This window comes from Adiantum capillus-veneris, chromosome 25 (genome assembly GCF_014529385.1).
Source record: "Adiantum capillus-veneris isolate H3 chromosome 25, ASM1452938v2, whole genome shotgun sequence".
Taxonomy (NCBI): Eukaryota; Viridiplantae; Streptophyta; class Polypodiopsida; order Polypodiales; family Pteridaceae; genus Adiantum; species Adiantum capillus-veneris.
In genome coordinates this window covers 52,173,499-52,461,856 of record NC_140955.1, presented here as the reverse complement: position 1 = coordinate 52,461,856, position 288,358 = coordinate 52,173,499, and positions in this window count along the sequence as shown.

Below are 288,358 nucleotides of genomic sequence, written 5' to 3'. Positions count from 1 at the left end.
CGTACATCAATGCCTTGCACAATGTTCCAGACACCTTTTGACACAAGAACATGTCCTCAGCAGCAAACATCTTGAACACATCTGTGTTGTTGTTGTCAGCCATGGTAAATGCTGCACCTGATGTGAAAATTGCCCGAAAATAGGAGAAATAGAGCGGGAACAACCTGTGCTATATAGCACAAATCGTAGAAGACTATAAGGCACCTGTTATGCAGAAAACGACACTGACAGAAATTTTGCACAAAATGACAAAATAGCGTGTGCAGTACTACCTGTAGTGAAAACGGAGGCCGAAATGAGCCCAAATCAAAATTTTGAGCAGACCGAGCTCTTTGAGCCCACCCAAAAATTTTGTCGACCTGCGAACGCCCGCCAAAGCTCACTGAAATCGGAGAAAGTGAGCAGGCGTGTGCTAGAGCAGTTGGCGACTAAGCTCGGGAGGACGTGACCTGCTCTGATACCAATTGTTGGAATTAGGGTTGCAGAGAAACACACATAGCTTGGAGAAGACGAAGGAAGCTCAAGGCACACAATAGAGAGTGTGTTACTTAGTGTGCAATGGAAAGATTGATAGCCCTAGAGTGATGGGCGTATATACAATGCACGGGGGAAAAAACCTCCTAAAGAGGGAAAAAATGCCCCGGCGGTCCTAGTGTGTTCACACACATCACTACCACATGTATATGGTAACAAATCCCCATATGGCATCATGGCCACGAGTTGTATTAGGTAGTCCTACTACAAAATCCATAGAGATACTCTCCCACTTATCGAGTGGAATCTCTAAAGGATGTAAAAGGCCACCTACCTTGAGGCACTTTGTCTTATTAACTTGGCATTGTTGGTAGTTTAGTACATATTCTTGAACATCATGATGTAAGCCTGGCCAATAAAATTACCATCGAACTAAGGCTTACGTCTTATAAATACCTGGATGACCAGCACTTGGACTATTGTGACACTCAAATAATATTTGGTGCCTAGTGTCTGAGCCCTCTAGCCACATACTCTACCCTTGTGGAGTAAGTAGCCATTGTCAATGGAAAAAGTATTCCATTACTTAAGCTCTTGTGAGTAGGGGTGGATCTCTGTGTGTTGGAGTTTTTATTTGCACGTGTAAAAACATGTTGATCTGGCTGTGTAGAGACATGTGAGTGTGTGGGATACCTTCTTAAAATTGCACTCCACACTTTAGCATATGATTGATCTTGTGCAATCTTGCAACATATCACGGATATATTGGCTATAAAATCCAGCCATGCCTAAGAAGATTTGAAGCTCCGAAACAGTGTTGGGATGTGGCCATCGAAGAATGGCAGTGACCTTGACAATTTCCATCTTGATGCCATTATAAGAGATCACATGACTGAGGTAATGTATCTTTGTTTTAAAGAAATCGCACTTTCTTGGCTTACATAGGTTGTGAGTTTATAGCTATCCGAACACTAATTGTAAGTGTTCTATGTGTTCATCTTCAATCTTATTGTAAATGAAAATGTCATCAAGAAAAACCACATCAAAATTTTCCAAGATAGGAACGTAAGACACTATCCATGAGTGTCATAAATGTAGCTGGAGCATTGGTTAAACCAAAAGACATAAACAAAAATTCAAAATGCCCGAATCGTTTTCTATAGGCAGTTTTAGAGATATCTTTCAAAAGGATACACACTTGGTGCTATCCTAAACGAAGATAGATCTTTGTATAGTATCTTGCCCCATGGAGTGGATCAAACAACTACTCCAGTCGAGGCAGAGGATACTTGTTCTTGATGGTTATGTCGTTTAATTCACGATAATCTATGCACATGCGTATAGTACCATCTTTCTTGTTTACCAGTAGAATTGGCAATGCCCAAGGTGGAGTGCTAGGTCTAATGAAACCATGGATGAGGTAGTCAGACAACTGACTCTCAATATTTTTGGCCTCACTAGCACTCATAGCATAAGGTGGTTTACTCACCGGTTTAGTGCTCGGCAGGACATCTATGCCATGCTGCACATCACATGTAGGGGGTAAACCCGACGGTAAATCACTTGAGAATACATCACTATACTCCGTGAGTAAGTGAGTTAGCTTTTTCCGTGCAAAAGGAGAAAGTAAACTAGAGTTATGATGGGATGAAGAATCTGTTAATTCCTTTAATGTTTGTTTTACAACAACTGCACATTGCTCAATATAATTAGAACTGGCACTTTGCTCTTTAGAATTGTTAACACTTTTATTTTCATTAAAATTTATTGCACTTTGGATATCATAACTAGAATCCACATCACTTTTCTCTTGAGAATTCACAAGACTTGGAGACAAGCAATAACACAAAAAGACTTCATCTATTAAATCTACTTTTTGTAAAATAGAAAGCTCGGCTATACATATAAGAGGTGTAGATGGGGTATTTTTCTCACCAAGAAAAAGCACATGTTTACCATTGTCCATAAAGCATAAGGAGTTGTGTTCATAACTAGTGTGCAATGTGTTTTCTAAACCATGGACCCACTCCTGTCCTAAAACTACATTAACACGGTCCATGTTCATAACTTGAAAATCAAGGTTCATCGTATGATCTTGAACAATGATCTCAACCCCTTGAACTACTGTGTCTCATACTTCTTTATCATTTTCAAATATCTATTCTACCATATACTTGTGGGAGCTGGGAGTCTGTGTAAGCTTCAATTTGTTGCCTAGCCTATAGTTTAGGAAGTTATGAATTGCACCATCATCCACTAAAATATGAACACATTGTCCGTTAATAGTACCATGCATGTGAATTAACTCATGGTGAAAGAAGGAGGACTGCCAAATTGACGCACACACAACATTTGTGCTTTTCTTCCATGTGAAGAACCTCTACAACACATTATTTAGGAGATGAATCTAATGTGAGGCATTGCATTGTGTGCATGGCCTTTTCTTTTCCTTGGAAAAGAGGACAATACTTCTTGTTATGTTAGTCCAAAAGACATCTGAAACACAAATTGTGTTTCTTTGCACACTCAAAATTGACAGTGCAAAGAGATCCATGTGGAGTATCTCATGATTGCTTATGCTTCTTAGCCTCTTGTGGGCGTGGAGAGGTAGATTTTCTCTTGTTCTTCTTGGAACGTGTGGGAGATCTACCTCGCCATTGGCTCTAAGCCGAGAATTTCTCTTAGAAAAATTATTCTTAGAGTAGGGAACATTTCCCTTCCTCTCTTGGTCATCATCATACCATTGGGCATGATCGATGGCTTCTTTCAAAGTTTTTGGATGTTGGGTATTGACATGAAGACAATAGTCTTCGTTGAAATCCCTATTGAAACCTCGTACCTTTTGGAATTCATCTAGACCTTCTAGTTTTAATATGATTTCTCGATACTTAAAAAGATATCGACTGAGAGAGAGGCCAGACATGCGGCATGCATCTCATGCTAACCAATTCTTATCTTCTTCATTGGAGTCCAAAAAATCTTTGGAGAAAAAAGCTTGAAATGCAGCCCAAGACTGAGGACGAGCATCAATTGGAAATATCATCCACCACTTATAGGCCTTGCGTTTAAGAGATAGACTTGTTTTCACAGTTGTGTTAATATCTGGGGTGGGTGTGTCTCAGCCTATAAATATCACTCCATTTGTGTAAGAACATATTGACTACATCCTTGTGAAGCACTTGCCTCATGGACTCCTTAAGTTGTCCGAGCTTGGGTTCCTTGAACCGTGCCAGTTGGGGCTCCTTGAGTCGTCCGTGAATTCATAAATTTCACAAGTAGCTCAATAAGGTTTATAAAATTTGCATTTAGCGCAGAGAGGTTGTGTTCAAGTACACTTTGGCAATTTTCCAAAGTCTTGAAAGCAGCCATATCTACAAGGCCACAATCTCCTAGATCATCATTGTCATGCATATTAATGTCGACATCACTCATGGTGACCGGATTTTGATGTGCGTGCTCAAAATCAAAAGTGTACGTGGGTGGGATATCCTTGCCGACCATGGTAAACACATGCTAATGTAGAGAGAGAAAAGACATCAACTAATTTTACCTTGTAAAGCTTGAAGTCATTGTGTTTTTTTATGCTCGGCAACTTTTGTGTCGCATGCAATCCTCGCCTTGCAAAAATTGTAGTGCTTCATGTTTTGTTCTTTGTAAGGACTCCTTTGTTGATTCCTCACAAAATCTCGTCGTTTTTATGAAGGATTTGTTCACTTGTGAAGCTTCTTCCTTGAAGAGAAAGGAATTTTGGAACAAAACTTGCCTTTTTCTAAGGATTGAAAAGGAAGGATGAAACTACTTCCTTGAGGTTTGTAGCTTTTCTTTCCTTTTAGCTTTCTCCATCAGCTCAAGTATGCTATCTTTCCTTGTTGTATACAACAAGGCTCAATAGCTTGGATGGTAGGGTGTTGGCCTCTTTACCCTCATGGGATGAGTTCAACCCTCCTTCATGCGAGGTTTTAGAGGGCCGTCCTATGCACACATCCAATGGAGCCTAAGTGCCGTAGAGTTGTCGGTTGAGTTTGTCTTGGTCGCCCTCGGTGCCGTGTCGGGGGGTGAACTATGTAATCATGTTAATGTATAATGTGAGTTTAAAAGGAGGGGTTTCAAAATACAAAAAAACTAGGCAATTTAATAGAGATACATTAAAAGAAGGGATTTTAATATTCAATTTTGAGATTTTTTAAATAAAAAAATTAGGGGTCATTTTATTCATTCAGACATGTTAAAAGAGGAGTTTTTTTAAATACTTCGTGAGCGCACGTGATATACGGAGGTATTGAACGATGAACCCCCCTGAGGGTGTTGTAGAGTTGCCGATCGAGTTTGCCTTGGTCGCCCGCCTTAGTCATGCAAGGGTTTAGAGGGACTTCCTGCGCGTGAAACCAACGACACCATTGGAGTCTCGATGTTGTAGAGTTGCCGATTGAGTTTTCCTTGGTCGTCGGCCTTAGTATGTTGGGTGGTTGCCCTGCTGCTTTCTCTCTATCCTCTTGTGCTGCACACATAACTCTCTATCTATATTATCTTTTGCCACGCTATGATGGGTCGTCTTCCCTGCCTACAAATCTTGGGAGAGGAGAAGTGCGTCGCATGTACATGCAACGTGCTTTTTCCCTGTTCGAAAATAGCTCTAATACTAGTGAAAGGACAAGAGTAATTCCGTGTGCTAGTCTCCACCCAACCATGCTATCTTATAGCCTCCCCTAGCGTACACACTATCCGGACATGCCGGTCGCGTTGCCCATAGGACCCATGTCCTTACATTCCTATACTAATTTTATCATAAAATAGGGAGTTATGTCATAGCCATTCTCGTCACAAAACTTTGTAGGTGTTATTTCATTTATGCACACATTTAGAGCCACCAATATCTACTCCCATCCAAAGGGTTCAAAAAAATATTCTGAAAATGGTTCTTGAATGTAAGCTTTATCCTCCACTGATCTCTGTAGGACGCAATCTTCCTTTTTCAAGAATACGCATTTTGATGCTCTACACATCCAAATATGTGATCCCTTCACCAAAACCAAGAAGGAAATTGTGTTCTAGATTTCATAGCTACATTGAACTCTTTCATTAGGGTTTGATTTGCATTTCTATAACTATGGTCCTTCGTGCTGACCCTTGTTGTGATACCCTTATGCTGTAAGTACAAATGGTCATAGCCATAAACTTGAACCATTTTGAGTTGAGGCATAAATGGCCATCCCAAAATAACCTCAAAGATGTTGCCTTTTCTAAAAACCACAAAAAAAGTATGCTCGTACTCAATTTTCCAAGAGAATACAATGATTTATTTCAACATCCTAAAGGGTCTCTTCACATATCCGTCTGTAAGTTGCCACTTCATGCGTATTTTCCTGAGAGCTCGTCTTTCCTATTTCTCTCAAATTTCCTTTGTAGCAATGGCTACCCTAGCCCCACTATCAAGTATTGCTATCGCTTTGACTCCCTTGTACTTTAGTGGTAAGGTGGGGTTTCCTTCTTATCCTTTGCAATAGTCACCCACCTTATTCACTGGTACATGCTTTGTTTTTGGTCTCTCGGATTGAGTTCTACCCATGTCGTCATCTAATGGGATTTCTTTATGATGAATTTTCACTCCCATTCTTTCCAAGTTTCTGCCCATTTGTCTCCATAGATACGGTCTAATTTTCAACTCTAAGAGAATAATCTTGCATTGTATAGGAGAACAAATCAATTTGTGCAAGCTTTTGGTATCCATCATTTTTGTTGTGGCTCTCCATTGAGAATGTACCACTCTAACCTCAGATTTTGTTTTGTGTTCTCCTATGAAAGATGGCAAAGTCTGTAGAGAGTGTGGTTTGCTCCTTCAAATGCTATAGACTCAACATATATGTATAGAGATTGTATGTCTCCTTGGAAAAATTCATGTTCCGTGTTGATTTTCGAGATAGGTGCTGACTGTAAAGTAGCAATGTTATCAGTGCTGTTTTTGATCGTCTCCCATAAGGATTGTGTCCATGGATCTTCCACTTTAGGAATAGGCTATATCTCTTGAGACTTTTCTTTATCTGTCATGTTAGCTATTACCCTTGTATCACTTTTCATTTCCTTATTATATTGGTTTGCCTATTTTGTATTCTTTTAGTGCACTTTCTCATTAACGTTTTCTACCAAGATTGAACCTCCTGATGAAATTTTGGATGATTTCTCTATTTTTGTTCGTTCTTTGTTTTTATTAATTTCTTGTTTTAGCTACTCTTTAGTTTGTTGTAGCTCGGTTCTAGGGCTATTTTTTGTTTCAAACTTTTGCTTTCATTTTGTCTCCTTTTTCTTTCCACAATTTTCTTCCAGTTCTTACTGATATGTTCTCAATTTTTGTTTGAATAGGCAGTTTGATTTCTTCCTTGATAGGTGTGTTTTTTGGTAGCTTCTTGACCTTGAGCTTGATTCATCGCATTTATAGGAACATTGGGTTTTAGCTTGAAGAAGGCAATACTCCTACAACGTTCATTGTTACTTTCACCTTATTGTTTGGGTATTTTGGAAAATCAGGAATGAGATGTGTAGCACCACATTATAAACAATATCCAAATATCTCTATGTTTTTTGCTTGATGAGGACAATCTCTTGGCCATTGATTACCTCCACACTTGTAGCATGGTCCTACTTGTTGTGTAGCTATTGGTGCAGCTACTGGTTGTTCTTGCCTGTTCAAAATGGTCTTTGAACCATACTCTTGATTGGCTATGAATATTAAGGTGCTCTCATCCATGGAATACTATTTTTTTGTTTTGTTTGCGAGTGGTTGAATACCACTCTACCATTTTTCAAAAGAGGTTGTTGTTGCCCTCGCATATCTTTTGGTCTGACTAAGTGCTACACCAAGGGGTCAAATGATCCTCTCCACAAGTCTCAAACCTTCTCATGGGTTGTTGTCATTCATTCACATTATGTATGTATCCTTGGTTTATTCTCCTCACCACTTCTTTGACCACTTGGTCAATGCTCGACATGGTAGGAGTTTGAACATCCCACTTTGTTGTGGATTCTCTTGTTGTAGAAGAGGCACTACTTGTTGTGTGGTTTGCATCATCCGTCACCTGTCCATAGAGGCCTTGCAATTGTCAACTAGACAGGGAGCTTCTCTAGTGACTTGCTCAAACATTGTGCATGCTTTCAAATGTAGGTCCTTTTTTAGAGTCTCATTCCTCAAGCCCTCAAGGAAAAGAACTGATAGCCTCTCATCTTGTAGTAGCTCTTGTGTGGAACATCTCTCAATGTACATATTGAAGCGAAGCAATGCTTCCTTCCTTCACCTTTTTATTTTTTTCTGCTTGAAAGCGTAGAATTTTGAGATTGTGTTGTGTTTGATCCCCCTTTTTGAGAATTCATCTATAAATTCATGTACTAAATATTCTATGTGTGGAAAATCATTTATGTTTAGGGATTGGAACCATGTCAAGGATGTTCCTTCCAATATCAACTCAAATCCATCATACTGAATGTGAAAATTTGCATTCTATTCAGCTCTCAAAACTTATTTAAGAGTGAGGTATGAGCATATAGATTCCTTGACACATTATATTTTGTTTTAACACATTGGGCCACTTGATTGCCGTAAGTAGAGATGGTCATAGCCCCACCTTGAACCATTTTGAGTTAATGCATATATGGCCGTCCCAAAATAACCTCGAAGTTGTTGCCTTTTCTAAAGTCAACTATAGAAAAAGTGTGCTCGTACTCTATTCCGCATGAGGACACAATAACTTGTTCCAACATTCCTAAGGGTCTCTCTACATATCCGTTTGCTAGTTGCAACTTCATGTGCATTTTGCTGAGAGTTGGCCTTCCCCACTTCTCCCAGATTTCTTTTGTAGTAATGGATACTCCAACCCCACTGTCAAGTATTGCTATCATCTTTGCTCCCTTGTACTCTAGTGGCAAGGTTGTGTTTCCTTCTTTGCATTCACAATAGTCACCTACCTTATTCACTGGTATAGGATCCACTTTTGATCTCTCTGGATGATTTCTTTCCAGAATTTCATCTACAAGTTTATCTTGTTGATGGATTTTCAGGCCATTTTTTTCAATTTTTTGTTTATTTGTTCCCACAGATGTGGTCTTATAAGGGGTGACATAAGATCATGCAAGCTTTTTGTGTCCGTTGGTTCACTCTCCACAGATACTTCTGTCCTTGCATCTCCATACAATGATTGTATATCTCCACGATAGATCTTAGGATTTATGTTGATCTCAAGGATTGTTGCTGATTGGAGCGTGGCACTACCATCTTTTCTGTTTCTGGTTGTCTCCCTTAATGATTGTGGCCATGGCTTGTCTACTTCAGGAATTGGTGGCATCTCATGAGATTTGGCTTCATCCATTGTATTTGCTCCAGTGGTCCTTCTTTTTACACTATGGTTTTTTTGCTCATGTTGTTTTGCTTGAGTGTGCTTGCATTTTCCTTTTCTGACACATGCAATACTTGGTCATAGATTTTCAATGTTTTTGGATGCATTAGAGCTTGAGTTGTCTCTATGAGCCTTTTGTACATTACCATTTTCTTGGTTTCTATTTCACGTTGCGGATAGGTCATCAATCTTTGTTCCAATGCTTGATTGTTATTCAACCTTGCCTTGTAGGCTTGCAACATAGCATCTAAATGCTCCTTCACATTTTAAGCCAGGATTGATCCGCCTGATACAATCTTCAAGTTGACTCTTCTGCTCTCTTATCATTTTTCTTATTCTCTTGTTCACGTCTAAGATGTTCCCTTGATTGGTTTAGTTCAATCTCTAAGGCTGTCTTTTAGGCTTAGCCTCTTTGCTTTCATTGTGTTGCGTTTTTCCATGATTTTCATGGGTTCTCACTGACTCACTTTCCAACTCGATTTGTTTTGGAAGTTTCAACTTGTCCACCATTGGCTTATTTTTGGCTGCTTCTTGAGCTTGAGCTCTAGTCACTACTTTGACAAGAACCATCGACTCTAACTCAGATCCGCTCTAACAAGGTAAAATTCCAATGACGTTCATAGTCAATTTTCCATTGTTGTCTGAATTTTTAGCACAATGTTGTAGTAGGTGATTCCATTCACAACCCTCACAAAATCCAAGTATTTTTGTTTATTGAGCCTTGTTTGGAAAACCTTGTGCCCAATGTTCACCTCCACATTCATAGCATGGACCTTATGATTGGGTAGCTGGTGGTGCTCCCATTGGTTGTCCTGTCCTAGGAGGATATCCTCTAGACTTTGTAATTTTGATTTTCTATGAACATGAGCATATTTTCATCCATCGTGAATTGATTTCTAGATGTTTGAGCCACATAGAAAGGTTTTGTAGCTTCATCTGTGCTTGCCCAAAATGGACTATCCTCGGTAGCATATGCTACACCCTTGGGTTCTCTCACATGGGTTTTGTCATAATATATAATATCTAACTTTACTAAATGATTTTCTCATATTAAACTGATCATTCAATATGGGAATCTAAAAGGGGAAGGAGAGTTAGGATATAGATATGTGCTTCTAAACCTATCTCAACAGGGGACCAAAAGGAGAAATGGTTGCATCTCAATACGAGTCCAAAAGGAGACGCGGTCTACCAAAAACAAATGTGCAATAAGTACTTATAGATTTACCCCAGCAAGGGACCAAGAGGAGAGATGGCTACATCTCAATATGGGTCCAAAAGGAGGCAGTCTATCAAAGAGCAACGTGCATCTAATGGAGCTTAAAAGACCTTAGGGTTAGCTTCATTAAAGACCTCCAAAGGTTAGTGTTAAAAGTCCTTAGACCTTAGGCAAGCTAGGGTAGTGCTTGAGGTGGGAACCCAGCCCAAGCTTGAGGTGCTTGTCATGCTTGGTGACTAAGGTGCTTGAGGTTCTTGTCATGCATGATGAGTAAGGTGCTTGTCGTGCTTGCTGACTAAGGTGCTTAAGGTGCTTGTCATGCTTGCTGACTAAGGCACTTGAGGTGCTTGTCATGCTTGATGAGGAAGGTGCTTGAGAAGCTTCCCATGCATGAGGGGTAAGGTGCTTGAGTAAAAAACAGACCCTACAAAGGAGGGGGAAAGCCCCAAAGCTAGGGGAATCTTTGACTTAACCTCCTACTCACCCAAAGGGCACCCCCTTTCTCAAGGGGCACATGGACACATGTCAAGCTCTCCCTATGCTTAGCCACATGGTGTGCTTGAATCCTATTGGTGGCTAGGCTAAAGAGGGATCCAATGAGCTTCTAGTTCAATTCAACAAATACCTAGATATTTTCAAGTTCTCTTTCTAAAAGAGGTAAGGAGGACACTTGTCCAAACGCTATCCATCCATCTTCTCCAACTTCATTACTATGCTATTATGTATGCTAGCAAGAAGAGTGATTATAAGTGAGGAACTATTTCTTTCTCATATGAATGTTTCTTCTTCCTCTTCCCTACCCTCAATCCCTGCTAGCTCTCTCCACCTTTGAAGGTGTTTGTAGCCTTGAGACTGAGGCCAGAGATGGTTAATGCTTTTACAAAGTTTGTGTTATGCTCGTGATGCATGAAGCTTTCCATCTTCATAGCATCACCAAGGTCATAAGGAACACAAAGATGATATTAAACAGAAATGATCTTTATGGGAGAGTATATAATACAAAAGTCTATTGGAGGGAACACTGACTCCACATAAATCTTGTCCTCAACTTGTCAAGTTCTCTAATTCTCTCTCTCTCTCTCTCTCTCTCTCTCTCTCTCTTACAAAAGTATTGTTCATGCCAAATTAACTAAGTATAATGGTTATGTTGCTACCGCTAATGAAGTTCACCCTCTATGTTATCAAAGTAGTCTCATAACAATGCTCACTCTAATTCTCTTAATTTCTCTATTCTCAAAGTTCATGGGCCATTTCCTTTACATTGGTATCAGAGCTATTGGTTTCTCTTTTCTTGCTTAAGACGATAGGTCCTTAAGTTGTCCATGAAAGGTTGGGCCTGTTCAATGCAATAGGGTAAGTGGGACATGGATCTTTAATCTTGGTTAAGAAGGACTTAGGTTGAGGTACACTCTTGGGAACTATATTCTTAATAATGGATCTCTCGGGGCTTGCCTTTGGCTTAACCATTATTGAGCTACTAGAAAGCTCAACAGGAACTATAATCAACTGAGCAATGTTAGAACTACTCTTTGCAATCAACTGTGTATAAACCACAGGTGTGGCTGCTTGAGAACTAATGTTCAAAGGCAAAGAAGAGTAGACTAAGGTTTTTGAGGGTACCAACGCACAAAGTAATTTATACTTAAGTTTAATTAGCATGGCTGAAAAAAACCAAGAGAGTAGAATGAATATTAACAACTTTGATTTTGCACATGAAGGTGCTAATGATGATGCCCCCATGTCTGTTAATTATCTTGTTACTAGGTTGCAACAAGCTACGGGCAACCCTGCTTTGCAAGCCAAAGTTACTCAATAACTTTGTGCTTATGGTATTTTCCTTCCTCTCCAAGAGAAGAGAGATCTTAGGAGGCCTCTTGATTAGACTCCCAAAAGAAGACTCTCTCCCATACAAGAGAAGGAATCCAAAAAACAAGAAAGTAATAAATTCCTTAGTTCCTCTGAAGATGTGGCTCCATGAAGACGGTGGTCTAGATGATCAACAACTCCTCCTAAAAGGAAACGGTCAACCCAGAGTCCTTCTCCTCCCATCACTCCAAAAGGAAAGAGAGGAAACAAATGAAGAAAAGGGTAAGAAAGAGGTCACCCTCTTCTCATTCTTCTTCACCTTCCTCCTCTTGCGAAGAAAGCAATAGATATTATCCTAGAGAATACAAGAGGGGAGGACATCACAAATCTTACCCTGCATGGCTTAAGTTCCAAAAGATCAAGAAGTTCAAAGAGGGAGACAAGAGTATTTCTTTGCTCACCTATGATCGCACCTTTGGTGCTACTGACAAAGTATTGGTCTTCATCCAGTAATTTGATGCAACCTAGTGGAGACGAGGGCTTCACAGATTCCTCCAAGCTACGCCATGTAGCTATGCACTTCCAAAAATCTGCTTGTCAATGGTGGGCTAGCCTTCGTGGCAACAGTGAAGACCCAAAGACATGGAAAACTCTATGAGTTCCCATCATGAAGCAATTCCTTGCAAGTGATGCAAAGGACAAAGTGCTTGCCGAATGGCGAAGTTTGAAGCTGCTCTCCAACGAGTCTATCCACAAATATGTGGACAAGTTTTGCAATTTACATCTCAAGACTACTGTCTTTCAAAAGATAGACTTTATCAAGAAAAATCAACTATTATGTGCGGGATTACCTAAAGAAATGGCTGAATATGCCAACTCCCAATAGCCAGGTTCTATCTCGGAAGTAATCCACCACACTATGATTGCTTTGCGCATCAATTTCCAACAAGGGGCTAAAAGGAATGCCAAGCCCATGGAAAAGAAAGATTGAAATGAAGCAAAGGGGAAGAATATTGCTTAAAATTTTTCCCAAGGCAACTCTATCAACAAGAATAAGCTAAGGAGAAAGGAGTATACAATGGCAAGAATCGACTTTCTCTTGAGGAGCTAGAGAGTTATCGCAAAGATAATCAGTGCTTCAAGTATGGGGAGCAAGGACAGGCCTATCGTGCTTGCCCCCAAAGAAATGTGTGCAATGAGCTGCCTAGAGCCTCTATGGTTGAAGCTCCAAAAGAAGATTCTCATTGCCAAGGATTTCTCCTTTCCTATGCTTGGGGAAAGATGAAAGAGCATGATTCCTTTATTTTGTTTGACCCTGGTTCAACTCACAACTTCATATCCACGGTGTTGACCACCAAGCTAGGCATACAAGCCCACAAGATGGGAGATACATTGAAAGCCGATGGAGCTATCAAGGGACAAGACATCCAAGTTACTCCCATAATTGGAAAATTGAGGCTTCATGTCCAAAGCTATGTGTGGACAAAGAGGATTTCTCATCTCCCCTCTCAAACATGAGGATATTATCGTTGGGGCACCATGGTTTAACCGCATGGATTTCAACATGAAGTTCCCTGAAATTAGAATCTACTTCACCTACAAGGAAAAGAGCATGTACATAGATGCTAATGAGTTGGGGAACACCATATCCCCCCTGGTAAATATGCTTGCTTTTGATAAGTCCATGAAAAGCTCTACTTTTGCATATATGATTTTTGTTAGAGAATCTGTAAATGATTTAATGTTCTCACAAGTAGAAATAAAGGGAATCAAGAGAAATTAGAGTTGTCTAATTTCCTAAATGGATTCCAAGATGGTTTTATTGATGACATCCCTAGTGAGATACCTCCAAAAGGAGGGATGATGACCATGCAATTGAGCTCCTACGAAGAAGCTCACCGCCTAACAAGCCTCCTTATTGAGTTTCCCAAGATCAAAAAGAGAAGATCATGAGATAAGTGCAAGAATTGGTGGAAAAAGGGATTGTGAGGCCTAGATCCTGTCCATTCTATTCACCAGTACTTTTAGTGAAAAAGAAAGATGGCACATATCACATGTGCGTTGAATATAGCGCACTAAATAGGATCACTTTAAACAAAAAGATTTTCCGTGCCACGAGTAGAAGATCTATTTGATAAGTTACAAGTTTTGGCCTGACAAATGCTCCAACCACATTCAAACTCATGATGGAAAAAAATATTTAGGCCACTCAAATTTGCTTGAGGAGTACAAGCGACACCTCCAGGTAATCTTTCAAGTTGTGAGAGAAAAACAGCTTTTCATTAGTAAAAAGAAAAGTAAATTTTTCCTACAAGAGATTCAATATTTAGGTCACACTATCTCTAAAGATGGCACCCATATGGATCCAACAAAGTTAGAGGTAATAAAAGGATGGCCTAACCCAAGGAATCTACATCAGCTATGAAGCTTTATAGGTATGTGTGCATCCTATAGATGCTTCATAAAAAAATTCTCGCTATTAGCAGGCCCATTACATGACTTAACAAAAAAGAACGTTAAGTATTCATGGACTGCAAAAGTGCAAGAAGCTTTTGAGAAGCTTAAGAAGAAGCTTATCTCTCAACTTGTGTTCACACTACTAGATCTCTCAAAGCCATTTGAGGTCCAATGTGATGCTTGTGGTGATTGCCTTGGAGCTAATTTGGTTCAAGAAGGGCATGCCATAGCATATGAGAGTCAAAGACTCAACTTCGATAAGCCAGTATTGGGCACATACAAAACAGAGCTACTAGTTGTTCCATATGCCCTAGACACTTGGAAACACTATCTCTTGGGGACTCCATTCATCCTACAAATGGATCAAAAAGTCTCATCAAGAACTTCATGATGCAAACCAAGCTTTCTGACAAACAAATGAGGTGGACAAAATTTCTTTTGCAATTTAAATTTCATATTGCTCAGATTGCTGGCAAGCAAAATCAAGCAGTCGATGCACTTTCAAAACGGCCAAGGGTAAATGTGGTGTCTATAGCAACTCACAATGATCTATCTTTTATGATAGATGAGTATGCAACAAACCAAGATTTTAAGTATGTAAACACAACCTTTGCATTAGGGAAAAAAAAGAACCATTCACCTTGAAGGATGGTTATCTTCGAAATAGCAATAGGCTATGTGTTACTCACCCATACAATAAGAAAGCCATGTATGAATTCCATGCTTTCCATTATGCGGGGCAAATAAGGATTCCATAATCTACCCTTCAAGGAGTAGAAATGTATTTATGTTGGCCTACCATGAAAATTAAACATACCATGAAGAGTATGTTTCAAAATGTGTGGTATGCCAAAAGTCAGAATTTGAAATAAGGAAGTAACTAGGATTGTTTCAGTCGACATGCTTAACAAAAAAACACACTTTATGTCTGTCAAAAAGACTATTAAGGCACATCAAATGGCAACCCTTTTCATCTCAAATTTTCAAGTATCATGGCTTGCCGACCAACATGTGTCGGACAAAGATCCTAGAATGACCAATAATTTCTAGAAGGGTCTCTTTGAGATTCTAGGAAGTAGATTAAATTTCTCTTTTAGCATATCATCCACAAACGGATGACCAAAGTGAAATAACTAATCTAACGATTCTTGAATCTACTAAAAGCCTATGTTATGGAGGTAGACCAATGTTCTCAATGAGAGAAGTACCTACCTCTTATAGAGTATGTGTACAATGACATTGTACATACTTCTATGGGGAAAGCACCTTTCGAGGTTAAAGAGGGAAGATCAAAAATTCCCTCACTACTTAAAGTACATGGGAAGATCTTCACTGCTGATGAATATAGCCGAGACTCACAAGAATCTTTTCCAAAGATTAAAGAGGTTATATCTCAACGCAAAGGAAAAAAGGGTTGCTGCTAATAACCACAGAAGAGCCTTAGCCTTTAAGGAAAATGATTGGGTCTTGCTAAAGTTTCTCAAGGCTCGTCTAAGGCATACTACGGGCAAGAATCCTACGGGCCACCAACAGTATTATGCTAAAATACCAAAAAGATACTATGGTCCTTTTGAAATTCTTAAGCCAATCAATGGGATGGCTTATCAATTAAATTTTCCCAACCATTCGCTCATGCACAATGTTTTCCATGAGATCTTACTTAAGCCTTACAAAGGAGCTCCACCAAAAGAAGCAATAGTTGCAAACCCTCCAAAAATCGAAGATCAAGAAGAAGTACTTCAATTTGAGTCCATCCTACGACATGAAGACAAGGTATTAGGAAATGGAAAGATCATCCAACGATATCTTATTAAGTTTAAGGATTATCCTTTTAAAGATGCTAGATGAATGCAAGGAACCTAGCTTAAGGATAATATGAATCTTCTAGATGCTTACAACGATGCCTTAGAATAAGCATTTTCAATGAACAATGTTTTTGTCTTTTAAGACTCATTCTCTTCCTTTTATTGTGCATAAAATATAAGAGGTATGCATGCTTAGGATCATGTTTGTGGTGACGACGTCCCCCAAACACCAAGTAGAACTTGTTACTCTACTTTGGAGGTATGATATGGACTAAAGAGCAGACATGCTTGTGATAGCTAAGTCTCTCGAGCACCAAATGGATTAGTCATCCATTCTAAACTGATGTCATAGTATAAAAAGGTATCCTCTACCCACTAAGAAACATGGACTAATGACTAGGCTTTATCTTCTCTACCTCATAGTCGAGGACGACTATGATTTCAAGAGAGAGGTAATGTCATAAAATATGATATCTAACTTTACCAAATGATTTTATCACATTAAACTGATCATTTATGGGAAGATAAAAGGGGAAAAAGATTTAGGATATAGATATAGGCTTCTAGACCTATCTCCAATGGGGACCAAAAGAAAAATGGTTGCATCTCAATAGGGGTCCAAAAGGAGACGGTCTGCCAAAAAGCAATGTGAAATAAGTCCTTCTTGATTTACCTCATCAAGGGACAAAGAGGAGAGATGGTTACATCTCAATAGGGGTCCAAAAGGAGGTAGTCTCTCAAAGAGCGATGTGCATCTAATGGAGCTTGAAAGACCTTAGGGTTAGCTTCATTAAAGACCTCCAAAGCTTAGTGTTAAAAATCCTTAGATCTTAGGCAAGCTAGGGTTGTGCTTGACGTGGGAGCCCTGCCCAAACTTGAGGTTCTTGACATGCTTGGTGACTAAGGTTCTTGAGGTGCTTGTCATGCTTAAAGAGTAAGGTGCTTGAGGTGCTTGTCGTGCTTGCTGACTAAGGTGCTTAAGGTGCTTGTTGTGCTTGCTAACTAAGGTGCTTGAGGTGCTTGTCATGCTTGATGAGGAAGGTGATTCAGAAGCTTCCATGCATGGGGACTAAGGTGATTGAGTAAAAAAGACCCTACAAAGGAGGGGGAAAGCCCCAAAGTTAGGGGAATCTTTGACTTAAACCTCCCACTCACCCAAAGGGCGCCCCTTTTCTGAAGGGCACATAGACACATGTCATGCTCTCCCTATGCATAGCTACATGGTGTGCTTGAATGCTATTGGCTGGGCTACATTTATGTTGTCAATTCATTGTCAATATGGAGGTCTGTCAGGACTAAGGTAACACCAAAAAAGGTCCTAGATTAAGGCTAAGGATGTGCTAAGATTAGGGGTATCCTGAAGATAGAGATCGGAAGGTGCTATAAGAGAAGGTGGTTTGTAGAGAAGAGTACGACATTTCTCTCTTGTCTCATTGTGGTATTAGAGCAGTCACGATCTATTTTGGGTGTGTGAAGCCATCAATGATAATTATAGCACTGGTGCCATACTGTAAAGGGAGAAATTGTGCGCCCAAACCCACTTGTGGGGGGGGGGGGAAGGGTGACATGGACGGGCTTGGTTTGTGTCATGAGTGGCATCAAAACGGAATGCCTAATCTTGCTTGGCACATTTTGCTGTTGCAAAAAGCCGCTAAGGGCTTGTAGTGTGCGGCATGACTCCCTCTTTCTTCTCATGCACTATTAACAAGAGAGACATAGCCAATTTTTCTTGATCATAAGGTGAGCATCCTAAATTAGGGATGTTGCCATATATTTTGGCAAGGGAAGTCTCAAAGAAGCAAGCTTTTAGAAGCCTTTGAAAAGCCGGTAGCAACGCGAGTTTGGTTGATAGAGGTTTGAGCATCTTGTGGAAGTTCTCGTCTTTTACTAGTTTTTTAAGCTTTTGGGTAAAGAGTAAGTAAAGATTAACAAAAGTGTAATTATTTTGGGTTACTCCATCTTTTGAATCTCCTCCTACTCAAGATGCTACAAAACTCGACTAAATCCTCTAGTCTATAGGGGTGAAGATTGGGAACCCAATAAAGATACAGTTAACATGTTTTTCCATAAGTGGAAAGATGTGTACCATTTATGAGTTACAACAAATGCTATTTGGCCTATAGAGACCAATCCACCCCTAGAAGGCAAGGCCTATGAATGGTAGAAGTCTCTTCCACCGACACTGAAACCCAAGATATGGGGACAATTCAAGGTGTGTTCTAGAAGAAATTTTTACCCAGTAATGAGACATAGAAGAATCCAAAGGCTTGAGACAATTGTTACATACACAATTATTCTCTAATCAAATTTATCTCCAAATACAAAGAGACGATCCTTAACCTGAACAAATTGGATGATTTCTACAAGGTTCAAGAATTTTTACATGCACAATTCTTCTTTGGTCAGATTTATCTTCAAGTACAAAGAGATGGTCCTTAAGCTGAACAAATTGGATGAGTTCCAAAAGATCTGAGATTTTCTTCATGGATTGCATCCTAACATCAAGGCTACAATTACTTATCTGCATCTAGACATTAGAAGATGAAATTGCAAAAACTTTGGTCTATGATGCATATGAGTAAGATTTGCACCACACTTCCGGTCTCACATATAGAGATTGTCAAGCCAATGATCAAACTTTGAGCGCCTCTTGCAAGAATTCCCACCATCAGGTGTCATTCAACATAAGTAGAATCACCCACCATATCATTTGTCCCACCCTCATAAATTCTTTGCATTTTGAAATAATATGATGAAATGGTGCTCTTCAATGTGTGCAGAAAATGATGTTTGGCCTTTGGTGCATATTACATACAAAAGTATAAACTATTAGCAAATCATGTACTCAAGGAAAAGAAACTAATTTTAAAGACATACAACAAATAAGTGGGAAGACCTTCTAGAAGTCTTCTTACATTATTTTAAATTTATTTTGTAGTTACATGTTAAGAAGAACTCCTTTCAATGAGTACGTTCAAAACTGAACTTTGGCTAGACACAATTGAAGTGTTGCCCATGATGCAAATGCTAGGAAATGGGGGGCATCTCAAGAACTTTGCACGAATTGATGTTGAGAAAGTTTGGGCCAAGGTTCAAAAACTTGAATATGCCTATGTTTTTGCTCATGAATTTAATTATCTCTAGCATTTGTGGATAAGAAGGGCATACTAACTAGTTCTCATTGTGTCATTGCAAACGCAAAGAGGTCTAAATGGCTAGCATCAAGCAAACCAAGAGGGTTCAGTTGGCACAAAAAAACATTGTGCATGGTACTCACCAGCCTCTAGGGATTCATCAATAGCAATCCCAAATTGATGCTACTCCACATCCAACAAAGCAAGCACACAAAGCATTAGCCCTAGCTACCTAGTCTATAGTGCAAATGGGAAAATCTGCAACCTGCGCATGCTAGGGTTGAGTGAAGAGCATGCCAATGCACCCTTAGCACAAGCCCAAAGGACATCACAAGACTTCATTGCCACCCTAAAGACTGAATCAACCATCGTTTTTGCAACACACAAGACATCTAGTGTGAAGAGGTTGTCCCTAGCATATACACCCTATGGAAGGCATGCACAAAGTTTCCATTAATAAAGTACACTTTTGCAAAGATAAGGCACTATCAAAACATTGCAAAGCTGCTTGTTTGCAGTGTTTCCTTTGCTTGCATGGTGAAAGAGGCCACCCATTGCTACCACTTCCACGTTGCATCACCGACTTCCAATCACCCTTCTCTCTTCCTCCAATCTCCCTCTCCCTCTCTCTCTCTCTCTCTCTCTCTCTCTCTCTCTCTCTCTCTCTCTCTCTCTTCTTTTTTGTGTCTCTCAATATATAACTATCCTCGCTCTCTCTCATACTATCTCTCTTGATTTGTCTTTCCTCCCTTTCGTTTCTCTTTTTCTCCTTTGTTTATGCCCCCCCTCTCTCCCCCCTTAACTCTGTGTGTGTGTGTGTGTGTGTGTGTGTGTGTGTGTGTGTGTGTGTGAGAGAGAGAGAGAGAGAGAGAGAGAGAGAGAGAGAGAGAGAGAGAGAGAGAGAGAGAGAGAGAGAGAGAGAGAGAGAGAGAGAGAGAGAGAGAGAGAGAGAGAGAGAGAGAGAGATGTTGCTTAAGAAAAGTAGGGAGAGAGATGGAGATGGTTAAATAGAGATGATGATCTCTAAGTATTTATGTATTTATCTTAGAGATCATCATCTCTATTTAACCATCTCCATCTCTCTCCCTACTTTTCTTAAGCAACATCTCTCTCTCTCTCTCTCTCTCTCACACACACACACACACACACACACACACACACACACACACACACACATTTGTGCATTAAAGGGGGTGGATATGGAACAGGCATGAGCACATGACACACTGTATCCCTTTCCATATCCTTTCATATTCTATCATGTAATGCGTTTTAAAGTAACTAACAGCAATAATCTTTGGAATTTTGTTCAAAGAATCATACATGAAATTATGCTTGATAGATCTTTCGATGATCTCAATGTAGTAATTAGTTAAGAATTATTGCTAGCAATCCTGTTTATTCCATAGCTTTGCATATGGAACTATTTCAAGAATATATGAGAGAGAGAGAGAGAGAGAGAGAGAGAGAGAGAGAGAGAGAGAGAGAGAGAGAGAGAGAGAGAGAGAGAGAGAGAGAGAGAGAGAGAGCACGTGTGTGTATGAGCAAGAAAACAAAAGATAGATAGATTCTACTATGATCCTCAAAGGTCAAATAGGACCTCTGGAACCAAAGATTCATAGGATGTACTTTGTATGGGGTTGATTAGTGATTCTCAAGGCTCCACAAGTTCAAATGTGAGAAAAAATTGAGCACTCTAGTAGTATGTGGTACTTATATTCTCAAAATTGCTGTGAACATAATGTGCATAGGTGATGTGACTCTTTTACATTGCCCCAGTGCCCCATCTCACATGGAGGGGAGTGGAAACTAATCTGATTGATTGAGATAATGTGTATCATCGACAATGGGATAGTCTCAAACATATAAGGGTGAGTACGGTTTCCATTTTTAGCAAAGAACATGGTTTTGTAGCTGGGGGAAATATGGGCGGTGTATGTATGAAGTGCGACCCATTAGATTCCACCAAAGCAAAAATACATTGGTGTGTGTGTGTGTGTGTGTGTGTGTGTGTGTGAGAGAGAGAGAGAGAGAGAGAGAGAGAGAGAGAGAGAGAGAGAAGAAGAAGAAGAAGAATAAGGGGAGGAGGACAAAGAAATATGGGGTGAGAGGGGGCCAAAGAGAGAGAAGCTAGTGGGCAAGGGACAAAGGAATATGATGTGGATGGGGTCCAAAGATATTGAGAGAGAGAGAGAGAGAGAGAGAGAGAGAGAGAGAGAGAGAGAGAGAGAGAGAGAGAGAGAGATATTTTATCATCCTTAGAGGTCAAATATGACCTATGGAACCAAAAAAACATGTGGTATCTTTGTATGGGGTTGATAAGTGATTTTTGATGCTCCAAGATAGTGGTGATGAGAATCACATTGGGTGGGGATGTATTGGCATCACCAGCTATCAGTTGTTCTACCATGTAGTCTATCACTGTTGGGAACTTCATTTTCATGGTCCAACTTAGCTTATGTGTTGTTTGAATCCGTGTTTTGTGAGAGTGTCTCTTCTTTGCATGATCGGAGTGAGCAACTCAATGTTTATGTAGGATAATGGGTTTTGCAAGTGATGCTAACGCTCAATAATAAGTAGCAGTTGTGTATTAAGCAGTATGATGCTGGAGTGAAACTATAGGCTATAGCTTACTGCATCAAAACATGCTTGTGTGTGTGTGTGTGTGTGTGTAAGTAATAAGTACGTAGGTCACCAAGAGTAGAGTATGCAAGAGACACAGCTCTCGACAGCTCTTTAAATAGGTAGGATGGAGCACCCATAGATGTATGCACGTGTGTGTGTGTGTGTGCGTAGCTATTTTACTTAAATAATAAAAGATAAATGAACATTTAAGTTCAAAGAACAACTGGCTTTAGACATGTGACAATGACAAGCACAAAAACAACTCAGTCTAGAGTTATTTATGTACATAGTTATACGAATGAGGTCTCATTCTAGTGTAAAGATACAGTGTTCAAGCTAAGTTGACAGTTCCATCAAGTTTCTCAAGGCCGGTCATTTGCTTTAAGCCAAAAAATTCCAAGAAAGGATAAAGTCCTCACCTACAATCATTCAAACAAGACAACATATATGTTAGCCTTGAATTTCTTTTACAGGTGTTATCGGACTATATTAGTTGTTATCCATGTTCAACTTACAACTTTTTAACCTAAAACAAACTTCCAGAGTGAAAATGTATAAGGTGTGTATATTTTCTAATTTATTTCCAAAAGTGTGTGGTAAAATACATACTTCTTTAACACTAGAATGGTAACCTAATAGGACATAAAAGTGTCCTTTCAGGGTTTTGGAAAAAAATTCCAAAACCATAGTAGATCCACTCATTTTGAAAAATCCTTTCATGAGCTTATAGTTCAATAACTAATACATATGGAAAAAATGAGAAACTTGTAATTTTTGTCATCCCTTGGTCACTACAAGCCTCCAAAGTTGATGGACCAGTGCATTTTGCCCAAAACAGCAATTTCTTACGGTTGATTGCATATAAATAAGAGTGGATATTTTTGTAGGACATGAGATAAAATGCCTCGTTAACTTCAATGGGTTGGTGACCAAAACATACGGTTGCTTTTACCTCACTAATTTTTTTTTGGGCGAAAAAAATAGGTACGAAAAAGTTGCATTTTGCCATTCCGCGGACCTATCATCAAAGTTTCTATAGTCACGCTCAATACAGATACTATATACATGTTTTCTTAGTTCCCTTTGGGCCTCTGGATTCAAAAGGAGCCATGGATCATGTCAAAAGGATAATGGATCTCTTACAATTGGAACCTTGGGGGCAATGATAAAGTGCTAAATACAGCAAACATGAAAAAACTGGGTTTATCATTATGACCTCTAGAAACCCATAGAAACTACTCAATATCTAGCCAAGTTTGTAGTCTATGATTAGATATGGTTACTACCTACAAAATACACACAATTGGCCTAAGAAACTAGCAATATTGAGAAAGTTATACTTGCTACTCTAAAATGTATCGTATTCTTCAGCAATCAAAAAACTCAACCATCATCATATACTATGCTATATAGCATATTAGGTCCCCCAAAACTCAAGGAATATTAGCTTTATGCTATACATTACACTTACACAATCAAAATTGAATTTGGATATCAAGAAAGCCACCAAAAAATCATAAAAGTGCCAATTTTGGCCAAAAAACAGGATTATGCAATTCTTGTAAATTGGTCATAACTTTCAATTTTAACACTTAGCTCTCCCTTACAAGCATCAAAACATGTTGAGAACTATGAAGGCCTAACCTCTAGCCATCTAAACCTCACAAACATGAAGTTTAGAGTGGTATAGTTGCCAAAAATTGAAAAAAAGCCAAAAACAGGACCCATTTTTTCACACAGTTTAGGTTCAAAAATGTTGTGCAAGAGTAAGGTTAATGGTGAGATCGATACTCAAAAAAAGATGCTAAGTTTTTTTCAGCTCATAAGGCAACTTTGTGGATATATAGCACCTAGAAATTCATTTTCATACTCTTCAGATAATTCAACCAAAATGGTCACTTAACAGGACACAAAAGTGTCCAAGGACATAAAAGTGTCCTGTTACCATTCTAGTGTTAAGCCTATGATAGTTATATAATAATATAACTAGCCCTTAAATTAACTAATAAAGCATTTAGATAAAAAAGGTTACTCCCCCTTTTGAAGCGTGTCACAACCATAATCATCCCCAAGTTCTTCCTATAGTACTTTGCAAGGCATATATCTAGAGTCGCCAACCAAGAGGTAAACCACTTACTATCTTCCCCTTTAAAAAATCATAGTAGTTTGTCAATCCACCCAAAAAAACTACCTTTTTATTTGGTATAGGCATTACATCTATCTTAGTAAGTCAAAACAAAATACCATAAACAAATCGAGTAAGCAGTCCTGCAAACCATCATCGATTGTGTCATGTTAAAGAAACAAACCACTTCAGAGCCAGTATCTACATTATGTAATTGCTCCCCCTTAATTTTTTCTTTTTGAAAAACATCCCTGCAGTCAAACAAAAATGATAGCTTCTGCCTCAATAACTCATTGATGTGGTGGAGGCCTTATCACCTTATAAATTATCATTGATAGCTTATCAAGGGGACATGGATAGCTTATGAAGGTGTTGACAGATTCGGACTTGACGGGTGTCCTCCTAGTCAACCCCTTCATCATGGGCCACAAATTTTTGATGGCTTGACATTATTTCTCCAAAAAATCATTGTAATTATATGAGAGTCTTTGATTTTAGCCAAATGATCTCTAAATAACTCTATGTAAAATCTAAGTATAAAGTGTGAATTTGAGTGTAAGCCTTGTAAAACGGGCCACCGGCCAAGAGAAGCCTACGTATAAAGCCTAATTTTGGCAACAAGTGGGAAAGGACACATCATCATTATCAAGGTTTTTTGAGTTTTGGAGCATACAACTAAGAGCAGCTACTCTCTTGTGCTTTGTAATCCATTTTTTAAAAGTTCTAGTAATCCAAATTCAATTTCAATTGCTGCATTGTGTTTCTTGTCTATTGATCTTTAATTTAACTATAACCATTGTCAATTTTTCTATGGTTTGTGAATACACATTAGCAAGCTAAATCAACTATTTTAAGTGTTGATGGATGGTTTTTGACGTTTTGACCATAGGAGGATATTCCTACACCATAGGGAAACCTTTTTGGTATGTTCTATTGTCGTTTTTTGGACCTTGATCATGATGGATCAGGATTTTGGGATCTTGTTGGATGGCAATCAAACTCGGTAGGATAGTGCCCCTAGGTGTCTTAAAACTTCTCCTAAAGTTTTGTTGTTTTTGGACTTTGTTTGAGTGCTGAAATGGGGTGACGATTGAGAGCGGTTACATAGGACATAAGCAATTTGCTAGATTTGAGAGTGATAGATTTGATAGATTTGCTAGTGCTAGAGATGGCATCGTTCCGTACGTTCACTTCTTGAGGTTGACACCCTCAAAGAATCTCTACGTCCCATCCGTGTGGCTTCCCTAAATGATTGACATTATGTTAGTGCCAGATAGCTATGCTACAGATAGCTACACGATAGACCTTTGTAGCATAGCTATGCCAGATAGCTATGCTAGAGACGGCTATCTTGGCGACCCACTAACATTGATGTCATTGCCAAGGATAGTGATCCTTAGGTGGTAAGTGACCTAGTCGTAGCTTTTACTTTAGAGATCTTTCATTTTGTTTTCTATTCCATTTACACTTTAGCAGTCAGGAAGCTAGACTCACGGTTTAGTGCTTGGTAGAGGCTACAAGTCAGGGACTTGCTAGATCTACTCTTGAGAGGCATAGGGAATTGTGAGTGAGACATGAAACCGTTTATTCCTTTTTTTTCAATACTTTGAAGTATTGTCCCATCATTTTTTTTCTTTTAGTTTTATACCGTTTGTTGGTTTTTGCTCATAGGATTCAATTTAGTAATTAAGAGTAGGTTAAGTATCATCTAAAACCATCAAACTGGGCTTTAAAAATTAGGGGAAAATTTGTCAAAATCATATTTTGTTAGGAAAGACCATCAACTCTAGTATTTTGGAAATTTGATGATCATCACTCACAAGCTGAAACAAATCCAAAAATAAGTGCAGAAAGGGTATAAACAAACCCAAAATAGTCAATCTGGAAAGTTTCAAGAAAATTGGTGTAGGAACATGGATCGTGATCTATGACCCCTTGTGACATTTTGAGCAGAAACTGATACCAGTGGGTCCAATGTGGTTCTTGGTCTTTAAATATATACTTTTGGTGAGAAATCAACCCAGGAAATTCATTGAAATCAAGAAATTGGGAAAAGACCTTCAAAGTCCTTGAAAATTGACCAAAATTTGGGCCTTTTTTACTTTTTGAAATCCAAAGCCAAAAATACATGAAAATATAACATCTAAAGAGTACAAGCATATAGATGACCAAATTTCATGATTTGAGCAGCTGACATCAATTGGGACAACTTTTGTAAAGGGCATTGATAGTAGAAAACAATTATAAGTTTCGTGTTTGATGTTGATTGTGATGGTCCCAATTGATACAAGCTATCAATTCCTAGCCGAAATCAAGTCAAAAAACCGTAAGGTAGATACAAAAATATTCTTTTGATCAAAAAAAAAAAATTCAAATTCAAAAATAAGTTGTGGAGTGTGCTGCATAAACTGTCAGTAATCACCAAGCCAAATTTGGGGTCCATATTTGATGGAACATGGAATGCGATCCATGTCTCCCTTCTAAAACTTGTAGTAGAGACTAATACAAACAAAATATTCAAAAGAAGAATATCCAAAAAACTCCAAGAAGTGGGTCTAAACAGGGCAAAAGTCATTCAAGGATAAAAATTGCCAACAGACTTAGGGTTGGACTTTTGGGTGACCTAAAGTGATCCAAATCCCATAAAAACCACATAACAGGGATTAGTGGATTGAGGGAAAGTTGTGTGCCAAGTTTGAGTGCATTCTAACACAAGGGTACATGGATTGCAATCCATGTCTTCCTGTTCACAGATTAAGCCTAAATTGAAACCAGAGCTAGCACTAGTCCCTAGAAGCCTTAGTGGTCTTTTCAAAACTCAATTTGTATTTGAATTGTGCAAATTGCAAGAAAATTAACATTTTCTCTTGAGAGTGTAATAAAATTATGATTCGAATAGATTTTGACTAACAAAGTAACTGTAGACTTATAGCTAACAAGCGATTTTTGTACAGGTGGTGGAAATCAGAGTTTGCTGCTCAAATTGCTATGTATTGGAAGGTTGGATGCACCATAAAAGGTAACATGTCAAGATTTTGAAATCCTAAGTTTCTTGATGTATTTGCAATCATGCAAGTTATATTAGAATAGAAATTTGGTTTTTTAGAGACTAGTCAAGTCATATTTCGACAGAAGGAAGTGTCAATCAAGAAAATGTGATGACCTTAGAGTTGATCACAGAGGAAAGTCTTTCTGATACATCTTTAGAGAGATCTTACACCTAAATATGATTGAGGGATCCAAGAGTGTGAGTTTCAAGGAGGAAACCAAGATGGGAGCGGGACCATCACAATCAACATCAAACACGAAACTTTTGTACCTACAATGCTAGTTTGAAGATGAACATGGTGCCAAAATCTACAAAGGCGGTATGGATTATTACTACATAAAAATAGAAGAGAGACCAAGTGCACTCAAGCTCATAGTACCTATGGATTATAGTGGCGATTGATAATTTGACAAGGAAACATGTATCTAGTTGTGCACAATCCCTTTATTGGGTACAAGTGGGGATTGGTAGGCACGAAGGAAAAGGTTGATGTTGAGCCTGAAGAGAATCCATCAAAGCTAGGCTTTCCTAATGCAAAGCTGAGGCGAGTGAATGTGGCTACTCATGTCAACACGGACAACACGCATGTGGGTTTGTACAAGTATAATAATGGAGAGCAAATGCTCTATTACAGATGTGATGAACCCAATGTGAGAGAGTTACTGGAACAAAAAAATATTATACATGTTCACGTATGAAGTGGAGAGAGATATTGAGGTGATAATGCTAGATAAGTATTTTTGGAGATACTTTGTGGTAGATCACAAAGAGCTCAAGATATATATGTACTTTGGAGGGCCAGTCCACCAGTACTATGTCACCCCAAGCAGTCATAGACCGACACTATCTGAAACAAGGCCGAAAACCATGAGAGCGAGTTCTGCAAGAATAAGAGTGGAAGACTCTTTCAGTTGCCCACATTTCTGGAACCCAAGCCGATGGCAACCTTGGATTCAAGAGTTCCAATGACCATGCACCGACCCATTGATACTCTAGATACAATTTTCAGCGCAAGGGTGCCTGACACTAGCATTGAGGGTAGAGATAAAAACATGAGGAGAGAGTGACTCATCTTATTCCCTCAAGAGCACCTATCAGTGGCTATGTGGCAAGAGATATTGTACTAGGAGAGCCTAGAATGATGAGAATGGTAGCATAAACGCAAAAAAATGTGACCTTCTCAAGTGGAAAAATTTGTGCCCAAAAAGTATAGCCGATTTGGAGATCCATATGCACATGTTTCATATTTAAGTAAGTTTAAGAGCGGAACAAGTTGCAAATTTCCATACACAATATGAGGGGTTTAGTTTGAACTTGGAAGGAATAGTTAAGATTTCCTAAATATTGATCAACTCTTGTGAGATTTTGTCATAAAATATAATATCTAATATCTAACCAACCCAAATGATTTTCTCATATTAAATTGATCACTTAATGTGGGAGAATAAACGGGAACAAGTGTTAAGATATAGACATGTGCTTATAGATCTATCTTAACACGGGGCCAATGGTAAAGGGGCCCAAATGAGAGATGGTCTATCAAATAGCAAGGCTAACAAATGGAGCATAAGACCTTAGGGTTAGCTTCATTGAAGACCTCCAATAATGTGTGTAAAAGGCCTTTGACCTTAGGTAAGCTAGGATTGAGCTTGAGGCGTGGGAACCCGACCCAGCTCAAGGTGCTTGTCCTGCTTGTCATGCTTGATGACTAAGGTGCTTGAGGTGCTTGATGATTGAGGTGCTTGAGATGCTTGAGGTGCTTAATTTTTGAGATGCTTGAGGTGCTTGACATGCTTGATATGCTAGGGTTGCTGTCATAATAATCAATATCTAATTCTCCTAAATGATTTTCTCATATTAAACTGATCATTTAATGTGGGGAAGTGCCAAGGGAGAAAAAGCTAGAATATTGGTTAAGTTAGCAGACCGGCCACAGTAGGGATCCAAAGGAGGGAAAATAGGGATCCAAAGGGGGGGCCATCTGCAAAAGAGCCATGTGAAACAATGGGCCAAAAAGACCCTAAGGTTCAGCCCATTAAGACTTCCAAAATGCTAAGGTTCCAAAATTCAAAGGTTGTGTCCAAAGGTCAACCCTAGGGAAAATTGGATGCTTAGTGTGTGCCCAAAAAGTCTTTCTACATCCCTACATGGGAGGGGGCGAGCCCCAAAGCTAGGGGATGAGAGAGAAAGCCACACACACACACACAGGCTCCCTTTACACAAAGGGAATGAGGGACACATGTCAGCTCCCTAGGCCAGATGCCCACAAGGTGTGCCCAATTCCTATTGGAAGACCCTTGAAGTGGACCAATGAGAATTAAGCTAGAGTAAATCTAGTTTAATTAATTTAAAAACATTTAATAAAAGAAACCAATGAGAATTAAGTCTCCTAGAAGACTATTGGGCAGTCTCCCAAGGGGTCCAATGAGCATTCAGGAGCCCCATGGCTTGCCTGATTCCTATTGGCCAGGAGGCAAAGGGGTCCAATGAGAGTTTAGTTTAAATTATTTAATTACCTAAAGCTCTCACAAAAGGGGAAAGGGGGACACATGTCTAAAGGCTATCACTTATGCTGCTTAATTCCTATTGGCTTGACCTGGGGAGGTCCAATGAGGCAAAGGCCAGACTTATTTAGCAGCTAGGGCTCGCCCAAGAGAGGGGGGGGGCTGATTTTTGCTTGGCATTGACACACACACTCTCACACTTGACCATGTGTGAAGGGAAAAATACTCTATCTCCTCCCAAGCTTTAATGGAGAGCTCATCACCTACTCCAAGCTTGTGAGATAGAAGCCTACATCAACACTCTCTTGGCATGTGGATGCAAATCCAACCAAGAGCCAAGCTTCAATGCATGCTCATCTTCTCTACCAAGCTAATTACCAAGCTAAGCTATGCTAATATGAGTGATTATGTGAGGAGATGTACTTCTTTCTCGTAAGATACTTCTTTTTCCTCTCAATCTACTCTCATACCCTGCTAGCTCTCACCATCTTCGAAGGTGTGTGAGGTCTTGGGTCTGAGAACGGGGATAATTCAAGTTGTGTTTGATTAAGTGTTTTGCTTGGTGTATGAAGCTTCCATCTTCATTGCACTAGCTAGTCTTGAAGGAACACAAAGAATTGTATTGTACAATGTCTCTCTTGATGGGAGAAACCATAATACAAAGCCTTTTGGAGGGGGGACCGGCTCCATGCAAATCCGGTCCTCAACTGTTGTCAATAGCTTAATTGCTCTCTCTTTTGAAAGTATTGTCGATGCTATCTAACTAGGTGTTATGCTTTTTGTTGCTCTCTCCACCCAAGCACTCTTGTAATTCTCATTAGGAATCTATTCTAATGAAATGCCCACTATGTTCATGCTAATTTCCGCTACACATAAGATTTTAGGCCATTAAATGTTACATTGGTATCAGAGCTCAAGGTTTCTCTTTTCTTGCTCAAGAAGGGAGGTCCTCAAGCTAGCTACAAATGGTTGGTATTATTAATTGCCTGTGAGTAAGTAGAATAGGGATTTTTCAGCCTTGCAGTGCGCCTGCCTTTGTGCAGTTAACGGGGCATCACCGTCGAGAGCTATGGTCTTAATAGTGGAGTCCTACGGGGCTTGCCTACGGCTTAACCACTATTGAGCTATTAGAAGCTTGACAGGAGCCGGTGCTGTTTTGGTGTCGAAAGACCCTCTCTTCTATTCCTTGCAATTAATGGTATTCGAGCCGCGGGTACAGTAGCTTGAGTGCTTTTTCTAAAGGGGTAAAGAGGAGTAGCAACTAGGGCTTGAAGTGCCAAAGTACACCTAAAAAGTTTACACCTAAAAGTTGTTAGAATGGCTGACAATAGTAAAGAGAGTGAAATTAATGTTGATAACTTTGATTTTGCTCATGAGCAAGCTACTAATGATGCTTCAATGCTTGTTAACTATCTTGTTTCTAGGCTTCAACAAGCCATGGGCAATCCATCTCTCCAAAGTGAAGTGCAACGGCAGCTCCGTGCTCACGGGATTCTCCAAGCTCATCACCATGACGAGAGAACACCTAGGAAGCCTCCTTGTGAGACTACCAAAAGAGGTCTCTCTCCGATTCGGGAAGAAGAAGAGAATCCATATGAAGGGCTCAAGAACTTACTTCTTGATGATGCATCTCCTTCCCAAAGGAGAACTCAAGAGCCTCCACCGAAGGAACGAGAAAGAAGCGAGTCTCCCGCCACCTCGGCGGAGATGGCTCCACGAAGACGGCGGGCTAAACGCTCTCCATCACCACCAAAGCGGAGAAGACCATCACACTCTTCTCCACGCCATAATTCAAAGAGGGATGATAAAAAGCAAGAGAAGAAAAAGGCGAGAAAGAGGACACCCTCTTCTCCATCTTCTTCATCCTCTTCCTCTTATGAAAGCTATGGTGAAGACGACAAAGATCAAGACAAGAAAAAGGCGAGAAAGAGGTCACCCTCTTCTCCACCTTCTTCAAATTCTTCATCTTCTGAAGAAAGTGATGGTGCAACTTTTGAACCATCAAAAAGAAGAGGCCATAGGAAATCCTATGCCGCATGGAAGAGGTCGTCCAAGCTGAAGAAATTCAAAGAGGGAGGGAAGAGCATCTCTTTCCTTACCTATGATGGCACCTTCGGTGCTACAGACAAAGTTTTGGCCTTTATCCAGCAATTCGATGCGGCGTTTGGAGATGAGGGCTTCACGGAGTCCTCTAAGCTACGCCATGTAGCTATGCACTTTCAAAAGTCCGCCAGACAATGGTGGTCTAGCCTACGAGCCAACGGTGAAGCTCCACGAACATGGAAGGCTTTAAGAGCTTCCATTATGAAGCAGTTTTTGGCCACCGATGCCAAAGACAAAGTACTCACCGAATGGCGAAGCTTAAAGCTCTCTCCCAATGAATCCATCCACAAATATGTAGACAAGTTTTGGGACCTACAACTCAAAGCCACTGTCTTCAAAAAGTTGGATTTTGGAGAGCAAAAGCAACAATTTTGTGCGGGCTTAACCGAAGAAATGGCGGAGTATGTCAACTCCCAAAGGCCACGTACCATATCGGCGGTAATACACCATACTATGGTGGCCTCGCGAATCAATTTCCAAACGGGGGGTAAAAGAAATAATAAGCCCCCGGAAAACAAGGGTTCCAATGAGCCTAAGGGGAAGGACAATGTCCAAAAGTCTCCTAAGGGCAATTCCAACAAAGCTAAAGAGAAGGGAGTTTACAAAGGAAAGAATAAACTCTCTCCTGAAGAGCTTGAGCGTTATCGTAAAGATAACCGGTGTTTCAAGTGCGGCGAACAAGGGCATGCGTACCGCGCTTGTCCCCAAAAGAACAATCGCCAAGATCCTCCTAGAGCTTCTTTGGTTGAAATCCAAGAGGAGGAGATTCATCAAACTCACCACAAAGGATCTCCTCTATGCCATGCTTGGGGAAAGGTAAGAGAACATGATGCTTTTATTCTCTTTGACCCTGGTTCTACTCACAATTTCATATCTATGGAGTTAGCCACCAAGCTAGGCATACAATCCTACGAGATGGGAGATATCCTACCCGCAGACAGTGCCTTCAAGGGGCAAGAAGCTTCAGTCACTCCCTTAATCGGAAAATTGAGGCTTCATGTCCAAGGCTATGTGGACAAAGAGGACTTCTTTATCTCTCCTCTCAAGCATGAGGATGTAATCCTAGGGGCACCATGGTTTGACCGCCTGGCTGCCCATGTTAAATTTCCTGAAAGGAGAATCTCCTTTAAGTTCAGGGAAGAGGACATGTATATAGATGCTAGGGAGATGGGTAACACCATCCCCATTGTACATACACCAGCTTTCAACAAGTCAATAAAGAGCTCTATTTCCGTGTACATGATTTTTGTTAAAGATTCTCAAAATGAACCTAATGCTTTAGCAAAAGAAAATAAAAGCAACCAAAAGGAATTAGAGTTATCCAATTTTCTCAAGGGGTTTCAAGATGTCTTTATTGACGACATCCCTTGTGAGCTACCTCCTAAACGAGGTAATGACGACCATGCAATTGAACTTCTTCCAGGAAGTTCACCGCCTAACAAACCTCCTTATAGAGTTTCTCAAGCTCAACAAGAGGAGATTATGCGGCAAGTGCATGAGTTAATTGAGAAGGGCATGGTTAGGCCTAGCTCATCTCCATTTTGCTCACCTGTGCTATTAGTGCAAAAGAAAGACGGCACATATCGTATGTGTGTCGACTATAGAGCACTAAATAGGATCACTATCAAGAATAGGTTTCCCGTTCCACGGGTAGAAGACCTATTTGATAAGCTACAAGGATCGACCTACTTCAGTAGGATTGACCTAAAAAGTGGCTATCATCAAATAAGGATAGTTGATCAAGACATTGTAAAGACCGCATTTCGTACTACATTTGGTCTTTGCGAATACATTGTCATGCCTTTTGGCTTGAATAATGCACCAGCCACATTTAACCGCTTGATGGAGAAGCTGTTCAGGCCTCATCGAACCTTCACTGGAGTGTTCTTTGATGATATTATCATCTACTCTAATTCATTGGAGGAACACAAGCAACACCTCCAGGTAATATTTCAAGTTTTAAGAGAGAATAAACTTTATGTTAATAAAAAAAAAAGTGAATTTTTCTTGCAAGAGATTCAATATTTAGGTCACATTATCTCTCAAGATGGAATCCAAATGGATCCATCCAAGTTAGAGGTAATAAAAGGATGGCCTAAACCAAGGAATCTTCATGAACTAAGAAGCTTTATAGGTATGTGTGCATACTATAGACGCTTCATAGAAAAGTTCTCACAAATTGCGGGACCATTACATGACCTAACAAAGAAAAATGTTAGGTATACGTGGTCTGCTAAGGAGAACAATGCTTTCGAAAAGCTTAAAAAAAGCTTATCTCTCAACCTGTGCTTACACTACCGGATCTCTCAAAACCATTTGAGGTCCAATGTGATGCTTGTGGTGATTGCCTTGGGGCTGTTCTTGCTCCAAGAAGGGCACGCCATAGGCTATGAAGTCGAAGGCTCGACCCTGTTGAGCAAGCTCTAGGCATATACGAAAAAGAACTCCTTGCAGTTCTACATGCCTTAGACTCATGGAAGCACTATTTATTGGGGACTCCTTTCATTCTGCGAACGGATCACCAAAGTCTTAAGTACTTCATGACGCAGACCAAGCTCTCCGACAAACAAATGAGGTGGGCAAATTTCCTTTCGCAATTTCATTTTCATATTGCTCACATTGCTGGCAAGCATAATCAAGTAGCCGATGCACTCTCAAGACGCCCGAGAGTGAATGCGGTTTCCATAGCAACTCACAATGATCTATCTTCAATGATAGATGAGTATGCTATTGATCCCGATTTTAGAGATGTGATTTCAGCCCTTGCATTAGGGAAGAAAGAAGAACCATTTACTTTACAAGATGGTTATCTTCTCTATGGCAATAGACTATGCGTTACTAACTCACTACGTGAGAAAGTAATGTATGAATCTCATGCTCCCCCATATGCGGGGCATAGAGGGATTCAGTCTACCCTAAAGGGAATTGAAACATATTTCTATTGGCCTACCATGAAAGTGAACATACACGAGTATGTTTCCAAATGTGTGGTATGTCAAAAGACAAAATTTGATAGAGGGAAGCAACTTGGATTGCTTCAACCCTTGCCAATCCCTAATTCACCGTGGGAGAGCATATCCATGGATTTTATCTTTGGATTGCCTAAGTCTATCCATGGGAATACGGGAATATGGACGATAGTAGACAGGTTCAGTAAACAAGCTCATTTTATACCTGTCAAAAAGACTATCAAAGCCCATCAAATGGCAACCCTCTTCATTTCACAAATTTTCAAGTACCATGGCTTGCCAATGTCCATAGTGTCGGATAGAGATCCTAGAATGACCAGTAATTTCTGGAAGGGTCTCTTTGAGAATTTAGGAACAAGGCTAAACTTCTCTTCGGCCTATCATCCACAAACTGATGGCCAAAGTGAAATAGCTAACCTAACCATTCTCGATCTACTAAAAGCCTATGTAACGGAAGTAGATCAAAGATCCCAATGGGAGAAGTACTTACCCTTAGTAGAGTATGCTTACAATAACACTGTACATACTTCTACAGGAAAAGCACCTTTCGAGGTAATTGAGGGAAGATCAAAAAGTCCCTTGCTACTTAAGGTACATGGGAAGATCTTCGCTGCAGATGAGTATAGCCGAGACCTACAAGAATCTTTCCAAAAGATTAAGGATGCTATCTCTATCTCACAGCAAAGGCAAAAGGCTGCTGCTGACAAGCACAGAAGAGCCCAAGCCTTTAAAGAAAACGATTGGGTCTTGTTAAAGTTTCCCAAGGCTCGATTAAGGCACACGACGGGCAAGAATCCTACGGGCCACCAAAAGTACTATGCTAAACTAGCAAAAAGGTACTATGGTCCCTTCCAGATTCTTAGGCCAATCAATGAGATGGCCTATCAACTTAAGTTGCCCAATCATTGGCTCATACACAATGCTTTTCATGTGAGCCTCTTAAAGCCTTACAAAGGAGAGCCACCTCAAGAACCAACTATTGAAGACCCACCGGAGATCGAGGACCACGAGGAGGTGCTGCAGCCCGAGTCCATTCTCCGACATGAAGACAAGGTATTAAGAGGCGGTAAGACTATCCGACGATATCTTATTAAGTTTAAGAATTATCCTTTTGAAGATGCTAGATGGATGCAAGGCATACAATTAAAGGATAACCTAAACCTTGTCAATGCTTACAATGCTTCCCAAGAGTAAGCAAATGTACAAAATGTTAAAAATGAACAAAAATTTTTGTCTTATAAGACTCTCTTTTTCTTTATTTGTGCACAAAAATGAAGTAGTATGCATGCTTAGATCAAGTTTGCGGGACGACGTCTCCCAAACACCAAGTAGAGCTTGTCACTCTACTATGGAAGACTGATAGGACTAATGTGCAGACATGCTTGCGGCAGCCTCAGGCTCTCAAGCGCCAAATGGACTAGTCATCCATTATGGAATGATGTCGTAGGGTAACATAGGGATCCTCTACCCGCTAAGAAAAGGACTCATGCATATGCTTTATCTTCTCTACACCATAGTCGAGGACGACTATGATTTCAAGAGAGAGGGTAATGTCATAATAATCAATATCTAATTCTCCTAAATGATTTTCTCATATTAAACTGATCATTTAATGTGGGGAAGTGCCAAGGGAGAAAAAGCTAGAATATTGGTTAAGTTAGCAGACCGGCCACAGTAGGGATCCAAAGGAGGGAAAATAGGGATCCAAAGGGGGGGCCATCTGCAAAAGAGCCATGTGAAACAATGGGCCAAAAAGACCCTAAGGTTCAGCCCATTAAGACTTCCAAAATGCTAAGGTTCCAAAATTCAAAGGTTGTGTCCAAAGGTCAACCCTAGGGAAAATTGGATGCTTAGTGTGTGCCCAAAAATTCTTTCTACATCCCTACATGGGAGGGGGCGAGCCCCAAAGCTAGGGGATGAGAGAGAAAGCCACACACACACACACAGGCTCCCTTTACACAAAGGGAATGAGGGACACATGTCAGCTCCCTAGGCCAGATGCCCACAAGGTGTGCCCAATTCCTATTGGAAGACCCTTGAAGTGGACCAATGAGAATTAAGCTAGAGTAAATCTAGTTTAATTAATTTAAAAACATTTAATAAAAGAAACCAATGAGAATTAAGTCTCCTAGAAGACTATTGGGCAGTCTCCCAAGGGGTCCAATGAGCATTCAGGAGCCCCATGGCTTGCCTGATTCCTATTGGCCAGGAGGCAAAGGGGTCCAATGAGAGTTTAGTTTAAATTATTTAATTACCTAAAGCTCTCACAAAAGGGGAAAGGGGGACACATGTCTAAAGGCTATCACTTATGCTGCTTAATTCCTATTGGCTTGACCTGGGGAGGTCCAATGAGGCAAAGGCCAGACTTATTTAGCGGCTAGGGCTCGCCCAAGAGAGGGGGGGGCTGATTTTTGCTTGGCATTGACACACACACTCTCACACTTGACCATGTGTGAAGGGAAAAATACTCTATCTCCTCCCAAGCTTTAATGGAGAGCTCATCACCTACTCCAAGCTTGTGAGATAGAAGCCTACATCAACACTCTCTTGGCATGTGGATGCAAATCCAACCAAGAGCCAAGCTTCAATGCATGCTCATCTTCTCTACCAAGCTAATTACCAAGCTAAGCTATGCTAATATGAGTGATTATGTGAGGAGATGTACTTCTTTCTCGTAAGATACTTCTTTTTCCTCTCAATCTACTCTCATACCCTGCTAGCTCTCACCATCTTCGAAGGTGTGTGAGGTCTTGGGTCTGAGAACGGGGATAATTCAAGTTGTGTTTGATTAAGTGTTTTGCTTGGTGTATGAAGCTTCCATCTTCATTGCACTAGCTAGTCTTGAAGGAACACAAAGAATTGTATTGTACAATGTCTCTCTTGATGGGAGAAACCATAATACAAAGCCTTTTGGAGGGGGGACCGGCTCCATGCAAATCCGGTCCTCAACTGTTGTCAATAGCTTAATTGCTCTCTCTTTTGAAAGTATTGTCGATGCTATCTAACTAGGTGTTATGCTTTTTGTTGCTCTCTCCACCCAAGCACTCTTGTAATTCTCATTAGGAATCTATTCTAATGAAATGCCCACTATGTTCATGCTAATTTCCGCTACACATAAGATTTTAGGCCATTAAATGTTACAGTTGCACTTGAGGTGAGAACCCAGCCCAAGCTTAAAGTGCTTATGAGCCAAGCTTGTGGTGGGAACTGGGCCTATACATGAGGGGCTTGAGGTGTCAAAAAGTCAAAGATTTAATCCCTACAAGGAGGGGGTGAGACCTACATGAGGGGGGATGAGAGAGAACACCCACACACTCACTCAAGGCATGCATGGTACAAATAAAGCAAAAGGGACACTTGTCAAGTTCCTCCTCATGTTGCCCTCATGGTGTGCCTGAAGCCTATTGGTTGGCCACCCAAGGGGTCCAATAATAATTTAGGAGATTTAATTAAATGATTTAGCATTTATCTAGCCCTCTCTCTCAAACGGGAAATGGGGACACTTACCCTTTCTTGTAATGCCTCGTGCTTGTGATTGGCTAGGCCTGGAGGGGTCCAATGAGCTTCAAGCATGAGCTTCAAGGGGGGGTCGACCCAAGAAAGCTAGGGGGTTGCTTAGGGGGTATAGTCACCCACACACAGTCACAAACACTCTCATTGTGTGCTATGCAAAGTGCAAGAGCTCCCTCTCCTTCTCCAAGCAAGTAGAGGTTGAGAGCCTACACCAACACTCTTGGATATGGAGTGCAAATCCAACCAAGAGCCATGCTTCAATGCTTAAGCTTGCCATCTCCTTCTTCTTCATTACTATGCTATTATGTATGCTAGCAACAAGAGTTATGATAAGTGAGGAACTGATTCTTTCTCCTATGAAATGTTTCTTCTTCCTCTTCCCTACCCTCATTCCCTACTAGCTCTCTCCACCTTCGAAGGTGTTTGAGGTCTTGGGGCTGAGGCTTGGGATAGTTAAAGATTTCTTCAAGTTTATGTTATGTTTGTGATGCATGAATCTTTCCATCTTCATTGAATCACCTAGGTCACAAGGAACACAAAGATTGTATTGTAATCAAGTCTCTCTTAATGGGAGAAATCATAATAAAAATGCCTTGTGGAGGGGGGACTGGCTTCACATAAATCCGGTCCTCAACTGTTTTCATGTTCTCTAAATTCTCTCTCTTGCAAAAGTATTGTTCATGCCAAGTTAGCTAATTGCTATGATTATGTTGCTATCTTCAATTATGTTCACCCGCTATGCTCACAAAGTCATTTCTCAAAAGTACTCTCATTAATTTCGGCTACTCTCAAATTAAATAGGCCAATTCCATTACATTGGTATCAAAGAATTTGGTTTCTCTTTTCTTGCTTAAGAAGAGAGGTCCTTAAGTAGCCTATAAATGGTTGATGGTTTTAATTATATTAGGGTAAGTGGAACTGAGATCTATTATCGGTTTTGTTGAGCCCACTATGTGGGGGATGGTGCACACCTTGGGAGATTTGGACTTAATAATGGAGTCTTTTTAGACTTGCCTACGACTTTACCATTATTGAGCCATAAGAAGTCCGAAAGGAGCTAGCCCTTGGCAACTCTGCTATGTTAGACCTACTCCTCTACTCTCTATAATTAACCACTTCGAGCCGTGGGTGTAGATACTTAAGAGCCAATTTTCAAAGGCTAAGAGAAGTGGCAACTAAGGTTTTGAATTGCCAGAGCATACACTAAGTACATACATAAATTTTGTTAACATGGCTGACAATAATCAAGAGAGTAGAATGAACATTGATAGCTTTGATTTTGCACATGAAGGTGCTAATGATGATGCTCCCATGTTTGTGAATTATCTCATCACTAGGTTGCAGCAAGCTATGTGCAACCCTACTTTGCAAGCCAAAGTTACTCAACAACTTCGTGCTTATGGAATTTTCCTTCCTCTCCAAGAGGAGAGAGAGCTTAGGAGGCCTCTTGAAGAGACCCCCAAAAGAAGACTCTCTCCCATTTGAGGGGAGGAATCCAAAGAGCAAGAAAGCAATGAAAGTTTAAGTTCCTTTGAATATGTTGTTAGGAAATAAGACGTAGCTAAATAGATTTTTGAGTAGATTACTTAATGGAGAGAGATAGATTTCACACACAAGAGATTATAGAGTAGAGAGAGAGAGAGAGTACACATGATATACATGGTTCACCCAATGTGGGCTACGTCCACGGGAAAGAAGCCACTCAATGGCTTTAGCACTTCAAAAGAATAAGTAGTTTACAAAGGGATTAAACCCTTGATAGAGCTCCCGCCTTGCTTCACTCTCACCACCTCACACTCACCTTGTTGCATCAACTTCACACTATAAAATGTGTGTAGAAATGGCCTCCTTTTATAGGACAAAAGGGTTGCCCTCTCTTATGAGAGGCAGCCATGTGTAGCCGCCCTTGTGTGCGAATAAGTCCAAATCGGACCCTCCAATCCGCCCATGTGTGGCCGCCCTTGAGAAGACAAGTCCGCTTTTGAATTCGGCCACCGGCCACCGGCCAACCGGCCGGTTGTTTTCCGACCACTTTCCGGCCGCCGTCCGGCCATAATATTCCGGCGAAAAGGAATATTCCGGTGTTAAAAAAAAGTCTCTGGGGCCTCCGCCCCCGAGGCCTCTAAAGTTGCCCCTGATTCTTGTCCGTGAAAATTTTGGTTTCTGGTGAGTGATTTTCCTTCACGCACGATGGCTTCTCCTCATAATGGGGGCCTTACAAATGTGCGCTTTCACAGAAAATTACAAGGGTAAATTAGGCTCCATACTTAACAATCTCCCACTTGGAGACTGATCTCCAAACAAAACCTGTGACTGCTTTCCATTCTGGCTTCTTATCCTTGAATGCCGATTGAAGATGAGCAAAAGCTCAACTTCTCCTTGTTGACCACCTTTGTAAACATGTCTGCAGGATTTTCACTTGTATGCACCTTTCTTAGCTTTAGCTGTCCCTCTTCCAAAACAGTGCGTATGAAGTGATATCTCACCTCAATGTGCTTTGTCCTTGAATGAAAGGCTGAGTTCTTCGCAAGATGGATAGCGCTTTGGCTATCACTGTACAAGACACAATTGTCTTGTTTGAATCCAAGCTCTTCTAAGAATCTGTGAAGCCACATAATTTCTTTGCTTGCCTCCGTCATTGCCACATACTCTGCTTCCATGGTAGAAAGTGAAACCACTTCTGCAGCTTTGAAGCCCAGCTTACTGCTGTGCCTCCAATTGTGAACACATAGCCAGTAGTGCTCCTTTGAGTATCTTTGTCACCTGCCATATCTGCATCAGCATACCCTTCTAGAAAAATATCAGTTCCTCCAAAATACAAAGCATTTGTTGTTGTCCCTTTTAGATACCTAAGTATCCACTTCACAGCTTGCCAATGCTCTTTACCTAGGTTGTCCATGAACCTACTCACAACTCCCACTGCATGTGCAATGTCTGGCCTTGTCCAGACCATAGCATACATTAGAGAACCTACCGTTTCAGCATATGGAACTTTAGACATATAGTCTATCTCCTCTTGTGTCTTTGGACACATATCCTTCGTTAGTTTAAAATGACCAGCCAAAGGTGTAGAAATTGATTTTGCATTTTGCATTGCAAACCTTTCTAGTACCTTCTTGATGTAATCTTCTTGAGATAGCTTTATTGTCTTCTTCGTCCTGTCTCTTGATATTTTCATACCAAGTATCCTCTTTGCAGCACCTAAATCTTTCATTGCAAAAGATTTAGACAGCTCCTCTTTTAGGTCTTTGATGTCCTGCATGTTAGCACTTGCAATCAGCATGTCATCAACATACAACATTAGGATGATGAACTTCCCATCTCCCAAATTCTTCGTGTAGACGCAGTGATCCGAGTTGCATCTTGTGAATCCATGATCCAACATCCATCGATCAAACTTCAAGTACCATTGTCTTGATGCTTGCTTTAAACCATACAAGCTCTTCTTTAATCTGCAAACCATTTTCTCCTTACCTTTTACTTCATACCCCTTTGGTTGAAGCATGTAGATTTCCTCCTCTAAGTCACCGTGAGGGAATGCCGTATTTACATCCATTTGCTCGAGATTTAGATCATGAGCAGCCACAAGGCTTAAGACAAGCCTAATTGAGTTCATTTTTACAACAGGAGAAAATATTTCATTGAAGTCAATACCTTTCTTTTGGGAAAAACCTTTTACCACAAGCCTAGACTTGTACCTTTTCTTCCCACCTTCTTCTTCCTTCAGCTTGTACACCCATTTGTTTTGAAGTGCCCGCTTATCTTTAGGCAACTCAACCAACTCCCATGTTTGGTTGCGATGTAGTGAGTCCATCTCCACTTGCATGCTCTTCGTCCATTCTTCTTTGGATTCATGTTGCATAGCTTCTTCGTATGATTCTGGCTCTCCAGAATCTGAGATCAAGAGATGGTTGAAGGAAGGAACAAACCTTTCTGGAGGTCTACTTGCTCTTGTAGATATTCGGGGAATAGGTTGAGGCTCCTCATTTGGTTGACGTTGTTGCACATTGTCACCGTTTGCAGTCCTTGAGTCTTCACCGTCCTCAAGCTTCATGTACTCATCACCTGTTTCTTTTGTTTGTTTTCTTTCCAAGTAATCTTTGTACATATTTTGTTCGTTAAAAATTACATCCCTATTCCTTAAGATTTTACCATCTTCAGGATTCCATAGGCGATACCCAAAGTCTCCTTCTCCATAGCCAATGAAGAAACACTTTTTAGAATTTGCATCTAGCTTTGATCTTAGGCTTCTATCTATGTGCATGAAAGCCTCACATCCAAACACTTTGAGAAATGCATAATTCACCGGTTTACCTATCCATGCCTCTTCTGGAACTCTCCCATCCAATGCTGTTGAGGGTGACCGATTGATTAAGTACACAGACGTACTTACAGCTTCCACCCAAAGCTCAAGCGGTAGGCCTGCATGTAGCCGCATGCTTCGTGCTCGTTCCATGATTGTCCTGTTCATCCTTTCCGAAATCCCATTTTGTTGAGGTGTCCTTGGGGTTGTCCTTTGCCTCCGAATTCCATTGCTAGCACAAAAGCTTTCAAAAGCTTGGCTGCAATATTCGCCTCCATTGTCGGATCTGAGGCATTTAACCTTGGTACCTGTTTCATTCTCCACAAAGGCTTTCCACCTTTGAAATATGGAAAATACATAGGATTTATTCTTCATGACATAAACCCATGTTTTTCTAGTCGCATCGTCTATGAATGTTACATAGTACAATGAGCCACCAAGTGATGGTGTACTTGCAGGACCCCAAACATCAGAATGAAGCAACTCAAGTTTATTATTTTTTCTTTCATTTCCTGATTTTTAAAATTTTACCCTCTTTTGTTTACCATAAAGACAATCTTCACAGAACTCTAAGTCCACTTCTTTCAAACCTGGTAGAAGCTTCTTTGTTTGAAGGATTTGCATTCCTTTGGCACTCATATGCCCAAGTCGGTAGTGCCACACCGCACTGTCAACTTCTGTAGTTGCTGCACAAGCTGAAGGTTGCGTGCTAACAGTACACAAGTAAAGTGTACCGACTTTTTCTGCCTTGGCAACCACCAAAGATCCCTTTGAGATCTTCCACCGTTTGTTTCCAAATGCAATGTTGTGACCTTCATCGTCCAATTGTCCTGTAGAGATCAAATTTTTGCAAAGAGAAGGAACATGCCTAACATCTTTAAGCTTCCATTCATTTCCGTTAGCAGTTTTGACAGAAACTGTACCTTTGCCGACAATCTCACAAGCTTCATCATCTCCCAAGTATACATACCCAAAATTACCTTTGGTGTAGTCTTGGAAATGTTGCTTGTGTGGTGTCGCATGGAATGAAGCCCCAGAATCTACTATCCAGGAATTAGACACATTGTCTAATGAGATAATTAGAGCATCTTGCTCTACTTTACCTGCCACATTGGCCTCCGATGTTGGCTTGTTGTCTTGAGACTCTGTCTCCTTCTTCTTCTTGGACCAGCAATCCTTCTTGACGTGGCCCTTCTTGCCGCAGTTCCAACATTCAAGAACTGACTTTGTGCGTGACTTGCTCTGCCTTGAGCGATCACGACCCTTTTGGTTTTTGAACCTCTCCTTAGGCCTTCCTCTTGTTTCCACTGACAATGCAGCACTTGATGATTCTCCTGTGCTTCTCCTTCGTATTTCTTCGCTTAGGAGAAGACCCACAACATCATCAAACTTAAGAGTATTTGTGCCAGAGATAGAATTACTTACAGCCATCACAAGGTTGTCCCAACTATCCGGTAGAGATGATAGTATAAGGAGAGCTCGCACTTCGTCATCGAAATTGATTTTCACTGATCGAAGTTGACTTATGTTTGTGTTAAAGTCATTTAGGTGTTCTGCAACTGAACCATTCTCTGCCATCTTTAGATTGAACAAGCGCTTCATAAGAAATACCTTATTGGATGCCGATGGTTTCTCGTAGAAGTCGTCAAGTGACTTCATCAAGTCCTCCGTGGTCTTCATCTCTGAAACATTGAAGGCCACCGTTGACGCCAAGCTTAACCGGATTGTTCCCAGTGCCTTTCGATCAAGGACAATCCATGCTTCATCTGCCATTGTTGCAGGCTTCTTCGTAAGACCGCCTAGTGGCAAATAGAGGTCCTTCTGGTAGAGATAGTCTTCAATCTGCATCTTCCAATGTTGGTAGTTTTTGCCGTTGAACTTCTCAATCTTGAGCTTCCCTTCCTCCGCCATAACTCCCACTCAATTCAAGGAATCCTTTCCTTGAGATAATTTAGCTACGAGCAAACCTTGCTCTGATACCAATTGTTAGGAAATAAGACGTAGCTAAATAGATTTTTGAGTAGATTACTTAATGGAGAGAGATATATTTCACACACAAGAGATTATAGAGTAGAGAGAGAGAGAGAGAGTACACATGATATACGTGGTTCACCCAATGTGGGCTACGTCCACGGGAAAGCAGCCACTCAATGGCTTTAGCACTTCAAAAGAATAAGTAGTTTACAAAGGGATTAAACCCTTGATAGAGCTCCCGCCTTGCTTCACTCTCACCACCTCACACTCACCTTGTTGCATCAACTTCACACTATAAAATGTGTGTAGAAATGGCCTCCTTTTATAGGCCAAAAGGGCTGCCCTCTCTTATGAGAGGCAGCCATGTGTAGCCGCCCTTGTGTGCGAATAAGTCCAAATCGGACCCTCCAATCCGCCCATGTGTGGCCGCCCTTGAGTAGACAAGTCCGCTTTTGAATTCGGCCACCGGCCATCGGCCATTGACTACAGGCCACCGGCCAACCGGGCGGTTGTTTTCCGACCACTTTCCGGCCGCCGTCCGGCCATAATATTTCGGTGAAAAGGAATATTCCGGCGTTAAAAAAAAAGTCTCTGGGGCCTCCGCCCCTGAGGCCTCTAAAGTTGCCCCTAATTCTTGTTCGTGAAAATTTTGGTTTCTGGTGAGTGATTTTCCTTCACGCACGATGGCTTCTCCTCATAATGGGGGCCTTACAAATGTGCGCTTTTACCATAGAAAATTACAAGGGTAAATCAGGCTCCATACTTAACATATGTGGCTCCACAAAGACGGCGGTCTAGACGATCGCCCCCTCCTCCCAAGAGGAAAAGATCAACACATAGTCCTTCTCCTCATCACTCTGAAAGGCAAGAGAGGAAACAAAGGAAGAAAAGGGCTAGGAAGAGGTCACCCTCTTCTCCTTCTTCTTCACCTTCCTCCTCTTCCGACAAAAGTTATGGCTATTCTCCTAGAGAATACAAGAGGGGAGGACATTGCAAATCATTTCCTGCATGGCGAAGGTCACAAAAGCTAAAGAAGTTCAAGGAGGGAGGAAAGAGTATCTCTTTTCTCACCTATGATGGCACCTTTGGTGCTACCGACAAAGTGTTGGCCTTCATCCAGCAATTTGATGCGGCCTTTGGAGACGAGGGCTTCACAGAGTCCTCCAAGCTACGCCATGTAGCTATACACTTCCAAAAATCAGCTCGTCAATGGTGGGCTAGCCTTTGTGGCAATGGTGAAGCCCCAAAGACGTGGAAAACTCTACGAGTTTCCATCATGAAGCAATTCCTTGCAAGCGATGCAAAAGACAAAGTGCTTACTGAATGGCGCAGCTTGAAGCTTCTCTCTCATGAGTCTATCCACAAGTACGTAGACAAGTTTTGGGATTTACATCTCAAGGCTGCTGTCTTTCAAAAGATAGACTTTGCCGAGTAAAGACATCAATTTTGTGCGGGATTACCTGAAGAGATGGCCGAATACATCAACTCTCAACGGCCTGGTACTATTAGCGAAGTAATCCATCACACCATTGTTGCTTCATGTATCAATTTCCATCAAGGGGCTAGACGTAATGTCAAGCCCATGGAAAACAAAGACAAAAATGACGCAAAGGGGAAAACCAATGTTCAAAATAATTCCCAAGTCACTTCCAGTAACAACAACAATCGGTCCAAGGAGAAGGGAGTTTCCAAAGGTAGAAACAAACTCTCTCCTAAAGAGCTTGAAGCTTTTCGCAAGGACCATAAGTGTTTCAAGTGTGGGGAGCAAGGACATGGCTATCGTTCTTGCCTAAAGAAGAATACTTGCAATGAGACTCCTAGGGCTTCCACCATCGAAGCTCCAAAAGAGGATGCTCATTGCAAAGGATCATCACTTTCCTATGCTTGGGGAAAGGTAAGAGAGCATGATGCCTTCATCTTGTTTGACCTTGGCTCTACTCTCAACTTCATATCAATGGAGTTGGCCACCAAGTTGGGCATTCAAGCTTTTGAGATGGGAGATATAGTAGTGGTTGATGCAACTTTCAAGGGACAACAAGCCTCCGTTACTCCCTTGATTGGGAAGTTGAGGCTTCATGTCCAAAGCTATGTCGACAAAGAATACTTCTTCATCTCTCCTCTCCAACATGAGGATGTTATCCTAGGGGCACCATGGTTTGATTGCATGGCTGCCAACATGAGGTTCCCCGAAAGGAGAATCTACTTCACCTACAGGGGAAAGAACATGTATATAGATGCTAGTGAGCGTGGTCACACTATTCCACTTGTAAATCCTCTTGCTTTTGATAAGTCAATGAAGAGCTCAGTTTCTGCGTACATGATTTTTGTCAAAGAGTCTCTAAAAGATACTAATGTTTCATCAAATGTAAATGGTAGGAATCAAGAAGAGTTAGACTTGTCTAATTTTCTAAAGGGATTCCAAGATGTGTTCATCGATGATATCGCTACGGACTTACCTCCAAAACGAGGGGATGATGACCATCGCATTGAGCTCCTTCCTGGAAGCTCACCACCTAACAAGCCTCCTTATCGAGTCTCACAAGCTCAACAAGAGGAGATCATGAGGCAAGTACAAAAGCTGGTAGACAAAGGGATGGTGAGGCCTAGTTCCTCTCCCTTTTGTTCTCCAGTCCTTTTAGTGCAAAAGAAAGATGGTACATACCGTATGTGTATGGACTATCGAGCACTAAACCATATCACTATCAAAAACAGATTTCCCGTACCTCGGGTAGAAGATCTATTTGATAAGTTAAAAGGCTCTACCTACTTTAGTAGGATTGACCTTAAGAGTGGCTATCATCAATTAAGGATAGTGGATGAAGATATCGTAAAGACCGCGTTTCTCACAACGTTTGGTCTTTATGAATATCTAGTCATGCCTTTTGGCTTGACTAATGCACCAGCTGCATTCAATTGTTTGATGGAGAAAATTTTTAGACCATACGGCAAATTCACTGGAGTGTTCTTTGATGATATCATCGTCTACTCCAAGTCTTTGGAGGAACATAAGCAACATCTCCAAGTGATTTTTTAAGCATTGAGGGAGAACAAGCTTTTTCTCAACCAAAAGAAAAGCGAATTCTTCCTTCAAGAGATTCAATACCTAGGTCATATTATCTCTAAAGATGGTATCCATATGGATCCATCAAAGTTAGAGGTAATAAAAGCATGGCCTAACCCAAGAAATCTACATGAGCTAAGAAGCTTTGTTGGTATGTGCGCATACTATAGACGCTTCATAGCAAAATTCTCTCAAGTAGCAAGACCACTACACGACTTAACTAAGAAGAACATTAAGTTTGTATGAACTGCTAAGGAGCAAAATTCTTTTGAAAAGCTCAAAGAGAAGCTTACTTCCCAACCAGTCCTCGTGCTTCCGGATCTCTCAAAGCCATTTGAGGTCCAATGTGATGCTTGTGGTGATTGCTTTGGAGCAGTTTTGCTTCAAGAAGGGCATGCCATAGCATATGAGAGCCCAAGGCTCAATATTGATAAACGAGTCTTGGGCATTTATGAGAAAGAGCTTTTAGCTGTTCTACATGCCCTAGACACATGGAAGCACTACCTATTGGGGACTCCATTTATCCTACGAACCGACCACCAAAGTCTCAAGTATTTCATGACACAAACCAAGCTTTCCGACAAACAAATGAGGTGGGCAAATTTTCTTTCGCAATTTAATTTCCATATTTCTCACATAGCTGGTAAGCACAATCAAGTGGCCGATGCACTTTCACGACGACCCAAAGTTAATGCGGTGTCTATAGCTACTCACAATAATCTATCCTCTTTGATAGATGAGTATGCTACTGACCCTGACTTTAGAGACATAATGTCAGCCCTTGCTTTGTGGAAGAAAGAGAAACCATTCACCTTGTAGGATGGATATCTTCTCCACGGAAATAGGCTATGTGTTACCCATTCCCTTCGTGAGAAAGTTATGTATGAATACCATGCTCCTCCATATGCGGGGCATAGAGGTATTCAACCTACTCTCCGAGGAGTAGAGACGTACTACTATTGGCCTACCATGAAAGTGGACATACAGGAGTATGTTTCAAAATGTGTAGTATGCCAAAAGACCAAGTATGATAGAGGGAAGCAACCTGGATTACTCCAGCCATTGCCTATCCCAAATTCACCATGGGAGAGTATATCCATGGATTTCATCTTTGGATTACCCAAGTCTATCCATGGCAATACAGGAATATGGACAATAGTTGACAGGTTTAGCAAGCAAGCACATTTTATTCCTGTCAAAAATACTATTAAGGCACATCAAATGACAACTCTCTTCATATCTCAGATTTTCAAGCACCATGGATTATCCACATCCATCGTGTCAGATAGAGATCCTAGAATGACCAGTAATTTTTGGAAAGGTCTCTTTGAAAATCTAGGAACAAGATTGAATTTCTCTTCGGCCTATCACCCACAAACGGATGGCCAAAGTGAGATAGCCAATCTTACGATACTCGATCTACTCAAGACTTATGTTACCAAAGTAGATCAACGCTCACAATGGGAAAAGTACTTAACTCTTGTAGAGTATGCCTACAATAATATTGTACATACTTCTACGGGAAAATCACCTTTTGAGATCATTGAAGGAAGACCTAAAAGTCCCTTGCTACTCAAAGTACATGGGAAGATCTTCGCTGCCGATGAGTATAGCCATGACCTACAAGAATCTTTTCAAAAGATTAGGGAGGCTATATCCATCTCTCAACAAAGGCAAAAAGCTACTGCTGATAAGCATATAAGAGCCTTAATGTTCAAAGAAAATGATTGGGTCTTACTCAAGTTTCCTAAGGATCGATTAAGGCAAACGACAAGCAAAAATCCTACGGGCCATCAAAGGTATTATGCTAAACTAGCAAACAGATACTATGGTCCTTTCCAAATCTTGAAGCCCATCAATGAGAAGGCTTATCAAATCAAGTTGCCCAACCATTGGCTCATACACAATGCCTTTCATGTAAGCCTACTTAAGCCCTACAAAGGAGAGCCACCAACTAAACCAATTATTGAAGACCCTCCCGAAGTTGAAGACCAAGAAGAGGTGCTATAACCCGAAGCTTCCTTCGACATGAAGACAAGGTACTACGACATGGTAAGATTATCCGAAGGTATCTTATTAAGTTAAAAAATTATCCTTTTGAAGATGCTAGATGGATGCAAGGAATACAGCTTAAGGATAGTATGAACCTTGTCAATGCTTACAATGCTACATTAGAGTAAGCAAATGTACAAATTTATTATAAATGACTCATGTTTTTGTCTTATGAGACTAGTAATTATGCACAAATTTAACTAGTATATATGCATGCTTAGAATCATGTTTGTGATGACGACGTCTCTCAAACACCACGTAGAATTTGTCACTCTACTTTGGGAGAATGAAATGGACTAAAGAGCAGACATTCTTGCGGCACCTATGTCTCCCAAGCACCAAATGGATTAGTCATTCATCTTGGAAAGATGTCTTAGGGTAAAAAGGGATCCTCTACTCGCTAAGCAAAATTGACTAATGACTAAGGCTTTATCTCTTCTACCTCATAGTCGAGGACGACTATGATTTCAAGAGAGAGGTAATGTCATAAAATCTAATATCTAATATCTAACCAACCCAAATGATTTTCTCATATTAAATTGATCACTTAATGTGGGAGAATAACCGGGAACAAGTGTTAAGATATAGACACGTGCTTATAGATCTATCTCAACACGGGGCCAATGGTAAAGGGGCCCAAATGAGAGATGGTCTATCAAAGAGAAAGACTAACAAATGGATCATAAGACCTTAGGGTTGGCTTCATTGAAGACCTCCAATAATGTGTGTAAAAGGCCTTTGACCTTAGGTAAGCTAGGGCTGAGCTTGAGGCGCGGGAACCCGACCCAACTCGAGGTGCTTGTCCTGCTTGTCATGCTTGATGACTAAGGTGCTTGAGGTGCTTGAGATGCTTAAGGTGCTTAATTATTGATATGCTTAATTATTGAGATGCTTAATTATTGAGATGCTTAAGGTGCTTGACATGCTTGAGATGCTAGGGTTGCACTTGAGGTGAGAACCCAGCCCAAGCTTAATGTGCTTATGAGCCAAGCTTGTGGTGGGAACTAGGCCTATGCATGAGGGGCTTGAGGTGTCAAAAAGTCAAAGATTCAATCCCTACAAGGAGGGGGTGAGCCCTACATGAGGGGTGATGAGAGAGAACACCCACACACTCACTCAAGGCATGCATGGTACAAATAAAGCAAAAGGGACACTTGTCAAGTTCCTCCTCATGTTGCCCTCATGGTGTGCCTGAAGCCTATTGGTTAGCCACCCAAGGGGTCCAATAATAATTTAGGAGATTTAATTAAGTGATTTAGCATTTATCTAGCCCTCTCTCTCAAAGGGGAAAGGGGGACACTTGTCTCAAGGCTACCCTTGTTGCTTGTAATGCCTCCTGCTTGTGATTGGCTAGGCCTGGAGGGGTCCAATGAGCTTCAAGCATGAGCTACAAGGGGGGGGTAGACCTAAGCAAGCTAGGGGGTTTCTTAGGTGGTATACTCACCCACACACACTCACAAACACTCTCATTGTGTGCTATGCAAAGTGCAAGAGCTCCCTCTTCTTCTCCAAGCAAGTAGAGGTTGAGAGCCTACACCAACACTCTTGGATATGGAGTGCAAATCCAACCAAGAGCCATGCTTCAATGCTTAAGCTTGCCATCTCCTTCTTCTTCATTACTATGCTATTATGTATGCTAGCAACAAGAGTTATGATAAGTGAGGAACTGATTCTTTCTCCTACGAAATGTTTCTTCTTCCTCTTCCCTACCCTCATTCCCTACTAGCTCTCTCCACCTTCGAAGGTGTTTGAGGTCTTGGGACTGAGGCTTGGGATAGTTAAAGATTTCTTCAAGTTTATGTTATGTTTGTGATGCATGAATCTTTCCATCTTCATTGCATCACCTAGGTCACAAGGAACACAAAGATTGTATTGTAACAAGTCTCTCTTAATGGGAGAAATCATAATACAAATGCCTATTGGAGGGGGGACCGGCTCCACATAAATCCAGTCCTCAACTGTTGTCATTTTCTCTAAATTCTCTCTCTTGCAAAAGTATTGTTCATGCCAAGTTAGCTAATTGCTATGAGTATTCAATTATGTTCACCCGCTATGCTCACAAAGTCATTTCTCAAAAGTACTCTCATTAATTTCCGCTACTCTCAAATTTAATAGGCCAATTCCATTATAGATTTTGCCAAGGAATTCTCTAAGAGAGTAATCAAGCACAACACGATTTCCCAAATCTATGCCTTTAAGAAAAAGGAGAACAAAAAGGTACAGGAAGCTTTTTTTTCAATAGCGTTATAAGAAATGGGACTTGATTAATTCCCAAAATTTCTAAGTATGTCTTAGAAGCTCTCCTAGTTAGGCTTGAACTTAAGTTTGAGCCTCATTATTGTTCGTTAATGCTATTATTGTCTCATCAAAACCAAAATTGCTTACCGTTAATACACATCATTTTTATGTTAGCTACTATGATCTGTGAATGGCATTTTGAATAGAAAACATGTGCTTTGTGATGGTTCAAACTAGCATGCAAAATCGGTTGATTTTAGCCTCTAGATCTTCCGTCATCTTCTTCTCAACACCGAGATTGCACATGACAATCCCAGATATGCGCTCATCATCTATGGTTCTCCATAGCGTGTCCCGGGATTTATCAAATCCGTCTAGCCACTCTCCAATGTACACTAGGGACTCTGATACCAACCAACCTTCTGCCATGCTACCCTCCGGACGTGCCTTTTGACGCACATATCCCTTAAGAGTTTTCATGAAACGTTCTAAGAAGAACATCCATCTGGAATGAACTGTGCCAGCTATTTCCACCTCATCAACTATGTGAACAAGAAGATGCACCTGAATGGTTAGCATTGTAGTAGGAAAATGTTTCTCAAACATGCACACAAGCTCCGCAGCATTTAGTTTGGTGAATGGTATGGAGTCTACGTTCATCATAGATAAGCCTTTTTGAATCCATGATCGTCTCGATCATTTCATCAATCTCGGGCTCAAACATTGCCTCGTTGGGAATGTGCTCTGCATGATCATCCCCCGAGCTGTCAGAGGCTACATCTTGTGGCCTCACATATGCTGCTTGACCAAAGCGCCTGCGAACACGTCTATTGGGTTGCAAGATTGCTGCTTGTTGGCCAGCGTCAGAGTCCGACGAGTTATAATTGGCAACAACTCGATCTATAATAGATGGATCGAACTCGCCAAATTCGCGAACGTGCTGCAAAGAAACACGTCTTGTCCGTCGCACAGCATGCTTGCATTGATTACAAGGACATAAGACCCTCGTTGAGAGATAGGTGTTTCGGTTGGACGGTCCCACATCCTCGTCACTACTCATAATGAGGATAAAAAACTTATAACCTGGACAACAAATTTAATATTCTATTGGCATTCTTCGTCTTATCTCTCTCTCTCTCTCTCTCTCTCTCTCTCTCTCTCTCTCTCTCTCTTTACCTCACATTCTCTAGTCATGTCCAATCCCCGCACACCTCGGTCTAGAGGTGCACGGAGATCAGAACCATCGGGTTATAATCTCGTCTTTATTGGTCAATACCTATATTTGTGGGTACAAGAAATCTACACACCCACGTCTACATGATACTGCATGTAGTGGACAAAACCCCTTTGCCTCTTCTCTAGCTGTAGCACTTCACAGCATCTTAACATCTTTTCACAGTAGATCTTTTCACTGTTCGTCTAACTCTAAACCCTAAACCGTAAGTAATTCTTGCGTGGACTCGATCTAACGTAAATAAGCATAAATCTAAATAAACGTAAATCTAACTAAAAATAAACCTAAATCTAATTTAACGTAAGTCTACATCTAACCTAATCTTTAACGTCTTTTGGGATAGTTTCCTACGACGTTAAAACTCTCTTCTTCTTGTGTGTGTGTGTGTGTGTGGGTAAACCTAAATAAACCTAAGTCTAATCTAATATAACATAAATCTAAATCTAACGTAAATTATGTTATATTAAAAACAAAGAACTAAACTAACAGGGATTATAACAACGTTAAAATTGATTTAACACATAATTTTTCACATAACTCGGCAAGAGTTGGCATTCTCATCACTAAAGATGTGAGAGTTAACTTCCGGCGGTGACGCTGCCTCATCTCCATCCACATCTGATGACAGCAATTGGCCCTTTAGACCGTTCTTGCTCTTGTTACTAACTTTGAAGTTGCTGTTGAATGACTAGAGGTTGTCTAGATGGTCATTGTGTCGGGGATGTAGTGACTCTTGCCGCCCTGAAGATCCACCTTCTTCCCTATCTTCTGAAGACATTTCACCAGTACTTTTGGATCGACGGAGCCCACCATGAGTGAAGGCAGCAATACCCTATATTCCATTGAGGGCTTTCTTCACCCGCTTCATGCAGGCATCGCAGTCTATGGAGACCTAAATCTAATCTAATATAACGTAAATCTAAATCTAGCGTAAATAAACGTAAATCTAGTTAAAAATAAACCTAAATCTAATTTAATGTAAGTCTACATATAACCTAATCTTTAACGTCAAGTATGATAGATTGATTATGCCATTTTCCTCTTGAATAATAGGTCTTGAGTTCAACTCCTCGTCGGCTAGATCTTTAGGTCTTTTAATTTTAATTAGTTTCCTACGACGTTAAATTAGTTTCTCTCTCGTCTCTCTCAATGTGTGTGCGTTTTTTTGGATCGTATGCATATTTTCTCTCTCTTTTCCTCTCTCAATGTGTGAGTTTTTTGTTTATGCATGTTCTCTCTCTCTTTTTTTCTCTCAATGCGTGCGTTTTTTGTTTATGCATGCTCTCTCTCTCTTTTCCTCTCTCAATGTGTGTGTGCATTCTTTGTTTATGTATGTGTGTGTGCGTTTTTGTTTTTGTTTGTACTCTCTCTCTCTCTCTCTCTCTCTCAAAAACACTATGTGTGTGTGTGTGTATGTGTGTGTGTGAGAGAGAGAGAGAGAGGGGGAGAGAAAGAGGGGAAGGGAACATGAGAATGAGGAGAGGGAAGGAGCATACCTGGCTCTCCTTCCTCTCCTCGTGTGTGTGTGTGTGTGTGTGTGTGTGTGGAGAAGAAAAAGAGAGAGAGAGAGAGAGAGAGAGAGAGAGAGAGAGAGAGCGTTACCTGCTCCTTGCTTGAGGGCGCCGAAAAACTCAGATCTGAGATCTGAGTTTTTGGGCGCGCTCGGTTATTTTTTTAGCCCAGCCGGCGTCGCTATGAGCGTCGCAAATTTACAAAGAAATTTGCGACGCTCATAGCGACGCCGGGATTTTTTTTTTTGAGCGTCGCTGTGTGAGCGTCGCTAATATGAATAGCCTCTTGTAGTGCTTGCAGGACCCCAAACATCAGAATGAACCAACTCAAGTTTTTTATTTTTTCTTTCATTTCCTGATTTTTGAAATTTCACCCTCTTTTGTTTACCATAAACACAATCTTCACAAAACTCTACGTCCACTTCTTTCAAACCTGATAGAAGCTTCTTTGTTTGAAGGATTTGCATTCCTTTGGTACTCATATGCCCAAGTCGGTAGTGCCACACGGCACTGTCAACTTCTGTAGTTGTTGCACAAGCTGAAGGTTGCGTGCTAACAGTACACAAGTAAAGTGTACCGACCTTTTCACCCTTGGAAACCACCAAAGATCCCTTTGAGATCTTCCACCGTTTTTTTCCGAATGCAATGTTGTGACCTTCATCGTCCAATTGTCCTGTAGAGATCAAATTTTTGCGAAGAGAAGGAACATGCATAACATCTTTAAGCTTCCATTCATTTCCGTTAGCAGTTTTGACAGAAACTATACCTTTGCCGACAATCTCACAAGCTTCATCATCTCCCAAGTATACATACCCAAAATTACCTTTGGTGTAGTCTTGGAAATGTTGCTTGTGTGGTGTCGCATGGAATGAAGCCCCGGAATCTACTATCCAGGAATTAGACACATTGTCTAATGAGAGAATTAGAGCATCTTGCTCTACTTTACTTGCCACATTGGCCTCCGATGTTGGCTTGTTATCTTGAGACTCTGTCTCCTTCTTCTTCTTGGACCAACAATCCTTCTTGATGTGGCTTTTCTTGCCGCAGTTCCAACATTCAAGAACTGACTTTGTGCGTGACTTGCTCCGCCTTGAGCGATCATGACTCTTTTGGTTTTTGAACCTCTCCTTAAGCCTTCCTCTTGTTTCCACTGATAGTGCAGCACTTGATGATTCTCCTGTGCTTCTCCTTCGCATTTCCTCGCTTAGGAGAACACCCACAACATCATCAAACTTAAGAGTATTTGTGCCAGAGACAGAATTACTTACAGCCATCACAAGGCTGTCCCAACTATCCGATAGAGATGATAGTATAAGGAGAGCTCACACTTCGTCATCGAAATTGATTTTCACTGATCGAAGTTGACTTATGTTTGTGTTAAATTCATTTAGGTGTTGTGCAACTGAACCATTCTCTGCCATCTTTAGATTGAACAAGCGCTTCATAAGAAATACCTTATTGGATGCCGATGGTTTCTCGTAGAAGTCGTCAAGTGACTTCATCAAGTCCTCCGTGGTCTTCATCTCCAAAACATTGAAGGCCACCGTTGACGCCAAGCTTAACCGGATTGTTCCCAGTTCCTTTCGATCAATGACAATCCATGCTTCGTCTTCCATTGTTGCGGGCTTCTTCGCAAGACCGCCTAATGGCAAATAGAGGTCCTTCTGGTAGAGATAGTCTTCAATCTGCATCTTCCAATGTTGGTAGTTTTTGCCGTTGAACTTCTCAATCTTGAGCTTCCCTCCCTCCGCCATAACTCCCACTCAATTCAAGGAATCCTTTCCTTGAGATAATTTAGCTACGAGCAAACCTTGCTCTGATACCAGTTGTTAGGAAATAAGACGTAGCTAAATAGATAATTGAGTAGATTACTTAATGGAGTGAGACAGATTTATATACACGAGATTATAGAGTAGAGAGAGAGAGAGAGAGAGAGAGAGAGAGAGAGAGAGAGTACACACGATATACGTGGTTCACCCAATGTGGGCTATGTCCACGGGAAAGCAGCCACTCAATGGCTTTAGTACTTCAAAACAAGAAGTAGTTCACAAAGGGATTATACCCTTAATGGAGCTCCCTCCTTGCTTCACTCTCACCACCTCACACTCACCTTGTTGTATCAACTTCACACTATGAAATGTGTGTAGAAATGGCCTCCTTTTATAGGCCAAAAGGGCTGCCCTCTCTTATGAGAGATAGCCATGTGTAGCCGCCCTTGTGCGAATAAGTCCAAATCGGACCCTCCAATCCACCCATGTGTGTCCGCCCTTGAGAAGACAAGTCCGCTTTTGAATTTGGCCACCGTCCATTGAATTCGGCCACCGGCCACCGGCCATTGACTTCCGACCACCGGCCACCGACCATTGACTTCCGACCACCGGACATCGGCCATTGACTACCGGCCACTGGCCAACCGACCAGTTGTTTTCCGACCACTTTTCGGCCGCCGTCCGACCATAATATTCCGGCGAAAAAAAAGTCTCGGGGGCCTCCGCCCCCGAGGCCTTTAAAGTTGCCCCTGATTCTTGGCCGTGAAAATTTTGGTTTCCGGTGAGTGATTTTCCTTCACGCACGATGGCTTCTCCTCATAATGGGGGCCTTACAAATGTGCGCTTTTACCACATAAAATTACAAGGGTAAATCAGGCTCCATACTTAACAGTTTATCCCAGTCCCCTGTGTGGTTGTTCACCTGTTTTGTGATGATTTTGCAAATCATTCCATTTACCTTCTCTACTAGACCATTGCATTGTGGATAGTATGGTGTGGAATGCATACGTGTGATGCCTAACTTCTTCATCAGTTCTCCCACCAAATCACCTCTGAATCCTGGTCCTCTATCTGATATTATCTCAAGAGGAGTGCCAAAACGGCAAACGATATGCTCAAAAATGAACTTTGCCACCTCTTGGGCTGTAATGCGGGTGGTGGCCGTTGCTTATGCCCATCGAGTCATGTAGTCTACACCCACTATGATGTAAATTTTACTTGATTGGGCCCTTGGTAAAGGACCGATTGCATCTATTCCCCATTTCTCAAAAGGATCATATGAAATGATAGGGGTTTGTGGCTCGTAGGTTAACGTGTGATCACTGGCCACTTGAAAGCCTTACATGTCTTACACCAATGGTGTACATGTCTTTTCAAACTAGGCCAAAAGTATCCTGCCTATAGAATCTTCCTACTGGTGATATCTAGAGCAAAATGACCGTCGCAGATGCCGTTATGGAAACTTGAAATTACCTCAGTGATTTCACTAGAGGTTGGCACTCGCCTGAGAATTTGATCTTTGCCCTTACAATACAAGTGGTTGTCTATAAGGCGATACCTAGTAGCCTTCCTTACCAGCCATTGTTTTTGGCCTTTGGTGTGTCCTGCTGGACATTCTCCTATATCTAGAAAACTGATGATATCAGGCATAGCATCACTACCTTGGAAGAGGGGTAGTTTTAACTTGATTTCTCCTACGGGAACGTCTTGTATTCTTTCTTTAGCTAGTGCGTCTGCCTCTTGATTTTCTGCTCTGGGGACATGGAAGAGTTTCACTGCTTCAAACTTCTTTAGAAGGTCCTTAACTTGGCAAAGTTGACCAAGTAAAACCTGATTTTTGCACTCCCAGGTGCCATTTATTTGCCTTATCAAAAGCAGAGCGTCGCCGAACACATTCAGGTGCTGAATTCTTTGTGAAATACATTGTTCCAACCCAAGGATTAGGGCTGCATATTATGCTTCATTGTTGGAGTGGGAGTGTAATAACTGCTCCATGGAGAATACTCTTTCTTGCTCTTCAATTGAAAATGACCATGCCTGCTGCAGACTGATCCATTGTTCTCTTGTAAGCTCCGTCAAAGAAAAGAGAGTGAGCTCTCTCTAGCTTAGGAATTTCTATCGCCGGTGTTCCTTCCTTTGCCTCCGTGTTGACCTTCAGCTTCTTCTCATAATGGCGATGAGTGAGAATTCCTGCTAAACTAGCCCTGGTGGAGTTTTCTACCTGCATGGTGTAGTCAAACTCTTGTAGTCTAATTAACCACTTTGATATCGTAGATGAGACATCCATGTGTCGCATTACATATGGGAAAACCTAATCCATTGTCAGGATTACAAAGGGTCTAGGCAGGAGATAGGAGCGGAACTTTGTGGTAGCAAACATTAGTGTTAGATCCATATGTTCTACTTCGGTAATTCCTTTTTGTGATGGGGTCATGACCTGACTAGATAAGTAAATAGGGCGCATGAAAGAAGTTTTGGGATCCTTTTTCATTAGCACTGATCCTAGTGTATCATTTCCCACACTAGGGTTCACATAAAATGGGCTCGTCCCACTTAGGAGGTGAAATAGTGGGAAGCTTAGCTAGGATTTGCTTCACCCCAATAAACTGCTGCTCATTCTCTTCACTCCATGAGAAAACATCCCTCTCGGTCAGTTGTTGTAGGGGAAGGACCACTTGAGATAGTAGGTGAATGAACCTGCTTAATTATCTTACCTTTTGAAGGAAAGAAACCAGCTGCTTGGCGGTAGTGGGCGATGATAAAGATACCAGAGCCTGAATCTTGTTAGGGTCAGCTTCGATTCCTTTGGCTGAAATTACATGACCAAGGAGAGTGACTTTTCTCTCACCAATGTGACACTTGTCCACGTTGAGTTGGCCACCCAAGGTTTGCAGCCTGGTTAAGCCATCATAGACTTTGCTTAAATGACGGGCTCGTGAGCTATAAATGCAAAAATCATCTATGAAAACTCGTATTGATGTTCCAAAGTAGGGTTGGAAAACAAAAGTTACATAGCATTGAAAAGTGGCCGGGGCGTTAGTGAGGCCAAACGGCATCACTTTGTAGGCAAAACATCCCCAAGGTGTGATGAAGGTTGTCTTCTTCTGATCCTCCTCCGCAATGCTAATCTGGAAGTATCCTGAGTAGCCATCGCATACTGTGTAGCATCGTGACCTGCCACTTCATTGAGTATTTCATCCTGGAATGGGAGGGGAAAGTGGTCTCTCTTCGTGGCTGCATTGAGAGGTTTATAATCCACACAGACTCTCCACTTACCATTTTTTTTTGGTGTGACTACTACTAGGGAGACCCATTCTGAGACTTCGAGAGGATAGATGAAACCTGCTTGTAGCAAACTTCTCACTTCTTTAAGCAATGCCTCTTGTTGGATTACTCCAAGTCTTCTGAGATTTTGTACTACGGGTTTACTGCCTTCCTTGAGCTTTATGTGGTGTTGTACTACTGTAATTCCCGTGATCTTATCATAGCCATCAATGAACAAAGTAGTGAAGCTACCTAACATGGAGACGTACTCCTTCCTTTCTTCATTGGTTAACTCATTTGAGAGCATTTTTTGTAGCTTACATGCATCCTCCAAGGACTGCATACCTGATGATCCCTCTTAGTTTGCCGAGGTTGCTTCAGATTGTGTTAATCTGTTTGGGTCTTTAAGAATGACTCCCATTACTTCGATGCTACTGTCACTTCCGTCGGTGGTGGTCGTCTCTTCTCCGGAGGTAGACGAGTAGTCGCTGGTGGACTCGGCTTCTGAAGCCTCCAAGATCATGTTGCGCTGATTTCTAGTCCTCATGTCGTAGAATATGGACTTCCCTTTGGCATCCTTCATGTAAGCTCTCTGACCCCGATCAAAAGAGCACCATTGTACCATGAAATGAACATAATGGAAAAAGTTACTATTTTTAGCAGTTTTCCAAATTCTGTCAGTACCATAATGTTTAGAATGTTTTAAAGCTTCGAAATGTGAATTAAAATAATTTCTGTAAAAAAATTCCAAAAATAGCAAGTTTTTGGTCACCCGACCCGTCCAGTTTTGATCGTCTCGAAAAACTGCACCCGTACCCCGAATTTAAAAAAAAATGCATTTTCGGACCCCGGGGGCTACTAAATATGGCAGGTACTCGGTCCCGTACGTCTTAGTTAGAGCTCCGTATAGCAATTTATGGCATCAAAATCCGACTCATATGACCTGTTTTAGCCAAAAATCAATTTTTCCAAAAATTGAGCAGGGAGGCACCGGAGCCCAGGACTGTGTGGGAACTGGTCCCAGGCCACTCCAGATCAGCTTTAGCAGCTAGGGCGTGCCCTCTTGCCTTGTGGGAGTCCTGGGAAAGCTGCCAAGCCAGTAACTAAGTCTTAGAGTCAGTTGAACTAGCCAACCTGACACTTGGTGAGTAGGGAACTAGACTTGCCATGCTTAACTGGAGAAGCTCCCAGATGCATTTAGCAACCCAGGTCGATTTTCAGCCTGTAGGAGCCTATTTAAAGACCTGCACACACACACACACACACACACACACACACACACACACACACACACACTTATGCTCATACACACACACACACACCTACACACACTGGGAAGGTGCTGCCGGTTCACACACCTTTTGAAGGAGAAGCAAGGAGGAAGGTGCTGCCGAGTTCTCATCTCAAGAAGCTCGTAAGATCAGAAAATCAAGAAGATTATCAGCCCTTAATCACGGTAACCACGGTTTAATTAATGCTATTTGTAAATTCCTTTCTCTACCATCTACATTCCTCGTCTATTATGCTTATTCCTAGTCTTAATTCTCTATAATTACTCTCTAAATTCTCTTTAACCATATTCTATTATGTAATCATCATTCCATAGCTGAATTATCAGCCATTCATCATTCTCGATTAATGATTAGTGTATAATTATTAAAATTTTCTCTCTCTAGGCGGCATAGAAATTAGTCGATAAGCTAGTAATTGTGTAGATTCAAGAGAATCACTTTTCTATCACTCATTAATACTGTAACTAAATTAAATTCATTTCATTTATGCATTAAGGTGTAATTAAAGAAAAATTAATATGTTATTAAGTCTCTACGAGGTGACTTTCCTCACACATATGCATAAGATAAATCTGCATCATCTAGTTGCTAGGAAAGAGATTAATCATACTTAATTCATCTCTCTGATAATTCCATCAGTGAAATCCTACTATTCTTAATTACGTAAGTCGAGTAATTGTCTTTAGAGCAGGTTCCCATAGGAATATGCATCATCCATAATGATTGCTATATGGAAAAATCTAAACCTCTCATGTAGCAGGCATTGTTTGATGTTGCTAATCTATCATTTGGCTTGTTATGACGCTTGTGGACATTAGCTCTTTTCTCCAAGTTAATTATTTAAAGTAGTGAGTTTAAAATGGCCCCGGTTAAGAGGACTCGCTTTGGTGGAGCCCACGACCACGAGGCAGGAACGAGCAAGGTGAACGGAAAGGGAAAAGCTCCCATGGAGGAACAAATACCGGCCATCTCACGGGCCATCGATGAAGAAATGGAAGAGGTAGGTCATAATTTCATTCAAGTTGTTTAATTTGTTCGGAATGAACATATCCCCAAACATGTTGGAGAAATCCGATGGAAACCTCGGCATTGAATTCATTGTATATTAAGCTCTAAAGTAGGGAGGAAATGATTGATGGGTATGCTGGTTGCAATAGGAAAGAATGTCAGCTAGGGAAAATTTTTCTCGACATGTTCATTTTATTTCCAATGTTGAATCAGTCCTGACCCCCCTACTGATCACAGGGGGGGGAGTTCCTCGTTAAGGAATCTTGAATCCACGACTTGCTTTTTATGCAGTGGATACCCACGACTTGATTTCTATGCGGTGGGAATCCACGTCTTGCTTTCTATGCGGTGGGAGTGTCCATGACGTGCTTTCTATGCGGTGGACATACCTAGTTGTATGGGCAGCTAGGCGACAACGGGAGGAGTGAACTCTCGCTGGAGGGGGGATGTTGTACCTCCAGAACATTGGAATTTTAATCAATAAGTTTGAGTAGAATTTTTACTAGAATACTGTCTTGGTGTTTTTTGCAATACTGGTTGAAGGGCTGTCTTAATGAACAATGTGCTTAAGAATTAAAACAAGGAATGTTTATGTTGAACAACCTTTGTGGTAGTAATTAGGTCACACAAGGAAGTGTGAGTATGGGGGTGGAAAGTGGGGGCTTGGCTCAGGTTGCCAATGCCTACGAGATGGGTGGTCCCCATTGGTCGGGAACTCTCTGTCCCCATAGTGCTTACTTCGATATTAGTAATAATCATTGCACCTAGAGCGGCGAGATCTCGAGAGTACGTGCCTCTGAAACATGGGGAAAAAGACACTCGGGATTTATCTCCTCTTGGAAGGTGGGTCTTAGGATTGCTAGATAGTTTTAGTACGCTTCCCCCTGCGAGGTGGAGCTAGATCTCCCTGCTAGTAGGCTCGAACTCGACTCACCTTGTGATGAGAGATCGCCTGCTAGTCGAACCCTGAACTATTTTGTTTGCTTCCGCAATAGATCTAGTGGCCACCAGGTTCACCATCAAATCCGCCGTCCTGATATGGCGGGGTGGGGACCTCACACCTGGTTTCAGAGCCTAGGTTAGGCTGGGAAATAAAGTCGTATTGTTTGAACATTTAAAAGGAACTGAAAGTATATAGGTAGTTGATGCGAATTCCTTGCATTGGTGTTGCAGGAAGACCCCGTGCTCCAATATCGGAAGTTCCAAGTGTTTTAGCTTATTTATGAGCAAGCTCGAAGATCCCCAGTTTACCAGTTCAGGCGAGATGTCATGGAGATATTGTTGAAAGCTTATACGCCACAGTCCACTCGCATTGATAGAGTATGGGAACTTGATTGGACATTTCTAGGAGGGGTTTACTACATCAACGCTCGCAAGCTAGGATGCCTGGCTACCGACTTGAAGAAAATAGGTTGGGGAGAAGAGTTGAGGGTAATAGAGATATTCTACTTGGTGCCTACACGATTGGACCAGACTGTTTCAGACAACTCCAATCAAACCATCAACGTTTGGCTCTTGGAGAAGGTCACCAACGTGATCCCAGCGAACCGAGTCAAAACCTTTGGATTACTGAAAGCGGAACTCCGGCTTGATATCTTAGTTTATTATCCACTCAAGAATGAGTATAGAAACTATTACACGAATGAAGTAGTGCATCATGTCAATACCATCTCCTTGATTATACGAATAGTGTTAGCATGTCACATAGTTGTATACTATTATATACTATAGATGTAATAAGATGATGTTATTAATTGAGGGGTTTCGATTGTAATAAATTTTCATCAATAAAGTGCTTTTTGTCTGTGAATCTTTGTCTCTTGATAAAGTAGAATCTTGAATTTTATTTAAAGTCTCGTGTCTATTTTGAAATCCAAGTAATGTATCAAGGATTCGTATAATCCATGTAGGTACCGCATGTTGCTCTGTACTCGGTAGCGCAAGAGAAAAAGCTCCTCCTTAAGCAAGCCCAACCTCCGATCTTTAAGGGCGAGGGGGCAAATGTGGAGAGAGATGCGGAAGTATGGATGGAAGCTATGGACGATTACTTTGAAGCTACGGGAACCCAACCCGTAAATCAAACCATGCTTGCGATGTTCCGCTTGACTGGCGATGCCAAGATATGGTGGAAGCAACATTGCAGGGATATGGATATTAAGGGATCCTCCCAGTCCTGGGAAGACATCAAAGCTGCGATAATGGGGCGTTATTTACCGCCTACCTATAGAACCTTGAGGATGAATGAATTCTTTTCACTTCGGCAGCTGAATTCATCTATCGAAGAATACTATGCAAAGTTTGTCACTCTTCAAAGATATGCTCCTAAGATGACCGTGGAACAGCAGGTGGCAAGGTTGTGCCAAGGACTAATCGATCCCCTGAATACTCGGTTGGAAGCTCTCAGACCGACGACGCTACAGGATGCCTTGTTAAGGGCCAAACCTCTAGCTCTCGAAGTACAAAGGGCTAATCAGAACAGGAGGAATCATTGGGCAAAGAGGGCAAGGACCACTGCTTGGGATAACAGACCAACCAACCAAGCGTATAACCAGCGCCCTATTGTGGCTACCACCACAACCATGGAGTTCTCTAATGTCCGATGCTATGGATGCAGCGAGCATGGGCATTATAGATCCAAATGCCCCAGGAGCATTCAGGCAACCAATGCCAATGCCATACCCTTGAATACCCGTGGGCGTGGCCAAGCTAATGGAAGAGGAGGACGAGGAAGGATGAACAGAGGGCGAGGGCGTGGAGCTACCGCCAGAGTGAATGCCGCAATGGTACAACCAACTGTGGGTGACGAAGTAGTGGAGAGAGAAAACCTACATGCTGCAATTGAAAATCCCAATGGTTGCGAGCAATACGTAGTCATTCATACGCGAGGATCTCTCAGAGGTGAACAAGTTAACTTCCTTATAGATTGTGGTAGTACTCTTTCATTTCTTTCACCCAGATGCATGAGGAAGCTAAAGCTAGATAAGTATCCAACAAGCAAGCTAGTTGTAGAGTTAGCAAACGGCAAGGAAGTAGTATCTCAACATTCTGCAGGAAAAATCGATTTTGATTTAGGGGGACACCCAACTTCTGCCCAATTTCGAACCCTACCCTTAGGATTCTTTGATGGGATACTAGGGATGGACTGGCTAAAGAAAAATAGGGCCCACATACATTGTGCACAAGGGAATTTTACCTTTACAGATAACTTGGGTAATGAAGCCTTAATCCAGGAGGAAAATGGGAGACCTAAGGCTACTCTAGTTAAGGCCAGCAGACTTTTGAACGGACTAAGGAAGGGTCAGTAAATTTATGCAGTAAAACTCAACAAGGTGGACCAATCAGATACCTCATTTCGACCAAACTGGTTGAGAGAGTATGATGATGTATTCCCTGAAGAACGAATCTTCCGCCGCACAGAGAGGTAGATCATGAGATCAAGACTATCCCTGGATGTGAACCTATCTCTAAAAGACCTTACAAAATGTCACTTCCAGAGGCTATCGAACTCAAGGAACAACTTAGGAAACTCTTTGAGCAAGGATTCATTCGACCCAGTACTTCTCCTTGGGGTGCTCCTGTTCTTTTTCAGAAAAAGAAGGAGGGACCTTAATGCTATGCATACACTACCGGGGACTGAACCAGGTAACTGTCAAGAACAAGTACCCAATTCCAAGGATTGACGAACTTTTGGACAGACTCCACGGCGCCAAAATATTTACAAAGATAGATTTAAGGTCAGGATATTACCAAATCAGAATCAAAGAATCAGATATTCCAAAGACAGCTTTCAATACTAGGTACGGGCACTGCGAGCTCACAGTAATGTCTTTTGGTCTAACAAATGCTCCTGCAAGCTTCAATCGACTTATGCAGGATATTTTCAGACCTTACCTGGATGATTTTGTCTTGGTTTTCTTTGATGAAATTCTGATCTACTCTAAGAACGAGGCAGATCACGAAGAACATGTTCGCAAAGAGGGCATCTTCTTCGAAAACACCAACTTTACGCTAAAGAGAGCAAGTGCACTTTTTGCTCACCAAAAGTCAACTATCTTGGATTTGTCATATCGACTGAGGGGATTTCAGTGGACCCAGACAAGGTCAAGGACATCGTTGATTGGCCTCAACCATCCACCGTCAGCGAAGTAAGAGGATTTCTTGGAATAACGGAATGGTACAGGATTTTTGTCAAGGACTATGCACGTATTGTTGCACCTTTGACGGAACTCCTAAAGAAAGGGATGAGGATCGAATGGAAGACCGAGCACGAGTCTAGCTTTGCTAAACTAAAAGAGTTCTTGGTCTCAGCTCCTATTTTAAAGCTTCCAGATTTCAGTAAGGAATTTGAAGTAGCAACCGATGCTAGCAAATTTTCTCTAGGCGGAGTTCTTACTCAAGAAGGAAGACCAGTGGCGTATACTTCGTGAAAGCTGAGAGATCATGAGAAGAATTATCCTACTCATGATTTGGAACTTTTAGCAGTTATTCATGCGCTGAAGTTACGGAGACATTATCTTCTCGGACGCAAGTTTCAGCTCGTGACAGACCACAAGAGCTTAAAATGGATTTTTACTCGACCTATTCTCAATATGCGACAACGATGATGGATAGAGCTATTACAGGAATATGACTTTGACATAATGTATAGACCAGGGAAGGAAAATGCAGTTGCAGATGGTCTTAGCCGAAAATCCTTTCTCGGAGCTATCTCTATTCCAAATAACCCTATCTGGGATAGAATCAATGAAGCATCTTTAGTAGATCCAGAATACCAGTGTATAGTATCTCTAGTCCAGCAGAATAAGATGCCTGAAGCTAAAGATTACTCTCTTATGGGAGGATGTCTTTACTACAGACATAGACTCTGTGTACCTATGAAGCACACGATAGCCCTACATCCGGACATCCAGGCTATGCTAAGACTCTTCATGCTGTCAGGAGGAGTTATTTTTGGACTGGAATGAAAGGAGACATACTTCGCTATGTGAGGCAGTGTCTTTCTCGTCAGCGGATAAAGGCCGAAAGGATCAAGTTACCAGGGCAACTTCAACCTCTTGACATACCCCAGATGAAATGGGAATGCATCAGTATGGATTTTGTTACAGGATTACCTTACACAGGAGGTTATGATTCTGTTTTCGTGGTTGTTGATATGCTCACAAAAGTGGCTCATCTAATACCCGTAAAGACAACCTTTACTGCTTCAGATGTTAGTCGGGTATTCATCAAGGAGATTTTTAGGTTACATGGTCTGCCCAAGCGTATCCTCAGTGATAGAGATGCCAAGTTTACATCAAAATTTTGGACTTCTCTTTTCCAATCTATTGGGTCACAATTAGCCTTCAGTACAGCGTATCATCCGCAGATAGATGGGCAAACTGAGAGAGTTAATCAAGTCATCAAGGACATTCTCAGAGCCTATTGTTCACAAGAGCCAAAGAAGTGGTTACAATATCTACCTTTGGTGGAGTATGCTTATAATTCTTCCTAACACAGAAGCATTCGAATGTCACCTTTCAAAGCTCTTTATGGACAGGACTGCTTAGCACCACTGAACTTCTCAGATTCAACCATCAGGGTAGAAGCCTCTAGAAAGATGTTAGAAGATATGGAAGCACAGACTAGAGCTATTTGCCAGGACATTCACGCTCAGGATAGACAAAAGCACTATGCAGATAAGAACCGTTCAGAAAGAACTTTCAAAGAAGGGGATAAGGTTTTTCTGCGAGTCCGACCAAAGAAAAGCAACTTATCGCTAGGCAGATATAAGAAGCTAAGCCCAAGGTATTGTGGACCATTCGAGATCATTAAGGTTGTAAGTGACCAAGCCTACAAGCTAAAGTTACCTGCAAACTTGAAGGTTCATGATGTATTCCACGTCAGCTTACTCAAACCCTATATTCCTAACCCTGATCAATTCTTGGACTCAGATCAGATAGTCATGCCAGCACAAGGAGTTCTCGAGCTCCAACCTGACTACGTACTGGAAACAAGGGAAAGGAAGTTACACAACAGAACTATCATGGAGCATCTGGTAAAGTGGAAGGATTACCTTGAAGAAGGAGAAGCAACTTGGAGGACGAACCAACGCTTCATAAAAGATTACCCAAACACATTCTTGAAGATGAGGACTCTCAAATTTTTTTCACGTTGGGGAGTTTAAGTCTCTGACCCCGATCAAAAAGCATTTTACCATGAAATGAACTTCTGCTAAATATGGCAGGTACTCGGTCCAGTACGTCTTAGTTAGAGCTCCGTATAGCAATTTATGGCATCAAAATTCGACTCGTATGACCTGTTTTAGCCAAAAATCAATTTTCCAAAAATTGAGCGGGGAGGCACCGGAGCCCGGGACTGTGTGGGAATAGGTCCCAGGCCTCTCCATATCAGCTTTAGCAGCTAGGGGGCGCCCTCTTGCCTTGTGGGAGTCCTGGGAAAGCTGCCAAGCCAGTAACTAAGTCTCAGAGTCAATTAAACTAGCCAACCTGACACTTGGTGAGTAGGGAACTAGACTTGCTATGCTTAACTGGAGAAGCTCCCAGATGCATTTAGCAACCCAGGTCGATTTTCAGCCTGTAGGAGCCTATTTAAAGACCTGCACACACACATTTATGCTCATACACACACACACACACACACACACACCTACACACACTAGGAAGGTGCTGCCGGTTCACACACCTTTTGAAGGAGAAGCAAGGAGGAAGGTGCTGCCGAATTCTCATCTCAAGAAGCTTGATCAGATCAGAAAATCAAGAAGATTATCAGCCCTTAATCACGATAACCACGGTTTAATTAATGCTATCTGTAAATTCCTTTCTCTACCATCTAAATTCCTCGTCTATTATGCTTATTCCTAGTCTTAATTCTCTATAATTACTCTCTAAATTCTCTTTAACCATATTCTATTATGTAATCATCATTCCATAGCTGAATTATCAGCCATTCATCATTCTCGATTAATGATTAGTGTATAATTATTAGAATTTTCTCTCTCTAGGCGGCATAGAAATTAGTCGATATGCTAGTAATTGTGTAGATTTAAGAGAATCACTTTTCTATCACTCATTAATACTGTAACTAAATTAAATTCATTTCATTTATGCATTAAGGTGTAATTAAGAAAAAATTAATCTGTTACTAAGTCTCTACGAGTTGACTTTCCTCACACATATGCATAAGATAAATCTGCATCATCTAGTTGCTAGGAAAGAGATTAATCATACTTAATTCATCTCTCTGATAATTCCATCAGTGAAATCCTACTATTCTTAATCACCTTAGTCGAGTAATTATCTTTAGAGCAGGTTCCCATAGGAATATGCATCATCCATAATGATTGCTATATGGAAAAATCTAAACCTCTCATGTAGCAAGCATTGTTTGATGTTGCTAATCTATCATTTGGCTTGTTATGACGTTTGCAGACATTAGCTCTTTTCTCCAAGTTAATTATTTAAAGTAGTGAGTTTAAAATGGCCCCGGCTAAGAGGACTCGCTTTGGTGGAGCCCACGACCACAAGGCAGGAACGAGCAAGGTCAACGGAAAGGGAAAAGCTCCCATGGAGGAACAAATACCGGCCATCTCACGGGCCATCGATGAAGAAATGGAAGAGGTAGGTCCTAATTTCATTCAAGCTGTTTAATTTAACATTGCACACGTTTCGTTAGGAATGAACATATCCCCAAACATGTTGGAGAAATCCGACGAAAACCTCGGCATTGAATTCGTTGTATATTAAGCTCTAAAGTAGGGAGAAAATGATTGATGGGTATGCTGGTTGCAATAGGAAACAATGCCTGCTAGGGAAAATTTAGCTCGACATGTTCATTTTATTCCAATGTTGAATCAGTCCTGACCCTCCTACTGATCACAGGGGGCAGAGTTCCTCGTTAAGGACTCTTGAATCCACGCCTTGCGTTTTATGCGGTGGATACCCACGACTTGCTTTCTATGCAGTGGGAACCCACGTCTTGCTTTTTATGCAGTGGGAGTGTCCATGACGTGCTTTCTATGCGGTGGACATACGTACTTGTATGGGCAGCTAGGCGACAACCGGAGGAGTGAACTCTTGCTGGAGGGGGGATGTTGTACCTCCAGAACATTGGAATTTTAATGAATAAGTTTAAGTAGAATTTTTACTAGAATACTGTCTTGGTGTTGTTTGCAATACTAGTTGAAGGGCTGTCTTAATGAACAATGTGCTTCGGAATTAAAACAAGGAATGTTTATGTTGAACAACCTTTGTGGTAGTAATTATGTCACACAAGGAAGTGTGAGTATGGGGGTGGAAAGTGGGGGCTTGGCTCAGGTTGCCAATGCCTACGAGATGGGTGGTCCCGATTGGTCGGGAACTCTCAGTCCCCATAGTGCTTACTTCGATATTAGTAATACTCATTGCACCTAGAGCAGTGAAATCTCGAGAGTACGTGCCTCTGAAACATGGGGAAAAAGGCACTCGAGGTTTCTCTCCTCTTGGAAGGTAGGTCTTAGGATCGCTAGATAGTTTAAGTACGCTTCCCCTTTCGAGGTGGAGCTAGATCTCCCTGCTAGTAGGCTCGAACTCGACTCACCTTGTGATGAGAGATCGTCCGCTAGTCGAACCCTGAACCATTTTGTTTGCTTCCTCAATAGATCTAGTGGCCACCAGGTTCACCATCAAATCCGTCGTCTTGATATGGCGGGGTGGGGACCTCACACTTCATCTGGATCATCCTAGTACTCCAGTCTTGTTTAGCTTCCATATCCATAACCCAAGGTCTTCCAAGAATGATGGGGTAGCCCTCCCATTTGTGTGGCATGACGAAGATGTCTACCTCCACTTTTTTATTGAATGCTTTTACTTTGACCGCATTTACAATGCCTACGCATTTCACTCTTACATTGTTTGCCATCTTGGCTTGGCAGGGTGCTGGCCTACTTACCTCTAGACCTAGATGGTGCATCATCTTTTCACTCATGACGCATATTTGTGCGCCACCATCTATGTAGATGTTTGAAATCCATTGCCCCTTGATGTGAGCGTCCATGGTTGGCAGGATGTCGTCGAGATCCCTCCCAGAGATAGCCCCAACTATCCGTGGTCTTGATTTCTTGGTACTTACCATTTTCGTCCATTGCCTCCTCATTCTGGGTGCAAGGTGGAGTAATTGGGGCCAAGTTATCTTTGGGCCCTGCATTAACACATCCTGAACTAAGTCATAGGGTTTTGCATACTCACCTAGTGAGAAGTCCATGATGTCTATCTTCCGTCGCGGTTTAGCTGCTTGCTTGCTAGACTCGTCCTTCCCTTTCATCTTCTCTTCTCTTTGAGATGCCTCCTCGTGCCTCGCACGCTTCACTCCCATAGCATCCACTTCTTCTACCTTCGCTTTTCCTTTGTGCTTCTCTCGAGCTGATTCTTCTACCTTCACCTTCCCTTTAGCCTCTAAGCTAATAACACTCACCGCTTGGTTCACAGCAGGTGGTGGGGGTAGTGGCGGAATGAGAGGTTGGGGTGGTGGTTGCTGTTGTATAGGTGGTTGAAGGATTTGGACCGGTGGGATTGGTCCTGGCTAACTAGGTTGTGGTGGTCTTTCTCTTGGCGGCGGAGAGATCTGATTTTGTCTCCCCCCTCTATTGAAATTCTGCCTCCTTGGGTGTGGACAATAGTACATTCCATGGCCGCAGTTGTAACAGTGGTACTCTGGGTTCTGCCTTTGTTGTCCCCTTCCTTGTTCTGGGTTTCTGCCAGATGCATGCCCTTGCTGCACTAGATGCACAGATAAACTCTCTAGTTGGGTGGTGATGCGACTCAATAGGTCTTGTTGTTCTTCTAATGCCTCCTGTGGTTGGACTCTATGATTGGCTATTGCAGCCACTGGGGTCGGTCGGACTGAGCTTGTTTCCTCTGACTCGTGTACTCTTGCTTGCATGCGCAGCTTCTTGTCTTTAAGGCGGGCTACTTCGACTGCCAACTCATATGTTGTAGGAAACCTTCCCTTCACCTTCTCTCTAAGCGGCGACCATAGACCAGCAACATGAAACGGTCCTTCTTTAGGAAATTAGGCGCTCCTTTGCCTTCATCCAGTGTGGAAACCCATCTCTCCCATAAGTCCACAAACTTTGACTCGTAGGTGGCATACTCCAGCAGGCCTCCCTGCTTTAATTCTGTCAGTAGTTGCCACAGCTTCTCCGAGGTTGTGCCTCCACCAAACCTCTTTACAAAAGCAGCCCTTAACACATCCCATGCATTCTTGGTAGCCTGGGGCAATGCATTATACCAGGACTTGGCCTCTACTTTCATCAGTAGAGGAAAAATTCTAAGTCGTGAAATGTCGTCATCTTTGTTGGAGACGACACAGGCAATGTCGAAATCATCCAAAAAGTCGGTGGTGAGATCCTCTCCCTTCTTTCCACTGAATGTGGGGAAAGAAACACTTGCCATGGTGGTGACTTGAGAAATTAGAAACCTTTTTTCTTTTATTTTTTTATTTTTTTTCTTACATCAACAGTAGCGGCTCATAGCGTCTTTTTACAGGGGTGGATGGATAGGTTAAAATAGGATAAAAATAGAGACATTAAAGGAATGATGGTAATCTAATATGGGGAGAATGATAGGGTTCGGGGAATTGAGGATTTCTCCTAGTACCGCCGCACCGAATAGGTAAACGATCTTCTGTTGGTAGAAGACTTTCCTATCTACATAGATATTCACATGCATATGCTGCAGGAATCTGAACGGGAATGTCGTCGGCCCGTTTTTCATCATGCATAGAGGGAGGAATACTTACTTATACTCTTACCATGCCAGTGTTGATGAGTTGGCACATCCACAAGAGGTCGTCGCCTTTCATGGGCTCTATCTTTCCTTCGTTGCTTAACATGTAGGGGGTGATGGCGACGCGTCTGACCACTCCTAGACTCTTGGATAATAGCAATTGCAGGTAATTTTTGTAATCGGTTTGTTGCATGAATTCTAATCCATTTAGTTGCAGCTCGTCTCCAGTCCACTGGGTTTCTCCCATTGTAGAGAGCTTCTTCAGGATAAGTTGTACAAGGAGAGGAGGAAGGTCCTCCACTCGCTTCCCAAAACAGTGAGAGCAGTAGCCGAACTACTCTTCTCTAGGACATGGGAATCTTTTTACCACTTCTTCTTCTGGATTGTCGAAGTGGATTGTTAGCACTCGCATGCGTCTTTCAAATCGGTAGGCGACCTTCCGCCGCTTAGCTTCGGATGACTTCTTCTTTGACAAAGTGGGTACAACCCGGCTTTCTGAGCTTGAAGCACTTGCTTGGCCAGATGCTTCTCCCTTAGGGGTCATGTGTTTCCAGACTGGCTTATCTTCTCCTTGCATTTGGATCGAGCAGCCCCTGTAGGCCACTTTGGAGTTATATCTTTGACTGCAGCTTCTTTAGGGAAAAGAGGTCTCACTGTTTACTTCCCTTCCTTGACGTGAAGGATTTCTTTGCTCTGAATGTCGATGTAGATGAATTCAGCCCTTTCGCTCCCTTGGTTGCTGGCACTCATTGACCGTGTGCCTTGGTTGACAACAGTGATGGCACTTCACTAATCTCCCACCTGATGCTTTTGATTTACAGTTAGAACGAGCGACACGAGATGGAGAATTTACCTCTTGAATGCTGACGACACTGCAGCCTGGCAGTAGCACCTTAATGAAGGCGGCTAGTGCCTCCTTCATCTCGTCTTCTTCCGTCCTCCAGTTAGAAAATTCCTTCAGCCACTTGTCCATGATTGGTAATGGGCATCACTTTCAGCATTGTAAATTGAAGGGTCTTAGAAAAGCCCTCCTCCGTGGGGGCACCAAATGATGGACGCAAAGCGGACCCCGAACCCCGACGGCCTCTAAAACGCCGGGGGCCGAATGGTGCGCCTCGAGCCTGCCACGGTAAAGTGAACACTGAACAGGGGGCACCACCTAGCTTTGAGCGGCTAGGACGCAAAACCACAATGATATGAACACCGCAAACCTACACACACACACACACACACACACACACACACACACACACACACACACACAGATTTGCAAATGATGAAAACCCTTGGGGGTGTGAGGGTGAATTATTTCTCCAATATTTACAAAGTGGCATGCCGTGGTGGTAGAGGGGTAGGGAGAGGAGGTGTTGCAATCTACTTGGTGTGTTCTCTAAGACGACTCAATGATTGTGAATACTTACTACCAAGAGCGTGCATACGTGTGTGTGCATCGACCATTGGAGTCGAGAGATGGATGTGGTTCCCTTCGCATGGTGCAATTCCCAAGGCAAACCCAATATACACGCCCCCTCCCCGTGATGGTGATAGTGTCAATCCCTCCCACTACACTCTACCAAATGCTTGGCTCCTCATGAATTGCCCCCCCCCCCGATAGTGACCTCTCAGTGCCAATTTATAGGTGTTGGCTACTTGGATTATGGTAATCCCAGTGTGGTTAGGTAAGCTTAATTAGGGAGACAAAGCAAGTGTTGGGCCGGATGTGGTTGACCCTTGCTTTGTTTTGGGAGGTTATTAAAAGATGGGAATCTCTAGGTGGGCCTTTGTAACCATCACCTAGAGAGAGGATATTTACAAAAAAATTGAAATTTACAATGGCTCGGATAAAAACTGAAGATAATGATAAAAATAACCTATAAATTACTGGGATGGCGTCGTGGTTGCGTGGTACCGGCGGCGAATGGTGTGCTGCCGGTGCGTTGATGTTGAGCGTACTTATTTTCGGAGTCGGCCGGGGCATGCCTTCGGCGCATTTTCTCTTTTTGTTGTTGGCGGCGCGTGCTTTGGATCCTTCTTCTTTATTTGTCGATGTCATAGTCATTTTTTCCTTTGTTGTATTTGTGGTGCGGTGGGTATATGCGTGTGTGTGTGTGGGTATTCGTGCATGAGGGCGGGTGTGTGTGTGTTTTGTATAGGTATGTGTGTGCACAAAAGCGTGCGTGGGAAGGGGCTCTAAATATATATATATATATGTATTTTTTTTATATATGTTGTATATATATATATACAATATATATATATGTATTTTTTTATATATGTTTTTTTTTATATATGTTTTTTTTTAATGATTGACGGCCGGCGGGTTGTCAAATTACGCATGGAGGATGGGGGGGAGGATGGGGTAGATTAGGAGAGTGTGAGTGTGTGTGCGGTGTGTGTGTGTGTGTGTGTGTGTGTGTGTGTGTGTGTGTGTGTGTGTGTGTGTGTGTGTGTATTGTGTGTTGCGGTGCGTGAGCGCCTGGGTGGGAGGGAGCGCAGCCCTGCGGACTGAGCGCACAACGCCAAAGGAAGAGAGGGTGGGGGGGGGGGGTAATTGTGTGTGTGTGTGTGTGTGTGGTGAGAGAGAGAGAGAGAGAGAGAGAGAGAGAGAGAGAGAGAGAGAGAGAGAGAGAGAGAGAGAGAGAGAGAGAGAGAGAGAGAGACCGGTCCTATTGCTGCTGCTATTCGTGAGAAGGAGAGAGAGAGAGAGGATTCCGCTGCTTGCGTAGAGAGAGGGGAGAGAAGAGTCCTATTGCTTTGCTGCTGAAATGAGAGAGGAGAGAAGATTCCGCTGCTCCGGAGAGGTAAGAGGCGAGGAAGTCCATAGAGAGAGCGAGAGAGAGAGATCATGAGGGAGAGAGAGAGTCAGGGTGAGAATGAAAGAAGAAGAGAGTGTAGAGAGAGGGAGGGGTGAGGAAGGAGAGGGGAGGAGGATGAGTGGGTGAGAGAGAAAAGGGGGGAGAGAAGCGGTCCAAGAGGGGGGGGGGGGGGGAATGAGGCCGAGGGAAGGGTGAGGTGAGCGGGTGGGAAAGAGGGAGGAGGGGTCGGGGAGGGAATATTAGCTGTCCAAGGGGGGGGGGGGGGGGGGAAGGTACAGGGTAAGTGTAAGAATGCGGAGAGTGGAGGGGGGGGGGGGGGGGGGGGGGGGGAGGTGAGGGGGGGGGCGGGTTTTTTTTCTTCAAAGCTTCAGCATGGCCGGGGGGGGGGGGGGAATGAGAGTGGGGGTAAATTGGGAGAGGGATTTAGGGGGGGGGGGGTATGTAGGGAGAGAGAGAGAGAGAGAGAGAGAGAGAGAGAGAGAGAGAGAGAGAGAGAGAGAGAGAGAGAGAGAGAGAGAGAGAGAGAGAGAGAGAGGTGTCATTTATCAATGCCCGTCGGGCGGGAGGGGGAAAATAAGCTACGGGGGGGGTAATGAGAGTGGGGGGGGGGGGGGGGGGGGGGGGGAAGTAATCTTTTTTTTTCTTTGATTTTCGAAAGTCGGCCATCACTAGTTTAGCATAATACTTTTGATGGCCCATAGGATTTTTGCCCGTCGTTTGCCTCAATCAAGCCTTAGGAAACTTAAGTAAGACCCAATCATTTTCTTTGAATGTTAAAGCCATTCTGTGCTTGTCAGCAGCAGCTTCTTGCCTTAGTTGGGATATGGATATAGCCTCCTTAATCTTTTGAAAAGATGTTTGCAGGTCACGGCTATACTCATCGGCATCGAAGATCTTCCCATGTACTTTGAGTAGCAAGGGACTTTTAGGTCTTCCTTCTATGATTTCAGAAGGTGCTTTTCCCGTAGAAGTATGGATAGTATTATTATACGCATACTCTACAAGAGGTAAGTAATTTTCCCATTGTGAGCGTTGATCTACTTCTGTGACATAGGTCTTTAGTTGATCAAGAATCGTAAGATTGGCTATCTCACTTTGGCCATCCGTTTGTGGGTGATAGGCCGAAGAGAAATTCAATTTTGTACCTAGATTTTCAAAGAGACCTTTCCAAAAATTACTGGTCATTCTAGGATCTCTATCTGACACGATGGATGTTGGCAATCCATGGTGTTTAAAAATCTCTGATATGAAGAGAGTTGCCATTTAGTGTGCCTTAATAGTCTTCTTGACAGGGATAAAGTGTGCTTGCTTGCTAAACCTGTCAACTATTGTCCATATTCCCGTATTCCCATGGATAGATTTTGGTAATCCAAAGATAAAATCCATGGATATACTCTCCCATGGTGAATTAGAAATTGGCAATGGCTGGAGTAATCCGGGTTGCTTCCCTCTATCATACTTGGTCTTTTGGCATACTACACATTTTCAAACATACTCTTGTACGTCCACTTTCATGGTAGGCCAATAAAAGTACATCTCTACTCCTCGAAGAGTAGGTTGAATGCCTCTATGCCCCGCATAGGGAGGAGCGTGGGATTCATACATGACTTTCTCACAAATGGAGTGGGTAACACATAGCCTATTGCCATGGAGAAGATAACCATCCTGCAAGGTGAATGGTTCCTCTTTCTTCCCCAAAGGAAGGGTGACATTATGTCTTTAAAATCTGGGTCAGTAGCATACACGTCTATCATAGAAGATAGATCATTGTGAGTTGCTATTGACACAGCATTAACTTTTGGTCATCGCGAAAGTGCATCAGCCACTTGATTGTGCTTACCAGTAATGTGAGCAATGGGAAAATTAAATTGTGAAAGAAATTTTCCCACCTCATTTGTTTGTCGGAAAACTTTGTTTGTGTCATGACGTACTTGAGACTTTGATGGTCTGTTCGTAAGATGAATGGAGTCCCCAATAGATAGTGCTTCCATGTGTCTAGGGCATGTAGAATAGCTAACATCTCTTTCTCATAAATGCCTAAGACCCGTTCATCTGTGTTGAGCCTTCGGCTCTCATAGGCTATGGCATGTCCTTCTTGAAGCAAGACTACTCCAAGGCAATCACCACAAGCATCACATTGGACCTCAAATGGCTTTGAGAGATCCGGAAGCATAAGGACTGGTTGGGAGATAAGCTTCTCTTTGAGCTTGTCAAAAGCACTTTGCTCCTTAGCAGTCCATGAATACTTAATATTTTTCTTTATTAAGTCATGTAATGGTCCTGCTATTTGAGAGAATTTTGCTATGAAGTGTCTATAGTATGCACACATACCAATAAATCTTCTTAGCTCATGTAGATTCCTTGAATTAGGCCATCCTTTTATTACCTCCAACTTTGATGGATCCATACGGATACCATCTCGAGAGATAATATGACCTAAGTATTGAATCTCTTGAAGGAAAAATTCACTTTTCTTTTGATTGAGAAAAAGCTTATTCTTCTTTAATGCTTGAAAAATCACTTGGAGATGTTTCTTGTGTTCCTCCAAGGAATTGGAGTAGATGATGATATCATCAAAGAACACTCCAGTGAATTTGTAGTAGGGTCTAAAAATTTTCTCCATTAATTGATTGAATGTAGCTGGTGCACTAGTCAATCCAAAAGGCATGACTAGATATTCATAAAGGCCAAACGTTGTACGAAACGCAGTCTTTAGGATATCTTCATTCACTATCCTTATTTCATGGTAGCCACTTTTAAGGTCAATCCTACTGAAGTAGGTAGATCCTTGTTGCTTATCAAATAGATCTTCTACCCGGGGTACGGGAAATCTGTTTTTGATAGTGATATGATTTAGTGTGCGATAGTCCACACACATGCGGTATGTACCATCTTTCTTTTGCACTAAAAGGAATGGAGAGCAAAAGGGAGAGGAGCTAGGCCTCACCATTCCTTTGTCTACCAATTCTTGTACTTGCCTCATGATCTCCTCTTATTGAGCTTGTGAAACTCGATAGGGAGGTTTGTTAGGCGGTGAGCTTCCTAATAGGAGCTCAATTCGATAGTCATCATCCCCTCGTTTTGGAGGTAAGTCCATAGGGATATCATCAATGAACACATCTTGGAATCCTTTTAGAAATTTAGACAAGTCTAACTCTTCTTGATTCCTACCATTCACCTTTGATGAAACATTAGGATCTTTTTGGGATTCTTTGACAAAAATCATGTACACAGAAACTGATCTTTTCATCGATTTATCAAGGGCGAGAGGATTTACAAGAGGTATAGGACAACCAGACTCATTAGCATCTATATACATAGTCTTTCCCCTGTAGGTGAAGTAGATTCTCCTTTCAGGGAACTTCATATTGGTAGCCATGAGTTTGAACCATGGTATCCCTAGGATAACATCCTCATGTTGGAGAGGAGAGATGAAGAAGTCTTCTTTGTCGACATAGCTTTGGACATGAAGCCTCAACTTCCCAATCAAGGGAGTAACAGAGGCTTGTTGTCCCTTGAAAGCGCCATCGGCCATTATAGCATCTCCCATCTCAAAATCTTGAATGCCCAACTTGGTGGCCAACTCCATTGATATGAAGTTGAGACCAGAACCAGGGTCAAACAGAATGAAAGAATCATGATCCCTTACCTTTCCCCAAGCATAGACGGGAGGTGATCCTTTGCAATGAGTATCCTCTTTTGAAGCTTTGATAGTGGAAGCTCTAGGAGTCTCATTGCGAGCATTTCTTTTGGGGAAAGAACGATAGCCATGTCCTTGCTCCCCACACTTAAAACATTTGTGATCCTTGCAAAAAGTTTCAAGCTCTTTAGGAGAGAGTTTCTTTTTACCTTTGTAAACTCCTTTCTCCTTGGACCGATTGTTGTTGTTGTTGGAATGGCCGTGGGAAAAATTTTGGGCATTAATTTTTCCCTTTGCATCACTTTTGTCTTTATTTTCCATGGGTTTGACATTCCATCTAACCCCTTGTTGGAAATTTATGCGTGAAGCGACCATGGTATGGTGGATTACTTCGCTAATAGAGTCAGGCTGTTGACATACTCAGCCATCTCCTCAGGAAATCTTGCACAGAATTGTTCTTTTTGCTCAACAAAAAGATAGACTTTTCTCAGCAAAGTCTATCTTTTGAAAGAGAGTATCCTTGAGATGTAAATCCCACAACTTGTTCACATATTTGTGGATAGACTCCTGAGAGGGAAGCCTTAAACTCTGCCATTTGGTGAGCACTTTGTCCTTTGCATCACTTGCAAGGAATTGTTTCATGATGGAAACTCGTAGAGTTTTCCATGTCTTTGGTGCTTCTCCATTGCCTCGAAGACTAGCCCACCATTGACGAGCCAATTTTTGGAAGTGCATAGCTACATGGCGTATCTTGGAGGACTCCATGAAGCCCTCGTCTCCAAAGGCCACATCAAATTGTTAGATGGAGGCCAATACTTTGTCGGTAGCACCAAAGGTTCCATCATAGGTGAGAAAAGAGATACTCTTTCCTCCCTCTTTGAACTTCTTGAGCTTTTGTGACCTTCGCCATGCAGGGTAAGATTTGCGATTTCCTCCCCTCTTATATTCTCTAGGAGAATAGCCATAGATTTCATCGGTAGAGGAGGAAGGTGAAGAAGAAGGAGAAGAGGGTGACCTCTTTCTTGCCCTTTTATTCCTTGGTTTCCTCTCTTCCCTTTTGGAGTGATGAGGAGAAGGACTATGGGTTAACCATTTCCTCTTGGGAGGAGTTGGCGATCGTTTAGTCCTCCTTCTTTGTGGAGCCACATCTTCGGAGGAATTTAGGGATTCATTGCTTTCTTGATCTTTGTATTCCTCCTCTCGTATGAGAGAGAGTCTTCTTTTGGGGGTCTCTTCAAGAGGCCTCATAAGCTCTCTCTCCTCTTGGAGAGGAAAGGAAATCCCATAAGCACGAATTTGTTGAGTAACTTTGGCTTGCAAAGTGGGGTTTCCCATAGCTTGTTGCAACCTAGTGACAAGATAATTAACAAACATGGGAGCATCATCATTGGCACCTTCATGTGCAAAATCAAAGTTATCAATGTTCATTCTCCTCTCTTGATTATTGTCAGCCATGCTAATTAAATTTACGTGTTTACTTAGTGTATGCTTTGGCAATTCAAAACCTTAGTTGCTACTCCTCTTAGCCTTTGAAAATAGGCACTTAAGTATCTACACCCAGGGCTGGAATTGGTTAATTATAGAGAGTAGTGGAGTGAGTCTAACATAGCGAAGTTGTCAAGAGATAGCTCCTTTCGGACTTCTTATGGCTCAATAATGGTAAAGCCATAGGAAAGTCTAAATAGAATCCATTATTAAGTCTAAAGCTCCCGAGGTGTGCATCATATCCCACATAGTGGGCTCAACAAAACCCATAATAGATCCCAGTCCCACTTACCCTAATATAATTAACAAAATCAACCATTAATAGTCTACTTAAGGACCTCTCTTCTTAAGCAAGAGAAGAGAAACCAAATGCTCTGATACCAATGTAATGGAAATGGCCTATGAACTTTGAGAGTAGCGGAATTAGAAAAGTAGATGGATCACTTTTAAGAGATTACTTTGTGAGCATAGCGGGTGAACTTAATTGATAGTAGTAACATAAACATGGTACTTAGTCAACTTGGCATGAACAATGCTTTTGCAAGAGAGAGATTTTATAGAAAATGTAGTTGAGGACCAGATTTATATGGAGCCGGTCCCCCCTCCAATAGGCATTTGTATTATACTTTCTCCCATCCAGAGAGACCTGGCACAATACCATCTTTGTGTTCCTTGTGACCTTGGTGATGCAATGAAGATGGAAAGCTTCATGCATAAAAAACATAACATAGCATAAACTTGACGGAAGCATTAACTATCCCAAGCCTCAGTCCCAAGGCCTCAAACACCTTCAAAGGTGGAGAGAACTAGGGGGGAATGAGGATAGGGAAGAGGAAGAAGAAACATTCCATAGAAGAAAGAAGTAGCTCCTCACTTATCATTACTCTTCTTGCTAGCATACATAATAGCATAGTAATGTGGATGGAGAAGATGGCAAGCTTAAGCATTGAAGCATGACTCTTGGTTGGATTTGCATTCCATAGCCAAGAGTGTTGGTGTAGGCTTCACTCTCACAAGCTTGGAGAAGGAGGTGGTGTTCCTCAACTTTCACCAAGTGAGAATGGTGTCTCCAATGAGTGTGTGTGATGGTGTATATCCCCCTAGCACCCCCCTTTCTTGCTTTGGGAAATAATTCTACTTGCTACAAGCTCAGTGGACCCCTCTCCCCTTAGCCAATCACATCCAGCATGCAGTCAAGCATATGGGTAGTCTTTTGACAAGTGTCCTCCTTACCCCTTAGAGAGAGAGAGAGAGAGCTTGATATTTGTTAGGTGGAAGTGAAAGCTCATTGGATCCATGTGGTTAAGCTTGGTGAGAGTCTGACATGTGTCCCATGTGTTCTTTCAGAATTCTCCTAACTTTGAGACTTTTATGCATAGGAAGTTTCTCAAGAAACTTCCTCATTAAGTGAGTAGGTTCTCTTTTTGACTCAAGCATCTTACCCCCCATGCATAGGAAGCTTCTCAAGAAACTTCCTCATTAAATGTGACAAGTACCTCAAGTACCTTAGTCATCAAGCATGACAAGCACCTTAGGTGGAGTTCCCACCTCAAGCACAGCCCACGCTTGCCTAAGTTTAGGTCGGGTTCCCACCTTAAGCATAGTCGTAGCTTGCCTAAGTTTAGATCGGCGGGTTCCCACCTCAAGCACAACCCTAGCTTGCTTAAGGTCAAAAGGACTTTTAACACTAACCATTGGAGGTCTTTAATGAAGCTAACCCTAAGGTCTTTTAAGCTTCATTAGTTAACCTTGCTCTTTGGCAGACCATCTCTCATTTGGGCCCCTTTACCATTGGCCCAGTGTTGAGATAGATCCGTAAGCACATGTCTATATTCTAACCCTTGTTCCATTTATTATCCCATATTAAATGATCAGTTTAATATGAGAAAATCATTGGGTTCGTTAGATATTAGATATTTGATGACAAATTACTTTGTATATTAAGAAAAGAAAATTTAATGGTTTAAACTTTGAATGCGTTAAACTTTCAATACTTTAAAAGAAATTAGGATTTGTTATGTGAAATTTCATTTTAAATTATGAAAAAAAATTGTTTAAGTTTATGAAAAATCTTGTTTTGAATAAATATTTTATTGAATTATGTCGTTTTTCAAATTATGCAGTTGATGGGGTTTATGTTTTAGGTTAAGTTTAGATTATAAGTTAAGTTAGATTAGGTTAGGTTACGTTATACGTTAGGTTAGGTTAGGTTATCTTATATGTTAGGTTAGATTAAGTTAAGCTACGTTAGGTTAAGTTATATTAGGTTAGGTTCGTTAAGTTAGGTTAGGTTATCTTATATGTTAGGTTAGGTTAAGTTAACCTACATTAGGTTTAGCTACATTATGTTAGGTTATGTTAGGCTGGGTTAGGATAAGCTACATTAGGTTAAGTTAGGTTAAGCTACGTTCGACAATATGGCAAGCCATAGAGCAAGCTTCGTCCAAGAAAGTAGGGGAAGCTTCATCCAAGGTCACTTTCGACAGTGGTGTTAGGGCAAGGTTCGTCCAAGAAAGTAGGAGTAGTGCTAGAGATGAGAATACAGAGACTAGCCAACTTGAATACTTTGGCTACATCCAAGACATCTTAAAGATTAGCTATAGAAAGTTTGATATGTTTATCTTTGATGTCAAGTGTTTCAAAGTTATTACCAGCGGCCCTAATGCAATTGTGCTCAAAGACAAGAGTGGATTGATTCAAGTGAAATCTAAGCGTGTGTGGATAGATGTGCGGGATACATTCGTACTTCCGCAGCATTGTGAACAAGTTGTATTCATACACAATCCACTATGGACAAAAAATGATGAGAATGATCTGTCTAAACCTTGCTGGCTCTATGTCTTCAAGTTGCTCCACGTAGCAAGCAAGTGTGTGAAGGATTGGATGTTGATCTCAAAGAGGTGATTCATGAACAAAGCGCAGGACCGACTCCAGCTTTAAGTTTAGATTTTGAGGTGGATGTCAGCATTGAGCAATTTTCTGAACCTAGAGATGAGGTGTCAAATAGTGAAGGTGATGCGGAGAGCGATGAAGAAGCAGAGTACGATGACAAAGATGTAGAAGTACAGATTGAGATAGACATCTTTGGTGAACCAGATCTCATAGAGGATGAGAGATTAACTAATGACTTTTGCTAGGAAACCTTATATAAAGCTCTTTTTATTAGTCTACAATACACTTTAGATGTTGTCATTTATGTAGCAGTTTCGTTGATTTATTTCATTTGTATTGATTAAGCATTTCTTACATAAACTAACGTATTTTGTGGGTGTTGTTTATGTATGATTATCCATGGCCGATGAGGATGAGCCATACTCTCCTAGTTTTAGTTTTCCTGTCACTCCGGTCGGCATGTCACCCAAGCAGATTGCCAGATGGGCTCGTTTTTGTCTCAGTTCACACAAGAGCAGATCATGATGGCATAGCATCTTTGGGGCGCAGGTCCCTCTAAACCTACTACGGTCGATCCTACGCCCAGAACTAGTGTGGTCCCTATGCCGAGCGGCCTCACACCTCAGTCTAGTGTGCCCCCTTAGAGGGATTTCATTAACATGATCACAAATACGTGATCACGTTAATAACATTGAGCGATCGTATTTCAAAATACGTGATCACGTTAAACATTCACGTGACTTCCCTTTAACCTATAAAAATTGTCCAATTCAATACATCCACTGGGGTTTTATCATATCTTGGTGGGCTTGGTTTAGCGTTCTTATAGTTTCCCAATGACCCAGTCGAGAAAAGAACATGCCCCAATGTTCTTTTGATGGATTGCTACGTCACCACTTACCGGCTTTTTTGTGATCACGTTAATTGTGATTATGTGAATGCGATAATAAACATTGTGATCACAAGAAATTTCATGTGATCATGTAAATATTAAATCCTTGGCCCCTACCCCTAGGACTCGTGTGCCACCTACACCGACGGGTGGTTCATCCTCGAGACAACGTAGGCATCGTTCTGGAGGCAGTGGTTGCTATGGTAGCGATTCTACCGATGCGTCCACACCATTGAGAGAGCATCCACCACTCTCTTTTGTCCATAGTTCACCGATGGGCATACCACGTACACCTTGGGGATCACACGAGCATGATCCTAGCAAGGTGTACAAGAGCGGGGATGGGGTTGTTGTGGCAGATAGGGTCGAAAAGGCATGCGACAGAGGATTCGACAGCTCTGTATGATTTAGTTTGGTCACTTTGTGATGAGATTTGGGAAAACCTCGATGCTGAGAGAAAAAATTACATCATGGATGCCATTTAGAGAGAGATGAGGCCGACAGAGGGGTACGATCAAGTCTCAAACAAGTGGATTTTGAGCGTGGCGAAGTCCGCAATGTTGCAACGTTGGTAAAGGTGAGAGACAGGTACAATGACGGTAGTCCCAATCCGGCATGGTTGGACACAGAGGAGTGGACAGGGATTGCACGAGAGACACAAGACAATCCCAATAGATTTCAGCAGGCAGAGAGATGCAGTCAGAGCACGTTTGAAGTCTGCTGGAGCGTCACATCTTGGGAGTGGAGGCTACGATACGTTTGTAAGTATTATATGTATGCTTTAAATTATTGATAATATATATGTTATTTGAAGATTTATCTAATGATTAAACCATAATTTTACAGGAAGTTGCCGTGAAGCGCCTTCCGACACGCCAAGAGGAGAAGTATGGGTACAAGTATGGACTTGTGGCCTTTTGACCCAGCTGCAGGAGGAGGGAGAGGATGCTGATTGGGAGGCATTACCATGAGGGTCTTCTCACTCTGTGATTTTTTGCATATGTACAGTTTTGTAGTGCTTATGTTTATGGTTTATGGTATGGCACAGATGTTATGGTTAAGGTTTGACAGTCAACTTAAGATTATGGTTTTGCTATGATGGTATGATAATCATTTGATGGTTATGGTTATGGTTATGGTTATGGTTATCATTAGAAAAAATTTGCACTCACAAAGGGGCCTTATAAGGAGTTTGACTTCCTCTCTCATGTCCAAAATGGACGTGCAGTAATTTTTGTGCAAATCAACTCTAAACTTGGTGTAGATTTGATAGCTAGAATCTACTCTTCAAGCTCTTTCTATTGATATATAGCACGCCATGAGATTCCTCATATTTTGAAAGATTCCATCTTTTATTCTCTTGTGAAGTGACAACTCCGTCTAGAATCTAGAGAATTAAAAATAGAATCTTTCAAAATATGAGGATTCTTGTGACGTGCTATATATCAATAGAAAGAGCTTGAAGAGTAGATTCTAATTGCTTAATCTCTGCCAAGTTTAGAGTTTATTTGCAAAAATTCACCGCACGCCCGTTTTGGACATGAGAGAGGAAGTCAAACTCCTTATAAGGCCCCTTTGTGAATCCAAATTTTCCATAATGTTATGTTTATGGTTTTACAGTTTTAGACTCATGTTTTAATTATGTTAACAAGTTATGTTATTCTTACAATTTTGCTAATTTTCCTACACTCGCTCTTTAGTGTCAACTTGTAGGTGGAGTGTGGTTGCTTGTGCACTCTTCCTTTGGGCAGAGAGGGTTGTTTTCTTTTGCTGCAATACATGTAGCATTATTTCCCAGCCCTCTCTGTCCAAAAAAAAATTGCGGATTTTGATAGTCGGTAGGCGTAACGGTATAAGCATCGGAATTCACTATATAAATAGCGATGCTTATTATATTGCGTATTTTGTCGCATATTTAAAGGTGTATTTCGACGTCCGATATACCGATGCTACAATATCGGCGTCTCTTTCGAGGCCTATTTCAGCACTTTTTAGTTTAAAAAGTAACGCTATTTCATCGGTACCTGCATCGATTTCTGTGCGACGTCTTGTAGTTGAAAAGCGCTGTTTTATGCATGTGCGTGACTATAACGCATCATATGCATAAATCAACGTGTAAAACATGATGAAACAATCATGAAGTAACCTCGTATGTACTTGGTTAATCCATACATGCACTCATATGCAAAAAAACAATGACCGAGAGGGTGAGTACACAGAAAAACAACGTAGAGAGAGAAAGATGATGACTATGGAGTGTATGGTTTCTCACCGTGCTTTAGAATTGATTTGGGGTTATCGAAAGGCTTCTTGCTTTGCAGCAAGAGAGTGGTGATAAGAGCTACGTAGAGGTATCCCCCACAAAAACTTTCGGAGAGCGCGTACATCGTGAAACGAGAGAGAATATAATAAGAAAATAGAGAGAGAGTATCCTCCTTCTTCCAACTCACGAGAGAGAAGAGTTTATGGAGATGGTGATGAAGAGCTTGCACCGCTCTCTATAATAGATAAGTAATTCTGATGTCAAGGCAAGAGAGCTTCCGCATCTGAGAGTGTATCTATCTTCTTCCAAGTGAAAGAAGAGAGGTCTTTATATAGGCTCTCAAGGCCAAAAGTACTGGCTAAGAATAGAGTAAGCAAGGAGAGACAAGTTCGCACACGTTCACAGCTTTTCAAATTTTTTGTTTTTTTTTAAATTCTTTTTTATGAGGACACGGATTTGGACGCGCGATTGAGAGACTCTAAGAAGAAGCTTGGCTTCCAAGAAAAGAGACCTAAACTAATTCTTCCTCTCTTTTCTAAAAAGACACTTTCTTTCCTAAAATCAAGCCTTTGCTTTTTGGTGGTCAACTCTCCCACTTACCATTCAATTTTTACATTAAATTTGATCATCGAAGGAATATCTAACCAACTAATGGAAATCGTAGCTAAACTACGCCACACCGTAACATCCGACATAATTATGACTTTCCAATTTGCCAATCAAAATTCGACGAAATAGATATTGAAAGTTATTTTTCTTATTTTTAAAAGAGACCCAAAAGTTGGGGATCTTACATCCTCCCACACTTGAAAAACTCGAGGTGTCCTCACCTTGACATGTATAACAAATGAGTATGTCTAAAACTCTCAATAGATATATGCCAAACTGACTATCCGATTTCTCAATTATGATCCTGTCTTGGGAGAGATTTCGGTTGCCATAGTATTAAATAATGTTGGAGCATTTGCATGACCAAATGACACCAAAAGTTCTTCATTTTCTTCTTCATTTGTAGTAGATGCATGGACACTAACATTTGATGGATTTCCTCCACCTCGAGTATTCTGAGTTCTACTGGCTTGGGTTCCTCCTTGAGGCTGTTGAATTCCTCATGAACGAGCTAGTCTATTGAATTGTCCATTTCTTGTAAATATTGGATTCCCAAGTTTGAAATTCCATTGGTTTTGTGGTGATCTCTGGTTTATACTAGGTCTAGACTGTGAATCTCTGAGGTACCTATTAGTGTACGTACTTCTAGCATCATTTTGTGTTGCAAGTTCATAAGTTTCTGGATCATCAAACTGACAATTCCGAGAGACATGGTCAGGCTCAAAACAATTGAAGCAAAGGTGATAGATCTTATTGCCCTCCTACGTAAAATGGATTCTCGAGTATGAGGATATGAAGATATAGACTCATCCTCTGGTCGAGGTCTTTTATTACCATTTAATATTTTGAGCTCAATTGGTTTACCCGCATCAAGAACATTTGTAAAATTTTTAAGGCGTAATCTCTGAAGTATAGTCTTCAAGGGATGATGGAGTCTTGACACGAATCGAGCTACCTTGACCTCTTGAGTCATCCCTATTGGGGCATACTTGACAAGGGTTAGGAAATGTTGATAGTATGATTCCAGATCTCTGGTTCCTTGAGTATGGTCAAGAAACTCATTCATACGATTTGAATGATAAACTTTGTTCAGATGGTTGTTATTAAGCTGGGTCTTAAGATAATTCCAAGTTGCAGCATTAGGATCAACATTGTTTTCTATGCAATGGTCTCTCCACCAACGCTTGGTAGTTTTCTCTAGTTTAAACTTAGCAATGATAGCCTTGTTCTCTTGGGATGAATGACCCAAATCAAAGTAATCATCCATGCGCTCAATCCAATCCTCAAGAACCTTGCTTACATCTTTGCCTTCTCGGCTAAAGTTCCTAGGTTGTGACTTTTGAAGCATAGCATCGATATCATGATCAATGATAGTCAGTTGATGTGAAATAGGGACATTAACATTCGCAGGAACTCCATTTCCTCTAGGAGGCATGATGTACTTCTGCATCATGTCAAATCCAAAATCCTATTAACAATATATTACATTAATATTTCCGCATATGAGTCAAAAAGGGTGGGAGGGAGGGGAAATTTTTTTTTAACCATAATTTTCTTTAGAAATGGATAGTCATTTACACCCCATTGAAAGACAAGATCTTGTTTACGAGACGTTAGAAGTCACCCGCAAAGGTCATTACTCAAACAAACATTCAAATAAAATTCTTGATACACTTTTTGAACACTTCAATCACTTTACCATAACTCAAACCAAACACTTCCACTCAAGAAGACAAGTCAAACAAGTACCATCAATCAATGTCACTTATAGATGCATCATGAATACAATATCCTTTCTCAAACAAGATGCATGAATGCGTGCATGATGCATAACTAACCCCACTAGTATCAGGATTTAGGCTATCCGTATAACTTTAAGCATTTTCTCTCATACCAGGTAAGAGATACCCCTCCCCAGGGGTCTATGCACAAAATATACAATTTACATTTTTATACAATTTTCAATATACATCAGAGTTGCGGAATCATTTGCATAGGGGAGGAGTTCTCAGTGCCTGGCCAAGCATGGAGTTTAGTCCACGAGCGGGACTGCATCCAGAGGTACCTAGCGACTAGTGCTACCCCTGAATGGGGGTTATGAATAAAAGTGTACACAAGAAAAAATATAACATTGTGGAGGGTGAATATGTGTTTACACCACGTTGCGGAAAGAGAGAGAGAGAGAGAGAGAGAGAGAGAGAGAGAGAGAGAGAGAGAGAGAGAGAGAGAGAGAGAGAATGTGGTGGAGGGTGAGATAGAGTGCATAGAGACATAAAAAGATGACAACAGTGAATCCTTAAATGCCCATCTAAATGGAACAGACAAACATGTATTAATGCAATGAAAAAATTTGGGTTTGCCATAACATCAAGAAAGGTTATGACAAAACAACTAGCAGAGCACTGGACCCTGTGTTGGGATCGACCAGTCCACCTATCCACTTACGCTCTACTATAGATATAGATAATTTCACTTCACCAGGAGCGAGCCAGAACACCTCCATCCTACCTGAGCCAGACATAGGTGAGGCCGCTTTCCCTCCCTCCATGAACCTAGCTCTGAAAGGATCACAAATACCAGCAGGTGCTAAGGTATCAACACCAACCATACCAGTTTACACACCCCACCTCTTCGATGCCCATCACCGTGTGTTTAGGAAAATCCAAGGCAAGATCCCCGATGCGTTAGGCGTGTAGGTAATTCAACCCCCGACGCACTAACGGTGTAGATGAGCCTAACAAAAAGAAGAAGACCTAGGCAACACCCCCGATCCAGCAAATCCCCAGGTCAACGACCCTTTAGTCTAAGGCTAAGCGATGTACGTGATCCTAGTCTTGTAGCGATGCTGCCATGAGAAACATAACACATAACTCCAATCACAATAGCACTTACAGATACACAAACAATCCTTTTCCAAACAATTAGACTGTACAAGGTCTCTACCCTTACACGTCTACCATAAACCATCTTGATCACTTCATGATCCAATCCAAAAACCAAAAATTATAAACCATAATCCAATCACATCACACCGGTGAGCTCTCCACGCTACTTGGGTGAGGCACGACCAATTCTGCATAACCACTTTAGAACATAACATGACTGCAAAAATTTGGGCAGCATTTCGGTACCATAACCCAATCCAAAAAAAAACCATAAGCCACACCGACTCCACCATAAAATATCAACCATAATCCATGAGGGAATTTCAGCCCTTAACCATAAATAACGATCACACTGAATAAACTCCCACACTTGGAGTTTGACATATCCCCTGCAATCAATCGGAGTCTACACACATGTGACCCTTAGGATGTGATTCCTTCATGCATAAAAAGAGTCCAACCAGTGACTAATCATGATATAAAAATCCAAATTTTGACAACATCCAACCATGCAATGTTGATGCATCACATTTGCACTCACCACTCTAGCACATAGAGCTAGTTTTAACCTACAAAGGTGGAAAGCAATCATAGCCATGCATATTTGGCATCCACATCAATCCATGAGTTCCCATACATCATATGATAACATTCCAACACCATAAACATGATGCAAAACAACTCCGACCTTTAGGTCAACCATAAACCATAACTTCACACATGTGCAAAAACAATTTTTTGATATTTTTGGGAGCATGCAAAACATGAAAATGAAAGTGTTTGACCTCAACCCAATGCATCAAGTTCAGCTCTATAATGTAGACTATCACTCCATCACATCACTTTGACCATATGATACTCATACAACAAACGGTAACCCCAAAAGAAAGTCTTTTATTCATATTTGCCTATATGGTTCGGAATGTTTAACCATATACTCCCATGTAATTTTAGGGCCATCTAATAATTGAAATAAACTCACCAAATAGACCATAAAACATATCAAAACATCTCAGTTAACTCACGATGTCATATGGTATCCCCCTGAAGCACACTTTGGTGGTACAAAAAGGATTGTCCTTGACAGCACCTTTGACAAATCTTTGAGCTACAATTTCTACATGTCACATGAAAAACTACCTATCATACTATATATCACTGGATAGATCTTCAAAAGGAGAATCTAAAAACACAAGGTCCGAAAAGTTTTGACTTAAACTACAAAAATTTTACCAGTCCCCACTTTTTCATTGGTAGAAGTAAAATAGGTCCTCTTTTTGTACCACCAAACCATGCTTACATGTGTAGGTAAATCTAATAATCGAGTGATTAATAACTTGCATTCCCGAAGTGATAACGAAGACCTAAAATCATTTATCATCAAGTTTCATCAATATTTTCAATTGGTTAAGTGGGTTTGCCCATCCAGTTAATCTATATAGTAGTTCTCCAAGGAGCCTGGAGTCAAAAATGTTGGTTAAGTGAAGTGGACAACAATCTGTTTTTGACCATATCTCTTAGCTCGTACATGTTTTTCACATGACAGATAAGAGAGAAAATGTTCTAATTGAGATGTTTTTCTATTGTATAAAGGTTTCAGACTGATTCATAACGGTTTGTGATTTATGACCAAAATAGTATTCATACCGCTTCTCTGACGTGAAACAAAAAGCGCTTTTTTATGCACGTGCATGACTATAATGCATCATGTGCATAAAGCAACGTGTAAAACATGATGAAACAATCATGAGGTAACCTCATATGTACTTGGTTAATCCATACATGCACTCATATGCGAAAAAACAATCAACGAGAGGATGAGTACACAGAAAAACGACATAGAGAGAGAAAGATGATGACCATGGAGTTTATGGTTTCTCACCATGCTTTATACTTGATTTGGGGTTGTCAAAAGGCTACTTGCTTTGCCGCAAGAGAGCGGTGATGAGAGCTACGTAGAGGTATCCGCCACGAAAACTTTCGGAGAGCGCGTACACCGTGAAACGAGAGAGAAGATAATAAGCAAATAGAGAGAGAGTATCCTTCTTCTTCTTCTTCACGAGAGATAAGAGTTTATGGAGATGGTGATGAAGAGATTGTACCAGTCCATATAATAAATAAGTAATTCTGACGTTGTCGTGCTGTGACACGTACATAGTGGGAACGCATGCTACAAGAGTTATCTTGTAATTTTTTAGATACATAATTATCTTTCCTATAATGTACATATGCATATTTAAGTATAATAATAAGCCTTCTATCTCATCCTATTATTTTTCTCAAGGGTAACATATCCTTACTTTACCATCAGAAAATACTATGAGAAAAGCATCAATAGCTCCGCCTCTTTAACTTGGGGCAAAAAGCATTGATTCTTTATTTCTACTATGTCATTATCATCTCACACCCTAGCTAGATCCTATATCTAGGGTAAACTCCAATATATATATATTCTATGTATTTTTTATACTTTTCTTATATTTCTTTTTAAATAGCTACTAAGAGAGAATCAAATCCTAGTGGGACACTAGGTGGCATGATTTCAAAGATACACTTATTTTAATGCATTATTGCAAGCATGATTACAAAACTTTGTCAAGGAGCAATGTCATGCTTTCATATGGCATGAGGTGTCCTTTGGAATTAAATGAAAGTCTAGGCTAAGGAGACCACATGAAAACTTTTGCTGCCATAAATGGACCCTATTTTGATGAATTTTTTACACAAGGTTCCAATCCCAATTGGAAAACAATTTTAAAATGAAAATCATAGCTAATGAGCTGAAGTTTTTGCCCATATTTTTACTTTTTTATTTGGAGCCACGGTTGAGGAGATATGATCAAAATACTGGACCCCAGTCTGCCCACATCATGCAGTGGCAGCTCATTTCCAACTTTTCCAATTCCTGTTCACACTGGCTCCTCTCTTCTTGTGTAAACCCTTGGGGGTTCCCTTCACCTATAAAAGGGGACCTCTTCTTCCTTGGAAGGAACTCAAGCATTCAAGCCATTGATGAGAGGAATTCTTGAGGGAGTGAGTAGTAATGCCTAATTGTACTTAGCCATTAACATAAGCCTAAGCCTACACTTTCTCCTAGAGGAAGACTAGCCATTCTTGCAACAAGCTAACCTTGGAATATCAACTCTAATCAAAGAAGTTCTTGCACTTGATGTATCAATCAAAGTGGAATTATCCACTCTTCTTCTCTCTCCATCAATAATGGTGTCAAAGGGTTTGTCAAGTAAGATGTGTTTTACATTGATGTTTTCTTGATTTCTTGTTGTTTTCATTTTCATCTCTAATCCAAAATATATATATATATATGTATCTAATATCATCTCCTTAACCAAACCTATCTCTCTCATTCTTAGTAATTCATCCTCTCTAGGTTCTCTTGCTACAGGTACATCTCTCCCCGCAATATCCTTATTGCCTACGGGCAAGAATAGGGCTTGGGAGGGAAACTTCTCATCTCTTCACTTCTCTCATATCTACATTTCTCACATACTATCCTAGATGAATAACCCACATGATGATCATTTCTATCGCTTTCACTCTGTACGATCTATTAGAATTAATGTATGGATTAGCCGTAAAATACACTTTCAACAACGTATAGTGTTTCTCTTCGGCCCTGAAAGGCTCAATGAAATACTTCTATCACCGGATCCCATCATACTACCTCTCATAGACTATAACTTTTCTTTTGATGTAAGCGTAGTTATCTTGCTATGAACCAAGAGGATTTGTACACACAATTAATCCCAATCACAAGACAAAATATATATATTATGGTAAGCACAAAACTACAATTCCAAAGAACAATTTGTAGCCTATTTGGTCAGCCAAGATTGAATGCCATTAACTCATCTATTAACCCTTTCATATTACCCATGATACGATATGACCATAGCCTTGATGTTTTCATTTTCGTATTGTTTTGACATTCTCTTTTGTGTTCTTTCTTTGTGTGTGTGAGTGCAAGAGAGAAAGAGTGAGTCTTCTTTGATTGCACTTCTTTCCAAACCCTAGTCTTCATGGCATCTATCGTTTAACTCCTTCATATAGTTTTTGTTGAGTTCTCTCACAAACTCTCACAGCCATAAGCCCGGTGCTTTCCTGGCAAGACCGCAAATTTCTCGACAACGTCAAGGTAAGAGAGCTTCCGCGTCTGAGAGTGTATCTATCTTCTTTCAAGTGAAAGAAGAGAGGCCTTCATATAGGCTCTCAACGCCAAAAGCACTAGCTAAGAATAGAGTGAGTAAGGAGAGACAAGTTCGCACACGTTTGTAGCTTTTCAAAAAAATAATATATATATATATGTTTTTTTTCTGAGGACACGAATTTCGACGCGCTATTTAGAGACTCTAAGAAGAAGCTTAGCTTCCAAGAAAAGAGTTCTAAACTAAGCTCCTCTCCTCTTTTCTAAAAAGACTCTTTCTTCCCTAAAAACTAACCTTTGCTTTTTGGTGGTCAACTCTCCCACTTACCATTGACTTTTTACACTAAATTTGACCATCCAAGCAATATCTAACCAAGTAATGGAAACCGTAGCTAGACTACACCACACTGTAACATCTGACATAATTATGACTTTCCAATACTGTCAATCAAAATTCGACAAAATAGATATTGAAAGTCATTTTTCTTGTTTTTCAAAGAGACCCAAAAATTGGGGATCTTACATGAATGTCTTCTCGAAGTTTTCCATGTAGTGTGAGGGCAAAATCATGACTCTTGCATATAATCCCATGATGATGTTTCTGTTGGGAACTTCAATTTTCATATTCTAGCATAAGCCTCTGGCTCCTTCCACAAACACCTTCTAAACTCATCTTCTTTTCCTTCCTTTGAATATTGATACTCTGAGGGAGTTTCTCTCTCCTTTGATTTATCTTCATCGTTGTGTGTGGCATATCCGATTCTATCTCCTCTCTGTCAGAGTCATGTTTTTTTAAGCTTTGCCCAGTTTGCTTTGTCTTTGATGGTTGTCATGTAGATGGTCCTACCACCGGCTTCACTGCTCTTTGGGATTTATGAAATAGATCCAACTATGCTTCTGTAGGTGGTAATTCATCAATCATGCCTAACCATCGCATCTAGAGCAACTATAATCACAAGGGCAAGTGATCACAGATGATTCTGGCTCTGAGGTACATGGATCACCATCCATGTTGGAGCACATTTTGATGCTTTGATCATACCACCTAGTTGGTCACATTAAGGTGATGCTTTGGTCCAAAACTTTTGGGGTTTGGATCATTGGTTAAGATTTTCAGTCAAATTTTGGAAAATTTAACAGACTTGGAGAATTTGAGCCCTTTGGTTGGGATTTTGAGATCCAAATGACTTGGTACTGCAGAGATAGACTTTGTAGAGTATTTAGGGCCAGATGGTGATGTTTATTTTTGGCTGGGTGAAAAAGGTACATGTATCGCGATCCATGTTGGGAGGGATTTGGGATTGCCATTTAACACACATATTATTATAGTCCATCCTAGTACACTAGTGAACTATTTTCAAGTTTGGACATTTTTTTCCAACTTTACTTCATTTCTTTGTTTATGGCCTTATTTTTTGACTTTGACCATGTATGACTTTGGACCCCTTTTTTATCAATTCCCTTGCTTGGTTTCTGATATTTCCTTGACTTCTATTGATTTGTATCTGAGGATCACCTTGTTGTCCATTTGTCCATTGATTTTCAATGCTCTCTGATTGCAGTGAAGTTGGAGATCCAACTAAAAAAATTATGGAACCTTGAAAGCACTTTGAGCAAGATTTCACAAACTTTGAAATTTGATTGTTTCTCTTTGGCACTTTGGTTTCCGACACATCTGCTTTGCAGTTCAAAAGCAACATTTATGCACTATCCTAACATTGAACTCTCTCAGAATTTTGCTGAGGAACATGGATCGTGATCAATGTTCTGGGGTCAGATGCTACAAAAATTAGTGGGTTTTCTTTGGACACATATCCTAAGCCATTTGACATAGAATTATGGGCTTATGATTATTTTATCAGAGGTTTGACCTAAACTGACCATTTATAGATTGAAACTGCTAAAACTCTTGATTTTTGGTGATTTACTGAGCCATTTTGTGCCCAATTTTCATGGCATGCTCCTCTTTGCTACCTCTAATCATAGGCAGTTTTTTGTTGAATTTGTCATTAGGGTAATGGATCGCAATCCATGTTGGAGCATGGTTTTTAAATCCATATATAACAGTGTTTTTCTCAGTGTATGGGGAGTGCTTTGCCCAATTTTCTCTAGTTTTAGGGTTTTGGGAACATGGATCGTGATCCATGTTCATCAGCCTTTTGCAATTGTGATTAGCTAGATTCTGCCACATATCAGGAGTCTTATGGTGAAAAGTTTTGTAGTTTTGACATGTTTAGCTGCCCCAAATTGGTTCTGACCATTTGCAATTTTTTTATCTTTGGTTTTCTATTGATTTGATTTTTTTGGTACAGAATAGCACATGCACAATTGTTCTTGCAAGGTTAACACTAGAGTGGTAACATGACACTTTTATGTCCTTGGACACTTTTGTGTCCTGTTAAGTGACCATTTTGCTTGAATTATTTGAAGACTATGAAAATGAATTTCTAGGTGCTATATATCCACAAAGCTGCGTTATGAGCTAAAAAAAACTTAGATTTTTTTTTTGGAATATTGATCTCACCATTAGCCTTACTCTTGCACAACATTTTTGAACCTAAACTGTGTGAAAAAACGGGTCCTGTTTTTGACTTTTTCTCAAATTTTTGCAACTATACCACTCTAAACTTCATGTTTGTGAGGTTTAGATTGCTAGAGGATAAAACTTCATAGTTCTCAACATGTCTTGATGCTTCTATGGATAAGTAAGTGCTAAAATTGAAAGTTATGACCAACTTACAAGAATTGCATAATCTGTTTTTTGGCCAAAATTAGTACTCTTGTGATTTTTTTGGTGGCTTTCTTGATATACAAATACAATTTTGATTGTGTAAGTGGCATGTATAACATAAATTTAATCTTCCTTGAGTTTTGGGGGACCTAATACGCTATATAGCATAGTATATGATGATGGTTGAGTTTTTTGATTGCTGAAGAATACGAGACATTTTAGTGTAGCAAGTATCGCTTTCTCAAAATTGCTAGTTTCTTAGGCCAATTGTGTGTATATTGTGGGTAGTAACCATATATAATCATAACATAAATCTGGCTAGATATTGAGTAGTTTCTATGGGATTCTAAAGGCCATAATGCTAAACCCAGTTTTGTCATGTTTGTTGTATTTAGCACTTCATCATTGTACCCAAGGTTCCACTTAGTAAGAGATCCATTATTCTTTTGACATGCTCCATGGCTTCTTCTGAATCCAACCGCCAAAAGGGAACTAAGAAAACATGTATATAGTATCAATATTGAGCATGACTATAGAAACTTTGATGATATGTTTGTTGACAGAATGGAAAAAATGCAACTTTTTTGTACCTATTTTTCTTGCTCAAAAAAAATAGTGAGGCAAATGCAACCATATGTTTTGATCACCAACTCATTGAAATTAATGGGGCATTTTATCTCATGTCCTATAAAAATCCCCACTCTTATTTATATGCAATCAACCGTAAGAAATGGCTGTTTTGGGCAAAATGCCCTGGTCCATCAACTTTAGAGGCTTGTTGTGACAAAGAGATGAGAAATTTTACAAGTTTCTCATTTTTTCCATAAGTAGTATTCCTTGTACTATAACATCATGAAAGGATTTTACAAAATGAGTGGATCTACTATGGTTTTGGACTTTTTTTCCAAAACTCTGAAAGGACACTTCTTTGTCCTGTTAGGTTACCAGACTAGTGTTAACACTAGTTTGGTACCAAAATAGGACACTTTAAGTGTCCTTTTTTAACAAATTTAAATTAATGCTACTTCCATTAGACGGTTTATTTAAGAAAACCCTCTTGATATGCTTAAATATGTTAGCTAAAGGGTCTTTTAAAAATATAACCTTGCATTTTAGAATCTATCATGATCAAGAACTATACTCATCAAGTTGACCCTCGTAAGACTGTGATTGATGCTTTGAAGAAATCACTTTTATAAGTTCAAGAAAAAATGAAGCGACCTTGTAGAAGATTTTAGGTGACACTGCCACAACTTTGCTATAGATAATTGAAAGCTTCATGTGCAAAAAAAATGACGGTATATAAAATAATGGAAAGTTCCATGTGTTTGATATGGTCATTTCAAGCATATCGTTGTATACAAAGAAAAATATGTTTTCAATGTATTTGTGAGTTTTACAAAGTGATACATTACTTTCCCTTTCCATTGAACACTTGAGGTGGCAAGTAGAAGAGCTTTGGTATGCAACAATTATTAAATCATTTTAAATATTCAAAACTGCATAAGAGAAAACTTTCATATTTTCATTCTTGAGACATAAGCATTCAAAACCTCAAATAATATCAAACTTTCCATGTAGATCAACTAAATGTATCAAAGTACGTGGTACATACACAATTGGGGTGCCTAAAACCTTGGTTTCAATTTTAATTATGAAGAGAGTTCAAGCAACAAGATTTAATTGAGTTAGGGAGCCCAAAAAATATGTAGTTTCTAATTTGTTTAAACATATAAAGTCATTTGTAATTGTCAAATTGCACTAGAATAGTACCAATTTCATGAGGGGACCTTTGGATGACCAAAATTATCATCTTTTCAACATGTGCTCAAGTATGAAATTTTGTCTATAACTTGCATGTGACTTGAAAACTTATCTTTGAAGTGAATTCCACTGTTTTGTAACACTAAGTGCTAACACTTGGCTTTTATAAACATAAAAAAGGCCATCTTTACAAAAAAATATAATAATTTTATGATGTTTTTGGCAAAACAGCTTGAAATTTTACTAAAATTTATGTCTTAGAGCTTATCAAAATTATCTTCATACCAATTGTATTTTGATATGGAGAAAAATCTGGTGTTTTTTCTTTCCCTCATAACCAATCTATGGTAGAGGCAAGGTGTAAAAAACTTCTTTCTAGGTTGACAAATAAATTACCAAAACTTGGTAGAAAAACAGGACACTTTAGTGTCTTAGGACACTTAAGTGAAGAGTTACAGAACTAGTGTTAATGATCTTACATGATAAATCTAGTGCAGTAATAGATATTGTGGTGGTTGTAGCAAGTAGAATTACTGTAGAGAAGTATAGATTTCTCAGCTCTGTCTCTCTCTGACAGCAAATGAGTTTGAAATGGCCCATTATGACTATATGTTCCCGACCTACCCCGAAGGCCTTATGCATACTTACCTTGATTGGTCATATTTTTTGTCAAACCACTGTGGTTCAAATGGTTCATCATTTGGAAATTCATTTGCCAAATGGCTTTTAATCTACGGTTTTGATCCCTCATGGGTTGGCTCAAAATTTGACAAGTGTCAAGTCTTTTCACATTTTCCATGTTTAAAGCCCTTGCTTTGTAGATCCGACGTTTGCTTTCAAAACTGAATTTCGACCGTCCTGGCTCAACTTATTAATTTTTAGCTTGTTTTGTTTAAAATTAAAAGAAAACTACCAATAATTATTAATATTCAAAAAAAAAAATCCAAAATTATTATGCTCACTCATATATCATCATTCCAGTGTAGCATCTTACTTCCCATGAATTTTTCAATATGGCTTAATAATATGCCTAAAAAGCTCATGAAAAAACAAACAATTATCAAGGAATCATTATACACAAAGTTATGATCACCTTGCTGCAAGTTATGATCATGTTGTTGCATTTGTGTTACTCCCCCCTTCCCATTATGAGTCCCACCTTATTCAGTGGTATTGATTCTGGGTTAGTCTATTCTGGCGATTGGTTATTTGATGTTTTTGGAGGAATGATTGATTGTAGAATTATTGGTCCTATTTTCTCCAAAATTTCCCCACTTCTTCCCAAAGATGAGATCTTACTTGCAGTAACTCAGATAGAGTTAGTGTACAATGGATAGGAGACGACATCAACTCATGAAGAGTCTCAGTGTCCATCATCTTAGGACCACATTTCCATTGAGATGGTACTTTTCTAATTTTTTATCTTATTTCATGTTTGCCAATGAACAAAGGTAAAGTTTTCAGAGATTGAGTTTTGTTGTCTTTCGGCATATCTGTACCTACATCACCATATAGTGATTGGATATTGCCTCCATAGAACTCATGGTCTAGATGGATCTCAGTGATAGAGGATGAATCAAGGGTCGCACTTTCATTTTTTTTGTTTTTGATATCCTCCCAAAGATATTGTGACCATGGTTCTTCTACTTCCGAAATTGGTATAACTACATTTGAGCACACCCCATCTGTGGTATTGGCTACTACCCTTGTATCTAATGGTGTTTCAACTACCTGTTCTTTTTTGTCTCTAGTTTTGATACCTCGATTCTCTATCTCCTAGATTCTTTCAATGATCAACACCTCAGTCCTTGGAGCAATCGGGATAGGTGATTCCATAAGAGCTTGGGCCACTTGGATGAGCTCCTTGAGAATCTACAACCTCTTTTTCCCATATCCTAAATGAGGATACATTAACCATCCTATGATCCTAGGTTTGGTTAGGCTTTAGCCTAGCTTCATAAGCCTTCAAAATTGTATCTAATGGATCAAAGACTTTTCTCACCAAGACCGAACCTCCATAAGGTATTGTTGACAGTTTTGTTATAGCAATATTTTCTTTATGGTCCCTTTTCAATCTCAAATGTTCTTTGGTTTGCTGCAATTTGGTTTCTAAGGCTAATTTTTCTTTTATCCTTTTGGCCTTCATCTTGTCTCTTTTAGCCTTCTAGGATTTCCTGGGGTCCTAACCAAAAAATTCTCTATCTCCGTTTGGCTGGGGTGTATGTTTTTGTCTCCCATAGGTATATTTCTTATGGCTTCCTGGGCTTGTACTCTCGTTACAACATTCATTAAAATTGATGGTTCCATTTTTTATCCACTTGGGCTTGATACAAGTCGGATTTCGTTCATAGTAGCCTTTCCTTTGTTATCATGGTTTTTTGGACAATGTGGAATTAGATGGTCATTTGTACATCCTCCCTCACAGTACCCAACGATTTTGTTATGCTCGCCTTTGTGTGGACAACTTCTTGGCCAATGATTACCGCCACATTCATAGCATGGCTCTACTATGATGGGGAAGCCTGTGGAGCTCCCATCGGTTGTCCGGTTCTAGGAGGATATCTCCTAGGTTTGTAGTTATGATCCGCCATGAACATGAGTATATTTTCATCCACCAGGTAATGGTTTTTTGTTGGTTGTGTTATGTATGATGATTCTGACATCACTTCAGAACCTATCCATGGAAATTTTCCTTCAAAATCATAGGCACTATTGTCTAAAATTTTCATAAGAGTTGTCTGAATCTTCTCAGTATGAAACCACATGTATCATACTATGATCCACAGGTGCCTCTATGGATTGTGGAATTCTCATATGGCTCTGTTTTTGTGGGGTAAAGGAGGCTGCTGTCCCAGCACAGGTTGAGGCTTTTCTTGCCCTTGGACTGTGTTATTTTATCCTACCTAGTATCTTGGAGGTGGTGGTAATTGTTGCCCTCCAGGTGGCCCATACGGTCTTTCCTAACATAGTTTTTGTTGTAGAAACATTTGGGAGTCTCATGGTTTGTCCATTTTTGTTCGATAGCACAAAGCTTCAATACATGCTGTACATTTTCTCTTGGCCTTGGCTACATGTTGCACCATTGAGTTAGACAATCTCCTCCACAAGTGTCACATTTTTGTGTGGGTGTTGTCATGTGTTCGGGTTCGTTCTTTCTACTTTGTTCATCCTTCTGATCAGTTCCTTGATCATTTGATCAACATCCGGCACATTTGGGTTTTGACCACCCAGTTTCATTGTGGATTCACTAGAGGTGCTACTCGTCCCTTGGTGTGTGTCCTCAGTCACCTCCCCATATGCTTTACATTTTTCTAATAAATACAGTGCCTCTTTAGTGACTTGCATGAAGGGCCTTCAAGTGCATATCTTTTTTTAGAGTACCATTTCTCAATCCTGCGATGAAAAGTACTGGTAGTCTCTCATCCTGAGATAGCTCTCTAGAAGAACACCTTTCTATGTACTGCTCGAATTGAAGTGAGGCTTCCTTCACCTTTTCTTTCTTCTTTTGTCTAAATGCATAGATTTGGGAGATTGTATTATTCTTAATCCCTCTCTTTGAGAATTCCGTTACAAATTCTCATAGAAGTTGTTCTATATTGGGGAAATCCCGATTGTTTAATGGCTTGAATTAGGTCAAGGCTATTCCTTCTAGGATCAATCCAAATCCTTTATACTGAGTATGGAAATTTGTTGCCTATTCAGACCTCAGCACTTGTTTGAATATTGAAACATGAGCATACGGATCCCCCGATCCACTATACTTTTTGGGTACACACTTGGCCACTTGAGATGGTCGCATGCATCTAATCATGGTAACCATCCTAACCATCCCCGTTCAGTCCTCCTGATATGGTATCTCTAGTTCTGTATTCTCCCCTTGGCACTACAATTGGTGTCCTCTATGCCATTCTTTCATCCGATCATTTTGGTTGATCTCGTGTAACAATCAGAGGGGTTCTAGTTGCGTAAGTCAAATCAGGTGCTTCATTGCCCATGTGTGTGTTCAAAGAAACCCTAGACCCCATTGATCCCATGGGTCTTGCATTCGACAACCATTGAGGCCCAAATGAACCTTCCACTGTCGTTCTTATTGGACTCACATATCCAGTTTCTGGTCTTTTCTGAGTCGTCGTGGATTCAACTTGATTGGGGTTTACATCATATTGATGGAGTGGTCCATCAAAGTATGTATACCACTCTAGCTCCTTACGGTCTATAGGAGAGTATTTATGGCCATGCTTATCCATCATGACCACTTGGATATTTCTTCCATTCTGTGTATGTAAAAAATGTATAGCCTCTTGTGGTTGATAAGCTCCTCGATGCAAGGTTCATCACATCTATAATAGAGTGTTTGTTCTTCATTTTTGAATTTATATAGCCCCACGTAAGTGTTGTCTGTATTACGCGGATATGTCTCCTTAGTGCACCCAAGCACAAAATTTTGCTTGTCTAACTTGGGCAACTCATCCCACTAACTCCTCATCTACTTTGTCCCTGGTGTCAGGCAACCCCCATTAAGGGGTTGTGTACAACTAGATACATTGTTCCTTCCGAATCAAAGTATTTGTCTTCGTAATAGTCCACATATACAAGGTCCTTGAACGTGCTTGGCTTGTTTTCCAACTTAACACAGTAGCGGTCCATTTTATCTGTATAGATTTTGGCTTTAGGCTCGTTTCAAATTAAAAGTTTAGATACAATAGCTTGACCGTCAGATGCAGGTCGGAAAGGACTTGCCCACGTGGAAGTTCCTTCCTTAAACTTCACCCTATTGAATCCCTCATCCATTATGGTATATGATTTTTCTGATGAAGTATCAGAGAAACTCTCCTCTAGAATGGCTTCTAGTGGATGCAGTGGATTTTGATTCACACTACCTTCAGGTGGTTGCTAATTTGGGCTCTTACACTGGGATTTCAATTTGGTACAATCTTCTTGATTGCAAATTCATGAAGAATTGATCTTACAAAACCCAAACCTTGTTACCTCATTGGCTAACTTGTATTCTCCAATTTGTCTTACTTGTTGGGCCGTACTTTTTAGCACTTGTAGCCTGTCAAAAAATACTTGATGTCTATGAGTTTATAGCCGCTCTTGTTAGTCCAAGCTTACAATCAACAAAATTTTATTTGACACTTTCAATAACTTCACAATTTTGCTCCTAACATCCACAACTCAAGTCCTATTTAAATTTTGAAAGGACCACCAGGGTCCTAGAGACTATCTCTAACTGTGGTGAAATTCTGATCTCTTTGTGTCTCAGAGGAATATGGATTGTGATCCATGTTTGGAGGCCAAAATGACTTTTCTTGGTACCAACAGAATCAACATGATTAGTAGGTCCTTTGGTACTAAATTTTTTAAGAATAAACCTTTGGATTAGAAATTAGGTCAGTTTTGGCACTTGCTTTGAATGCGTGACAATAGTGGGCTTTTGGTTTGGTTTTTGATATCCAAATTCACTTTTGAAAAACCAGTAGACTCCTTATGATAGGCTCTAGCTATGGTACAAGTTTAGGATTAGTCCGTGACAGAGGAACATGGATCGCGATCCATGTACCTATGTGTCAAATTGCACTAAAACTTGGCACACAGCTTTCCCTTGGTCCAATGATGTCTGCTATATGGTTTTTGTGGGATTTGAACTTTTTTAGGTCAACCAAAAGTCAATCCTTAGGTCTATTTTAGGGTTTTCACCTTGAAGTGTTTTTTGCCCTTTTCACCCACTTTTTAGACTTTTTTTACAATAATTCTTTTGGGAAATGTTCTTCAAATCTTACCAATTATCCACCTATCAAATTTCAGCTCAAAATCCAAATGAGGTGCATGGGTCGCCATTCATGTTGGAACTCATTTTGACATAAGATTTGGTCAGCTTATAGTCTTGGTTATGGTGATACTCTACCCCAAATCTTTTTGGATTTGAGTCACTTTTGACAAGCCAAAAGCAATATTTTGTGTTTGCTTTGTGGTTTTTGGCTATCACCTGTTTTTTGGTGTTTTGATCAATTTTTGCACTTTTTTGTTGTGGTCTCTTTTGAAAATGTTGATCTACTAGTTATCAGGGATGCACTTGTCAAATTTTATCCCAAAATTTCTACCAGGTACATGGATAATGATCCATGTTGGGAAGCACCTTAGGATGAATTTTGGTTCTGCAAGTTCCTTCTTGCCTATACATGCCAAATCTTAGCCCTTTTGAATTTGGAACTCTAAAAGTTCAATTTCTTAGGTGTTTACTGGATTTCCAAGGTTTTTTGCAGATTGATCCAATTTCCTGATTTTAGATGTGCTTTAGTATTCTATTTCTTTCAAACTCATGATTTTGGTATCTGGAATCAAGCTCAAACAAATGGTGACAATTTTTAGTCGATTGGTCATAGAGGTACATGGATTGAGATCCATGCTCCTCAATAAAGTTGAGAAAAAATTGCTCAGATAGTTTCCTACAAGCCTGATTATCCCTTTTTTCAAGGTCTTTTAGGTTTGATTCAAGTTTGATGCTTCGACCACCATCAATTTTTTACATTTTTAGAGTTATGGTCTTTGGTACCCAAAAACAGTTTTGGATAGTTTTTACCTTGATGCTTTTAGCTCCATTTGATGGTTGTTGTTGTCATTTAACCTACTCCTATGAACTAAAATAAATCTAGGAACAAAAATGAATAAAACACTACAAAAATAACAATGTAATAGATGGATAAGCAGCCCTTACCAAGCATAGAGAAAAACAAAGAATGAAATACATTTTATATCTCACTCACAACTCTTCTTGCTCCTAAAGAGTAGAACTGGTCAGCCCTTGACTCCAGTCTCTACCAATCACTGAACCCTTGTATAGCTGCTTTATTGCCTAAGTGTAAATGAATGGTTGTCAAAATCTCTCAAAAGAAAGCTTTTTCGTAGGACTAGGTCACTCACCACCTAAGGATCGTGTCCCCGGCAATGGTGCCAATGTAAGGGGGTTGCCGCATCGACCAGACGTCTACAACATAGCTATTTGGCACTAACATCTGTCAATACTTAGGGAAGCGACTTGGGATGGGGCACAGAGACTCTTTGAGATTGGCAATCTCAAGAAGTGAACCTACAAAACTACACGATTAACTACTTTTTAAAAATCTATCACTCTCTAGTTTGGAAATCAGTGTATGTCCAACTTCCTCGCTCTAGGTTATCACGCCTTTTTGGCATCCAAACAGTGTCGGATAGCAACGAAACTTAAGGAAGAGTATTACAACACCTAAAGGCCAAGTCATGTGGTCATCTGGGAAGGTAAAAAATATCAATCCATCCCAAAAAAATGTGCAGAAAACTACAGCAGAACTATTCAAAAAGGTAGCTCTATTGTATAGAAACACTCTTCCAAGGTCAAAACATAGAAAACTAACCATTGTAGCACTCAAATCCATGCATTTAGCTCACAAAACGGTTGTCGCGAACCACAACAAAATTGAGATTGGTTACACTTAGATTAAAGAGCAAGAGATAAGGAAGATTGATTACATATTGTAGTAGACTTGGAGCTCACAGTCAATGTCCAAAAGTCCTCTTAGATGATGATAATTTTCCCTTTCAAACTAAGGGTTTTGACTCAAAAACTTAGGACCCTTTCCCATGACCATTGGCCATTTAAAATGGCTCATAGGTTTTGAGTGGGCAATAGAGAATAATAGGACAGATTACACTTCAAGGATCATTACTAGCACAATTTCAAGGCTTCTTTTGGAAAATAAGATGGAAGACAACGAAGTGTGGCGTGTAGCCGTCTTTTAAGTGAAGGTCCACTGCATCCACCAAACAACTGCCTTATCTTTCCATGCACACTAAGTTATATTACTCTTTGTTGTGTGCCTTGATCTTTCTTCATCTTCTCCAAGGTGTGTGTGTTTCCTTGCAACCCTATTTCCAACAATTGGTATCAAAGCAGGCTGCATCCTCTTGGACTTAGTCGCCAACATTTCTAGCACACACCTGCTCACTTTCTCAAATTTTGGTGAGATTTGGTGAGCATCAGTAGTTTGACAAATACTTTGGATGGCTTGTGAAGCTGATTTTGCTCAAATTTTCCATTCGAACCGATCTAGGCCTTTGTTTCCACTACAAGCAATACTACACCGGCTATTTTTTCATTTTATGCAAAAAAATTTGTGAGTGTCATTTTTTGCATAAAATGTCCTTTACAGTCTTCTACGGGTTGTGCTTTATAGCATGCATTGGTCTCGCTTTCTTTATCCTCATTTTGTGTCGTTTTCACATCAGGTGCATGCATTCACCATGGCTGACAACAACACACATGCATTAACCATGGCTGACAACAACACACATGTGTTCAATATGTTTGCTACCAAGGATAAATTAAATGGGGACAATTACCCAGTGTAGACTTACATGATGCAAAATGTTCTTGTGTCAAAGGACATTTGGAATCTTGTGCAAGGCATTGATGGACATCCAGGTTCTATGGATACAGGCAATCTTAAGGATGTTGTAGGTTTTGGTGGCAGAATTATTGTTTCTAGAGCTTTTTTGCCTATGACTGAGCAGACTCGTTAGGATGTAAGAGATGTGCACACTCATGTATTGATTGCATTATCTATGAAGTGAACTATTACTCCTCACACTCGTTCAACTTAATCTGCAAAATAGGCTTGGGATATTTTAGCTGTTCTTTATGCAAGTTGAAATGAGGCTAAAATTGCATTGCTCCGTAAAGAGCTAAAATTGAAGATTATGCATGAGGAAGATGAAATGGACAGTTTCCTTGTTGGTATCGAGGACATTAATGAGAAACTTATTTATGAGGTGAAGTTATTTTTCACAGTTCCCTTGTGTAGACTATTTTTTATGGTTTGCCAACTTCTTTGAGAGTAGTACTTGGAGACAAGGCTAAACACCTTGCAGTTGAATAGGACTTTATTGCTTCTCAAAGAAAAAGTGGTAACAACAATGTAGCCACTTCTCATGGTTCTTGTGAGTGGTAAATCACCTATTTTCAATGCTTTTGTTGGCAACACCTCGTCTGAGAATTCTAATGAAAAGGAAAAAATAAGATGTGTTGCCATTATTGTAAAGCTAATGATCACTTGTTCAAGCAATGTCCGAAATTGAAGGCAAAAGAGGCTAAGAAGAAAGAGGCTGGTTCCAAGACAAGTGCAACAATTGTAGAGTCTTCTGTGAAACGAGATGGTGATACTGATGTAGATGCAAAATGGGATTTTAGTGTAGAGTGCACTTATGATCCTTCTGTCCATGATGCATGTATGTCAGTTGTGGCAGATCTCATGTGTGGTTCTACAAAGCACATACCTCTCGTCGTGACTTGTTTACCTCTCTTGAGGATGTACCTCGTGGGAATACAGTCACTTGTGCAAACAATGCCTCTTATCCGGTCAAGGGAGTTGGAAAGATTGTGCTAAGTGCTATGAATGGCAGCTCTTTCACACTTGTTGATGCACTTTATGTACCTGGCATTAAAAAGATCCCTTTGTTTGTATCTGCACTTGCTAGACTTGGTCTTATTGTCAAATTTGTGGATGATAAATTTACAATTCATGATCTCAGTTTTGGTGATGAAATTGTTACATTTGGCATTTTACAACTTTGTATGAAAAGTATGGACAAATTTTTACAAATGTAGTTGTGGATTCAAAGGCTATTTTGGATGCCAAACTTTGGTATGCATGACTTAGGCATCTGAATTTTTTGAGTTTGCTGTGTTTGCATAAATTTGATATGGTTTCTTCTTTGCCACCTCCTGAAGCACTTGTGAAGCATGTCTTTGAAGTCTTTATTTTGGGTAAGATGCATTGTTCAAAATTTCCAAAGGATGGTTCAGTAAGGGGTATATGCAAGTTGCACCTTGCGCATAGCAATGTTTGTGGGCCCATCCAAACTCCATCTTTGGGTAGTTACCTTTACTTCGTGACTTTTATTGATGATTACTCCATGTATGCATGGGTATATTTGTTTAAAGCTAGGTTCAAAGTGTTTATGTGCTTCAAGAAATTTTTCATGGCGATGAAAATGTCTCTAAATGTATTATGGGCACCCTCCGTTCCAATCGGGGGGAGGAGTATACATCTCATCAATTTAATGCATTTATGGCTAGTCGTGGGATAAAACACCAATGTATAGTGTCGTATACACTATGGTGTTGCTGAGAGGAAAAAAAGGTCACTTAAAAAAATGGCACAATGTATGGTCAAAGTCAAGCTTTGCCACATTTTTTTTGTCTTGAAGCTATCATGTGTGCTGCTTATGTACTTAGCAGGTTTCCTACAAAATCTTTGCAATCTATGACTCCTTATGAAGCATGGCATGTTAGAAAGTCATCTATTGATCACATGCGCGTTTTTGGTTGTTTGGCTTATGCTTTGGTGCCACAAATGCAAAGCAAAAAATTGGATGATAAGGCTGTCAAATGCATTCTTGTTGTTTATAGTTCTGAAAGCATAGGTCATAAGTTGTACCACCTGTAAACAAAATCTACCTTGGTTTCATGGGATATTGTGTTTGTGGAAGATTATGTTTAGCCCTTGATCTCATGTACTAGTAATGTAATCTCGCATGACATTTATGAAATTTTGCTGCCTCTTTTTAGTGGTGGAAATGTACATGGTGTACTTGATGTGGAAAGGGCTGAGAATGAGGAGGCTAGAGGAATGCCAAAATGGCTAGTTCAAACTTTGCATAACAGCAAATTGGATGCACCTTTGTCTAGTCATACTCATCCAGGTTCTTGCCATGCATGTTATACATCATCTTGTTATGCTTTGGTTGTTTGTAGCTTATGTGATGTAGAGGAACCTGTCCTTTGATGAAGCGCATATTTCAAAAAATTGGATCGTTGACATGCAACCAAATTATGATGCATTTATAGAAAATGACACATGGAATTTATGTGATTTGCCTCCTAGCCAAACGGCCATCGGTATGAAGTGGGTTTACAAGTTGAAATGCAAGTTGGATCATGAGATTGATCGCTATAAGGCTCTACTTGTTGCAAAAGGTTATGCACAACAGAAAGGCATAGATTATGAAGAGACTACTGTGCATTTCTTATGTGCAATGGCAAATCATTTTGGATGGGATGTACATCAATCAGGTATTGTTACTGCTTTCTTGAATGGCGACATATTTGAGGAAGTTTATGTAATGCAACATCGTGATTTGTCATTAAAGAGAAGGAAGATAAAGTGTCCAAATGTAAGAAAGCTTTGTATAGGTTGAGGCAATCTCCTCGTGCTTGGTATAAGAAAGAGGACACTCATTTGGCTAGACGAGGTTTTCGTAAAAGTCGAGCTGAAAGCTCATTGTAAATAATGCGTGAGGGCAATGTACTTCTCATCATTGCTCTATATGTGGATAATCTGTGAATCATTGGTCCAAATGACGCACATATGGCTGAATTTAAGGCTGATTTGAATCCTACTTTCAAGATGAAAGATTTGGGGCTATTGCATCATTTCTTGGGCATACAATTTAAGTACTGTGATGGTGGTATTTCCTTGTGTCACTCATACAAGTTACATAGAGACATTGCTATGTAAGTTTGGACTTGAGGATTGCAAATCTATTGCCACTCCCATGGAAACATGTTTGAATTGAGTCTTCATGATGCTGGTGATCATGCCGATGTCACTCTTTACCAAACTGTTGTTGGATGACTTATTTATGTATGCAATACTAGGCTGGATATTCAGCTTGCAGTCTCATAAGTCAACAGATTTATGCATAGCTCAGGGTCTAAGCATTCGCAAACTATCAAGCAAATCTTTCGCTTCTTGAGTGGCAATTTACATCTTGGGTGGTTTTAATTCAAGGGGGGATCATTGTTGCCATACTTTCATGCTTTTTTGTACTCAAATTGGGCTAGTTGTTATGACATGCTGTGAGTGTCCACAAGTGGTTTTTTTTTCATGCTCGACAGTTCATGCATATCATGGTTGAGCAAGAAGCAACCTACTATGGACACTTCCAATTGTGAGGCTCTGTACAGGGGAGTATTCACAGCTACGCTTGAGTGTGTATGGCTCACACGCCTTATGTATTATTTGTATGTTGGATAGGACACTACCAACATCATCTACACTGAGAGTCAGAGCGCATTTGCAATTGCAAAGAACCCAGTTTTTCATGCTCTCACAAAGCACATTGAGGTGCATTACCACTATCTTAGGGAGAGACTCTCAGCAAGAGAGATCAGCTACTCCCCTTTGTCGAATGATTGTGTCCTCAAGGCATGGGACTTCCATATACTCTATGTGTCAGCTCTTGTTTACCCCATCACTCGGGGGGGGGGGGGGGGGGGGGGGGGGGGGGGGGGGGTTGTTACCATATACGCGGGGTAGTGATGTGTGTAAACACACTTAGGACCGTTGGGATATGTTTTTCCTCTCTAGGAGGTCTTTTCCCACGTGCATTGTATATACGCCCATCACTCTAGGGCTACCTTAATCTTTCCATAACACACTAAGTAATACTACTCTTTGTTGTGTGCCTTGAGCTTCCTTCGTCTTCTCCAAGCTATGTGGGTTTCCGTGCAACCCTATTTCCAACAGAGTCTTCTTGTCTCTTTTGGCCCTTGAGCTTTGAATGTAGGTGTGAAATAAGCTACATTCGATCTAGAATCTTTGGAGCATTTTTTTATCTTAGGATGTTAGATGCTCTCGATTGTCCTAAAAATCTATCCTAAGAGCTGCTTGACTGCTACATGCATGACTCCATTTTCCAACATGATTGGGTCAAATGATGTCGAAAAAAATAAGACTTCTAGCTTGCTTTGTAATGAAGTCCTCAAACTTTGATGCAAGCGGATCAAATGATCGTCGTAAGTGATCCTATGTTGCATGATGTAGGTAGACTATAAGAGGATTAACAATAACTTTACGATGGGCACGTGAAAACTTTGTCTATACCATGGCTGAAATTCTAAAAATATGAAATCAAAATTAAGAAACAAACCTAAACGTTAATGCATGAAAATTTCATAATCAATACTAGTGAGTAACAAAAATTGATGACATCAAACATCAAGATAGAAAGATCTAAATTGAAAAACATGACAAACTTAAACTAATGACAATCCTCCCTACAATGTACCATAGAGGTTTGCACAGTCAAGGACAAGGTGTTTATTGAAACCAGGTTCTCCCTGCAGTGCGACGTGGTGTCCTGCCGTGGCACGTACATAGTGTGAAATAAAAACATTCACCTCACTCTTGACACTTCTTGATGTATGCAAATAAAAGCAATCATGTACATATTGTGATATATGTTGAAGCATCTACTGCGGTCATTATCATGTACATACCTATCCGGAGAGTCGTGGCCCTGGATGTGGCGCAGTTGCATGCTTTTCCACTTGATAATATGCTTAATTTGTTTTGACAATGTACATATTCCAAGTGTTTCATGGTGGCGCACTCATCTCGCCTATAAAGACTGATACGAGCAAAAACTGCCAAAAATAGTAGCTAACAGGAGCTGTTGCAGAATTGCACGGAAAGTGACCCAAAATGGTATATTGATGTAAAATGATGCTTATCTATTCTTTTTATTCTTAAGCAAGTGATCCCACAAATTTAGGGATTTTTTTGACTCTGTTTGGGATTTTTCGCATTAAAAAATGGCATTTTTTGGGTCAAAAATGAGTTGAAAATGGCCTAGTTTTGGTCCAACATGGAAAAATGGCCTAAACATTGACACATCAGCTGAAAATTCCGTGGGTAAGAGAGAGAGGGATTCTTTTTACAGGAAAAACCAGCAATTTTTCTCTACTGTTCAATAGCTTCCATGGTTGCTCAATCTATGTGTAGGGCAGTCCCGCCTTTTCGAAATCTTGTATCTAAGCTAGTGAGGGAGTGAATTAGGGTTTCCCCTTATCAAAATGGTGTGTGGGATTCAATTTAGAAGCTCTTAAATGTCTGCAAAATCAGAAAATTGTCATCATGAAGGTGGAAGCTCGAGCATCCCTTTCAAATGTTTGATGTTACGACTATGTAATTGGGGGAGAGGCTACATGATACCATGAAAGAGGTTTGGGTTTTGATTGAGAATTGTGCTTGTATGAGCATCAAATTTTCATGGTTGAAACTTTAGTGTTTTTCAATGGTCTTTTTAAGTGAAATTGAATGTGATTTGTTGATCCTCTCATCATAATCTCGACTACAAAAACAAGCAAACTCCAAGCACAATAGGAAAGAGGGTTTTTGACTTTGCTTTCACAAACGCTCTTATATTTTTTGTCACCCTTAGAAAGAGGGTTGGTGATTCTCCACAAATGCTTTTTCACGTAGTGTTTGTGACTCTCATCACAAACTCTCACAACTAGAGGTTTTGCACCTTCCCAGCTAGACCACACACATTTTGACATTTCTGGTGAACCCGACACGAAGGAGCTGGGGTGGGGGTTCAACAACTTGTTTTGAAAGGTTTAATTACAAATAATTAAAGATATGTATCAACAAGAGCAACAAGGAATGCGTTTTGATCAAGGCACAATGCAAATGTTTCAAGCATTCGCCATGTTTATGCAACAACAACAGGCTGCAGAAAGGAGGGAGGTGTTAGTAACAAAAGCCTTTCAAGCTATTGTGAACAAAATGGACGAATTTGAAGGGAAAGATGTCACAAATTTTCTTCGTGGTTATGTAAAGGAGATGGAGCTACAACGGGTTCCAGAGGTGGACATGATTTGTAGTTTTGAGTTTGTTGTGGTCCCTGAGATTAGAGACCATGTAAGGGGAACTAGGGAGGATCATGGAGAAGGTTGGGAGCAATTCAAATTAGCCCTAAAGGAGGAATACTTCATGGAGGAATCTGAAAGGGTTACAAAAAGGACCTTCTTGGAATGGGTTGCAAAGCCAAAAGAAGGACTTTCCATCATTGAACTGTTGAGAAAGTTTGAGAGACGCTATGCTCAGCTGTCAGGAACATAGCAGGCTACTTTGGATAGTGAAAAGACCGAATTGTTCCTTCAAGCTGCAGGTCATGAGCTCCAAGAAAATCTAGAGCTACACCTCAAAGACAAGAATGTAGAACAAGGTCTAAAGGTTGAGTGGAAAGAGGTTGAAGATGCAGTCTCATTGCTTGCTAAGAGGCAACGTCGTAAGGACGAGATGATGGTGAATGGTACTACCTCTCCTCCTAGCACGTCAGAGATTCAACCAAAGCCTACTGTTGTGAGTCCAAAAGGTGATGATTCAATGCTTGATGAGCTTCTTAAGGGCATGCGAGAAATGAAGTTAAATCTAACAAGGCTTGAAGAGAAAGGACAACCTGCTGTGCAGGACAAAAATCCCAAAGCAAAGAACGATTTGTTCATAGATGCATATGGTGTGATGGCACAGACCATGGTAGAAAGGATTGTGATAGCTTTAGTGATGCCTTAAAAAGATATCTTGTGTTTTTTAAGGATGGCAAGATCCATCTGCGGGAGACAGGTATGCCATGAGGAACTAACTTTGGAAAAGGAGGTATGCGGAAGTTAGTGGAGGATATGGAAACTAGTCATGCTATTTCTGCAGTGGAGGCTGCTACCTATGGGGCAAAGATAGAGATAATTACAAAGAAAGTATTAAAGTATACTCCAGATGATTTTGAGGAGGTTGATAGCTTGTGGCCATATGCAGTAGCCTCAACCGAAAAAGGGAAGGTAACTAAACAGGTATTACATGAAGCTGGTGATTGCATATGACATACAAAAAGTTGGGATGGCCCTATGGAATCTTTATCAGTGCATTCCTATCTTGCAAAATGCTATAACAATGAAGCAATTGTGTAAGAGAAGCGCAGACGTGAGAATGGAGATGCAGGTCCTTCTACTTCGAATAAGGTTACAAGAGCTGGTGGAAGAAGGGATCCAGGACCTTCTTATGAGGCTCCACCACATGTGCCTCCTCCTCATGAGATTCCTATGGAGGAGGCATCTACAGGGAAGAAGAAAGAGCAAGGAAAAGCTAAAGCAAAAGGCCCTGCATACAAACTACAATCTGGCATTGAAGCTGCCACAAACTTAAAGTAGGTATTGGAGGACAGGATTTTGAATAGCAAAGTTTAGTTTACCTTGGGTGAGGTTCTTGGCATTGCTAAATGCGAGTTTCATGAAGAAATTATAGACATCATAAAAAGAAAGAGGCAAACTCTCACTGAGTCTATTCCTACACAGTCTGAGAGTCAAGGGGAGTCACTTAAGGCACATGGAATACATGTCCAAGAGAGTGATTGCGATGACAGTGTGGTAGGATGCTACCAGTCTTCTCGAAGAGATGCATATGCTAGATTTGCAGATGATGATGATGAAGATGAAGCCTCATATAAAAGCCACTACTCCAAAAGTCATTGGGCAAGAGCTACAATAGAAACTTTAGTCAAGGTGGGTGATCTTGAGGATCCATATGTTGCATTGATAGATCATGGCTCTGAGATCAATCTTATGTCCAAGAGTCTTTACATGAAGGGTAAGTACAGACCATGGGTGGATGATTAGAGTTGCAAATAACTCATCAAGAGAGCTATATGGGGCTTGTTAAAATGTGAAAGTGACGATTGGTAATGTGAAGGATGAGAAAAATTTCTTTGTGCAGGAGATGTCTACCTATCCTCTTATCCTTGGGCAGCCATACATCACTGCCGTTCGCATGGAAACAAAGGTCTTGGATGATGGTTCTGCTTATGCTAGGGTAAAGAGCTGAGATGGGAAGCAAGGTATACAATTTTTGACTGTGTGTGTGAATGACGAGAGGAACCGCAATAGTCTTCGTGAGTATCCTCTACCAAAAGCGAACAAAGAGTTCAAAGAGTATAGGGAGACAAGGGGTTTTGGCCATGTACCATTGTGAAGCGGGATTGCAATGGTACAAGAAGAAAAAGATTCTCGCGTGACCCAAAGCGAGAAGAAGCTTTTTCTGAAGGTTTCCAAAGGTTTAACAGAGCATGGGTCAGTATGTTTTATGAAGCTTGAGGATATGAAAAGGAGTGCGCGACAATATGTATATAGTGTACAGAAATGCATGAAAGAAAATGGTTTCATAGAAGACAGTGAATACATTTCAGGTTTCTTTGAACAGGTTTCTCATGTAGATACTATGCTTGAGCTTGAAGCTATAATAGATTCTAGCATGCAAGATGGAACCCACACTATGGAAGTATGCTCTATGGAAATGTATGATGTGATTCAGGCTTTTGAAGATAAAAAATATTTCAATGCTAATGAAGGACCGGAATTGCATGTGGAGACCAAGTACAAAACGGTGGCAAAGAAAGTGAGACCAGTGGCCTTACCTTTACCATCAGATTGCAGGAAAAAGCTAGAGCAAGCTTCTTTTCAGCCGTGTCTCAGGGATCCAAAAAGAACTGCACACAAGTTCACAATGGAATCCCTGAAAGAGATAAAAGTTGGTTGTGAAGAGTTTCAACAGAAGAAGATTTTTAAAGAAATGCTTTCAAGACATGGTAAGTCTTTTGCTTTCTAACCACATGAGATAGGGTGTGTTGATCATAATGTTGTTGCACTATCCCTCATGTACCTTGGAATCTACGCCCAATTCCAGCCACATGAGGGTCACTATCCCTCATGTACCTTGGAATCTATGCCCAATTGCGGTTCTGAAAGCACATTTGCCAAAGTTAATAGAACTACTCAATGAAAAGATTAGCATGGGTATCCTGGAGCCTTCTTGTGCGCCATATTCAAACAGGAGGTTCATTGTGACTAAGAAGAATGGAGCTTTGCGGTTCTGTTGGACGGATACACCGCGACGGACGTCAGCACAGCGAGAACTCACCTAACATATAATGTTAGCTAAGGACGAAGCTCGACCCGTAGGCGCATGGAAGCAATCATAAGGTGTCAACCTACACTCGACCGACTCCTAACTAATTCCTACAGAGGTCTCTACCAATTGTCCAAGTCACAGCCTTCAAGAGTGCATAAAAGGTTACTTCCTACAACACTTTTCTAGAGCCGAACACCCATCAAACAATTTTGAAACACCATATAACTTAAAGGAGACCCTACTAGCACGAATAGGTTGCTCTCCCTAAGGTCTATGAACCAAAACCCCAACCCAAAACACCCGGTGCAAAATCACGTAGGATGTCTGGCCGAAATTTGCAGGTCTTTGTTTCCAAAATCTAAAGTCCCTAATGTGTAGTTCTACTCATTGTGAACGCGTGGATATGCTGCAATGAAAAATCGAACAACGTATGCTCACCCAATCACCAGATGAAGCTCGTAGAAGGAGCTCGCAAAACCGGACCGTACGCGCGCAATGTAGGTATCGGCGTGTAGCTCTCGTCGGGGCCAACATGCTGCACTTCTCTGCACTCGATTCCAGCCACTGGTGCACATGTAGCATCAAGATGAAGCTCACTCTCTCTCTCATACACAGTACGCTCACTCACAGACTCCAAAACTTGTTTTAAAAATGACAAAAAGGTCTTTCATTAAGGTCAAAAAGTGGTATATATACCTTACAATTCTCAAACCCTAAAGTTCTAAAATCAACCAACTACTCCATCTATCTATCAAAACTGGGATACAATCTGGAAACTTCTGTAAGTCCCAATATTTACAAGGTGAAAAATCAGGTTTCCTCAATAAATGAATAATTACAAAAAATGATAATCCTCCAAGTAGTTAGTCTCCGTGGGGTGTGTCTAGCTTCTAACACCCCCCCCCCTCCTTGCTCATGTCATCCCTGACATGGCCCCGCTGATCCGCTTCTTCATCGTATTGTTTCACGCATCTTGATTAGTGATTCGTATCTTGCATGCAGGTTCATCATTGTTGGGCCGAAAATATCTGTGTTTAGTGTGAAGAAGCCTATGTAGAATGCTTCTTCAAAGGCCTGGAGGTGATAGGATGGTAGAAACATTATCCTTTGATACAGTGCATGTATCACCTCCTTGGAAGGCTGACCAGACAGATCATAAGCGCATCGGTAAGTATCTTGGAAGAAAAAGATACTATCTGTCACTTGGCCTGGCTTGAAAGTCTCAAATACTGCTAAGAGGGTTTTGCAGATTTTCTTCATTATGATGCACGTAAGGTCAGGTGAGCCAGTGAACAATTTGATGGCGCCCGTTAGGGTTTTCACCATGTATTGGACACTTATTCTCTCATCTGCCTTTAAGCCCGGCAGCTTAGGGTAATTCAGCCAAGTGGGTTGGCTCCTTTGCAAGATCTCCTGGGCTTTCCACGTCCTGATCCTTGGTAGAGGACAAAAGCTGAGGTTATATCTAATGTTTTTCGGTGCCTCTACCAAGTGGATTAGGTATTGTGGGTACTTTGTGAGACAGGCCTTCCTCCATCTTGGTTGAGAGTCAAAAATTAGCCTGACCCCTTCTGGTTGGGAGGTATCTGCATTGTAAAGTGGTACGGTCGGCTCTTCTCTTATCCGCTTCTTGATGGTGGCTGCTTCATATTTCGGAAATGGATATGGGAGAGAGGGTTGAAGCCATTCGCGCCTGAGGTTGCTGGCGTCAATCTTCTGGATGGTCATGGACTTGAAAACCCTCTGCTCCCACTCCAAGGCTTCTTTTGTTGTCTCTCTGATCTCCACCTCTATTGCTTTACGCAACTTTTCTTCCTCTTCCTGTGTTAGATCCTGTGGCTCTTGAGAGGATCCTTCTAGGATTTCCTCTTGCATAGGTGTATCCACCGGATCTGCCACATTCTCTAAATCAATGCCTTCATTGGCCGCTGGCCCTGTGCCCTCTTGCTCGCTGTCCTTTGAGCTCCTCGATCTGCTTTAGGAGTTTTTTTTTTCTGATTCAGCTTCTTCGCCCATATTCACGAGGAGGTCATTTAATTCGGCATTTATCCTCTCCGCCTCCTCGAGCTTTCTTTTTATACTTTCTACTTCCTCTTGCAGGGCGAAAGCATGTAAACCTATCGTGCTTTTTGTGCTAGTTAGCATTTTCAAGTTAGCACATCTTCAAAAAGTTGGGCGTCCGGTAAATTTTTTACAAATAATATCAAAATTTGTCGGAGGTTGTACATTTGGATTCCTTGTTTCAAGTGCTTTCTATTGATGTATCATATGTCATAGATCTTGGAGATGTAGCTCAAGTTATTGTACTAGTTAGCATTGTCCGGGACATGAAAAATCATGACAGGTTAACATGCTTTCACCCTGTAGGGCTTTTTGGTCTTCTTCCATTCTTGTTTGCATGACAATAGACCCTTCTGCCATCATCAATCTTTGCTTTTTCTCTAGAGTCAACTCCTTCTGAAGTTCTTGCATATGTTCTTCATAAAGTTGACTCTCCGTAGTGATGTGAGTCGAGCTAGTAGCTCTGACTCTGGCAAGGGATGCCCACAGCCTCTGGATGGTCTGATCTTTCACTTTAACACTAGGTTGGTAATGGGACACTTTTATGTCCTGGGACACTTTTATGTCCTGTTAAGTGACCATTTTCCTTGAATTATGTCAAGAGTTTCAAAATGGATTTTGAGGTGCTATCTATCTAGAAATTTGTCTCATGAGCTGAAAAAAACTTGACATTTTTTTGGAATATCAGTTCCATCTTTAACCTTTCCCTTGCACAACATTTCACAACCTAAACTGTGTGAAAAAACGGGTCCTGTTTTTGGCTTTTTTCAACTTTTTACAACTATACCACTCTAGAATTCATGTTTGTGAGGTCTATAATGCTAGAGAACTATCTTTAGTAGTCCTCAACATGTCCTAATACTTCTGGGGAGAAATAAATTTTAAAGTTGTAAGTTATGACCAAATTACAAAAATTATCAAATCTTGTTTTTCAGCCAATTTTAGCTCTTCTATGATTTTTTTGGTGGCTTTCATGATATCCAAATGCAGTTTTGATTTTCTATGTCTCATATTGTAACATAAAGCTAATATTCCTTGAGTTTTGGGGCACCTAATACCCTATTTTGCATAGTAGACAACGATGGTTGATTTTTTCAATTATAGAAGAAAACAAAACATTCTAGTATATCAAGTATAGCTTTTTCAATATTGTTAGTTTCTTGTGACAACTACATGCATTTTGTAGGTAGTAACCATATCTAGTCATAAGGATCAAATTTGGCTAGATATTGAATAGTTTCTATGGGATTCTACAACTCATAATGTTGAACCCAGTTTTTTAATGTTTGCTGTATTTAGCACTTCATCTTTGTCCCCAAGATTCCCCTTGGTAAGAGATGTAATATTCTTTTGACATGCTCCATGGCTCCTTATGAACCTAAAGAACAATAGGGAACTAAGAAAACATGCATATATTATCTGTATTGAGTGTGGCTATAGAAACTTTGATGATAGGTTTGCAGAATGGTAAAAATTCAACTTTTTTGTACCTATTTCTTTTGGCAAAACAAAAAATAGTGATTGAGAAGCAATCACATGTTCTGATCACCAACCCATTGAAGTTAACTAGGGAATTTATCTCAAGTCCTACAAAAATCCCTAATCTTATTTTTATGCAACAAAACGTAAGAAATGACTGTTTTGATGAAAATGTACTGGTCCATCAACTTTGGAGGCTTGGTGTGACCAAAAGATGAGAAATTTTACAAGTTTCTTATTGTTTACATATGTAGTAGTCCTTGAACTATAACCTCATGAAAGGATTGTACAAAATGAGTGGATCTACCATGGTTTTGGAGGTTTTTTTCAAAACCCTGAAAGGACACTTTTATGTCCTGTTAGGTTACCAACCTAGTGTTAAGCTAGTCCCTGAGCTCAAGGACCTCATCCTGGCTAGATTCTTGATCTATCTCCGCCTTTTCTTTGGCGTTTCTCATGGCTTCAACTTCTTTAGATTCTTCCGCCATCTGTAGGGTCAGGTTATCTCTATCCCTCTCGGCATATATCAGTGATTTGCTGAGCTGCTGACATTCCTCTTCAACTCCTTGCATTCTTTGTGCTGCTGCCTGATTTTCTTCCTCCATTGCCTGGCATCTTTGCAATGCCCTTGCTAGGCTGGCGTGTAGCTCAGCTTCTCTCTCTTTCTGCCTTTGTCTTTGTCCTTGTAGAGTGTCTATTTCCATCTTAATCTTCACTTCAGTGGCCTTGAGAGCTGCCATCTCACTTTCTGAAGCCATGGATTGCGCTCTCAACCCGATTAGCTTCGTCATCACCACATCCCAGTCATTGGAGGGCGGGTGCAGGTCCACTGTATCTGTGGCCATTTCTTTTAGTTCTATTAACCGGATACCTTGCATTTGTTCAGGTTAGGCCCTATGCTTGCCAAGTCGAATGCGACTGTGGCAGCCTCTTCTTTTGTGTACCCTGCAGCTAGCAGGTCCAAAAATGTGTGATAGGAATCATCCGACTCTTGTTGCTCACTTCGAGCCTTAGCCTCTTCCTTTGGCTTCGGCTCCTGGATCTGATGTTGCTTAGCCTCTTCCCATTCTTTTGGTTTGTCTTCAGTCTCTTTATCTTCTTGTGGAGGACTGTGAGGAGGTGGTGAGGGCGGTGGGCTGGGTTTAGGGTTGGCCGGTAGAGATGTAGGCTTTTCCTTTAAATCTCTGTCTGCTTTATTTTTTCTTTCTCTCTCTTGGCTCTCTTGCTCATCTATCAATTTCTGCCGTATTTGCTCCACTTCCTCCTCTATGAAAGGTACATGCGGTATATTCTCTGATGCGGCATCAAGAATCTCAAAATTCTTGATATAATCCTCGAATCTGTCCCTTTGCACTCTTCGGGATGATCCCGACATAGCTTCTAGAGAAGGCTTCCAGAGTTCACTCAAATCACCTTTAAGGGCTCTCTCTGCTCTAAATCTCTCCATCAGCCTCTCTAATCTTGCTGCTTTTTGTGACTTTGTTTCTTTCACCGGCACTTGGATAAACTCTTTCTTCCCCTTCTTCTGCTCGGGCTACTCTTCTAGGACCAGCTCTAGCCGTCCTTTCCGTCTTGTGGCAACCCTTGGTGCTCTTTGTGGCTCATCCTCTTTGTCTTCTTTTAGCCTCAGCCAGTCGTTCTGAGATGGGGGGTCAGGCCATCTTCCTTTTTCGTGCAGTGCCCCATAAATCACCTTAGTGATTAGTTCTCCTGGCACAATTTATGTTGGCTTCTTGTTACCCATCTTTACTAGGTTGTCATGTATATACGTTGCATAATTGATTATCTTTGGGGTGCCCTTCGTCATTGCCCAAGTGAATGTCGTGGAAATTGCACCTGGCGGCATTCTATACTTTTGTGGCCGCTTCGTGCACATATGGAAGTATTGGTTGTACAACTGGCTCATGATTGCCACTCTTGGGTTTGCAATATCTTCAAAGGTGTAGTTTACTTTCTTCTCATTGTACACCTTGACCTCATCCCGTCTTTTAGTTACACTATCCCCCTTGTTGGAGAGGTCTAGTGCATCTGCTACAACCTACTCAGTGACGATTATTTTTGTTTCTGGCCTGCCTTGTAGATCTGTTACTTTGGCCACTCCATCTTCTTTGATGGTTGTCACAAACTCCCAGACTCTCTTTATGTCCACCCCTGCCGGTACTGCTTCAAAGTAGTTGTGGAGATCAATCTTCTCCAAGTCATTAGGAGAAACTTGGACTCAATTTTGGGCCCTGTAAGAAACGCCAACTCAGCATAGAGAGAGGTAATTATGAAAAATGCAAAAGTTTTTTTTTGGAATTCTATTTCTCATAGTACATACGTAAAAGTTTGCTCAATCACTTAAATGCATGCTCGTACAAAATGCTTTTCGAGAGCCTAACTCAAGTGTACACAAAATTCCATGTCTGTGAATCTTAATGAGTGATGTGATGTGCGATGAGAGAAAACACATAAGAGTTGTTTTTAAAATACAAAAATAATGCCACGGAATAGAGGCACAAGTATCAATCATCTTTTTATGAAGTACTCACAATTTAAATTCGAACAGATTGTACTTGATAGTGATTGATAGGTACTTTAATTAAGACTATGAAGGAGTCAGAACCAAGCAAATAGAGGCACTGGAGGGGTCTCTGGGACCTCTATTCGCTTGGTTCTGACCTATTGAGGCCCTAGGATTAAGATATAGCACTTTTTAAGCCCATGGATGCATCCGAAACGTCCAAAAACCATAGGATAGCTCTTTAGAACACTGAAATCTGACGTCTCTAGCTCAAGATATAGCATTTTTAACCCTAGGGCCTCATGAGGTCAGTACCAAGCGAATAGAGGCCCTTGAGATCCCTCAAGGTCCTCTATTCGCTTGGTACTGACCTCATGAGGTCCTAGGCTTAAAAATGTTATATCTTGAGCTAAAAATGCTATATTTTTAGCCTTATAGCATTTTTAAGCCTAGGGCCTCATGAGGTCAGTACCAAGCGAATAGAGGCCCTTGAGGGATCTCAAGGGCCTCTATTCGCTTGGTACTAACCTCATGAGGCCCTAGGCTTAAAAATGCTATATCTTGAGCTAGAGACGTCAGATTTCAGTGTTTTAAAGAGCTATCCTATGGTTTTTGGACGTTCCGGATGCATCCGTGGGCTTAAAAAGTGCTATATCTTAATCCAAGGGCCTCATAAGGTCAGAACCAAGCGAATAGAGGTCTCAGAGACCCCTCAAGCGCCTCTATTCGCTTGGTTCTGACTCCTTCATAGTCTTAAATAGTACCTATCAATCACTATCAAGTACAATCTGTTCGAATTTAAATTGCGAGTACTTCATAAAAAGGTGATTGATACTTGTGCGAGATGCACAAGTACAAGTACTTCACTTTATATGATAGCAACAACGGGTCATAAAAAGGCGTTCGGCGCTTGTGCCAGATGTCCTTATCAAGTGCCTTACTTTTCTGATGATAGTGACAATTTCACCAAAATGGTTTTCATGGACATTTTCAAAATGAGAAAAAATGTTTTTTCAACGTAACGTTAGCCTTCTTCCTATTGGCTAAGGAGCATTCTCTCACTAGAGTTGAAAGGCCCGAAAATGAGTCCATGTTTCTCCTAATGACCCGGCCATCTTGCTTCTTACGAGTTCATTGAGTTCTCGCGACAGCATTGGTAGATCGATCACATTGCCTTCAGTGTCTTTAAATACTCCTTGGTAGATCTTTAGGTCGCTGGACTCTAACATATCTTCTTGGATCCATGTGCTGGTGGGCTTTAGTGTTCCTTCTGGTATGACGAAGGGCTCCACTTCTTCTAGGTAATCCTTGATGGTCATTCTTTTCTTCTTTGCCGGTGACTTCGCGGCTGCCATAGATCTAGTCTGAAGTTAGCGTTTTTTCCATATTAACTGAGAAACTGAGTTTTAACTATCCAAATGACTTGAAAATTGAAAATAAAGCTTAAAAGGAACTTGTGAAACTGTGCATGTGCTCTCAGTGCAAATCTGGCCAAAATTTTCCATTTAGACATCCTTCGCGTAGGATGTCTTTTTCATCAGAATTGGTTCATACTTGGCATGCTGGTAGTGCATGACTCATGGAACATGGCTATGTGCTTGGATATGGATTTGGATATCAAAAAGTGGAATTTTTTGGGCCGATTCAAGATTTAGGTCACAAATTGGGTAGAAAGTCCATAACATGTAGCAATTGATGTCCAAATGGGTTGAAAATTGGTATGTGGGTTCTTTGCACCATGATATTGGCTCCCATGATGTCAGTCTTTACAAAGAAGGCCTAAATTATGCTGGAGACATCCTACGCGTAGGATGTCTTTTTCATGAAAATGACATGAGATTTGTTCTATGGGTAGACCTTGGCCCATGGAACATGGATATGCTCTTGGATTTGGATTTGGACAAGGATTGATGCTTGTAAGAGCCTGTGTAGTGTTTTTGGGCTCAAAAAGTGTATCTTGAAGGTGTTGGGGGTCAAAAATGATTAGAATGGCTTCAAAATTGATATATGAGCTCTTGATGATGAGGTGATTGGATCTGGAATGAACAACCATCCTCTGAAGGCCAAAAAATGTCCAAAAGACATCCTACGCGTAGGATGTCTACTTCACCAATTTTTTCTTCTGACCACACAGATTGGTTGGTGAGGTGCTTGTGAATGTGTTGTGCAAGTTTCATGTGATTTGGACAAGATTTGGTAGGTCTACTTCACCAATTTTTTCTTCTGACCACACAGATTGGTTGGTGAGGTGCTTGTGAATGTGTTGTGCAAGTTCATGTGATTTGGACAAGATTTGGTAGGTCTATGGCCCATTATTGCCTCTATGCCCTAACTTTGCAGTTTTTCATGCATATGAGGTCAATTTTGGTCCAATTGTGATGAGACTTGGTGGATTGCATGTAATGGTCATTCAGAAAATGTGTATGATAAAAAATGTTGGGATCTATGCCCAAAAATGCCCTTGAGACATCCTACGCGTAGGATGTCTCCAGATGATTTTCTCATGGATTGTGCCCCTAGTGCCTGCCCTTAGTCCCCCTGAGTCCCTTTTAAGCCTAATTTCAACAAAAAAGTCAAATGGATAGAGAATAACTCTCTCTGTGGACTTCAGAGCCTCCGAGTCGTTTTCTGACTTTTGGAGTGCTTTTTGGCGATGAAATTTCTTGATGTTGGTCTCCATAGCTTCCCAATCCCCTGGGAATCCTTGCCGTATGGTTTTTGTCGACTTTGGCTTCACCGGAGCTTCATTTGGCAATTTGTCGCTCTAGAAGCACCCGTGGTTGCGTTTACATACCTTCAATGATTTGTGGTGGTCTACCACCATAGGACTAGGTTGTTGATGGTCTAGGAAAGCTGCTCGTGAAGTTTGGTGGCAAACGGATATGCGGTTTGGCCGCAAGAGCAATTTGACGCTTTGTGTGTCTGAAGTTATTTCTGAAGTTTAGTGCCGCTTCGGGTCACTTTTTGGTTATCTGGGTCACATAGACTTGTCGAGCATGTCAAGATGCTCCTACCCATGAAATTTGGTAGCATTTGGTCGCCTTTTCGCCGATATCCCATTTGGTGGCCTCTTGCGGATTTCTAGGAATTAGGGTTTTTCCCATTGGTTTTCTACTGCCTTTGGGCATCCAGGACTGGTCTCCTATACTAGGGTAAGCTGCCGATGAAGTCTTGTTGCTTTTGGGTTATCCATTAGGTTGTCGTCTCTACTTGTAGGTCTCTACCACCCGCTTTGTGTGTGAACCCTACGCTAGTTTTCGTGACAAAACGATAAACATGCGCGAAAAGCTCAAGCTAGAGAGCCTACCTCTCATGTCTGAAGCTCGTCGGGTAGTCGTGCGCATTGTAGAAGCTGCTGGAAGGTCCGTCCACTCTAGGTGGCAGAAGCTCTCTCCACAAAGTCAATAGTGAAAATGAGCTAAAAATGAGGTGAAAATTTCTTATAACGGAGGTCCCCAAACCACTTTTCATGAAATTTGGCATGTGCTCCTATCTTCTTGCGAGATGCGGTTAAGGCTCAAAAATTTCTTGATTTGGACTCCATTTGCTCTGTTTACCATAAATTTGGCATTTCGGTCAAAACCTGGCCAAAACACGCTTTCCGCTCCAGTCTCATAATTACACCTCCACTGTACCATAGGTTGTCCTATAGTCACTGATCATCCCCATATTTTTTGTTTTTCATTACGACCGTTTTTCACCTGCCTTTTGTATTTTTGAATTTTTTCTGCAAAAAATTAGCAAAATTAAAAGAAAAATAGCAAATCAAACCCAAAAAATCCTAATAAATCACAAACATCACCGCAAAACATTATATACACTCACATGCAATTTTTATGGCTATTTCTACTTATATACACACACCTAGGGGCTTGATTTGGCATTTGGTCCCATATACCTATAGATACATGCTATATAAGGGCATACATACTTGGGTTAATCCAGAAAATTTCGCAATCAAACAATAACCCTTAAAATAGTCAAAAATAATGCCCTTTTTTTTCTCTTTCTGCTATTGGTTCTGCATTTGAGAATGCCTCCCCCCCTTCTAGCCGGATGTGAGGTCCCCACCCCGTCGTATCAAACAACGGATCTGATGGTAAACCTGGTGTCCACTAGATCTATGGCGGAAGCAAACAAAATGGTTCAGGGTTCAACTAGCGGACGATCTCTCATCACAAGGTGAGTCGAGTTCGAGCCTACTAGCAACGAGATCTAGGTCCACCTCGCAGGGGAAGCGTACTTAACTATCTAGCGATCCTAAGACCCACCTTCCAAGAGGAGAGAAACCCCGAGTGCCTTTTTCCCCATGTTTCAAAGGCACGTACTCTCGATAATTCCCCGCTCTAGGGGCAATGAGCATTACTAATATCGAGTAAGCACTATGGGGACAGAGAGTTCCCGACCAATCGGGACCACCCATCTCGTAGGCATTGGCAACCTGAGCCAAGCCCCCACTTTCCACCCCCACACTCACACTTCATCGTGTGACCTAATTACTACCACAAAGGTTGTTCAACATAAATATTCCTTGTTTAATTCCGAATCACATGGTTCGTTAAAACAGCCCTTCAACCAGTATTGCAAACAACACCAAGACAGAATTCTAGTAAAAATTCTACTCAAACTTATTCATAAAAATTCCAATGTTCTGGAGGTACAACATCCCCTCTCCAGCGAGAGTTCACTCCTCCCGTTGTCGCCTAGCTGCCCATACAACTAGGTATGTCCACCGCATAGAAAGCACGTCATGGACACTCCCACCGCATAGAAAGCAAGACGTGGGTTCCCACCGCATAGAAAGCAAGTCGTGGGTATCCACCGTATAGAAAGCAAGTCGTGGATTCAAGAGCCCTTAACGAGGAACTCTACCCCCTGTGATCAGTAGGGGGGTCAGGACTGATTCAACATTGGAAATAAAATGAACATGCCGAGCTAAATTTTCCCTAGCAGACATTCTTTCCTCTTGCAAACAGCATACCCATCAAACATTACCTTCCTACTTTAGAACTTAATGTATAATGATTTCAATGCCGAGGTTTCCGTCGGATTTCTCCAACATGTTTGGGGATATGAGCATTCCTAACTAGCGTATGCAATGTTGATTTAAACAACTCGAAAAAAAAATATGATCTACCTCTTCCACTTCTTCATCGATGGCCCGTGAGATGGCCGGTATTTGCTCGTCCATGGGAGCCTTTCCCTTTCCGTTGACATTGCTCGTTCCTGCTTCGCGATCATGGGCACCACCGCAGCGCGTCCTCTTAACCGGGGCCATTTCTCACTACTTTAAATGATTAGCTTGGGGAAAGAGCTAAGGTTCACAGCATCATAACAGTCCAATGGGTAGATTAGTGACATCAATTAATCCCTCCTATATGAGAGTCTAGATTTCTTTCATAAAGCAATCATTAAGGATGGCACATGATCCTATGGGAACCGGCTCTAAGATAATTATTCGGCTTACATGATCGAGAATAATTAGGATTTCATTATTGGAATTACCAGAGAATTGGATTAAGTATGATTAGACTATTTCCTAGCAATTAGATGATGCAGATTTACCCTATGCATATGTGTGAGGAAAAACCAATTCTTAGAGACTTATTGACGGATTAATTTCTCCTTAATTACATCTTAATGTATGAGAGAAATGAATTCAATTAAGCTACAATGTTAATGAGTGATTACAATAGTGATTCTCTTCAATCTGCACAAATACTAGCTTACCGATTAATTACTATGCTATCTAGAGAGAGAAGATTCTGATAATTATGCTCTAATCATTAATCGAGAGTGAAGAATGGATGATAATTCAGCTATGGGATAATGATTACATAATAGAGTACGAATAAGGAGAATTTAGAGAATAGTCATAGAGATTTTCGGCTAGGAATAGACATAATGTACGAGAAATTTTGATGGTGGGAAAAGGGATTTTCAGATGGAATTAATTAAACTATCGTTACCGTGATTAAGAGCTGGTAATCTTCTCGATTTTCTGATCTAATCGAGCCTCTTGAGATGAAAATTCGGCAGCACCTCCCTTCTAGCTTCTTCTTCAATAGGTGTGTGATTCGGTAGCACCTCCCCAATGTATGTGGGTGTGTGTGTATGCACTGTGTGTGTGTGTGATCATAAGTGTGTGTGTGTGTTTGTATGCAGGTCTTTAAATAGGCTCCTACAGGCTGAAAATCGGTCTGGGTTGCTAAATGCATCTGGGAGCTTCTCCAGTTAAGCATGGCAAGTCCAGTTCTCTGCCCACCAAGTGTCAGGTTGGCTTGGTTAACTGGTTCTGAGACTGAGTTGCAGGCTTGGCAGCTTTCCCAAGACTCCCACAAAGCAAGAGGGCGTCCCCTAGCTGCTAAAGCTGATCTGGAGTGGCCTGGGACCTGTTCCCACACAGTCCCGGGCCCCCGGTGCCTCCCCGGACAATTTTTAGGAAATTTGGTTCTAGGCTAAAACGGGTCATACGAATCGGATTTTGACGCCGTAAATTGCCGTACAAAGCTCTAACTAAGGCGTACTGGCCCGAGTACCTGCCATATTTAGCAGCCCCCGGGGTCCGAAAATGCATTTTTTTCAAATTTGGGGTACGAGTGCAGATTTTCGAGACGGTCAAGACTGGACGGGTCGGGTGACCAAAAACTTACTATTTTTGGAAATTTTTCACAAAAATTATTTTAATTCACATTTTCAAGCTTTATAACATTCTAAACATCATGGCACTGACAGAATCTAAAAAACTGCTAAAAATAGTAACTTATTCCATTGTATTCATTTCGTGGTACAAGGGTGCTCTTGTGATCGGGTCAGAGACCTTACAACCTCCCCAACGTGAAAAAATTGAGATGTCCTCATCTCAAGAATGAGTTTGGGTAATCTTTTAAGAGCGTCGACTCGTCTTCCCAAGTTGCATCTTCTTCAGGGTAATCCTTCCATTTTACCAGATGTTCTGTGATAGTTCGGTTGCGTAATTTCCTTTCTCTTGTTTCAAGTACATAGTCAAGTTGGAGCTCGAGAACTCCTTGTGCTGGCATGACTATCTGATCTGAGTCCAAGAATTGATCAGGGTTGGGAATATAGGGTTTGAGTAAGCTGACATGGAATACATCATGAACCTTCAAGTTTGCAGGTAACTTTAGCTTGTAGGCCTGGTCACTTATAACCTTAACGATCTCAAATGGTCCACAATATCTTGGGCTAAGCTTCTTATATCTGCCTAGTGATAAGTTGCTTTTCTTAGGTCGGACTCGTAGAAAAACCTTATCTCCTTCCTTGAAAGTCCTTTCCGAACGATTCTTATCTGCATAGTGCTTCTGTCTATCCTGAGCTGCCTGAATGTCCTGGCGAATGGCTCTAGTCTGGGCTTCCATATCTTCTAACATCTTTCTAGAGGCTTCTACTCTGATGGTTGGATCTGAAAAGTTCAGTGGTGCTAAACAGTCCTGTCCATAAAGAGCTTTGAAAGGTGACATTCCAATGCTTCTGTGTTCGGAAGAGTTATAAGCATATTCTACCAAAGGTAGATATTGTAACCACTTCTTTGGTTCTTGCGAACAATAGGCTCTGAGAATTTCCTCGATGACTTGATTAACTCTTTCGGTTTGCCCATCAGTCTGCGGATGATATGCTGTGCTGAAGGCTAATTGTGACCCAATAGATTGGAAAAGAGAGGTCCAAAATTTTGATGTAAACTTGGCATCTCTATCGCTGACGATACGCTTGGGTAGACCATGTAACCTAAAAATCACCTTGATGAATACCCGACTAATATCTGAAGCAGTAAAGGTTGTCTTTACGGGTATTAGATGAGCCACTTTTGTGAGCATATCAACAACCACGAAAACAGAATCATAACCTCCTGTAGAAGGTAACCTTGTAACAAAATCCATACTGATGCATTCCCACTTCATCTGGGGTATGTCAAGAGGTTGAAGTTGCCTTGGTAATTTGATCCTTTCGGCCTTTATCCGTTGACAAGAAAGACATTGTCTCACATAGCGAAGTATGTCTCCTTTCATTCCAGACCAGAAATAACTTCTTCTGACGGCGTGAAGAGTTTTAGCATAGCCTGGGTGTCCGGATGTAGGGCTATCGTGTGCTTCATATAGAATGGCCTTCTTTAAAACTGGGTCTCTGGGTACACAGAGTCTATGTCTGTAGTAAAGACATCCTCCCATAAGAGAGTAATCTTTCGCTTCAGGCATCTTATTCTGCTAGACTAATGAAGCCATACGTTGGTACTCTGGATCTTCGAGGGATGCTTCTTTGATTCTATCCCAGATAAGGTTATTTGGAATAGAGATAGCTCCGAGAAACGATTTTCGGCTAAGACCATCTGCAACTGCGTTTTCCTTCCCTGGTCTATACTTTATGTCAAGGTCATATTCCTGTAATAGCTCTATCCATCGCCGTTGTCGCATATTGAGAATGGGTTGGGTAAAAATCCACTTTAAACTCTTGTGATCTGTAACCAACTGAAACTTGCGTCCAAGAAGATAATGTCTCCATAACTTCAGTGCATGAATAACTGCTAAAAGTTCCAGATCATGAGTAGGATAGTTCTTCTCATGATCTCTCAGCTTTCGCAAAGTATATGCCACCGGTCTTCCTTCTTGAGTAAGAACTCCACCTAGAGCGAATTTGCTAGCGTCTGTCGCTACTTCAAATTCTTTACCGAAGTCTGGAAGCTTTAAAATAGGAGCTGAGACCAAGAACTCTTTTAGCTTAGCAAAGCTAGACTCGTGCTCGGTCTTCCAATCGATCCTCATTACTTTTTTCAGGAGTCCCGTCAAAGGTGCAGCAATACGTGCATAATCCTTGACAAAAATCCTGTACCATCCCGTTATTCCAAGAAATCCTCTTACTTCATTGATAGTGGATGGTTGAGGCCAATCAACGATGTCCTTGACTTTGTCTGGGTCTACTGAAATCCCTTCAGCCGAAATGACAAATCCAAGATAGTTGACCTTTGGTGAGCAGAAAGTGCACTTTCTCTCTTTAGCATAAAGCTGGTGTTCTCGAAGGAGATCAAGTACTTTGCGAACATGATCTTCGTGATCTGCCTCGTCTTTGGAATAGATCAGAATGTCATCAAAGAAAACCAAGACAAAATCATCCAGGTAAGGTCTGAAAATATCCTGCATAAGTTGGTTGAAGCTTGCAGGAGCATTTGTTAGACCAAAAGACATTACTGTGAATTCGTAGTGCCCATACCTAGTATTGAAAGCTGTCTTCGGAATATCTGATTCCTTGATCCTGATTTGGTAATATCCTGACCTTAGGTCTATCTTTGTAAATATTTTGGCGCCGTGGAGTCTGTCCAAAAGTTCGTCAATCCTTGGAATTGGATACTTGTTCTTGACAGTTACCTTGTTCAATCCACGATAGTCTATGCATAGCCTTAAGGTTCCATCCTTCTTCTTTTGGAAAAGAACTGGAGCACCCCAAGGAGAAGTACTGGGTCGAATGAATCCTTGCTCAATGAGTTGCCTAAGTTGTTCTTTGAGTTCGATGGCCTCCGAAAGTGACATTTTATAAGGTCTTTTTGAGATAGGTTCACATCCAGGGATAGTCTCAATCTCATGATCTACCTCTCTGTGTGGTGGAAGATTCGTAAGGTCCTCGGGGAATACGTCATCATACTCCCTCAGCCAGTCTGGTCGAAGTGAGGTATCTGATTGGTCCACCTTATTGAGTTTAACTGCATATATTTGTTGACCCTTCCTTAGTCCCTTCAAAAGTCTGCTGGCCTTAACTAGAGTAGCCTTAGGTCTCCCATTTTCCCCCTGAATTAAGGATTCATTACCCAAGTTATCTGTAAAGGTAAAATTCCCTTGTGCACAATGTATGTGGGCCCTATTTTTCTTTAGCCAGTCCATCCCTAATATCCCATCAAAGAATCCTAAGGGTAGGGTTCGAAATTGGGCAGAAGTTGGGTGTCCCCCTAAATCAAAGTCAATTTTGCCTGCAGAGTGTTGAGATATTACCTCCTTGCCGTTTGCTAACTCGACAACTAGCTTACTTGACGGATACTTATCTAGCTTAAGCTTTCTCATGCATCTGGGTGAAAGAAATGAAAGAGTACTGCCACAATCTATAAGGAAGTTAACTTGTTCACCTCTGAGAGATCCTGGCGTATGAATGACTGCGTATTGCTCGCAACCATTGGGATTGTCAATTGCAGCATGCAGGGTTGCTCTCTCCACTGCTTCATCACCCACAGTTGGTTGAACTACTGCGGCATTCACTCTGGCGGTAGCTCCACGCCCTCGCCCTCTGTTCATTCTTCCGCGTCCTCCTCTTCCATTAGCTTGGCCACGCCCACGGGTATTCAAGGGTATGGCATTGGCGTTGGTTGCATGAATGTTCCTGGGGCAATTGGATCTGTAGTGTCCATGCTCGCCGCAACCATAGCATCGAACATCAGGGAACTCCATGGTTGTGGTGGTAGCCACAATAGGGCGCTGGTTATAGGTTTGGTTGGCTGGTCTGTTGTCCCAAGCAGTGTTCCTTGCCCTCTTTGCCCTATGATTCCTCCTATTCTGATTGGCCTTTTGTACTTCGAGAGCTAGAGGTTTAGCCCTCAACAAGGCATCCTGTAGCGTTGACGGCCTGAGAGCCTCCAGCCGAGTGTACAAGGGATCGATTAGTCCTTGACAGAACCTTGCCACCTGTTGTTCCAAGGTCATCTTAGGAGCATATCTCCGAAGAGTGACAAACTTTGCATAGTATTCTTCGACCGTTGAATTCAGCTGCCGAAGTGAAAAGAATTCATTCATTCTCAAGGTCCTATAGGCAGGTGGTAAATAACGTCCCATTATTGCAGCTTTGATGTCTTCCCAGGACTGGGAAGATCCCTTAATATCCATGTCCCTGCAATGTTGCTTCCACCATATCTTGGCATCGCCAGTCAGGCGGAACATCGCAAGCATGGTCTGATTTACGGGTTGGGTTCCCGCAGCTTCAAAGTAATCGTCCATGGCTTCCATCCATACTTCCGCATCTCTCTCCACATTTGCCCCCTCGCCCTTAAAGATCGGGGGTTGGGCTTGTTTGAGGAGAAGCTTCTTCTCTTGCGCTGCCGAATACAAAGCAACAGGCGGTACCTACATGGGTTATACGAAATTCTTGCTACCATTACTTGAATTTCAAGAGACACGAGACTTTAATAAAATTCAAAATTCCACTTTATCGAGAGACAGAGATTCAGAGACAAAAAGCACTTTATTGATGGAAATTTATTACAATCGAAACCCCTCAAGGTTTAGAATGACTGATGACCACTTATTACATGGCTTTATGAATTTGCGTATAACATACGCCTAGGAAATGGTATTGACATGATGCACTACTTCATTCGTGTAATAGTTCTTATACACATTCTTGAGGGGATAATAAACTAAGATGTCGGGCCGGAGTTCCGCTTTCAGTAATCCAAAGGTTTTGACTCGGTTTGCTGGAATCACATTGGTGACCTTCTCCAAGAGCCAGTCGTTGATGGTTTGGTTGGAGTTGCCCGAAACAGTCTGGTCCAATCGTGTGGGCACCAAGTAGAATATCTCTATCACTCTCAACTCTTCTCCCCAAAGTATCTTCTTCAAGTCGGTAGCCAGGCATCCTAGCTTCCGAGCATTGATGTAGTGAACCCCTCCTGGAAATGTCCAATCAAGTTCCCATCCTTTGTCAATGCGAGTGGAGTGTGGCATATAAGCCTTCAACAGTATCTCCATGACATCTCGCCTGAACTGGTAAACAGGGGATCTTCGAGCTTGCTCATAAATAAGCTCAAACACTTGGAACTTCCGATATTCGAGCACGGGGTCTTCCTACAACACCAATGCAAGGAATTCGGATCAACTACCTATATACTTTCAGTTTCTTTTAAATGTTCAAACAATACGACTTTATTTTCCCAGCCTAACCTAGGCTCTGATACCAGGTGTGAGGTCCCCACCCCGTCGTATCAAACAACGGATCTGATGGTAAACCTGGTGGCCACTAGATCTATGGCGGAAGCAAACAAAATGGTTCAGGGTTCAACTAGCGGACGATCTCTCATCACAAGGTGAGTTGAGTTCGAGCCTACTAGCAACGAGATCTAGCTCCACCTCGCAGGGGAAGCGTACTTAACTATCTAGCGATCCTAAGACCCACCTTCCAAGAGGAGAGAAACTCCGAGTGCCTTTTTTCCCATGTTTCAGAGGCACGTACTCTCGAGAATTCCCCGCTCTAGGGGCAATGAGCATTACTAATATCGAGTAAGCACTATGGGGACAGAGAGTTCCCGACCAATCGGGACCACCCATCTCGTAGGCATTGGCAACCTGAGCCAAGCCCCCACTTTCCACCCCCACACTCACACTTCATCGTGTGACCTAATTACTACCACAAAGGTTGTTCAACATAAATATTCCTTGTTTAATTCCGAATCACATGGTTCGTTAAAACAACCCTTCAACCAGTATTGCAAACAACACCAAGATAGAATTCTAGTAAAAATTCTACTCAAACTTATTCATAAAAATTCCAATGTTCTGGAGGTACAACATCCCCCCTCCAGCGAGAGTTCACTCCTCCCGTTGTCGCCTAGCTGCCCATACAACTAGGTATGTCCACCGCATAGAAAGCACGTCATGGACACTCCCACCGCATAGAAAGCAAGACGTGGGTTCCCACCGCATAGAAAGCAAGTCGTGGGTATCCACCGCATAGAAAGCAAGTCGTGGATTCAAGAGCCCTTAACGAGGAACTCTACCCCCTGTGATCAGTAGGGGGGTCAGGACTGATTCAACATTGGAAATAAAATGAACATGCCGAGCTAAATTTTCCCTAGCAGACATTCTTTCCTCTTGCAAACAGCATACCCATCAAACATTACCTTCCTACTTTAGAACTTAATGTATAATGATTTCAATGCCGAGGTTTCCGTCGGATTTCTCCAACATGTTGGGGATATGAGCATTCCTAACTAGCGTATGCAATGTTGATTTAAACAACTCGAAAAAAAAATATGATCTACCTCTTCCACTTCTTCATCGATGGCCCGTGAGATGGCCGGTATTTGCTCGTCCATGGGAGCCTTTCCCTTTCTGTTGACATTGCTCGTTCCTGCTTCGCGATCATGGGCACCACCGCAGCGCGTCCTCTTAACCGGGGCCATTTCTCACTACTTTAAATGATTAGCTTGGGGAAAGAGCTAAGGTTCACAGCATCATAACAGTCCAATGGGTAGATTAGTGACATCAATTAATCCCTCCTATATGAGAGTCTAGATTTCTTTCATAAAGCAATCATTAAGGATGGCACATGATCCTATGGGAACCGGCTCTAAGATAATTATTCGGCTTACATGATCGAGAATAATTAGGATTTCATTATTGGAATTACCAGAGAATTGGATTAAGTATGATTAGACTATTTCCTAGCAATTAGATGATGCAGATTTACCCTATGCATATGTGTGAGGAAAAACCAATTCTTAGAGACTTATTGACGGATTAATTTCTCCTTAATTACGTCTTAATGTATGAAAGAAATGAATTCAATTAAGCTACAATGTTAATGAGTGATTACAATAGTGATTCTCTTCAATCTGCACAAATACTAGCTTACCGATTAATTACTATGCTATCTAGAGAGAGAAGATTCTGATAATTATGCTCTAATCATTAATCGAGAGTGAAGAATGGCTGATAATTCAGCTATGGGATAATGATTACATAATAGAGTACGAATAAGGAGAATTTAGAGAATAGTCATAGAGATTTTCGGCTAGGAATAGACATAATGTACGAGAAATTTTGATGGTGGGAAAAGGGATTTTCAGATGGCATTAATTAAACTGTCGTTACCGTGATTAAGAGCTGGTAATCTTCTCGATTTTCTGATCTAATCGAGCCTCTTGAGATGAAAATTCGGCAGCACCTCCCTTCTAGCTTCTTCTTCAATAGGTGTGTGATTCGGTAGCACCTCCCCAATGTATGTGGGTGTGTGTGTATGCACTGTGTGTGTGTGTGTGATCATAAGTGTGTGTGTGTGTGTGTATGCAGGTCTTTAAATAGGCTCCTACAGGCTGAAAATCGATCTGGGTTGCTAAATGCATCTGGGAGCTTCTCCAGTTAAGCATGGCAAGTCCAGTTCTCTGCCCACCAAGTGTCAGGTTGGCTTGGTTAACTGGTTCTGAGACTGAGTTGCAGGCTTGGCAGCTTTCCCAAGACTCCCACAAAGCAAGAGGGCGCCCCCTAGCTGCTAAAGCTGATCTGGAGTGGCCTGGGACCTGTTCCCACACAGTCCCGGGCCCCCGGTGCCTCCTCGGACAATTTTTAGGAAATTTGGTTCTAGGCTAAAACGGGTCATACGAATCGGATTTTGACGCCGTAAATTGCCGTACAAAGCTCTAACTAAGGCGTACTGGCCCGAGTACCTGCCATATTTAGCAGCCCCCGGGGTCCGAAAATGCATTTTTTTCAATTTTGGGGTACGAGTGCAGATTTTCGAGACGGTCAAGACTGGACGGGTCGGGTGACCAAAAACTTACTATTTTTGGAAATTTTTCACAAAAATTATTTTAATTCACATTTTCAAGCTTTATAACATTCTAAACATCATGGCACTGACAGAATCTAAAAAACTGCTAAAAATAGTAACTTATTCCATTGTATTCATTTCGTGGTACAAGGGTGCTCTTGTGATCGGGTCAGAGACCTTACACCGGAGTCCTCCCAGACGACAAGGTATCGCCTCGGAGTATGTGTCGTGCATAGGTTGAAAAAATTGTGCTAATGCTTGGCCGATTAAGGTGGCCCTATTTTATGCATACTCGGTCAATGCATGGAAAAATTAATGTTGTGCAAGAGAAGGGAATAAGCAAGATGCTTATTGGCATTCGCCGTCGAAGTTTCCTGTTTTCTTTGCAAGTAATATCTCTAACTCTATTGCTCTCTGTTTAATTGTCTTGTTTGCAAAAGGCAATCGCTTTGCCGCTACTGTTGATATAGCCGTAGCTGTTTCTATGGAGAGGATTGGCTTGGCCGGAATGGCCGTGGGCCGTATTGCCTTTGCTTTCCATTGGTATTTTGCTGTTGCCGGTTTTTGTGGATGTTTGGCTACTTCCTTTGTTGACACTGTTTTGTTGCTGATTGGCATCCACATAAGTCGGCTGTCCTTTTTCAAATGCAATTGTCTACCTTCCGTTGTTGCTTGTACTGAAGGGAGTTCCTTTTGCTTTTGTTTTGGTATCCAAATGCGAGTGACATTTGGGTTATGTCTGAGCATTTTCTTTGGGATCCATTTCAGTTTTATGCCCTTGGTTTTTGGTTGAACTATCTGCTTTGGTTGAATTCTTTCGTTGCATTGTTGTTTGTCTGCCCTGTCATTTCTATCCTTCCGCATCCATACTTGTTTCCCTTGTTTTGGTAACCTAGATCTTTGCATTACGGCTGGTGACTTCGTATGTCTGTAATTCGCATGGTTGGCTTTTACCTGTCTGTTGGTTTCGGGTATCATGTTGTTCTTTGGTGTCATTCTTGCTTTTGTCTCTTTTTCAGTGATTGCTTTGCTTGCAGACAGCTGATGATTCCGGTATTGATGAGAAAATGCTATCACCCTTGTTCATGTGCATGCTGAATTTTGACTGCCTTCACATTCCAATCTATCTGCACATTGTACTCTTTTTGCCAAGGTTGTCCCAACATCATTGGGTATTGTGTGCTTTCATCCTCCACCACATAGAATTTGTGTGGGTAAATATATTGATGTATTTGTAAAATTGCATTGATAAGTTTGATGAATTTAAGATCACGAAGAGACATTGTTAGAGACCAGAACGTGGCAGGTGACCAAGGTAGCTTAGTTTCCACAGAAGAGAGTGTAACTCAGACAAGGCTAGACCCGCTAGAACCTATTATTGAGGAAGGTAGTGATACTGACACTTCGTTAGACAAATATTTCTTCATGATGGGCAGTCAACAGCCAAGAGGTTTCACCTATGATGGACCTATGCGAGGAGGAAGCACCTCCCAAAATCCTTTGAATGATTCCAGGCTCACGGAGATCTTCTTGGAGGGAACAAACTCGAGAGGAGCCCTAGTCTATTCAGACTATCGAGGTCGCAAGTGCATTTGTATCAAAGAGAGGCCAGCTCAAAGATTGGAGACAATCTGAGTGTATGATGATGGAGATAAATTTCGAGACGAAAAGGGGGACCACTATTTAATAGTTAGTAACCCTGAAGATTACAACAGATATGGAGATAACGTGGCTAAAGGGAAAATGGTTTCAGAAACTCAAGAACCGCCACCAAACATTGATCGGCCCGGAGCTATTTTTATGTATGATAAGAAAACAATCAGGGTTCCAACTTATAACGAGAATGTGGGAATCTACAAACATGAGAGCGAGGGTATAGCCTCTTACTTTCGTAGCAAAGAACCATACGTAAACGAATTAAGCAAAGACAAGGTTCTTTACTACGGGGAAGGGCATAGTTTTTGTTGATAGATACGGGCGAGAATACCAACGTATTCTCCCAGAGGAAGTAGCGAGAGCTATAGGTCCAGGAGCATCAGCATATGCCCCTGAGGAAGTGCCAAGAGCCGCCCACACCCCAAGAAAGTCAACGAATCCTTTTTCAGATGAGTATGACACTACCTCACATTCCACCCGACCTCAAGCATTCAACAACCAAGACCAACCAGCAAACCAGCCAATCATTGTAGGCATGGCTTCGACAGAGTGCAACAATGGAACCAGACCAAAACCGAGATGGTTATCAAGCCGCACAAGGACTCAAGGATTTGCAAGAACAACCACTCTATTCAAGGTATCAGGCAGAGAGTAAGCCAAAGACTCAAGGGTCAACAAAGTCTGAAGGACCACCCATGGAACGAGTTCGAAGAGAAGAACCACCTCCAACGAGAACCGTTAGAAATTATGGCTTAGAAGCACCATTGGGAGAGGAACCAGCCTATTACAGAAGGCCTGAGCAGGTGTATCGACTGGGACGGGGTGATCCAATGATGAGGTTTGTAGACCATCAAAGAATTAGACCCTCTCAAGTGCAAAAATGGATAAACAAGAAATACACGGGAAGCAGAGACCCAAGAGATCATGTAGCAGCCTTTGTGCGTGTAATTAGAGCCGAAGAGGTGTTAGATTTTCCCACCCAATTTGCAGGGTTTGGACTAACCCTAGAGGAAGATGCTGCCACCTGGTTTATTGAGGAATTATCTCAAAGGGTAATAGCTCATAATATCGTCGAGCACAAATCCATAAATTCAAACAGAAAGATGGAGAATCTGTATGAAAGGCAGCCCTAAGACTAAAAAGATATATTAAGTTCTGTCCTGTTGAAGAACTTCCAACTCAGTCCAGACTTATGATGATATTCATCCAAGGACTAAGGAATGCAGATCTCCAGAAAGACTTACATATGAAGAGGAGCACGACGTTGAATGAGTTGACCAAGGAGGCTCTTTACCTTGTGGAAAATTGTGCAGTTTACAAGGAAGGGGAGTTCAAGGACCTTGATGACGATTCATCTTCACAGCAAAGTGGAAGCAAGTCTTCTAAGATAGTACCAAAAGGAGAAGTAGCGGTAAACCAGGAGTAGCTCGTAGATGAAGTGCTAAAAAAGATCAACTTGTACACCAAACCCCAGGCTAAACAGCCCAAGTGGTGTGCTATTGAAAAAAAATGGACAAACCATGGGACCGAGGAATGTTATTATAACAAGGGATATGTGAGAGAGAGAGAGACCTTACGCTCCCCAAGCTCCAGTAGCTTCCCCTCAAGTTCCATCGATGCCTAGATATCAAGTAGGCAACTTACCAGGACCTGTAGGTGTAGAAAGACCACAACTGGTGTTGGGACAACAATCACCCCTACCAGGATTACGACTTGTTGGTATAAGATACACACCAACAATAACTGAATCAGAAGAAAAGGCTTTGGTGCCTATGCATGCATATTATGAAGATCCCAATGCATATGCGGCAAACCCTGTCTATTATCCACCAGAAGAACCCTCGACACCAGAACCATGGAGCATGATAGGGAGTCAAGGACCACCAACTGCTCCACAGGCCACGGGAGAAGGAAGATATAGCCTAGATGAACGAATGTTGATGTTCATAACCAATGGAGGCATGGGCGGACAGAGACATGCTTACCAACAAAGAGGAGCTCAAGGAGCACCTCAACAACCCAAGGGACCTTGCTACAAGTGTGGAGGAGACCATTGGTTGAGAGAGTGCCCTCATGATGCAATCATTAGAGTCAATGCGTATTGCCCAGAATGCGGAATTACTCATTTGATTCCCGATTTCCCTAAAAACCCTAGCAAAGGAGCAAAAACCACCTTGAACATGTTAGAAACAGTACCTTCCAGTGGAGGATCGGAAAATGAAACAATCATACCTATTCAGGCGGTAACACGGGCCCAAGCCCAAAGAAGGACGAATGAACCCATAGTTGAAGAACCAAAAACCGATGCCCAAATTTCAAAAACTAAAGATCAGAGAAGCACTTGGAAAGCTAGAAAGGCGCGTAGGAAAGCCAGGAAAGAACGAGAGCAAACCGCCCTATCCGAGGAGTTGAAACATACCAAGGGCAGATTGGAGCGGTTAGAGGATTTAGCTAGCTTAAGCTCACACACCACAGCAGCCGTAGCACCCAAGGAAATAGCAGAGCCCAAAAGTGCAAGATCAGGAGGATCTGTACTGGAAGACAAGGTAAACGAGCAGTTGGATGCGCTTCTAAAAGCTTATGAAGCTCGACTTAAAAAGAACCAAACCCAGGAGCAAAGGTGGATGACTTACCCATATGCAGAAATAGAAAAACAGAGGTTGGATATGTGTAGAAAGATGATCAAGATGGCTCAATCATTGATGGAAGAACCGCTGGGTAAACCTGCAAATTGGCATGAGGCACCAGCTCCAATCCCTATCCAACCAACGCCAGAGAAACCTAAGAAAACAAAGGAAAGACTCACTAATGACTATGAGTCCAGAGGAGAGCCTATCATAGTGCCAAATACCATCGATGGGGCAAGTGACGGATTCTAGCCTAAAATATTGGCAGAAATGGGTAAGGACTGTAATGGTCTAGATGAATTGTGGAAGCAAATCCGTGACTCCAACGAGGCTAATAGGATGAGTAACCACATGACTAGCAGGAGAAAAGAAAAGAATGTGATCTTACCTCCTATTGAAGAATTTGAAGCAAGATCTCAGATGAACTTTGAGATACATTCACAAGGGGGAGATCAAGGATCAATTAGTTAGGGGCACAGCCACCCAGACTCTTTGAGAACTTTACCCTTTTACCTGGGAGAGTACGAAGCTAAGTCAGAAGTGAGAGCAATCCCATCTCAAAGACTTTCTTCTAACAAGGTGATGGATTCGCAAGGATTGATTGAGTTGTTATCCACTCCGGTGGCATGCACAATCACGTTAGCAGAACTCCTAAGGTTAAGGCCAAACATGTAGACCACAGTAGGAAAATGCCTAGAAAAATCTGGAGTGAAAGACCCCACCTTGAAGCTACAAGAAGGGATCAGAGAGTTGGACATGCCTCAACTAAACACTAGGCCAGTACCATTGAATAAGGTTGGAGAATATTGCGAGGGAGAAGACAGAAACACCACGCTACCGGTAGAATTCCAAGGAGTATTTTCCAAGGCTATTCTTGAAAGTGGAGCAGGGGTTGCAATCGCCACCAAGGAAATCTGGAAAAAATGGGGAAAACCAGCTTTGAGGGCTACCAGAATGAAACTGCAATTGGCAGATGGGTTCATGGAGAAGCCTTTAGGACTCTTAGAGAAAGTGATTGTCACTTTGTGCGGAATTGAGTATGAGCATACATTTGCAATAGTTGATTTCGACAAAAGAAAAATTATGAGATCATCTTGGGACGACCATTCATGCGACAACTAAAGATGGTCCAAGATTGGGGTTATGACCACATATACCTCAGACATGGCGAGCAAACAACTAAAATACACCTGAAAGACCATAGTTACAAAGATGTGAACCAAACACCCGTGGAAGAGTTTGATTCAGCTACAGTAGCAGGATCAGAACTACCAGCATGGTTAGGGCAACCAAAAGAGCTATGGATGTGCGGAGCTTCACATTGTGGAAGCTTAAGAAAAGAGGAATGCGTCTTAGAAAGAGCAATTGAGGACAAGGAGTATATTCCGGAACCTTTCCCTGAAGATGCCTTGGAACCTCTAGAATGGGAACACATACTAGCAACATTGGATGTCTGTACCATTACCGACAATCCAACAACAAAATTTTGTGATAAGGATGGCTATGATGTGTTACCCTATTACATGATAAGCGTTGTGCCAGAAAAGGAGACGGTAGAACCACCAGAACAAGAAGAGTTTTACAACTCCTCTGAACCTTTGAAAGTAAATGATGATGCAGATAATGAGTGTTCAGACACCTCAAGTGAGCGTGGAAGGGAAGCCGAGAATATCAAGTTTTATGATTTTGCTAACCAACACCCTAGACGCCAAGAACGCTATAGGAGGAAACGAGCAGTAAACAAAGCGAGAGAGAACCTGATGCCCAGGATAAAAGGTAAAACTCATTATTTGATGCTTGTAAAAGCAGAGGATTGTGTAAAAGATCAAATATCAGGAAAATTCTCAAAAAATTGAATAGAACGAACGCGAGAGGAAATAAAACAGGTACGAAAAGCTAAAACCAAAACAAAATCACAAAAATCTGAAAAAGCAAAAAAGGAATAACAAAGGACAAAGAGTGGACCAAACTAGAGCGTAAACAGAAATACCAAGAACTGAAACGGTCTTTAAGAGAGATATCGACTATAGAAGAAGATAGTGATGGTAAAGGGGAGTCAAAAAAGGGGAACATGAATGTACCATCACACTATCGGAAGTTTACTACCCAGGACAGAAAAATCATCATGACACCACCAGTCAAGGAAAGAACCAACCAAGAATCTTACGATGGGCCTGAAAATGCAAAAAAGATAGACCTCACAGAAGCAGGTGAAAAGCCTTAGCCGGTCTATATAGCTAACGATTTAGAGCCTGAGGAGGAAGCACAACTAACACAACTTCTCAAGAAGTATAAAATGTGTTCTCTTGGTCCTATAAAGACCTCAAAGGAGTTGATCCATTGATATGACGACATACAATTCCTTTCAAATCGGATGCAAAACCTAGCAAACAACGTCCTTATACATATAATGACACATTTGCTAAACAAATCAAAGAAGAGATTGATAAAATCATGGAAGTTGAATTCATCTATGAGATCGAACATACAGATTGGGTGTCACCAATTGTGGTAGTTCCCAAAAAGAATGGAAAACTGCGCGTGTGTGTAAACCTCAAGAAGGTGAATGCTGCAACTATAAGGGATAATTATCCCTTGCTAATTATAGAACATGTACTTGAGCGAGTGGCCGGGAAACGGGCTTATTCCTTTCTGGATGGGTTTTCAGGATACAACCAACTGGCAATAGCAAGGGAGGATCAACACAAAACAGCGTTTGCCACAGAATGGGGGATTTATGCGTATCGAGTTATGCCATTTGGCTTAACTAATGCACCAGCCACTTTCCAAAGGTTAATGACTCACGCATTCAAGGAATACCTAAGAATATTCTTAGAAATTTACATGGATGACCTGTGTGTACACTCTCTTCTGCGAGAGGAACATATGGACCATTTGCAAAAGGTCTTTGAAAAGTGCAGGACATATCGAATCTGTCTTAGCCCGGAAAAGTGTGTATTTATGGTTAAGCAAGGATGAATCTTAGGACACATTGTCTCAATAAATGGCATAACCACAGACCTAGACAAAGTCAAAGTCATTGAAGACCTGCCCAGGCCTACTAATGCGAAACAAGTGCAATCCTTCATGGGACGCTGCGGATATTATCGAAGATTCATATACATGTATGCGGTTATCGCACAACCTCTGTATCGTTTGCTAGTCAATTTCGAGTGGACCGAGGAGTGTGAAACTTCATTCCAAAAGCTGAAGGAAAACCTTATATCAGCACCTGTACTAAAGGCACTAGATTGGAAAAAGATATTCCATGTGCACATTGATGCTTCAGCATATGCCATTGGAAGTACGGAACAATGGATTTTCCAGTTTTCTATGCGAGCCGACAGTTAAACAGTGCAGAAAAGAACTATACAACCACCGAGAGGGAAGGGTTAGGAATGATTTATGCTGTAAAGAAATTTGGGCATTTTGCTTGCAAAAAAATTTTCTTGCAAACAAATTTCGGCATTATTTGCTTGCAAACAAATTTGTGTTCTTCATAGATCATCAAGCTCTTTTGTACCTAGTAAATAAACCTTGCAATATAGGGAGAATCGTACGCTGGTTTATTATATTACTAGAATTTGACTTCACAGTGGTGGTCAAAAAGGGTAAATCCCATCTACGAGCGGATCATCTTTCAAGGATACACAACGGGGAAGCTCCTGAAGGAGTAGATGATGACATACCAGATGCTTATCTTTTCAACATTGAAATGGTACCCAAATGGTCTCAAGAAATTGTTAGTATTCTTTCCTTTGGAAGTGAGTTTGATAATACGGAATGCGGATTCAAGTAGCAAACAATTCGACAAACAAAAAACTTCCAGTTGATAGCAGGACGGCTGTATCATCTTGGATCTGACCTAATCCTACGATTATGTATAAATCCGGAAGAATTCGAGTGCTACCTTGAAGAGGCACATGTCCAGGGTTGTACATTTCATTGTTCAACAGTGAAGACACACCAGAGACTGAAACAGTTAGGGATTTAGTGGCCAACTATGTATGCGGATACACATTCTTATGTTACCAATTGTACGATATGTAGTGCCAAACGACTACTGGATCACGCAACTTTGTTTCAGGTAAACATAACACCTACATGGAGTGAATATATCATTGAATTCTTAACCACCAGGACGTTCCTTGAGAACATCACAAGAGCACGAGAAAAAGCTATAGAGCTGGAAGCTCGCGAATTTCATTTAATTGAGAACCAACTCTATAAGAGGGGAAAGGACAATCAACTTAGAATCTGTGCAAGTGAAATCGAATACCTGCTGATTCTAGAACATGCACATAGCAGAATAAGTGGAGGCCATTTTTCGGGTGCAAAGACAGCAAATATTGTCTTAACCGCAGGAATTTGGTGGCCTAGATTGCACATGGATGCTGAAGAGCTTGTAAAGCGTTGTGATGCATGTCAACGCACCAAGATGCGAATTAAAAGAGATGACATGCCATTACGGCCAATGATGGGAGCAAGAGCATTTGCAACATGGGGCATTGATTTTGTGGGACCTATATCACCCCCTGCATATCGCACCCATACCCAATATATCATTGTGGCTACGGACAATCTCACAAAATGGGTCGAAGCCAAAGCAACACAAAATTGATGCACACACCACGGCACAATTTTTGTATGAGAATGTTTTTGTACGTTAGGGTTTACCAATAGAAATTGTCAGTGACCGTGGAACACATTTTCTCAATGAAGTCATTGAATATCTGCTAGAGGAATTCATGGTCATACATAGGAAATCCGCGCCATACCATCCACAGGCCAATGGGCAAGCTGAGGCCACAAATAAAACACTATGCACGGTTCTCACTAAAATAGTGTCAGAATCAAGAACAAATTGGGATCAACAGCTACACTCAACACTATGGGCATACAGGGTAGCTTACAAAACATCAATAGGAACAACACCATACAACATGGTATTTGGCCTAAATGCTATACTACCCATAGAGTTTTTAATCCCAACTCTACGAGTAGCAAAAAGCTTGGAATGGACAAGGCATGAGCTCTCTTCAAGGATTGATGATCTTGAAAAGCTAGATGAACTCCGCTTACGAGATTTCACTTCAATCTATGCTAAAAAGAGAAGACAAAAGGAATTTTTTGACAAACATGTGCGTACTAAAGAGTTTAAAACAGGTGATTACGTACTTGTTTATACCTTGAAGCAACATGCCAAGAAACTTAAAAAGTGAGGACCATTTGTGATTAGTGATCTATCACAAAGTGGAGCTGTCAAGCTTGCTACATTAACAGTTGAAGAAATGCTAAACTGGATTAGTGGATGTCGACTGAGGAGGTATCATCTACCACTCACACAGGAGATGCTCCAAAAAATTCATCAAGGAAAACAAAGAATGAAGGAAAAACAGCGAGTACGGGAGGAAGCTCAAGCCGAAGCACAAGAACGCATTGCAAAAAGATGTCTTCTGCGACAACAACAACAAAGTGGACCACCATTGAGAATAAATGCCATTCGACTGAAGAAGTTGGAGGAGGAAACAGTGGAGCCAATAATTAGAGTAAAAGTAGGCAGCAATCAAGTTGAATCAACAGCATTGCTTGATTCGGGTTCTCAAGCAAATTTAATCTCTTACGGATTATACCAACAGCTCAAAGTCACAGATCAACTTCATCCTACTCCTCAAGTACTGGAAAGTAACACATCACACCCATTGAAAACATTGGGATGGACTATATTGCATGTATAGTTACATCAATATATTTACCCACACAAATTCTATGTGGTGACAGATGAAAGCACACAACACCAAATGATGCTGGGGCAACCTTGGCAAAAAGCATACAATGTGCAGATAGATTGGAAAGGAAAGGCGGTCAAAATTCAACATGAACATGAACAACAGGTGATAGCTTTTGCTCAGCAATACAAGCATGATCAACTGCAAGCCATGCAATCACTGGAAACAAAGCCCAAAGCACAAATTCCATGAAAGAACATGATACCCACGACAAACAATCAAGTAAAAGCCAACCATGCTAATTACAGACATATGAATTCACCGGCCGCAATGCAAAGATCTAGGCTACCAAAACCCGAGAAACAAGTATGGATGCCGAAAGATAGAAAGAAAACATGGCAGAAAAACAACAATGTAACAAAAGGATTCCAACAAAGCAGACGGTTAAACCACAAACCAAGGTCATAAAACAGATGTGGATCCCAAAGAAAATGCTTAGCCAGAACCCAAATGTCACTAACATTTGGATACCAAAGCAAAATCCAAAGGAATTACCTTCAGTACAAGCAACAATGGAAAGTAGACAGCGGTATTTCAAAAAGGAAAACCGACATATATGGATGCCGATGGAAGACAAACTAGTGGCAAACAAGAAAGAGCCAAACCATCTACAAAAATCGGCAGCAACAAAATACCAATGGAAAGTCAAGGTCATAAGGTCCATAGCTAAACAAGAAAGACAAACCAGTGGCAAACAAGAAAGAGCCAAACCATCTACAAAAATTGGCAGCAACAAAATACCAATGGAAAGTCAAGGTCATAAGGTCCATAGCTATTACATCCCAGCCAATTCTATCCTTAGAAACAACTATGACTCCATCAAGAGTGTCGGCAAAGAAATTGCCTTTTGCAAAAAAGACAATTAAGCAGAGAGCAACACAGTTACAGCTATTACTTGCAAAGAAAGCAGGAAACCTCGACGGCAAATGCCAATAAGCATCTTGCTTATTCCCTTCTCTTGCACAACATTAATTTTTCCATGCATTGACAGAGTATGCATAAAGTAGGGCCACATTAATCGGCCAGGCATTAGCACAACTTTTTTTTAACCTATGCACGGCACATACTCCGAGGCGAAACCTTGTCATCCGGGAGGACTCCGGCTAGGAGGGGGGGAGGCATTCTAGAGGCACTCTCAAATGCGGAACCAATTACAGAAACAACAAAAAAGGGCATGATTTTTGACTATTTTAAGGGTTGTTGTTTGATTGCAAAATTTTCTGGAGTAACCCAAGTACACATGCCCTTATACAGCATGAATCTACAGGTATATGGGGCCAAACGCCAAATCGAGCCCCTAGGTGTGTGTATATAAGTAGAAATAGCCATTTTTCAGAAAAAATATTGGTAAAACAGAGAAATCCGGCCATAATGTGAGTGTATATAATGTTTTGCGGTGATGTTTGTGATTTATTATGATTTTTGGGGATTTTCTGGGTTTGATTTGCTATTTTCCTTTTAATTTTGCTAATTTTCGGCAGAAAAACTTCAAAAATACAAAAAGCAGGTGAAAAACAGTCGTAATGAAAAACAAAAAATATGGTGATGATCAGTGACTATAGGACAACCTATGGTACAGTGGGGGTGCAATTATGAGATTGGAGCGGAAAGCGTGTTTTGGCCAGGTTTTGACCGAAATCCCAAATTTATGGTAAACACAGCAAATGGAGTCCAAATCAAGAAATTTTTGAGCCTAAAAAGCATCTCGCAAGAAGATAGGAGCACATGTCAAATTTCATGAAAAGTGGTTCGGGGACCTCCATTCTAAGAAATTTTCACCCCATTTTTAGCTCATTCTCACTATTGACTTTGTGGAGAGAGCTTCTGCCACCTAGAGCGGATCGACCTTCCAGCAGCTTCTACGACGCGCACGACTACCCGAAGCTCCAGACATGAGAGGTAGCCTCACCACCTTGAGATTTTCGCGCATGTTTGTCATTATGCCGCGAAAACTAGCGTAGGGGTCACACACAAAGCGAGCAGTAGAGACCTACAAGTAGAGACGGCGGCCTAACGGCTAACCCAAAAGCAACAAGACTTCATCGGCAGCTTACCCTAGTCTAGGAGACCAGTCCTGGATGGCCAAAGGCAGTAGGAAACCATCGAGAAAAACCCTAATTCCCAGAAAACCGCAAGAGGCCACCAAAGGGGAAATCGGCGAAACGGCGACCAAATGCTACCAAAATTCATGGGTAGGAGTATCTCGACATGCTAGACAAGTCTATATGACCCGCATGACCCGAAGCTGCACTAAACTTCAAAAACGGCATCAGACACACAAAGCGTCAAATTGCACTTGCGGCCAAACCGCAAGTCCGTTTTCCACCAAACTTCACGAGCAGCTTTCCTAGACCATCAACAACCAAATCCTATAGTGGTAGACCACCACAAATCATCAAAGGTATGTAAACGCAACCACGGGTGCTTCTAGAGTGACAAATTGCCAAATGGAGCTCCAGTGAAGCCAAAGTCGACGGAAACCATACGGCAAGGATCCTCAAGGGGTCGGGAAGCTATGGAGACCAACATCGAGAAATTTCATCGCCAAAAAGAACTCCAAAAGTCAGAAAACGGCTCGGAGGCTCTGAAGGCCACACAGGGAGTTATACTCTATCCATTTGACTTTTTTGTTGAAATTAGACTCAAAAGGGGCTTAGGGGAGCAAAGGGCAAGCACTGGGAGCACTAGCACTGAAAAAATCACCAAGAGACATCCTACGTGTAGGATGTCTCAAGGGCACTTTTTGGCACAAAATCCCACGTCTTTTATCATGCACATGTTCTGAATGACATTTACAATCCATACACCAAGTTTCATCACATTTGGACCAAGTTTGACCTCATGTGCATGGAAAAGCGCAAAGTTAGGGCATAGAGGCAATAATGGGCCATTGACCTACCAAATCTTGTCCAAATCCCATGAAACTTGCACAACACATTCACCAACACATCAGCAAACAATCTGTGTGGTCAGGGAGAAAAAATGATGAAATTGATATCCTACGCGTAGGATGTCTAATTGAACTTTTTGACATGCAAGGGATGTTTTATCATTACAGATCCAATTACCTCATCATCAAGAGCCCATATGTCAAGTTTGAAGCCATTCTAATCACTTTTGACCCTCAACACCTTCAAGATACACTTTTTGAGCCAAAAAATACCTCATAGAGCCTTACAAGCATCAAATCTTGTCCAAATTCAAATCCAAGAACATGGCCATGTTCCATAGGCCAAGGACAGCCCACATAACACGTTTCATGTCATTTTGATGAAAAATACATCCTACACGTAGGATGTCTCAAGCATAAATTTAGCCTTCTGTGCAAAGAATGACATCATGGGAGCCAATACCATGGTGCAATGAGCCCATATACCAATTTTTAACCCATTTGCACATCAATTGCTACCTATGATGGACATTCTACCCAAATTGTGACCTAAAGCCTGATTCAGTCCAAAAATCAACTTTTTTGATATCCAAATTCAAATCCAAGCATATAGCCATGTTCCATGAGCCTTACACTACCTGCATGTCAAGTATGAACCAATTATGATGAAAAAGACATCCTACGTGTAGGATGTCTAGATGGAAATTTTTGACCAGATTTGCACTGTGAGCACATGCACAGCTTCACAAGTTCCATTTAAGCTTTAATTTCAATTTTCAAGTCATTTGGATAAGTAAAACTCAGTTTCACAGCTAATATGGAAAAAACGCTAACTTCGGACTACTGAGTGCAACAGGATCTATGGCAGCCTCGAAGTCACCGGCAAAGAGGAAAAGAATGACCATCAAAGATTATCTGGACGAAGTGGAACCCTTTGTCATTCCAGAGGGAACACTAAAGCCAACCACCACCTGGATACAAGAAGATTTGTTAGAGTCAAATGACCTAAAGATCTACCAGGGGGTGTTCAAAGACAATGAAGGTAATGTAATAGAGCTACCAATGCCAAAGAAACCAGGTCTCAGAAAGCGGCAAGACTTGAGAGGCTGATGGAGAGTTTCCGAGCAGAAAGAGCCCTCAAGGGTGATTTAAACGAACTCTCGAAGCCATCTCTCGAGTCTATGTCCGGATCTTCCAGAAGAGAGCAAAGGGACCGCTTTGAAGATTATATCAAGAATTTCGAGATTCTTGATGCTGCAGCGGAAAACATTCCCCATGTCCCTTTCACCAAGGAGGAAGTGGAGCAGATAAGGCAGATACTGCTAGATGAACAAGAAAGCCAAGAAAGAGAAAGAAAAACAAAAGCAGATAGGGACTTAAAGGGAAAATCGACAGCTTTACCAGACATCCCTAAACCCATTCCACAGCCATCTCCACCACCCTCACCACCTCCCATCAGCCCTCCACCAAAAGATAAGGAGGGTGAGGACAAACAAGATGAAAGGCAAGCTGAGGAGCAAGAGCAAAGGCAGGAACTTGAGCCAAAGGAAGAGGCCAAGCCTGAGTCTGAGCAAAAAGGATTAGATGAGGCCTACTACGCATTTTTGGACCTGCTAGCTGCAGGCTATACAAAGGAAGAAGCTGCCACAGTTGCATTCGACTTGGAGAGGACAGGGCATAAAGAACAGATGCAAGGCATCCGGCTAGTGGAGCTAAAATAAATTGCTACCGACACGGTAGACCTGCACCCGCCCTCCAATGACTGGGATGTGGTGATGACAAAGCTAGCTGGATTGCGAGCACAATCCATGGCTTCAGAGAAAGAAATGACAACTCTCAAGGCCACTGAAGAACAGATCAAAAAGGAGGTAGATTCTCTGCAAACACAAAGCCAAAGGCACAAAGAGAGAGAAGATGACCTGTAGGCCAGCTTGGCAACGGCTCTACAAAACTGCCAAGCAATGGAAGAAGCAAATGAGGCAGCAGCAAAAAGAATACAAGCAGCTGAAGAAGAGTGTCTGCAGCTCAGCAAGTCATTGCGAGATGCCGAAAGAGAAAGGGATAATCTGACACTACAGCTGGCCGAAGAATCGAAAGAAGTAGAGGCCATGAGAAATTCCAAAGAAAAAGTAGAGATAGAACAAGAAGGAAGCCTCGATGAGGTCCTTGAGCTCAAGGACCAACTAAAAGTCAAAGATCAAACCATCCAGAGGCTGCGAGCGTCACCTGCTAGAGTCAGAGCTACGAGCTCGACTCAAATCATTTCTGAGAGTCAACTATATGAAGAGCAAATGCAAGAACTTCAGAAGGAGCTGACTCTCGAGAAAAAGCAGAGGTTAATGATGGCTGAAGATTCTATCGTAATGCAAATAAGAATGGAGGAGGTCCAAAAAGCCCTGCATGAAGAAGTGGAAAACATAAAGAAAAAGCTCGAGGAGGCGGAAAGAGTAAACGCTGAACTTAATGACCTCCTCGTGAATATGGGCGGAGAAGCTGAAGCGGAAAAGCAAACACTCCTCAGGCAAATTGAGGAGTTGAAAGGCCAGCAAGGAGGAGAAGCAGAAAGCTCAGGGCCAGCCGCCAATGAGGGCATCGACCTCGAAAATGTGGCAGATCCTGTGGACACACACATGCAAGAGGAAAGCATAGCAGGATCCTCTCAAGAGCCACATGATCTAACACAAGAAGAGGAGGAAAAATTGCGTAAGGCAATAGAGGAAGAGCTAAGAGAAAGCACGAAGGAAGCCTTGGAATGGGAGCAGAGGTTCTTCAAATCTATGAAAATTCAAAAGATCGCTGCCAGCAATCTCAGGTGCCAGTGGCTTAAACCCTCTCTCCCATATCCATTGTTGAAATATGAGGCAGCAACAATAAACAAGTGGATCAGAGAAGAGCCAACGGAACCTCTCTACAATGCAGACACCTCAAAGCCAGAAGGAGTTAAGCTTATAGTGGATTCTCAGCCAAAGTGGAGGAAGGCTTGGCTTACCAAGTACCCACAATAACTAATCCACCTGGTAGAGGCACCTAAAGATATCAGAGACAATCTCAGCTTCTATCCCCTACCAAGGGTTAGGATGTGGAAGGCACAACAAATTTTGCAAAGAAGCCAACCCACTTGGCTGAATTACCCAAAGCTACCGGGCGTGAAGGCAGGTGAGAGAATAAGTGTCCAATACATGGTGAAAACCCTAACGTGCACCATAAAGTTGTTCACTGGCTCACCTGACCTTACATGCATTATGATGAGGAAGATTTGCAGAACCATCTTAATAGTGTTCGAGACCTTCAAGCCAGGACAGGTGACCGACAACATATTCTTCTTACAAGATACATACAGATGTGCTTATGATCTATCAGGTCAGCCTTCCAAGGAGGTGATACATGCGGTGTATCAAAGAATCATGTTTCTACCATCCTATCACCTCCAGGCTTTTGAAGAAGCATTCTATACGGGGTTCTTCACCATGAATACAGAGATCTTTGGCCCAACAATGTTGAACCTACATGCTAGGTACGAATCACTGCTAAAGATGCGGGAAACGATCAGATGAAGCAACAGATCAAGGCCATGTCGGGGACGACATGGCCTTGATCTTCATGTCGGGGATGACATGTCGGGGACGACATGAGCAAGGATGGGGGGAGTGTTAGAAGCTGGACACACCCCACGGCATCTAACTACTCGGAGGACTATTATTTTTGTAATTATTCATTCATTAAGGAAAACCCGATTTTTCACCTTGTAATTATTGGGACTTACAGAAGTTTCCAGATTGTATCCCAGTTTTGATAGTTAGATTGAGTAGATGGTTGATTTTGTAACTTTAGGGTTTGAAAAGTTGTAAGGTATATATACCACTTTTTGACCTTAAGGAAGGACCCTTTTGTCATTTTCAAAAAGGTTTTGAAGTCTGTGAGTGAACGTACTGTGTACGAGAGAGAGAGTGTGAGCTTCGTCTTGACGCTACGTGTGCTCCGGTGGTCGGAATCGAGTGCGGAGAAGTGCAACGTGTTGCCCCCGACTAGAGCTACGCGCCAATACCAACATTGCGTGCATACGGTCTGGCTTTGCGAGCTCCTTCTACGAGCTTCATCGATTATTTGGGTGAGCATACGTTGTCCGATTTTGCATTGCAGCATATCCACACGTTCACATTGAGTAGAACTACATATTAGGCACTTTAGATTTTGGAAACGAAGACCTGCAGATTTTTGCCAGACATCCTATGTGTTTCTGCACCGGGTGTTTTGGGTCGGGATTTTGGTTCATAGACCTTAGGGAGAGTGACCTATTGGTATTAGTAGGGTCTCCTTCAAGTTCTATGGTGTTTCGAGATTGTTTGATGGGTGTTCGGATCTAGAAAGCATTGTAGGAAGTTTCCTCTCTTGCACTCTTGAAGGCTGTGACTTAGAAAATTGGTAGAGACCTCTGTAGGAATTGATTAGGAGTCGGTCGAGTGTAGGTTGACACCTTATGCTTGCTTCCATGTGCCTGCGGTTCGAGCTTCGTCCTTAGCTTACATTACATGTTAGGTGAGTTCTCGCTGTGCTGACGTCCGTCGCGGCTATCCGTCCAACATTATTTCTGTTTACGCTCCAATTTGGTCCCTTGTACTCTGGGTCTTTTGTTGTTTCTTTTTTTTATTTTTGAGATTTTTGTGATTTTGTTTCTGTTTTAGCTTTTCGTTCCTGTTTTAATTCTTCTTGCGTTCTTTCCTTTCGATCTTTTGAGAATCTTCCTGATATTTGATCTTTTACACAATCCTCTGCTTTTACAAGCATCAAATAGTGAGTTTTATCTTTTATCCTAGGCATCAGGTTCTCTGTCACTTTGTTTGCTGCTCGTTTCCTCCTATAGCATTCCTGGTGTCTAGGGTGTTGATTAGCAAAATCATAGAACTTGATATTCTCGGTTTCCCTTCCACGCTCACTTGAGGTGTCTGAACACTCATTATCTGCATCATCATTTACTTCCAGATGTTCAGAGGAGTTATAAAACTCTTCTTGTCCTGGTGGTTCTATCGTCTCATCTTCTCCTGGTATAATGTTTACCATGTAGTAGGGTAGCACATCATAGCCATCTTTATCGCAAAATTTTTTTGTTGGACTATCTGTAATGGTACAGACATCCAATGTTGCTACTATGTGTTCCCATTCTAGAGGTTTCAAGGAATCTTCAGGGAAAGGTTTCGGAATATACTAATTGTCCTCAATTGCTCTTTCTAAGACGCATTACTCTCTTCTTAAGCTTCCACAATGTGAAGCTCCGCATATCCATAGCTCCTTTTGTTGCCCTAATCATGTTGGGAGTTCCGATCCTGCTACTATAGCTGAATCAAACTCTTCCACAAGTGTTTGGTTCACATCTTTGTAACTATGGTCTTTGAAGTGTATTTTAGTTGTTGTCTCACCGTGTCTGAGGTATATGTGGTCGTAACCCCAATCTTGGACCATCTTCAATTGTCGCATGAATGGTCTTCCAAGATGATCTCATAATTGTTCTTCTTGTCAAAATTAACTATTGCAAATGTATGCTCATACTCGATCCCGCAAGAAGTGACAATCACTTTTTCTAAGAGTCCTAGAGGCTTCTCTATGAACCCATCTGCCAATTACAATTTCATTATGGTAGCTCTCAAAGCTGGTTTTCCCCATTTTTTCCAGATTTCCTTGGTGGCGATAGCAACTCCCGCTCCACTGTCAAGAATAGCTTTGGAAACTACTCCTTGGAATTCTACTGGTAGCGTGGTGTTTCCATCTTCTCCCTCACAATACTCTCCAAGCTTAGGTAAGGTTACATTCTTTTCTTTTCTCATGCTATTCATGTGTTTACTCATCCTATTAGCCTCGTTGGCCTCACGGATTTTCTTCCACAGATCGTTTAGACCGTTACAGTCCTTACCCATTTCTGTCAATGTTTTAGGCTGGAACCCATCACTTGCTTCATCTGTGGTATTTGACACTATGATAGGCTCTCCTTTGGACTCATAGGCATTAGTGAGTCTTTCCTTTTTTTCTACATGTTCCTCTAAAGTTGGTTGGATAGGGGTTGGAGCTGGTGCCTCATGCCAATTTGCAGGTTTACCCAGCGGGTCTTCCATCAATGATTGAGCTGTTTCGATCATCTTTTTACATATTTCCAACCTTTGTTTTTCTATTTTTGCATATGGGTAAGTCATCCACCTTTGCTCCTGGGTTTGGTTCATTTTGAATCTAGCTTCATAAGCTTTTAGAAGCGCATCCAACTACTCATTTACCTTGTCTGCCAATACAGATCCTCCTGATCCTGCACTTTTGGGCTAGACTGCTATTTCCTTGGGTGCTATGGTTGCCGTGGTGTGTGAACTTAAACTAGCTAGATCCTCTTACCGCTCTAATCTATCCTTTGTATGTTTCAACTCCTCGGATAGAGTTGTTTGCTCTCGTTCCTTCCTGGCTTTCATACGTGCCTTTCTAGCTTTCCAAGTGGTTCTCTGATCTTTAGTTTCTGAACTTTGGGCATCGGTTTTTGGCTCTTCAACTATGGGTTCATTCGTCATTATTTGAGCTTGGGCTCGTGTTACTGCCTGAATAGGTATGATTGTTTCATTTTCCGACCCTCCACGGGAAGGTACTGTTTCTAGCATGTTCAAGGTGGCTTTTGCTCCCTTGCTCGGGTTTTTAGGGCAATCGGGAATGAAATGAGTAACTCCACACTCAGTGCAATACGCGTTGACTCTAATGATATCATCATGAGGACAATCTCTTAGCCAATGGTCTCCACCACACTTGTAGCAGGGTCCCTTGGGTTGTTGAGGTGCTCCTTGAGCTCCTCTTTGTTGGTATGCATGTCTTTGTCTGCCCATGCCTCTGTTGGCTATGAAAAACAATGTTCATTCATCTAAGTTATATCTCCCTTCTCCTGTTGCCTGTGAAGCTGTTGGTGGTTTTGTACTTCCTATCATGCTCCAAGGTTCTGGAGTCGAGGGTTCTTCCGGTGGATAATAGACAGAGTTTGCCGCATATCCATTGGGATCTTCATAATATGCATGCATAGGCACCAAAGCCTTATCCTCTGATTCGGTTACAATTGGTGTGTATCTTATACCGACTGGTCGTAATCCTGGTAGGGGTGGTTGTTGTCCCAACACCGGTTGTGGTCTTTCTACACCTACAGGTCCTATAGGTTTCCCGCTTGATACCTAGGCATCGGTGGAACTTGAGGAGACGCTGATGGGGGCTTTTCACAAGCCAAGCTCCCATATCCCTCTTCTCTCGTCCCCACCCCATGAAAACCCCCTCTTAGGGAGGGAGTGATAAAAGACATTGGAAAAAGTAAGAAAAAAAATAAAGTATGATTATGTAAATATATGAGAAAGGTAAAATAGGCCACCTCATGCCTGCGGGGCAGCCCATCCCCACCTTGCCTCCTTTTTCTTCACTGTTGCCCCGCCGTGTGTCCCTTTGCCTCTCCTCCACTCAAAAGGTCAACCCCCTCTCTCTTCCCCTTGTCCTTTCTCCTTTCTCTCTCCCCTCAATCTACCCCACCTCTCACCAATAATGCATTCTAACTCACCAATAATGCACCTTAACTCACATGCAACTTACCATATCTTCCAAAATAGTATACCCCACCCCCCCTTTCTCTCTCCTATCATGTCCCATGACCCAAATACCCCCCCCTCTCTCTAAAGGGCGCCATGTCTCTTGTCTTGTAGCTAAATAATCTCCCCCACACTCACACACACTCAGTTTCACTAAAAAAGGTGCCCACAGACCCATCCCCACCCGGTGGTTACCTGATTTTTCTTGTGTTCACACACATCTGCAGACAGATTCACCTCTGAGCACACTCCTCTCTCTCCCCTCTTGTAATTACTTTATTCTCCATGTCACCTCTCACTTTTTTTCATCAACCCATCTCTCTCTCTTAGTCTCTCTCTCATGAGACTGCTATTCTGGCACATATACACACAGCCAGACAAGTGGGGCCCACAGTCACATGGCCTATGTAGATAATGATTTCTTCATTTTTAAATTCTAGAATTTCTCCCCCCCCCCCCCCCCCCCTCCTCCCCTATATAAAGAGGGGTCACCATCACACAAAAACACACAACATCACCAAAGAACACACTATGCACTGTGTGTGCCTAGTGCACACACACACACCCACACCATCACCATCACCGCAATCACCATGCTTGTCTTGAGCATGACCTCTACACCCTTGGCTATGGAAGATAAAGGGCAACTAAATGAAGGATGATGGCCATAATCCTCGTGCGAGTCTTCGCCATCAACTCCCACCTATCGGCCATGTGCTCTACCACTCTCTCCCTTCTCATTCCCCTACCCTATGCTCCCCATTTCATCGCCTAATTCCCTAAATAAAGCTTGAGGTTTTGTGAGTATGTTTTCTTGCAATGTTTTGCCCATGTGAGGTGTGCGAAACCGCCACCTAGTCTTGTGTTTTGGAGTGAGCTTGTGTATGTGTGAAGGGTGTGCGGATTCGCCATCCTTTTGTGATGCCTAAGTAATAAGCCGCTATACCCCCTCCCTCACTCTCTCTCTCTCTCTCTCTCTCACTTGATCTCATTCCCTTTCCTTTTCATCATTACTCCCAAGCATCCATCTCTCTTGGATGAAAACTTTGTTATGGTGGTGTGTTGTTTGCGTCCTAGCCGCTGAAGTTAGGTGGTGCCCCTGTTTGCTTTACCATGACAGGCTCGAAGCACGCCATTCGGTCCCCGGTGTTTTAGAGGCCGTCGGGGTTCGGGGTTCGCTTTGCTCCCGTCATTTGGTGCCCCCACTGAGGATCTTTTCATGAAACCCTTCAGTTTACAAGATTGAAACCCTTAAACTATTGTGAATGGATGAATGGCTAGCAGGATTTGCTAATTGGACGACAGAAGAAGAAGAGCTCCAAGCACAACTAGACGAACTCCGCATCTCCATCGAAGTTCGAGTGCCAGGCGTAACGGTAATCGATTTGCAGTGGGAGAGTCAACCAACACGCCAAACCCAGTGGATATACATAGGCCAAGTGCCAAGAAGAAGAAGGAGAAGGTCGAAACCATGTCCGCAACCTACAACCAACCCACAACAACAAAATGGAAGGAGCTCTACACAATAGAGAATCAGCACTATTCTACTTTGAGAATCGGGTAACTCAAGTCACCGAGGTAATTATCACAGTCATTTTCAAGTCGCACCTGATGCTGGAGCACAGATAACGGAAGCATTGGCTCACACTCTCACTAGAGAATCTAGGGATCTACTGAGTTTGTTTCAGGAAAGAACACCACCCTCTCCCACAAGCTTGGATAGTGACTAAGCACCTCTAAGCTTCACATGAATCAGTACAACCTACCTCAAGACAGATCACACATACCAACACGTGTACGCTCAATCAAGGTAATACTGGATTTGAAGGCTCACTACCAGCACGTCATTGACACCATGCCGGGTGGGGAGTGGTTTTTGGAGGTTCTGGCATCAGATCAACCATTTGTCTTACCTTTGGTACAAGGCAATGTACCGTTTGAAGTTTTAATCTATGTCCTAGTATAAGAGGGTATACACGCCTCCTTGTAAAGAAGAAAAAAACTTTTGCAAGTTAAGCAGTGTAACTTTCTAGCTCTCTCTCAGTAATCATGGCAAGTGTAGCATTTCCAACATTTACAGGAAAGAAGGGGGAGGATTTGGTAACAGACTTCCTAGATGACTTTGAAGTAGAATGTGTAGTGAGCAACAAAGATACGGATGAATCCCGGGTTAGAATCTTTAAGCATCTCATGAAGCTAGAAGCTAGATCATGGTACAATGCACTTCCACAAGCAACGAAGGATGACTGGGAACCCTTAAAAACCGCTTTTAAGAGGCGCTTTGGGGGAGGTACCACTTCAGAAAATTTGTGGGACAAGTTGAGAGACTTGAAGCAGGAGGGTCTTTTAGAATATGCCACCTACGAGTCCAAATTTGTGGATTTGTGGGAACGGTGGGTTGAGTCACTGGCTAGGGGGGAAGCTGCACCCGATTTCCTAAAAAAAGATCGGTTCACGCATGGCTTATGGCCGCTTCTCAAGGAGAAGGTGAAAGGTAGATTCCCGACTACGTACGAGTTAGCCGTTGAGATTGCTCGCCTTAAAGACAAGAAGCTGCGAATGAAAGCCAAAGAAACCGAGTCAACAGAATCAGGAACATCGCGTCGACCAGCAACTACGACAACCACCATTCCACCACCACCACCGGCTCTTGGGGTAAGAGATGACCAACAAGATATGTTGGCCCATATTACTGACCAACTGCAGAATTTGTCTGTCCACTTAATACAACAAGGGAGGAGTCAAGAAAGAGATCAAGACCCTGGAAGAGCACGACGACAAAACAGGGAGTATCATTGCTACAACTGCGGAGAAGACGGTCACGGTATGTACTATTGTCCCAAACCACGACAAAACTATAATAGAGGAGGTAGGAGGAACCAATTGTCACCCCCTAGAGAAAGAACACCCCCACCCCGAGAACCAACCCCACCAACACAAATTCTACGTCCACCCCAGACACCACTACAAGCATCCATTCCACCTCTTCCACTAGCCCCACCACCTGATCGCCCTGTAAACATCATAAGGCTAGAAGAGAAAGGAAAAGCCCTAGTAGTGGATCCACCCAGAGCAAAGGAGAGGGACAAGGGTAAGGAGAAGGTAACCTTTTAGAACCACTTGAAGCCATGACTGTGAAAAGAGCTAGGAGGGAGAAAGATACACAATCAGATGATGAGAGAAGCATGAGAGGAGAAACTAGCAAGAGGCCATCCAGGCCACGACGGAAATTGGGCATCACCGACTTCCAGCTAGGGGAAAGTTCTAAGCCCTATGATCTAACATTGGATGTGGCAGAGCAAGGACCGAAGATTACATGGCCACAGCTGCTACATCTTGCACCAAAAGTAAGGAGACAATGGTCTAAAATGGTAAGTACAAGACGCTCCAAAAAAAAGGTAGCCGAAGCAATTTCGGGATGCAACATGGATGACATCCTTCCAATTGTCCACGTAAACATAAAAGGAAAGAGGGTTGGAAACACCTACATTGATGGAGGTGCACAAATCTGTGTAATGAGCGAAGCTATGATGCTTCGATTAGGGCTCGAGGTTGACAGGCCTTCTCCATGCAAGGCAAAGATGGCAAACAATGCAAAAGTAAAGTGTGTGGGTGTGGTAAGTGCCGTGAAAATCAAAGCTTTCAACATTGAGGTAGAGGTAGATGTTTTTGTAATGCCTACTAAGGGGGAGGGCTATCCACTAATTTTGGGAAGGCCATGGTTGATGGCCATGAAGGCAAAACGGGACTGGGGTACTGGCCTTCTACGCATGACCGGTAAGAAAGGGGAGACAATCTACTACGACATGAGGATTGGCAAGCAGAAGCAAATGAATCTGGAAACATCTGCAAATGAAACCACTAGCGAATCTTCCAGTTCTGAGGAGGAGACCACATCCACCGACGAAAGTGACAATTCCATTGATGTGATGGGTATCATTATGAAGGATCCACAAAGGGTAAGCACAACTGGTGATCCATCACCAAAAGGGAAACCCAATGAAGAGGAGAGAAAATCACCTGGCCTAGGAGGAAGTAGGTTGAAGGGTATGTTGTCTACGGAATTAACACTTGAGGAGAAAGATAGTTTTTTGCAAATGTTGATGGGATTTCCTAACCTCTTCATTGACAACTATGAAAGAATCACAGGCATTACAGTGGTGGAACATCATATTAAGCTGAAGGAAGGGGTAAAACCAGTTGTGCAAAAGCTACGACGACTGGGGGTCATACAAGAAAAGGCACTCTTGGCCGAGGTAAGGAAACTGCCGGAGGCGGGATTCATCTATCCTGTAGAAAACTCAGAATGGGTATCACCCGTAGTGGTGATGCCTAAAAAGAATGGTAAGTGGAGGGTCTGTGTTGACTACAAACCACTAAATGCAGCTACAAAGAGAGACCACTTTCCTCTCCCTTTCTTGGATGAAATTATGAATGAAGTAGCGGGTTTTGAATGCTATACCGTCTGTGATGGTTATTCAGGATACTTTCAAATACGCATAGCCTTGGAAGATCAGCTAAAAACCACTTTTATCACGCCATGGGGTTGTTTTGCATACAGGGTTATGCCATTTGGTCTCACAAATGCACCTGCCACATTCCAAAGATATGTCACATATGTTTTTCAACCGTTCTTTGGAACATCCATAAGAGTGTTCATTGATGATTTTTGTATATATAGCTCCCGTATTTCACATTTAGAAAAAGTAACTGAAGGTTTGGCCAGGTTGCAGAGCCTAGGTGGGCAATTAAATGTGGATAAATGCCACATTGGGGAGAGTAAAGTCATTCTACTAGGCCATGAAATTTCAGCAAAAGGTATCAACGCCGACCCAAGTAAGGTGTCCGCACTCATAGCCCTACCTTCACCAACGACCGCACGTCAACTGGTCTCTTTTCTACAGAAGGTGAGGTACTTAAGTAGATTCATACATCTACTATCACAACTTGTTCTACCACTGCAACAACTCACTCAAAGATCAACTTTCACTTGGGACGAGGAAAGCGAACATCACTACAACAAGGTAAAGGAGGTCTTAGCCACTCTGCCAACTATCTCACCACCTAAGTGGGATGAAAAATTCTATGTCACCTAAAGTGTTGGTGATGACTCATTGGGGGCTGTGCTACTCCAAAAGGATACGACGACATCTTTCATGAGGCCAATCTACTTCTCTAGTCGAATGATGACAGCAGGAGAGAAAGGTTTCACCCATGTGGAACACTTAGTCCTAGCTCTTAGATTTGCAACTACAAAGTTTAGGTCATATTTGCTGCCTAAGCAATTTGTGATTCTAACCACGGATGAAATATTTCCCTATGTTGTACAACACATGGATGTGTCTGCTAGAATTACTAAATGGCTAGTTCGTCTGCAAGAGTTTGACTACATGATACAGGTAGAAAGAACGACAAGGGCAAGTTTGGGGGGACTCATGACCTACCAAGTCTTTGAAAGGAAGGAGAAGCAATCTAAGGAAGGAGAAGTCCGATTACCTCCAGTACCACCGATGGTAGAAGGAGCATACTCTCTCTACTTTGATGGAGCCTACAAGCGAGCGTCCGACAAAGCAGCTGCAGGCATAGTGGTCTTTGATGACAAAGGGACAAAGGTATTTTCGTTGGGCCAATTGTTAGATTCACATTCTAACAATGAAGCTGAGTATGCAGCACTAACCAAGGGTCTACAATGGTGCGTCTCGCAAGGTGTACAACACCTTAATGTATTTGGGGATGCTCTACTTCTGGTAAGGCAAGTAAATGGAGCATGGACATGCAAGAATCCTAGTTTAAGGACTCACTTAAGTGGTGTAAAAACCTTGTTGGGTAAGTTTGAAGAAGTTCAAATACACCATATCCCAAGGGCTCAAAACCAAGAAGCAGATGCCCTAGCAAGTGAAAGACTACAGGAAGTGGTGGTTGGAGCAATAAAACTAAAGCTCCCTTTATTTCAAGGAAGTGATGCCTTGCCTAATATCATGCATTTTTTGGAAACAGGGGAATGCCCATCAGATTTAACAAAGGGACAGAAGCAATGGCTGACGCGGAAGGCCACAAGGTATCGACTCATCAATGACGGTTTGTACTGTAAGGGTAAGGACCAAATACTCAGGAAGGTCCCTCTCTCTCAGGAAATCACGGGAGTAATTGCTAGCTGTCATAACAGGGTTTGTGGTGGTCACTTTGCCCTAGACATAACAAGTAGGAAAATCTTGCAGGCAGGCTTCATATGGCCTAGCCTCAACCGTGATGTACACCACTGGTGCAAAACATGTAAGTTGTGTCAAAAGGCCGGCACTAGGTCACTTATGCCTGAACCACAGACACCTATTCTCTCATATGGCCCATTTGAAAAATGGGGTATCGATGCCATTGGGCCATTACCTAGGGCCAACTCAGGAAAATTCTACATTATCATGGGGGTCGACTACATGACTAGATGGGCAGAGGCTACAGCCACCACTAGAATCACAGCGGTAGAGGTAGCTAAATTTATCTACGAGCACATATGCTGTAGGTTTGGCACACCTTTAGAGATCATCTCTGATAGAGGGCCAAGTTTCAGAGCAGACTTGGTAGGAGAATTAATGCAAAAACTGGGCATTACAAGGAGGCACTCTTCACCATATTACCCTCAATGTAATGGCCTAGTTGAAAAGGTAAATGGAATGGTTTCTAAAATTATTACCAAGCAGGTAAACAATCATCCTGGAGACTGGGATAAGTATCTACTACCAGCTTTATGGGCCTACAGAACTTCATTTTGTACATCCTTGGGATTCACACCGTATCATCTAGTATTTGGTAAGGAAGCAATCTTGCCCATTGAAGTGCAACTACAAAGTCTCAGAGTAATGGCAAGCCAACTTCAACAACCCAACATGCATTTGAGAGATCACATCATCAACTTGGAAAGACTGCAGCTGGACAGAGAAGAAGCAATAAATTATTATGCAGCACAAGCAGAGCATAGACGGCTTAGCTTTAACGAGCATCTCCGGAAAAAAGAATTGAAGAAAGGAATGTTGGTGCTCCGCTACGACAATCGCTTCGACACACGCAAGGATAAGAAACTCCTACTCCGATGGGAAGGTCCTTTCATCGTCAGGAAAAAGTATGCCAATGGAAGCTACCAGCTTATGGAGGCTGATGGAAAACTTCATAAAACCAGGGTAAATGGTTGGCGACTTAAACCTTATTTTCTTCGATTTGACCAGGCTCCACCTATTGACATTCCAGATGAGGACACACCATCAGCCGCCAACTCCGACGATAATGATCAAACAGATGAGCTAGAGACATGAATGCCTCTAGCCAAAAGGGGAGGGCTAATGATGGGGGCTTTTCACAAGACAAGCTCCCATACCCCTCTTCTCTCGTCCCCACCCCATGAAAACCCCCTCTTAGGGAGGGAGTGATAAAAGACATTGGAAAAATTAAGAAAAAAATAAAGTATGATTATGTAAATATATGAGAAAGGTAAAATAGGCCACCTCATGCCTGCGGGGCAGCCCATACCCACCTTGCCTCCTTTTTCTTCACTGTTGCCCCGCCGTGTGTCCCTTTTCCTCTCCTCCACTCAAAAGGTCAACCCCCTCTATCTTCCCCTTGTCCTTTCTCCTTTCTCTCTCCCCTCAAGCTACCCCACCTCTCACCAATAATGCACCCTAACTCACATGCAACTTACCCTATCTTCCAAAATAGTATACCCCACCCCCCCTTTCTCTCTCCTATCATATCCCATGACCCAAATACCCCCCCCTCTCTCTAAAGGGCACCATGTCTCTTGTCTTGTAGCTAAATAACCTCCCCCACACTCACACACACTCAGTTTCACTAAAAAAGGTGCCCACAGACCCATCCCCACCCGGTGGTTACCTGATTTTTCTTGTGTTCACACACATCTGCAGACAGATTCACCTCTGAACACACTCCTCTCTCTCACCTCTTGTAATTACTTTATTCTCCATGTCACCTCTCACTTTTTTTCATCAACCCATCTCTCTCTCTTAGTCTCTCTCTCATGAGACTGCTGTTCTGGCACATATACACACAGCCAGACAAGTGGGGCCCACAGTCACATGGCCTATGTAGATAATGATTTCTTCATTTCTAAATTCTAGAATTTCTCCCCCCCCCCCCCCCCCCCCCCCCTCCTCCCCTATATAAAGAGGGATCACCATCACACAAAAACACACAACATCACCAAAGAACACACTATGCACTGTGTGTGCCTAGTGCACACACACACACACCCACACCATCACCATCACCGCAATCACCATGCTTGTCTTGAGCATGACCTCTACACCCTTGGCTATGGAAGATGAAGGGCAACTAAATGAAGGATGATGGCCATAATCCTCGTGCGAGTCTTCACCATCAAATCCCACCTATCCGCCATGTGCTCTACCACTCTCTCCCTTCTCATTCCCCTACCCTATGCTCCCCATTTCATCGCCTAATTCTCTAAATAAAGCTTGAGGTTTTGTGAGTATGTTTTCTTGCAATGTTTTGCCCATGTGAGGTGTGCGGAACCGCCACCTAGTCTTGTGTTTTGGAGTGAGCTTGTGTATGTGTGAAGGGTGTGCGGATTCGCCATCCTTTTGTGATGCCTAAGTAATAAGTCGCTATACCCCCTCCCTCACTCTCTCTCTCTCTCTCTCTCTCTCACTTGATCTCATTCCCTTTCCTTTTCATCATTACTCCCAAGCATCCATCTCTCTTGGATGAAAACTTTGTTATGGTGGTGTGTTGTTTGTGTCCTAGCCGCTGAAGCTAGGTGGTGCCCCTGTTTGCTTTACCATGACAGGCTCGAGGCGCGCCATTCGGTCCCCGGTGTTTTAGAGGCCTTCGGGGTTCGGGGTTGGCTTTGCTCCCGTCAACGCTACCTGAGCTTGGGGAGCGTAAGGTCTCTCTCTCACACATCCCTTGTTATAATAACATTTCTGAGTCCCATGGTTTGTCCATTTTTGTTCAATAGCACACCACTTGGGCTGTTTAGCCTGGGGTTTGGAGTACAAGTTAATCTTTTTGAGCACTTCATCTACAAGCTGCTCTTTGTTTACAAATACTTCTCCTTTCGGTGTTGTCTTAGAAGACTTGCTTTCACTTTGTTGTGAAGATGAATCGTCGTCAAGGTCCTTGAACTCTCCCTCTTTGTAGACCGCACAATTGTCCACAAGCTAAAGAGCCTCCTTGGTTAACTCATTCAACGTCTTGCTTCTTTTCATGTGTAAGTCTTTCTAGAGATCCGCATTCCTTAGTCCTTGGATGAATATAAGCATAAGGCTGGACTGAGTTGGCAGTTCTTTACCAGGACAGAAGTTAACATATCTTTTTAGTCTTAGGGTTTCCTTTCGTACAGATTCCCCATCTTTCTGTTTCAATTTATTGATTTGTGAGAACTCCTCAATAAACTCGTCAAACACTTCCTCCATAGACTCAAAGTCTCTACGCTCTACAGAGTCAAACCAAGTGGCAGCATCATCTTCTAGGGTCAGTCTAAACCCTGTAAATTGGGTAGGAAAGTCTAACACCTCTTCGGCTCTAATTACACGCACAAAGGCTGCTACATGATCTCTTGCGTTTTTGCTTCCTGTGTCTTTCTTGTTTACCCATTTTTGCACTTGAGAAGGTCTAATTTTTTATGGTCTACAAACCTCATCATTGGATCTCCACGTCATAATCAATATACCTGGTCTTCTGTAATAGGCTGGTTCCTCTCCCAGTGGTGCTCCTAAGCCATAATTTCTAACAGTTCTCGCCATAGATGGTTCATCTCTTCGAACTCGTTCTATGGGTGGCCCTCCAGGCTCTGTTGACCCTTGAGTCTTTGGCTTAGTCTCTCCTTGATACCTTGAATAGAGTGGTGGTTCTTGCAAATCCCTTAGCCCTCGTGCGGCTTGATAACCTTCTCAGCTTCGGTCTTGTTCGAATGCTGCACTCTGTCGAAGCCATGCCTACAATGATGGCTGGTTTGTTGGTTGGTTTTGGTTGTTGAATGCTTGCGATCGGGTGGAATGTGAGGTAGCGTCATACTCATCAGAAAAGGGATTTGTTGACTTACTTGGGGTGTAGGTGGCTCTTGGCACTTCTTCAGGGGCATATGTTGATGCTCTTGGGCCTGTTGCCCTTCCTACCTCCTCTGATAGAATACGTTGGTATTCTTGCCCGTATCTATCAACAAAAACTATTCCCTTCCCCATAGCAGTTTCATAAGAGAATAAGTAAAGAACCTTGTCTTTGCTTAATTTGTTTACATATGGTTCTTTGCTGCGAAAGTAAGCGACTATACCCTCATTCTCATGCTTGTAGATTCCCACGTTCTCATTATAAGTTGGAACCCTAGTTGTTTTCTTATCATACATAAAAATAGCTTCAGGCCGATCAATGTTTGGTGGCGGTTCTTGAGCTTCTGAAACCATTTTCCTTTTCGCCACATGATCTCCATATATGTTGTAATCTTCAGGGTTACTAACTATCAGATAGTGGTTCCGCTTTTCGTCTCGGAATCTATCTCCATCATCATAGACTCGGATTATCTCCAATCTCTGTGCTGGCCTCTCTTCAATACAAATGCACTTGCGTCCTCGATAGTCACAATAGACTAGGGCTCCCCTTGAGTTTGTTCCCTCTAAGAAGATCACAGTGAGCTTCGAATCATTCAAAGGATTTTGGGAGGTGCTTCCTCCTGGCATTGGTCCATCATAGGTGAAACCTCTTGGCTGTTGACTACCCATCATGAAGAAAGATTTTTCTGACGAAGTGTCAGTATCACTACCTTCCTCAATAATCGGTGCTAGCGGATCTAGCCTTGCCTAAGTTACACTCTCCTCGGTGGACACTAAGCTACCTTGGTCACCTGCCACCTCCTGGTCTCTAACAATGTATCTTTTTGATCTTAAATTCATCAAACTTATCAATGCAATTATCACAAATCCAACCACTCACCTGGCAAAGGATCAGTCTCTGCACAACTTCTTGCTTTATTGTGCTGAATATACCTGTATACAAGCGTTTAATTTCCACAACCGAATCAAAGCATTTATCTGCTAGAGGTTATCTTAGTAATGATTGGTATAACTGGAGAGTTAATCTCAACCACTACTGTATTTTATACACTGCTAATATTCTGGATTAGGTCTGCTAATCTGAAACTGTACTTCCCTCGGATGTTGGTCAATTCATGCGAAAAAGTCTGAATTCAGTCTTTGCTCTGTCAATTGGACAAACAAGGTCCAAATTCACTTCTAAAAGAAGTTCTGGAACCCTTAAGCCAAATGGAATCTCACTGTCTAAGCCTAGTCAAATTTTCTCTTCAGTAAGCCCCTATAGACATCCTATGCGTAGGATGTCTCCTGCTTTGTTTTGCCTGGATTTTTGCACTATGGTTTCCTCTTGATGTGCTGAGCCCACAACTGTTTTTACTTTTTGATTTGGACACCTATAAGCTGGTCAATGAGTCAGAAATTTGTTCCAACAGCCTGTTGCTGATCTTGATCAGTCTAATCAACTCCAATTTGGACCAAAATTGACCAAGAGGCTTGCCTTAGGCTATACAACACCTTGCTATGCCCACTGTCAATGTCTGGCTTCAATTTCTTGCTTTAGACATCCTACACGTAAGATGTCTTTTTCATCAGAATGGCTTCAAACTCAAAGCACATGCTCCCCTTGAGTTGCTGATCACTGTGATACACTCAAATTTTGGTCTGGAGTCCAAAATCACACAGAAGACATCCTACACGTAGGATGTCTTTTTGGCCTGTTTGACCCCAGACTTGACCCACAATTTCCCCTTGATGTCAGTAACCCAGTGGTATGCTTAAATTTTGGTTTGAATTTCAAAAGTCCCCAATTTTAGCTGTTCTTGCCTTTTTCAGTCAAAAGTGCTAAAGTCTGCTTTGAACCCAATTTTCTCACCCAAATGAGATGAAACCCCTTTTAGTCACTCAATATATCATGCAAGACATGCTCATGCAGCCATCTTATGGTTTTGGTCTCAAAATAATGTTTTGGCACAATTTGGATAAGATGTCTGACAATTTCAGTCTATCTGGCCTTATCCTGTCAAGTTATGGTCAAATTTCCACTTTCCATTTGAAATTAGGGTAAACCCCACCTTCTGAACACACTGGTCAACTCAAAATCCCAAAATTCTCACCAGATTAGCTTGTAGACATCCTACGCGTAGGATGTCTCCTGGCTTGAAATTAATTTTTTTCCTGACAAAAATGCTCCTGATGCTCTGTAGCTCTATCAGAAACACTCCCAGTAACTTTTGGACTTCATTTAGGCTTTCAAACACACCTTTGTGTCTTTTTGCGTCTTTTACAAACTTGTGATGACTTTACCAAGCAAGTATACATACATGAAATGCTCTAGATCCTGAATCATGATGTCCTACTTACTCTACTCCTACTCATCATGTGAAATGGTGATAATGGTGTTTTGGTTGCTTTTGGGCCTCCCCGGACTCTCAAGCTTTCCTCTCACTGCTTCTACCACTCCAATTCCTACTTAAGAACTCGACTACTACCTAAAACTATCTTAGTCTACCTAGTCTACCTTAGTCGAAGGATCTAGGCCAGACACACGCTTCCTAGACTCCCTCTAAGACCTAGAGAGTCCTCCACCCTCTGATCCTATCTAAATGTAAAATGAGACTCTTGGCAAGCCAAAAATCCCAATCCTCAAGGATTAGTCTCGGTCACCTACCAAAGGTTTTCGTCCCCGGCAGCGGCGCCAATGTTGTACGGATACGACGCGACGGACGTCAGCACAGCGAGAACTCACCTAACATATAATGTCAGCTAAGGACGAACCTGGACCCGCAGGCGCATGGAAGCAAGCATAAGGTGTCAACCTACACTCGACCGACTCCTAACTAATTCCTACAGAGGTCTCTACCAATTGTCCAAGTCATAGCCTTCAAGAGTGCATAAGAGGAAACTTTCTACAACGCTTTTCTAGAGCCGAACACCCATCAAACAATCTCGAAACACCATAGAACTTGAAGGAGACCCTACTAACACCAATAGGTCGCTCTCCCTAAGGTCCATGAACCAAAACCCCAACCCAAAACACCCGGTGCAAAATCACGTAGGATGTCTGGCCAAAATTTGCAGGTCTTCGTTTCCAAAATCTAAAGTTCCTAATGTGTATTTCTACTCATTGTGAACACGTGGATATGTTGCAATGCAAAATCGGACAACGTATGCTCACCCAATCACCAGATGAAGCTCGTAGAAGGAGCTCGCAAAACCGGACCGTTGTCGTGCCGCTCCGCTTCCACGATGGAAAAAAGAGTAAAAAGAAGCAGAAAAAGTATATTTGAAGTTCACACATTTATTGAGAAGTGACCAGGGTTCGAAAACAAGCAAGGAGATCCAGAAAGTGTATGCTTTATGTGGTTATGAAGGCTAAGTGTAGAGATTTTATGCTTGAAGAAAAGGTTTTACTTGTGAAAGGGCTCTTAGGACATATAAGGCAACTTGGGTAGAGGAAGACATGTGGTCGGTGGTAAAAAGGTAAGTGTGTGAGAGACTTCACATCTCTGTATGAGGGAGGCCGAAAAAATATTATTTTGGAAAAATTTTGTAAAACAGGTTTCTGGACAAAATGGGCGTTTTGAGCATTTTTGCATCTCACGCACGGAGGCTAATTCTGCATCGATTAGGAGATATTCAAGTTTTCGTACTCTGCTGTATTAGCGGGGAGGAAGCCATAAGCTTTGAGCAATCTAATCATAAGCCAAGCTTTCATAGCCCACTCTCATCCAATCTTCCATAGCCAATCTAATCAAAGACACCATAAGCCACTCTAATCCAAGCTTTCAAGCCACTCTAATCATGGAAGGAGTTTAAATAATGTAAGCAGCGGTATTGTTAATGATAATCAAGCTTCAAGATCTTGTTCAAGCTGTTAATTTCAAGCTTTTTCCACATTCATTGTATCTGCTGCAGCTGTCTTCCTCACACCTCTCACAGCCACAGGCCCCGCGCCTTCCCGGCTCACCTTTCGAACAAATCCCCCGACATTCTTGGTGAACCCAACGCGAAACGAGCCGGGGTGGGAGGTAAATATGGATATGCCAGAACAGTTGATGCAGTTTATTGAAGATTACAATTCCAATGGATTTGATAAAGCTCTAGCAGTTGCAGATCTGCCAAAAATGTTGCAATTGGTTCGGGGATGTTTACAAGAAGTGAAAGCCATGAAGATAAAAAAGCAGATTGATGATGCTGTAGAGCTAGCACTTGATGCTGTTCGGAAGCAGTATTATATTTTTCATGGATATGATCTAGAAGGTTTTATTGCATGTTATGAAGCTGAGATGAAGAGCCGAAATGTTCCAGAAGATCGGATGATTGCAGTTTTTGAAGAGGCTGTAAACTCGGATTAAAAAGCAGGTTCAAGAACTGGCAGAAGAATATCCCATACGGTGGGAGTATTTTGCAGAGGAATTTATTTACGAAAGCTCAAGGATTCTAGATCGGGAAATAAAGGAGATTACTGAACGAAGTAAGGTTGTCTTCAGTAAAGGTGAAGGGGATCAGATGCAAATCCTCAACTATGATGAATTCTGGGAGCATATTTCAGCAAGAAGTAAAGCCAAAGAAAATGCTAGGCTGGAAGTAGCGGATTCAGTTTTAGAGGAGCTTAATTTGAGCAACGAAGAAAAGGTAAACAATGAATTTAATGCTGGAACAGATTTAGATGATTTTTTTTCAAAGATTGCTTGCATGGACGCTACCTCTAATAATGGTTCCAGTGAAGACATAGACTATACAGCAAGTGGTTCGCAAGCTTTTGACCTTGACATGGGTTATTCTGAAGGAGTTCATCAAGCTGATGAGCCTCTACATGATATTTGTAAAACTATCAGCACTATAGACGAGTAGGACAATATGTTTGCTGCAGATGATTGCATAAACAAAGCTATTATATACACAATAGTAGCTGATGAAGTGACCAAGATTGTGGACCCACCACAGGATGAGCCTGAGGATGTCAATGAACCTATGATTGCTACTAACAATATGCTTGTAGATGTTGCTATCACAGAAGAGGATGCTATAATCGGTGAATTTTTGTCTAGATCTGAAGGAGATGTTTATGGCAGTATAGAAGAGATTTCTGATGCATATACCTCTTCAAAGGGGGTGTCAGATGAGCCTTTATAGCTCTATAATGTATTGCTAAGTAACATGGATGCAGATGAGGAAGCAGAGAATTATAAGGATGAGTATGAAGATTGCGTAGATTATGCTGATTATGAACAGGATATTGACATGGATTTTACATCTATGCTTATATACGGGCTGCAAGAGGAGCCAACTCCTAAAGCTTTGTTGAATGTTGAGACTTCCAAGGGTGATTTTTCCAAGGATATTATGGATGAAGATCTTCAAGATAAAGCTATTATTCATTATCAACCTCAAAACCCAGGTAAAAATCTCTTTGATGATACAAGTCTAGGAAGTCCTAAGGTTTTTCGTGATGGCTATGAAGCTAGAGGGTGTGACGCTGCTAAATCATCCGTGATACAGCATAAAGTGCACATGATTTTTTGTTTTCTTGGGCAATGTGCCAAATGTGGCTGGATTTGGATACTATTCCTAGTAATTATTATGTCAATGATGTCCTAGCTACGAGTAAAAGGGAGTCACAATTCTTTAATTCTTGCTAGTAACGATCTTAAGTTATCAAAATTTTGTGAGATATGGCTACTGCACTATGCTTCAGGAGAAGCTCTAGTATATTGCGGAGGCCAACAATTGTAAAGAATGAGGATGCAAGAGAGCTACACAAGACAAGCACAGAGCACACAGAGATGGAAAGCTTCTTCTTCTTCTTCACAGAAAAGAGAGTACAAAATACTAAGTGCTAAAGCTGAAAAGTAGCACATATGTACATGCGGTCACTAAGTGTGAACTCGCTAGAAGCGTACTAGGCTGGCACTATAAGTGTAGTCCAGCTGTAGAATCACTGGCAGAGATCCTCCGTGTCGGTCACCTAACGCGCCAGTGAGTAAATCCCGTAAGCGGCCAAGACCGTAGTGGATGCCAGCTCAAGGTGTAGAGCTCGACATCTCAACACTCCCCCTCGAGCTCTGCATGTCGCAGAGTCCAAGCATAGTCCGGAAACGTCGAAGCTTCTCAGCTCTGAGGGCCTTGGTAAAGATATTCGCTATCTGCTCCTCTGTGCTGACGTAGACCAAGTCGATGTCGCCCGCCAACACTCGCTCTCGAACGTAGTGGTAATGGATCTCTATGTGTTTGGTCCTGGCATGGAACACTGGGTTCCTAGCCAACTGCATGCTGCTGAGGTTGTCAGAATGGATGAAAATCTGCTGATGCACCTGCACTCCCAAGTCCTCAAGTAATGTGCGTAGCCAAGCTACCTCGCACGCCGCAACTGCTGCACCTCTGTACTCGGCCTCTGTGCTCGATAAAGCAATCATAGGCTGCTTTTTGTTGCTCCAAGTAACAGCAGCACTCCTAAAAGAGAACATGAAGCCACTCGTAGATCTCCTATCAACAATGCTACCTGCCCAATCTGCATCTAAGTGTGCGTCGTACTCCATCCAAATGTGGCTTCCTCGGAAGCTGCATGAACTGACTCTCCAAGCCTACTGTGTAGCTCAAGTCTGGCCTCGTGATAGTCAAGTAGATTAGACTACCCACAATCTTCCTGTACATGTTGACATCCTCAACAACATCACCCTTCTCTGCACTCAGCTTTTCATTCACATCCAAGGGAATAGAAATTGGCTTACAATTAGCCATACCATACTTTGACAACATGTCCAAAGCATACTGTCTCTGTGATAGCCATACAACCTCTGGAGTCCTGATCACCTCAATGCCAAGAAAGTAGCGCAACTCGCCTAAATCTTTCATTTCAAACTCCTGTTTGAGAAGACCCTTCACATGGTCAATCTCCATATCATTGTCACCAACAATAATAAGGTCATCTACATATATGGTAATGACCACAATCCCCACATCACTCTCACGTACATAGAGTGAATGATCAGCATGAGCTCTCCTAAAACCAATACTGACAAGATACTTGGCAATCCTGTCATACCATGCTCTAGAGCCCTGCTTCAAACCATACAAAGCTTTGAGAAGTCTGCATACATAATCTGGGTAACCTGGATCGACATAACCAAGTGGCTGATCCATATACACTTCCTCTTGCAACTCACCATTCAAGAAGGCATTCTTTACATCCATTTGATGCATAATCCATCCTCGAGATGCAGCCACTGCTATGACAGCTTTCACAGTCGTCATCTTTGCCACTGGAGCAAAGGTCTCCTCATACGTCTGTGCATAACCCTTTGCAACCAGCCTTGCCTTGTGACGCTCAATGTTACCATCAGCCTTATGCTTGGTTTTATACACCCATTTACAACCAATAGCTTTCTTGCCACTTGGCAATGACACCAACTCCCATGTGTCATTTGCTTCCAATGCAGCCATCTCTTCATTCATTGCATCATCCCAATGCACATTTCCAACTGCATCCTCAAAACATGTGGGCTCCACATCCTGTATCACCTTAGCCATGTAGGCTTGGTGATGCGCTAGATACCCATCATAAGTCAATTTCTGAACTGGATTTCTGACTCTATTGGATCTGCGCGGTCCTGGGTCACTCCTTTGCCCTCTAGCATCTTCTTGTACTTTACTTACACCAGGTGTCCTGACAGCCGGAATTCCAAATTCCTCATCAAGACTTTGTTCAGAACCATCTGAATCCATGTCTACATGTGAAAAAACTGATGACGCATCAGCCATAAAGGGAGGTTCATCAACCTTTTCCTTTCCTTTTCGTGATACATTCCCTGTACCTGTTGGTGGAGTAACCTGCGTACGTAGTCTACCGTTCCATGGTTTCTCAATAGATCCATTAGAAGAGGACTCTTGTGGTCCACTCAAAACCTGTGACTGTGGCCTCACATTTTGTACAACCACATCATCTTTTACATCAGCCCCAATAGTGCCATTTGCATTACTGTACCAGCTGCTCATCTCATCAAAGACTACATCTCTGCTCACTCGTAATTCTCGTGTAGTAGGATTGTAGCACCTGTATCCCTTTTGTTCAAAGGAATATCCCACAAGAATACATTTCTCTACTTTAGGATCCAATTTCCTACGCAACTCATCTGGTACATGCACGTAAGCTATGCAGCCAAACACTTTCAAGTGTGCCAAATCAAGCTTTGTACCTGTAAACTTTTCCTCAGGTGTTACATCATGCACCGCAGCTGTAGGTGTCCTGTTCATAATGTACACAGCTGTATTTACGGCTTCAACCAAGAAATGTTGAGGCATGTTCTTCTCATTCATCAATGCACGTGCAACCTCTGCAATGTGCCTGTTTTTCCTTTTTGCGACCCCATTCTGTTGTGGAGTATATCTGCATGTAAACTGCCTGCGTATACCATGCATTCGCAGAAAATCTGAAAAATCATTGGAGAAGTTCTCTCCCCCTCCATCTGACCTCAATGTCTTGATTTGCATATCTGTCTTCTTCTCAATCATGACTTTGAAGTCTTGAAAGTGACCAAACACTTCACTTTTGTTACGCATGAAGTAGACCCATACTTTCCTTGTATGGTCATCAATGAAAGAGACATAATACCTGAAACCATGTATACTTGTAGTATCGGTTGGACCCCAAACATCTGTGTGCACCACCTCAAGTGGCTTTTTACATACATTTCACTCATGTGGAAATGAGCCCTTTGACTGTTTTCCAAACTGGCATGTTGCACACACTTTATGCATACCATCCACCTTGAATTTGGGCAAACCTTTTACAATCTGTTTTGATTGCATGTTCCGCAATCTCTGCTCATTGACATGGCCAATGCGTTTGTGCCAAATGTCAACATCAGCCACAACACCTGTGCCCTGTGCAAATAATGCAGCTTTTACCTCAGACATGTCTACATTCAGCGTAAACATTCTGCCCACACATTTGCCCTCTATGATCAGCTTACAGCCATTCTGGAAATCTTCTACATAACAGCCATTTGGATTGAAGCGAACCTGCAAACCCTGCTCAACCATTTGTCCAACAGAAACAAGATTCTTTGTAATGTTTGGGACATGAAGTACATCTGCTAAGTACTTTGATTTCCCACTCTTCGTATTTAGAGGTATGTCCCCTACATGAGCAATGGGGTGAGCTGTGTCATCTCTTGCCTGCACATAGCCTGACACATCTGCTTTGCGCATATCTCTAAACCACTCTCTACAAGACGTCATGTGATTAGAGGCACCTGAATCCACATACCAAACATCATCTTGGGTGGAATTCTCTACAGTCATTGTATTCATTACATGATGCATAACAAACATGCGCTCGTTTTTGCTGTCATCTGCATCTCTACTAGTAGATGCATAGTTGCCCTGTTCTCTCTTTCCACTTGCTTTTCCCTTTGGACAGTCACGTGACACGTGACCTCTTTCACCACAAGTCCAACATTCTCTGCTATCTGGAGTATGTTGCTGCCTGCTTGATCCTGCACCATGACCTCTTTGACTCCCCCTACCTTGAGACTGGTTTCCCCTGCCACCTGTATTGTTTTGATTTGATTGACCTTCCAGATATTGATCCCTACAACCCCTTGGGCCTCGACCACGACCTCTACCTCTACCTCTGTTGGAGTTAGAATAGAAGGCCTGTTCAAAATTATTTCTGCCATGAGAAGAAGATGTGTCAAGGTTCTTCTCCTCAAGGATAAGCATAGAAATCAAATCTTGGAACACGGGGATGTCATCTCTTGTATTCATGGAAGACCTAAAATGTACATACTCATCTCCTAGACCATCCAAGCATGCACGGACAATGTCATCATCTTCCACTGAGACTTTAATAGATCCAAGAGCCTCAATGATACTCTTGATCTTCAAGGCATAATCATTGATTGAGAGGTTGTTCCTCTTAACCTGATTTAGCTCCGACTTTAGTTGAAGCTTCCTGGCCTTGGTGTTCACCTCGAACACTCTGCCTATGTTTTTCCATGCAATGGCGGGGGTTTCAGCATCCTGTAGATAGCCCATCATGCCATCTGTGATGCTCATAGAAAGCCAATACATCACTTTGCTCTGGCCTTGTTGCCAGTCCCTCAAAGCTTTCCTTTGTTCTGCTGTAGCATTTGCCTCGGGAATCTCTGGTTCCTTTTCATTGTCTCCTTCTACATAGTCCCAATAACCTTTTCCTTTTAGGAAATTTGTTATTCTGAACTTCCATGCAGGGTAGTTATTTTTCTCAAGCTTCTCAGTAACAATCTGACCGAAACCGTCAGACATCTTGAAGCACTAAGACAAAATAGCTGCAATCTGCAAAAACCTGCAAATCTATTAAACCTACTATCGTGGTATCTGTAACGCTTTCTACACTCAACGAGTGTCCACAATCAAGCGTACATACAACCACTGTACTTGTACAGTAAATCTCTGTATACTGCACTTTGGAGACCTATTCAGAAACTTGTTCGCATATGGTCGTGGATTGCGAACGAAGGGATTGTGATGCTCTTGCTCTCTTAGCCTCTCTTGCCTGCACCAGGCTCTGATACCATGTAAAGAATGAGGATGCAAGAGAGCTACACAAGACAAGCACAAAGCACAAAACACACAGAAAAGAGATTACAAAATGACTAAGTGCTAAAGCTGAAAAGGAGCACATATGTACATGCGGTCACTAAGTGTGAACTCGCTAGAAGCGTACTAGGCTAGAACTATAAGTGTAGTCCAGCTGTAGAATCACTGGCAGAGATCCTCCGTGTCGGTCACCTAACGCGCCAGTGAGTAAATGCCGTAAGCAGCCAAGACCGTAGTGGATGCCAGCTCAAGGTGTAGAGCTCGACATCTCAACAACAATGCTATGTGATCTTAATGGTATTTGATCTAGAAGATTCGACAGATTTTCAAAGGCAGGTTCATTATGGATGGGTATTTTTGAGTATATATTGTGGTTTCTTTCTGCTAGATCCTGGAATAGCATATTTGGAGCATAAATTCTTGAAGTTGATTGATGCAGGATGTGTGTGCTTATGTGGATATTATGATGCTCCACTATTGGGGCAATTTCTTATTATCCCAATTGATCCTGGGAGCTATTGAAAAGCAACTTGCAGATTTAGAGATATCATTTATTTTCCTATGCAGATTACTTGGAACTAGGTTTTGTTTTTGGACTTATGCTATAAAGAGAAGAGTTTTTGGTTATGCAATCAATAAGCTTATATGGCTAGCTTCCAGTTGACATCTTTGGACAATTGATAAAGTATCTTCACATCTTTTGAGTTGGTTCTGCTACCAGAACTTGAAGTAATGGACTTTGATGCATGGTTTTTAGGACCCCTTCTGAAGATGCAATAAAGGCACAGTTAGTTGTTGGGGAGATGAGGATACTCTAGTCCAAGGGATCTCGAAAGAGAAGAAAAATCTACTTCACAAGCACCAAAGAGTAAAAAGTGCCATGGAAAGAAGATACGTGGGAACGAGCTCTTATGCATGCCTACAACCTATATCTTACAGAATAGCCCATTCTAGGTGTGAATTTCTAGTGAAATTTGCACGAGGATGTTCGTGTGGACTCACAACACAGCATACTCCGTTTTCACTTTTTTACCGACAGTAAATATTTTTTACCTACAGTAAATATTTTTCACCTACACGGTAAATACAAATCACTTTTTACCTACAGTAACTTTTTTTACCCATGGTAAATATTTTTTACTGCACCATAAGTATTTGGTAGGTAACAGTTCACTGTTACTAGAAGCAGTGATTGGGCATCAACAATGCAGTTACACGAGGAGAAAAAGGGAAAATCTTATGGTAAAGGTGAGTCAACAGGGAGAAAGACTTTTGAGTTGAAAAGAGACATGCTGATTTTTTCAAAGAACACATGTCAAAAGAAGCCATGGTTGAGGATTTTTTGAGAATTTGATATTCAGGAGGACCCCCGCAGGTCCCCCCTTGACATGTGCAGAACCTCCAGTTTCAACAGCCACCTACCTGCTCTTAAATGCTGGTCAAGGCCTTATCCCCATGTGTCACAATAAGAAAAATCAGCATTTACCCTCCCCTCTCACATCACTCTAGAGAATATCTTGATGGTGACATATCAGGTGACCTCAATCTGTTGACCACCCTAAGCAAAAAGTAACCCCAATCAGTGGATTTAAGCATGTTTATCCCTAATCCTAAACCCTCTCAGAAACCTATCTAAGGAGGCCTTCTCTCACTCAAAACCAACACTTCACCCCCTTCACCAAGCAATGAAGCTATGACGACATTGCTCACAACGAGGAGCTATGGATGGAGCTCTACTCTCTCTCCCTCTCTCTCTCTCCCTCTAGTATGCTACATTACTAGCCCTAAAACCTAAATAAGGAGTCTTCTCTCATGCTCCATGGCCACCATCCTCCCCATCATTCTCTAAGGTATTGATGTGTTGCTAGTAGGATCATACCTACTTGCTGGGTTGATTGTTTTTGACAAGGGATTATGCCATCCTTGGCTTGCTTCTCTATATCCTTGTTATGTATGATCAGATGACGTTGTATTGTTAAGCTGATGTCTTGTGTATATATATGCTACATAAGGTCCCTAAGCTTTGTTTCTATGTGTTTAGCCATATGTTTTGATGCCATCATAATGCCAGAAGTCTCACTTGCCTATGTGCACTATGTGTGAGGTCCCTAAACCTCTTAATTTAGGGTGGTGCCCCCTTTGTTTTGTTCTTTGCTTGTTTGCATGAGGCGTGGTTTGTGGAGTGTGCACGAGTACAGAGGCCACCCGATTGCACTGCTCTTTTTCCCGCGTGTAAGTATGGATGCCAATAATGAGAATGATGATCCCCGCATGTTTCCTTTCCATTTTGTGCGTCATATCCGTGTGAATATTTGTATTGATAGAAAAATCTTTTATCAGCAAAGAATAGCCCTGTTGTTTGGAGCCGAGAGACTTGGGGAAATCTTGCGCTCTCCTCATCCTATCATTCTACCCTTACTAGACTATTACCATTCCTTTGATGTGTCGATCTTCATCCTATTTTGAGCTAAGTTGTGCTAAAGCTCCAAATTGTAATTACCATACTCTATTTTTGGAGCTGTTTGTGTAATTGTTTACTCTCTCACTTATGGCCTTCCCTAATTTTTATGGTAAGCCTGGGGAGGTTGCTCCAGACTTTTTGGATAATTTGGAAATGGCCTTTCTAGTATCGGGAAGGGATGACGAAGCTACTAAGTTAAGGGCCTTTCCTTTGGTCTTGAGGGAAGGTGCAAAATTATGGTATCAAACTTTGGCACCTGAAGAAAGAAGAGACTGGGAGTCCTTAAAGATGGCCTTCATCGAAGAATTTCGCCGCCATGAGCCTCCAGAGGAGATATGGAGACAGCTCTTAGAGCTACGCCAAACATCACCCAATGACTATAGAAGCTATGAAGGAAAGTTTTCCAACCTGTGGGAGAAATGGTGTGCATCACTAGGTGAAGGAGAAAGGGCGCCAGAATTCCTAAAGAAGGACTGTTTCCTGGCAGGGCTTTACTCCATCCTTCGAGAAAAGGTAAAAGGTAAATTCCCAGATACCTTTGATAAAGCTATGACTTATGCAAGGGAGAAGGATAGGAAGTTAAAATTCCAAGCTCAACTACAAGGGGGAATGGAGCCTCCACCGCTAGCTCAACCTACGGCAAGGGTAGTAGCAGGGACAGGAGCAATAGACCAAGAGTCCTCTCAACAAGAATTACTTCAACAAATCACCAATCAACTAGAGAGCCTGTCCATCAATCTGGTTCAAGGTGTAAGGGCTCCCCAGCCAGGAAATGAACGAAATAGACAAGAAGGACAAAGGCAAGCACGTGAGTACATTTGCTACAACTGTGGAGAGGTAGGTCACGGCATGTATTATTGCCCCCATCCACGACGCTATCAAGGAAATGGTAATCAAAGATGGCCTCCTCGCCAGCAAGTCACTCCTCCTCGAGCTAGGCCACTAAATGGACAAAATGCACACGTGGCTCCACCAATCCAAATATTGAGACCCCCTCCTCCACCACCACAAGCACCAGCAGAGATCCCTCCACTACCATCGAGAGGGGAGGACAGGGATGTCTCTGTCATAAGTCTTGACAATGGTAAGGATAAAGGGAAAGAAAAAATGGAGGAAGTTGTTGCCATGCCAATAAAGAGAGTTAGGAGACAAAGAACTGATGAAATGGAAGCTTCAGAGCCGGATAAAGGGAATGAGGGTTCCTCCCAAGTGATAGGAGACAAGAAAAGGAAGAGTAGGTCAAGGAGGCACATAGGAGTAGAAGACTTTCCACTTGGGGTAGGATCCATACCTTACGACCTGGTAGCAGATGTGAGTAAGCAAGGACCAAAGATTTCTTGATGCAAGTGCTGGTAGTCCCCTCACCCAAATGCTACCAAGTACTGACCCACCCGATAGTGACCTCTCAGTGCCCTTTTATAGGTGAAGGTTGTATTAGGTTAGGATCATCTGATTAGGTTAGGGCCCTAATCAGGAGAGACAAAGTAAGGAGTTGGGTCTCAGATGGACCACCCTTGCTTTGTCTTAGGAGAATTTTAAAAATGATATCTCCTAGGTGGGCCTTTGTGACCATCACCTAGAGAGAGGTGACAATTTACAATGGGTTTTTTTAACAAGATTTTTGGCTTGAAACTGGAAAGTAACAATAACCTACGGATGTTACTGCGGAGGCGTGTCATGGACGAGATGCTGGTGACTGGCGGCTTTGTTGGTGCGTCGCTGTAGTGTGTTTGCCAGTTTTGGGGTCGGTTGGGGCATCCCTTCGACGCCACTTCTTGATTTCATGTTGCTATCACGTGACTTGGCCGTTTTTTCTTCGGGCGTCGATGTCAATTCCTTCATTTTTTAGTTTTTTGTGGCTGCATATGACGTGCGTGTATTGTGTGTTTATATGTGTGTGAGCATGTGCGTTTGAATGTGTGTGTGTGTGTGTGTGTGTGTTTGCGTGCTCGTATGAGTGACAAGATGCTTGTGAGTGTGTGTGTGTGTGTGCATGTGTATGGGTTGTGTGTGTGTGGGTGGGTGTGCATGTGTATGGGTTGTGTGTGTGTGTGAGAGATGCTTGTGAGTGTGTGTGTGTGTGTGTGTGTGTGTGTGTGTGTGTGTGTGTGTGTGTGTGTGTGTGTGTGTGTGTGTGTGTGTGTGTGCATGTGTATGGGTTGTGTGTGGGTGTGTGTCGGTAAAAGGGTGCGTGGGATCGAGAGAGAGAGTGTGAGATAGAGATAGAGAGAGAGAGAGAGAGAGAGAGAGAGAGAGAGAGAGAGAGAGAGAGAGAGAGAGAGAGAGAGAGAGAGAGAGAGAGAGAGAGAGAGAGAGAGAGAGATTATTATAGTTTTAGTGTTTTTGTAAAAAACTCTCGTGCTTGGTGCTTACGTGCAAGACGAAGGATAGAGAGAGGGAGGGGAACAAGAGGGTGGGGGTGTCTGTGTGTATGTGTGTTTGTATGGGTGTGTCTGTATAGGTAGAGAGAGAGAGAGAGTGGTTTAATAAGATGTGCCCACATGGGCTGCTTACACACACACACACACACACACACACACACACACACACACACAGAGAGAGAGAGAGAGAGAGAGAGAGAGAGAGAGAGAGAGAGAGAGAGAGAGATGGGAAGCTTGGTGCCAAGAAGGGGGTGAGTGGGTGAGCGATGGGGTGAAATGTGTGTGTTGGGTGTTTGTGGGTGTGCTATGAGAGAGAGAGAGAGAGAGAGAGAGAGAGAGAGAGAGAGAGAGAGAGAGAGAGAGAGAGAGAGAGAGAGAGAGAGAGAGAGAGAGAGAGAGAGAGAGAGAGAGAGAGAGAGCGAAAATTGACTGGTTCGGGCTACCTGGCACGACAGGAAACGAGAGGTGGGGCGAGAGTCAACGGGGTGAGGAATAGGGTGATGGAGTAGCAGGCCAAGGGGGTGAGGGTGAGAGAGAAGATGAAGGGGTGTGTGTGTGCTGGGTGGGTCCTATGAGAGAGAGAGAATGAAAACTTGGTAGCATCCGCATGGGCTGTTCGGTCGACATCGAGAGCGTGAGAGAGTTAGCAAGGGGTGAGTAGAGGGAGGGGGGGGGGGGGAATGAGAGAGAGAGAGAGAGAGAGAGAGAGAGAGAGAGAGAGAGAGAGAGAGAGAGAGAGAGAGAGAGAGAGAGAGAGAGAGAGAGAGAGAGAGAGAGAGAGAGAGAGAGAGAGATGGGGAGCTTGGGTGAGTGGCGGACCACCTGAGGTTGACAAACAAGAGGGGAGGAGAGGGGCTTGGTGAGGTGGCGAGAGTGTGTGGATGAGAGCGGAGAGGTGAGGGTGGTATGGTAGCCCGCCAAAGGGAGAAAAAGGAGTATGGACAAGAGGGGTATGGACCTGGTGGGAGCTTTTACCATGTGGTTTGATGGTGCATATAGAAGGGTGATAAAGAAAGCTGGTGGAGGTCTGGTGATACACGATCCACACGGCAGGGTAATATTCTCAAAAGCCTATGATTTGGAGGATGTTCATACCAACAATGAAGAATATATCTCGCCCTCCATGTAGGTTTTAAAGAATGCGTCCAGTTCGGCATTTCCAAGTTAGTGGTCAAAGGTGATGCGTGATTGATCATCAAGCGACTGCTAAGCCAATGGCAGGTAAAGCGATAGAACTTAAAGCATTGGTTCTTTGCCATAAAAAATCTATTGAAGTTCTTTAGGGAAATCCAATTCAAATATGTGAAGAGAGAGCACAACCAAGAGACAAATCAGCTAGCAAGCAATAAGGTGCAAGAACATATCACAGGTATATATGTGGCCCCAGCCACATACACAGGTAGGGAGTCATTGAAGGAAGTGGGAGATTTTTTTAATACAAGGCAGTGTCCTCAAGGTTTGTCTAAACTACAGAGGAGGAGGATAGTTCAGAAAGCTCAAAAATTTACGTTGGTAGGTGAAGACGTAGTGACCTACGGCAAAGACCTAGTGACATACGGCAAAGACGGGGTGCTGAGGAGAGTGCTCCATAAAGAAGAGATTAACTTGGTGCTACATGAATGTCATGAGGAGAGCAGACACCAAGGGAAAGTTCAAGTACTGTTTCAAGTGTTGAGAGTGGGTTTTTGGTGGCCTCCAGAGTGAGGGATGTGCACTATTGGGGCAAGACCTGCCATGAATGCCAAACTATAGGAGAAAGGTGTTTGATAGCTGAGTCACAAGGAGCCATTGTCTCTTAGAATGCTTTTGAGAAGTGGGGTTTGGATGCCATCGGTCCACTCCCTAAGTCGGCAAGTGGCAAGAAGTATGTTGTGGTAGCCGTCAACTACCCCACCAGGTGGGTTGAGGCTAAAGCTGTGAAGGAGGTACATGCACAGATTGTATCCCACTTTTTTTTATAACATTTGTTTTGGAGTGCTGTGGGTACTCATTTCTGATAGAGGTAAGGAGGTTTATCAGGCGGTGAACTTCTTGGAAGAAGTTCAATTGCATGGTCTTCATTTCCTCGTTTGGAGGTAGTTCACAAAGGGATATTGTCAATAAAAACATCTTGGAACCCCTTGAGGAAATTGGATGACTCAATTATTTTTTATTGTTTATATTTCTTTTGCTAAAGCATTAGGTTTTTTTGAGAATATTTAACAAAAATCATGTACATGGAAATAGAGCTCGTTATTGACTTATTGAAAGCTTGCTTATGTACAAGAGGTATGATACTACCCAACTCCTTAGCATCTATATACATATCATTTTCCCTGAACCTAAAGGAAATTTGCCTTTTGGGGAATTTAACATTGGTAGCCATGCGATCAAACCATGGTGCCCCTAGAATTACATCCTCATGCTTGAGAGGAGAGATAAACAAATCCTCCTTGTCCACATAGCTTTGGACAAATCTTCCTGGTGGGGAGTTTGGAGAATACCATGGGTGCACAATTGCTATAGCACTTCACCTTGGAGGGATGGGTTGCTAGGGCTTGTTGAAGCCTAGAAACAAGATAGTTTACAAGCATAGGGGCATCATTAGTTTCTCTTTCATTCGCAAGATCAAAGCTATCAACCTTCATTTCAATCTCTTTTCCTTTGTCAGCCATACTAGCAAAGTTTAGGTGTAAACTTTTACTTGTACTTTGGCACTTAAAGCCCTAGTTGCTACTCCTCTTTACCTTCAAAGATAAGCACTCAAGCATCTCTACCCGTGGCTCGAATATTATTAATTGCAAGGAATAGAAGAGAGGGTTTAACAGAGCCAACAGAGCACCGATTCCTATCAAGATTCTAATAGCTCAATAATGATTAATCCATAAGCAAGCCCCGTAGGACTCCATTATTAAGACCATAGCTCTTGATGGTGTCCCCGTTAACTGCATAAAGTAGGCATGCTTCAAGGATGAAAAACCCCTATTCTACTTACTCTTTTGCAATTAATAACACCAACTATTTGTAGCAAGCTTGAGGACCTCTCTTCTTGAGCAAGAAGAGAGAAACCAATAGCTCCAATACCAATGTAGCATTTAATGCACTAGTAACTCGTGTGTAGCGAAAATTGATAACATAGTGAGAATTTCATTAAGAGCAAGTTAGAATACTTAATATGAGAAAGAAACATAGCAATATACACCTATCTAGTTTGGCATTGGCAATACTTAAAAAGAGAGAGAAAAAGAACAATTGACAGTAGTTGAGGACCGGATTTACATGGAGCCGTTCCCCCTTCCATAAAGGCTAGCTTCTCCCATCGGAGGAGACTTTTGTACAATACAATCTTTGTGTTCCTTGATAAAACTAGCTATTGTAATGAATATGGAATCTTCATACACCAAATTATGCTTGAAAAACACATCTTGTGTCCCTAGCCTCAGTCCCAAGACCTCACGCACCTTCAAAAATGGTGAGAGCTAGCAGGGAATGAGGATAGATAGATAGATAGAGAGAGAGAGAGAGAGAGAGAGAGAGAGAGAGAGAGAGAGAGAGAGAGAGAGAGAGAGAGAGTAGATAGTGAACCCATAGTGCGTACTCTAGAGGTGACTCATAAGCACGGAGATTTGTACTCTCGTGAGTGTGTGACGACCCTTGGAGTCAAGGTGTGAACATGGATTCTTCCTCATACTGCTAATTCCCAAAATGTGGCACTAAAATCCTCCCTCTCTTAATGAAAGTGTTGCTAGTCCCCTCACCCAAATGCTACCAAGTACTAACCCACCCGATAGTGACCTCTCAGTGCCCTTTTATAGGTGAAGGTTGTATTAGGTTAGGATCATCTGATTAGGTTAGGGCCCTAATCAGGAGAGACAAAGTAAGGAGTTGGGTCTCAGATGGACCACCCTTGCTTTGTCTTAGGAGAATTTTAAAAATGATATCTCCTAGGTGGGCCTTTGTGACCATCACCTAGAGAGAGGTGACAATTTACAATGGGTTATTTTAATAAGATTTTTGGCTTGAAACTGGAAACTAACAATAACCTACAGATGTTACTGCGGACGCGTGTCGTGGACGAGATGCTGGTGACTGGCGGCTTTGCTGGTGCGTCGCTGTACTGTGTTTTCCAGTTTTGGGGTCGGTTGGGGCATGCCTTCGACGCCACTTCTTGATTTCATGTTGCTATCACGTGACTTGGCCGTTTTTTCTTCGGGCGTCGATGTCAATTCCTTCATTTTTTAGTTTTTTGTGGCTGCATATGACGTGCGTGTATTGTGTGTTTATATGTGTGTGAGCATGTGCGTTTGAATGTGTGTGTGTGTGTGTGTGTTTGCGTGCTCGTATGAGTGACAAGATGCTTGTGAGTGTGTGTGTGTGTGTGTGCATGTGTATGGGTGTGCATGTGTATGGGTTGTGTGTGTGTGTGTGGGTGTGCATGTGTATGGGTTGTGTGTGGGTGTGTGTCGGTAAAAGGGTGCGTGGGAACGAGAGAGAGAGAGAGAGAGAGAGAGAGAGAGAGAGAGAGAGAGAGAGAGAGAGAGAGAGAGAGAGAGAGAGAGAGAGATTATTATAGTTTTAGTGTTTTTGTAAAAAACTCTCGTGCTTGGTGCTTACGTGCAACACGAAGGATAGAGAGAGGGAGGGGAACAAGAGGGTGGGGGTGTCTGTGTGTATGTGTGTGTGTATGGGTGTGTCTGTATAGGTAGAGAGAGAGAGAGAGAGAGAGAGAGAGAGAGAGAGAGAGAGAGAGAGAGAGAGAGAGAGAGAGAGAGAGAGAGAGAGAGAGAGAGAGATGGGGAGGTTGGGTGAGTGGCAGACCACCTGAGGTTGACAAACAAGAGGGGAGGAGAGGGGCTTGGTGAGGTGGCGAGAGTGTGTGGATGAGAGCGGAGAGGTGAGGGTGGTATGGTAGCCCGCCAGAGGGAGAAAAGGGAGTATGGACAAGAGGGGTGAGAGAGAGAGTGAATAATGAAAGAGAGAGAGGGAGAGACTTCTTGTCCATGTATGGCAGCCTTGAGAGAGAAGGTTTGTTCTTATGTGCCAATTGGGCTGGATGACACAGGAGCAAGATAAGAGAGAGAGATAGTGAGTTGGCAGAGCCGAGCAAGAGAGAGAGAGGACTTTTCCTCTGGTGATAATGGACCAATGTGGCCAACTGAGGGGCAGTCCACTGTTTGCAAGCATGGAAGGGGTGGTGGTGAATGTAAAAAATGTTTTGTTTTCTTGGTATTGTGCTCCTCCCTGATTGGGGTTGGTTCTCGCAATCCTGGTTTTGAAAACCGGCCGTCATAGCCCTCCCTTCTGGCTAGAGGCATTCATGCTTCTAGCTGTGCTTTTGATTCTCTAACATTGGAGTTAGAGATCTTTCCCTCGTCTAGAATATCTAGCATGAACTCTTGGTCAAATCCTAAAAAGTACCTCTTGAGCCTCCATCCATTGACTCTGGTCTTGTGAATTCTACCATATGCTTCCATTGATTTGTAGCTGCCATTGGCGTAGCTCCTTTTGACGATGAATGGCCCTTCCTTTTGTCGTATCTCAATACTAACATGACTTTTTCTAGACCCTTTTCTTAAGCCCTTGATTGAATGTGAGTCGGCGTCTCTCTGCTTGCGCTGCATAGTGATTGGTTGCCTCTTCCCTATCTAGTTGAAGCCTTTCTAGATCTAGAATGTGGTTGCAGAGATGGACAATTGGGTGCTGTAATTGGCTAGCCATGACTCGCAAGAAGCTAGCTATCTATACCTTGATGGGTAGAATGGACTCCTTTCCATATACCGGGTGGAAAGGGGTGAAACCTAGGGATGTTCGGAATGTCGTGCGATAGGCCCAAAGAGTGGCCATGAGATGCTTATCCCAATCACTTGTGTGGTTATTCACCTCATTTGTGATGATCTTATAGATCATGCCGTTTACTTTTTCCACTAGCCCATTGCACTGTGGATAGTATGGGGTGGAATGTTGCCGTGTAATGCCTAACTTTTTCATCAGTTCTCCCACCAAATTGCCTCTAAAACCTGGCCCTCTATCAGATATTATCTCCAGAGGTGTGCCAAAACGGAAAAAAATGTGCTCAAATATGAACTTCGCCACTTCTTGGGCTGTAATGCATATGGTGGCTGTTGCTTCCACCCATCGGATCATGTAGTCTACACCAACTAGAATGTATAGTTTACTTGATTGGGCCCTTGGTAAAGGGCCAATTGCATCTATTCCCCACTTTTCAAACGGGCCATATGAGATGATAGGAGTCTGTGGCTCATAGGCTAGTCACTGGACACTTGACAAGCCTTGCATATTTTACACCAATGATGCACATCCCTGTTGAGACTAGGCCAAGAGAATCCTACCTATAGAATCTTCCTACTGGTGATATCTAAAGAAAAATGGCCGCCGCAGACACCATCATAGAAACTTGAGATTACCTTTGTGATCTCACTGAAGATTGGCACTCGCCTGAGAATCTGGTCTTTGCCCTTGCAAGACAAGTTGTTGTTTACAAGGTGGTATCTTGTAACCTTCCTGACAAGCCATTGTTTCTGGTCCTTGGTGTACCCTTCAGGACACTATCATGTATCTAAGAAGCTGATGGTATCAGGAATAGCATCGCTACCTTGAAAGAGGGGTAGTTTCAGTTTGATTGCTCCTATGGGAACATCTTGTATTCTCTCCTTGGCTAGAGCATCTACCTCTTGATTTTCTGCCCTAGGGACATGAAATAACTGCACTACTTCAAACTTTCTTGAAAGATCCTTAACTTGGCGAAATTGGCTAAGTAATGTTACCATATACATGTGGTAGTGATGTGTGTGAACACACTCGGACCGCCGGGGCATTTTTTCCCTCTTTATGAGGTTTTTTCCCCCGTGCATTGTATATACGCCCATCACTCTAGGGCTATCTATCTTTCCATTGCACACTAAGTAATACACTCTCTATTGTGTGCCTTGAGCTTCCTTCATCTTCTCCAAGCTGTGTGTGTTTCTTTGCAACCCTAATTCCAACAATTGGTATCAGAGCAGGTCACGTCCTCCCGGGCTTAGTCGCCAGCTGCTCCAGCACACGCCTGCTCACTTTCTCCGATTTCAGTGAGCTTTGGCAAGCGTTCGTAGGTCGACAAATATTTTGATTTGGGCTCATTTTGGTCTTCGTTTCCACTATAGGCAGTACTGCACAGGTTATTTCGTCATTTTGTGCAGAATTTTTGTCAGTGTCGTTTTCTGCATAACAAGTGCCTTATAGTCTTCTACGGTTTGTGCTATGTAGCACAGGTTGTTCCCGCTCCGTTTCTCCTATTTTCGGGCAGTTTTCACATCAGGTGCATTTACCATAGCTAACAACAACAACAGAGATGTGTTCAAGATGTTTGCTGTTGAGGACAGGTTGGATGGGGACAACTACCCTATGTGGGCTTATATGATGCAACATGTTCTTGTGTCAAAGGGTGTCTGCAACATTGTGCAGGGCATTGATGTGCGTCCTGGTTCTGAGGATATAGGCAATGTTGAGGATGTTGTAGGTCTTGCTGCAAGGATTGCAGTTGTTAGAGTTGTTTTGCCTACGACAGAACAAGCTCGTTGGGATGTTAAGGATGCGCAGGCTCATGCATTGAATGTGTTGTCTGTGAAGTGCACCATTTTCCCTCACATCCGTTCAGCAAAATCTGCAAAAGAGGCTTGGGATATTCTAGCAGGTCTTGATGCAAGCCGCAATGAGGCTAAAATTGCTTTGTTGCATAAAGAGCCGGAGTCGAAGATTATGCATGAGGAAGATGATATGGACACTTTCCTTTCTAGTGTCAAGGATATCAATGAGCAACTTATTTCTACAGGATAAGTCATTTCAGACAGTTCCCTTGTGCAGAGTGTTCTTGATGCCTTACCAGATTCTTACCAGACTTTTGCTAGTACTTGCAAGAGTCACTTTCCAGAAAAAACAGGACTAGACAGTGTGCAGTTGAACATGCTTTTATTGCTTCTCAAAGAAAGGGTGGTAACAGTAATGCAGCCACTTCTTATGGTTCTGCTGCGAGTGGCAAAAATTATGTTCCTAATGCTTCTGTTGGCAGCAATTCGTCTGGAAATTATGGTGATAAGGGAAAAAAGAAGATGCATTGCCATTATTGTAAAGCCAATGATCACTTGATCAAGTTGTGTCCTAAGTAGAAGGCCAAAGAGGCTAAGAAGAAATAGGGTGGTTACATTGCAAAGGCTGGTTCCACTACAAATGCAGCCATTGTTGAGTCTTTTGTGAAAGGAGACTGTGTTGCTGATGTTGATGCAGAATGGGCTTTTAGCGCAGAGTGCACTTACAATCTTGCTGTCCATGATGCATGCTTGTCAGTTGCTGCAGATTCACATGTGTGGTATTTCGACAGTGGTGCTACAAAGCACATTACCTCACATCGTGAATTGTTTAACTCTCTCGAGTCTGTCCCTCATGGGAATTCAGTCACTTGTGCCAACAACGCCTCTTATCCAGTTCAGGGAGTTGCAAAGATTGTGCTCATTGCTGCTAATGGCAGTTCCTTCACACTTGTTGATGCACTTTATGTACCTGGGATCGAGAAGAATCTCTTATCTGTATCCACACATGCTAGACTTGGACTTGTAGTCAAATTTGTGGATGACAGATGTACAGTTCATGATCTCAGTTTTGGTGATGAAATTGTTACATCTGGCCTTTTGTGCCGTGGGTTGTATAAGCTCACTTTGTATGACAAGTGTGGACAAAATTTTGCAAATGCTGTTGCAGATTCAAGGGCTATTTCAGATGCAAAACTTTGGCATGCATGTTTTGGTCATCTGAATTTTGCTAGTTTGCTGCATTTGCAGAAATCTGATATGGTTTCTTCTTTGCCACCTCTTGAAGCACCTGTCAAACATGTTTGTGAAGGCTATATTTTGGGTAAGATGCAGCGTTCTAAATTTCCAAAGGATGGTTCAGTTCGGGCCACATCCATGTTGCAACTTGTGCATAGTTATGTTTCTGGGCCCATGCAAACTCCGTCCTTGGGCAATTACCTGTACTTTGTGACTTTCATTGATGATTACTCTAGGCATGCATGGGTATTTCCGCTTAAAGCGAAGTCCGAAGTTTTTATGTGCTTCAAACAATTTTTGGCTATGGCTAAAAATGTCTCAAAATGGACTATGGGCACCCTCCGTTGCGATCGAGGGGGGGAGTATATGTCTCATGAATTTAATGCATTTCTGGCTAGTCGTGGGATAAACCACCAATGTACGTACAGTGCCTTATACACCTCAACAAAATGATGTTGCTGAGAGAAAAAACAGTCACTGACGGAAATGGCACGATGTATGGTCAAAAGTCAAGATTTTCTGCATTCTTTTTGGCTTGAGGCCATCATGTGTGCCACTTATGTACTTAATAGGTGTCCTATGAAAGCTTTGCCGTCTATTACTCCATATGAAGCATGGCATGATAGAAAGCCTTCTATTGAGCACATGCGTTGTGACGTGTTTTGGCGAAATGGTGCGGACCATCCCAAATTCTTTGAGATATGTTTTTTAATGCTTTTGGGGGCCTTAGATTTAAATAAATCATGCTTGTACAAAGTGTACAAAGGCGGTGTGTGCCAACTGTCTCTACGCATGCAGGCCAGTTGTGCGGGGTACATAGTTTTGTTGTTTTTGTACATAGACGTGTCGAGACTTCAAAGTGTGAGTTAGTGCTTTAAAAATATGAACAAAAACTGAACTTTATCAGCTTGGGGTTGTGAGTGAAGAGGGATATTCAGCTGTGAAGAAGAAACTATGTGTTGCTGCAGTCTGCGGTGAAGGGTAGGGGTTTTGGTGTAGAGGTGCCCCCTCTTGCCTTGTGAGAGCCTGGTGTGGTGAGTTGAGAGTGTGTCTCTCCTCAATGTTCTGATGAAATTGGGTGCTTAGCTCTGCATATTGACCTCTCTTCATCTTGGTTTGAGGTATGGCAGCCATGTTGCGTGTGGTTCCTTTTGGTGCAGCTAGTCGCGGGTAGACTATGCGCTGCAATTCCTTACTTGTACATACGCAAAAGGGCAAGGTTTTCCCCAATTTTTCCATCACTTTTTCTGATATTTTTTGCTGAAATTTTTGGGTTTTCAAAGTGATCTTGATTTGGATGGGTTTTGGTCAAGCTATGTGTATATATGGGAGCGCATATGGAGTCTCTACTAGCACATGAAAGGGCGTTTGAAAAGAAGTGAAGCTCTTGGTTTTATGAGGAAAAGTGTAGAGATTTCCATTGTTTTTATTTACTTTTTTACTTTGGTTTTCTTGGTTCCCTTGCTTCCTTTGGTGCATCCAATTATAGTAGGAGTTGTAGTGGTGTAGAGGGAAGCTAGTCGAAGCTAGTCGACGCTGCGTGTGAGTGAGGCTGTGAAAATTTGTGAGAGGCTAGTCGAGGCTGCGTGTGAGTGAGGCTGTCAAAATTTGTGAGAGAAGATCAGCCCATATTATCTTGACAGAGCTATACTCTTCATCCTCTTTTCTTGGTGGTTGTTTGAGGTGTTGTAAAGGCCAGCCCCCCAATCCTTCACATAAACTGGTGCCCCGAATGAGGAAAAGAGAATCCTTCTAACAGGGTTTTGATCTATATATTGGCATCCATTTGAAGATCAACTCAAGGCCTATGGCGGGAGATGGGTATGAAGTCTTCAAGGGTGGGAAAGGAGAAGATGTGGACAAGTTCATCCGAAGGATCGAATTGATTGCATTGAAGAGAAATAAGGACGATGGTCCATTCAAGGTACGTTTGGTGAGTTTGCTACTTGAAGGTGAAGCACGTGAATGGTATGAAGATAGGCTTGAAGGTGATGCAAAGGGAGATTGGAATCTTCTTTCTCATGCCTTGAGAGAAGAGTTTGAGAAGGAGGATGATCCTGAGTATTTGTGGACAGAGCTAAGCAAGCTGCAACAAGGAGAACATGAAGACATCAATGTGCACGTAAACAGGTTTAAAGCTTGTTGGAGAAAGATCATAAAGGGACTTGAAGAGAATCAAATGCCCCCTGATTTCTTGAAGAAAGATAGGTTTGTGGTTGTCTTACATCAAAGCATTAGAGACAAGGTGGAGCTCAAGGACCCAGGGACCTACAATGAGGCAGTAAAGGTTGCTAGAGAGCAATGGAGAAAGAAGGTGAGAAGGCATGAAATGGCAAATAGGGAAAGAGAAGCAAATGTACATCAAAGGGATGGTTATGTATCAATGAATAATGTGGTCGAGCCTTTGCCTTTGGATATGCATGTTGAAAGGGAAATCCATGTAGAAGCTCCAAGAGTGGACAATAGAGGACAGGAATCCTTTCACCAAGACATTCAAAGATTGACAGAGCAAATAGGAAACCTCAACCTTGCCATGAAAGCTATCCAACAACAAGTAAGAAGACCTCAAGGAGAACGGACTCAAAGGAATAGATGTGATAATGTGATGTGTTACAATTGTGGGGAGAGAGGGCATATATCGCCCAATTGCAATCAACCAAGGAGAGAGCCAGGAGGTATATATCCTATCATACAAAGACAAATAGGTAATGAAGGCAATGTAAATGGAAATGTGCAACCTCTCCAAGGTCAAGGACTTGCACAACAATAGGGACAAAAACAAGCCCAAGCACCTGGAGCCACAATTTAACATAGGAATTTTGGAGGCAGTTGAGGAGGGAGATGAAGATGATGAGGTTGATGGCTTTGCAAATAAGAGAACAAGGACACAAAAATCAGGTAGTGAAGGCATTTTCAAAGAGGAAAGAGCAAGGACAAAGCTAAGGAGAGATGTAGATAAAGGCAAGGCGCCTATGGAAGAGGCTAAAAGTAGTAAGCAGGCAAAGGTAAGGGCAAGAAGAAGGAAGATAGGCATGGATGATTTTCAGCTTGGGAAGGGTCAATCAGCATACAATCTCTTAGAAGACTTGAATAACAAGAGGGCTGACATATCATATGGGCAACTCTTGCATTTGAGCTCAAGTATGAGAAGGCACTGACATAAACTAGCTAGTGTTAGAAGGGTGAAGGTAAAGACACGCGATGCACATGTAGTGCAGCTTCATAAAGTTACTGATGTTTTGCCTGTGGTTGATGCTTGGATACATGGAAGGAGGGTGAATAAGGCGTACATGGATAGCGGATCCCAACTGTGCATTATGACAGAGGAAACAATGCAGCAATTGGGATTGAAGCTCACAGGCAAATCCTTGTTCAGTATGAAGATGGCAAATAGTAGTGGAGTGAAATGCTTGGGAGTTATTCATGACTTGGAGCTTAATGTTTTGGGTCAAAGGGCTGTCATGGACATTCATGTGATGCCTACAAAGCTTGGGGCATATCCAGTTATATTGGGTAGACCTTGGTTGATTGCTACGAGGTCATGGCAGGACTGGTACAGGGGATGTATTGACCTCTTTGTGGACAGCCCTAAAGAGAAGAGGATTAGATATGATATGAAAACATGTAAGGTGCTGGAAATTGATGATGAACCAGCTATGCATCAAGATTTATCGCCATCTACTTATGACATGTGTGACAGTTCTTTTAGAGCATCCTCTACATGTACTGACGATGAGGTTTATGATCAAAGTCTTCTTGATCTTGATGTAGATCTTTGTGGGATACATGTATATGATGAAAATTGTGATAAAGGGAATGCTATGAGATCATAAAATGACCACGGGGCTGATCATGAGCCAAATGTACCAAAAGCTGAATTAATGGATATGCTTGCAGGTGACCTGACTAGTCGAGAGAGAGAAGCATATGATGCATTGACACCATTTAACGAAAGGTATTGGAGATAGAGGTGAGTAAGCTTTTGCAAGATGGTTTTATCTACCTTGTGGATGATGCAGAATGGGTTTCCCCTGTGGTTATAGTTCCAAAAAAGGGAAATAAATGGAGAATATGTGTGGACTATAAGCCATTGAATGCGGCAACAAAGCGGCATCACTATCCCCTTCCCTTTCAAGATGAGATTTTGGACACTGTTGCAGGTCATGAGAGATATTCGGTATGTGATGGATTTAGTGGGTATTTTCAAATTGGGATTGCATATGAAGATCAAAAGAAGACCAGCTTTTTGACCCCATGGGGACTGTTTTGCTATAGGGTGATGCCCTTTGGCTTGATGAATTCTTATGCGAGCTTCCAAAGTTGGATGGACAAAGTATTGGGGCCTTACCTTGGAAGCTTTGTAAAAGTTTTTATGGATGATTTTTGTGTTTACAGTGATAGAACGCTTCATGTGAAAAATCTTGATATGGTGTTTAAAAGGATTGATGATGATGGGGGTCAACTCAATCCTTTGAAATGTAAAATTGCATGAGCTAGAGTGATACTTCTTGGCCATGAGGTAAGTGAGAATGGGATAGCTCCAGATCCTGCAAAAGTGGAATGTTTGCTTATGATGGAGAGTCCTAAAATTACAAAGGAATTGATGAGTTTTCTACAAAAGCTAAGGTACTTGTCAAGGTCTTTTTGTATGCTTGTTGTTGAATATGTGCACCCTTTGCAAGAAGCAACACAAAAAGACCCTTTTCTTTGGACTGAGCATGAGCAAACAACTTTTGAGGACGTCAAGGAAAATCTATCTACATTACCTTTGATGATGCCTCCTTGTTGGGATGAAATGTTTTATTTGAGCTTGAGCGTGGATGAGCATGCTATTTGTGCAGTATTGATGCAAAAAGGAAAAAAGCAATCTTATATGAGACCGGTTACTACATAAGCAAAGTGAAGAATGATGCACAAAATCTTGGCATGAGATCGAGCAATTGGTTTGGGCATTTCTATATGCAACAAAAAGGATGAAATCTTATCTTATTTGAAAGCCTTTTGTGGTGTTAACATCATGTAGTTTATTGCCTCATGCACTAAGGTATCCTGAGGATAGTCCTAAATTGCAAAAGTGGATACTTATCTTGCAACAATTTGACATGAGCTTTACTAAGGAGGATAGTGTGAGAGAAAATATGGCGGATATGCTCACTTTTAGAGAGTTCATGCAAGGAGTGAGTTGAAGAAAGATTTGGAAAAGAAGATAGCACCAAGCCTAACTATGCATGTGGAGCTTCAGGATGTAGAGGGTACCTTATACTTTGACGGGGCTTTCAAAAGGAGCATTAATAAGGGCACTATTGGTTATGTATTTGTGGATAAAAATGGCATTGAGTGCTGGTTTGGAAGCCAATAAGTGGATGTAAAGAGTAATAATGAGGTTGAGTATGCAAGCCTCTGTTTGGGCTTGGAAGAATGTGTCAAAAAACATGTAAGGTTTTAATCAAAGGTGATTCTATGTTGATTGTGTGGCAAGTTCAAGGTACGTGGAAGGTAAATCAAGAAGGCATGAAGGGCTGGTTTTTCAAAGTGAGGAAGTTGTTAAAGTCTTTTACTTCCTTTCAAATTTGGCATGTACCACGAAATATGAATGTAAGGGCTCATGAGTTGGCGGAACAGGTGTTCACAAAGGATGTGCATGTGGTGATAATTAGAGAGCCAAGGTATCTTGGAAGGGAATCCCTCCATGAGGAAGAACATGTGTTGCAAACGGGTTTTGCAAGAAAGGGATTGGCTTCTCAACAAAGGCGTGCAATCACACGAAGAGCTATGAGGTATGTCTTGATTGGAGAGCAAATGTATCACAAGGGGGCTGATGGTTTCATGAGAAGAGTTCTCTACCATGATGAGATTTTTGATTGCTTAAAAGAATGTCATGAAGAAGGATGTGGAGGCCATTTTGGAGTGGAAATTACAAGAAGGAAAGTATTGAATGCTCAACTTATGTGGCCAAGTATGAATAGGGATATTGTGCATTGGTGTAGAAGCTGTCACGAGTGCCAAATATATCAAAAGAGAAAGCTGATGCCCGAGCCTTTAAGGCACATTGTAAGCTATGGACTTTTGAGAAGTGGGGTGTGGATGTAATTGGTCCTCTTCCAGGCACTAGAAATGGGAAGCACTACATACTTAGTGCAGTGGATTATATGACAAGATGGCCAAAAGCCAAGGCTAGTAGAGGGGCTACAAGCAAAGATGTATGCAGCCTTATCTTTGATTGCATATGTTGTAGATTTGGAGTGCCGTTGGAGCTTGTAAGTGATCAAGGGAAAGAGTTTAGGAATGATCTTATCACTTGGTGGAGAAATTGGAGATCAAACATAGGTATGCTACTCCTTATCATCCACAATGCAATGGGTTGGTGGAGGCATTCAATGGAGTTTTAAAGAAGATATTGTTCAAGCTTGTGGAAGAACATCCAAAAGATTGGGATATGTATTTGGAGAGGGCACTGTGGGCATGTAGAGTAACTCAAAAATAATCCACGGGCTTCACTCCATTTCATTTGGTATATGGAGAAGAGTGTGTTATGCCGATTAATGTGATGCTTCCTTCATTGGAGTTCATTTTGAAGCATAGTTTGGTTGAGGAGGAGCATGTAAAAGAGAGACTGGCATCTATGCATAGCCTCTTGTTGGATAGAGAAAGTGCCATTAGATACTATGAAGACTTGGGAAGAAGAAGGGCTGATGTATTCAATGAAAAGATAAAGGCAAAAGGGCTATGTGAAGGCATGTTGGTTATGAGGTATAATAGTGCTTTGTACGATACCTTTCAAACAAAGTTCAAGGCAAAGTGGGAAGGTCCTTTTGTGGTGCATAAGGTGTATGATAATGGAAGCTATCAGCTCAAGGAATTGGATGGAAGCTATCAGATCAAGGACTTGGATGGAAAGATTCATAAGGCAAGAGTCAATGCGATCCGAATCAGGCCTTATGTGACCAGAATCATGTGATGAAGCAAGAAATGCGTATGGAACACTTGAAAGTGTTCCATGCTTGTTGGGGGGCAATATGTGACGTGTTTTGGCGAAATGGTGCGGACCACCCCAAAGTCTTTGAGATATGTTTTTCAATGATTTTGGGGGCCTTAGATTTAAATAAAGCATGCTTGTACAAAGTGTACAAAGGCGGTGTGTGCCAGATGTCTCTACGCATGCGGGCCAGTTGTGCGGGGTACATCGTTTTTTTGTTTTTGTACATAGACGTGTCGAGACTTCAAAGTGTGAGTTAGTGCTTTAAAAATATGAACAAAAAATGAATGTTTATCAACTTGGGTTCGTGAGTGAAGAGGGATATTCCGTTGTGAAGAAGAAACTATGTGTTGCTGCAGTCTGCGGCGGTGAAGGGTGGGGGCTTTGGTGTAGAGGTGCCCCCTCTTGCCTTGCGAGAGCCTGGTGTGGTGAGTTGAGAGTGTGTCTCTCCTCAATGTTCTGATGAAATTGGGTGCTTAGCTCTGCATATTGACCTCTCTTCATCTTGGTTTGAGGTATGGCAGCCATGCTGTGTGTGGTTCCCTTTGGTGCAGCTAGTCGAGGGTAGACTATGCGCTGCAATTCCTTGCTTCTACACACGCAAAAGGGCAAGGTTTTTCCCAAGTTTTCCATCACTTTTTATGATATTTTTTGCTGAAATTTTTGGGTTTTCAAAGTGAGCTTGATTTGGATGGGTTTTGGTCAAGCTATGTGTATATATGGGGGCGCCTATGGAGTCTCTACTAGCACATGGAAGGGCGTTTGAAAAGAAGTGAAGCTCTTGGTTTTATGAAGAAAAGTGCAGATATTTCCATTGATTTTATTTACTTTTTTACTTTGGTTTTCTTGGTTAACTTGCTTCCTTTGGTGAATCCAAGTATAGTAGGAGTTGTAGTCGTGTAGAGGGAAGCTAGTCGAGACTGCGTGTGAGTGAGGCTGTCAAAATTTGTGAGAGAAGATCAGCCCATATTATCTTGAGAGAGATATACTCTTCATCCTCTTTTCTTGGTGTTGGTTTGAGGTGTTGTAGAGGCCAGCCCCCCAATCCTTCACAGCGTGTTTTTGGTTGTTTGGCATATGCTTTGGTGCCACAAGTGCAGCGCAGAAAATTGGATGATAAGGCTGTCAAATGTATTTTTGTTGGTTATAGTGCTGAAAGCAAAGGTTACAGGTTGTATCATCCGCAAAAAAAATGTATTCTGGTTTCTCAGGATGTAGTGTTTGTGGAAGGTTCAGTTTAGCCCTTGCTGTCATGTACTAGAGACAATAATGTAAGCTCACAGGACATTTATGACACTTTGTTGCCTCTTTTCAGTGGTGGAAATACGAATGTAAGTTCCAATGAGGCAAATGTACAGCCTATGGGGGTTTTTGAAAATGTTTTAGATCAGCCTATTACTGATGCAGATGTACATGATGTACTTGATGAGGAAAGGGCTGAAAATGAGCAGGCTAGAGGTATGCCAAAATGGCTGGTGCACACTTTGCGTGACAGTAAATTGGATGCACCTTTGTCTAGTCGTACTCGTTCAGGCTCTCGCCATGCATCTTATGCATCAGATTGTTATGCTTTGGCTGTGTCTAGCTTACATGATGTTGAGGAGACTCTGTCTTTTGATGAAGGACATAATTCAGAAAATTGGATGGCTGCCATGCAATCAAAATATGATGCACTTATAGAAAATGACACATTGACTTTATGTGATTTGCCTCCTGGCAAAAAGGCCATTGTTACGAAGTGGGTTTACAAGTTGAAATGCAAGCCAGTTGGTGAGATCGATCGCCATAAGGCTCGACTTGTTGCAAAAGGTTATGCACAGCAAAAAGGCATAGATTATGAAGAGACTTTTGCTCCCACTTGTTGTATGACTACTGTACGTTTTCTATGTGCATTGGCAGCTCATTTTGGTTGGGATGTACATCAATCAGACATTGTTACTGCTTTCTTGAATGGTGACATATTTGAGGAAGTTTATGTAGCGCAGCCTCGCAGTTTTGTCATAAAAGAACAAGAGGACAAAGTGTGCAGATGTAAGAAGGCTTTGATGGGTTGAAGCAATCTCCTCGTGCTTGGTATGAGAAAGCTGACACTCATTTGGTTAAACAAGGCTTTCGTAACAGTCCAACAGAAAGCACATTGTATGTAAAGCGTGAGGGTGATGTACTTCTCATTGTGGTTCTTTATGTTGATGATTTGCTGATCACTGGACCAAATGAGAGAAATATTGCTGAATTTAAGGCTGATTTGAATGCTACTTTCAAGATGAAAGATTTGGGGTTGTTGCATCATTACTTGGGTATACAGTTTAAGCAGTGTGATGGTGGTATTGCCTTGTGTCAGAAAAGTTACATAGAGGCATTGCTATGTAAGTTTGGACTTGAGGATTGCAAACCTAATACCACTCCCATGGAAACATATTTGAAGTTGAGTCTACATGATGCTGGCGATCCTGCTGATGTCACTCTTTACCAAACTGTTGTTGGCTACCTCATTTATTTATGCAACACGAGGCCGGATATTCAGTTTGCAGTTTGACAGGTCAACAGATTTATGCATAGCCCAGGGTCTAAGCATTGGCAGGCTGTCAAGAGGATTTTCCGCTACCTTAGTGGCACTTTACATCTTGGCTTGTTTTATCCCAAGCGGGGATCATTGCTGCCAGACCTACATGCTTTTTCGGACTCAGATTGGGCTGGTTGTTTTGACACGCGAGTGTCCACAAGTGGTTCTTGTTTCATGCTTGGCAGTTCATGTATATCATGGTTGAGCAAGAAGAAACCTATTGTGGCCACTTTGAGTTGTGAGGCTGAGTACAGGGCAGTCTTCACAGCTACGGTTGAGTGTGTATGGCTCAGACGCCTTATGGATGATTTGGGTGTTGGACAGGACACTGCCAACACTATCTACACTGAAAATCAGAGTGCATTGGCAGTTCCGAGGAACCCAGTTTTTCATGCGCGCTCAAAGCACATTGAGGTGCATTACCACTATGTCAGGGAGAGGCTCTCAGCAGGAGAGATCAGCTTGGCTTATGTGCCAACACAGGACAACCTTGCAGATCTTTTCACAAAGGCATTGTCTCGTGAGAAGCTTGAAGCTTTCCGCAAATCTTTGGGCTTACTCCCCTTTGTGGACTGATCATGTTCTTAGGGCATGGCACTTCCCTTTACTCATGTGCCAGCTCTCGTTCACCGCATCACTCCAGGAGGGATTTGTTACCATATACATGTGGTAGTGATGTGTGTGAACACACTAGGACCGCCGGGGCATTTTTTCCCTCTTTAGGAGGTTTTTTCCCCCGTGCATTGTATATACGTCCATCACTCTAGGGCTATCTATCTTTCCATTGCACACTAAGTAATACACTCTCTATTGTGTGCCTTGAGCTTCCTTCGTCTTCTCCAAGCTGTGTGTGTTTCTCTACAACCCTAATTCCAATAAGTAAAACCTAATTTTTACAAATCCAAGTGCCATTTATCTGCTTTATCAAAAGCACAGCATCACCAAACACATTTAGGTGTTGAATCCCTTGCAAATTATGTTCTAACCCAAGAATTAAAGCCGCATACTCTACTTCATTGTTGGAGTGGAGTGTAACAGCTACCCAATAGAGAATACCTTTTCCTTTTGCTCAGTGAAAATGATGATGCGGGCCGCCGACTGGTCCACTGTTCTTTTGTATGCTCCATCAAAGAAAGAGAATGAGCTCTTTCTAGCTTAGGAATTTCTTCCATTGGTGTCACTTCTTTACCTTTTGTGTTGACCTTTAGCTTCTTTGCATAGTGATGATGAGTAAGAACACCTGCTAGACTAGCCCTGGTGGAGTTTTCTACCTACATGGTGTAATCAAAACCTTGTAACCTAACAAGACACTTAGAGATCCTTGATGAGACATCCATGTGCTGCATCACATACAAAAAAGCCTCTTCCATTGTCAGAGTCACAAAGGGTCTAGGAAATAGATACGAGTGGAACTTTGTAGTGGAAAACATGGCAATAGATACGAGTGGAACTTTGTAGTGTCAAACATTAATGCAAGCACCATGTGCTCTACTGTGGTGAATCCTTTTTTTGATGGGGTCATGACACGACTATAGAAGTAGATAGGACGCATGAAAGAGGTTTGGGGGTCCTTTTGCATTAGTACAGCTCCAAGTGTATCACTTCCTACACTCGGGTTCACATAAAATGGTTGTCCCATCTAGGTGGTGATATATTGGGAACTGTAGCCAGAATCTATTTCACCTCGGTAATATGTTGTTCATTTTTTTCACTCCATAAGAAGACATCCCTATGGGTGACTTGTTGTAGAGGGAGAACAACCTGAGAGAGCAAGTGAATGAACCTACTCAAATACCTCACCTCCCGAAGGAAAAATGTTAGGAAATAAGACGTAGCTAAATATATATTTTAGTAGATTACTTAATGGAGAGAGATAGATTTCACATACAAGAGATTATAGAGTAGAGAGAGAGAGAGAGAGAGAGAGAGAGAGAGAGAGAGAGATTACACACAATATACGTGTTTCACCCAATGCTACGTCCACGGAAAAGCAGCCACTCAATGGCTTTCGTACTTCAAAACAAGAAGTAGTTTACAAAGGGGTTATACCCTTAATAGAGCTCCCACCTTGCTTCACTCTCACCACCTCACACTCACCTTGTTGCATCAACTTCACACTATAAAATGTGTGTAGAAATGGCCTCCTTTTATAGGCCAAAAGGGCTTCCCTCTCTCAGGAGAGGCAGCCATGTGTAGCCGCCCTTGTGTAGATAAGTCCAAATCGGACCCTCCAATCCGCCCATGTGTGGCCGCCCTTGAGAAGACAAGTCCTCTTTTGAATTTTTCCACCGGCCATTGACTAACGGCCACAAGCCAACCGGTCAACAGACCAGTCGGTTTCCAACCACTTCGCGGTCGCCGTCCTGCCATAATATTCCGGCGAAAATAAATATCCCGGCGAAGGAAAAAAAAAGTTTCCTTGAATTTTGGCCATGAAAATTTTTATTTCCGGCCAGCGAGTGATTTTCCTTCACGCATGATGGCTTCTCCTTATAATGGAGGCCTTACAAATGTGCGTTTTTACCACATAAAATTACAAGGGTTAATTCAGGCTCCATACTTAACAATCTCCCACTTGGAAACTGATCTCCAAACCAAACCTGTGACTGCTTTCCATCCTGGCTTCTTATCCTTGAATGCCGATTGAAGATGAGCAAAAGCTCAACTTCTCCTTATTGACCACCTTTGTAAACACGTTTGCAGGATTTTCACTTGTATGCACCTTTCCTAGCTTTAGTTGTCCCTCTTCCAAAAGAGTACGTATAAGGGATATCTCACCTCAATGTGCTTTGTCCTTGAATGAAAGCGTGAGTTCTTTGCAAGATGGATAGCGCTTTGGCTATCACTATACAATACACAACTGTCTTGTTTGAATCCAAGCTCTTCTAAGAATCGGTGAAGCCACAAAATTTCTTTGCTTGCCTCCTTCATTGCTACATACTCTGCTTCCGTGGTAGAAAGTGAGACCACTTTCTGCAGCTTTGAAGCCTAGATTACTGCTGTGCCTCCAACCATGAACCCATAGCCAATAGTGCTCCTTCGAGTATATTTGTCACCTGCCATATCTGCATCAGCATACCCTTGTAGAAAAATATCAGTTCCTCCAAAATACAAATCATTTGTTGTTGTCCCTTTTAGATACCTAAGTATCCACTTCACAACTTGCCAGTGTTCTTTACCTGGGTTGTCCATGAACCTACTCACAACTCCCACTGCATGTGCAATGTCTAGCCTTGTCCAGACCATAGCATACATTAGAGAACCTACCACTGCAACATATGGAACTTTAGAAATATAGGCTATCTCCTCTTGTGTCTTTGGACACATATCCTTGGTTAGTTTAAAGTGACCAGCCAAAGTGTAGAAACTGGTTTTGCATTTTGCATTGCAAACCTTTCTAGTACCTTCTTGATGTAATCCTCTTGAGATAGCTTTATTGTCTTCTTCATCCTTTCCCTTGATATCTTCATACCAAGTATCTTCTTTGCAACACCTAAATCTTTCATTGAAAAAGATTTAGACAGCTCCTCTTTTAGGTCTTTGATGTCTTGCATGTTAGCACTTGCAATCAACATGTCATCAACATACAACATTACGATGATGAACTTCCCATCTCCCAAATTCTTTGTGTAGACGCAGTGATCCGAGTTGCATCTTGTGAATCCATGATCTAGCATTCATCGATCAAACTTCAAGTACCATTGTCTTGATGATTGCTTTAAACCATACAAGATTTTCTTTAATTTGCAAACCATTTTCTCCTTACCTTGTACTTCATACCCCTTTGGTTGAAGCATGTAGATTTCCTCCTCTAAGTCACCGTGAGGGAATGATGTATTTACATCCATTTTCTCAAGATTTAGATCATGAGAAGCCACAAGGCTTAGGACAAGCCTAATTGAGTTAATTTAGAGGATAAAATATTTCATTGAAGTCAATACCTTTATTTTGAGAAAACCCTTTTACCACAAGCCTAGACTTGTACCTTTTCTTCCCACCTTCTTCTTCCTTCAGCTTGTACACCCACTTGTTTTGAAGTGCCCGCTTACCTTTAGGCAACTCAATCAACTCCCATGTTTGGTTGCGATGTAGTGCGTCCATCTCCACTTGCATGCTCTTCGTCCATTCTTCTTTGGATTCGTGATGCATCGCTTCTTCGTATGATTCCGGCTCTCCAGAATCTGAGATCAAGAGATGGTTGAAGGAAGGAACAACCTTTTTGGAGGTCTACTTGCTCTTGTAGATCTTCGGGGAATAGGTTGAGGCTCCTCATTTGGTTGACGTTGTTGCACATTGTCACCGTTTGTAGTCCTTGAGTCTTCACCGTCCTCAAGCTCCATGTACTCATCACCTATTTCTTTTTCTTGTTTTCTTTCCAAGTAATATTTGTACATGTTTTGTTCGTTAAAAATAATATCCCTACTCCTTAAGATTTTACCATCTTCAGGATTCCATAGACGATACCCAAAGCCACCTTCCCCTAAAGTTGCCCCTGAATTTTGGCCGTGGAAATTTTTATTTCCGGTGAGTGATTTTCCTTCACACACGATGGCTTCTCCTCATAATGGGGACCTTACAAATGTGCGGTTTTACCACATAAAAATTACAAGGGGTAAATCAGGCTCCATACTTAATAGAGACCAATTGCTTAGCAAGATACTAAATCTTGAATCTTGCTAGAGATCATCTGATGTAACTTACTTGTATCCACCAAGGGTTGCATACTTGATGGTCCCTCTTGGTTTGTCGGTGGTGTTTCAGATTGTTTCAACCTTTTTAGGTCTTTGAGGATGACCCCCATCACTTTGATGCTACTGTCACTCTCTTCGGTTGTTGTTGTCTCTTCTCCTAAGGTGGACAAATAGTCACTAGTGGACTCATCTTCCGATGCCTCCAAGATCATGTTGCGTTGCTTCCCAGTCTTCATGTTGTAGAATATGGACTTCCCTTTAGCATCCTTCATTTGAATCATTTCGGTACTCCAGTCTTCGCTAGCCTCCATATCCATGATCCAGGGGTCTTCCAAGAACAATAGGGTAGCCCTCCCTTTGTGTGGCATCACAAAAATGTCTACCTCCACTTCTGTGTTGAACGCCTTTCCTTGATTGCTAGCCTCCATATCTTCGCTAGTCTTCGCTAGCCTCCATATCCATGATTCAGGGGTCTTCCAAGAATGATAGGGTAGCCCTCCCTTTGTGTGGCATCACAAAAATGTCTACCTCCACTTCTGTGTTGAATGCCTTTCCTTGATTGCATCTACCATACCTACGCACTTCACTATGAAGTTATTTGCTATTTTAGCTCGGCACGGTACCGGTCTACTTACCTCTAGGCCAAGATGCTGCATCATTTTCTGACTCATGACGCATATCTATGTGCCACCATCTATGTCGACATTTGAGATACATTGCCCCTTGATGTGGGTGTCCATGGTTGGTAGGATGTCATCAAGATTCCTCCCAGTGATAGCCCGAGCTATCCTTGGTCTTGATTTTCTTGTACTTACCATCTTCGTCCATTCTCTCCTCATCCTTGGTGCAAGATGGAGTAATTGGGGCCAAGTTACCTTTATACTCACCTAGTGAACATTCCACAATGTCGATCTTCCATTGAGGTTTAGATGTATGCTTGCTAGATTCGCCTTTTCCTTTCTTCTTCTCCTCCATTTGAGAGGCTTCTTTCTGCCTAGCACGCTTCACTCCCATGGCATCCACTTATTCTACCTTTCCTTTTCCTTTTTTCTTCTCTCGGACCGGCTTTTCTATCTTTTCCTTCCCTTTAGCTTCCAGGCTAATGACACTCATTGCTTGGTTTCCAGCAGGAGATGGTGGTAGCGGTGGAATGAGAGGTTGTGGTGGTGGTGGTGGTTGTACAGGTGGTCAAAGGATTTGGACCAGTGGAATTAGCCATGGTTGCTTGGGTGGTGGTGTTCTTGCACTTGGTGGGGAGATCTGATTCTATCTTCCTCCTCTATTGAAGTTCTGCCTTCTCGGATGTGGGTAGTAGTCCATTCCATGGCCGTATTCCCCCCAAATGTAGCAGTGGTATTCTTGGTTTTGCCTTCATTGTCCTCTCCCTTGATCTGGATTTCTAACAGGTGCATGCCCTTGCTATATTAGATGCACGGATAAACTTTCAAGTTACGTAGTGATGCGACTCAACATGTCTTGTTTGCTGTTCTGATGCCTCTTGTGGTTGAGTTCTATGAGCGGCTATTGCAGTCACTAGGGTTAGTCATACTGAGCTCGATTCCTTTGACTCGTTGACTCTTGCTTGCATGTGTAGCTTCTTGTCTTTAAGGTGGGCTACTTCTACTGCCAACTCATACGTTGCAGTGAACATCCATTTCACCTTCTCTTTAAGCGGCAACCACAGGCTAGCAATAAGACAATCCTTCTTCAAGAAATTTGGTGCTCCACCTTCCTCCAGTGAGGCAACCCATCGCTCCCACAAAATTACAAACTTAGATTCGTAAGTGCATACTCTAGCAGACCTCCCTGCTTTAACTTTGTCAACAGCTACCATAACTTTTTTGAGGTTGTACCTTCATCAAACCTCTTCACAAAGGCAGCACGTAGTAGTACATCCATGCATTCTTGGTAGCTTGGGGCAAAGCATTGTACCAAGACTTGGTCTCTACTTTCATTAGTAGAGGAAAAACTCATAGCCATGAGGGATCATCATTCTTGTTGGAAACCACACAAGTGATGTCAAAGTCATCTAGAAAATTGGTGGTGATGTTTTCCCCCTTTTTTCCACTGAATGTGGGAAAAGAGACACTTACCATGGTAGTAACTCAATGAGCAAGAAATTACAATTTTTTTTTATTTTTATTCTTTTATCACAAACGACTCAGCTGCGCATGGCGGCTTTCTTACAGGGTTGGGTGGATGGATATAAAATAGGATAAAAATAATAACATTGAAAGAGTGGTGGTAGTCCAACACAGGGAGAATAATAGTGTTTGGGGAGCTAAAGATCTCTCCTAGCACCGCAACACCAAATAGATACACAATCTTCTGTTGATAGAAGATTTTTCTATCTACATAAATATTCACATGCATGTGTTGCAGAAACCTAAATGGGCATTAGGAAGGGGGTGGGGTGTAGGAGGGCCTCTTTATTTGCCATGAGCTTATGGCGGTGATTAGCATTTTGACAAATAGGTGTATGCCAGGTGTGCAAGAATGGTGGGTGTAAGAGATATGTAAGAGTGGTCAAAGGATGCACTTCCCCCCCAAAAAGGAGGTGGAAAATTTTATGATTTTGGCCTTCCATAACTCCCACATATGATCTCCAATTTGAGTGGAGATTATAGATCTGCAATTTATGCGTCAAGCTCTTTCCATAGATATGCTACATGATTTTTACCCGCTAGATTTAAAATTCCATTTTGGGGGGAAACTTTGAATTCAAACAAACTAGCCATTTTGCATGTTTGAATTCAAAAGTTTTCCTTTGATTACTTTATTAGTACTAAATGTTTGACTTCTTTAAACTACCAAGTAAAGAGGCCCTCCTAGACCCCATTCTCTTCCTAATGAAGGTGGTTTTTCTGTTATCCATGATGCAGAGAGGTTAGAGCACTTACTTACACTCTTACCATGCCGATGTTGACAAGTTGGCACATGCACAGGAGGTCGCCGCCCTTCATAGGCTCCACTTTCCCTTTATCACTCAGCACGTATGCATTGATGGCGATGCGTTTGACTACTCCTAGCCTTTTAGTTAGCAACAGCTGCAAGTAGTTACCATTGTCGACGTGTTACATGATGCATGAACTCCATGCCATTCAGTTGTAACTTGTCTCCAGCCCACTGGCCCTTCCCCGTGGTGGATAGTTTCTTTAGGATGAGTTGTACGGGGAGAGGAGGAAGACCCTCTACCCACCCTCCAAAGCAGCGATGACAGTAGCCAAACCACTCCTCCCTAGGGCACGGAAACCTTCTTACCACTTCAGCTTTGAGGTTGTCGAAATGAACCGATAGCACTTGCATGCACCGTGTGAACTGATAGGTGACCTTCCGCAGCTTCGCCTCGGATGACCTTTGGCAAACTAGGCACGACTCTGCTTCCTGAGCTTGAAGCACTTGTGTGGCGAGGTTCTTCTTCCTTTGGGGTCATGTGTTTTAGGACTGGCCTAGCCCTTCCTTTCCTTTGGCTTGAGCAGTCGCTTTTAGCCACTTAGGAGTAGAGGCTATACCTTTACTTGCAGATTCCTTAGGAAAGACAGACCTTACTGATCTTCTTCCTCCCTTGATATTGATGACCTCCTCGCACTGGACATGGATGTAGATGATTTCTGCTTCTTCCTTACCTTTGTTGTGGGCATTCATTGATTGTGTGCTTTGGTTGACAGCAATGATGGCATTTTGTAGCCCTCCCACTTGATGATCTTAATTTGCGGTTAGCACAAGCAACAAGAGACGGGGAGCTCACCTCTTGGATACTGACGACGCTACAGCTTGGCAGAAGCACTTCAATGAAGACGGTCAATGTTTCTTCAATCTCCTTCTCCTCCGTTCTCCAATTGGAGAATTCTTGCAGCCATTCATCCATGGTCGACGATGTGTGTTGTTTTCAGCATTGTAAACTGGAGGTTCCGAGAATCCCTCCTCCATGGGGGCACCAAATGACGACCGCAAAGCGCGCCAAAGACCCCAACGGCCTCAAACGCCAAGAGCCCAATGCACGCCGAGCTGGCCATGGTGAAATGAACAGGGGCACCGCCTAGATTTGAGCCGCTAGGACCTGGACAACAATGATTTGAAATAGCACAAACACTACACACTGAGAATGTGTGTGTGTGTGTGTGTGTGTGTGTGTGTGTGTGAGTGTTGAGCCAGCAGAGGATCACACCCACATTTTTGCTCACACCCATCATTTTGTAACCATTGATTGTAATAAATGTCTTTCTGACATTAATTTTGATTTGAGCCATTCATTAAGTAACGGGACTCAATTGAGTTTCCGGCCTTGTAATCCCGACGTAATTTCACCTGCTGATGTAAATAATTAGAGATGTTCTCACCTCCAAGGCTGAGGTATATAAGCCAAAGTTTTGTAACCTAAAGGAGATTCAATTATTAATCAAAGTGAGTTTTTGAGCGCCGTGACTGTGTCTGAGAGAGAGAGAGAGAGAGAGAGAGAGAGAGAGTCTTATCTTCTTGCTACGCGAGCTACGGGGCCGCCATTGGAGAAGCGACACCGCCATTGTGTTAGCAACGGTGAGAGCTACGCACAGATATCAAGAGTGCGCGCTATCGGCTTCTATGTGTGGTAAGTTCCTACGAGCTTCGGTGTGAGTTTTCTTCCAACTCGTGTGTCGGAATAGAGCGTGCAACATATCTATAGAACCACAACGAGTAGAGCTACGCATTAGTACCATCGGGGTCAAGTTTCGGTCACCTGTATTTTTCGGCCTGTCTTCATACGCGTTTGCCGCACGGAGTGGTTATAGGTTGATTTTGCAGTTCAAGTCTTTAGGGTGTTGTTCTTACCTAGTGTATAGACTTCCCCTTGAGTTTGAGATCGATTCAATGATTCTAGATCCTGTTTCGTATAGCATTCGTTCGTAGTACGGATTTCAGTCACTTGCGTATTTTAGAACTTAGATTTGATTTCCTTAGTAGTGATTGTCATTAGAAGGTCGAGTAGGTGATTTGACACCCACCTAGTTGTTTCCATGCGCCTGCGGGTCAAGCTCCGTCCTCGTCTGACAAATTCTGTTGTTGGTTGAGTTCTCGCTATTTAGCTTCCGCTAGCGGCGCCAAATGTTAAGGCGGTTACGCCGCTAGCGGAAGCTAAATAGCGAGAACTCAACCAACAACAGAATTTGTCAGACGAGGACGGAGCTTGACCCGCAAGCGCATGGAAACAACTAGGTGGGTGTCAAATCACCTACTCGACCTTCTAATGACAATCACTACTAAGGAAATCAAATCTAAGTTCTAAAATACGCAAGTGACTGAAATCCGTACTACGAACGAATGCTATACGAAACAGGATCTAGAATCATTGAATCGATCTCAAACTCAAGGGGAAGTCTATACACTAGGTAAGAACAACACCCTAAAGACTTGAACTGCAAAATCAACCTATAACCACTCCGTGCGGCAAACGCGTATGAAGACAGGCCGAAAAATACAGGTGACCGAAACTTGACCCCGATGGTACTAATGCGTAGCTCTACTTGTTGTGGTTCTATAGATATGCTGCACGCTCTATTCCGACACACGAGTTGGAAGAAAACTCACACCGAAGCTCGTAGGAACTTACCACACATAGAAGCCGATAGCGCGCACTCTTGATATCTGTGCGTAGCTCTCACCGTTGCTAACACAATGGCGGTGTCGCTTCTCCAATGGCGGCCCCGTAGCTCGCGTAGCAAGAAGATAAGACTCTCTCTCTCTCTCTCTCTCTCTCTCTCTCTCAGACACAGTCACGGCGCTCAAAAACTCACTTTGATTAATAATTGAATCTCCTTTAGGTTACAAAACTTTGGCTTATATACCTCAGCCTTGGAGGTGAGAACATCTCTAATTATTTACATCAGCAGGTGAAATTACGTCGGGATTACAAGGCCGGAAACTCAATTGAGTCCCGTTACTTAATGAATGGCTCAAATCAAAATTAATGTCGGAAAGACATTTATTACAATCAATGGTTACAAAATGATGGGTGTGAGCAAAAATGTGGGTGTGATCCTCTGCTGGCTCAACACTCCCCCCCTCCGCGTTCATGTCGTCCCTGACATGACTTTTAGGCTTGGTCAATAGAGTCCTGTCGTCTTGAGCATCTGCAAATGTGATTCGTAGCGTAGGTTGCCGATGGTCAAGGTTGGGCCGAATATTTTGCTTTCGTGAGTGAAAAAGCCGGTGTAGAAAGCTTCTTCGAATGTTTGCATGTGGAAGCTAGGCAAAAACATAATTCTTTGGTATAAGAGATGTAACACCTTTGGGGATGGCTGCAATGAAAGATCATACATCATATCCGTCACTGTGTCGGCCGTCGATAGTAGACTCGAGGTCGTGGCTTTGTCTGGCGCGAACACTTCAATGCATGCTAAGAGAGTCCTGCAGATTTTCTTTAGCATCTGACACGAAAGGTCAGGAGAGCCAGTAAAGAGTTTGATGGTGCCCGTTAGGGTTTTCACCATGTAGGCTTTACCTATTCTCTCTCCTGCCTTTGGTCCTGGCATCCTTGGGTAATTAAGCCAATTTGGCTTCTTTTCTGCAATCCTGCCATGCTCTTTCCAGCTTCTGACTCTTGGCACCGGGCAGAAGGTTGCATCCTCCCGAATCTCCTTTGGAGCCTCTACCAAGTAGATGAGGTAGGCTGGGTATTTGTTCAGCCAACCTTTCCTCCATCTAGGTTGAGAATCTACAATCTTCTTTGATTGTTCATCCTTTGTGATGTCGCCTTCGTAAAGAGCGACATACTGCTCCTCCTCTTTTCTCTTTTTCGTCTTTATCACTTCAAATTTCATCAGAGGGAAAGGCAGGTTGGGTTGCATCCACTCTTCATGGAGCACTTTTGTGTCTAAACCTTGAAGTCTAATGGAGATGAGGAGTCTCCTTTCCCATTCCATTTCCGCCTTGGCACTTTCCTCTGTTGACTTTTCTATTTGGTCCTGGAGCCTTTGTTCTTCTTCTTCAAAGATTCCTGAAGTCGAGGCCACTTCTTGAACTGGGGCTGGATCTTCAATTGTGGTTGCCTCTCCAGTTTTTGGTAGCTCTATAACTGCTCCTCCTCCTTCTTCTTGTGGTGGCTCTGTTTCTCTTCTTTGTTGCTCTTGGAGGTCTTGGAGCTGTTTGCGGAGGGCCTCATTTTCTGTCCTTAGTGTTTGGTTTTCTGATGTGAGCCTCTCCTCTGCAGCCAATGATCCCTCCGCCATGTGCAATCTTTGCACTTGCTTTAACCTTAGCTCTCTTTGCAAACTTCTGACCTGATCTTCCAGAGCTGGTACGAGGGCTCCCTCTTGTTCTGTTCCTGCTCTGCTAGCTCTAGGGGTGGTCCTGAGTCTCATGATTGTCCTTTCTTGAAGTTCGACTCTTTCCCTTAGCTCAATGAGCTCATCCTTGGCTGCCTCCAGCTCATCTTCTATTCGCTCCTTTGCTTCCTGTGAACTTGTTACCTCTCTTGAAGCTTCAGCTAGTTGGAGTATCAAGCCGTCTCTCTCGTTTTCTGCGTCGTAGAGTGATGCTTTATGACTTTCAGATTCAGTCATAGCATTCTCTAACTTCTTCTGCAACTCTGCTTCCTTTTGTTTTGCTGTCTCAAGTGCTACTTCCTTTGCTCTGGATCTTTCTTTAATCTTGCTGAGCAGTTCATGCACCATGTGCATGTCTTTTTCATCTTCATCTGTCAACTTGACAGCTCTTTCTGCCACCACCTCCAATGGCTTCGGCTCTTCTAGTATGTTCTGTTCGTCCATTTTCTCTTTACTCTCCATTGTACCCTTTGTCTTTTCCTTCGTCCCTTTCCGATCATCTTGTTTCCGTAGGGATATCCCATAAACTGCCTCCAGGGCCTCTTCTTCACTGTATCCGATCGCTACCAGATCCTCATAATCATCTTTCTTTTGCTGAACTGGATCTATCTCCTTTTCCTTGGTCCCGGCCTCCGGCTTTTCCATAACTTCTGTTTCTATTTTTTGTGGTTTCCTCCACAATAATTTCCATCTTCTTCGGGCTTGGTACAACAGTAAAAGAGGGCTGATTGTCCTCAGTCATCTTGGCTTTCCCTTTGTTTGCTTGCCCGTCTTTCTCTTGAGGTTCAGTAGACTCATCTACTTTCTTCTTCCCCTTGTCGTCCTTTTGCAGCTCAGCTTTTAAAAGCTGTACTTCCTCTTCAGTATAAGGCTCGACAGGTTGCTGCTCCAGTATGGCCTCCGACTCCTCATAAGCTCTAATATATTGATCATATTGATCAACATGTGGCCTGGCTGAGCTGGTTCCGACTTTACTGGGGTCTGGCACCCACATTTCTTCGAAGTCCCCCTTTAGAGCTCTTTCCGCTCTAAACTGCTCTACCAGCCTTTCCATTCTTGCGGCTTTTTGACTTTTGGTTTGCTTGGGATCGGCCTTCTTCTTCGCTTTCTTCTTGAGCGGCTCGTCCACAGCCTCTTCAGGTTCTGAAACTATTTCTAGTTTTCGGCGTGCTCTTGTGGACGCCCTCTTGGATACTTCTTGCTGTTCTTCCTCCTCATCGGCTTCTCTAAGCCACTCATTCTGGGAGGGAACCCATGGCCCTTGATCTCTGGCTCCAATAGCTTCATAAGCTATTCTTGTCAGAACTTCAGCTCCTCCTATATACTTTGGCTTCTGGTTGTGCATGGCGATTACTTGCTCGTGGATGTATTGAGCATAATTCACCTCTTTTGGCATGTTGCTCTTCAATGCCCATGTGATGGTTGTCGCAATGGCATGGGGTGGTGTAGTATACTTCTGCGGTCTTTTACTGCACACATGGAAAAATTGGTTGTATAATCGGCAAAGGGTTGCCGCTCGTTGATCTGCCATATCTCCGTAGGTTGTATTTTGTTTCTTTGATCCATAGACCTCTATGGCCTCCCTTCTTTCTCTGACAGAACTCCCTTTGTTGTGCAGCTTCAATGCATCTGCAATGAGCTGTGGAGTGATCTGTACTTCAACTGTTTCTCCATCCATGGCTGTCAACGTGGCTTTCCCATCCTTCTGAATGGATGTTGCCAACTCGTACACTCTTCTTGTATCCACACCTGATGGTCTCGAGGTGAAGAACCTGTGTAAGTCAGCCTTTTCCAGGTATCTGCTGATGTTCTCTGACCTGCTATAATCCACTAATTCTCGTGGGATCATAGGTACATCGACCGATTGCCCTTGAGGATCTCTGAAAGTCCCCTGGTAGATCTTTATTCCCTCTTTTTCTAGTACTTCTTCCTCCACCCAAGTCTTGGTTGGCTTGAGGGTTTCTGTTGGAATATCAAAAAGTTCTGCTTCTGCAAGAGCATCCTTGATGGTTGGTCTTTTTCTCTTAGTTGCCGATGACTTAGCGGAATCCATGGATCCTGTAACTCCAATTTCAGAAGTTAGCGTCTTTTTAGTACTGAAAGCCGAAATGAAGCTTTTTAACTATTCAAATGACTTGAAAATTGAAACATGAGCTATTCAGGGCCTAAGGATGCAATGTAGGTGAAAAAATATGCAAACTGGGCTCAAAAACATGCTTGAGACATCATACGCGTATGATGTCTTTTGTGTCAGAATGACTTCATATTGGTTGTGCTTGTAGCTGATAGTGTATACATGACTATCATATGCTTGGATTTGAGTTTGGATCCCATTTGGTCAAGTTTTGGCCAGTTTAGTCCAGTTGAGGCTCTTGGCAAAATTTTGAAAGGGAAATGGATTTTATGATCCAAATTGGGTAAAACTTGGTGGATTACTTTCAAATGGCATGTAGAACACTTCTGTTTGGTGGTTGAAGCCCTGAGGTGCCAAAATCACATAGTGAGACATCATACGCGTATGATGTCTTTTAGTGCATTTTTGGACCAATTTTCTCTATAAGCTTGGTTTTGGCTTTAGATAGGCTTATTCAGTGGATTTATCAAGTTTGGATAGAATTTGGACTAAAAATGGCTCTGGAGACATCATACGCGTATGATGTCTTTTTCATCAATTTTTCATGGGATTGGTTCTGTGGACTCTCCATGTGCTAGTGAAGGACTGTTTATACTCAAATCTTGGTTTGGACTTGAATATGTTGGATTTGGGACAAAAATAGGCTTTGTATGAAGGATTTTCTCTTAATTGGGCTAATGGGGTGATCCACTTGACCAAATGGTTCCAAACTTCATATGTAGCATGTATTAGATATATATAATGGATGTATGATGACAAATGAGCATTTTTGGCTTTGTAAGTGCAAATAGACATCATACGCGTATGATGTCTTTTGTGTCAAAATGGTGCTTTTTGGTTCCAGATAGCTTGTAGATGTGTTAATCAACAATCCTACAAAGTTTCAATGAGTTTGGAGTTATTTTGACCAAATTAGGACCAAAAATCAATTTTATGGCCGACTTTGCGTCTTTTTGGTTTTCCTTGGGTTTTCTAACTCCAATTCTCATGATACTTGGTTCATAGGATGTGATTAACATGTGGAATGAGGCTATGCACTCAAATGTTGAAATGGATGTGAAAATCATGCTGTGAGACATCATACGCGTATGATGTCTTTTCTTGAAATGTTGGTCTTTTTGTGCAAAGAATGCTTTGTGCTAGTGCCCTAAGCCCTGCTAACTAGTTTTCAACTTAAAAAGTCATCAGTTTAGCTAAAAAGCCCCCTTATAGGCATTTCAGTCTCCGAAGTCGTCTTTTTGCCTTGGAGTTGAATTTCTTCAACTTTTCTTCTTGAGAGTTTCATTTCCAGCTCATTGGATATGTTGTGAAGCCATCCAGTTGGTTGGACTTGACTTTGGCTCCCCGTTCTCCATCTTTATCCATTTGGTTGCCCGAAAGCCTCTTTTTCACCATCGATAAGTGAATCAGCTTTCTTTTGGGTTTTGCTTGCAAACATAAGTCATCCATGTATAGTTGAAACTGCTCGTGAAGTTTCATGTCATTTGGTCGTCAATTTTAGCCGTTATGCCAAAATGACGCTTTGTGTGTCCGCCGCCGAATCGGTTGTTCCGACCTACTTTTGGTGATTCAAACCCGGAGATACTCCATGGTTGCATTGCTCTCGATGTTGTTAAGCTTCCTGAGAAGTTTTGTGTCGTTCCGACAACTTTTTTCTGTTTGCCTCTTGCAGGCTCTGTTGACCTAGGGTTTTTCCAGTCGTTCTTTCTCGAGCTTTGAGTGCTAGAAACTCATCTCCTATACTAGGGTAACCCACCTCTAAGTTCTTGCAAGGTTTGGTTAGGCGGTTGTGCCCCTACCTAGCGTTCTTCCCCATTCCCCGTCTGCTCTTGTTTCTTGGTTTTGGTGAGTTTTCGCGACAAAAGTTAACGATAAGCATCAAAAGCTTATGGCAACGAGTCTACCTCTCATGTCTGGTGTCCTCTGAGCTCTCGTAGCAGTCGTAGAAGGCGGTAGAAGGTCGGATGCTCCTGTGTGCTCTTTGCTCTCTCCAAGAAGGTAATAGTGGAAATGAGCTTGATAGTGAAGTGAAAAATACTTAACTTCGGGCTTCCCGGATCACTTGTTACCAAATTTGACATGTGCTCCTATCTCGTCGTGAAATGCAGTTTAGGATTTGAAATTTATCAATTTGGACTCCGTTTGACCTGTTTCTGAGAAATCTGTCCACTTTGCCAAAATTCTGTCATTTCGGGCTTTCCGCAACTTTTTCAGAATTGTACCCCATTTTTACCATGGGTTGCCCTTGTCATTAGGATCATCGCCGTCTATTCTTTTCTTTTTTCCGATCTCATTTCACCTGCTTTTTTATTTTTCTTTTACTTTTATTAAGAAAATCATAAAAAATAAAGGAAAATAGCAAATTGAAGCCAAAAAATTCCAAACATACACGATAAATAGTTGGTAACCCTGTGTATATGAATATACACTTCTTTGTGAATTCTGGACTTGGATTACCACTTTTTTCCACTTTTTAGCCCCAAAAACACTCTTATTTAGTGATATTTACACATCTAGAGACCCAAATTCATCATTTGATCTCTTCTTGTTGCAAAACAAGGTATATAAGGGCATAAATATTATCAATATCCGCAATCAAACATAAAAAATTGCAAAATCATGTAAGACACTGCCCTTGTAATATAATTTTTGTTTTTCTTTGTTTTTCCCGCTTGTAGCTGCTTTGTAGCTCCTGTATACCTCCCCCCCTCCTAGTCTGAGTCCTCCCGGACGACTATGAAGTGTCTGTGGGTGAAGCATCGTAGTTGTTTTGGTCATAAGTTCCCAATGCAATTGTAGAGCGATGATACAACAGTCTTTCCAATAAAGCTGCTCTTTGTTTGATTGAAGGATTGTTGGTCGGGTTTTGGGTTGGTTTTGGCACTTCGGTAGTAGAATCAGTAGATGGATTCTTCGTTATCTTGTTGTCTTTTTTCACAATCCAAATCTGCTTCCGCTTTGCTTGTGCTTGCCACAAACTCTTTGCGACCCAAACCTGCTTTGTTCTGTGTGTTGATTTCCTCGCCTTGAAATACCTAGGAGTTTCCGTTGATTGTATTGAAGGGAGTTCCTGTTTACAAATCTTTGGGATCCAAATTTGCTTGCTATAGCTTTGTGCCGTCATGAACTTCTTTGGAATCCAGATCTGTTTCACTGTCCTTGATTGTCGGGGATCACTCTGTTGTCTGGTATTGAAGACTCTGTTTGTGTTTTCTGGCACCACCTTTTTTGGTCTCCATACCAACGTTGACTCCGTTGTTTTCCAAGGTTGAGCTGTTATATTATTGCTTGTCTTCCTTATCCACTGTTGAGAATTCCTCGTCGAAGAGTAATCCGGTTGTATAGAAACTTTTGGTTGCCATATCTTCTTCTTTTTCTCTGGTTGTTGTTTATCTTTGTCTTTGGATTCGTCCTTTGGAGTTGGCTCTTCTCCTTTGGTGAACGTAACTGATTGACTTTCACCTTCGTATTTGATAAGCACTGAATTAGAACTCCAATCAATCATTGCATTATATTGCTTCTGCCATGGTTGTCCTAGCAATAATGGATGTTGTGTAGCTCGGTCTTCAACCACGTAAAACATATGAGGATACACATACTGGTTAATCTGTATATGTAAAACTGTGCATCCGATAGTTTTGATTGAATTCTCAGAGTAACTCTTTAACTCTTGCTTGGCAGTTTGTAGTTTAGTGTCATTTGTCAATTGTCGATACAAACTGAGTGACAGTAGGTTAGCTTGAGCTCCTGAATCCAATAGTGCTCTGGCTTTGATTTGGTTGGTTCCTACTTTGCATTCAATGATGGGTTCTTCTTTGTCATTCCCCATTTCTGTTATACTAACTGCGTTTATTCGTATTGCTCCTTCATTGTGCTGTTTCTGACGCAGTAGTCTTCTTTTCTCCATTCTTTCCTTCGCCTCGGCTTGCGCTTCCTCCTCAATCTTTTTCTTTTTCTGGATACGCAGCTTTTCTTGATGTATTTTGAGAAGCATGTCTTGTGTTAGCGGCAACAGATACTTTTTCACTCTGCATCCACTAATCCAATTGGGCATTTCTTCTCCGTCTAATGTAGCAAGCTTGACGGCTCCACTTGGTGATAGATCTTTAATCACCAGAGGTCCCATCCCTCGCTTTTTAAGCTTCTTAGCATGCTGTTTCAGAGTGTAAACTAGGACATAGTCCCCAACCTTAAACTCTTTAGTCCGCACATGCTTATCAAAAAATTCCTTTTGTCGCCTTTTTTGAGCGTAGATAGAAGCTACTGCTTTTAGGCGAAGCTCGTCTAGCTTTTCCAGGTCATCTATTCTATCAGAAAGCTCGTGCCCTGTCCACTCTAGATCCTTAGCCACCCTTAAGGTTGAAATCAAGAATTCTATTGGCAAGATAGCATTTAGCCCAAAAACCATGTTATATGGGGTCGTTCCTATTGATGTTTTATATGCTACCCTATATGCCCATAATGTTGAATGCAACTTCTGGTCCCAGTCAGTTCTCGACTCAGATACAATCTTCGTAAGGACCGTGCATATGGTTTTGTTTGTTGCTTCAGCTTGTCCGTTTGCTTGTGGATGATACGGGGCTGATTTCCTATGGATTACCATGAATTCATCTAGAAGGATCTCTATCACTTCATTTATGAAATGTGTGCCTCGATCACTCACAATTTCTATTGGCAATCCATATCGTACAAAGACGTATTCATATAGAAATTGTGCCGTGGTCCTGGCATCTGCTTTTTGAGTTGCCTTTGCTTCGACCCACTTTGTTAGATAGTCTGTAGCCACCATGATGTATTGTGCATGAGTCTTATATGCAGGAGGTGAAATGGGTCCGACATAATCAATCCCCCATTTTGCAAAAGCTCTTGCCCCCATCATTGGTCTAAGCGGCATATCATCTCTTTTAAGTGGTACTTTGGTCCGCTGACAGTCATCACACCGTTTAACGTATTCCTCAGCGTCCATATGTAATGTTGGCCACCATATTCCTGCGGCTAAGACAAGTTTTGTTGTCTTATCACCTGAGAAATGGCCTCCACCTACTCCTCCATGAGCTTGCTCTAGGATTATCACATACTCAGACTCTGATGCGCAAATCCTAAGCTGGTTGTCTTTACCTCTCTTATAGAGTTGATCTCCTATTAAAGCGTAATCTCTAGCTTCTGTCTCTACAGATTTCTGACGAGCTTTTGACGTTCCTTCTGGGAAAGTTCTATTTGTGAGATATTCAACAATATACTGACTCCATTCTGGAGCGATCATTATCTGATATAATGTCGAATACTCTGCTGGCGGTTTTGATGAACATACAATACATACTGTGACATATTCATGTACGCTTTCTTTCATTCCTGGCCAATAGACTCCCAATTGTAACAAATTCCTATATGTGTTCCTTCTTGAACAATGAAATGCACATTCCTGAACATGTGCTTCGCGCAGATATATATTATATTCCTCAGGATTGATGCATAGTCGTAAAACATGATCATTTCCCAATTGATACAACCTTCCTGCAATCAATTGAAGATTCTTGGATTGCTGAATAGCAATATGTTTCAGGTTGTATTCTCTTCTATCGAACTCTCCTCCATAGGTTAATAGGTTAACGACATTTTGAGACCACTTAGGTATCATTTCTATGTTGAACAAGTACGCGTCTGGCATGTCGTCATCTACTCCTATAGGGTCTTCTCCATTCGTCAATCGCGAAAGATGATCAGCTCTAAGATGTGTTTTTCCTTTCTTTACTACTACCGTGAAGTCGAATTCCAGTAAGATAATGAACCATCTCACTATTCTCCCGGTATTGCATGGTTTATTCACTAGGTAGAGCAAGGCTTGGTGATCCGTAAAAAACACAAACTTGTTGGCTAGAAGATAATGCCGAAATTTCTTCACAGCATATATCATTCCTAATCCTTCTCGCTCTGTTGTGGTGTAATTCTTCTCTGCATGGTTGAGCTGTCGACTGGCGTAACAGATAGGAAAATCCATGTTTCCTTCTTCTGGCTGAGCCAGAATGCATCCTATTGCATATGCCGAAGCATCTATGTGCACATGGAATATCTTCTCCCAATCTGGTGATTTCAAGACTGGAGCAGTAATGAGTGCCTCTTTCAATTTCTTGAACGATTCCTCACACTCCTCTGTCCATTCAAAGTTCACTATTAGCCTGTAAAGTGGTTGGCCTATTATAGCGTACATGTAAATGAATCGTCTATAATATCCACAATGTCCCATAAAGCTCTGTACTTGTTTCGCATTGGTTGGTCTAGGCATATCCACTATAAATTTTATCTTCTCTAAATCCGTGGATATTCCGTTTTGTGAGACAATATGTCCCAGAATTCTGCCCTGTCGGACCATAAACACACATTTCTCAGGATTGAGACAAATGCGATATGTCCTACATTTCTCAAATACTTTTCTTAGGTGTTCTAGATGTTCATCTCTCAGTAGAGAATGTACACATAAGTCATCCATGTAGATTTCTAGAAACAGCCTTAAGTATTCTTTGAAAGCATGCGTCATCAGCCTCTTGAAGGTTGCGGGAGCATTGGTTAGACCAAAAGGCATAACCCGATAAGCATAAATTCCCCACTCCGTTGCAAAAGCTGTTTTATGTTGATCTTCCAGTGCTATGGCTAGCTGGTTATATCCTGAAAAACCATCAAGAAAGGAGTATGTTGTCTTCCCTGATACACGCTCTAGAACATGATCAGTTATCGGCAGGGGATAATTGTCCCTGATTGTTGCAGCATTCACTTTCTTTAAGTTGACACACACTCGGAGTTTTCCGTTCTTCTTAGGTACTACCACAATCGGAGATACCCAATCAGTGTGTTCAATCTCGTATATGAATTCAGCTTCCATTAGCTTATCTATCTCCTCCTTGATTCGCTTAGCAAAAGTATCATTATATGTGTATGGTCTCTGTCTGCTAGGCTTTGCGTCTTGTTTCAGTGGGATTGAGTGTTGGCATATCGATGGGTCAACTCCCTTTAAGTCCTTATAAGACCATGCAAACACATCCCTATACTCTCTGAGAAGACTCAAAAGTCTCTCTTCCTCGCTTGGAGACAAATCTGTGGCTATGTACACCGGTCTAGGCGTCTCACCTGGAGCTGCTAAATCAACTTTTTTTGCATCCTCCGGTCCGTCATAAGATTCGTTCTCCTTCCTCTCTCGAATAGGTGGGGTTAATATCACCTTCCTATCCTCTATTGTGAATTTCCTATAGTGAGAGGGAACATCCATGTTTTCCTTGATTTTGACGTTTTCGTCCTCTCCACTCTCAATTTCTGTCGTCCAAACTTCCTTCAGAGTTTTCTTGAGCTCTCTGTACTTGTTTCTACGTTCTAACTTGGACTCCGTGTATTCTCTGTTGCGCTTGTTCTTTTCTGATTTTTCTGTTTCAGTTTTCGTTCCATTCTTTTGAACTTGATTTCTTGAGCCTCTTTTGTCTTTTCGTAAGCTCTTTTGATCACTGCCTCTCATTCTTCCAGAAATCTTATCCTTAACACAATCTTCAGCCTTTACTAGCATTAGGAATTGATTTTTTCCTCTTATTCTAAGCATCGGATTGGTTCTAACTCCTTTTGTTTTTTTCTTTGCTCTATAGTGTTTCTGGCGTTGTTTAGTTTGGTTCGGAAAATCATAAAATCGGACATCCGTTATAGTTTCTTCGTTTCCGCTTGAATTGTCCGTTGACTCGTTGTCTGCTTCATTTCCCCACTCTGGATGATTGGGAATGTCGTGAAACACCTCTTCTTCATCTTCCTTTTCCAGTGTATCGTTCTTTTCAGTTTCTTTTTCGAGTACAGTTCTCAACATGAAATACGGAACCACGTCGTACCCGTCCTTGTCGCAAAATTTCGTTGTGGGACCATCCGGAATTGCACAAACAGCTAGGGTTGCTAGAATGTGTGTCCATTCTAATGGTTCAAACGTGTCCTCTGGAAAGGGTTCTCCTACATAAGTTTCGTCTTCGATAGCCCTTTCTAAAACACATTCTTCTCGTTTCAAACTTCCACATTTCGAAGCTCCACACAGCCATAACTCCTTGGGTTTACCTAACCAAGCTGGAAATTCGGATCCCGCCAAAGTAGCTGAATCAAACTCCTCCACCGGTGTTCGGTTCACATCTTTGTAGCTATGGTCTTTCAGGTTCACACGTGTAGTGGTTTCCATATTTCTCAATTATATGTGATCGTAGCCCCAATCTTGGACCATTTTCAACTGTCTCATGAATGGTCTTCCCAAGATGATATCATAGTTATTCTCCTTGGAAAAATCGACAATAGCGAAAGTATGTTCGTATTCAATGCCGCAAGAAGTCACTACAACTTTCTCTAATAACCCCATAGGTTTCTCCATGTGTCCATCTGCTAATTGGAGTTTCAACCTAGTCTTCCTTATTGCTGGTTTCCCCCATTTTTTCCATATTTCTTTTGTAGCAATGGCTACCCCAGCTCCGCTGTCTAGTATTGCCATTGTGTTCACTCCTTGGAATTCAACTGGTAAGGTTGTATTCCCCTCTTCACCTTCGCAATACTCTCCGACCTTGTTTAAGGGTACAGGCTTAGCGTTCTTTTGTGGCTTGCTCAGCTCCTCTATGCTCTCTTGAAATCTCGATGTTGGATCTTTTATCCCGAATTTCTCCAAGCATTTTCCTACAGTGGTCCACATATGTGGTCTTAGCCTCAAAAGCTCAGCTAGAGTGATAGTGCATGTCATTGGTGTTGACAAAATCTCTATTAATCCTTGCGAGTCCATGACTTTTTCTGATGAGATTTTTCGTGAGGGAAGTGCTCTAATCTCGGATTTTGCTTCATACTCTCCTAAGTATGAAGGTAAGGTTTTCAGTGAATGAGGTTTGCTCTCCATTGTTCTAACAGAGCCCCCATCTCCCCAGTAAGATTGCAGATCCAAGTCCACTTGAGATCCTGCCTCAAATTCCACTATGGGAGGATTCCTGATGTCTTTTCCCAATTTGTCTGATTAGCTTGGCAACTTAGCTCGTTTGCAAAGTTTGCCTCTCTCACTTGTTTCCAAAATTCATTGTAATCCTCATCTTTTCCGTAAATCCTCTGTATGACTGGATGAAAACTCTCTATCTCCTGATCGGTTGTGTTCAATACTATGCGGTCATCCTTTTGTGTATTTTCAGGCTTTTGTGCACTGGGAGTCTTTTCAGCTACCCGTGAAACGATAGTCTCTTGCTGAATTGGGTTTTCCTTTCCACAATTCATTGTTTCTTTTGGTGGTTCTAATAAGGCTTGTGCAGTCTCGATCATTCTCTGGCACATTTCAAGTCTCTGCTTTTCCAATTCCGCGTTTGGGTATGTCATCCACCTCTGTTCTTGTGTTTGGTTGTTCTTTAACCTAGCTTCGTAAGCTCTCATCAGTGCGTCCAATGGTTCGTGTACCTTGTCGACTAGCACTGATCCCCCTGAGCTTAAGCTCATTGTTTCTTTGATACTCTTTTGTTTCGTTCTTTCCGGGCTCTTCTCTCATTTCCCGTTTTGACTCTCAAGTTTTTCTAATTTAGCTTTAGTTTGCTTTAGTTCCTCAGCTAGAATAGCGTCTTCACGTTCTTTTCTCAACTTCATGCGTGCTTTTCTAGCTTTCCATGTGTTTTTCTGACTCCGCGGTCCTTGACTAACCACTTCAGTCGCTAACTTTCCATTCTCAGGTTCTCTAGTGGTTTTCTTAGCTTGAGCTCTAGTAACAACTTGCGTTGGTATCAGAGTTTCATTTTCAGATCCACTGCTGGTAGGAATAGTTTCTAACATATTCAATGTCGTCTTTTGCACTTTGTTTGGATTCTTTGAACAATCCTCAATGAAGTGAGTAACCCCACACTCAGTGCAATAAGCGTTAATTCTAATGATTTCCGTATGTGGGCAAACATTCATCAAATGGTCACCTCCACACTTGTAACAGGGTCCTAGTGCTGGTCTTGGTCCTACCTGATTCGTCCTTTGTGGATAGGATGGTCTCTGTCCTGCTAACCCTCCATGAGCTATGAACATCAAGGTTCTTGCGTCCATATTGTATCTCTCTTCATCAGAAGCACTTGTAATTGTTGGTGTTCCAACATTCCCCATCATGCCCCATGGTTCTGGTTGTTTTGGTTCTTCTGGTGGGTAATACACTGTCGGAGACATGTGTGCACCCGATTCTTCATAATAGGCTTGAACAGGCACTAAGGCTTGTTCTTCCTGATTCTCTAAGGTTGGTGCATATCTAATGCCCACTGGTCTTGCTCCTGGTAAAGGTGGTTTTTGTCCCAATACCGGTTGCGGTCTTTCTATCCCCATAGGTCCTGGTACATTTCCCGTTGGGTATCGAGGTACTGGATGTATCTGAGGTGGTGCTAATTGAGTAGGAGGTGCATACTGGCGCTCCCTTACATACCCTTTGTTGTAATAGCACTCCTCTGTTGGATGATTTGTCCATTTTTGTTCAATAGCACACCATTTCAGTGTTTTTGGCAATGGTTTTTGGTATGGTGCCATCCTTTTTAGAGCATCTTCTATCATTTGCTCTACATTTGGCATGGTTGTTGTTTGAACATTCTTTTTAGTGGTAGTCTCGCTCGCTACGGAGGAGGAGCTACTGGATGCAAAATCTGTATCCGCTGACACCTCTCCATAAACCGTACAGTTATCCACTAAGTACAATGCCTCTCTCGTTACTTGCTCGAAACTTGTACAAGCTTTCAAGTGCAAGTCCTTCTTGAGAGTGTCGTTCCTCAGTCCCTCAATAAAGAGAACAGATAGTCTGTCATCTTGTGGTCGTTCACGTACTGGACATCTCTCAATGTATTGTTTGAAGCGAAGTGAAGCTTCCTTCACTTTTTCGTGTTCTCTCTGTTTAAAAGCATATATTTGTGAGACCGTATTGTGCTTAATCCCTCGTTTTGAGAATTCCTCAGCAAACTCTCTTAGCAAATGGTCAATGTCATGGAATCCCCCTATGTTCATTGGTTGAAACCATGTCAATGCAGTACCTTCTAGAGTAAGACCAAATCCCTCGTATTGTGTATGGAAATCTGTTATCTGCTCAGCTCTTAAGACTTGCTTAAAGAGTGACACATGTGCATACGGATCTCCTGAACCACCATACTTCTTTGGCATACACTTGGCTACTTGAGATGGTCTCATACGTCTATGATCTGCTACCAATCTCATTGCTCCTGTGTCTCGGCTAAAGCTTTCTCTAGCATCATGGACTTCATGGGTTACCCTTGTCGGTTCCTCTGCCCTGAATCTACTACTGGGAGGTAAATGTGATGGTTCCGCTTCAAACCTTGGACCTGGAGTGGTATAGGTGGGGATTGGAACTGCACTACCTCGATTCGTCTCCATTGACTCTCTGGAATGTAATGATCCCATTGGTCCGAGCTTTGAGTCCCAAGGTTGACTGAAAGAGTCAGCAACCTGAGTTCTTTGTCCTCCTGTTGTCATTGAGTTTTGCACTCCAGTTGTTGGTGCTGGTCTATGTGAGCTAGAAGTAACATAATACTGATGTAGTGGTCCCCCAAAGTATGTATATCCTTCTAATTCTTTCTTGCCCATTGTTGAGTATTGCCTGCCATACTTATCGTAAGCGGCAATTTTCACTTCCGATCCCTCGGTGTAGGTAAAGACATAGAGTCTTTTTTTGTCTGTCAACTCTCCGGTGTAGGGTTCTTCATATCTATAATAGAGATCTTGCTCCCCATTATTATATTTGTATAGCCCCACATAGATGTTATCAGTGTTGATCCTTGTAGTTTCATTCTCTCTTCTTAACCTCGCATTAGGGAAGTTCATTATTGGTGCTTTCTCCTCGAGTTCTTCATCTATTTTGGCTTTGGTGCCCATCAATCCCCACTTGTCCACAATGTTAGGGTTTAGGACTACCAAGTACATGGTACCCTCGTCATCTAGATATCTATCTCCGCTATAGCTCACAGGCACTAAGTCCTTGAACTCACTAGGTCTATCTTCTATCTTTACACAATAGCGGTCCATTCCATCTTTGTAGATCTTGGCACCTTGCTCATTGTCGTACTGGTATTTTATGAACAATAGCTTCATGGTGGCGGAAGGGTTTGATGATCCTGCTGCCATATTTTCTCTGTTGTTCCTGCTCGAGTGTTCGGTGAAAATCTCGTAAGACCTCTCCGAAGAAGTATCAGAAACACTTCCTTCAAAGATCGGCTCTAATGGTTGCACCCAACTTTGGTTTACACTTCCCTCGGTAGATATGGCACTTGCTGGTTCCCCTTGTTTTGGTTGATTATTCCGGAGATTCCTGCCCGATCTCAAATTCATCAATTCCCCTAAAGGACTGTAACTTTTTCGTCTCGGCAATTTGTTTTCCCCAAGTTTTTGTGGTCAGAATTGATCCAAACTGACTGATACTTGGTCAATTGTTTAATCTTGTCAGTTGGACAACTTCTGTTTCATCAAGTGAGAATTTTGTCGCAGTTATGCTGAAATAGACATTATACGCGTATGATGTCTTTTTTTCACAGATTTTGACTATTTTTGTTATGCTCACTCTCAGTGGCCCCTTTATGCTCTGTTCACTCACAAAATTCAGTTTGAGCTCTGTTGGAGCAAGTTATGGCTAATTTAGGCTTTTCTTGGCAATTTTCCGCTCTTGACTTGTTTTTTGGGTCAATTGTGATCCAAATGGGATGAAACTTGAAATATAACCTCTAGACAGCTATTACAATGGATCTGTGTTAGCAAAGTATCAAAATATGTCCAAAATTAGGTCAAAGACATCATACGCGTATGATGTCTTTTTCATCAATTTGGGTCCAAACTTGATATTTATGCTTCCTACAGTGCCTGTAACAATCTTGTCAGGTCAGATATCAAAAATAAGCAGTGGATGTGCCAAAAGACATTATACGCGTATGATGTCTTTTGTCCCAGATTTTGACTATTTTTGGTTTTAAGCCTTCTCCAATGTTTATAATTGAGTTTCAAGTGTTTTTGTCAGGTTTGAATGTAAAAACAAGATTTGAATCCAAAATTTCCTATTCTTTGCGTTTCTTGGACTCCGACTTGTCTTTTTTGGGTTTCTTTGAGTGTTAATGCTCTTGTTTTAAGTTGATCTCAGGGTAAAACCCCCCTTCTAAACACTCTGGCAATGTCAAATTTTCAATTTTAGTCTCTGTTTAGGTCCTAAGACATCATACGCGTATGATGTCTACAGTTGCAGATTTCCAGTTTTTCAGCACAGAACTCTTCCAATAGCTCTTTTAAGTGCTCAGCAACAATTAGTTACACAGAAAATTTTTCTGAACTTTGTTTATTGCATATTTCACTACCAAAGCGACTTTTTCAGTGATCTAACATGCAATCAAACACATCAAGCAAATAGAACACCAATTGATAGCTCTAGATCAGGATCAAATCAGGCCCTACCTAAGCTATTTCTAATCATAAAATGGATTTTTTGCAATTGAAAATATAAAGAGATTTACTACCGCACAAGGAGTAGCAAATGCTTTTTATGTCAACAACCACTTAAACACCATCAAAAACAATCTAATCTAAGCTAAACTAAAAATACTGTCAACACGGAAGACCCAGGAATACCCCACTTCCTAGTATCTCTCGAGACCTTCGAAGTCCACCACTCCTAGATCTTTTCTAACTAAAGTATACAAAGTAGTTTATACGACTCACCTCGTAGGAATAGTCTAAGGTCACCTACTTAGGGCTCTCGTCCCCGGCAGCGGCGCCAAATGTTAAGGCGGTTACGCCGCTAGCGGAAGCTAAATAGCGAGAACTCAACCAACAACAGAATTTGTCAGACGAGGACGGAGCTTGACCCGCAGGCGCATGGAAACAACTAGGTGGGTGTTAAATCACCTACTCGACCTTCTAATGACAATCACTACTAAGGAAATCAAATCTAAGTTCTAAAATACGCAAGTGACTGAAATCCGTACTACGAACGAATGCTATACGAAACAGGATCTAGAATCATTGAATCGATCTCAAACTCAAGGGGAAGTCTATACACTAGGTAAGAACAACACCCTAAAGACTTGAACTGCAAAATCAACCTATAACCACTCCGTGCGGCAAACGCGTATGAAGACAGGCCGAAAAATACAGGTGACCGAAACTTGACCCCGATGGTACTAATGCGTAGCTCTACTCGTTGTGGTTCTATAGATATGCTGCACGCTCTATTCCGACACACGAGTTGGAAGAAAACTCACACCGAAGCTCGTAGGAACTTACCACACATAGAAGCCGATAGCGCGCACTCTTGATATCTGTGCGTAGCTCTCACCGTTGCTAACACAATGGCGGTGTCGCTTCTCCAATGGCGGCCCCGTAGCTCGCGTAGCAAGAAGATAAGACTCTCTCTCTCTCTCTCTCTCTCTCTCTCTCTCAGACACAGTCACGACGCTCAAAAACTCACTTTGATTAATAATTGAATCTCCTTTAGGTTACAAAACTTTGGCTTATATACCTCAGCCTTGGAGGTGAGAACATCTCTAATTATTTACATCAGCAGGTGAAATTACGTCGGGATTACAAGGCCGGAAACTCAATTGAGTCCCGTTACTTAATGAATGGCTCAAATCAAAATTAATGTCGGAAAGACATTTATTACAATCAATGGTTACAAAATGATGGGTGTGAGCAAAAATGTGGGTGTGATCCTCTGCTGGCTCAATAGTGAGAGAGAGAGAGAGAGAGAGAGAGAGAGAGAGAGAGAGAGATGTAGGTGATGAAAACCCCTCAGAATGTGAGAGAAAATTGATTTCAATGCAATATTTACAAAAGCCTTAGCTTCGGCGAGATGGCGACTATGGTGATAGAGAGAGAGAGAGAGAGAGAGAGAGAGTGACCCTATAGTGTGTACTCTAGAGGTGACTCATAAGCATAGATATTTCTACTCTCATAAGTGTGTGATGACCCTTGGAATCAAGGTGTGGACATGTCTTCTTCCTCATAGTGCTAATTTCCAAAATGCCGCACTAAAATCCCCCCTCTCTTGATGCAAGTGTTACCATTCCCCTCACCAAAATGCTACCAAGTACTGAACCCCCAATAGTGACCTCTCAATGCAATAACCTACAGATGTTACTGCGGAGATATGTCATGGAATGGCGGCTTCGTTGCTACATTAGTGTAGTGTGTTTGCCAATTTCAGGGTCAGCCAGAGCATGCCTTTGGCGTCACTTCTTGATTTGATGTTGCTATCACGTGACTTGGCCATTTTTTCTTTTGGCGTCGATGTCAATTCCTTCGTTTTTTTTGTGGGTGCGTATGACGTGCGTGTATTGTGTGTTTATATGTGTGTGAGCCTATGCATTTGAATGTGTGTGTGTGCACGTGTTTGCGTGCTCGTGTGAGTGATGAGATGCTTGTGAGTGTGTGTGTGTGTGTGTGTGCATGTGTATGGGTTGTGTGTGGGTGTGTGTAGGTAAAAGGGTGCGTAAGAACGAGATATATATATATATATATATATATATATCATTGTAGCTTTAGTGTTTTGTTTTCAATTTTGTGCTTGCTGCTTACGTGCAGGGTACATAGATGAAGAAGAGAGAGAAGGTGGGGAACGAGAGGGTGTGTGTATGTGTGTGGGTGTGTGTGTGCACGTGTGTGTGTGCGTGTGTGTGTATGGGTGTGTATGTGTGTATAGGTAGAGAGAGAGAGAGAGAGAGAGAGAGAGAGAGAGTGGTTTACTATGTTACACCCGCATGGGCTGCTTAGACAGAGAGCACGCACACGAGAGAGAGAGAGAGAGAGAGAGAGAGAGAGAGAGAGAGAGAGAGAGAGAGAGATGGAGCTTGCTGCCAACGTGGGTGACTAGGTGAGGGATGGGGTGAAGTGTGTGTGTTGGGTGTGTGTGGGTGTGCTATGAGAGAGAGAGAGAGAGAGAGAGAGAGAGAGAGAGAGAGAGAGAGAGAGAGAGAGAGAGAGAGAGAGAGAGAGAGAGAGAGAGCGAAAACTAGCTAGTTCATGCTGCCTCGCATGACAGGAAATGAGAGTGGCGGCGAGAGTGAAGGGGGTGGGGAATACGATGAGGGAGTAGAGGGCCAGGGGGGGTTGAAGGTGCGAGAGAGGGTGAAGGGGTGTGTGTGTGTTTTGGGTGGGTGCTATGAGAGGTAGAAAGAAAAAAATTGGCTACACCCGCATGGGCTTCTCGGTCGACACAGAGAGCAAGGGAGAGAGTGTGAGAGAGTTAGTGAGGAGTGAGTAGAGGGGGGGGGGGGGGAATGTGTGTGTGTGTGTGTGTGTGTGTGTGTGTGTGTGTGTGTGTGTGTGTGTGTGTGTGTGTGTGTGTGTGAGAGAGAGAGAGAGAGAGAGAGAGAGAGCTTGGGTGAGTGGCGGCCCGCCAAAGGTTGACAAACAAGAAGGGAGGAGAGGGGCTTGCTGAGGTGGCGAGAGTGTGTGGATGAGAGGGGAGAGGGGAGGGTGGTATGGCAGCCCGCCAGAGGGAGAAAAAGGAGTATGGACGAGAGGGGTGAGAGAGAGAGTGAATAATGAAAGAGAGAGAGGGAGAGACTTCTTGTCCATGTATGGAAGCCTTGAGAGACAAGGTTTTTTTTATACGCCCATTGGGCTCGGTGACACAAGAGCAAGATAAGAGAGAGATAGTGGGTTGGCAGAGCCGAGTAGGAGACAGAGAGAGAGGACTCTTCCTCTGGTGATAATGGAGCAATGTGGCCAAACTGAGGGGTGGCCCACTGCCTGTTGAAGCATGGAAGGGGTGGTGGTGAATGAAAAATTTTTTTTTTTTCATTGTTTTCTTGGTATTGTGCTCCTCCCTGATTGGGGTTGGTTGTCACTGCCGTGGTTTTGAAAACCGGCCATCAGGAGCTTAACTTCTATTGGTTCTTTTATCAAGCACTTTTAAATTGACTAGACTAAATTTACTCTAGCATATTTCTCATTGGTCCACCTCTATGGCCATTCAATATGATTTGAGGGGAGGTTGGGGGCAAGTGGCCTAGGAGCTTGACATGTGTCCAGTATTCCCTTTGTGTAAAGGGGGAGCCTTGGAGTGTGTGTGTGTGTGTGTGTGTGTTTCTCTCTCATCCCCTACCATATTGGCTTGCCCCCTCCTTCCTAGGGATGTCGAAAGACTTTTTAGTCTTCCGATGACCATCCAATTTCACCTTGCTTTGACCATTGGATAAAAGATTTAATTTTTGAAACCTTAGCCTATGGAAGTCTTAATGGAGGTGAACCTTAGGTCTTTTAAGCCCCATTGAAGCACATTGCTCTTTTGCAGGGTGTCCCCTTTTGGATCCATATTTTCCCTCCTTTGGATTCTTGACAAAGACCGGTCTGGCAGCCTTACCAATATTCTAGCTTTTGCTCCCCTGGTACTTCCCCATATTAAATGATCAAATTAACATGAGAAAATAATTTTGGAGTATTAGATATTAGTTTTTATGAAACCTAGGCAAAATGGGTATGGTAATCTTTCTCTGGCTCACTCACCAACCTTGGAGAATTGAGCGAGACAATGCCTTGATCGCAACAACCAAAAGGAGAATCAAGGCGGATATGCAAGAAACAATAAAGTGCACCTATGGTTCCAACGAAGCCATGGTAACATGGTTTATGTCTCTTCACGTGTTTGTGTTTATCTTTTGCCTTCAAGGTGTTCACATGACACTAACAATGTGGATTTGCAAAGGGGGAAGTGCAATCAACGGACTCCTTGCAGTTGGATGGGAGACTAAGGTGGTCAACCACTAGTTAGATAGAATCAAGTGCTCTGTATTTTCTGAAAATGTGGTGTTCATATACCATATTGTGAAGAAAATATTTTCAATGGTCTTTTCCTATAGAAGATGGAAGCTAACAATGGGAGAATGGGAGGCTTTAGACTCTAATGTTGCTGCTAGAGAATCAGTTGACCTGTAAATATATATGCCTCCAAAACAATGTAGTGCACGACATTGCAGTGAATAATGATTGGTACCTCAATCACCTTCGCGAGTATACCTTGCCCAAGCAACATATCTTTGTAATCAATGAGAGGTTGCTCGCTCCACAAAAGAGAAGAGCTTTCTGTGTGAGAACATTCTCTTTTTGCGATGTACTTTTGTAAAAGCTTGTAACTGATGGACTTTACTCCTATTAATACATACGGTGTTTTGAATCTAGTTTTTGTGCATACTTGTTTATTCTCAACTTTTTCAAGTTTTTGATTGAAATGTGCAATTTCTCAGAGTCATAAAACTCTAGGTCTAAGTTGTCTTTGCATCTTCTTTACGAACAACTCCATGGCAATGTCTACTACTGATGCACTTCTCACACAACTAGAAAAGGTAGGACTTGAAGATCAAGCACATGAACTACTCAGTGTGTTCAAGGGGACAATTGACATGCATGCCACTACCAACCTTCATGAAGAGGCATTTAGAACCTTTCTTGAATACATGGTGCAACACATGGAAGAATATTCCATAGTCTTTGAGGAATTAGACACGGCGTGGCTGCCAGTGGATTTCCTCAAACATCTCTATGTGGCCAAAAAAAACATTTTTTTGCGCTTGTTGAGGTTTATTAAAGGCCTCACGGAACGGAACTACATGACAAAGGATGAGGATGATCTTATAGATTTGGGCATGGGATGCATCTGCACCCAATTCATTTCTTGTGACATGGTTCTGGCCTTGTGCTTGAGGGCATGGGATAAGGGAAAATCAAAGAAAAACGTCAACCAAAGATTGCCTATGACCATTGTGGATGATTCAAATGAGGTTATTGAAGAGATTGATGAGCATACTGAAGCATTTATGGCACTCATCCTCTAGCAAGAACCCAGCTCCACTGAGGAGAGAGATTGGACGATTGAGGGAGATGAGGTGCTGGAGGATGTGCTAGACCTCCAAATTCTCACTTTTCATGTAGTGGTGGTGGATGATCATTAGTTTTTGTTCCTTGATGACATTGCCAAACACTAGGACTTAGAGAAGACGAGTTGCTCGCAGTGCTTGCTATCTATGCGGGCATGAAAAGTCCGAGTGGAAAGAAAGAGAAAGTCAAATTGCAAATTGACTTTGAAAGTCCAAGGTCTCTTAGCAAGTCTCTCTTTCCTCCCCAATAAAAATAAACAGATGTTGTTGAAAACAGTAGTAAGTACACTTGTGGAAATAAAATCATATGTCTCATTTTATAAAAGCGTCCGAGGAGGTGCTTTCCATCCACACAAACCATTCATCGTGATGGGTAGAGATGATCAATCTAGCATCGATCTTACAAAGAAAAATCTTGAAGAGAAGGATGAAGAAACTGAGGTAGACATATCTTAACCTGGTTAATTGTCTGTTGCTCCTTACAACAATTTTTTAAGCTGTTTAAAATGCTTTGGAGATGGCATACTATGTTGATAAGTTTGCAATGTGTACTGGAGTTTCACGCAACGCGCCCATGGGTAGGGATAGCCCGCTTTGGCACTACAACTAAGAAACTTGGGGCCTTCGATTCTTTGAGTTTCTCACACAAAGTTCTCCAAGAATGGTTTTGCGAAGCTGCTCAAGTGAAAAAGCATTAAGTGCCATACTTGCTGAAGATTCCCTCATCCTAAATGCTCACAAATGTGTATCGGTGGACCGAGAGGTGGCATTGTATGCCTTTATAAGCAAGCACCCAGGATTAGTCCTCTCCCATTGCGCCTTCAGCCTAGGTCAAGGGGTGAAAAACCCAGAGGAAATTGTAGAATCCCTTGGCATCAAGTCAGTCATTTGCCTCATACCCACATATGTAATCATAGTAAAACTAAATGACCATGATGTACTATCCAAATCAATATCAAATAATTCTATTTGCTAACAATTTTGGTCAACATTTTGTATTTGTTATTTTTCTAATTCATATCGTCTAATAAATTTCATTTCTGCAACACATGCACAGAACCTCGAACATGCAGTGACCCGTCCACCCGGGAGCACCTCTTGAGGATTTTTTAACAATATCAAGTGATCGAGGGGAGGGGTAAGGAATAAACAAGACCATCACGGCACCCAATGGGGTCGGATGGTGCAAAAAAAAAAGCATGTGAATCATGGCGCCCATGGGGCAGATCTGCCCACTGCCCACCATGGCACACATGGCTGTTTTTTGTGCCGTCCACCCCCTTGGGTGCCATCGTGCGTCTTGGTGTTCCCATTGACTCGGTACGTCCCCCTGTCGCCTGGTTTTGTAAAAAAATCCTAGAGAGGTGCCTCGGATGATAAGTCATTGCATGGCTTCTTCTTGCACAGTGCTACCCCACCGGGCAAGCCATGCGCCGTGGTGGTCCCTTTGACTCTGCACACCCCCTCGTAGCCCGGTTTTTGTAAAAATATCCCTGAGAGGTGCCTCCCAGCCAACGGGTGCTTGCATGGTCGAGGTCAGTTTAAATTTAATATCTTGAACAATTCAAATATTTTAAAGAAAAAAAGTACAAAAACAACTTAAACAATTTCACGGAATAGTAGAAATTTGACTCTTTAATATGAAAAGATTAAATTACATGGGATAAACTAAATCTTATGAAGTCATCCTTCATTTTGCAAATTGATTACTAAAGGTAAATCCGTACTTTTCAATGTTACGCACTTAGCATGCACCATACAAGAAATTCCATCTTGAAACAGCTGCACCAAAATGTCTTTGCTAGCATTTTGTAGGGCCAATATAAGGCTGCACATTATATGCATGTAATAAAATCACTATATTCATCCATTATCTCTCTCATCACCCAAGAGAAGTCTTCTTTGGGTGTGATGGGCTCAAAGCTCTTCTGATACTTTTGAATCTCCCACAAAGCAGTTGTGGTTGGGTTCCATCTTTGGTTTTTCTATGCTATTGATGGTGGTGGAGGAGCCACGTGCCTTGCTCATTGAGGAGGATCTTTTTGTACTTTTTCCTCCTCTTATCTTGGGCCTGTTGTTCTTTAGGCATCACCTTGTCCTTCTTTCTCTTTTCACATTGCTTGGATCTTTGAGGTATTTTTGAAGCCTAGGCCTTGAGATCTACCCTTTGCTTGTTGGGTGGCTTGAGCTCTATCTTCTACCGCTTTCTCTCTTCCTCTGCTTGTGCATGTAAGTTGTGTGAGTGGCTGTGGTGATATTGATGTGCGTAGTAGTGTACTCGTGTGAATCGTCTATGTGGGCAAGATATGAGTACGTGCTTGAGAGGATCTTCTAGAATGTGCAAACAAGAAATGAACTTCAAGTCGTGAGTTTTGACTTATATAATACTTAAAATATATAAAAAAACATAAAAATCAATAATTCTAATAAAAATTTAAAAAAACTCCAAAATAGACAAAACTTGACCTACAGAACTACTGATTGGGGTGTCAACAAATCACGTGTGGCATTACAATGCATGTTTACAATAGAAGTGGTTAGTGTCAAAAATTTATTGGTTTTCCACCCAACACCTATCATTTCGTCGCTTTGTCTCCAACGATCGTCAAAATCGATCTTTTGCACTCGAAGCATGATATGATTGTGATGACCTCATGCTAATCACTTTCTCTATTTTGTGTTTCAAACTTCTTACATTTTAGTCTCCTTCGTCTCTCTCCCCGCCGAAACTCTGTAGAACTAACTAAACATGGCAAGGCATTGCTTCTTTTCCTTCCACCTCCATGCCATGTATTTTTTAAATATACCATTTTGCTTGATAGTTTGAGCGCATCATTCGTTGGCTACTCAAGATGCCCAATGAACCATATATGACAAGACAAAATGAGCTATGTGCAAAAAGAATGTGCTGAAAAAACATTTAAACTCTAGTTCAAAAACTGAGACTGCAAAGACAAAGTGTTTAACCCACCATGTAATGTGTTATGTGCGTCTCCCCCGAGGCATCCACCATTTGCGCTGTGGAATTGTTGATTACAAACTTTAAGGTGGATATCTTAGCACAGGTTAGTTTTGCCTTTTCAAGCAAACAAAAAATATCATTTACAGTTTGTGACACATGAGCACACTTAATTCCTAGGACTGCTTCGTTACCTCTGTAGGTGGTAATGTCACTCACCTTTTTCCACAATTGAAACTCATTGGGACTTTGAGAGTCAAAATAGTCCAAAAATAGCTTTACTACCATCCATACATATTTTATTAGGCCAATGGTGGGTACTTCCAGATGCCTTCTTATCCTTTGATAACTCAAAAACACCCCCATATAGACCAACACTTGATAGAATAGATTTGACTTCTCTAATACACTCTTCTCTTCTTTTTGCAGGCTCCATATTCCAAGCATAATTAATATGGAGCATAAGCAACTTGTCAAGAATCTATAGACGGACATGGAGAGTACACACATGCATATTTATCAGAGGAAACGGTAGAATAGGATCACAATTTGGATTGCTCATATCTTGAATAGAGGGTACACTCTGGTTACAACTGAGGATACCTTGAAACCATTGTTGTAGTGCTTTACCTTCTATTTGTGTAGTGGTCACACCTTTCACAGAGATAACTGCAACCTTGTCACCCTTACCCTTATCGCCCTTTGATTTGCTGGTCTTTGCACCATTGCCCTCAGTTCCCAATGAGACTTGACTGTGGCAACAATAAATGCATCAAAAGAGGGTCATTGAACCTTGCTCGCACCCTAGCATACAGTTGAGAGTTTTTAAATCTCTTGTCAAATGCCACTCCACTTGGAATGACCTAGACCTGAAACCTGCAATCATTGTCCTTCTTGTTGTTATTGAATGACATCAACGATTGGGGTGTGATTAAAATACCATTTGAGGGACTCATGTGTCTTGTGCAGGAGATGAAAATCTGCCAGCCACCAAATATTCTTCTTTCCCTTCTCCTTTGCATTTAGCTCAACATTGATGCCCCCCACGGCTCTATTCATAAGCATAACACTTACCCCTTTGAGCCATTGACATTGACAATCTCACACTCATCAACATCTATCACCAATATAACTTTGCCATCACATCCTTCCTATGTCAACCCATAAAATCTAATCATTGACTCCTGGAGCTTCAAGAAGTCAACATAGACATTGTTTAACTCGTTGTAACAAAAGGATTTTCTCTCTTCTAATGGCATGCCATCCTCCACATATTGAAATCCACCCAACAAGCTTGCAACATCATTATTGGTGCACATTTTTGTAACATTGACACTGTAAGGTGTTGACAGCAACCTGAACAAACCTTTGCTTTGTGACCTAGTGTGACAATTCCATACAAAGTTTTGTAGGCCTTGAAACTTATTCCTGCATTGTCACACACCTCCATCATCTCTTGAGGTGACACAATGCTCTTTAGCTCAGTGAAATGCTTTTGTCGCAAAACATTAGCAATGCCAGCATTGGATGGATCATTCGATAGCTCCACCAACTACTTTGGCTTGATGATATGCTGCACCAAACTATGTCCAATCATTTGAGCATCGAAATTGATTTCCTTCATCACCGGAGCTAAGTTCCTGCATATTGAAATAATATTATAGCAACGTGCAAAAAATATAAGAAACTAGAAGATTGAATTTGTATTCTCAAGATACGTTTTTTCTTAGTTCCACTACTTGAAGATAGCATAGACATTGCATTTCTCTTGTGCTTGCAAATGTGGTAGCCCAATGGAATGTGTGTGAGATTACCAATTTGTCGGTGCATATTACGTGTAGTGTGTTGTAGCTGTACATAATTGTCTAGATGGCAGTCTTGCTCTATTTTTTGATGCTCTACTTTTTTATTGAGCTTCACCATTTCATCATTTAGCTGCTTCATCTTCTCATTGGCTTCCTCTCTAACTTGCTGAATGTCTTTCAGTACTTCTCTTGCAATGACGAATAGGCAGCACAAAGATGTTTTCTTGCTTCCCTTTGATTTGACAAAAGCTGACTACAATCTCTAATAGTAGCCATACAATACGTCTCTCCCATCCCCAATAAAATGCAATAGCTTAGTGACGTTACAAAAGGGTGGTGATGCATTGGTCATTGGATCGCCAAGGTAAATATGGCCATCAATCCACAAGTTGATTGCCTTGCACCCAAGGTTTTGTAGCTAATCTACAATATTGAAATTAGATGTGCCAAGTTGCACAATAGCATACTCCTTCTCTAAATCAACGTTCAATCGATATCGTTTTGTCTTATTAGTAATGTCTTGCAATGTTAGGGGATTGAATGACATTTGTGTTAGTTAATCAAGAAAATTAGAGAGAGAATGTGTAATGGTGACTGCTACAAGAAGGTAAAGCTAGCTATGGAAAAAAGAGTGGAGACTACTCACAGATAGGAGAAAAGGATTATGTTGTGGAGGGAAGAAAAAGAGGGAGTGTAGCTCAATCTCCTTTGAATTCAAATTCTTGATCATGAGTATAGAGATAGAAATTTTGTTGCACACAGAGGTAATGGAGTTTTCCATTGCTCTTAGTTGGAGCTGGAGTGGGAGAAGCATGAGGGGGAGGTGGGAGAGAGAGAGAGAGAGAGAGAGAGAGAGAGAGAGAGAGAGAGAGATAGATAGATAGATAGTTCTATTATCGTCCTCGGAGGTCAAATATGACCCATGGGACCAAATGAACATGGCACATGGTGTGAGTGGAGGTCATAAGTGACTCTCGATGCTCAAAAATGGCTGAAATGAGCGTCGCAATAGAGAGTCCAAATCGTGGTTGGGAGAGGAAGGTATGTAGGGAGACCTCATGGCTGAATATATGGGGAAAAGAGGACCTAATGTGGTCAAAATCTGAGCACTCAAGTAGTGTGTGGTACTCACTCTCTCGCAATTGACGAGGGCATAAGGTGCAAAGTCGATGACACTCCTCGCCAGTGCCCCAACGTCCTGTCTCGCGGCGTAGAGAATGGGAGCTAAGACGAATGGAGGCAATGGTGCAGATCGCACTCAACGAGATGGGCTCAAGGATGTAGGGATGGGTTCGATTACCTCGTTCGTAGAAGAAGAGAAATTTGTAGTTTGGGGCAACGTGTGTGGTGTAATGGCTGAAGCGAGAACCTCAGGATTTCTCCCAAGCCGTAATACATTGGCGTTGTAAGAAGGCCTCATTAACTTGGGAGTCGATCGACGCATCCTTGACCAAGTAACATGCATCCCATGTTCCAAACCATTTCTTGATATCAAGCATCCACCCCAAACTTAGTATTTTGCTCTTGAATGTCTTTTGAACCTTTTGACTTGATTCATATGCGATTCTAGGAAGTCGATGCAAAGGGCTATGTTGTGTCTTACGCATGTACTCCACAACCCTTTGCATACCCAAGACCTCAATGGGAAGCGATCCGGACTCAAGAAGTAAGAGCATGTAGGGTGTTTGTGTCTTGACTTGGAGAAAGTTGGTGAGAAAATGCTTTTGGACATTCTCAAACTCTTTCCAAGTAGACTTCCCGATGCTTCCACCCCACACATCCACTCCATAAAGAAGCATTGGTGTCACCAATGTGTCAAAGAGGTATTTTTTGAGAGCCCAACACTTGATCTCTCCTGCATTGCACATGTTCTCAAATGCATAATAAGCCCTCTTTCCGGCTTCCAAGCGACGCATTGCACAATCCTTCCATTTATGATTGGATGGAACCTCAAGTCCAAGGTACTTGAAGTGATCTACCACTTTAAGTTGCTCATTTTTGTATACAATGCATGGATTTTCGTGATTGAGGGTCTTTACAAGCATAACCTTGGTTTTGGATCCATTCACGATCAGCCCGCTATGTAGGCAAAAGTGTTCCAAGACACTCATAATCTTTTGTGCATCTTCTAAGGTATGTGCCAAGAGAACTACATCATCGGCATAAAGCAAAAGCATGATCACCGCATTTCCGATCTTAACCTCTTCTATGTCTTCGTGCTGCATAAAATCAAGAACCATGCATTCCAATTCATCAATGAGTAGCCCAAAGAGGGTTGGCGAAAGTGGGCATCCTTGTTTTGACACCAATAGTGCTTGCAAAAAATTCTGAAATTCCATCTCCCATACGTAATCGACATATCACATTTTGGTAGATGCGAAAGACTGCATGCATAAACTCTCTCGGCACTTGAAGGCTTTGCATACGCCTCCAAAGATTTCCTCGCGGTACCATGTCAAAAGCTTTCTTGAAATCCACAAAGCAACAATACAACTTTTTTCCTTTCAATCGAGACGCTTCCATAAGAACTCGAAGAGTGAGAAGGTGATCAATAGTGCTATAATACTTTCGAAAACCTGCTTGGCCAAGCGCACGTTTTCCATTCTTTTCAGCCCATTCACTTATCTTCATCTCCATGATACATCCAAATAACTTTGCCATCAAAGAACCAACCATTATAGTGCGATAGTTGTTCAGATTGTTTACATCTCCTCCTTTGTGCAAAGGTTTGATCCAACTTGCACTCCAATCATGAGGCATGCCATACTGAAGTGCAAGGCTAAACATATCGCATATCCAATAGCGTGTTTTCTTGCTTGTCCATTTAATCATTTCAGCCTTGACACCTTGAAAGTCACCTGCCTTGCGACTAGCAAGTTTCTCAAGCGCGCGGCATACATCTTAATGGTAAAGAAGGGAGGCATAAAGGGAAGGGAGCTACAACACTCCATCTTATCAACATTGGGTTGCTCATAAAGGTTCTTTCAATGCATATACATATCCTCAAGAGTAAAGTCACCAAAGCTCTCAACGCGCTTGCCATTTAGAATTTTCCCACATGCATGTGCTTTCTCTTGTGCTAAAAGAAGTTGTTTTTTGACTTCCCACCTTCTCCTCTTCTTTTGAACAAGTGCTTTGTATGTGTGTGAACATTCCAAGTAAACTTCCTTGTCTTTGATTGCATCCAATGTTAGCAAGTGTTTTCGGGCTTGACTACATTCCATGTCAAACCATTTCTTCTTGGTGCTACCCTTCTTAGCTCTTTTGCAAGACATGTGTTTCACCGAAAAGCATTCCTTCGTACAAGAGAAAATTACTTCTTTGAGAACTTTCCACTTGCATTCTAATGTTGGGCTCTCTTGATGCTCTATCATGCTTAACATTTGGTCCACCATATCAGCATATATAAGTGCTCATTTGAAGTCTAGAGGTAGGTACAAATGATTCACATCATGATTGGAGGCTACATGCTCGGGCCGTTTACCACACTTGAGGTAAATACATAACATCCTATGATCCGATTCCGGATTCCATTCACCAAGTGTAAAGCTTTGTATCCATTCTAGAGTGGCTTCTAAGAACAACATATAGTCAATCACGCTATCACCATTGTGCTTTCTACATGTAAAGTCATTGGTGCCTTGCCATAGAGATACACCATTTGCAATGAGCATTCCGGTACTATTGCACATATGTAGAAGTGACTTTCCATAGTGATCCAGTTCTTTTGCATCATTAGAACTTCGATTATACATGTATGAGTCATCCATTCTTCTTGAGACATGCGGCATGTAGACTTGTTGTGTGTCGTGTTGTAACATATTTGTGCGAGCATTCATGTCTCCAAAAACAATGACTTCACCTGGATCCTTGTAATGAGAAATGTCTTCCTCTAGTTCAGTAAAGGGTTGTTCTCTATCCATATTCAAGCGAACATAAAAGTTGGAGTCATAGTGAGGAATGTAGCAACCGGCCACAAACATGACTTGACCATTTGGTGGGCTGATTTTCAGCCATAAGTAGCGTTTATACTTATCTTCTTTGACAATGGAAACATCTTTCAAACCCTTTTTGGTCATACATGCTACGCCTCCTTGGCCTCTTCGTTGCTTTGCATTTTTGGCCCACATCAAAGAATGCACATCGTATTTGTCAAATCGAGAATTTGTTACGCATCATGCTCCCATGTTTCGACAAGAAGTATCACATCGGAGTCATTGGTAAGCTCATCAATGCCAATTCCCGCATTCCATGGATACCCGTTACAATTCCAAAAGCTTATTCGCAAGCGTGAGTTGGTCTCATAGATCATGTGTCCCTATTTGTTGGGTGGACTTGCATCCTCCTCAAGTGGCTTTTCTTCTTGAGATGATACCTTAACCTTCTTGCTTCTTTCCTCATGTGATTTGCGACGTACATTTTATTGCATATGAGTGCAATCCTCATATACATTACAACCCGTTCCTTTGAGATAGATCCAACCATTGTCAAGGATGATCTTTCTCTTTACCTCATCAGCCATGGTACATACAATAGGTCTTTCTCCCGAGCAAGGGACTCCTTGTTTTCCAACTCGATGTGCACCATAAGCCATGATTCCTGACATGCCAAAGTGTGTAGCAAAAAACTCTTCAATAGCAACCGCAAGAGATTGGGGTGTTTCCATGCTTTCCTCCTTGATTCCACGAATGACGATGTTCTTTGAGCGTTTTTGTCGTTCTTGCAATTCTTGAGTGTCCACAGTCTCTACATTCTTTGCTTGGACAACAGCTTGCGTAATAGGAGATGTAGAAACCACATTATCCTTACATATATCAGCCCATGATTTGGATGCATTTCTCATCTCACATACATCATGTCGTATTGTATCTATCGTTTCCTCTTTCAATACATGATCACTCTCAACATTGCTCAAGTGCTCTTTCAATACATTCATGTCAACAAGAGAGCGTTTACATTCTAGAACTTCATTCTCAATATGCATCAAGCGTGTTGTTTGCATTTCAAGAACATTCTTGAGGTGCTAATTCTCCACAACGAGAACTCTTAAAGTACCATTCTCCATTGTAAGTGCGCGCAACTCTTCACCTTGCTTGTTGGTTTCTTGTAATGAGATCAAGTAATCCATGATCATTTCTTCCGTTGTTGTAAACGATGTGGTTGGATTAGCATCCAAATTCCTTGGAGATTTTGCATCATTCTCCATGGAGAGTGTGGCTTTTCCACCCTTGCGAGTTTTGTCTAACATTGCCTTCAAGTTGGCAGCAAAAAACGAAAATTTTTGATAGTTTTTTTAGTTCTGAGATGTTGTTACAGCAAAGCCTTCCATTACACAGAAAAATTCTATCTTTACATCAATGCGGAGAGGGCTTCGTGCTCTTTGATTGTTTGAGGCTATAGATCACCTAAATCGGAGTTCGGATGAGCAAGTTATGGTCAAAAGAGTGAACTGCTGTCTATTAGGTCAAAAAACGGCTGAGAGAGAGAGAGAGAGGGAGAAAGACAATAAAGGAAGAGAGAGTAGATCTTCAACCTTAGAAGATCTGCACTCTGTCAGAAGTAGGATGCAAAGAATGTCCCCTTAATGATTGGGAGGAGAAAGTTACAAGAGAGAAAATGGAAAAGAGAGAGAGAGAGAGAGAGAGAGAGAGAGAGAGAGTCGGCTCATGTTTAAGAGAGAGAATGTAGTGAGAGAATGTGGAAAATATGTTTTTTGACAGGGGCGGGTGAAAAGTGCCTTTTTTAATGAGATCTAAGTGAGAGAGAGTGTTTTATATATTAAAGAAGAGGGGTGAGAAAAAGACATTTTAAAATTAATTTATCCACCTCTTTTTTGGATTACTAAATAGTCTATTTTCAAATACAAAATATAAAAATGCGTTTTTTTAAAATCTCAGCATAGGTCTTTTTGCCACACTAGGTCTAGCCCATTGAAGATACAAAAGACATTTTAAAATTAATTTATCCACCATTGGGATAGCCCAGCATAGGTCTAGCCCATTGAAGATACAAAAGACATTTTAAAATTAATTTATCCACCTCTCTTTTGGATTACTAAATAGTCTATTTTCAAATACAAAATATTAAAATGCATTTTTTTTAAATCTCAGCATAGGTCTAGCATATAAAAAAAGATATTCATTGAAGCGAGCAGAGGACCAATCAGAGGATCCATCTCTGGTCTAGCCCAACTAGACAAGGAAAAGTTGTGTGGAACTGTGAAGATAGTCAAGAAGATAAATATTCTAGTTCATATTGTAGATCCGGGAATGAGTAAGATGAAATCTATGTGAAGGTCTGTGAATGGATCTAGAAGTTGATGGTGGAGCTAGATGACATCAAACACACATTATCAGAGGCTAAGAATTTTATCAAACATAAGAGAAAAACAGAGGCTAAAGTAAGAGTAGAAGACATGGCAGCCATTCTAGATGATGAGGTTTTACTAATTTAGGTTAACTTTAAAATCAAGAAGCAATGGGAATCTCTATCAAGTGTGATATTGGATGGGGGAGTTGGTGTCAATATACTTGGAGAACATTCAAGAAAAGAACTAGGAACTAATGACTTAAAACCAACACTATTCACACTTTAAATGGCTAACCATAGGGACGCTACTAGCTTAATAAAAAATATGTAGACTAGAGTGGGCAAATAAAAGTTTAAAACAAGATTCTTAGTTTTAGATGTACAAGGAGATGGGATGCTTTTAGGCAGACCATGGCTCAGAACTATTTTGGTGCAATACATGATTATGCCAACCAGACATTGAAAATCTAGGGGGCCACCACAAGAATTTAGATAAAGGCTGATAACACAAAAAAATGAAAGAAATTTTGGAGACATGAAGAGTTGTGAAAGAAATACGGAGCAAAGAAGATAAAAAGGATGCTCGCTTCAATGAATATCTTTTTGTTGATAGAGATAGGTATGACTGCTTTGTTGATGGACAAGGAGGAGGCTAAGAGACAAAGGAGAAAATACTCAAATCAGTTCACTAAACTAAACTCTAGGAGAGATCAATCGAGCTAGATGGTCGTCCATCAGAACAACCAACACCAAACAAGTTTGATTTTAGACCAACGAGGAGAAGCAGTCAAGAAAATTCTAAGAAGGGAAGCCCAATCATCAAAGAAACAGAGATACACAATGGATTAGGAGTTAGACAATCCCATCAACGACTACCTTGCTGGTATTAGAATCGAGAAAGAAGCTGATTTATTGGATAAAAGAAATGGAAGAGGCCCAAACTAGTTGCTCCCAGATGTTCAAGAAGTTGCAGAGTGGAATCTTGTCTCAGAGAAAAACCCACAAACGATAAAAATCAAAAAATATATGAGGCTAGAGATTAAGGAGGAATTAAGACACTATTCTACAAATATAAAGATGTATTTGCATGGGAACATATTCATTTAAAAGGAGTAGATCCAAAAGTGTGCGAGTATAGGATACCAGTCAAGCCTAATGTCAAACCAAGTAGATTAGAGAGGTACAGAATGAACCCCAATTATGCCAAGAAAGTCAAGGAGGAGATAGACAATCTTCTCAAGGCAAGGTTCATTATAGAAGTAGCAAGTAATGATTGGTTGTTTCCAATTGTGATAGTTCTTAAAATTATAGAAAATTGAGGGTGCGTGTGGACTACAGGAAGTTAAATGCTCAAACCATCAAGGACCCTTTCCCACTACCCTTTATAGATATGTTACTGGACGAGACTGTAGTCAGCAAATACAAAGCTATATGGATGGATACAGTGGCTACAATAAAATCAAGATAGCACCTAAAAATTGGGCCAAAACTACGTTCATCATTGAATGGGGAGCATTCATGTATCTAGTAATTCCATTTGAACTTTGCAATGCTCCAACAAACTTTTGGAGATACATGATAATCGAGATATCAGGTGAGTTTCTACACAAGTTCTTGTCCATACTAGCGGATGAATTTACTGTTTTCTCCATGGAAGAAATGCATTTACTTTTTCTAGAGATGGTCTTTGAGAGGTGCAGAGAGAAGAGGATCTGTTTGAATCCTTTCAAGTTAGTATTAATGGCCTAGAAAGGACAACTTTTGGGACACATTGTTTGTCATAAAAACTAATATCTAACCAACCCAAATGATTTTCTCATATTAAACTGATCACTTAATGTGGGAGAATAAACGGAAACAAGGGTTAAGATATAGACATGTGCTTATAGATCTATCTCAACACGGGGCCAATGGTAAAGGAGCCCAAATGAGAGATGGTCTATCAAAGAGCAAGGCTAACCAATGGAGCATAATACCTTAGGGTTAGATTCATTGAATACCTCCAATAATGTGTGTAAAAGTCCCTTGACCTTAGGTAAGCTAGAGCTGATGAGCTTGAGGCGTGGGAACCCGACCCAACTCGAGGTGCTTGTCCTGCTTGTCATGCTTGATGACTAAGGTGCTTGAGGTGCTTGAGATGCTTGAGGTGCTTAATGATTGAGATGCTTGAGGTGCTTGACATGCTTGAGATGTTAGGGTTGCACTTGAGGTGAGAACCCAGCCCAAGCTTAAAGTGCTTAAGGGCCAAGCTTGTGGTGGGAATTGGGCCTATGCATGAGGGGTTGAGGTGTCAAAAAGTCAAAGATTCAATCCCTACAAGGAGGGGGCGAGCCCTACATGAGGGGGGATGAGAGAGAACACCCACACACTCACACAAGGCATGCATGGTACAAAGAAAGCAAAAGAGACACTTGTCAAGTTCCTCCTCATGTTGCCCTCATTGTGTGCCTGAAGCCTATTGGTTGGCCACCCAAGGGGTCCAATGATAATTTAGGGTATTTAATTAATTGATTTTGCATTTATCAAGTCCTCACTCTCAAAGGGTAAAGGGGGACACTTGTCTCAAGGCTTGTCTCAAGGCTTGTCTCAAGGCTACCCTTGCTGCTTGTAATGCCTCCTGCTTATGATTGGCTAGGCCTGGAGGGGTCCAATGAGCTTCAAGCATGAGCTACAAGGGGGGGTCGACCCAAGAAAGCTAGGGGGTATACTCACCCACACACACTCACAAACACTCTCATTGTGTGCTAGGCAAGGTGCAAGAGCTCCATCTCCTTCTCCAAGCTCCTTGAGAAGTTGTGAGCCTACACCAACAATCTTGGCTATGGAATGCAAATCCAACCAAGAGCTATGCTTCAATTCTTAAGCTTTCCATCTTCTCCATCTTCATTACTATGCTATTATGTATGCTAAGCAAGAAGAGTGATGATAATCTTGTAGCCACGGTTTTTCTTCTTCAACCCTACTAAAAACTAACAAACACGACCACATCTTCTTAGCAACACTACCTTTTCAAAATCTGTCTATCCAGCATCTTCAAAACCAGATGCCCCCCCCCCCCCCCCCACCCCCCCATGGAGGTAACAGAAGATGGAGAGGGGGAATGAGAACACATCCAAAAATACACTAGATTACCTCTCTATAGCCCATGGTACTCAGAACACCGCACCACTCCGCTCAAAAACACCTTTAACATGACACAATTTCCACAAAATATATCTTCCATTGCACACCAGCAAGTCTACACACCTATGATAATCAAAGCCCATACAGCACTCACACTACTTCAATGGCACACACCACTTCTTGCACAACACTTCTCTCTCCCTCTCTCTTTTCACCACACAAAAAAACCATTTGAGGAATCACGCACATGTTGGAACCAACACCAAGAGAGAAAAAAATAATAGAGAGGAGAAGAGGGATGTGGGGCAACCATATCTGTAGATTATGTTCTCATATATGAATACATTATCTAACTTGGCAATATTTCCTAGTAGTGCCGTTATCTCTATCCACTTGCTCACATAACAAGTAGCCATAATAAGTATCTGTTATTTTTGGGAGTCACTTTCTTGAATGGACCCATGAAGTCTAATCCCCATTTAAAAATACTCCCAATGGATGTACTAGAGTTAAGAGTGTCATGTCTGTTGTGGTAGGTCTTCCCATTCTCTAACAAATGTCACAAGTCATACAAAAACATTTGACATCAGCTATCCTAGCCTGCGACCATAATCTTTCTTGTAGAATCTTCTTATAAGTATTATCAGTGGAGAAGTGTCTTCCAGCATCTCCGCTATGGGCCTATGTTATGACTTGCATTCTTCCTCCCATAGGTAGATATGTTCTAAGTACTCCATCAATGACCAATCTATATATCCTCCAATGATGGTGAAATTTTACTTTTGATTATTATTTATTTCTTGTTTGCCTAGGATGAACCCTCAAGAAATCTTCAATTTTGAAGGAATTCATACACTTACTGCCATTCAGGACCAGTTTTTTGTATGGCTGAATTTTGTATGGACCAAGAGCTATGCTTCAATTCTTAAGCTTTCCATCTTCTCCATCTTCATTACTATGCTATTATGTATGCTAAGCAAGAAGAGTGATGATAAGTGAGGAATTATTTCTTTCTCATATGGAATACTTCTTCTTCCTCTTCCCTACCCTCATTCCCTACTAGCTCTCTCCACCTTCGAAGGTGTTTGAGGTCTTGGGACTGAGGCTTGGGATAGTTAATGCTTTCCACAAAGTGCATGTTATGCTTATTGCAAGAAGGCTAATGGTTTATTGCAAGTAGATTAGTTACTTAATGCAAGTAGATTAATTGTATTGCAAGGAAGATTAATTGTTGCTTTAGGCACAAGTTGATGCATAAAAGTATACATCCTCATGCACTCAAATGATTTAGGGAACACAAGGACTAATGATGTTCACGAGTTCTTGATTGTTTTCAAGCTAAGATTGATTGTTGATATTATGCAAAAGTTTGTTGTATGAAGCTTCCATATCCATACTGCCAAAGAGGTCTCAAGGAACACAAAGATTGTATTGTATCCAGTCTCTCTTAATGAGGGAATCTATAATACAAATGCCTTTTGGAGGGGAGACCGGCTCCACATAAATCTGGCCCTCAGTTGTTGTCATATTCTCTAAAATCTCTCTCTCTCTCTCTCTCTCTCTCTCTCTCTCTCTCTCTCTCTCTCTCTCTCTCTCTCTCTCTCTCTCTCTCTCGCAAAGGTATTGCTCATGCCTAGTTAATTAAGTGTTATGATTAAGTTGCTACTACCAATTAAGTTCACCATCTATGCTCTCAAAGTTGCTCACTCTAATTCTCTGAATTCCGCTATTCTCTAAGTTCATAGGCCATTTCCATTACATTGGTATCAGAGCATTTGGTTTCTCTTTTCTTGCTCAAGAAGAGAGGTTTTTAAGTAGCCTATAAATGGTTGATGTTGTTAATTATATTAGGGTAAGTGGAACTGGGATTTATTATCGGTTTTGTTAAGCCCACTATGTGGGGATATGGTGCACACCTCGGGAGCTTTGGACTTAATAATGGAGTCTTTTTAGACTTGCCTACGGCTTTACCATTATTGATCCATAAGAAGTCCGAAAGGAGCTAACCCTCGGCAACTCTGCTATGTTAGACCTACTCCTCTACTCTCTATAATTAACCACTTTGAGCCATGGGTGTAGATACTTAAGAGCCGATTTTCAAAGGCTAAGAGGAGTGGCAACTAAGGTTTTGAATTGCCAAAGCATACATTAACTACATACATAAATTTTGTTAACATGGCTAACGATAATCAAGAGAGTAGAACGAACATTGATAACTTTGATTTTGCACATGAAGGTGCTAATGATGATGCTCCCATGTTTATCAAGTGTCTTGTTTCTAAGCTGCAACAAGCTATGGGAAACCCAGCCCTACAAGGTGAAGTTTTCCAACAACTTCATAGTTATGGGATTCTCCAAACTCCCCCAAAAGAGAGAGCGCCTGAGAAGTCTCTTCAAGAGATTTCCAAGAGAGGGTTCTCTACCGTGAGAGAAGAGGAGAACCCATATGAAGCGCTTAAACGATTACTAGCGGGCTTACCTCCATCCAAGAAGAGAGGTGAAGTCTCTACTATAGAGCCTTCACCAAGGGAAGGAGAAAGAAGTGAGTCTCCCAATACTTCTGAAGATGTGGCTCCAAGAAGACAGCAGCCTCAACGATCTCCAACTCCCCCCAAGAGGGAAATATTCCCGCAAAGTCCTCCTCGTTATCACCAAAAGGAAGAGAAGTACCAAAAGAAGGAAAAGGAGAGAAAGAGGTCACACTCTTCTCCATCTTCATCGCCTTCCTCATATTCCAATGAAGGTAGCGGCTCTTCTCTCAAAGAGCCCAAAAGGAAAGGCCATCGCAAGTCCTATCCGGTATGGAGAAGGCCCAAGAAGCTGAAGAAGTTCAAGGAGGGAGGAAAGGACACCACTTTTCTTACCTATGATGGCACGTTTGATCTTGGCCTTCATCCAACAGTTTGATGTGGCCTTTGGTGATGAGGACTTCATGGAGTCCTCTAAACTGCGTCAGATATCTATGCATTTTCAGAGCTCCGCTCGTCAATGGTGGGCTAGCCTATGAGCCCAAAGGAAAGCTCCAAGGACATGGAAGGATTTAAGATCCTCCATCATTAAAAAAATTGTGGCAAAAAGAAACACTAAAGACAATGTCCTCACAGAATGGCAAAGCTTGAAACTCTCTCCCTATATCCAGAAGTATGTAGATAAGTTTTAGGATTTAATTCTCAAAGCCAGTGTCTACAAAAAGATAGGCTTTCATGAGGAGCAAAAGCAACAATTTTGTGCGGATCTTTTTGATGAGATGGCCGAGTATATTAACTCACAAAGGCCTAATGCCATATCGACGGTCATACACCATACTATGGTCGCCTCTCAAATCAATTTCCAGCAAGGGGTTAAGAGAAACTCTAAGCCCATGGAAGTGAAGGATCAAAATGAGCCTAGAGGAAGGAATAATGCCCAAAGTTCCTCCAAAGGCAACTCTAGCAACACCGATAACAAAGCTAAGAAGAAAGGCATCTACAAAGATAAGAATAGACTCTCTCCAACAGAGCTAGAGTGTTATCGTAAGGATAACAAATGCTACAAGTGTGGACAACAAGGGCATGTCTATCGTGCTTGTCCCCACAGAAATGCATGCAACAAGCCGCCTTGAGTTTCTATGCTGGACACTCCAAAAGAGGATGCTCATAGCAAAAGGCTTTTGTTTTTCCTAAGCTAGGAGATATGTACATACATGTTTGTGAGTCAGGTAGCATCCTATACCATGTAAATATGCATGCTTTTCACATGTTAATAAAAATCTATATATTCATATACATGATTTTTGTTAGAAAGTCTATAAATGAATTCAATGTTTCAACCAATAACAATTAAAAAAATACGGGAATCAAGAGGAATTAGAATTTTCTACATTCCTAAATGGATTCCAAAATGTTTTTATTGATGATACCCTCGTGAGCTATCTCCACAATAAGGCGACAATGACCATGCAATGGAGCTTTTACAATGAAGCTCACTACCTAATAAGCCTCCTTATTGAGCTTTATAAGCTCCACAAGAGGAGTTCAAAAGGCAATAGAATGAATTGGTAAGTTTTGAGAGAGATTAGGCTTTCTTCTAACCAAAAGAAAAGTGAATTTTTCAAGAGATTCAATAATTAGGTCACATTATCTCTAAAGGTGGTATTTGTATGGATCCACAAAAGGTAGAGGTAATAAAAAGATGGCCTAATCCAAGGAATCTACATGAGTTGTGAAGCTCTAAAGGTATGAGTGCATACTAGAGATGCTACATAGGAAAAATTCATGCTTATAGCAGGTCCAATGTAATGCCTGGATGCATGCCTTCAAGCAAAAATTTGCTTCAAGAAGGGAATACCATAGAATACAAGATTCAAAGACTCAAATCCAATGAGCGAATGCTGGACATATACAAAAGGAACTACGAGTTGTTTTACATGCCGTTGACACATGGAAGTACTTCTTGCGGACTCCATCCATGATACAAAACAAACACTTCGACAATCAAATGAGGTGGGCAAATTTATTTCTGCAATTTAAATTTTACATTGCTCACATTCCTGGCAAGCACAAACATGTAGCCGATGCACTTTCTCGATGGCCAAGGGTAGATAGGATATCAATAGCAACTTACAATGAACTATGTTTTATGATAGTTAAATATGCTTCTAACCTAGGCTTTAGGGATATAATAATAGCCTTTACAAATGGAAGAAAAAGATATCTTCCGTACCTCAATAGGCTATATCTCCCTCACTTCCCATGCTCCTCTCATATGCGGAGCAAAGAGGAATTCGAATTTACTCTACTAGGAGTAAAAGCATACTTTCCTTATCCTTTAAAGAAAAATAAATCTTTCTTTGGGTCTTACTACAAAGTTGCCCAACTATTGGCTCATATATATCATTTTTCATGAGAGCCTATTTGAGCCTTATTAAGGAGAGCCACCAATAGAGGCTATAAATGTAGACCCATTAGAGATCGAGGATGAAGCAAACGAGCTCCAACCCAATGTTCATCCTTCGATAGGAACACAAGGTATTAAGAAATGGTAAGATTACTGACAGTATCTTATTTAAGTTATGAATTATCCTTTCAAAGATGCTAAATGCATGCAAAGAACATAGCTTAAGGATAATATGAACCTTGTTAATGATGCTTACAATGACACAAAAGAGTAAGAAAATGTAAAAGAAATGCATTTTAAATGATCCATGTTTAAGTGGATTAGTCATCCACTCTGGAATGATGTCGTAGGGTAAAAATGGATCCTCTACCCGCTAAAACCAACGGACTAATAGGTGAGACTTTACCATCTCTACCTCATAGTCGAGGATGACTATGGTTTCAAGAGAGAGGTAATGTCATAAAAACTAATATCTAGCCAACCCAAATGATTTTCTCATATTAAACTGATCACTTAATGTGGGAGAATAAACGGAAACAAGGGTTAACACTAGGTTGGTAACCTAACAGGACATAAAAGTGTCCTTTCAGCGTTTTGAAAAAAACCTCCAAAACCATAGTCGATCCACTCATTTTGTAAAATCCTTTCATGAGGTTATAGTTCAAGGCCTACTACACATGGAAAAAATAAGAAACTTGTAAAATTTCTCATCTTTTGGTCACTCCAAGCCTCCAAAGTTGATGGACCAATACATTTTCATCAAAACAGTCATTTCTTACGTTTTGTTGCATAAAAATAAGATTAGGGATTTTTGTAGGACTTGAGATAAATTCCCTAGTTAACTTCAATGGGTTGGTGATCAGAACATATGATTGCGTCTCACTCACTATTTTTTGTTTTGCCAAAAGAAATAGGTACAAAAAAGTTGAATTTTTACCATTCTGCAAACCTATCATCAAAGTTTCTATAGCCACACTCAATACAAATAATATATGCATGTTTTCTTAGTTCCCTATTGTCCTTTAGGTTCATAAGGAGCCATGGATCATGTCAAAATAATAACACATCTCTTACCAAGGGGAATCTTGGGGACAAAGATGAAGTGCTAAATACAGCAAACATGAAAAAACTGGGTTCAACATTATGAGTTGTAGAATCCCATAGAAACTATTCAATATCTAGCCAAATTTGATCCTTATGACTAGATATGGTTACTACCTACAAAATGCATGTAGTTGTCACAAGAATCTAACAATATTGAAAACGCTATACTTGATATACTAGAATGTTTCGTTTTCTTCTATAATTGAAAAAATCAACCATCGTTGTCTACTATGAAAAATAGGGTATTAGGTGCCCCAAAACTCAAGGAACATTAGCTTTATGTTACAATATGTGACATATAAAACCAAAACTGCATTTGGATATCATGAAAGCCACCAAAAAAATCATAGAAGAGCTAAAATTGGCTAAAAAACAGGATTTGACAATTTTTGTAATTTGTTCATAACTTACAACTTAACATTTATTTCTCCCTAGAAGCATCAAGACATGTTGAGGACTACTAAAGATAGTTCTCTAGTACTATAGACCTCACAAACATGAATTCTAGAGTGGTATAGTTGCAAAAAGTTGAAAAATTTCAAAAACAAGACCCGTTTTTTCACACAGTTTAGGTTGTGAAATGTTGTGCAAGGACAAGGCTAAAGATGAAATTGATATTCCAAAAAAATGTCGAGTTTTTTTTAGCTCATGAGACAACTTTCTAGACAGATAGCACCTCAAAATACATTTTGAAACTCTTGACATAATTCAAGGAAAATGGTCACTTAACAGGACATAAAAGTGTCCCATTACCAACCTAGTGTTAAGATATAGACATGTGCTTATAGATCTATCTCAAAACGGGGCCAATGGTAAAGGAGCCCAAATGAGAGATGGTCTATCAAAGAGCAAGGCTAACAAATGGATCATAAGACCTTAGGGTTAGCTTCATTGAAGACCTCCAATAATGTGTGTAAAAGTCCTTTGACCTTAGGTAAGCTAGGGCTGAGCTTGAGGCGCGAGAACCCGACCCAGCTCGAGGTTCTTGTCCTGCTTGTCATGCTTGATGACAAAGGTGCTTGAGGTGCTTGAGATGCTTGAGGTGCTTAATGATTGAGATGCTTGAGGTGCTTGACATGCTTGAGATGTTAGGGTTGCACTTGAGGTGAGAACCCAGCCCAAGCTTAAAGTGCTTAAGGGTCAAGCTTGTGGTGGGAATTGGGCCTATGCATGAGGGGTTGAGGTGTCAAAAAGTCAAAGATTCAATCCCTACAAGGAGGGGGCGAGCCCTACATGAGGGGGGATGAGAGAGAACACCCACACACTCACACAAGGCATGCATGGTACAAAGAAATCAAAAGAAACACTTGTCAAGTTCCTCCTCATGTTGCCCTCATTGTGTGCCTGAAGCCTATTGGTTGGCCACCCAAGGGGTCCAATGATAATTTAGGGGATTTAATTAATTGATTTTTCATTTATCAAGTCCTCTCTCTCAAAGGGGAAAGGGGGACACTTGTCTTAAGGCTACCCTTGCTGCTTGTAATGCCTCCTGCTTATGATTGGCTAGGCCTGGAGGGGTCCAATGAGCTTCAAGCATGAGCTACAAGGGGGGATCGACCCAAGAAAGCTAGGGGGTTTCTTAGGGGGTATACTCACCCACACACACTCATAAACACTCTCATTGTGTTCTAGGCAAGGTGCAAGAGCTCCATCTCCTTCTCCAAGCTCCTTAAGAAGTTGAGAGCCTACACCAACACTCTTGGCTATGGAATGCAAATCCAACCAAGAGCTATGCTTCAATTATTAAGATTTCCATCTTCTCCATCTTCATTACTATGCTATTTTGTATGCTAATCAAGAAGAGTGATGATAAGTGAGGAATTATTTCTTTCTCCTATGGAATACTTCTTCTTCCTCTTCCCTACCCTCATTCCCTACTAGCTCTCTCCACCTTCGAAGGTGTTTGAGGTCTTGGGACTGAGGCTTGGGATAGTTAATGCTTTTTACAAAGTGCATGTTATGCTTATTGCAAGAAGGCTAATGGTTTATTGCAAGTAGATTAGTTACTTAATGCAAGTAGATTAATTGTATTGCAAGGAAGATTAATTGTTGCTTTAGGCACAAGTTGATGCATAAAAGTATACATCCTCATGCACTCAAATGATTTAGGGAACACAAGGACTAATGATGTTCACGAGTTCTTGATTGTTTTCAAGCTAAGATTGATTGTTGATATTATGCAAAAGTTTGTTGTATGAAGCTTCCATATCCATACTGCCAAAGAGGTCTCAAGGAACACAAAGATTGTATTGTATCAAGTCTCTCTTAATGAGGGAATCTATAATAAAAATGCCTTTTGGAGGGGGGACCAGGTCCACATAAATCCGGTCCATACAAAATTCAGCCATACAAAAAACTGGTCCTGAATGGCAGTAAGTGTATGACTTCCTTCAAAATTGAATATTTCTAGAGGGTTCATCCTAGGAAAACAAGAAATAAATAATAATCAAAAGTAAAATTTCACCATTAGTGGAGGATTCCTATACAGATTGGTCATTGATTGTGCGCTCCTTGCCGCACTGTCGAAGCAAGGGACTTGCCGATACACCGTGTACGAGCCGCAAATGGCTCCAAGCACACAACTAGTTTAACTAGTAAGCTCAAAGAGGGCAATGGTGTGTCACTCACCGCCTTATGCTCCTGCCGTAGAGGATTCCTCGCCGCGAAGAAGAGGGAGACGCCGCCACGCCGCGCTCAACCGCCTCGCCGCCGTCGTGCCGCCGCAACGCTCGATCGCACACACACTCTCACTCTCACTCTCTCTCTCTCTCTCTCTCTCTCTCTCTCTCTCTCTCTCTCTCTCACATGCACACACACAAGGAGATGGTGAAGGAGAAGGTGGAGATGGAGCAAGAGCAGCTTCTATTGCACAATGAGAGAATGACTCAATTTTAGGTTTAATTGGCTTTTATGTGAGCTCACCCCATTCACACTTGGGCGCCCATGCTTAGCCAACTAACCCTAGCATGTTCGTGTTAGAGTGCGCCTCTCATCGGCGATCACTCTACCTTTCCCTATTGGACCGACAAGCCCGGTGCCTGACTCTACTTAAATAAATAATACGGTTACAGTGTTCGTCGTAGGCGATAGGGTGCCAGTGAGCCACGAGGGTTAACATTGCCCCCCTTCCTGATGTAGATTCCGTCCTCGGAAGCTATTGAGTTGAAGCTTGGTATGTCCATGTTGTAGAGCATCTAGACGTGAATCTGCAAGGCAAAGTCACTGTTTTAGCAAGCGGAATTATATTGCCATAAATCATGAGGGGAATGTAAAGTACATGTGGAAATGAGTAAATGCAAGATTTATGAAATGTTAGACTGCCATTAAGGACAAATAAATTGCACTTTGAGTAAATTAATTAATCAAGAGTTTTGAGCTTATGGGTGAGTCTATCAATTAGTTAGCTATGACTAAGGGTAAAACAACTACTCTAGTACTAGCTAAGCTAAGAAGATTATCTAAATGCAAGATTCCCTAATTATGTTTTTCAGCTTTGATTAGCCAACTCGCTCTCACAACTGCAAACAAAAGCTTGAAATGTTAACTGTAAGCTCAATGGAAGTCTTTTAATTTTTTATTTTTTTTTCTTTTTAATACTTTTTTACTTTAGGTCACAATCATGTGACGTGTGTGCTTATTTTGTATGTCCGGGGTTTTTTGCTTCTCAAGGAAAAGCGCCCACACCGGGAACCTCTAGGGCTCTAGTACCATAGACAATACATGTGTGTGAAGTACCAATTCAAGCCAGGATTTCTCTTCCAGCGTAAGATTTTTCATTTGTGGCACTTATGTTTTTTTTTTTTTTTTTTTTGCTTCCATTTCCTTGGTATTCGCACTAGTGTTTTTTGTTGTTTGAGTGAGCAAGCCTTTCTCTGCCTAAAACATTCCTAAGGTCTCAAATACTCGGATAATTTTATTAGCTAGGCCTAGTGGTCAAGTAAATGAGTTAACCTAAAGTCACGGTCTCCTAATCTCCAGGCTCATCCATAAGATTAAACTGGAGTTCAATCAACTTAAGCAAAGACAAATTTATACATCTATAATGGCAGATAACATCATAACTATTTCACTCAAACAAAGAATGAAAAATCATTATTAGCAATTACACATATCCACCAACATGAATCATGGAAAGTAGTACACCTGGAGGTATGGAGTGGCTCATTTCATTGAAGCAGATGTCCTCAGCCATGTGGATGGAGATCCATATAAGTCCTACCTAACACATCCAAAAACAAGCACTATACCTCTAGGAGGCATGTCAGTGTGAAAAATTAAAACTCCTAAAAAACAAACTCAAAACACAATCTAGACCCCTAACCTACCTATCTGTCACCCCTTTTAGAATCAAGGAAAGAGGATATTATATAAACCGGGTGGCCACCCTAAGGCTAGGCCTCTATCCTCATCATCTAGATAAATAAAATCGTTGTCCGTGAGGCCATAGTCTTCCTCGGTCTCTATTAGTTCCTCTTCATCATCCTCTTGTGCAAGCATGCTAATCAAGAACCTCGCGATGCGTGGATACTCATCTTGTGCAAAAGAATAAGCATGTGCCATTGGAGACACATTCGCTACTGGGTAGGGATCACTAGTTAGCCATAGACGTATCAGCCATTCTAACTCCTCAAAATTTCTCTCACATGCAAGGCTCTCTATCAAATCCCATTCGCAAGAAAGTATAGGGTAGCATACGTAGAACACTTGAGGAAAAGACAAAGGGTACCTTTCATCAAAAATAGAAATGCATGCCTCTGGTGAAGTAGCCATTTCTGACAAGACAGATAGATTTGGTTAGGCCTTTAAAACATAAGATTTGCTTTTGTGTGTTGCTTGAATTGACACGATGAATTTGGACTTATATGTAAGATCTGATAGGGTGCTCTCTCGTTGCTAGTCGCTCTTGCTCTTTACTATTTTTGTTTTTTGTGAGTATAAGGCTATATATATACATTCCCTAAGATTGGAATTGAGAGGTCAGGGAGGAAGGTTGAGAGGGGAGCGAGTGAATGATTGATGTTAGCAAACACTCCCCCCTTCCTTGGGTAGATCATACCTTTTGGAATGAGGTCGTCACCTTTTGAAACCAATTGTTCCAAGTTGTTATGGGTGAAGGTTTTAACCAATAGTTTTCGACTGCCCTATGCGTTTCATCTAGTTGCAAGGGTGGTAAGGTACTCTCCCATTATTTTATTTGCAACGTTGTTGTAGGTGGTGAACTTACCCCGGGAGGTGCAAACTCTTTCGTGCTTGTATGGATATGTACAGTGGTAGGTGGAGGTTGTGTCGAAGCTTCTATTTGCGTATAGGAACTACATGAAGAGCAAGAAGCTTCATTTGATTTCCCTGTTCCTGAGCTAGGTGGAACAAATCGTTCTTTCTTTGGTACCCAAACTAGCTCTAGATCGGGTGTGTAACATTCCATGATTTTTTCCTTTCCGCGATTTTCAATTTGTTTTGGAGCCACAGGATTGGGTTTACATGGGCCAGGTGACAGGTAAGAGTACACTTTACGTTTGGGCACCCAGATTTGATCATTTCCTTCATAGTACCCTTGGGCTTCCAATAGTCGTTTAGGAATCCAACGCAGTGTTTCTTTACATTTCTTGGAGTGAGTGGTACGGTTCTTACTAGGTTTCCGTTTTTTTGCATCAACCATGCTCACTACAGAGGCTTTAGGGACCCACTTGTATGTTTTCTCTGTTATATTAGGATGGTTCTTGTGTGTCTCAAGCTTTCTTTCAACTACATCAGTTGAAGCTCTAGAGAGTTGGGCTATGGGGACGTATGGTTCAACCTCCTGGACATGCAATGTCTTGGGTTTTATTTCCTTAGGCAATATCTCAGGGACTATGGCTTGAGTGGTAGGGCTAAGAGTTGGTTTTTGCGTTGTAACACCCCCAGTTCCCCAATCAATAGTGCATTTGGTGGCTATCATCCACGTGCGGCCTAGGTTTATATTACCCTCCATAGTTCCAGTAGGCATGACCAAAAAGTCTTGAGCTACAATTCCATTGTCATAACTGACATAAGTGTGCCAGATTCCAAAAACCGTAGTTTTTTTCTTGTTGACACCCTTGACTTGGATAATACTCTCAGATAGAGGTGGCTTCCCTAACTGACACCACACCCCATAGGATAGCAGATTATATTTAGCACCAGTGTCCAATAAGGCATTATATAGCACTTTTCCATAGGCACTATTTAACTCAATAGGGTATCGTAGAGGTGTGTCAGAGTCCAACCCATCCTCTTCGATTTCCACGTGGAATGCATTTGTGACTCCAAGGTTAGCCTCTCGTTTTTGTCTTATACGTTGTTGTCGCTCTTTAGCCTCAGCTTGAGCTTGTATCTTGTTTAACTCGTTTTGTGCTTTGGCGGCCTTCTTTTGATGAATGGCCCGTAGTTCTTCTTGGCTTAAAGGATCATAATATCTTTTGAATTTACTCCCATTGAGGAATCCAATGGTTTCAACTCCATCAAGAGTTTCCACACGAAGGGTACCTTGTGGGGTAATTTCACATACTCTATATGGTCCTTTACCAGCATATTTCAACTTTTTCTTCTCTTTACGTACTCCATACATAAGGACTTTATCACCAACTTTGATGTCCTTGTCCTTCACATGGCGATCAAACCACTTCTTTCTCCTATCCTTTTCCACAAGAGCATTTTGCACAGCCAACTGTCTCTCTTCGTCTAGTTTTTCTAAGATAAACAAACGCTCGGTTAAGGGGTTACCATTCCATCCTTCTTGCGAAGATACCCTAAGACTAGGAATGACAAACTCCCAAGTCATAACCGCTTCTTGGCCGTATACCATTTTGAATGGCGTACAATTAATAGCCACTTTATAAGCAGTACGATAAGCCCATAGAGCAGATGTCAACTTCAAATCCCAATCAGTGCGATGAGCTTCTACCGTCTTGGTTAAAATAGAGATTAGAGTCTTGTTGGTGCTCTCGGCTTGTCCATTAGCTTGCGGGTAATAAGGTGTGGACTTATGGTGGGATATCATAAAGGTCGTGGTAAGCTCTCTTATTACCTCATTTATAAAATGGGTACCATTATCACTAACAATTTCAAAAGGGCAACCAAATCTTGTGATAATGTTCTCAAAAAGAAACTTAGCTGTTGTCCTCGCGTCAGCTTTTTGTGAAGCCTTAGCTTCAGCCCACTTTGTTACATAGTCCGTAGCAACTAGAATATATCGAGATTGAGTGTTGCGAGCTGCGGGACTAATTGGACCTACAAAGTCTAAGCCCCATTTTTCAAATGGTTGGGTTACTTTAATAGGATGTAAGGGCATTCTGTCTTTGCGCTGTGTGGTCTTGTAACGTTGGCACTCATCACACCCTTTTGTAAAAAGTGATGCATCCTTAAATAAAGTTGGCCACCAATAGCCTGATTGCAGCACCTTTCTAGCAGTCAGGTCTCCTGAAAAATGACCTTCTGCTATGCCCATATGTGCTTCTTGCAAGATATACAAATATTCATCCTCGCGGGCACAACGCCTAAGAATATCATCCTTGCCTAATCTATACAGAGTTCCGGCAATCAAACAATAGGGTTCACATTCTTTTACTAGCCTTCGAGCGATATCCTTACGAAGTTCCTTGGGTGGAAAACCATTAACTAAAAAGTTAACAATGTTCTCACTCCATTCAGGCATAGTCTCAACTATGAATAGGGAAGTATCGGGTAATTCATCATCAACTCCTGTAGGGGCTTCACCATTGGGTATGCGAGACAAATGATCAGCCATGACGTGCCTTTTACCGGGTCTCACTACAATCGTGAAATCAAACTCCAGAAGAATTAACAACCATCGTGTCATTCTTCCTGTGGAGCATGGCTTGTTTACCAGATACAGCAACGCTTGATGGTCCACATAAAATACAAACTTGTTTTCCAGAAGGTAGTAGCGAAATTTCTTTACTGCATAAACCATTGCCAAACCTTCTCGCTCTGTAGTGGTGTAGTTCCTTTCAGCATTGTTCAATTGACGGCTTGCAAAGCTAATGGGATAGTCCAATTTATGTTCTCCTGGTTGAGTGAGAACACACCCAATAGCAAAGTTTGATGCATCAATATGCACATGGAAAATGACATCCCAGTTAGGTGTCCTTAAAATCGAAGCACTTGCTAGTGTTTTCTTCAATTGTTCATAGGCCTGGTCACACTCTTTATTCCATTTAAATTCAATGAGAAGCTTGTACAAAGGACGTGCTATCTCAGCGAAAAAAAAAATAAACCATCAATAATAACCCACGTGTCCCATGAACCTTTGAACTCCCTTGTAATTGGTTGGTGGTGGTAACTCTAGAATCACTTTAATTTTGCTCTCATCGGTTGAGATACCATTCTTGGATACTATATGCCCTAAAATAACTCCATGCTTGACCCAAAATTGGCATTTGAACGGGTTCAATGAGATACGATATAACCTACACTTTTCAAACACCTTCCACAAACATGATAGATGTTCTTTCCAAGAAGAGTAAACACAAAGGTCATCTAAGAAAGCTTCACAAAACTCTCTCAAATATTCTTTAAAAGCAGTGTTTATTAATCGTTGGAATGTAGCAGGGGCATTTGTTAAGCCAAAAGCCATCACACGAAATGCAAACACGCCAAATTCTATGATGAAGGCAGTTTTAGCTTGGTCCTCTAGCGCTATCGTGATTTGGTTGTAGCCTGAGTACCCATCTAGAAAGCTATAAGCTTCCTTGCCTGCAACTCTTTCGAGTACATGTTCAGAATATGGTAGGGGGTAATGGTCTCTTCTAGTAGCTGCATTAACTTTTTTAAGGTCCACGCACACCCTGAGTTTCCCATTCTTTTTTGGCACGATAACTATTGGAGACACCCATTCAGAGTGTTCAATAGGATATATGAACCCACATTTGATAAGCTTTTCTAGTTCTTCTTGAATGATCTTTGCGTACTTAGGATTCATCGGGTAGGGTCTTTGTTGTACGGGCTTCGCAGTGCTAATCATAGGGATTGTATGTTGGACCACAGAAGGTGGAACACCTTTCATATCATGGTATGTCCAAGCGAATACGTCCTTGAATTCCTTGAGAAGCTCTTTGAGGACCGCCTCTTCAACTTCTGTGAGGTCTTGGGCAATAAAAACAGGTTTTGATTCTTCACCGGGGTCAGCTAATTCTATTTCTTTAACTATTGCCGGACCATCATAGATTCCATTATTCCCATCGATAGGTATTCTTTGGGCTTTTGTGTACACAACCTTTGCTTCCCCTGTGGTGTAAGATTTGAAATGTTCTGGTGCAGGATGCAAGTCTGTGGATTCTGGTTGTGCTTTGGTTTGTGCTTCCATTTCTGCTTTCTTGTGTTGTCGAGCTAACTCTTGGTTTTGACGCCTCCTTGCAGTGCGGCTCAACTTTGGCTTGTCTATGATCTCTAATTGGGCTATGTCATGGGGTCGTGGTCTACACCACATAACATTTTGGAGATATTCACCCCAATTGTCTACCAATTTTCGATGAGCATCACATGCCCCTATATAACTGAGCCATTCTGCTGAGGATCTCTTCTTTTTTATCCTAGCACGTACATTGGCTCGATATCGACGCCTCTTAAGGTTTTTCTTTTTCTTATTTGAGACTTGCTTTTGATTTGCATTTAGATCTGGCTCACTAAAGGAGTCCTCGTTGGTCTCCTCTTCACTCTCAGGGGAGCTATCATCGGTTGATGTGCTCGGTCCTTCCGAATGTTTTGACTCTGAACTTGCTCCACTCTCTAATTCATGAGATTCAGAATCCGTTTCACTCTGGGAGTCAGTGTCCAAGTCGTGTTGGTCAAATTCTTCTATTGAGCTATCGGTGTCACTGTCAGATTGGTCCACAATTGCCTAGCCCTTAGAAGATGCATGTATGGCACTTATCATGTTCAGAGGTGCAATTTGTGGTACCTCTTCCCCCTCTGGTGTGACCCAAGTGGTTCCTCTATTTCCCCAGGTATCTATGGTTGCAGCTAGGTGTACCCAGTCTACATTGTCTGATTCCGTCATACCCGGTAACACATCCATGTAAGGAGAATCTTGGCCAATGTCTGTATCCTTCTTACAAGTGTAACAATATTGTAGTGGGGCCGAGTGAACGGTGGTGTCAGAGAGATGATCAATAATGGTTTTACTCCCTAAGGGGCGTACCTTACCAGTCACCAAATCCACTCTAAGGACAGAGTCTTGGAATTGCAAATAGACATGATTTTTAGACCAATCGTGAACCATTTGTGCTTCCCTCATGAATGGTCGTCCTAAAATCATTTCATATGACATAAGGTGTTTAGAGAAATCCATTACAATGAACGTATGTCGTACCTTGTGTCCTAGAACTTTGATCTTAAGATCCTTGAGCATCCCCATAGGTTTGGCTATGGTACCATTTGCCATCTTTACCACAATGTTAGTAACACTGAGGCGGGGTTTTCCCATGGATTCCCAACAATCTTTTGTAACGATGCTAACTCCCGCACCACCATCAAGAATTCCCTTTATAGTTAATCCCTTGGTAGTGATGGGTAGGGTCGCATTAGACTCGTCGCCTTCAAAATACTGCCCTAATTCGTTAATGGGTACCTCGATCACAGACTCGTGTCCATCTAAGTCAAGTGATTGCACATGATTTTCCTCATCAATCATAATCGAGTCAGGCCTATTTGGTTGCGCAAACTGCAGTAATCCCGTTCGTAGCTCTCCATTAAGGAATGCTCGAAGTGCAAGGAATAACTCAGGATCTCCATACAGCTTTGCTATGATCGTGGTTCGGACCTCAGAAGACATGAAGTCCACTAGCCTTGTGGTGTTTTCAGAGGCTCTTTATGGTTTTCTCTTATTCGGTTTCCATTTGGTTCCATGTTACGGTTTTCTTTGTCGGTCTTTCCCTTTGTGGTATTGGTTCTAGTCTCCATTGTCTCGATTGAATCTGAATCATCCTTGAGGTCATTCATATACACGGGGTCATCTCCTGTTCCTATGTTTGTTTTGGAACTTGGCTTTGAATTTCCCGTATTCTGCGACCTCTTCCTTCGTGTCTTCTTTTTCTTTGCTTGGATAACTGACGCGGTATCTCTCTCTTCGAGGATATGGCCTGGCCCTTGAAGCATGGACCGTGTAATCGCATAAGCGGGTGCAACGGGTGGTATTGGAGATGTCACACTAGCAATTTCGACCAAATTTAGGGGTGTGATTTTAGGCGCATTTGGGTTATAGGGGCATTGGGCAATCAAGTGATCTATGCCACAACGATTACATGTGAGTATTGGCATTGCAGATGTGCTCCCTTGATTCATTTGCATCTATGCAGCATTCTTTTGCAGCCTAATAGGGCACTCCGCTGCCCGATGTGGCCCACCACACTCGTAGCATTGAAGAGGTGGCCTCCTAGCCTGGGTGTTGATATTTTGACCTCTGGATGCGAGAGCAGCAGCTTGATAAACCGGCTTGACTTGCCCCCAACAATCTTCCATGTAGTATATAGGACACTCTTCCAATGTATCAAGTCCGTAGGCAATACTAGTGTCTATTTCCTCCTCACAGCCATCTGCATAAGCATTTGATGGCTCGCAACCCACTTGGTTCATAGGGGCGACTCTTGGATGCGGGGGCTGCGGTCCTAGCACAGGAGGTGGTAGCGGTGTAGCTTGTACAACATTTTGAGATCTAGGGACCATGTGTTGCGGTAGTTTCTCAACAGGTGGAGCAGGCATCAATACAGGAGCTCGAGGTGCATCCGTCCAGGCTACAGGTGGTCTATTTGCCATCATACGTTTGATCATTAAACAATCCTTAGCTTGGTGACCATACCTACCACATGCGTTGCAAGTTCCATTAAATTTTACTCTAAACGTAGGGCACTCACTAGTGCTATGTGGACCTAAGCAAATGGAACACCATTGTTGCTCCCTTCTTGGATACATGTGACTATTTTGAGGGGATCGATTATCCTTAAGAGACTCTTGGATTGCCTTGGTGAGGTCTGTCAAGAATGTCTCAAATACCTTTGGCTCATTGGCAATGGGCTTTGCAGTCATGGGTTCATACTCAATGGCTTGTGAGCTAGTGGATCTCGTGTCGGTAGACACCCTCATGCCTGCTATCATCAAGTTGTCCTCCAATTGGATTGCATTGGCAGTGACATCTTCCCAGGTTGTGATACCTCTAATCACTAGTCCATTATAGATTCCTTCATTCCTCAACCCTCGAATGAATCGATCAAGCAGTTGGTTATTGTTGAAGCGCTCATTTACAGGGCAACGAGAGTTTAAGTGCTTTAGACGACTAATGAAGTCCCTTACTGACTCTCCTTCCTTACGTTCGGCCTTCTGTAGCTGAGATGCTACACCCCAAAGCACACCTTCTCGTATGTACTCCTTTAGAAACAACCTTCGAAGGGTAGGGTAGATTGTTTTCTCGTCCACCCTTAGGGTTCTATACCAATCTCCAGCCTTCCCACTTAATGTCAAGCTTAAGGCATTGCACTTATGTAGTTCATTGCGTTCCCCTAAGGAATCACATACTTGTTCAAACACTTCAATGTGTTTTCTAGCATCTTCGTCCCCATTGAATTTTTGCGTGAGTTTGGCAATTTGTACTGCCTTACTTCTAGGCTCTCTATCAGATGCATGACGCATATTTTCCGCGATAGATCGACCTATGGTTTGAGCAAACGCTGCCAAGTCACCTATGTGAGGAGGCAGGGCCGGTGGAGGTACTCTTGGAATCATATGTGGGAGAGGGACGGGTGCCAGTCTTGGCATATGTGTGGATGATGCAGGATATGGAACATAACCGGGCATAGGTCCACTCGGATAAGGGCTAGGGAGCGGCACTCGAGGAGCATAAACAAGTGGTACAATTGGAGGTGTGGGGGCCATGTGTGCATAAGGGGCTAGAGGCACATACGGTCGAGGCCCCATATTAGGTACTACGACACTAGGTAGTGGCACTGCACTAACCGTAGATGTCATCGGTACATTCTCTGTCAGGCTTATCCCTGGAGTGAGCACTGTGTTTTCCTTAATAGAGGGTTGAGCCAAGTTAGGGAAGCTAAAGTTGTCGCTCGGAGGCTCAGATTGCATAGAGACCCCAGGTGAAATGACGTAAGATGGGTCCATGGGGCTCATTAGAGGAGTCTCCATTTGTGATAGAGTAGGCTGTTGAGCCTTGCTCGTATCCAAAAATCTCATGGGGCCAATTGAGAGTATATTTACCCCTCGGTTTTGCCTTTCTGATTGAATAATGCCATGGATAACATTACAGATCATTTTCTGTTAATCTTCGATGCTCGTGGCACTAGAGGTGGATTGTACAATCTCTATCCATCCTACAGGGTAGGCGTGGCCAGAGTGTAGATCCGTCAACACCTCAGTGTGGAGGTCGTATGTCCAATGATCATTAATGAACAATCCTTCTAGAGTCGACGTGTTAACGGTTTCTTGTGAGGTAGAAGCAATGTTGCTCCCCGTGGTTTTACTTGTCACCAACGGTACTCTAGAGGGAACTTCTGAAGGAGGCAGCTCAACAGGGCCTTCTTGGTAAGAAGTTGGCAGGATATCCACATGGACACTCTTTGGGGGTGTGGGGTCCACGTGCGATGTGAAAGGAGAGTCCACTTCCCCACCCCCTTCGTGTGCTTCATTTGCATCAGGTTCCGAGTGAGTAGCTCTACCTAATGTTTCCATGAAACGGCTAAACATACTAGTACTAGGCTGTGGAGCTTTGGGAGGTGCATGGCCTTCTCTCTCAGTGTTTTGGGTAGGGTATGCTTCCATGATTTCTGAGTCGGAGGAGGAATCACTAGCGGCTATTTTAGGGTCTTGGGTGGTGCTACCTTGTGTCCCAGCTGAGTGTCTAGATCCTATCGTGGATGGGTAATGGGTGTCCGTATGAACAGAGGCACCCTCAATATGCTCGTGTTCTAGCACCCGCCCAGAGCGTAAGTGCATGTGCTTTTGATACCCTAAGGTGTCAAAAAGCTGCTCTAAGAGGCCTTGTGACTAGTTTTTAGCGTGTTTTTTGTTTGTTTTTTTGCTAGATTTTTTAGAGCGTGTCGTGGAATGGGCCATGTGATAGCTCGAAACGAGCGTATCGGTCAGAGGGTTGTGCCGTGCTTTACAGCCCTCCGTTTGGTCACTCTATGCCCTCGGAATCCCTAAAACTGTCAATTTCCAGTAGGGAACTAGGCCCAAACTAGAAAGTCTAAGGGTGCAAGTGGGAAGAGAAGGGAGGAGAGTGGAGGACTTGTCCCACATGCTCTCATTCTCTCTTGTGGGAGTAGGGTATATATATAAGAGTGAGTCTAGTATATATCATAAGACTGAGGACTGAGGCCTGGGCCTGGGCTTGGGGAATCGATCCCGATCTATCTTTTATACAGACCAACCCGTACGTTTTTATAACTCACGTTTTTTATTTTTGAAAATTTAACCTCCCACTCACTCGCGTTTTTATTTTCCGGTTTTTTTTTTCACGAAAATATTTTTTTTTTCGATTTTTTTTTTGTTTTTTGAGATATTATTTGGTACGCGTTTTGGTACGCGTTGACCTCACCTAACTATTTACTGTCCCACCTACCTACTGACCTGCTAATCAGTGGTTCACCTAATTACTAACCTACTTAATTAACTAACTGTGCGCCTAACTGTGCACAAACCAGAAAACACAGAAAATGCAGAAATTGAAACTTGACAGAACTGTGCAGTGAAAACACAGAAAATGCACAAAAAAAAAACGCAAGAAATGCTAACTGTGTGTAAACAGAAAAACAGAATTTTGCTAACTGTCTAACTAATTACTGAATGTACGCAGCAGAAAAACAGAAAATGCAAACTGTGTGCATTGGAAAAACAGAATTAACAACTTGCAGAAAAAATACGCCTTCCTCTCCCTCTTCTTTCCTACTGCAAACCACTCATACAAGAAGCACAAAGTGCCTCTTGGGCTTAGTGCAGGGCTATTCCCCGGCAGCGGCGCCAAAAATGTGCGCTCCTTGCCGCACTGTCGAAGCAAGGGACTTGCCGATACACCGTGTACGAGCCGCAGACGGCTCCAAGCACACAACTAGTTTAACTAGTAAGCTCAAAGAGGGCAATGGTGTGTCACTCACCGCCTTATGCTCCTGCCGTAGACGATTCCTCGCCGCGAAGAAGAGGGAGACGCCGCTACTCCGCGCTCAACCGCCTCGCCGCCGTCGTGCCGCCGCAACGCTCGATCGCACACACACTCTCACTCTCTCTCTCTCTCTCTCTCTCTCTCTCTCTCTCTCTCTCTCTCTCTCTCTCTCTCTCACACACACACACACACACACACACACACACACACGCACACACACAAGGAGATGGTGAAGGAGAAGGTGGAGATGGAGCAAGAGCAGCTTCTATTGCACAATGAGAGAATGACTCAATTTTAGGTTTAATTGGCTTTTATGTGAGCTCACCCCATTCACACTTGGGCGCCCATGCTTAGCCAACTAACCCTAGCATGTTCGTGTTAGAGTGCGCCTCTCATCGGCGATCACTCTACCTTTCCCTATTGGACCGACAAGGCCGGTGCCTGACTCTACTTAAATAAATAATACGGTTACAGTGTCCGTCGTAGGCGATAGGGTGCCCGTGAGCCACGAGGGTTAACATTGATGGAGTACTTAGAACATGTCTACCTATTGGAGGAAGAATGCAAGTCATAACATAGGCCCATAGTGGAGATGCTGGAGGACACTTCTCCACTGATAATACTTATAAGAAGATTCTACAAGAAAGATTATGGTGGCAGGCTAGGATAGCTGATGTCAAATGTTTTTGTAAGACTTGTGACATTTGTTAGAGAATGGGAAGACCTACCACAACAGACATGACACTCTTAACTCTAGTACATCCATTGGGAGTATTTTTAAATGGGGATTAGACTTCATGGGTCCATTCAAGAAAGTGACTCCAGAAAATAACAGATACTTATTATGACTACTTGTTATGTGAGCAAGTGGATAGAAACAAAGGCACTACTAGGAAATAATGCCAAGTTAGATAACGTATTCATATATGAGAACATCATCTACAGATATGGTTGCCCCACATCCCTCTTCTCCTCTCTATTATTTTTTTCTCTCTTGGTGTTGGTGACAACATGTGCGTGATTCCTCAAATGGTTTTTTTGTGTGGTGAAAAGAGAGAGGGAGAGAGAAGTGTTGTGCAAGAAGTGGTGTGTGAGATTGAAGCAGTGTGAGTGTTGTATGGGCTTTGATTCTCATAGGTGTGTAGACTTGATGGTGTGCAATGGAAGATATATTTTGTGGCAATTGTGTCATGTTAAAGGTGTTCTTGAGCGGAGTGGTGTGGTGTTCTGAGTACCATGGGCTATAGAGAGGTAATCTAGTGTATTTTTGGATGTGTGCTCATCCCCCCTCTCCATCTTTTGCCACCTCCATGGGGGGGTGGGGGGGGCATCTGGTTTTGAAGATGCTGGATAGACAGATTTTGAAAAGGAAGTGTTGCTAAGAATATGTGGTTGTGTTTGTTAGTTTTTAGTAGGGTTGAAGAAGAAAACCCGTGGCTACAAGATTATGGGTTATTTCTACTTGAGAGCAGTTTGTTGAGGGAAGAAGGTGCAGTTCATATTTTTCTACTCTTGGTTTGTGGCAAAGCGAAGGTATGGTATGAAGGGATACGTTCAAAAGGGGGAATGTGAACACACTAAAAAACACACACAGATGCCAATTCTAGTGTCTATTCTCATTTTTAGTTCTAGTGTCCAGTGTTACTTCCAGTTTTAGTCTTCTATTTCATTTCCAGTATTGTCTGATCTAAAGCTTCATACTAATTTGAACTATCTCTAACAACCAACCTAGTATATCTATCTAAGAGTGTGTAGCTCATTCACTTTCATCAATCATGATGGCTTGAAATAAATTGCTCTTGATAGAAAAACTTCCTCCTAGTTGGTGTTAGAGTCATTAGACATCAGTCATGCCACAAAGAAGAGTTGCATGAGGAAGAAGACTAGCGATTAGATACATGGATAATTAAGAGTGTGTCAATCCAATCCAATAAGAAACAAAGTGAGGCTCTAAGACTGGGGAAACTAGGGATGAGACAGACGTTCCTCCAAGGCCAAGAATAGCTGATGAATCGAGGGATTCCCTTGACACTCAACTCATTCCAAGCGCAAACAAATAGAGCAAGCAGAACAAAGGAACAAGTCTCATGTATCTCGGCACATCCAAAAACATATTGATGAGAGCGAGGGCAACAAGAGGAGTCATAAGTCACGACACAAATAAAAAAGGATGGGATAAATAACACAATGTTTGAGACTAAATAATACAATGATCTAAAGATCAAAAGAGAAGAAACCAGTTCACAAAACCAGAACTAGTCACCCTGATCACTACACTAATTTTAAAATTTCTTTTTCAATTTCCAAAGGAGATAAGAAGGATGACCCTCATGCTCACATTCAAGCATTTGAGCAATATGCATAACTCAAAGAAATTGGCAAGGATGAGTAGGGAGAATACTTTCCCCAGACACTCAAAGACATAGCCAAGAAATGGTACTACCATTAACCAGCCTACCAACTCAGGTTATACAACAAGCTCATTAAGTCTTTTTGATTATAATATTTAGACAATAAGGGAGGTGAGGAGATCCTTTGTGAGCTAGACAAGATCAAACAAAGCAAGTTGTTAGTAAGTAGCTATGTGGAAAAGATAAAAGAATTAACTAGAGAACTACAAGAACCTCCTTTAGAGCCACAAATGAGATCCTAGTTTTTGACGGGTTTGAAAGTAAAAAAATACGCAAACAAGAAGCATTAGGAAGGGAATGGGTCTAAGGGGGTCTCTTTATTTTCCATGGGATTAAAAAGAAGATTATGGAAGAGGCAAATGGGTGGATGCCATGTGGATTCAAATGGTGGGTATAGTAGGGCCTAAATATAAGTGGTCAAACTTGTACTCTTTTATAAACTATAAAGAGAAAATCTCTTATAAATTCAAAAAATTGAACTTTTCTCTAAATAGTTGGGTAAAAACCAATCCTTTCTCTCTCTAGTGATTGCTAGTTTCTCCCCCCATCTCTCCTAAAAGGGGGTCCCTCCAAAAATGTGTTGATCATTCCCTCCCTCTCTCTCTACTGTACCATCTCTCACTTCTCTTCACTTCACCTTGCAAGTTGCTTCTCTTTTTTTCCCTTTCATTTTTCCCTCCCAAAATCTTTGTAGCAGAAGTTTGACTCTCCTTTCCCTTCTCAAGATTACTGCATTCTCCTTAAGCTTGTTGGATTCTCCTCAAGCTGAAGTTCTTCATTTCTCCATGAGCCTCACTAAACACCTCTACCTAAAGCTGAAGATCTGCAGCATATCCTTTCGCTAGATCATCCCTCTCTTTGTCCTCAATAGGTTTGTTTCTCCTTCTTCATTAAGCTATAAAGACAGGATCTACTTTCCTCTCAAGCTTTGCAAAATTATCTTCCCCTTTAAGCCAACAAGAAGGTGGAACAGTATAGCAGTAAGTAGCATCAATCGTCTCTGCGTACCATCAAATTTTTTTCTCTTTATACAATTGAGAACATGGATGTGCAATGCCTAATCATAAGTGTTTGTCCATAGGTTGTGCCACTATTCCACATGGAATCATCAAGTAGAAGTGTCATTGACTTCATTTCCTATAGCAATGTACAAGACGGTAGTGGATGTTGGGTGACAATGGAGTTCAAAGGAATGATGTGGGTGACAATGAAGCCCAATTCAAGAGGTTCACACAAGTTCTCAAGGAGACAAATGGCTTCTCATGCACACCATTGGAAGGGAAGAATCATGGAGCTCAAGCAAACAGAAGACAAAAAGAGGTTTGCAAAGGTGCAACATGTGTATGTTGCTTCACAACTAAATCTAAAGACAGTAGTGGCTCCATTGAGGTTTCTTGCACACTATAATTTTACTCCTCTTTCAAGTTTGGTTGTTTATTTAGTGTTTTTTCCTTGTATGTTTCTTTTGATGTCTGTAAGATCTCCATTGCTTGTTCATATTTACATATGTTTTCCATCCGCTTTTGTAGAGTGGGAGCCAATAGAGTCCTTCACAAGAATGTTTAGGCCATCCACATTGACCTTGTCAAGTTTCTCTATGTTGGATGTCCATCCTCTGAGCTCGTCTCGCATGACTTTTTTTTAATAATCAAACTTATGTCACACCTAGGAAAAATGGGTATGGTAATCTTTCTCCGGTTCAGTCTTGCCAACCTTGGAGAGTCTGGAATGGCCTAAGCTAGAAAATGCCTTTTTTGCAGCTACCAAAAGGAGAATCGAGATGGATGTGCAAGAAACAATGAAGTGCACCTATGGTTACCACAAATCCATGATAACATGGTTTATGTCTCTTCATGTGTTTGTGTTTATCTTTCGACTTCAAAGTGTTCACATGACAGTAACAATTGGACTTGCAAAGGGGGAAGTGCGATCAACGGACTCCGTGCAGCTTGATGGGAGACTAAGCTAGACAACCACTAGGGAGATAGAATCAAGTGTTCTGTATTTTCTGGCAATCTAGTGTTCATATACCATATGGTTCCCACAAAGCCACGATAACATGGTTTATGTCTCTTCATGTGTTTGTGTTTATCTTTTGACTTCAGACTGTTCACATGACACTAATAATGCAGACTTGTAAAGGGGGAAGTGCGATCAACAGACTCCTTCCAACTGGATGGGAGACTAAGGTGGTCAACCACCAGTGAGATAGAATTAAGTGCTCTATATTTGTTGACAATGTGGTGTTTATATACCATATTGTGAAGCTAAGCTTGCCAATGTTTTTTCCCTATAGAAGATGGAAGCTGACAATGGAAGTTGCAATTGGATGGGAGACTAAGGTGGTAAACCATGAGGGAGATAGAATTAAGTGCTCTATATTTGTTGACAATGTGGTGTTTATATACCATATTGTGAAGCTAAGCTTGTCAATAGTTTTTCCCTATAGAAGATGGAAGCTGACAATGGAAGAATGGGAAGCACTAGACTTTGATGTTGCTGCTAGAGAATCAATTGACTTGTAAGTATATATGCCTTCATGATGATGCAGTGTATGACATTGCAATGAATCACCTCAATAACCTTTGTGAGTATCTTAATCTCAAATATACCTTGCCCAAGAAACATCTCTTTGTAATCAATGAAAAGGTTGTTCGCTCCACAAAAGAGAAGAGATTTCTATGTGAGAACATTCTGTTTCCGTGATGTATTTTTGTAAAAGCTTGTAACTGACATGTATTTTTCTCCCATTAATACATATGGTGTTTTGAATCTTGTTTCTGTGTATACTTGTTTATTCTCAACTTGTTCAATTTTTTTATTGCCAAAGATGATGGATTCCAAATTGCTCCCAGTTGATGCATCTGAAGGTCGAATAGTCCTATGGTCAACCACCTAGGGATGTCTACGCAAGTTTTGAGGCAGGTTCGAGTGTGTGTATAAGCAAAAGCTTCCGAGGTTAAGATCAGGGAGGATGGTTCTCTGAACCCTAAAGGTGGCAATTGGACATATACTTTTTGGACGATATTCTAGCAAGCCGTGAAGTCGGTAATGCTCTCATCAAGTGCTAGCCGTCATCTCCTCGGCAAAGTCAAAGCTCAAAGGCTAAGAGGAGGGATTGAGCTACTATGATTGTGGAGAGAATGGGTTGCACAGTGGGCGTCGCCCTGGTCAGAGCCGCTTAGAGAGGGCAAATGGAAGGGAAAAGGTGGCCATGCATGGGCAACCCATAATGTTTTCGGCCATTCAAGGTGGGAACCCACTCTTGAAATGAAGTCTTTTGAAATTGATTCAATAATCAAAAGCATTTTCTTGTTGAGGACGACAATTCCCAGTGTGGGACTTCACGTGCAGCCACCAAGGAGAGGAGGGGATGTCATGTGTGTAAAGAATGAGGATGCAAGAGAGCTACACAAGACAAGCACAAAGCACACAGAGATGGAAAGCTTCTTCTTCTTCTTCACAGAAAAGAGAGTACAAAATGACTAAGTGCTAAAGCTGAAAAATAGCACATATGTACATGCGGTCACTAAGTGTGAACTCGCTAGAAGCGTACTAGGCTGGCACTATAAGTGTAGTCCAGCTGTAGCATCACTGGCAGAGATCCTCCGTGTCGGTCACCTAACGCGCCAGTGAGTAAATGCCGTAAGCGGCCAAGACCCGTAGTGGATGCCAGCTCAAGGTGTAGAGCTCGACATCTCAACACTCCCCCTCGAGCTCTGCATGTCACAGAGTCCAAGCATAGTCCGAAAACATCGAAGCTTATCAGCTCCGAGGACCTTGGTAAAGATATCCGCTATCTGCTCCTCTGTGCTGACGTAGACCAAGTCGATGTCGCCCGCCAACACTCGCTCTCGAACGTAGTGGTAATGGACCTCTATGTGTTTGGTCCTAGCATGGAACACTAGGTTCCTAGCCAACTGCATGCTGCTGAGGTTGTCACAATGAATGACAATCTGCTGGTCCACCTGCACTCCCAAGTCCTCAAGTAATGTGCGTAGCCAAGCTACCTCGCACGCCGCAACTGCTGCACCTCTATACTCGGCCTCTGTGCTCGATAAAGCAACCGTAGGCTACTTTTTGCTGCTCCAAGTAACAGCAGCACTCCCAAAAGAGAACATCAAGCCACTCGTAGATCTCCTATCAACAATGCTACCTGCCCAATCTGCATCTGTATACCCATACAATGCTAATGGTGCATCTGCTGCATAGAACAATGCGTAGTCAAGAGTCCCTTGCACATACCTAAGTGTGCGTCGTACTCCATCCAAATGTGGCTTCCTCGGAAGCTGCATGAACTAACTCTCCAAGCCTACTATGTAGCTCAAGTCTGGCCTCGTGAAAGTCAAGTAGATTAGACTACCCACCATCTTCCCGTACATATTGACATCCTCAACAACATCACCCTTCTTTGCACTCAGCTTTTCATTCACATCCAAGGGAATAGAAATTGGCTTACAATCAGCCATACCATACTTTGACAACATGTCCAAAGCATACTGTCTCTGTGACAGCCATACACCCTCTGGAGTCCTGATCACCTCAATGCCAAGAAAGTAGTGCAACTCGCCCAAATCTTTCATTTCAAAGTCCTATTTGAGAAGACCCTTCACATGGTCAATCTCCATAGCATTGTCACCCACAATAATAAGGCCATCTACATATATGGTAATGAACACAATCCCCACATCACTCTCACGTACATAGAGTGAATGATCTGCATGAGCTCTCCTAAACCCAATACTGACAAGATACTTGGCAATCCTGTCATACCATGCTCTAGAGCCCTGCTTCAAACCATACAAAGCTTTGAGAAGCCTGCATACATAATCTGAGTAACCTGGATCGACATAACCAGGTGGCTGATCCATATACACTTCCTCTTGCAACTCACCATTCAAGAAGGCATTCTTTACATCCATTTGATGCATAATCCATCCTTTAGATGCAGCCACTGCTATGACAGTTCTCACAATCGTCATCTTTGCCACTGAAGCAAAGGTCTCCTCATAGTCTATGCCATACGTCTGTGCATAACCCTTTGCGACCAGCCTTTCCTTGTGACGCTCAATGTTACCATCAGCCTTATTCTTGGTTTTATACACCCATTTATAGCCAATAGCTTTCTTGCCACTTGGCAATGGCACCAACTCCCATGTGTCGTTTGCTTCTAATACAGCCATCTCTTCATTCATTGCATCATCCCAATGCACATTTCCAACTGCGTCCTCAAAACATGTGGGCTCCACATCCTGTATCACCTTAGCCATGTAGGCTTGGTGATGCGCTAGATACCCATCATAAGTCAATTTTTGAACTGGATTTCTGACTCTATTAGATCTGCGCGGTCCTGGGTCACTCCTTTTCCCTCTAGCATCTTCTTGTACTTTCCTTACACCACGTGTCCTGACAGCCGAAATTCCAAATTCCTCATCAAGACTTTGTTCAGAACCATCTGAATCCATGTCTACATGTGAAAAACCTGATGATGCATCAGCCATAAAGGTAGGTTCATCAACCTTTTCCTTTCCTTTTCGTGATACATTCCATGTACCTGCTGGTGGAGTAACCTGTGTACGTAGTCTACCATTCCATGGCTTCTCAACAGAGCCACGAGAAGAGGACTCTTGTGGTCCACTCAAAACCTGTGACCGTGGCCTCACATTTTGTACAACCACATCATCTTTTACATCAGCCCCAATAGTGCCATGTGCATTACTGTACCAGCTGCTCATCTCATCAAAGACTACATCTCTGCTCACTCGTAATTCTCGTGTAGTAGGATTGTAGCACTTGTACCCCTTTTGTTCAAGGGAATATCCCACAAGAATACATTTCTCTGCTTTAGGATCCAATTTCCTACGCAACTCATCTGGTACATGCACGTAAGCTATGCAGCCAAACACTTTCAAGTGTGCCAAATCAGGCTTTGTACCTGTAAACTTTTCCTCAGGTGTTACATCATGCATCGCAGCTGTAGGTGTCCTGTTCATAATGTACACATCTGTATTTACGGCTTCAGCCCAGAAATGATGAGGCATGTTCTTCTCATTCATCAATGCACGTGCAACCTCTGCAATGTGCCTGTTTTTCCTTTCTGCGACCCCATTCTGTTGTGGAGTATATCTGCATGTAAACTGCCTGCGTATACCATGCATTCGCAGAAAATCTGAAAAATCATTGGAGAAGTACTCTCCCCCTCCATCTAACATCAATGTCTTGATTTGCATATCTGTCTCCTTCTCAATCATGACTTTGAAGTTTTGAAAGTGACCAAACACTTCACTTTTGTTACGCATGAAGTAGACCCATACTTTCCTTGTATAGTCATCAATGAAAGAGACATAATACCTACAACCATGTATACTTGCAGTATCGGTTGGACCCCAAACATCTGTGTGCACCACCTCAAGTGGATTTTTACATACATTGCGCTCATGTGGAAATGAGCCCTTTGACTGTTTTCCAAGCTGGCATGCTGCACACACTTTATGCATACCATCCACCTTGAATTTGGGCAAACCTTTTACAATCTGTTTTGATTTCATGCTACGCAATCTCTGCTCATTGACATGGCCAATGCGTTTGTGCCAAATGTCAACATCAGCCACAACACCTGTGCCCTGTGAAAATAATGCAGCTTTTACCTCAGGCATGTCTACATTCAGCGTAAACATTATGCCCACACATTTGCCCTCTGTGATCAGCTTACAGCCATTCTGGAAATCTTCTACATAACAGCCATTTGGATTGAAGCGAACCTGCAAACCCTGCTCAACCATTTGTCCAAAAGAAACAAGATTCTTTGTAATGTTTGGGACTTGAAGTACATCTGCTAAGTACTTTGATTTCCCACTCTTTGTATTTAGAGGTATGTCCCCTACATGAGCAATGGGGTGAGCTGTGTCATCTCCTGTCTGCACATAGCCTGACACATCTGGTTTGCGCATATCTCTAAACCACTCTCCACGAGACGTCATGTGATTAGAGGCACCTGAATCCACATACCAAACATCATCTTGGGTGGAATTCTCTGCAGTCATTGTATTCATTACATGTTGCATAACAAACATGCGCTCATTTTTACTGTCATCTGCATCTCTGCTAGTAGATGCATAGTTGCCCTGTTCTCTCTTTCCACTTGCTTTTCCCTTTGGACAGTCACGTGACATGTGACCTCTTTCACCACAAGTCCAACATTCTCTGCTATCTGGAGTATGTTGCTGCCTACTTGATCTGCACCACGACCTCTTTGACTCCCCCTACCTTGAGACTGGTTCCCCTGCCACCTATATTGTTTTGATTTGATTGACCTTCTAGAAATTGGCCCCTGCAACCCCTTGGGCCTCGACCACGACCTCTACCTCTACCTCTGTTGGAGTTAGAATAGAAGGCCTGTTCAGAATTATTTCTGCCATGATAAGAAGATGTGTCAAGGTTCTTCTCCTCAAGAATAAGCATAGAAATCAAATCTTGGAACACGGGGATGTCGTCTCTTGTATTCATGGAAGACCTAAAATGTACATACTCATCTCCTAGACCATCCAAGCATGCACAGACAATGTCATCGTCTTCCACTGAGACTTTAATAGATCCAAGAGCCTCAATGATACTCTTGATCTTCAAGGCATAATCATTGATTGAGAGGTTGTTCCTCTTAACCTGATTTAGCTCCGACTTTAGTTGAAGCTTCCTGGCCTTGGTGTTCACCTCGAACACTCTGCCTAAGTTTCTACATGCAATGGCGGGGGTTTCGGCATCCTATAGATAGCCCATCATGCCATTTGTGATGCTCATAGAAAGCCAATACATCACTTTGCTCTGGCCTTGTTGTCAGTCCCTCAAAGCTTTCCTTTGTTCTGCTGTAGCATTTGCCTCGGGAATCTCTGGTTCCTTTTCATTGTCTCCTTCTACATAGTCCCAATAACCTTTTTCTTTTAGGAAATTTGTTATTCTGAACTTCCATGCAGGGTAGTTATTTTTCTCAAGCTTCTCAGTAACAATCTGACTGAAACTGTCAGACATCTTGAAGAACTAAGACAAAATAGCTGCAATCTGCAAAAACCTGCAAATCTGTTGAACCTGCTATCGTGGTACCTGTAACACTTTCTACACTCAACGAGTGTCCACAATCAAGTGTACATACAACCACTGTACTTGTACAGTAAATCTCTGTATACTACACTTTGGAGACTTGTTCAAAAACTTGTGCGAAAAACCCCGTGGATTGCGAACGAAGGGATTGTGATGCTCTTGCTCTCTTAGCCTCTCTTGCCTGCACCAGGCTCTGATACCATGTAAAGAATGAGGATGCAAGAGAGCTACACAAGACAAGCACAAAGCACACAGAGATGGAAAGCTTCTTCTTCTTCTTCACAGAAAAGAGAGTACAAAATGACTAAGTGCTAAAGCTGAAAAATAGCACATATGTACATGCGGTCACTAAGTGTGAACTCGCTAGAAGCGTACTAGGCTGGCACTATAAGTGTAGTCCAGCTGTAGAATCACTGGCAGAGATCCTCCGTGTCGGTCACCTAACGCGCCAGTGAGTAAATGCCATAAGCGGCCAAGACCCGTAGTGGATGCCAGCTCAAGGTGTAGAGCTCGACATCTCAACAAACATGAGGGAAAGCATCATGAGTTCTGCCTCCGTGTAGCCTCTCTCCAAAGCATTCATGACCCTACTAGCAAAGTAGATGGGTCGCATCCGGGTACTATGGGGATCTTGTTGTAGCAAAACTGCACCGATTATTTCTTTCCCAACACTAGAGCTAACAAAGAATGTGTACTCCCAACAAGGAGGCATGAGTGTTGGTAGCTCTGACAAAATGACTTTAATGTTACAAAAGTACTCTTCAAGCTCATCAGACCATGCAAATTCTACTTGTTGTGGCAACTTTTGCAAAGGATGAAGCAACTCTGAAGCTAAGTGAATAAAGCGTGACAGATACTTCACCTTTTGAATGAATGAGATGACCTCTTTGAGATTCTTGGGTGATGGGAGCTCAATAAGAGCCTTTGCCTTTTAAGGATCCACCTCAATGCCTTTATAGGAAACCTTGTGACCAAGCAAGATCACTTCATCCTCACCTATGTGACATTTGTCGGGGTGAGTTGACCTCCCATGTCATAGAGCTTCTTTAAACCTTCTTCTACCCTTTGTAGATGCAATGATTTTGAGCTATAAATGCAGAAATCATCAATGAACACCCTAATTGACTTTCCAAAGAATGCTTGAAACACCATGTTCATGAAACGTTGGAATGTTGCAGGAGAATTTGTCAAACCAAATGGCATGACTCTAAAAGCATAACAACCCCAAGGAGTGATGAAGGTTGTTTTAAACTGATCTTCCAATGCGATACCTATTTGAAAGTAACCGGAGTAGCCATCAAACACAGTGTACTTCTCATGACCAGCTACCTCATTTAGTATCTCATCCTGAAATGGGAGGGGAAAGTGATCTCTTTTTGTTGCCTCATTGAGTGGACAGTAATCCACACACACCCTCCACTTGCCATTTTTCTTAGGAGTGACAACAAAGGGAGAGACCCACTCTGAATTCTCCACTGGATAAATGAAACTTGTTGCTAGAAGCTTTCTTACCTCCTTGAGTAAAGCTTGCTCCTTGATGACTCCTAGCCTTCGTAGCTTCTGAGCTTTAGGTGTGGCCTCAGGCTTCAACTCAATTTTGTGTTGAACAGCATCTACTCCACGCACATCGGTGTAGTCTTTAGCAAAAAGCCTAGGAAATTTCCTTAGCACACATTTGAACTCCTCTCTTTCGTCCTTTGTAAGTGTTGTAGACAACATACCTTCTAACATTCCTTCATCGTGCACCTTTTGGTTCTCTTGGGAACCTACCTCTTCCAAACCTGGGCAAGAGGTCTCCTAGTTGTTTGGCTTAAACCTTACCCCCATGACTTCGATGGAAGATTCCTCTTTAGTAATGCTGTCGCTACTTTCTCCTTCTGAAGTGCTATCGATCCAGTCTTCCTCCGTCTCACTTTGAGATGATTCTTCATGGAGCTCCTCTTGGCGTGGCTCCTTCATGTCAAACACAACCTTCTTATGATTGTCATTCATGCAAATTAATTTTCCATTCTCCCAATCCTGCAAAGCTCTCATTTTCATTAGCCATGGTCTTCCTAGGATAAATGGGTAACCATTTCCTTTGGTAGACATGACATAGAAATCCACTGCCTTCTTAATGCCAAAGGCCTCTACAAAAACATTTTTACAAATGCCTACACACCTAGTTTTGCTATTGTTTGCCATCTTCACTTTGATTTCAGGTGTCTCATGGATGTGCATGCCTAGTCTTTGCATGAGTCCCTATGTCATGATGCAAATTTGTGCACCCCCATCCACTAGACCTTTCCTAACCAATCTTCCTTTGATGTAACAATCTAGCACAGGTGTAATATCCTCATTCATTTCAGCATGTGCAATTTTTACAACAGGAACACTCTCTTTTATCTTTCTCCTAGTGCTAACTGCCTTCGTTAAATCCCTCCTAACTTGTGGGCATAATGCAAGAAACTGAGGCCATGAGATATCAGGACCCTTACCTCTCATGTCTTCCAACAAGTTGTATGGGGCCATACCATATCCAAGAGGAAAGTCTTGGAGGTTGATACGACGTCGAGTCCTCTTGGTTTCCTTGGTCTCCTTTGCCTTCTTTTCTCGTCCATGATCACTTTGTGACGTGACTCCTTCTTTCTCCTTCCCTTTTCCACGGCCACGCTTAATGCTATTTGCTTCCATGTCAACCTCTTTTGAATTTGTCACCTCTACCACATGCACATTTGGGTCTGGCAAAGGTGGAACTCCTTCCACTCCTTGTGGAGGTGGTCTTGCTCCATTTGGCCTTTGTAGAAGTCGTGGTTGGTGACTAGTTCCTTCACCTGCATTCATCACTGGGTAATTCAAGTTAGGTCTCCCTAGCTCCCCACGGGGCCAAGGACAATTATACATCCCATGTCCAGACTCACCACAATTCCAACATTGCAAGACTCTCCTAGGTCATGTATCTCGCTCTTCAGACTTCTTTGCTTGTCCCTTTGGACCTACAACTTGTGCAAGGTGAATTGACAGGCTGCTTAAAGATTCATTTAACTTCTCAATCACTTCCGCCGTTACCTCAGGAAGCTCCTTAGATGTTGATGCTTGTGACTTACCTTTGGGTCTAAGACCTTCTATTGGAACCTCCCCCCTTAAGCACTTGAGTTTCCTATATTTCTCAGTAGCCCTAGTTTCAGCTGCATCAAAGGTAGCAGGTGCGCCCGCCTCAACCTTTACCTTAAGGTCAGGAAAGAGTCCAGCTATGAACCTCTCCTTCTTTAGAAATTCTGCACCATCACCAGGGTTAGCAACATTTCGTATCCATAGAGCCCATAGACGTAGAAACTCTTGCTTGTACAAGTAGTAGTCATCTAAGTCTTTTTGCTATGAGAAACAATGTCTTGCCATAGTTTTTGAGTGTTTTGGGGATCAAAGAAGTATTTCTTGAAACGATTCACAACTTCCGTGTAATTCCCTTTAACTTCCTCAGGCAACGAGTCAAACCAAGTGCTAGCATCTTTCCTAAGGACCACTTCAAACATCTCTACGCGTTCTTGATCAGTTACTATCCTCTTGATACGGCAAGACATTTTGAAATTTGCTAAGAATAATTCTGCATCCTCCCCAGGCTCTCCAAAGAACAAGGGGTAGCCACTCATTTGCCTAGTTGTATCCATGTTGCTGGTTTTACTCAAAAATTTCTTTTTCTTTTTTATTTTTTGTTTTGCAAAATCAAATTTCAAAGTAGAATGAAAATGTAAACTTCAAAGCTTAGATCGTAGCGAATCAATGGCAAAATGAACGGATTGACTGAGGTATTGATAGCCGCTACTTGCCTAGGTTCAAACATACGACGGAAAACACATTGAAATTGTAACTTTGTGCCAACTATTAGATGCACGTCTTGTCTAGCCAAAGGAAGGAATGTACGATACAAGTCCTCTTGATTCATTAACCTAGCTAAAACAAGATAAACACATGTACATCAAAAGAGACATTCTAGTCTACAAGTGGAAGTATAATAGGATTTGGAGATTGTAGAATATCTCTTAATGCTTCAGCACCAAAGAGGAATACAATACGTTGTTGAAAAAAGATTTTTCTATCAATGCGAACATTTATCCTAATCCCTTGCACCCAATGAAACTGATGAAGTTGAATTGCATGAGCAGGATTAGGAGGTGGTGGATTGTTCATGTAAACACAACTAGTTTTTGAAGACTTACCTTGTGTATGCTAACACAACCGCTCGTCCCCAGTGGGGGCACCAATTTGAGGTGGTCCGGGGCGGGCAACAAGAAGAGTGGCCTCTAAACACCCTTCGAGGCTCCCGTGCTGCTCAATTGGGGCTGGGGCAAGCACAATCAGAGACAACAACAACCCACAACCAGAAACCAAACAAGAAAAGGGGCACCACCTAGTTGTAGAAATGGAGGATGAAGGCTATGGAGGTGTGAGAGAAGTGGCAATGGTGAAGAGGGTGAATTAGGACATGGGAGTTGCAAGTTTGGGAGTGGGAAGGAGAGGGAGGAGTGTGTAAGAGTGAGTAGGTGTGTGAAAGGGTGAGAGAAATAAGAAGATTTTTTGGGTGTATGAGGTGGCAGTTTTGAAGTCGGCCATAAATTTCATGTAAAATCTCCCTTGACTTCAAAATTTCTGAAAACTTTATGGAAAATACTTCAGCTCATGAGCTATGTTTTGTCCTTTGGAAGTATCATCAAATTTGGATCATAAGAAGGTGCCAAAATTCGAGCAAAAATTTGTCCCTTCAGCACCTAATAAAGCTTGAAGTGGGCCACTATTTGATTCTTTTTCCTTTGTAGTCTTCCAAGTGAGCCCCCCATACATCAACCATGACCTAATATTGCAAAGGAGCTTGCACACATGTATGGTATAGGATAAGTATCAAATATAATATATACTTGTGGGGTAAGAAGATAGGCTAGCTAGTCATGAAAAATGGGCACATGGGATGAATGGTGGCAAAAAATATATAAAATAAAGGAGGAAAATCATGAGGGAAGGGACCCTCAGTTATTCTCTACTTTGAGTAATTCATGGAATTTATTTGAAGATAAAATCTATGTACTTGTGAATATTTAATTGGGAGGGATGGAAAAAAATATGACGGAGCCGATAAGGTTATTGGTGAATTTTTACAATGAAGTCACATAAAGGTTTTTCAAGGCTTGTGTGAGTAGAGCTTAAGGGATATAATGATAGTAAAATATGTATAAGGAATGACACAAGATGGAAGCTAGCATACTTAGGCCTGATAACGTACACCTAGGAATATGTATTTATATAAATACAAAATTTTTAAAAAAAAACCCTTTATACTTAGGTCCTTTATTTGATAGAAAATATTTACATATAAAGAGGACCGTAATATTATAAATTTATTTTTTTGTCTCCTAGCCCAATGACTCGCTCAATGATTTGATATAAAAAAATATGATAAAAACCTAAACACACGCACACTATTTATAATGAAAAAGCAAGCCTAGTCATTGTGCTGGGGTGTTTTTGTGGGGTGAAGTGGCTTCTTAAAATTATTTTATGAGAGCTGAAAAACGGCTATCACTGTAAAAGGACCCTCCCATTTGACTTGACACTTTTTTTGAAAGGTATTGTCCAACTTCCTACTGTATCTCAACACCAGATCACCCTTTTCAATTGCCTTATCCTTTATGCATTCATTAGCTTTTAGTTGAGACTTCTTTAACACTTCTTCATAGTAGCTCAAAGGTAAAACTTTGTCCAATTGCAAACATTGTAGATCTAACAACCTTCTCTGCCAAGTATCTATTTTCTCTTCATCTCCCAATGACAATAACTTGAGTGCAAGAATTTCCACTTCAATTGGCAATAAAGCTTCCTTGCCATAAACCAAGTGGTAAGAAGAAAATCCAAAGCTTGTTTTGATAGAAGTTTTGTAGGCCCATAATGCACAAGGCAACTTTGAATCCCAAGTCTTCCCATGTGCCTGGGTCATCTTTGTTAAGATCTTCACCAACTCTCCATTGAACCTCTCATTGAGACCATTGCATTGTGGATAATAAGGAAAACCGTACCTATGATATATATTGAGCTTCGCGCATAAAATATCAAACAACTCTCCTCTAAATCCTGGTCCTCTATAAGAAAGTAGCTATAAGGGCGCACCAAATTTGTTGCATATATGCTCATAAACAAACTTCCCCATTTCTTTACTGGTAATCTGTTTGACAGCCTTGGCTTCTACCCATTGTGTGACTAATAATCATTGCTGTCAAAATGTAAGCATTTCTTTTGCTAGGAGCATCAAGACCCCATTTTTCAAACACATCAAAATATAGAATTGTCTTTCGCAATTCGGGATTCAAAATTCTCTTTCCCATCTTTTGGCAAGGCAAACATGGCTTGCACCAATGGTTAACATCCCACTGAATGCTTGGCCATACATAGCCTTCTTGCAAAATTTAATGCAACGTGATCTTCATGGCAAAATGGACTCCACAAGATCCCTCATGATTTTCTTCCAAGATCTTATAGATTTTTACTTTCCAAGACACACAACACAAAACCAAATCACTTCCTTTCATGTAAAGCACATCATCAAGCATTTTGTATTTCCTGGCTTTTCTTATAAATGCATACTTTTTGAAGGATGGTAAACCTTTAGGTAGGAAAGCTATCAATAGAAAATCCATCTCCTTTGATAACACTTCTCTCCCATGATATAAAGGGGCACTTGCCTTCAGCACAAACACACAAGTGATCATTTCTTGGGCAGCATCATGATCTTCTTCATTTTGCGACCTCTCAATATGTTGCAAACTCCACGCTTCAAACTTTTTGAGCAATGGTTTCACCTTGAAGCATAAATTCTTCACTTTAGGATTCCTATTCTTTCATACTCCCAATACTTGCGTCACGACCAATAAGGCATCTCCTTTGATCTATAAGAGTTTAATTCCCAATTGTAAACAGATGTGCAAACCACCTTCAAGAGCCATGTATTCTACTTCATTGTGACTATTTGCATCAAGATTCAGACCTTGTTTCCTTACAAATTGTCCTTGTGCATCATAAATGACAATGCCTCCCAAAGTAGCATCATGACTTCTTTGATAAGAGCCATCATAATATAACAGTGAAGCATTAGATATGGCAAGAGTCTCGACTTTCTTCTTTTGCACACCTCTTCCTTAACCAAAATAGGAGTATCTATATAAGTGAATAAATCTGCCACGATAGCCCGAGTACTCTCTTATACCAAAAAGGTGAACTAAAACTCTTGAAGTTAATAAACCCATTTCATCACTGTTTTTTATATATTTGAATTATTGAACAACCGAGGAAGCAATGAATAACTGGTGAGAAAAGTGAATGACTTTTGCAACAAGTAATGCCTGAATCGTTTGCAAGCGTAAACCATATTGGTCATCACCAATAAAATTTCTTTCATGAGGAGTTTTCACTCTGCTAGGTTAATGAACATGCTTCATTTACTTAGATTCCTTTCCCTTTTGCAACAAAATGGCCCCAATGGCATCATCTCCCACTGATGGGTCCATAAAACCCTTTTTCCTAGTCATGAGCTTGCATAATGGGTAGTGTACTCAAAAATTCTTTGAGTTTGTCAAAAACATCTTTACAATCACGTTTCCACTCCAATGGATCATTCTTAACTGCTTGCTGCAATGGATACAATAGTTGCAATGTCAAAGGTATGAAACAAAACAGATATTTAACCTTCTGTATGAAAGTGGCCAAGTATCTGGTATCTTTTGGAGATGACGACAACAACAAAGACTCCACTTCTTTTAGATCTGCTTCAATCCCATTTTTTGAAATCACATGTCCAAAAAGCTTCACCCTGGGCTGCACCAAATGACATTTCTTAGGGTTCAACTGACCCCGACATTCATCATACCTTGCAAAAGTCATTCAAGATTTTGAACATGCTCTTTCCTTGAACTATATACACAGAAATCATCTATGAATCCTTTGACAAAATTACCAAGGAACGGGGTAAGGACCCAATCCACTTTTCTTTCAAAAGCTCCAGGCCCAAGAATAACAGTTCACCCTCATCACTAAAACTGGAGGCACTG